At 43.0% G+C, this 279237-nt stretch overlaps 1 protein-coding gene, 3 long non-coding RNA genes and 1 pseudogene across 6 annotated transcripts; 4 read left to right on the plus strand and 1 right to left on the minus strand.

The window, feature by feature from the left end:
- Positions 1-2689: 2689 nt before the first annotated feature.
- On the plus strand, positions 2690-7784 carry LOC149452746 (uncharacterized). Its single transcript, XR_016314848.1, has 2 exons — positions 2690-3761; positions 4441-7784. It is a non-coding gene; the product is annotated as an uncharacterized LOC149452746 (long non-coding RNA).
- Positions 7785-40366: 32582 nt separating this feature from the next.
- Positions 40367-55242, plus strand: LOC149452747 (uncharacterized). Of its 2 annotated transcripts, none has more exons than XR_016314851.1 (3): positions 40367-41394; positions 52210-52314; positions 55009-55242. It is a non-coding gene; the product is annotated as an uncharacterized LOC149452747 (long non-coding RNA). The 2 variants fall into 2 exon arrangements; XR_016314852.1 differs by lacking the exon at positions 40367-41394 and adding an exon at positions 51440-51603.
- Positions 55243-82044: 26802 nt separating this feature from the next.
- LOC149452748 (uncharacterized) lies at positions 82045-93298 on the minus strand. Its single transcript, XR_016314850.1, has 2 exons — positions 93160-93298; positions 82045-82236 (listed from the first exon to the last, which is right to left on the minus strand). It is a non-coding gene; the product is annotated as an uncharacterized LOC149452748 (long non-coding RNA).
- Positions 82219-141326, plus strand: LOC149452749 (baculoviral IAP repeat-containing protein 1-like; annotated as a pseudogene). Its single transcript, XR_016314849.1, has 11 exons — positions 82219-82281; positions 104606-105171; positions 113461-113560; positions 115261-115342; positions 116338-116382; positions 119556-121701; positions 127966-128136; positions 129336-129497; positions 135553-135639; positions 139286-139450; positions 140849-141326. The product of XR_016314849.1 is annotated as a baculoviral IAP repeat-containing protein 1-like (transcript).
- A 39033-nt stretch (positions 141327-180359) lies between these two features.
- LOC149452750 (baculoviral IAP repeat-containing protein 1-like) lies at positions 180360-230243 on the plus strand. The gene is made up of 10 exons (XM_089689011.1): positions 180360-180929; positions 187117-187216; positions 188263-188344; positions 198540-198582; positions 201373-203523; positions 213922-214092; positions 217388-217549; positions 220172-220258; positions 223096-223260; positions 228855-230243. The coding sequence occupies exons 1-10, from the start codon at positions 180380-180382 to the stop codon at positions 229217-229219; spliced, it is 3876 nt and encodes a 1291-aa protein (XP_089545137.1). The 5' UTR covers positions 180360-180379; the 3' UTR covers positions 229220-230243.
- Positions 230244-279237: the final 48994 nt, after the last annotated feature.

Genomic DNA, 279237 nt, shown 5'->3' on the forward strand with positions numbered 1-279237 from the left:
TAGGTTGAGTGTACAAAGCATCCAATATAACAGAAAATCACTGAAAGTAATACTTAGTACCCAGTAGTAGTACTACAGTATATCAGATATATACAGTATATAACAGGCACTGAACCAGTTAGTAAAGGCAATCCTAATTTATTGTCACCTGATATGGTTAGTAACAAAGTTAGCACAGAAATGGATTAACAATGGTAATAACACAATTTAGAATACAGGGTGATTTGTAATAAGGACTAGTCATAAGATGATGCTTGGTGTCCAAATCAGCATAAACAGTAGCAAGGTTACCCAAAGTGCAGCAGTGGGCAGTCATAAAGCTTGATTTACTGAACACAGAAACTGTACTGCCAAAGTGCATTAACGGCAACTAAGCTAAGCATAGAATGACTGGATGTGCACTGTCCATAGAAATTAAGGGAAGGTGAGAAGGGAACAAGGGGGCTTGCAAGTTGGTTTTACAGGACAGTCAGTCCTTCTGTTCTGCTGGCTATTGTTGGGGCCCTTTAAAAAGCATTGGTGCACTTACATCATTTTCAGTAAACCAGCATGCAGTATAGGTGCAGTAAGGGTGCGGTATAGGTGCAGCGAAAATGCAAAAAAAGTGCAGTATCCTGCCTCTAGTAACTCAGTCCCTGCTAGCAGTGTGAACAATGGGCAGTGAACTTTCTCGTCAGTCCCTGTGGTGCACCTATGAACTCTCACTGTAGAAACCGGGGGCCTCTGAGCCCGTGGAGATTCAGCAGTGGGAAATAGAAAAAAAAGTGAAAGCAAACACATTGTAAAAAGGGAAATGTCTCCATCTCCATGATTCAGTAGTCCATCACCTGGATACAATGTTACAATATTGTTTTAGCTAAAACAGTTAAATAAGCTTACAAAAAAAGTTTTTATTGCTAGTACTGAATTCTAAAAGTTCTAATCCAGAGAAACCAATCGGAATGCACTGTTCAGGACAGCACAGGATGAATTCTAATTGGTAAGTTAATGCAGTTAAAGTGTACCTGAGTCTAAAAAGGAAAGATTTGTTTTGTTATGCATTTTGAAGTGTTATTTATGCCTAAGCACTGAAAAATGTACCTTTGGTGTGGAATTTCTTCAGAAAAATAGCAATGCATTTCCTGATATTTAAGTGTGCCTAGGCACTTATGCATTGAACCTTATAGATGTATATCTGTAGTAAAAAATTGTGGCCGCTTGCTTTTTTCATGGACCCTAAATGAAACAGTTTATTACTATTATCACAATCATTTTTGATAAATGTATGCAATGTGGTCATATCCCCTCTTGGTGCCTCTTCTCCAGGGCGAATAATTGTAATTTGTGTAATCATTCCTCAAAGCTGAGGTCCTCCCACTCCCTTATTCATTTTGTTGGCCTTTTACTAGTTTGAGAACATCCTTCCTGTGGATTATTGATGAAAACTAAACTGCATACACAAGATGAGGCTGAACCAGTGCTTTTTTTTAGAGAAGTAGAATTATGATTATCTCCTAAATATTTACCCTTCAACTGCAACTTGGCATTGCATGTCTATGTCTAAGCTCCATTAATACCCCGAAATCTCGTTCCAGCACCAATTTACCTAGAAAGGCCCCTACTAATGAGTATTTTGCATGCATATTTTTGTACCCAGGTGCATAACTTTACATTTTTCAGTACTGAAATTTATCTGCCATTTAGATGCTCGTCTTCCTGTATCTTTGCTACATCCTGTGCTGAATTTATTTTTTTGCATTATTTTTGTACATCTGCAAACACTGAAACTGAACTCTTAATTACCACCTCTGCATAATTTATAAAGAAGGTAAACAGTACCCTGAGGTACACCACTCACAATCTTAGAAAATTTAGAGAATGAGCCATATTTCACTACTTTCTGGATGCGTTCCTGTAACCAGTTTTCTACTCATGTACACACAATTTCCTCAATGCCAATAGACCTTAATTAAGTGTTTTTGAGGTACCAATTTGAATGCTTTGACAAAATCTACATAAATAAAGTCCATTGGGCTTCCTCTATGGAAATGACTACTCACTTTCTCATAGAATGATAACAGGTTGGTTCCATAAAACCATGCTGGTTGTTACCCTTGATACAATTTTCACAGGCAAATGCTTAATATAGTCTTACCATTTCTCTTTCAACTACTTTACATGCTATTGATGTTAGACTGATTGATCTATCGATCTCAACACTTTTATGAATATTGGTACCACATTTCTTCTATACCAATCATTAGATACCATTTCAGTTAGTAAGGTGTCTTTAAAAAATAGGAATAGCAGCTTGGCTATTACAGAGCTAAGCTTATTGAGGACTCATGGGTTAAAGCCATCTGGACCTGGTGACTTTTTCAAATTAGGTTTATTTAGTCTGTTTTGATCCTGGATTTCTGTAAGCCAGAGCAGTACATTCAGTACATTGGTGTTAGGAATACCTTTTTGTCTATTAAACCTGTATTTTTTGTTTGGAAAGAGAAAAGTGTATTTATTACATATGCATCCTTTCTGACATTTGTAACCAACTTCCCACATTTATCATCTATGAGGTCTACTGTGGCTACTGCATATGTTTTGTTCTTACCATTGTACTATATATATATATATAGTATCAGGAAAACTGGACTATGTGAAAAGAGAAATTATTGTTAATAGATATAAGAGGGATGTCTAAAACGTTCTCAAATGGAAGCCTTCTTCATTTTCAAAGATTATTATCACACTCCCTACTTCTATTATCTACCAAAGATACACAAGAATACCACGCATTCACCTGGCAGACATCTTTCTACAACTCATGGCACAAAATCTACAATCATACATCAGAGATGGCATAACACTTACTAGAGCAAATCACCCTGTACCCCTGGGAACATACCTATTTATGGGTCTCCCTAGATGTACAATCGTTATAAACCTCGATACCACATGATGTTGGTATTAGAGCTCTACAATCCTTTTTGTCTGAAGATTCCACAGTCAATCCCAAGCAAGCCCAGTTTATATTAGATGCCACCCAATTTTGTTTAACTCATAACTATTTTCAGTTTAATGGCGATTACTATCTTCAAATTCAAGGCACAGCCATGGGCGCCAATTTTGCCCCCTCATATTCTAATCTAACCATGGGGTATTGGGAGTCACTATACATTTGGAATAACAACCCACACTCATCCCACATCGTGTACTACGGTAGGTACATCGATGATATCATCATCATCTGGGACGGTGATGTCAACAGTGTCCAACAGTTTGTGTCTCATTGTAATAACAATAACATGTGTCTGACTTTCACTTCTGTGATTGATAAAAACACCTTAGCTTTTTTAGACTTACTTATGTGTCACAAAGATCATCACATTTTTGCAAAAAATTACTCTAAACCAACTGCTGGCAATTCTTTTTTTGCACTACAGAAGCTGCCACCACCCAAGGTGGCTGAACAATATTATAAAAAGCCAGTTTTGCAGACTTAGACATAACTGCACCAAACTCCAGGACTAACTATGACAAAGCACTACTCTTAAAGAAAAATTTCTCGAGAAAGGTTATCCACCAACTCTTATTGACGAAGCTCAAATACTCAATAACACAGGACCCAACAACAGCCATCCTCGTCCTGGAGAGTACAACCCCACCATCAGATTCACTACTCAATTCCATAGCGGACATACACACATGGAAAGGATAGTGTGAAAGCATTGGTCAATTTTATTACAAGATCCACATCTCCTTGACAGCATACCCACCAAACCTAGGTGTCAGGGATCCTACAGCGGTAGCCTCTAGCACTCCACAGACCGGATTCCCCCAAGGCGCGGAATCTAAGTCCCTACCTGCTTGTTCACCAGGGCCCCTGATGGTGGGGATGGACTTGGAGCAGGCCGAGACCAGGTCGCGGCCCTTGAGTTCACCCAGCTGTGGTAGAAGCACCGTTGGAGGTGTATAGCAGGTGAGAGTCTGATGTGAGGAGGTCACAAGAGCAGCGTCAGGCAGGCTGGGTCGGTAACAGTGGTGGCAGCGTGGTACAAAATCAGCAGGCAGAGGAATAAACAGGTCACAAGCCGGGTTCGTTAACAGGAGATCAGAACGTGCAGGGTTAAGCAGGAGAATGGTCAGACAAGCCAGGGATCAGAGCAGGAGAAGACAGCAGTATCAGGAACAGGCTGGGTCGGCAACAAGGTATTCAGGAACACTGGATCAAACAGGAACACAGGTAACAGGTAAGACCATACGGCACTTGAGCATTGCAAGAGCTGGGTTTAAATAGGCCGCCCAACTCCTGACAGGCGCTCCTGGGTCCTAGTGCCTGCCAGGCGCCGTCATCGGTGACAGGCGCGCCTGGGTCCTAGTGCCTGCCTGCCTGTATGTCTTGTCAGGATTCTACGCATGTGCAGATTCGATCGCCGAGGCGATCTTCCCATTCCCTGACACTAGGTTTGCTTAGTGAAAAGCCTGCAATATTAAAAGCAAGCTAACACCCAGCAAATTGAAACCCACCAAGCCAGGCACTGTCCCCCTCTGATTATTCTCCATCTCTGGCATGTACCGATGTAACAAACCACTCTGCCTGATTTGTCCATTTGTCCAACATGGCCAAAAAGATTTAAGTATTAAGGGTAAAACATATAAGATTTCTGCATTCCACACATGTTCCTCAGAATTTGTGGTGTACTGTTTGGCATGTCCCTGCGGTCTTTACTATGTGGGTAGAACCATCTGTACTCTACGAAAACATTTTGGGGAACACCCCCATCTTATTGACGATGGTATTGATAAACATTGCATCCCCCGACATTTTCTAGAACAACATGGAAAGTCCACCAAAGCTCTTAAAGTCTGGGTAATTGAAGCCATAGCCACTGACCTCCAGCTGAGAGATTCCAGCGCCTATGCCGTAGGGAGACTTATTGGATTTATGTACTGGATGTACTATTTCCCGGGGGTCTTAATGAAGATTTGGAAATCCATGCCATTTTATAGAATGATTGTCATCCCTCATCTCCATACCTCCTCATTAAACCCACACGCCCCTCTTATGGGGGGCCCCTAAAATCCGTTTCATTGTCTTTTAAATTTTTTTCTCATTTTGCTTTATTCCATTGTTTATATTATACTGCATTATGTATTATATATATGGGTGTACATATGTACAGTACATATTTTTATTTATATCTTTTTCCACCCATTTAATGTGTTACACACTTGTTTCTGTAATTATTCTCTATAGATGAATGGACTCATGTACGTATTTGTCATGTTATGTAGGTATTCATCGGCCATGGTTCATATATCATCTGTGTATCCGCTGTATCTATTCCTCCCTATTACCATACATGTCTTATGTTTTCCATAAGTTACAATTGTTACATATAATTTAGTTTTCGTAGTGATCATCTTGTAGCCCTATACGGTAATTTATCACCGTCCAGCAGCAATCCGTCCGCGTATTCAATTCTCCTTTCCCCCCTCCCCCTTCATCCTCCTATTTCCCTCCCTTTATTTTCCTATATAATCTTTTACAATGTATATTTTATTTATATTATTTATATGTTCTATATTCATACTTTTTACACATCCCTCTTATATCTATTAACAATAATTCCTCTTTCCACATAGTCCCGCATTGTTTGTTTTCCATCTCCTTTTGTTCCCCCTTCCGTTTCCCATCCTGTCACTTTGATACAGTGCTCTCCTCATCCACACTATGGTTGGTCTTCAGGAGGCATGTATTATCATCTCCCCAGGCCGTCCCGTTCCCGCCCCTCCACCCTATTTATTTGGCTCTTCCTTAGCCTTGGTATCGGTCTTGAAGAAGGAGTTCTGCGCATGCTTTGAAACTTGTCACCGCTCCATGCCCACGTCACTTCCGGTCTGTGTTCCCCAGGACAGCATGCATTCCAGCATGCGCTCCAGCAGCCCCGGAAGAGCGGCGGCCATCTTTCACATCTCATCCCAAGCTCCCCCTGCAGCTGCTGGCTGGCACAGCGGGTCCTTAAATAGTGGACAGAACCCCGCATTATGAGGGATTACTAAGAGCCTGTTTTTTACTGCTACACTGCAAGTGTTTTTAACTGTTCTTATTAAATTGAACCTGGATATACTGCACTTAAAAGAACCTTCCTGTCTCATCTTACTTTGTGAAGAATCCTGCACATATACTTCCTTGAATTCTTTGACACATATTAACTATGCCCTGTGAATAGGCACTGTTGTGTCACAGATTCTACACAGACTGGCTTCTAAACTGGTGCTACAAGGAGGAGTAAAGAACAAAAAAAACAGAGCGCACCAACCTTGCGCATTACCTCAGTAAGCAATTAGTAGATTTATTGATATAGGAAATTTACTCACAAGAGTACCAATATAAAAGGCATAAAAAATCCAAAAATCGAGTCCTTGGATTGGGAGACACGTGTGAATCCCATCAGGAGGGGAGACTCTCAGGATGAAGCTGACGCCTTTTGAAGGGGGGTGCCTTCTTCATCAGAGCTAAACAGATTGAGATAACCCTCCTCAATAAATAGTCCAAATGTATGTGTGAGCCTTCCCAAATGGGCGGAACACACAACTCATAGGAGGTGGGGCCAACGTGTCACAGCAAAAATGTATACACAGAATTAAATGCAGAAACTAACAGAATCTCTTGTATAGTGGTGTATGTTATGGTAAAATGGTCTTTGGATGGTCTCAACTTGACTTTTGGAATCTCTCTATTTCAAATTGGTCAACTTTTTTAGGAGCCCTTCTAGTAACATGTGCTAGTCAGTGTGTCAGATTTGCAAAATTGCAGTGGAAAAAGGAAACTGAACTGCAGAGCTTTTTCAGGTGGCGGAGGAGCACACTCCGGTATCTGATGCTCATGTGCGCATGCGCAATGCGTTCCAGCCTCCATTATGGTGAAGAGAACATCACAGGGGAAGCCACCAATCTCTGTGCCTGTGCACTGCGCTCTGGACACTGTTCATTACTGCTCCTAAGTGAATCGGAGAGGGGAAAGCGAAGGGAAGGCCGCTGCTGCGCACAGCCTCATGGTGTTCACAATGAGCTGACACTTGCGGGACTAGAGAGCACTGAGATACATGTCTCTGTTAAATCTTCAAAAGAAGAATGGACATAAAAAAACGATAAAAATAAAGATGAAAATCATCCTAAAAAAGAAGGGGGGGCACAACATCGACCCTGTATATCTATAATGGGCAAATTACAAAGAGGAGGAGGGTCCTAAAAATGATAATGATGATTGTGATTGATCTGTAATAAATGCTGCCAAAGCAATCATGACATTTATTAAGTTCAATCAGTGATATTATATGGACAAATTTTCGATTGCAGAGTGAATTGAGAAAAAGATTATTAAAACAATAATAATTAGTTGCATAATGATAAGGATATAAAAATATATGGATATATAAATACTGTATATAAATACAAAAATGATATACATAAAATATACATAAAATGAGAAAGAATGATGGACCATTAAAACGTAATAATATACAGTATATATGTGTGTATGTTAATGCATAAACAATTGGATTGAAAATTTCGTAAAGAGTAATTACTAAAATATATATATAAAATTAAACATCAATAGCTGAAAAATCTCCAGTACCCTTCCAAATCTAACACAATTGTCGGAAAACAAGAAGAATAAAGTAAATTCAAGAGAGAGATGAAACAGATTTTGGGGATATTAAGAATATTTGAGATAATGGACAACCATTGATCATTAATTTAGTGTGAAAATAAGTGTAAACATTAAATTGCATAGGAAGTCATTCTTGTTTGTAGCACCTGAATTGACAGGTAGAAGATGTTTTACGGACTATACCAAGGTGTGTGTTTCAAGATCATCATTCAATCCTTTAGGGGATTTGTAAAAATCCAAAAACCCTCTCTCCTGCAGAGTCCTTGATGTCTCCTGCCATTATCCAAATCTTTTGGTATGGCCTCTACCTCAAAGACTCTGATGCCACTGTAATTGCTTTGGTGGACTTTTTTAAAATGTTGAGGGATAGAATATTTATCTTTGCAGTTCTTAATGCTGCTTTTGTGTTCTCTAATCCGAACTCTAAAAAGGCAAGAAGTAAGGCCTATATAGAGTAAGTCGCATGGGCACAAGAGACCATACATAACAAAGGACGTCCCACAGTTGATATACTATTTAATGGCATATTTCTTGCCATCAGAACCTGTAATGTCACGCTTGCGGTGCTAGGTGAATTTGCAAGTGCCACAGTTAGGGACCCCACATTTGTAGTTGCCTTTTTGGTCAAAAAGACCAGACAATGCACCCGAAACTGATTTTGAGAGGCTTATGGACTTCTGAAGCCTACTAGGGGCCAGAATACTTCTAAGGTCTCCGGGTTTCCTAAAAATCAAACACGGTTTCTAGGTCCCCGAGCGCGGGAGGTGTTGTATCTGTGTTTACTGTATCTGTGTCTACAAGGAGGAGTTTCAGGAGGCAGGGTCATTATAGGAATCACAGTATGCAGGTATCATGGGACATGTAGGCCTTAGAGATTGAAAGTAAACTAAAGGAGCAGAGAAGAGGAGAAGTTGAAAAGCATGCAAGGAATCCCCAAAGTTGTTGAGAGATCATGATGTAATCACATTTGACTTAAAGTGATACTAATTAGAGATGAGCGAAGAAATGAAAAATTCGATTCGACTGATTCGGCGAATTCGTGGACAATATTCGATTCGAGTCGAATAAATTCGCTGTGAATTTAACTTAAAAAAGGGTGTTTCTAGGCTTCAGAGAGACTTAATATTAGTGCAGAACACTGTACCTTTAATTTAAATGCCCTTGGAGTCTGCTGGGGAAGAGAAATAATACTGTCTGTCAGTATGACATGCAGATGAGTGCCGTCGATCTTAGAATCACTGCACACTTCACTCCTTTGGCCAGTCACGGGGCCAAAACCAGTGTTTGGAGCCACAGTGTGGCGGTGGAGGCAGCAGCAATGGGAGGCCATACAGCAACCTATGACAAAATGGAAACCAGCAGGAGCGTGAGGAGACCTGAAAGTGGCACATGGCAGAGTGGGAGCAATGGGAGGCGGTACAGGGACCCAGGTCACACTATGGGCCCAGCAGCAGCGTGACCAGGCGGTACGGGGGCCCATGGCCGATATGGGGCTTGGTGGCACCTATGGAAGGCCTGTAATCTGCCAGCAACCTATGACAAAATGGACAACCGCAGGAGTGTGAGGAGATTTCAAAGTGGCACATGGCAGAGTGGAAGCAATGGAAGGCCGTACAGGGACCCAGGTCACACTGTGGGACCAGCATCAGCGTGAACAGGCGGTACGGGGGCCCATGGCCGATTTGACCTCATTCATCCCATAGTCCTGCCGACTCACGAATAGCGTGGCCTCCTCAAAGGGCCTGAGCAAGCGCAGGTGTCACACATGAGCTGCCAATGGCTGACATCTAAGTTACACAGGGAGTACCTTTATCCGCTTTTAACATCAGGAAATCTGTGATGGCCTTTAGCTGTTCGTAAAGGCGGTCTAACATATGTAGGGTTGAATTCCACCTTGTTGCAACGTCACAGCATGAGGAGTCGGTACGGGGGCCCATGGCAGATTACATGTCTGGCAGCAGCTATGTGAGGCCCGTAATCTGCCTGCACCCTATGTCAAAAAATTTAACACACCAGCAGTGTGAAGAGACCTGAAAGTGGCACATGGCAGCAGAGTGTGGCGATGGAGACAGCAGCAATGGGAGGCCGTACAGGGACCCATGAGAGACTCTAGACTTGGCAGCAGCATGAGGAGGCGGTATATAGGGGCCCATGGCAGATTAGGGGCCTGGCAGCAGCTATGTGAGGCCCGTAATCTGCCTGCACCCTATGTCAAAAAATTTAACACACCAGCAGTGTGAAGAGACCTGAAAGTGGCACATGGCAGCAGAGTGTGGCGATGGAGACAGCAGCAATGGGAGGCCATACAGGGACCCATGACAGACTCTGGACTTGGCAGCAGCATGAGGAGGCGGTATATAGGGGCCCATGGCAGATTAGGGGCCTGGCAGCAGCTATGTGAGGCCCGTAATCTGCCTGCACCCTATGTCAAAAAATTTAACACACCAGCAGTGTGAAGAGACCTGAAAGTGGCACATGGCAGCAGAGTGTGGCGATGGAGACAGCAGCAATGGGAGGCCGTACAGGGACCCATGAGAGACTCTAGACTTGGCAGCAGCATGAGGAGGCGGTATATAGGGGCCCATGGCAGATTAGGGGCCTGGCAGCAGCTATGTGAGGCCCGTAATCTGCCTGCACCCTATGTCAAAAAATTTAACACACCAGCAGTGTGTGAGGAGACCTGAAAGTGGCACATGGCAGAGTGTGGCGATGGAGACAGCAGCAATGGGAGGCCGTACAGGGACCCATGAGAGACTCTGGACCTGGCAGCAGCATGAGGAAGCGGTATATAGGGGCCTATGGCAGATTAGGGGCCTGGCAGCAGCTATAGGAGGCCCATAATCTGCCAGCACCCTATGTCAAAAAATTCTACACACCAGCAGTGTGTGAGGAGACCTGAAAGTGGCACATGGCAGAGTGTGGCGATGGAGACAGCAGCAATGGGAGGCCGTACAGGGACCCATGAGAGACTCTGGACCTGGCAGCAGCATGAGGAGGCGGTATATAGGGGCCTATGGCAGATTAGGGGCCTGGCAGCAGCTATAGGAGGCCCATAATCTGCCAGCACCCTATGTCAAAAAATTCTACACACCAGCAGTGTGAGGAGACCTGAAAGTGGCACATGGCAGCAGAGTGTGGCGATGGAGACAGCAGCAATGGGAGGCCGTACAGGGACCCATGACAGACTCTAGACTTGGCAGCAGCATGAGGAGGCGGTATATAGGGGCCCATGGCAGATTAGGGGCCTGGCAGCAGCTATGTGAGGCCCGTAATCTGCCTGCACCCTATGTCAAAAAATTTAACACACCAGCAGTGTGAAGAGACCTGAAAGTGGCACATGGCAGCAGAGTGTGGCGATGGAGACAGCAGCAATGGGAGGCCATACAGGGACCCATGACAGACTCTGGACTTGGCAGCAGCATGAGGAGGCGGTATATAGGGGCCCATGGCAGATTAGGGGCCTGGCAGCAGCTATGTGAGGCCCGTAATCTGCCTGCACCCTATGTCAAAAAATTTAACACACCAGCAGTGTGAAGAGACCTGAAAGTGGCACATGGCAGCAGAGTGTGGCGATGGAGACAGCAGCAATGGGAGGCCATACAGGGACCCATGACAGACTCTGGACTTGGCAGCAGCATGAGGAGGCGGTATATAGGGGCCCATGGCAGATTAGGGGCCTGGCAGCAGCTATGTGAGGCCCGTAATCTGCCTGCACCCTATGTCAAAAAATTTAACACACCAGCAGTGTGAAGAGACCTGAAAGTGGCACATGGCAGCAGAGTGTGGCGATGGAGACAGCAGCAATGGGAGGCCGTACAGGGACCCATGAGAGACTCTAGACTTGGCAGCAGCATGAGGAGGCGGTATATAGGGGCCCATGGCAGATTAGGGGCCTGGCAGCAGCTATGTGAGGCCCGTAATCTGCCTGCACCCTATGTCAAAAAATTTAACACACCAGCAGTGTGAAGAGACCTGAAAGTGGCACATGGCAGCAGAGTGTGGCGATGGAGACAGCAGCAATGGGAGGCCATACAGGGACCCATGACAGACTCTGGACTTGGCAGCAGCATGAGGAGGCGGTATATAGGGGCCCATGGCAGATTAGGGGCCTGGCAGCAGCTATGTGAGGCCCGTAATCTGCCTGCACCCTATGTCAAAAAATTTAACACACCAGCAGTGTGAAGAGACCTGAAAGTGGCACATGGCAGCAGAGTGTGGCGATGGAGACAGCAGCAATGGGAGGCCGTACAGGGACCCATGAGAGACTCTAGACTTGGCAGCAGCATGAGGAGGCGGTATATAGGGGCCCATGGCAGATTAGGGGCCTGGCAGCAGCTATGTGAGGCCCGTAATCTGCCTGCACCCTATGTCAAAAAATTTAACACACCAGCAGTGTGAAGAGACCTGAAAGTGGCACATGGCAGCAGAGTGTGGCGATGGAGACAGCAGCAATGGGAGGCCATACAGGGACCCATGACAGACTCTGGACTTGGCAGCAGCATGAGGAGGCGGTATATAGGGGCCCATGGCAGATTAGGGGCCTGGCAGCAGCTATGTGAGGCCCGTAATCTGCCTGCACCCTATGTCAAAAAATTTAACACACCAGCAGTGTGAAGAGACCTGAAAGTGGCACATGGCAGCAGAGTGTGGCGATGGAGACAGCAGCAATGGGAGGCCGTACAGGGACCCATGAGAGACTCTAGACTTGGCAGCAGCATGAGGAGGCGGTATATAGGGGCCCATGGCAGATTAGGGGCCTGGCAGCAGCTATGTGAGGCCCGTAATCTGCCTGCACCCTATGTCAAAAAATTTAACACACCAGCAGTGTGTGAGGAGACCTGAAAGTGGCACATGGCAGAGTGTGGCGATGGAGACAGCAGCAATGGGAGGCCGTACAGGGACCCATGAGAGACTCTGGACCTGGCAGCAGCATGAGGAAGCGGTATATAGGGGCCTATGGCAGATTAGGGGCCTGGCAGCAGCTATAGGAGGCCCATAATCTGCCAGCACCCTATGTCAAAAAATTCTACACACCAGCAGTGTGTGAGGAGACCTGAAAGTGGCACATGGCAGAGTGTGGCGATGGAGACAGCAGCAATGGGAGGCCGTACAGGGACCCATGAGAGACTCTAGACTTGGCAGCAGCATGAGGAGGCGGTATATAGGGGCCCATGGCAGATTAGGGGCCTGGCAGCAGCTATGTGAGGCCCGTAATCTGCCTGCACCCTATGTCAAAAAATTTAACACACCAGCAGTGTGAAGAGACCTGAAAGTGGCACATGGCAGCAGAGTGTGGCGATGGAGACAGCAGCAATGGGAGGCCATACAGGGACCCATGACAGACTCTGGACTTGGCAGCAGCATGAGGAGGCGGTATATAGGGGCCCATGGCAGATTAGGGGCCTGGCAGCAGCTATGTGAGGCCCGTAATCTGCCTGCACCCTATGTCAAAAAATTTAACACACCAGCAGTGTGAAGAGACCTGAAAGTGGCACATGGCAGCAGAGTGTGGCGATGGAGACAGCAGCAATGGGAGGCCGTACAGGGACCCATGAGAGACTCTAGACTTGGCAGCAGCATGAGGAGGCGGTATATAGGGGCCCATGGCAGATTAGGGGCCTGGCAGCAGCTATGTGAGGCCCGTAATCTGCCTGCACCCTATGTCAAAAAATTTAACACACCAGCAGTGTGAAGAGACCTGAAAGTGGCACATGGCAGCAGAGTGTGGCGATGGAGACAGCAGCAATGGGAGGCCATACAGGGACCCATGACAGACTCTGGACTTGGCAGCAGCATGAGGAGGCGGTATATAGGGGCCCATGGCAGATTAGGGGCCTGGCAGCAGCTATGTGAGGCCCGTAATCTGCCTGCACCCTATGTCAAAAAATTTAACACACCAGCAGTGTGAAGAGACCTGAAAGTGGCACATGGCAGCAGAGTGTGGCGATGGAGACAGCAGCAATGGGAGGCCATACAGGGACCCATGACAGACTCTGGACTTGGCAGCAGCATGAGGAGGCGGTATATAGGGGCCCATGGCAGATTAGGGGCCTGGCAGCAGCTATGTGAGGCCCGTAATCTGCCTGCACCCTATGTCAAAAAATTTAACACACCAGCAGTGTGAAGAGACCTGAAAGTGGCACATGGCAGCAGAGTGTGGCGATGGAGACAGCAGCAATGGGAGGCCGTACAGGGACCCATGAGAGACTCTAGACTTGGCAGCAGCATGAGGAGGCGGTATATAGGGGCCCATGGCAGATTAGGGGCCTGGCAGCAGCTATGTGAGGCCCGTAATCTGCCTGCACCCTATGTCAAAAAATTTAACACACCAGCAGTGTGTGAGGAGACCTGAAAGTGGCACATGGCAGAGTGTGGCGATGGAGACAGCAGCAATGGGAGGCCGTACAGGGACCCATGAGAGACTCTGGACCTGGCAGCAGCATGAGGAAGCGGTATATAGGGGCCTATGGCAGATTAGGGGCCTGGCAGCAGCTATAGGAGGCCCATAATCTGCCAGCACCCTATGTCAAAAAATTCTACACACCAGCAGTGTGTGAGGAGACCTGAAAGTGGCACATGGCAGAGTGTGGCGATGGAGACAGCAGCAATGGGAGGCCGTACAGGGACCCATGAGAGACTCTAGACTTGGCAGCAGCATGAGGAGGCGGTATATAGGGGCCCATGGCAGATTAGGGGCCTGGCAGCAGCTATGTGAGGCCCGTAATCTGCCTGCACCCTATGTCAAAAAATTTAACACACCAGCAGTGTGAAGAGACCTGAAAGTGGCACATGGCAGCAGAGTGTGGCGATGGAGACAGCAGCAATGGGAGGCCATACAGGGACCCATGACAGACTCTGGACTTGGCAGCAGCATGAGGAGGCGGTATATAGGGGCCCATGGCAGATTAGGGGCCTGGCAGCAGCTATGTGAGGCCCGTAATCTGCCTGCACCCTATGTCAAAAAATTTAACACACCAGCAGTGTGAAGAGACCTGAAAGTGGCACATGGCAGCAGAGTGTGGCGATGGAGACAGCAGCAATGGGAGGCCGTACAGGGACCCATGAGAGACTCTAGACTTGGCAGCAGCATGAGGAGGCGGTATATAGGGGCCCATGGCAGATTAGGGGCCTGGCAGCAGCTATGTGAGGCCCGTAATCTGCCTGCACCCTATGTCAAAAAATTTAACACACCAGCAGTGTGAAGAGACCTGAAAGTGGCACATGGCAGCAGAGTGTGGCGATGGAGACAGCAGCAATGGGAGGCCATACAGGGACCCATGACAGACTCTGGACTTGGCAGCAGCATGAGGAGGCGGTATATAGGGGCCCATGGCAGATTAGGGGCCTGGCAGCAGCTATGTGAGGCCCGTAATCTGCCTGCACCCTATGTCAAAAAATTTAACACACCAGCAGTGTGAAGAGACCTGAAAGTGGCACATGGCAGCAGAGTGTGGCGATGGAGACAGCAGCAATGGGAGGCCATACAGGGACCCATGACAGACTCTGGACTTGGCAGCAGCATGAGGAGGCGGTATATAGGGGCCCATGGCAGATTAGGGGCCTGGCAGCAGCTATGTGAGGCCCGTAATCTGCCTGCACCCTATGTCAAAAAATTTAACACACCAGCAGTGTGAAGAGACCTGAAAGTGGCACATGGCAGCAGAGTGTGGCGATGGAGACAGCAGCAATGGGAGGCCGTACAGGGACCCATGAGAGACTCTAGACTTGGCAGCAGCATGAGGAGGCGGTATATAGGGGCCCATGGCAGATTAGGGGCCTGGCAGCAGCTATGTGAGGCCCGTAATCTGCCTGCACCCTATGTCAAAAAATTTAACACACCAGCAGTGTGTGAGGAGACCTGAAAGTGGCACATGGCAGAGTGTGGCGATGGAGACAGCAGCAATGGGAGGCCGTACAGGGACCCATGAGAGACTCTGGACCTGGCAGCAGCATGAGGAAGCGGTATATAGGGGCCTATGGCAGATTAGGGGCCTGGCAGCAGCTATAGGAGGCCCATAATCTGCCAGCACCCTATGTCAAAAAATTCTACACACCAGCAGTGTGTGAGGAGACCTGAAAGTGGCACATGGCAGAGTGTGGCGATGGAGACAGCAGCAATGGGAGGCCGTACAGGGACCCATGAGAGACTCTAGACTTGGCAGCAGCATGAGGAGGCGGTATATAGGGGCCCATGGCAGATTAGGGGCCTGGCAGCAGCTATGTGAGGCCCGTAATCTGCCTGCACCCTATGTCAAAAAATTTAACACATCAGCAGTGTGAAGAGACCTGAAAGTGGCACATGGCAGCAGAGTGTGGCGATGGAGACAGCAGCAATGGGAGGCCATACAGGGACCCATGACAGACTCTGGACTTGGCAGCAGCATGAGGAGGCGGTATATAGGGGCCCATGGCAGATTAGGGGCCTGGCAGCAGCTATGTGAGGCCCGTAATCTGCCTGCACCCTATGTCAAAAAATTTAACACACCAGCAGTGTGAAGAGACCTGAAAGTGGCACATGGCAGCAGAGTGTGGCGATGGAGACAGCAGCAATGGGAGGCCGTACAGGGACCCATGAGAGACTCTAGACTTGGCAGCAGCATGAGGAGGCGGTATATAGGGGCCCATGGCAGATTAGGGGCCTGGCAGCAGCTATGTGAGGCCCGTAATCTGCCTGCACCCTATGTCAAAAAATTTAACACACCAGCAGTGTGTGAGGAGACCTGAAAGTGGCACATGGCAGAGTGTGGCGATGGAGACAGCAGCAATGGGAGGCCGTACAGGGACCCATGAGAGACTCTGGACCTGGCAGCAGCATGAGGAAGCGGTATATAGGGGCCTATGGCAGATTAGGGGCCTGGCAGCAGCTATAGGAGGCCCATAATCTGCCAGCACCCTATGTCAAAAAATTCTACACACCAGCAGTGTGAGGAGACCTGAAAGTGGCACATGGCAGCAGAGTGTGGCGATGGAGACAGCAGCAATGGGAGGCCGTACAGGGACCCATGACAGACTCTAGACTTGGCAGCAGCATGAGGAGGCGGTATATAGGGGCCCATGGCAGATTAGGGGCCTGGCAGCAGCTATGTGAGGCCCGTAATCTGCCTGCACCCTATGTCAAAAAATGTAACACACCAGCAGTGTGAAGAGACCTGAAAGTGGCACATGGCAGCAGAGTGTGGCGATGGAGACAGCAGCAATGGGAGGCCATACAGGGACCCATGACAGACTCTGGACTTGGCAGCAGCATGAGGAGGCGGTATATAGGGGCCCATGGCAGATTAGGGGCCTGGCAGCAGCTATGTGAGGCCCGTAATCTGCCTGCACCCTATGTCAAAAAATTTAACACACCAGCAGTGTGAAGAGACCTGAAAGTGGCACATGGCAGCAGAGTGTGGCGATGGAGACAGCAGCAATGGGAGGCCATACAGGGACCCATGACAGACTCTGGACTTGGCAGCAGCATGAGGAGGCGGTATATAGGGGCCCATGGCAGATTAGGGGCCTGGCAGCAGCTATGTGAGGCCCGTAATCTGCCTGCACCCTATGTCAAAAAATTTAACACACCAGCAGTGTGAAGAGACCTGAAAGTGGCACATGGCAGCAGAGTGTGGCGATGGAGACAGCAGCAATGGGAGGCCGTACAGGGACCCATGAGAGACTCTAGACTTGGCAGCAGCATGAGGAGGCGGTATATAGGGGCCCATGGCAGATTAGGGGCCTGGCAGCAGCTATGTGAGGCCCGTAATCTGCCTGCACCCTATGTCAAAAAATTTAACACACCAGCAGTGTGAAGAGACCTGAAAGTGGCACATGGCAGCAGAGTGTGGCGATGGAGACAGCAGCAATGGGAGGCCGTACAGGGACCCATGACAGACTCTAGACTTGGCAGCAGCATGAGGAGGCGGTATATAGGGGCCCATGGCAGATTAGGGGCCTGGCAGCAGCTATGTGAGGCCCGTAATCTGCCTGCACCCTATGTCAAAAAATTTAACACACCAGCAGTGTGAAGAGACCTGAAAGTGGCACATGGCAGCAGAGTGTGGCGATGGAGACAGCAGCAATGGGAGGCCGTACAGGGACCCATGAGAGACTCTAGACTTGGCAGCAGCATGAGGAGGCGGTATATAGGGGCCCATGGCAGATTAGGGGCCTGGCAGCAGCTATGTGAGGCCCGTAATCTGCCTGCACCCTATGTCAAAAAATTTAACACACCAGCAGTGTGAAGAGACCTGAAAGTGGCACATGGCAGCAGAGTGTGGCGATGGAGACAGCAGCAATGGGAGGCCGTACAGGGACCCATGAGAGACTCTAGACTTGGCAGCAGCATGAGGAGGCGGTATATAGGGGCCCATGGCAGATTAGGGGCCTGGCAGCAGCTATGTGAGGCCCGTAATCTGCCTGCACCCTATGTCAAAAAATTTAACACACCAGCAGTGTGAAGAGACCTGAAAGTGGCACATGGCAGCAGAGTGTGGCGATGGAGACAGCAGCAATGGGAGGCCGTACAGGGACCCATGAGAGACTCTAGACTTGGCAGCAGCATGAGGAGGCGGTATATAGGGGCCCATGGCAGATTAGGGGCCTGGCAGCAGCTATGTGAGGCCCGTAATCTGCCTGCACCCTATGTCAAAAAATTTAACACACCAGCAGTGTGAAGAGACCTGAAAGTGGCACATGGCAGCAGAGTGTGGCGATGGAGACAGCAGCAATGGGAGGCCGTACAGGGACCCATGAGAGACTCTAGACTTGGCAGCAGCATGAGGAGGCGGTATATAGGGGCCCATGGCAGATTAGGGGCCTGGCAGCAGCTATGTGAGGCCCGTAATCTGCCTGCACCCTATGTCAAAAAATTAAACACACCAGCAGTGTGAAGAGACCTGAAAGTGGCACATGGCAGCAGAGTGTGGCGATGGAGACAGCAGCAATGGGAGGCCGTACAGGGACCCATGAGAGACTCTGGACTTGGCAGCAGCATGAGGAGGCGGTATATAGGGGCCCATGGCAGATTAGGGGCCTGGCAGCAGCTATGTGAGGCCCGTAATCTGCCTGCACCCTATGTCAAAAAATTAAACACACCAGCAGTGTGAAGAGACCTGAAAGTGGCACATGGCAGCAGAGTGTGGCGATGGAGACAGCAGCAATGGGAGGCCATACAGGGACCCATGACAGACTCTGGACTTGGCAGCAGCATGAGGAGGCGGTATATAGGGGCCCATGGCAGATTAGGGGCCTGGCAGCAGCTATAGGAGGCCCGTAATCTGCCAGCACCCTATGTCAAAAAATTAAACACACCAGCAGTGTGAGGAGACCTGAAAGTGGCACATGTTTGAGGCATGATTCATGGCGGATTTAGTCAGTTGTGTCAGGAACTGGTGGTTTGAAATCCAGACTAATCCACGCCTGATTCATTTTCACAAACGTGAGTCTCTCCACACTTTGGGTGGACAGTCGTGTCCTCCGCGGAGTTACAATACCTCCTGCCGCACTAAACACGCGCTCCGATGCCACGCTACTGGCCGGGCATGACAGCCTTTCAAGGGCAAATTCAGCTAGTTGGGGCCAAAGGTCAAGTTTCGTTGCCCAGTAGTCAAGGGGATTGTCTACCTCGGTTGGCAGGGTGCTGTCCAAGTAGGCCCAAGCCTGTTGTTTGAGCTCCTGCTCCAGGTCCACCTGATGCTGCTGCTGCTGCTGCGGCTGGTTAGTAGTTTCCTCACTGCGCTGGTGAAGAAAGCTACTCATCATCGACTGCAGACTGAGGCAGCCACTGCTGGTGGAGCTGCCACTGCTCCTACCACCCCACCCCTCCCCTGCTGCCATGCCAGCGGAACGCGAGCGCACAGGGCCCACAGTGTCTGAGGATGGACGTTGGCGCACAAAGGCAGAGACCAACTGACTACATAGGTGGTTTTTATAGTACGTAATTTTGGCCTCCCTCTCAGCAGGTGTGAAAAAGGCCACCATTTTGGACCGGTAGCGAGGGTCCAACAAGGTGGACAGCCAAAAGTCATCCCTCTGTCTGATGGTTATTATTCGGCTGTCGCTACGCAAGCAACCGAGCATGCTATGGGCCATTTGTGCCAAGGAATGCGAGGGACTCCCTGCCTCCATCTCCACAGCATACTGCCACGGTGCGTCTGGGTCCTCTGTCTCCTCCTCCTCCTCCTCTACCAGATGCTCCTGCTCCTCCACTCCTGTCCGCTGAGTGGAAAAACCACCCATTTCACTCAATAATTCCTGAGCACAAATGTCCTCCTCTACCTCCTCCTCTTCTTCCTGTCCTGCCCCCACAGGGGTCATGTGGCGTTGAGATCTGTGCGCCACGTCTACCGCACCCTGACCAGCCATTGTTAACAGCATTTGTTCCAGGACGTGCAACAGAGGAATGACGTCGTTCATCCCATAGTCCTGCCGACTCACGAATAGCGTGGCCTCCTCAAAGGGCCTGAGCAAGCGGCAGGTGTCACGCATGAGCTGCCAATGGCTGACATCTAAGTTACACAGGGGAGTACCTTTATCCGCTTGTAACATCAGGAAATCGGTGATGGCCTTTCGCTGCTCGTAAAGGCGGTCTAACATGTGTAGGGTTGAATTCCACCTTGTTGCAACGTCGCAGATCAGGCGATGCTGTGGAATTCCGTTCTGCCGCTGCAGCTCAATGAGGGTGTTCTTTGCGGTGTAGGAATGGCTGAAATGCATGCACAGTTTACGTGACATTTTAAGGATGTCTTGCAGTGGGATGGTGGATTTTAGGAACCGCTTGACAACCAGATTGAACACGTGAGCCATGCATGGCGCATGGCACAACCTTCCTTGACGCAGAGCAGACACCATGTTCTTTCCGTTGTCAGTCAACATGGTTCCGATTTTTAGTTTGCGCGGAGACAGCCATCTGTCGATTTCTCTGTTCATTACACTCAGCAGTTCCTCCCCTGTGTGACTACGTTCGCCAAGGCATACCAGGTGCAGCACAGCGTGACACCGTTGCGCCCTGCACATGTGATATGCCGGTCGGGTAATGGGACTTGGCACGGGGGTGGCGGCTGAGGACACGGCGGAAAAAGAGGTGGTAGAGGCGGACATGCTTGCTGGACCAAGGACGTGCAAACGTGGAGGCAAAAGCGTCGTGACCTGTCCAAGTTGCTGGTGCGGCTGTGCCGGCACCACGTTCACCCAGTGGGCCGTAAATGACATGTACTGTCCCTGACCGTAGTTACAGCTCCACACGTCGGCGCTGCCGTGCACTTTGGCAGAGACCGACATGCTCAAAGACTGGCCCACCATCTCTTCTACATGTGAATGCAGGGCTGGCACTGCCTTTTGGGCAAAGAAATGACGGCTTGGCACTCTCCACCGCGGCGCGGCACAAGCCATCATTTCTCGGAAAGGTGCTGAGTCCACCAGTTGGAAAGGGAGGGACTGCAGCACCAGCAACTTGGACAGGAGGACGTTCAGCTTTTGCACCGTCGGGTGCGTGCTCGCAAACTGTTGTCTCTTGGATACGGATTCCAAGAAAGACTGTTGACGGAATCCGAGAAGAGGAGTAGCAGGAGAAGGAGCATCTGAACGAGCGGAAGATGCCAATGAGCGACAACTCCCCTCAGCAGAGGTGTTGGAGCCTTGACTGGCTGATAGAGGGCGATTGACGACGTCGGGTGACGGAGCAAGTAACGGAGCGGGTGATGGAGCGGGGGCTGGGGCAGGCAGAACCGCCGTATGTTTATCACGGTTTTCCCAGGCCACCGAATGGTGACGCTGCATATGCTGACGCAACGCTGTAGTCCCAACATGGGCCCCCTGGCCACGCTTGCATTTCTGGCCACATAGTCGACATACGGCTACGTTTACTTCCTCGGGCGGCTTGAGGAAAAATTGCCACACCACCGAGTAGGAAACTTTGCCCCCGCTACTCTTCACTGGCTGACTGCTACTTCCTCCGTGCGCAACGGCACCACTACTGGCCGTGGTGGTAGGCTGCAGTGGAGCTGGTGCTCTACTCCGTGGACGTTTGGCTCCACTGACACTGATGCGACCCTGCTGCTGTCTCCTGGGCAACCCACCGACTGTTTTGCTCGCTGCCAAGCTGCCACCCTCTTCTCCTGATGATGCGGAAGAAATTGCCTGATGACGACGAGGCTGCCAAGTGCGATCAACCTCCTCCTCATCAAGTAGGGTCTCCGCCTCACTACTAGCCCCCTCGGCTGCGTCTGGGTCAGGAGACAGACCTGTCTCTAGACCGGCTACCGAGCCACTCTCCTCGCCAGTACTTGTTCGCTTGGCTGCTGAAAAGGCCGATGTCTCCCCCCGTTCCTGACCGCCCTCTGTTAGCTCTTCCTCACTGTACAGTGGGGCTGAGCCCACAGCATGCGATACTTCGCTTGGTGAGGGAACAGCAAAGGACAGGGGCAGGTAGAGGACACGTGATTTCAGTGGGCTTGGTCCCGGGCCATGCCAACTAACGGTTGTGTCTGACGTACCCACCGACCGTTGGCTGTAGGTGTCAGAGGTGACCTGGGAAGAGGAAGACGACCGAGCCAACCAATCAATGACGGCAGGGTTGTCGGTGGAGACACGACCGCTGGATGACACCGGGAGCACTGGCCTCTGGCTGCGAATACTGCTGCCTCGACCCCTTCCTCTGCTGCCACGTCTGCTCGCTCCTAAAACATTGCCTCCTCTGCCACTCCTCTGCATGTTGTCTGACATACTATTTAATTCAACGATTAGGTGTCCCTGAGTAACAATTCTCTGGCACTCAGTAACAATTCTGTCTGTCCCTGAGTATGAATTCTGTGGCCCTGAGTAACAATTATGTGTCTGTGCGAGTAACAATTCTGTGTCTGTGCGAGTAACAATTCTGTGTCTGTGCAAGTAACAATTTTGTGTCTGTGCGAGTAACAATTCTCTGGCACTCAGTAACAATTCTGTCTGTCCCTGAGTAACAATTCTCTGGCACTCAGTAACAATTCTGTCTGTCCCTGAGTATGAATTCTGTGGCCCTGAGTAACAATTCTGTGTCTGTGCGAGTAACAATTCTGTGTCTGTGCAAGTAACAATTTTGTGTCTGTGCGAGTAACAATTCTCTGGCACTCAGTAACAATTCTGTCTGTCCCTGAGTAACAATTCTCTGGCACTCAGTAACAATTCTGTCTGTCCCTGAGTATGAATTCTGTGGCCCTGAGTAACAATTCTGTGTCTGTGCGAGTAACAATTCTGTGTCTGTGCAAGTAACAATTTTGTGTCTGTGCGAGTAACAATTCTCTGGCACTCAGTAACAATTCTGTCTGTCCCTGAGTAACAATTCTCTGGCACTCAGTAACAATTCTGTCTGTCCCTGAGTAACAATTCTCTGGCACTCAGTAACAATTCTGTCTATCCCTGAGTATGAATTCTGTGGCCCTGAGTAACAATTCTGTGTCTGTGCGAGTAACAATTCTGTGTCTGTGCAAGTAACAATTTTGTGTCTGTGCGAGTAACAATTCTCTGGCACTCAGTAACAATTCTGTCTGTCCCTGAGTAACAATTCTCTGGCACTCAGTAACAATTCTGTCTGTCCCTGAGTAACAATTCTCTGGCACTCAGTAACAATTCTGTCTATCCCTGAGTATGAATTCTGTGGCCCTGAGTAACAATTCTGTGTCTGTGCGAGTAACAATTCTGTGTCTGTGCAAGTAACAATTTTGTGTCTGTGCGAGTAACAATTCTCTGGCACTCAGTAACAATTCTGTCTGTCCCTGAGTAACAATTCTCTGGCACTCAGTAACAATTCTGTCTGTCCCTGAGTAACAATTCTCTGGCACTCAGTAACAATTCTGTCTGTCCCTGAGTAACAATTCTCTGGCACTCAGTAACAATTCTGTCTGTCCCTGAGTAACAATTCTCTGGCACTCAGTAACAATTCTGTCTATCCCTGAGTATGAATTCTGTGGCCCTGAGTAACAATTCTGTGTCTGTGCGAGTAACAATTCTGTGTCTGTGCAAGTAACAATTTTGTGTCTGTGCGAGTAACAATTCTCTGGCACTCAGTAACAATTCTGTCTGTCCCTGAGTAACAATTCTCTGGCACTCAGTAACAATTCTGTCTGTCCCTGAGTAACAATTCTCTGGCACTCAGTAACAATTCTGTCTGTCCCTGAGTAACAATTCTCTGGCACTCAGTAACAATTCTGTCTGTCCCTGAGTAACAATTCTCTGGCACTCAGTAACAATTCTGTCTGTCCCTGAGTATGAATTCTGTGGCCCTGAGTAACAATTCTGTGTCTGTGCGAGTAACAATTCTGTGTCTGTGCAAGTAACAATTTTGTGTCTGTGCGAGTAACAAATCTCTGGCACTCAGTAACAATTCTGTCTGTCCCTGAGTAACAATTCTCTGGCACTCAGTAACAATTCTGTCTGTCCCTGAGTAACAATTCTCTGGCACTCAGTAACAATTCTGTCTGTCCCTGAGTATGAATTCTGTGGCCCTGAGTAACAATTCTGTGTCTGTGCGAGTAACAATTCTGTGTCTGTGCAAGTAACAATTTTGTGTCTGTGCGAGTAACAATTCTCTGGCACTCAGTAACAATTCTGTCTGTCCCTGAGTAACAATTCTCTGGCACTCAGTAACAATTCTGTCTGTCCCTGAGTAACAATTCTCTGGCACTCAGTAACAATTCTGTCTGTCCCTGAGTATGAATTCTGTGGCCCTGAGTAACAATTCTGTGTCTGTGCGAGTAACAATTCTGTGTCTGTGCAAGTAACAATTTTGTGTCTGTGCGAGTAACAATTCTCTGGCACTCAGTAACAATTCTGTCTGTCCCTGAGTAACAATTCTCTGGCACTCAGTAACAATTCTGTCTGTCCCTGAGTAACAATTCTCTGGCACTCAGTAACAATTCTGTCTGTCCCTGAGTATGAATTCTGTGGCCCTGAGTAACAATTCTGTGTCTGTGCGAGTAACAATTCTGTGTCTGTGCAAGTAACAATTTTGTGTCTGTGCGAGTAACAATTCTCTGGCACTCAGTAACAATTCTGTCTGTCCCTGAGTAACAATTCTCTGGCACTCAGTAACAATTCTGTCTGTCCCTGAGTAACAATTCTCTGGCACTCAGTAACAATTCTGTCTGTCCCTGAGTATGAATTCTGTGGCCCTGAGTAACAATTCTGTGTCTGTGCGAGTAACAATTCTGTGTCTGTGCAAGTAACAATTTTGTGTCTGTGCGAGTAACAATTCTCTGGCACTCAGTAACAATTCTGTCTGTCCCTGAGTAACAATTCTCTGGCACTCAGTAACAATTCTGTCTGTCCCTGAGTAACAATTCTCTGGCACTCAGTAACAATTCTGTCTGTCCCTGAGTAACAATTCTCTGGCACTCAGTAACAATTCTGTCTGTCCCTGAGTAACAATTCTCTGGCACTCAGTAACAATTCTGTCTGTCCCTGAGTAACAATTCTCTGGCACTCAGTAACAATTCTGTCTGTCCCTGAGTAACAATTCTCTGGCACTCAGTAACAATTCTGTCTGTCCCTGAGTAACAATTCTGTCTGTCCCTGAGAATGAATTCTGTGGCCCTAAGAATTCTCTGGCACTCAGTAACAATTCTGTCTGTCCCTGAGTAACAATTCTCTGGCACTCAGTAACAATTCTGTCTGTCCCTGAGTAAAAATTCTGTGGCCCTAATAACGTTTCTGTGGCCCTAAGTAACAATTCTCTGGCACTGAGTAACAATTCTGTCTGTCCCTGAGTATGAATTCTGTGGCCCTAACTAGCGTTTCTTTGTCCCTAAATAACGATTCTGTGGCCCTCATTAACAAGTCTGTGTCCCTGAGTAATGGTTCTCTGTCCCTAAGTAACTTCTCTCTGTCCCCAATTCTCGTTTCTGTGGCCCTAACTCTGTCCCTGTCCCTAGTACAGAGCGGTCTGCCTCTGTTCAATGACTGCAGGCAAATGAAGATTTCCAAAATGGCCGCTATATATACCTCGACCATTACACAGTGCTGGCTGGCTGGCTGCTGATTGGCTGATGCGATCACATGTCGTTGAGGAATGCATTATGGGGCAGCGCGCCTTGTCTGCGCGCCTTCCCCGACATCCCCGCTCCGTCGCCGCACATGTCAGCCGCCATTTTCGGAAAAATTTCGATTCGCGCGTCCGAATTAGGCTGTTTTTCGGATTCGGCACGAATCGAAATTTTTCCGATATTCGACTCGAATTCCACTTCGGATACTTCGATTCGCTCATCTCTAATACTAATGTCTTGGTTTAAAACAAAAAAACTTAATACTTTCATACTTACCTGCTCTGTGTAATGGTTTTGCACAAAGCAGCCCGGATCCTCCTCTTCTTGGTTCCCCCTCCCTCCCAAGCAGAAAAATGACAGAGCGGGGTCAGCACATGCTGAAGCACACAGTGCACAGACGTTGCCAACTGTCTGCAGATTCAATAGCTAAAGACCTCCAAATTTCGTGCGGCCTTCAGAATAGCACAACAGTGCATAGAGAGCTTCATGGAATGGGTTTCCATGGCAGAGCAGCTACATCCAAGCCTTACATCACCAAGTACAATGCAAAGCGTTGGATGCAGTGGTGTAAAACTCGCCGCCACTGGACTCTAGAGCAGTGGAGACCTGGTCTCTGGAGTGGCGAATCACGCTTCTCTGTCTGGCAATCGAATAGATGTCTCTGGGTTTGGTGGTTGCCAGGAGAATGGTACTTGCCTGACTGCATTGTGCCAAGTGTAAAGTTTGGTGGAGGGGGATTATGGTGTGGGATTGCTTTTCAGGGATTGGGCTTGGTTCCCTATTTCCAGTGAAGGGAACTCTTAAGCCATTAGCATACCAAGACATTTTGCACAATTTCATGCTCCCAACTTTGTGGGAACAGTTTGGGGATGGCCCCTTCCTGTTCCAACATGACTGCACACCAGTGCACAAAGAAAGGCCCATAAAGACATGGATGAGCGAGTTTCGAGTGGAGGAACTTGACTGGCCTGCACAGAGTCCTGACCTCAACCTGATAGAACAACTTTGGGATGAAGCAGAGCAGAATCTGTGAGCCAGGCCTTCTCATTCGACATCAGTGCCTGACCTCACAAATCCGCTTCTGGAAGAATGGTCAAACATTCCAATAGACACACTCCTAAACCTTGTGGACAGCCTTCCCAGAAGAGATGAAGCCGTTATAGCTGCAAAGGGTGGGCCAACTCAATATTGAACCCTACGGACTAATACTGGGATGCCATTAAAGTTCATGTGTGTGTAAGGCAGGCATCACAATACTTTTGGCAATATAGTGTACACAAGACTGTTTAGTGGTGTGACGGACCGCATGGCACCATGCAGAGAATTGCTTCCTCGTCGCTGAGATACAGGACCTAGGTATATAGCTTGGCATTGCGCCCAAGAACTAGACAACACTACCTTAGGTGCCAACAGGAACTCTCTTTATTGAAAATTCACAAAGAGTTTATACCACACAAAATTAGATAAGAGCTTGATCCTAAACAATGCAACCTGTAACCAGTAATATCATGAGTATATCTAACAGTATATGTAATGAACAGCTAGCAGTGATCAAATTAACAGTAAGCTAATCAACAGCTGGGCACTTAGGCCAGCCAGGAGCCCACCCCAGACAGACTGGAAACAAGCCCACACCCCTGGATATACAAAATACACTACACATGCTGTCTTTCAGATGTTTGCTTTCACTTGTATAATCTTGAAATTATAAAACAAAACATATACAATGTTCCGGCAGTCTGAAAAAGTGGAATACATTTATCTTCATAGATTTCTTAAGGGAGATTATTGATACATATTTCTTTACCAAGTGGAGGATCTTCTCAAACCGAGGCTGCAGGAGGGCCACTATATTTCCTCTGACCATGAACCTGTAAAAGTTAAATTTTACACCTTTCCATCCACTCCTGAAGGAAAGCTTTATTGTTTTTATTCAGAAAATTAATTCAAGCCTTGGTCTCATCATTTATCACGTTATTGTCCATCATTAAGATAATGATTTGTTCTCTCCATGTGATTAGAGGCTAAACTGAGCGCTTTTCCATGCTCTGAGCAGGAGAAGCAGACAAAATCCCCAGTCTCCTCCATGGTCCATAATCAGTGGGTAGAAGGTTAGTCCCTAGTCCTCTCCAAAAGCCTCTGTCACCGTTTGGTCTGTTGCAAGTGGTAAATTAACTCAATGTATTGGTATGGGTTAGAATAAATGGTGGTTTGCGCATAAATGAACACACAGTAGGTAGGTTCAGACACAGTCTGCTAGACTGTATAATCACTATGCCAAGGTGACCTATAATAAAGTTTTGTACCACTAGACTGGGATTAACTCATGAATCAGCAAAGTCAACAATAAACAGAGCATATAAGCATTAATAGCAATGTGAATAACAATACTATACCTAGTCTAGAGTGCACTCTAGGAGAATGGCTAGGATATGGTGAGAGGTACCTCTTAGCATAAACAATAGGTGAAGGTCTCTAGGTAACGGCTGTAAAGGGACAGTCTTGAGTCCTAACTCTGCAGTCAGCTAACAATGAATTGTACCAATGGTGAACATGAGAATAGTCCTAGTCAAGTCTGCAGGTAACAAGGCTACTAGATGCCTGTATGCTCAGTTCCTAAAGGGCTCAGTCTCCATTTCAGTATATAGTATATCCCCACAGCAGCAGCTCGCCAGTCCCATCGATATTGCTCACATACAGCAATTAGTTCACCCTCTGCTCTGCAAACAGACTCTGGCTATTGGCACCCCTGAACTTAGTGCTCCAGATCCCACTCAGGCTAGTGATGTGCAGTAGTGATGGTACACACTGGACAACAATGTGCACTCACTAGTCTCCCTCACGGCAAGAGGAAGCTGTGTCCTGTACAGCTTGAGAAAAAGGCAGCTATTTCCCCTCCTACTGGCAATCTGGGAAATGCACTTCAAAATCTCTTAATCACAATAGAGTCTCTTTTCTCTGGACTACAGTTCCCACAATGTAGTGCTGCCTAGCTCAGTCAATTGAACTCTTCTTGCTCAGCAGCTCCCTCCTCTTTTAGATATAGCTGTTAACCAGTTCAGTACTAAGGAGCAGCAGGTACATAGAAGAACTGCAGCCAGTGTTTCTCTCACTCTCCATTCTTAGCCAAGCACCTATCCACAGAAACTTTGCTCAGGTATAGCCAAGCCAACCAATTGGCATAAAGCAAATGCGATATCAATTTACAAAAAAAGGATCTAGAGGAATACCAGGAAACTACAGACAGTCTAACATCAATAGTATGTAAGGTATTTGAGGGAGTGGTAAGGGAATCAGAATTTTGTCTGCGTAAAGCTATCCTAAGCATGGCAACCAGCATAGATTTAAGAGAGACTGTTCTTGTTTGACCAACCTGTCATCATTCTATGAAGAAGTAAGTGAGAAATTGGATGGTGGAAGTAATTTATTAAGTTTTTGCCTGAATATTTGATACCGAACTTCATGAAAATGTAATCTATAAAATAAGGTCTGTTTGAATTGATTCTCTATACTGTCTAAAGTTGTAAATGGGTGGACCCCAGGGGTCTGAGTTTGTGAGTGGTTTGCCCCATTGCCTTTAGGGCAGTTTGTTTATTGATGATATAAAGGTTGGAATTCAGTGTTTACTGATCATCCTTAATTATGTAGGGAAATAAATTCAGCACACCTCTGTGAGGTCACACCACCATTAGAACACCTCTATGTCTAAGCCCCAGTGGGTGGGGGAAATGCATCAGTGGCATGACTCAGGAGGAGCTCAAGGCCAGGGCCTTTCACATTCCTCCCCAGTTGGTAAGCTAGCGGTGTGCAGTGTCATTCATCCCCTCATGCTCCATTGCTTTCTGGATCAATGCACCCTTACATTGTTGTGAGACACCAGATTTTGTACCAGCACAACAGCTTGAGCGACACTGCAAGTGGTTATAATGTACTGAATTCTGTGAAAGAATGATGCGGCTGTGTGGGCGCAGCCGAGCTGTATTCAAATTGTGACAGCAAGTACAGGGAGAGGATCCCTGCCACTGTAATTGGGAGGTGAGGAGAATGAGAGAGAGAATGCTGAACATGTTACATGTTACACCCTAAGTATGGGTGTAACATGTTTAGAAAAATAAACAGCCTTTAACCTTAGATTGTGTTGAGGGTTTTTCCAAGGAAGTGGTACTCTCTGAGACTGCTGACAGCTTCAAAAAACATTTAGATATCTTCCCAAGGAAGCAGAAGTTTTAGGGGTATGGAAATTGTTAAATAATAAAATTTCCACACGGGTTGAATTGGATGGACCTGAGTCTTTTTTCAACCTTATAAATGAATTAGCTATGTACTAAGTGCTCACATGGTGCTTTTTCTCTTCACTCCCAATGGCAAGGAGCAATGGAGGAGCCAGTGGAAGGTAAAAACATGCTGCTCTGGGTGCTCTTTAACCACTTGCCTTCCTGAGGATTTATCCCCCCTTCCTGACCAGGCATTTTTTGAGTTACGGCGCTGCGTTACTTTAACTGACAATTGCGCAGTCATAAAACGCTGCACCCAAATTAAATTCACGTCCTTTTTTCCCCACAAATTGAGCTTTCTTTTGGTGGTATTTAATCTCCTGTGCGGTTTTTATTTTTTGCGCTATCAAAAAAAAAGACCGACAGTTTTGAAAAAAAACCCAATATTTTTTTTTGCTCTTAAACATGTCCAGAAAAAAAATTTCAAAAATAAAATTTTGTCAAACATTTAGGCCAAAATGTATTCTGCTCCATGTCTTTGCTAACAAAAATCCCAATACATGTAAATGAATTGGTTTGCATGAAAGTTATAGCTAGAGATGAGCGAATCGAACTAGGCGAACCGGAATTCGAGTCGAATTTCAGGAAATATTCGATTCGTGTCGAAACCGAAATTTTGCCTACTTCGGGTGCGCGAATCGAACATTTCCCGATCAGCCGGCAAAAGTGTCCCTGCAGTGAGCTCCGCTATTTCTGACAGTTCTCTGACAGAAGGAACACATGTTTAGCGGTTGAAACATTGTATCTATTAGTTTACATTTAGGATACAGATGTTTCAACCACTGTACATGTGAAGAAGTTGTGAGAGAACTGTCAGAAATAGAGGAACTCTGCACATACACTTTTTGCCGGCTTGGAATTATTCTTCTTTTCATCCTACTTCTTCTTCTTCTTCATCCTCAGAAGAAGAGGATGAGGATGAGGATGAAGAAGAAGAAGAAGAAGAAGAAGAAGAAGAAGAAGTAGGATGAAAAGAAGAATAATTCCAAGCCGGCAAAAAGTGTATGTGCAGAGTTCCTCTATTTCTGACAGTTCTCTCACAGCTTCTTCACATGTACAGCGGTTGAAACATCTGTATCCTAAATGGAAACTAATAGATACAATTTGTATCTATTAGTTTCCATTTAGGATACAGATATTTCAACCGCTGTACATGTGAAGAAGCTGTGAGAGAACTGTCAGAAATAGAGGAACTCTGCACATACACTTTTTGCCGGCTTGGAATTATTCTTCTTTTCATTCTTCTTCTTCTTCCTCATCCTCATCCTCATCCTCATCCTCTTCTTCTGAGGATGAGGATGAAGAAGAAGAAGAAGAAGAAGTAGGATGAAAAGAAGAATAATTCCAAGCCGGCAAAAAGTGTATGTGCAGAGTTCCTCTATTCTGCAGATACACTTAGAGGAGCTCTGCAGATACACTTAGAGGAGCTCTGCACATACACTTTTTGCCGGCTTGGAATTAATCTTATTTTCATCCTACTTCTTCTTCTTCTTCTTCTTCTTCTTCATCCTCATCCTCAGAAGAAGAAGAGGATGAGGATGAGGATGAAGAAGAAGAAGAAGAAGTAGGATGAAAATAAGAATAATTCCAAACCGGAAAAAAGTGTATGTGCAGAGCTCCTCTAAGTGTATCTGCAGAGCTCCTCTAAGTGTATCTGCAGAATAGAGGAACTCTGCACATACACTTTTTGCCGGAAACCGCTGTATGGAGTGAATGTCCCAGAACTGTCAGAAATAGACTATTTATGACAGTTCTGGGACATTCACTGCATACAGCTGTTTTAACCGCTGTATGGAGGGAATGTCATGGAACTGTCAGAAATAGACTATTAATGACAGTTCTGGGACTGTCCTTCAATGCAGCGGTTGAAACATTGTATGTATTTGTTTCCATAAATGGATCCATTTATGGAAACAAATACATACAATGTTTCAACCGCTGCATGGAAGGACAGTCCCAGAACTGTCATTAATAGTCTATTTCTGACAGTTCCATGACATTCCCTCCATACAGCGGTTAAAACAGCTGTATGGAGTGAATGTCCCAGATCTATCAGAAATAGACTATTTATGACAGTTCTGGGACATTCACTGCATACAGCTGTTTTAACCGCTGTATGGAGGGAATGTCATGGAACTGTCAGAAATAGACTATTAATGACAGTTCTGGGACTGTCCTTCCATGCAGCGGTTGAAACATTGTATGTATTTGTTTCCATAAATGGATCCATTTATGGAAACAAATACATACAATGTTTCAACCGCTGCATGGAAGGACAGTCCCAGAACTGTCATTAATAGTCTATTTCTGACAGTTCCATGACATTCCCTCCATACAGCGGTTAAAACAGCTGTATGGAGTGAATGTCCCAGATCTATCAGAAATAGACTATTTATGACAGTTCTGGGACATTCACTGCATACAGCTGTTTTAACCGCTGTATGGAGGGAATGTCATGGAACTGTCAGAAATAGACTATTAATGACAGTTCTGGGACTGTCCTTCCATGCAGCGGTTGAAACATTGTATGTATTTGTTTCCATAAATGGATCCATTTATGGAAACAAATACATACAATGTTTCAACCGCTGTATGGAAGGACAGTCCCACAACTGTCATTAATAGTCTATTTCTGACAGTTCCATGACATTCCCTCCATACAGCGGTTAAAACAGCTGTATGGAGTGAATGTCCCAGATCTATCAGAAATAGACTATTTATGACAGTTCTGGGACATTCACTGCATACAGCTGTTTTAACCGCTGTATGGAGGGAATGTCATGGAACTGTCAGAAATAGACTATTAATGACAGTTCTGGGACTGTCCTTCAATGCAGCGGTTGAAACATTGTATGTATTTGTTTCCATAAATGGATCCATTTATGGAAACAAATACATACAATGTTTCAACCGCTGCATGGAAGGACAGTCCCAGAACTGTCATTAATAGTCTATTTCTGACAGTTCCATGACATTCCCTCCATACAGCGGTTAAAACAGCTGTATGGAGTGAATGTCCCAGATCTATCAGAAATAGACTATTTATGACAGTTCTGGGACATTCACTGCATACAGCTGTTTTAACCGCTGTATGGAGGGAATGTCATGGAACTGTCAGAAATAGACTATTAATGACAGTTGTGGGACTGTCCTTCCATGCAGCGGTTGAAACATTGTATGTATTTGTTTCCATAAATGGATCCATTTATGGAAACAAATACATACAATGTTTCAACCGCTGCATGGAAGGACAGTCCCAGAACTGTCATTAATAGTCTATTTCTGACAGTTCCATGACATTCCCTCCATACAGCGGTTAAAACAGCTGTATGGAGTGAATGTCCCAGATCTATCAGAAATAGACTATTTATGACAGTTCTGGGACATTCACTGCATACAGCTGTTTTAACCGCTGTATGGAGGGAATGTCATGGAACTGTCAGAAATAGACTATTAATGACAGTTCTGGGACTGTCCTTCCATGCAGCGGTTGAAACATTGTATGTATTTGTTTCCATAAATGGATCCATTTATGGAAACAAATACATACAATGTTTCAACCGCTGTATGGAAGGACAGTCCCACAACTGTCATTAATAGTCTATTTCTGACAGTTCCATGACATTCCCTCCATACAGCGGTTAAAACAGCTGTATGGAGTGAATGTCCCAGATCTATCAGAAATAGACTATTTATGACAGTTCTGGGACATTCACTGCATACAGCTGTTTTAACCGCTGTATGGAGGGAATGTCATGGAACTGTCAGAAATAGACTATTAATGACAGTTCTGGGACTGTCCTTCAATGCAGCGGTTGAAACATTGTATGTATTTGTTTCCATAAATGGATCCATTTATGGAAACAAATACATACAATGTTTCAACCGCTGCATGGAAGGACAGTCCCAGAACTGTCATTAATAGTCTATTTCTGACAGTTCCATGACATTCCCTCCATACAGCGGTTAAAACAGCTGTATGGAGTGAATGTCCCAGATCTATCAGAAATAGACTATTTATGACAGTTCTGGGACATTCACTGCATACAGCTGTTTTAACCGCTGTATGGAGGGAATGTCATGGAACTGTCAGAAATAGACTATTAATGACAGTTCTGGGACTGTCCTTCAATGCAGCGGTTGAAACATTGTATGTATTTGTTTCCATAAATGGATCCATTTATGGAAACAAATACATACAATGTTTCAACCGCTGCATGGAAGGACAGTCCCAGAACTGTCATTAATAGTCTATTTCTGACAGTTCCATGACATTCCCTCCATACAGCGGTTAAAACAGCTGTATGGAGTGAATGTCCCAGATCTATCAGAAATAGACTATTTATGACAGTTCTGGGACATTCACTGCATACAGCTGTTTTAACCGCTGTATGGAGGGAATGTCATGGAACTGTCAGAAATAGACTATTAATGACAGTTCTGGGACTGTCCTTCCATGCAGCGGTTGAAACATTGTATGTATTTGTTTCCATAAATGGATCCATTTATGGAAACAAATACATACAATGTTTCAACCGCTGCATGGAAGGACAGTCCCAGAACTGTCATTAATAGTCTATTTCTGACAGTTCCATGACATTCCCTCCATACAGCGGTTAAAACAGCTGTATGGAGTGAATGTCCCAGATCTATCAGAAATAGACTATTTATGACAGTTCTGGGACATTCACTGCATACAGCTGTTTTAACCGCTGTATGGAGGGAATGTCATGGAACTGTCAGAAATAGACTATTAATGACAGTTCTGGGACTGTCCTTCCATGCAGCGGTTGAAACATTGTATGTATTTGTTTCCATAAATGGATCCATTTATGGAAACAAATACATACAATGTTTCAACCGCTGCATGGAAGGACAGTCCCAGAACTGTCATTAATAGTCTATTTCTGACAGTTCTATGACATTCCCTCCATACAGCGGTTGAAACCGCTGTATGGAGTGAATGTCCCAGAACTGTCAGAAATAGACAGAAACTGTCACAGAACTGTCCTTCTTCTCATCCTTCTCCTTCTTCTCATCCTTCTTCTCATCCTTCTTCTCATCCTTCTCCTTCTTCTCATCCTTCTCCTTCTTCTCATCCTTCTCCTTCTGCTCATCCTTCTTCTCATCCTTCTCCTTCTTCTCATCCTTCTCCTTCTCCTTCTTCTCATCCTTCTCCTTCTCCTTCTTCTCATCCTTCTCCTTCTCATCCTTCTCCTTCTCCTTCTCATCCTTCTCCTTCTTCTCATCCTTCTCCTTCTTCTCATCCTTCTCCTTCTCCTTCTTCTCATCCTTCTCCTTCTCCTTCTCCTTCTCATCCTTCTCCTTCTTCTCATCCTTCTCCTTCTCCTCATCCTTTTTCTTCTCATCCTTCTCCTTCTCCTTCTTCTCATCCTTCTCCTTCTTCTCATCCTTCTCCTTCTTCTCATCCTTCTCCTTCTTCTCATCCTTCTCCTTCTTCTCCTTCTTCTCATCATTCTCCTTCTTCTCATCCTTCTCCTTCTTCTCATCCTTCTCATCCTTCTTCTCATCCTTCTTCTTCTCATCCTTCTCCTTCTTCTCATCCTTCTCCTTCTCCTTCTTCTCATCCTTCTCCTTCTTCTCATCCTTCTCCTTCTTCTCATCCTTCTCCTTCTCATCCTTCTCCTTCTCCTTCTTCTCTTCCTTCTCCTTCTTCTCATCCTTCTCCTTCTTCTCATCCTTCTTCTTCTCATCCTTCTCCTCCTTCTTCTCATCCTTCTTCTCATCCTTCTTCTTCTCATCCTTCTCCTTCTTCTCATCCTTCTCCTTCTCCTTCTTCTCATCCTTCTCCTTCTTCTCATCCTTCTCCTTCTTCTCATCCTTCTCCTTCTTCTCATCCTTCTCCTTCTTCTCATCCTTCTCCTTCTCCTTCTTCTCTTCCTTCTCCTTCTTATCATCCTTCTCCTTCTTCTCATCATTCTCCTTCTTCTCATCCTTCTCCTTCTTCTCATCCTTCTTCTTCTCATCCTTTTCCTTCTTCTCATCCTTCTTCTTCTCATCCTTCTTCTTCTCATCCTTCTCCTTCTCATCCTTCTCTTTCTTCTCATCCTTCTCCTTCTCCTTCTTCTCATCCTTCTCCTTCTTCTCATCCTTCTCCTTCTTCTCATCCTTCTCCTTATTCTCAGCCTTCTTCTTCTCATCCTTCTCCTTCTCATCCTTCTCCTTCTCATCCTTCTCCTTCTTCTCATCCTTCTCCTTCTTCTCATCCTTCTCCTTCTCCTTCTTCTCATCCTTCTCCTTCTCCTTCTTCTCATCCTTCTCCTTCTCCTTCTTCTCATCCTTCTCCTTCTTCTCATCCTTCTCCTTCTTCTCATCCTTCTCCTTCTCCTTCTTCTCATCCTTCTCCTTCTCCTCATCCTTTTTCTTCTCATCCTTCTCCTTCTCCTTCTTCTCATCCTTCTCCTTCTTCTCATCCTTCTCCTTCTTCTCATCCTTCTCCTTCTTCTCATCCTTCTCCTTCTTCTCATCCTTCTCCTTCTCCTTCTTCTCTTCCTTCTCCTTCTTATCATCCTTCTCCTTCTTCTCATCATTCTCCTTCTTCTCATCCTTCTTCTTCTTCTCATCCTTCTTCTTCTCATCCTTTTCCTTCTTCTCATCCTTCTTCTTCTCATCCTTCTTCTTCTCATCCTTCTCCTTCTCATCCTTCTCTTTCTTCTCATCCTTCTCCTTCTCCTTCTTCTCATCCTTCTCCTTCTTCTCATCCTTCTCCTTCTTCTCATCCTTCTCCTTATTCTCAGCCTTCTTCTTCTCATCCTTCTCCTTCTCATCCTTCTCCTTCTCATCCTTCTCCTTCTTCTCATCCTTCTCCTTCTTCTCATCCTTCTCCTTCTCCTTCTTCTCATCCTTCTCCTTCTCCTTCTTCTCATCCTTCTCCTTCTCCTTCTTCTCATCCTTCTCCTTCTTCTCATCCTTCTCCTTCTTCTCATCCTTCTCCTTCTCCTTCTTCTCATCCTTCTCCTTCTCCTCATCCTTTTTCTTCTCATCCTTCTCCTTCTCCTTCTTCTCATCCTTCTCCTTCTTCTCATCCTTCTCCTTCTTCTCATCCTTCTCCTTCTTCTCATCCTTCTCCTTCTTCTCCTTCTTCTCATCATTCTCCTTCTTCTCATCCTTCTCCTTCTTCTCATCCTTCTCATCCTTCTTCTCATCCTTCTTCTTCTCATCCTTCTCCTTCTTCTCATCCTTCTCCTTCTCCTTCTTCTCATCCTTCTCCTTCTTCTCATCCTTCTCCTTCTCATCCTTCTCCTTCTCCTTCTTCTCTTCCTTCTCCTTCTTCTCATCCTTCTCCTTCTTCTCATCCTTCTTCTTCTCATCCTTCTCCTCCTTCTTCTCATCCTTCTTCTCATCCTTCTTCTTCTCATCCTTCTCCTTCTTCTCATCCTTCTCCTTCTCCTTCTTCTCATCCTTCTCCTTCTTCTCATCCTTCTCCTTCTTCTCATCCTTCTCCTTCTTCTCATCCTTCTCCTTCTTCTCATCCTTCTCCTTCTCCTTCTTCTCTTCCTTGTCCTTCTTATCATCCTTCTCCTTCTTCTCATCATTCTCCTTCTTCTCATCCTTCTCCTTCTTCTCATCCTTCTTCTTCTCATCCTTTTCCTTCTTCTCATCCTTCTTCTTCTCATCCTTCTTCTTCTCATCCTTCTCCTTCTCATCCTTCTCTTTCTTCTCATCCTTCTCCTTCTCCTTCTTCTCATCCTTCTCCTTCTTCTCATCCTTCTCCTTCTCCTTCTTCTCATCCTTCTCCTTATTCTCAGCCTTCTTCTTCTCATCCTTCTCCTTCTCATCCTTCTCCTTCTCATCCTTCTCCTTCTTCTCATCCTTCTCCTTCTCCTTCTTCTCATCCTTCTCCTTCTCCTTCTCCTTCTTCTCATCCTTCTCCTTCTCCTTCTTCTCATCCTTCTCCTTCTTCTCATCCTTCTCCTTCTTCTCACCCTTCTCCTTCTCCTTCTTCTCATCCTTCTCCTTCTCCTTCTTCTCATCCTTCTCCTTCTCCTTCTCCTTCCTCATCTCCAAGGGCATTTAAATTAAAGGTACAGTGTTCTGCACTAATTTAAAGGCTCTCTGAAGCCTAGAAACCCTTTAAATAAGTCATCTTCGTAGCGGAGAAATTCGCATCGAATCGAATTTCACACTGGAATTCGCCGAATCAGCCGAATCGAATTTTTCATTTCTTCGCTCATCTCTAGTTATAGCGTTTACAAATAGCGGTATAGATACTGGAATTTTTAAATTTTTTTAAATTTTTACTAGTAATGGCAGCGGTCAGTGACTTATAGCAGGACTGCAGCGGGGAACTGACTTGGTGCCACTGACATCCGACACCAATACAGTGATCAGTGCTAAAAAAAAATGCACTGGCACTGTACTAAAGGTACTGGGCAGGAAGGGGTTAACATGAGGGGCGATCAAAGGGTTAACTGTGTGCTGTTTCACTGTAAGCTGTGTCTGTGTGCTTTACTGTAATCACACTGCTTTGCATGGCTGTACTGTGCACAGCCATCCAAAGCAGTGTGCAAAAGCTGACAGGGAGGAGAACTGTGTTGTTTACAAACAGTTCACCTCCCCATCTGAGATGCTCGGCAATCACCGGGTGCCAGCGAATAATCACCAGCTGGGACCTGGTGATTGACAGCTGCAGCCGCGAATGGCGGCGCGGGTAGGGTGCGCCCCCTACTTGGAAGTGCAAAATCACGGATATATGCGTGATTTTGCACACCAGTGCCGCCCTCTAGCAGTATATCTCCTATAGGGCGGTCGGGAAGCGGTTAATGTAAACCTGTTGCTTTTCTTTGTATAAGCAAAACAGATTCAGGTTAAGCCTCAAACCTGGAAATTAATATACAGGTGAAACTCGAAAAATTAGAATATCGTGCAAAAGTTAATTTATTTCAGTAATGCAACTTAAAAGGTGAAACTAATATATGAGATAGACTCATTACATGCAAAGCCAGATAGTTCAAGCCGTGATTTGTCATAATTGTGATGATTATGGCTTACAGCTCATGAAAACCCCAAATCCACAATCTCAGAAAATGAGAATATTGTGAAAAGGTGCAATATTCTAGGCTCAAAGTGTCGCACTCTAATCAGCTAATTAAGTCAGAACACCCGCAAAGGGTTCCTGAGCCTTTAAATGGTCTCTCAGTCTGGTTCAGTAGGAATCACAATCATTGGAGAGACTGCTGACCTGACAGTTGTGCCTAAAACCATTACTGACACCCTCCATAAGGAGGGAAAGCCTCAAAAGGTAACTGCAAAAGAAGTTGGATGTTCCCAAAGTGCTGTATCAAAGCACAATAATAGAAAGTTATGTGGAAGGGAAAAGAGTGGAAGAAAAAGGTGCACAAGCAGCAGGGATGACCACAGCTTGAAGAGGATTGTCAGGAAAAGGCCATTCAAAAGTGTTGGGGACTTTCACAACGAGTGGACTGAGGCTGGAGTCAGTGCATCAAGAGCCACCACACACAGACGGATCCTGGACATGGACTTCAAATGTCGTATTCCTCTTGTCAAGCCACTCCGGAACAACAAACAACATCAGAAGCGTCTTACCTGGGCTAAAGAAAAACAGACCTGGTCTGTTGCTCAGTGGTCCAAAGTCTTTTTTCTGATGAGAGCAACTTTTGCGTCTCATTTGGAAACCAAGGACCCAGAGTATGGAGGAAGAATGGAGAGGCACACACTGCAAGATGCTTGAAGTCCAGTGTGAAGTTTCCACAGTCTGTGTTGATTTGGGGAGCCATGTCATCTGCTGGTGTTAGTCCACTGTGCTTCATTAAGTCCAGGGTCAACGCAGCCGTCTACCAGGAGATTTTGGAGCACTTCCTGCTTCCTTCCGCAGATGAGCTTTATGGGGATGCTGACTTCATTTTCCAGCAGGACTTGGCACCTGCCCACACTGCCAAAAGCATCAAAACCTGGTTCAATGACCGTGGGATTACTGTGCTTGATTGGCCAGCAAACTCGCCTGACCTGAACCCCATAGAGAATCTATGGGGCATTGCCAAAAGAAAGATGAGAGACATGAGACCGAACAATGCAGAAGAGCTTAAGGCCACTATTGAAGCATCCTGGTCTTCCATAACACCTCAGCAGTGCCACAGGCTGATAGCTTCCATGCCACACGGCATTGAGGCAGTAATTGCTGCAAAAGGGGCCCAAACCAAGTACTGAGTACATATGTATGCTTATACTTTTCAGAGGTCCGATATTGTTCTATGTACAATCCTTGTTTTATTGATTGCATGTAATATTCTAATTTTCTGACATTGTGGATTTGGGGTTTTCATGAGCTGTAAGCCATAATCATCACAATTATGACAAATCACGGCTTGAACTACCTTGCTTTGCATGTAATGAGTCTATCTCATATCTTAGTTTCACCTTTTAAGTTGCATTACTGAAATAAATGAACTTTTGTACGATATTCAAATTTTTCGAGTTTCACCTGTATTACTGATCTGAAGGACTTGGCAAGCAGTGAATGTCTGCTTACCTAAGCACAATGTTTGTAGTACCGCAAGTAACTGTATTTAGAATAATATCTCTGCATCATACAGTAGGGTATTTCATGGTATTTAGCGTAGACAGGGTGCTAATGTACGTACATGTAGCCCCTTCTAGGAGCTTTTAGATAACAGTACAGTTAATCTGACCTTACATGGCTCATTCAGTAAAGAATCGGCCAAACCTTGAGCTGTGGGTGGCCCAGTGAGCACCACCCTGCTTCACAAAAGTCAATTAATAAAGCAGTGTACCTGCTTGGAAAATTATCAGCCAAAAGAGTGACTGCATTCTATCCAATGTATCCAGGCAGTGGCGGTTCCTGTGGCTTTCTGCATACAATAGCTGGCAGTGAAGATTCGGTTCGGAAGGAGGAATCAATTGATTTAACTTGTTCAGCCCACAGCTGAAATCTAGCCATAGATGGCAACCCTTATAGTTTAAGATAAGAAAAGTTTTTTAGATGTTTATAGATTCTAGATGTTTAAAGATGTTAACATTTTTCATGACTTTACTATTATTTTCGTAGCTGATTTAACAAGAAACGGTTATCTGAAAAATCTTCAAAAACTTGAACTGCAAGTCAACACCAACATCACCGAATCTGGGTGGACAACTTTTTTTGAGCGATCAGGTCACATGCCGGAGCTCTATTGCTTGGATATAAGTCGCATGTACACACAGCAGATCAAGTCCCACGCTACCACTGTCACTTCCTTTGTGCGATTCGTTTCCAGACTACCACGCCTGGTGACCATACTCATGTATGGCTGGCTATTCGATAAAGATGATTTAAATATGTTTAACACAATGAAAGAGAGTCACCCTCAAGCTAAAAGTTTACACCTTGCGTGGCAGTGGATTTTGCCATTTTCACCAACTATTGAGGATTAAATAACTGAACTCAAAGGATCCCAAAAAGCCATCCCAAAAAAGCTCGAAGGCATAAAAGGTAAACCCTTCACAGATTTTGGCAAATACATTCTGAAAACATCCATGATCAGAGATTACCATCCATGATAAATTCATGCCAAAATGATCAGGAGATCCTGAAGTTACATGCAAACCTGTACTTTACTGTAAATGTCAGCCCTGCCTTCCCTTCACCCTTCATTTTTCAGTTTCAGCATTGTGTATCTAACTTCCTCCCCAACCACTAAGGGCCCATACACACTTTTGCATTGCTATAATGCACAGCAAAAAGTGTTTTTTTTAATTGCAGATTATTGTAATGCACGCTACTGTGCAGGTTTATGTGTTTTACAGTGTGCTGCTATTTATAATGCATGGCACTTCAACATACATATAAACTAAAAAATGCACATGAGCACCACAATAAATAAATGTAAGTAAATCCTTTTATTGCCTAAGAGCATCAAAGTACATCTCTGCCTAGGTGTAAGGCTGGCCAGGCATGGATCCTTTTTTTTTTCAGCCAGTGGACTAGTAGAAAAAAAACTGAACAGATTTTCCCATCCACACAAGCAAGGAGGATGGAGGAAGCCTCCCCGCTGTGTTATTGTATTCTGACAGTATCTGTGAATACACAGATCTGCGCAGCAGCCAATTGACTGAAGACAAATTTTACTGCAATCCAGTTCGAGAGATGCTGATCATTAGATTGACTTCTTTGGAATGGGAAATTTAGAAATTTAACCAATCCCTGTTGCACTGGCCGAATTTCAATCCATCTATGGCCAGCTTAAGAGATGTGCTTTGGTTGTTCCAGTGCGGTTTGCCGTGGTAATGCTTTCCAATGCAGTAAGGCAACGCAGATTCAATGCACATGTGTTGTAGCACACCACAACGCATGGTAATACACTCTCATGCTTGGTGGTGTGCCATGTTGTCAAAAATGGTGAATGTTTTTTGGACATTTTCGTGCTTTGCCAGTGTATTCATTTCAAAGGGCAACCTTAATTAAATGCATGGTAATGCACAACAAAAATGTATTTCGGCATTAGCTATAGTCTACTATTAATCTGCACAGTGTAATTTTCAGTAAAATGAAAATTATTTTATCGCTGTATGTTGAAGTATCTTCTTGTGGTGCTGGACTATCTCATGGGAACACCTTTTGAGCTCCTCCAAAGGTACTGTAGCCTTGGCCTTCCATGTGAATCTTGAACTGGTTCTTCAAATTCTCCATCTGTCTCAAGGATTGTGGCGTCATCTGCTGGAGTCCTCAAGACCTATCTGGAATCTATGACTTCAGTTAGACATTTGAAAAATCTATTCCTTATCTCACAGGGATGTATTTCAACTTCCTAGGCAGCCTCTCAACAGGAATCAGCAGAGGTGTCTTCATGGTCCTCCATTCACACATTCATTTTGCACTATCATGTTGATCTTTTTTTCTCTTACCACAATAGAGTTTGACTGAGTTCTCCAACTGACTCCTCATATTAAATTGCATAATTATATACACCAGCGCTCAAATGAAGGATAACACACCATGCCTGCATAAATATTAATAATAAATGTGTAAGTGTAACCCCAAATCACAAAATGGTGTACACTCTATTGATAACAAATTGTGATCAATCATTCCAATGCATATGTGACAAATAATTTCCAAATGTCATGATCGTGAAAGAGACATGAATTTGTAAAGTCCACACTTAGTGATCAGTCTTCCAACAAAACGTGCACTTTTACGTTTTACCTCCAATGTCCACATCTATATGCAAACAGAACTCTGACCGGAAATGAATGACTTCTTACTGCTAAACAGGTCATAAAAGCTTTAGATGTATTACTCCCAGCTTGTCACCAGGCGCCCCTCTTCTCCAAAAAGGATCACAACTTCTGCAGCAACTCTACTCCTCACACCAATATAGCCTCAATAGTTTTTGTAAATTGAAAACTGTATACTTTTACCACATTTTAATGTATGTTGCTGCTCCCTTGCATACCAATAAAACATTTAATAAGAAATCAAAATCTGTCTGAGTTTATAGTCCTTCCTCACACTAAGGAAACAGTGTTTTTATGGTTTGTCCCTTTTATAACAACTGAAGGTGAGGTGGTTCCCAGCAGGGACAGAAAAAAAAACCCAAAAACCTGACGAAGGTTCTAACAATTCTCTTAATAGCTAGAAAATGTCTTGGGTGGAGTTCCACTATAATGTGATTACTACTAGGTAAACAGCTAATATGACTTCAGCAATATTACCAAAGACAGTGCACAACCATTTAACTTACTTTAGTTTCAATTAAATTGCACACATAAATTTAAGCCATTCATAACAAAAAGCATATCTATATCTAAAATCAAAATTGTAACATACAGCAGCTTAACAGTACTTAGATGTGGGTGCATTCATTTTCTTTTTTTAAGATCTTTTGTTTCCTTTATTTTCATCTTGTGGTTTTGCCACACACACCTCTAGTCCTAGGATGACAACACTCACTCGCCCTACTGTACAGAAATGCAGAGTGATATGTAAAAAGTAAGTACACCCCTACATATACCACCACTTCAAATCCCTGAATTTAGAACCTGGTGTAGCAGATTAGGTGGCATTGATTACAATCCCTTTAGGGAGTATGCAGGAGGAACCAGTTTTATTTAAACCTCAGACATCTAGGCCCTGATTTACTAAGAAATGAGTCTACCAGCAGACGCTGAACATTCAGGCAGACTCAATTCAATCAATCAAGACCTGTCAGTCTTCAGAAAGGCGCCCAGCAAGCTGATTAAAAAGAGTCTACTTTCTAGATTCTTTCCTGTTCGTAAATACGTAATGACGTTGGGCACATTTCTAGATGTAATGCCGGATCTGTTTGCTAGGTGGCGCACAACCACAGGCTTTATCCCGTTGGCGTTTATCTGTTTGCATATGAGAATACTTATAATTTAATAACACACCATCACTTAGTAGGATTATCTATCCACATAACAGGCTGCAGATCAAAATATCAATATAAAAATACATAAGCCAGTGCCAAAATACCAAACGCCTCCCACCTCCCCAAATCCCCCACACATACATTTCTCATCAGGTTTATCCTAAAACTGCATTTCAGTTTAAATAAGCAAACTATAGCCAAGTGCAGATTTGGAAGAGCAGAGCAATTGACATGTTTTAGGATTACAATGCAAAGATAATAAACACATAATCATTGTACAATATTACACAAACACACTTTAGAAGGAAAAAAATGCAAAACATTTACAGCCCACATCAAAACACAGCGTGAGTGTGGTCTGGGGCAATTCACCACAATATCTCTTCCTCCTCAAACCACCACAAGCACAGACTTGCTAAAAATAACCTGGCCTAGTAACAAGTAAAATCACCCACTACTGCAGGTCTTTATATAACTGTGACGGAGCGTAGGCAGGACAGAACACACCGAGAAGATGATAAACACTCAAAGCTTTATTGAATTATGACAATCCCTTAATTTGGGTCTGAGGGTAGCGTCCAAGTACCCGAAGCAGGGGAGGAGCAGGGAAGGGGCCAAAATAATTGTAATCCGGCCCCAGGGAGGGCAAACTTGGAGTCTTTGGTAAATTGTAATCCAGGCAGGGAAGAGTAAGGGGGGAAAGTTCACGGATAGTCCATACAGGGGGAAAACGGGAAGGACACTCACAGTTCTGGCAGGGGTTCTTCCTGGCTCACAGCAGCCGACAGCAGGTAGCGGCACTTCTCAACACACAGCAGAGGATCCACACAGCGGGTATTTCCAGCACACAGCAGCACAGGCAATCCTGGCCCCACAGTATTAGGCAGTGTAGCAGCGGGTACTCCTCCTGAGCCCCGAGTATTAGCAGAGTGTTCAGCAGGTAGTAATCCTCAATCTCCCAGAGTATTATGCAGAGTGCCCAGCGGGTAATAGTCCCAACATCTCCCGGAGTATTATGCAGAGTGCCCAGCGGGTAATAGTCCCAACATCTCCCGGAGTATTATGCAGAGCGCCCAGCGGGTAATAGTCCTAAAATCTCCCGGAGTAGTATGCAGAGTGCCCAGCAGGTAATAGTCCTCAAATCTCCCGGAGTAGTATGCAGAGTGCCCAGCAGGTAATAGTCCTCAAATCTCCCTGGAGTATTATGCAGAGGGTTGGATGCAGGAGTCTGGCCTCAGCTCAGACCTCCCAGCAGCTTCAGGCAGCGGACGAACAACCGGAGAGTTCTGCGCCGGCCTTCTTAAGGCCGGGCAGAACGCTCCTGGTTGCCCCGGCAACATCCAGCCCAGCGCCGCGTTGCCGGGCAACGAGGCATGCCCCCTTGACACGGGCCGCACTCTCGAGAATACCAGACCCTTATCCGAGCATGCGCCCCCCCCCTCCTGAACCATACCAGGCCACATGCCCTCAACATGGGGGGGGTGCTCCCCTCCAAAGCACCTTGTCCCCATGTTGATGGGGACAAGGGCCTCTTCCCCACAACCCTGGCCGGTGGTTGTGATTGTCTGCGGGCGGGGGGCTTATCGGAATCTGGAATCCCCCTTTAACAAGGGGGCCCCCAGATCCCGGCCCCCCCCCATGTGGCTGAGTATGGGGTGCATGGTACTCATTCACAAAAAACAAAAAGTGTAGTGTAAAAAAAGACAGGAATGGAACCTTTTTTTTTTTCAGGTTGCTGGCAGCTTACATCGTGATTGACGTTGAATCTACTTCGGGGGACATTCTTTTAGATTTTTCTTTTAATAAAGGACTTGTCAAAGACCGTGTCCTGTGTTTTTTTACACTACATTTTTTGTTTTTTTGTGTATATGCAGCGGTACCATGCACCCCATACTCATTCACGTGGGGGGGGGGCGCCGGGATCTGGGGGCGCCCTTATTAAAGGGGGCTTTCAGATTCTGATAAGTCCCCTGCCCACCGACCCCCACAACCACCGGCCAGGGTTGTGGGGAAGAGGCCCTTGTCCCCATCAACATGGGGACAAGGTGCTTTGGGGGGGGGAGCCCCCCTGCCCCAAAGCACCCCCCCCATGTTGAGGGCATGTGGCCTGGTATGGTTCAGGAGGGGGGGCGCTCGCCCCCCCCCCCTTTCCTGACCTGCCAGGCTCCATGCTCAGATAAGGGTCTGGTATGGATTTGGGGGGGACCCCACACCATTTTTTTTTATTTTGGCGTGGGGTTACCCCTTAAGATCCATATCAGACCCGAAGGGCTTGGTATGGATGGGAGGGGGGACCCCATGCCGTTTTTTTTAACTTTTTTTTAATTGCCGACCTTTATTTTTAGATTCAGATGTCAAAATATATATTATCTAGACCAGGGGTGGGCAAACTTTTTGACTTGAGGGCCGCAATGGGTTCATATATTGGACCCGGGGGCCGGACCAAGAGTAGATGAATGATGTGTATGTGTCATCCATAGTAAGTATAGTAATATTCCCCCATAGTAAGCATAGTAATTCATCCCCCATATAGTAATTCATCCCCCATATAGTAATTCATCCCCCATATAGTAATTCATCCCCCCTATAGTAATTCATCCCCCCTATAGTAATTCATCCCCCATATAGTAATTCATCCCCCATAGTAATTCATCCCCCATATAGTAATTCATCCCCCATAGTAATTCATCCCCCATAGTAATTCATCCCCCATATAGTAATTCATCCCCCATATAGCAATTCATCCCCCCTATAGCAATTCATCCCCCATAGTAATTCATCCCCCATATAGTAATTCATGCCCCATATAGTAATTCATCCCCCATAGTAATTCATCCCCCATAGTAATTCATCCCCCATATAGCAATTCATCCCCCATATAGCAATTCATCCCCCATATAGTAATTCATCCCCCATATAGTAATTCATCCCCCATAGTAATTCATCCCCCATATAGTAATTCATCCCCCATAGTAATTCATCCCCCAAATAGTAATTCATCCCCCATATAGTAATTCATCCCCTATAGTAATTCATCCCCCATATAGTAATTCATCCCTCATATAGTAATTCATCCCCCATAGTAATTCATCCCCCATATAGTAATTCATCCCCCATATAGTAATTCATCCCCCCTATAGTAATTCATCCCCCCTATAGTAATTCATTCCCCATATTAAGTCCCCCATATAGTAATTCATCCCCCATATAGTAATTCATCCCCCATATAGTAATTCATCCCCCCTATAGTAATTCATTCCCCATATTGTGTCAATTCACTTAACTTTGCTCCACGCGTTCCTCTCGCTGTTCCGGTGTAGCATGAAAATCTGTCTCCTATGAGGATCTGTCCCCCTCAACGTATCTGCGCATGTGCCAGTTTCAGGCATTAGCAGCCGATCGGCGATCTCCGGCACATGCGCAGATACGTCGAGGGGGACAGATCCTCGTAGGAGACAGATTTTCATGCTACACCGGTCTTCAGGGCGGACTGTGAGAGGAGCCTAGCTCTCCTCATGTTCGTCACGCTGCCCCGCCTACACACATCCTGACAGCCATCCTGACAGTATCACGCTCCGCGGGCCGGATTAAAAGATCCACCGGGCCGTATACGGCCCGCGGGCCGTAGTTTGCCCATTGCTGATCTAGACCTTTGAAATATGTAAAACCATTACAGAAATAATTATAAAGGATAAGAAACAAAAACAGAATCACTAGAACTAAGGAAATCAAATTAGAATACATAAAGATATGCCTATCTACAAATAGTGCTGTTTGTTAAACACAGTAGATGCGATCGAGTGCCGACTTGCAGAGGACCCCACACTGAGATTTACTATTAAACAGCGTCTAAAAAGAAAGCGCCCACAGCAGACGGCTAAATTGTGTCCTGCACATGCTCATTTCTATCCCTGCATAGACGTTGGAAAAGCGTCTAGTTCTTGACTGTCATGAATTCCCTTAAAAAAAATATTTTTTACCCATTGAAACATTTTTTTGAAATGTAAGATATTGTTTAAAGTGAAGTCCAGCTATTTGGGAAAGCAAATTTCAATGTGAACATGTTTCTGCAGTGATTTTTCATTGTGTTAGATGTGCTCCTAGCACGTCTGCTTTCGAGTCTACTTGTTAGACTCTTTCTTTAGTAAATGTCTTTGCAGTCTAAAAGTAGATGGACTCTATTGAAAAGTAAACTTTATCCCACGGAAACGTGTCTAGGCACATTAGTAAATCAGAGCCCTAGGGTCCAGTGTTCTCTTTGGTATTGTGTTGTGTCATCATGCTGAAATCAATACAGCTCTCTAAAGCCCTCAGAAAGAATGTTGTGGATGCCTATGAGTCTAGGACAGTGGTCGGCAAGCCGCGGCTCGCGAGCCACATGCGGCTCTTTACACACTTTAATGCGGCTCTTCTGTGTGCCGGGCGCCCGCTCCCCTCCCTCCTCTCGGGCGGCCGCCCCAAAAGTCAGGACTCTGCAGCTAGCCCAGCAATGGCCAAACTACGGCCCGCGGGCCGTATACGGCCCGGCGGACTTTTTAATCCGGCCCGCGGAGCGTGGCAAACATTGGCTGTCAGGATGTAGGCGGGGCAGCGTGACGAACTCCTCTCCTCTCACAGTCCGCCCTGAAGACCGGAACGGCGCGGGAACACGGCGAGAGGAACGGATGAATTACTATGGGGGATGAATTACTATATGAGGGATGAATTACTATATGGGGGATGAATTACTATATGGGGGATGTATTTTCAGTTTTAAAAATGTGGCTCTCAAAATAAATTTCAATCGTGGTTTTGGCGAGATTTGGCTCAGTTGAAAAAAAAGGTTGCCCACCACTGGTCTAGGATAAGGGATTTAAAAAGATTACTTAAACCACTGTTAGGATAATTCTTTGCAAGTTTCATTGATTTAAACAACAGTTAATTTGTCCAGAGCTGGCTGGCCCAGGAAATTCAACCAAAGAGCCAACCATTTGATACAAAGAACCCCAACATTTAATTGCAGAGTGTTCAGGAAACTCTCAAAAATTAGGTTAAGCGCATGCATCTGTAATTAGAAAGTGATTTCTCTAATTCAACCTACATGAGAGTTGTATTAAGAAAAAAATCTTTGCTGCCCAAAGTGAACATTAGAGGAAGATCACAGTTTGCCATTGAGCATAAAGGCAAAGACCAGGCCTTCATGAACAATGTGCTTAAGACTGATCATCTGTGTTTGGTCAAAGCAATGTTTTCTGCAAACCCAAGACAGTATTTAACCACTTGCCTACCGGGCACTTATACCCCCTTCCTGGCCAGGCCAATTTTCAGCTTTCAGCACTGTCACACTTTAAATGACAATTGCGCGGTCATGCAACATTGTACCCATATGATATTTTTAACATTTTTTTTCACACAAATAGAGCTTTCTTTTGGTGGTGTTTAATTGCCACTGGGTGTTTTATTTTTTGCTCTATAAACAAAAAAATTTGAAAAAAAAACCTTCTTTGTTTCTATTATAAAATTTAGCAAACAGGTAAATTTTCTCCATCACTGATGTGCGTTGATGAAGCTGCACTGATAAGCAGCACTGATGGGCACTGATAGGTGGTACTGATGAGGTGGCATTGATGATGCTGCACTGATGATGCTGCACTGATAGGCGGCACTGCTGGGCAACACTTCTGGTTGGCACTGCTGGGCAGCACTGATGGGCACAGGTGGGTGGCACTGATGGGCACAGGTGGGCGGCACTGATAGGCACAGGTGGGCAGCACTACTGGGCACTGATCATCAGTACCCTGATGATTAGTGCCGATCCCTTTGCTGACAATTGCCGGTTCTCGGCAATACCTTCCTCACGCTGTGACAGCATGAAGAAAGTGCAACCGATAACCGGCAACTGTATTTACCCGGCGATCTGCTGTGTCATTGGACACAGCTGATCATTTGGTAAAAGGTCGCCATGATAGGCCTTTTACCGTATCACGCGATCAGCTGTGTCCATAGGATACAGCAATCACCGGTGGCGCTGGGTGCATGCTGCTGCGGGTGCGCATGGGGGTATATTCTGGAATGACATCCATGGACGTCGTCCCAGAACTACACAACTGCGCTGTAACCGTCCTTCGGCTATAGCGCGGTTGGGAACTGGTTAAAGTGGTTGTAAACCTCAGACATGAAATACAAACAAAACAAGTCCCTCTATAGTGCGTACATGTCTCAATTAAGAGCACTAAGTGTCATTCCTATTTGCTGCTTTGTTCCTCTGCTGTCAGCATGAATCACTTCTGACAAGTTTTCCTGACACCAAGAGAAAAACAGGGAAGGGACCTCCAGCACACAGCCTGTGGTTGATAGCCTCAGCTCTGTTCTTGTGTGCTATGTGAAGGTAGGTGTGAAGGTAGGTGCGGCCCCGTACAAGGATCTGTGTTCTGCTGTGTCCGATGCACACAGTGGGCACAGACCCCGGTGCGGTCCAAGGGAACAGGCACAGGCAGTGGATGCAGAGGGGATATTGAGGGCAAAGCCTCCTTTTTTTTTTGCGACAGTAGTACTACCTGGACCTTGAAGAAGGGGACATACCCAGAAAGTTTGTCCTCAAAATTGTATGTTAGTGCAAATAAAAAAAATATCCCGTCAGTACTCAATTGTTTCTGAAACAATGATTAAAAATTCTACCTTAACCTCTTCCCGTCCAGCCCATGCCGATAAACGGCAGGATGGGAAGAGGTTAAGGTAGATTTTTAACTATTGTAAGTCTGCATCTAAAAAGGGCTTTGCCAATTTGGGTAAGAAAGGATACATGTATTCAGTATAAAATTCTAATACAAAAAAAGTAATACAATCCTCTAGTGTTGCATTCGGCCTCTGAACCCACTTCTATGTGGCTCTCAAATTTTGACATGTGGCTGTGTCCATGCATCTGCTGTGTCCACCTCCATAGGCTGCCTACATACAGGTGGGGGCATATGTAGACTCCAAAACAGACGACTCCTGCATGCAGTAGGGGTGTCGGCACCAGTCTACACAAGGCCTAAGGTTCACTTAAGAGGAAACCAAATAAAAAAAAAACAAAAAAACAACATTTCTGTGTTCTGAAGTTCCTGTTCTTCCAAAATGTATTGTTCTTTGTTCTTGCAGGGACTGAAGAACAAAAACTGCGTGTGATTGGTGATGCTTTGTTCTTGCAGGGACTGAAGAACAAAAACTGCGTGTGATTGGTGATGCTTTGTTCTTGCAGGGATTGAAGAACAAAAACTGCGTGTGATTGGTGATGAAGCTTGTTTATGGGGTGAATTTGCTGATGCTACAAACCTCACACCACAACTGTGGTATGTTTGCAGTTACATTGTTTGGTGTTTAGAATTCATAAATCTCCAGATATTTTGCTATGTATAATGGGTTAGTTCACCTTTTCACAAAGGTTAAAAAGGTGAACTGACTGACAACACCCTCCCAATCCCCACTACACATACCTTTTGTGATCCCCATTTTCCGCCAGCCTCTCCAACAGCTATATCGGTTCTGAACTTTGAAACATCACTACACAGCATCGGAGACTGTTACAGCATAATGCTCATTAGCCAGCACTGGCCACATGACCACACTGACCAATGAAAATTCAAATGCTTTAGAAAAAAAATTGATTTTATTTTTCAACAAAGAATTAAAATGTATGCACTCAATGAAAGATTCAGAAATCTAAATCCTCTACAGGCTTGCTGTTATAAGACGTCCTGTCAGACGTTTCAGTTATGATCTGAAAGAAAGTCACTTCTCTGTGCTCACCCTTTAGAAGACAGTGTTTTGAGACTCCAGTGTTATCGGTGCACTCTGTATTAAATGACTGCAGTATCTTAAAGCGCTAAATAATGTTAACATAGAATATTCATATTTTTTTATAGAAACTAAATGAAACCTCCTCTCCTCTCACACAGGTCTACAGCAAGTGCAGTTGCAGAAAGACTTTGGAGCAGTGTAAAAGTAACCTCTGTGCAGGATGCTTATAACAGGCTGATTGTACACAGGTGTTGTATGGTTGGGTAAGTCCTCCAGGAAAATATTAAAGGGAGAAAGTGTGCCGTCTTTATTTTGTATTTCAATATTTTTATTAATTTATAAACAGTTTAAGACAGGAGCAACAAAACACGCCCACACAAGGGATATCAATTGCACATGAAAAAAAATAAAAAAAACAGTGCTCTAACACCAACAGAGAAAAAGGTGCGCCCACGCAGGGTCTATCAATGGCACATAAATGACAAAAATATTAGTCTAACACCGAAGGCAGCTATCCACTGCCACACCAAAAACAAACAGAAAAAGAAAAGGAAAGAGGAGTACAAAAGGAAAAAAGATAACAAAACCAAGAGCAGGGGTCCAAGAACGCCAATACCGAGCAACATCACAACCCCAGACAAGCCGGGGGGAGCGAGGGAAAGGCATATTGGAACCACGGCTCCCATATTTTCAAGAATTTCCATTGGGAGTCATTACAGATACTTGAAATCTGTTCATTGATCATCATAGTGGTCCTACAGTTCCGCACCCCCTGAAGATGGACAAAAGGGCTCTCCCAGACCTGAGCAGTTGTTCTATTGGCCGACAAAAACAAATGGGAAGCCAACTTCTGCTGGTGAGCCAAGAGGCCCGGTATGGGACAATGAAGCAAAGCATACCAAGCATCCCGGCGTATGGAGAGATGGAACAAGGTGAAAAGGAGGCCAAACACACGAGACCAAAAACAAAACAGTCTTGGGCATGACCACCAGATATGCAATACATCACCAGGATGGCCACAACCCGTAAAGCATGGATCACTGCAGGCAGGGTTCACCTGGGCCAAATGAGCCGGAACCCAATACCAACGATACAATACCTTGTATGCCGCCTCCAGCGTGGTCGTATTAAATGCACATTTAGCTATAAGTGACCAGGCCCTATTCCAGTCCTCCAGATCCACGACTGCCTCCCACTGAGCGACATATGAGAGAGAAGTATTTGTCGAGCGTCTGTTCAAAGCTGCATAAAAAAGGGAAATAAGGCCCAGGGTGCCCGGACGCTGTTGGCAAAGCAGTTCAAAGGCAGATTTTTGGTACGGGAAAGCGGAAGGGCCCCACAGTGAGGTCATCCAACGCCACAATTGAAAGTAACGAAAAAATTCCGCCGGAGGGACATCCTGTGACTCCCGAAGAGAATTCCAAGTGGGGAAGGACCGAGAAGTCAAAGTGTTGCACCTGCGAAAAACCTTGGCCACAGACCAAGAAAACGCCCTTAGTTGAGAATTGGTAACTGGTTGCAGGCCCCCCCAAAGTGCAAATATAAATGAGCTCTTACTGTCTTGAGCTCCCTATAAGGCTGCTTTCACACTGATGCGCCGCGTTTTACCCACACAGCTAGTGCAGTGCATCTCCTGATTTTCAATACGTTAGCTGCATAGACTTCTATTACATTTTGGGGGTGTGGTGTACTTTTTTAAAAGTGCACCAAAACTCCTGTAATCAGGAGTTTTGATGTGCTTTCAGAAAGCGCACCAAACCCGCAGGATATACCCCACACTTTGTATCACTCCCCATGGGATAGGAGCCGGCGCTAGAGAGGAAGCATCGGTTTATGCGGCTAGCTGCTTCCTCTGTTGTCGGCGCTGGCTTCATGCACTCTGATGCTCTGGGATGGTGGGTCAGCAATCTGTTGATCATGATCTAGGTTTGCCGATCCCTCATCCCAGGTCATGGCCATGCGCTTCCCTGGTTTGAGGTTGCAGGCCATGGGTTGAGCACCCCTGCTTTTTGGGGCCGGACTGTGGACAGAGGGAGAAAATTGTGTCAGTGGGAGGAATAGTGCCCCATCATTGATGTCAGTGGGAGGAATGCTGCCCCGTCATTGATATCAGTGGGAGGAATGGTGCCCCATCATTGATATCAGTGGGAGGAATGGTGCCCCATCATTGATGTCAGTAGGAGGAACATGTTTTCTCTCATATTTTCTTTTATCTTGATCTGATTTATACACCTAATTGATTTAAGGTTTGAACACTAATACTAAAGTGCTTGACAAAGGATAGTACCGTATTAAAATAGGGCCGACTAGGAAGCTTTGTGTTTGAGTCCCAGGGCTGCTGCTTCATGTACCATGCAGCAATGTAATTTTCAGGGCCCACTAAAGTGATACGTTGCAGTGCATTAACCACTTGCCCTCCAGAAGGATTTACCCCCCTTCCTGACCGGGCCATTTTTTTGTGATGATGCGCTGCGTTACTTTAACTGACAATTGTGTGGTCATGCAACTCTGCACCCAAATTAAATTTATGTCCTTTTTTCCCCCCACAAATAGAGCTTTCTTTCTATGGTATTTGATTGCCTCTGCATTTTTTTTTTTTGCGCTATAAACAAAAAGCTTGTGAGATCTGTAATTCCTGAGAACTGAATTTGCACTTCTAAACAGTTATAACAGTGCAGCTTTACATTACATATTCCTGTTGGTTTTCTTTTAAGATTTGGGTTGCAGATAGGAATCCACTGCAGATTGTGTGTTCAAGTCATGGGCCCATGCATGTCTCTCCAGCTTGGTTGCTACATACTGTACATTACTGTTGTTTTCCCGAACCAGATTTCCGGCAGCTGAAATGAGAAATATTGCATAATGGAAGACTGTTCATTTATAGATATAAAATATAATACTGATGAACATTACCAGCCTCTCTCTAGGTTCATATTGCAATTTATTTTTCTTTCCAGGCGTGGAATAGGAGCAGAGCCGCTCTATGTTGGATTCTGTGAACATGAAATGAGCTACTAGACATTTTTACCAGAGTGTTTATGGCTGAAAAATCTTGGCTGCTGGACCAAAACGCACTGTACAGGTCAAAGTGATTTTTATCCTGTAAAGATTGAAAACTGCGATTGATGATTGACTTTTTTTTTAAGGTGTATGTTATAATCACAATTTATTGTAATAAAATCTTTACAGTACCAGCGTGTTGTGTTTTTTTTTTTTGGGGGGGGGGGTTGCTTGTACCTGATTAGGGATTTCACGGCTTTACACCTGAAATAAACAACCTTGCAGTACGAGAGCCCTGAATTATATGTTTATTTGTGATAATACAATTGTATGAGAGCACCCATGCCCTGCCCATCAGATATGTGACAGTCCATACTTTCATAAGGTTTTTCATGGCTTCTTGCCCACCTTTATGTTTATCAGTTATACTCCAGACTATTTGCCTTTTACACTTCAGGATATCTTATCGAGGCACTTTATCAAACATTCATCATTACTCGGCAGTTTTCAACATCTTACATAAACTTACATAAAAATATCTTATATAAGCCTTTGGTAGTAGCAGAAGACATTTTAACTCCAGAAGCCATTTTAAAAGCTAAAAAGAGCAGAATACATTTATTTAATGATATATGATAGCAATAATAGCCATATCTTATATACTAATCCTATATGTATTAATTAGTTTAAATACTCTTATTTAATTATGATGTAGGATATAGTAAGGATCACTTTTATCCCTATACATACCTCAAACATATAATCACCAGACAAACTAAATAAGGGAAGCTAAATATTACATTTGAGGTGGAAGTTCAGAAATCTTCTTGGTTTTACCAGTGTTTAATTGTCTATATCACTTCTTGTAATTTTAATGTTATGTATAAGGTTAAAGCAGAGCTCCACGCTCCTGCCAAAAAAAATGAATCAGCAGCTAAAAATACTGTAGCTGCTGACTTCTAATATAAGGGCACTTACCTGTCCAGGGGTCCAGTGATGTCCTCACCTGAGCCGATTCTTTAATCTGCTTCAGGTGCTGGCACTGGCATCTTCAGTAAAGGAAACCGGAAGTGAAGCCTTTCAGCTTCACAGCCAGTTTCCTACTGCGCACGAGCGAGTTGTCCCAAAAGGCTGCAGCGGGGGGGGATGGAGTTCAGCTTTTATGCTTCTTTTCAGCATTTGATGTGGGAAAGACAGGGTTTTCTTTTCATATGTAAGTCATATGTATATCCTACTGCTTTGTGTCTAAGGACCCATTAACACTTTAGTATTGTGGTGCAATTGCAAACATGCCTTGGTGAGTGTTGTGTTGAGGTAGTATAATAATGTTGGACTTCCAACACACCACAATGCAGCTAAAAATGGACATGCATCAGTTTTGTTTTCTTTTTCAACATGCATACAGAGCACATGCTTAGTGCTGCAGTGCAAATACAAGTCACTACTTTATCAGTGCATTGTGGTGCAATTTAAAATTAATGTCAGATTGCAGTATGTGCAGCTTGATAATGTGTGGTAAAAAATGCATGTTACTGCAAGTCATAGATCTGAATTGTCCCTTAAATATGCTTGAGTCTTCTGAACAAACTAACATGCTCCAGTTGGTTATTTCAGTGCTTGGCATCATTGACCTCAGGCAACTTTTGCACCCCACATATGTCCTGGCATTAAGTCTCCAAAGCAGACATATGAGCCACGTACTGTATATTTTGCCTTCCTTAGTTTATTCTCCCCCCTCAACATACTAATGATTTTTTTAAAAATAAAAAACAAATAAAAGCAATGGGAAAAAAAACAAATGTTTGATCGCCAGTGACATCGCTAGCTCTCTTTGCTTCTCCATGCAATGTAGACAGATCATAGCTGGTAGGAGGGGCCTACAGGATACCTCTAGGCTCCTTGCACACTAGTGTGCTGTTTTTTGTTTTTTTTTTTTTTCTAAGCTCCTAGAAGTGGTTATTAGCCCTTTTTTCTTTTCCTTTTCTTCTTTCTGCTCCTAGAAGCTAAACAGTATACACTACTTTAGATGATTAGCGATTTTTGAGCTTCAGCTTCTAGGAGCAGAAGAAAAAAATCGTTTTTTTTTAGAATTTTTGGAAGCATCTTTTCCAGCAGAAAAAAATGCAAAATGCTCCTTACAGCTTTCTTCCGAGCTTTTTTTTCCCCTCCACATATACTGTAAAAAAAAAAAACTCTTCTAAATGGCTACTAAAAAAACTATTACCAGTGTGTTTGTTCTTTGAGTAAAAAAACAAAAACCCTCTAGTGTGCAAGGAGCCTTATATAAATTCCTGAACATAGGAAGTTGTGGTAATGCCCACATGTGATGCTGGCCTTCAATAATATGATGTATGCAGGGCTGTCTATAAAGGCAGGGCAAAAGGGGCACCTACACTAGGCCCAGCCATTTTTGTGGAGCTCAAAGCAGCTGCCCTATATTTGCCATTTTCCCTGTTTACATACCTTTGTCCCTTGAAGTCTTCCTCCTGTGCTGTGTCCCAATATCTCAGTGCGAAATGCTGTCACTTATACTGCCCAGCTCTGCTCTATTGCAGTGTACAGATGACTCATGTCAGGATTCACATGTAAATAATAGGCACTGATATGTAAATAAGGGATACATTCACATGTAAATAGCAGCAACATTCGTATGTAAATAGTGATGGCATTCATATGTATATCATGCCCCCTGAGGTAAACAGGGGCATGCCTAAATGTCCTGCCTGCAACTGTGATCACTGAGCCTACCATCAGCCTATTCTGCAAAGTGGTGTGGGTGGGGTGTGCAGAGGTAGGCAGAGAAGGAATTAGTTTGAGGTGCACAGGTGAGCAAGGAGGGGATGTACAAAGGTAAGAAAGATGGGTGCATAGATTAGCAGAGCAAGCATGTAGAGTTAAGGTGGGGGTGGGGTTGGGGTGCAGAGGTTATCAATAAGTCACCCCCTCTACTCTCCCCTCCTCTGACCTCGCAGCCGCACTGCCCCCCATCATACCTAACGCCCCGCACGCTACCACCTCCCCAACGCTCTTCTCCCTCAGCCCTGCTACCACTGAGGAGGTCACTAAGGTCTTCACTGAAGCCCACTTCACCACTTGCCCCCTGGACCCTATCCCCTCACAACTCCTCCAGTCACCCCCCTCCTCCATCATTCGCTCCCTCACCCACATCTTCAACCTCTCCCTCTCTACTGGTGCATGCCCCTCCCCCCTAAAGCACGCACACATCACCCCCATACTCAAAAAACCCTCCCTTGACCCCACTGACCTAAACAACCTTAGACCCATCTCCCTGCTGCCACTCACTTCCAAGCTCCTTGAGCGCTTAGCCTACAACCGCCTAAGCGCCCACCTCACTGACAACAACCTCCTTGATCCACTACAATCTGGCTTCCGTCCCCTACTCTCCACCAAAACCGCTCTACTTAAAATTACTAACGACCTGCTAACCGCCAAAGCTAATGGCCACTACTCAGTCCTCCTGCTCCTCGACCTCTCCGTGGCCTTCGACACAGTCGACCACCCCCTCCTCCTTACTTAACTGCACTCCTATGGCGTCAGGTCAGGGACGCTGCTCTCTCCTGGTTCTCCTTCTACCTATCTGTAAGGGACCGCCCGGCGGTACCACCAGCACTCCACTGATCGGTCGTTCCCAGCGTACGGAGTCTAAGCCCCAGAGTACTTGTTCACCAGAGCCCCTGATGGTGGGGATGGACTTGGAGTACCCCGGGACCAGGTCGTGACTACTGGGGACACCCGTCAGTGGTAGGGGTATTCGCCAGGGGCTCCCACGGGAGAGAGCCAGGTATGAGGAGGTCTGGAGACCCCGTTGAGAGGGATGGATGGATGGCTGAGCAAGTGCAAGGTCAGACAAGCCGGGTCGGTAACTATGGGGACGGTGCGGTACAGAGCAGCGGGCAAAGAATAGTCAGGTCACACGCCAGGTCAGATCCAATAGAGGGCATTCAGGAGAGAGGTCAGGCAAGCAAGGGTCAAGAACAGGAGAAAGCAGCAAGGTCAGGGCACAATCCGGGTCAGTAACTTACTTTAACAGGTTCACAGGACACAAAGAGACCAGAAGGCACTGAATGACAGCTCAGGGCCGTTTAAATATCCCGCCCTGCGCTGTTATTGGTGCCAGGCGCGCGCCCGCGGTCTCTACTGCGCAAGCGCAAACTTGGTTGCCGCGGTCGGCCAGGTCCCGGCGCCCGCGTCCCTGCACAGGGAGGTGCACTGCGCCTGCGCCGAGCCCAGCGGCGCGGCGATCCCCGACACTATCCCAACGCTCCTTCAGCGTCACCTACAAAGCTGCCATCTCCCCCTCTCTGTTGGAGTCCCCCAAGGCTCTGTCCTCGGACCCCTCCTTTTCTCCATCTACACCTCCTCCCTTGGCAAACTGATACACTCCCACGGCTTCGACTATCACCTCTATGCCGACGACACACACATTTAACCCTCCACCCCTCACCTCACCCCCTCACTCTCCGCCCGTATCACCCACTTCCTGAACGACATATCAGACTGGATGTCGCTCTATTTCCTCAAGTTAAACCTGTCCAAAACAGAGCTCCTAGTTTTCACCCCAGCCCGCGCCCCTCCCCCCATCCTCTCCTTCACGACTAGCAACGCCACCATCAATCCCACCCCACACGCCAAAGTCCTGGGTGTCACCCTGGACTCAAACCTTTCCTTCCAACCTCATGTCCAATCACTATCAAAGTCATGCAGGCTCCACCTCCTCAACATCTCCAAGATACGCACGTTCCTCACCCCAGACACTACTAAACAACTCGTACACTCCCTAAGTATCTCACGCCTGGACTACTGCAACTCCTTTCTCACTGGCCTACCCAAACAAATGATATCCCCACTCCAGTCTATCCTGAACTCAGCGGCTAGACTCATCCACCCCACCAACCGCTCCACATCTGCCACCCCCCTCTGACAATCGCTTCACTGGCTCCCGATTGCCCAACGCATTAAATTCAAATGACTAACTCTGACATACAAAGCCATTCACAACGCTCCCCCAAACTACCTAACTGACCTGATACCCAAATACTACCCTACCCGTGCCCTTCGCTCCTCACAGGACCTCCTACTCTCCAGCTCCCTGGTCTCCTTCTCCCACGCCCGACTGCAGGACTTCTCCAGGACTTCCCCCATCTTCTGGAACTCCCTACCCCAATCCATCAGACTGTCACCTACCCTCCTCACCTTCAGGCGCACCCTAAAAACCCATCTCTTCAGGGAAGCCTACCCCACCCTCACCTAACAACCGATCTCCTCTACTCATCCTACCACTCCATCCCCCACAGCCACTTCCTCCTGTAGCACTATCCCCTCCCTCCTAGATTATAAGCTCGAAAGAGCAGTGCCCTCGAACCCTTCGTGTTTTGTATTGTACTGTATTGTCTCATGTTCTGTCCCCCTCGCTAATGTACAGCGCTGAGCACACCCTTCAGCGCTATATAAATACTGTATAATAAAATAATAATAATAATAAGTGAGTCGTAATGATGTGCTATAGCCTTTAGCAACCAATTAGTAAGTGATAATAATGCACAGTAACCTATAGCAGCCAATCAGTGAGCGGTAATTATGTGCAATAACCTCTAACCACTAATCGGTGAGCTGTAGTGTGTGCTCAAAGAGCAGTAATGATATGTTGTAACCTCTGGCAACCAATTGCAATCACTGCCTAATCTACTGCAGTAAACTGATTTTGAGTCTAGCTGCTATTGTTTGTCTCAGAGCAGGTGGAGAGCTAAATTGCATGAGGGTGAGGGCAAGAAAATGTTTGCCCAGGGTTTGCCTGCTTTCCTATTTTAAACTGACCACACCAGCACATAGAATTGCATCCAGCCTAGTGTGGTCAGTTTTCTTCTTTCCATTCTACTTGTGAGCACAGCTTACCTGTACTCAAGTGGTCAGACTTCTGCTGATACTCCCCCTGCACAGCTCTTCATTGCAAAGATCATGCACTGCTGTTAAGCTGCTCCTGACACGCCCCTTTACAGTCCATACCCCACCTCTCTAAGCTGTTCATACAGCTGGCAGTAGAGGTCATGTGATTGCTTATTAGAAAAAAGGTATTTAGAATGTGTCTTTATATATAATACACTGCTTAAAAAAAATATATTAAAGGAACTTCTTTGAAAGCACATCTGATCTCAATGGGGTAAATATCATGCTGGATATCTATACTGATATGGACTGGGTAATGTGTTAGGAACGTAAGGATGCCCATTGTTTGATTTTCGGAGTGTCTTTGAATTCAGTCCTCTGTAGGGTGATAATTTTCCTTTTCATCAAAGTGAAAAAAAATGATGCAGCAGGCTAATCCATTTTGCTGAAATTTCATTGCAGCAACTCAAAATGGTACTCAGTAGTTTGTATGGCCCCACATACTTGTATGCATGCCTGAAAATGTCAGGGCATGCTCCTAACGAGACGACGGATGGTATACTTCCTCCCAGATCTGGACCAGGGCATCACTGAGCTCCTGGAGAGTCTGAGGTGCAACCTGGCATCGTCTGATGGACCGAAACATGATATTCCAGAGGTGTTCTATTGGATTTAGGTCAGGCGAGCGCGGGGGGTCATTCAATGGTATCAATTCCTTCATCCTCCAGGAACTGCCTGCATACTCTTGCCACATGAGGCCGGACATGGTTGGACATCAGGAGGAGCCCAGGACCCACTGCACCAGCGTAGAGTCTGACAATGGGTCCGAGGATTTTATCCCGATACCCAATGGCAGTCTGGGTGCCACTGTCTAGCCTGTAGAGGCCTGTCAGTCCCTCCATGGATATGCCTCCCCAGACCATCACTGACCCACCAACAAAACGGACATGCTGAATGATGTTACAGGCAGTACAATGTTCTTCACAGCTTCTCCAGACCCTTTCATATCTGTCACATTTGCTCAAGGTGAACCTGCTCTCATCTGTGAAAAGCACAGGGTGCCAGTGTCAGACCTGCCAATTCTGGTGTTCAATGGCAAATGCCAATCGAACTCTATGGTGCTGGGCAGTGAGCATGGGGCCCACTAGAGGACACAGGGCCCTCAGGCCACCCTCATGAAGTCTGTTTATGATTGTTTGGTCAGAGACATTCACACCAGTGGCCTGCTGGAGGTCATTTTGTAGGGCTCTGGCAGTGCTCATCCTGTTCCTCTTTTCACAAAGGAGCAGATACATGTCCTGCTGATGGGGTAAGGACCTTCTACGACCCTGTCCAAATATCCTAGAGTAACTGCCTGACTCCTGGAATCTCCTCCGTGCTCTTAAAACTGTGCGGGGAGACACAGCAAACCTTCTGGCAATGGCACGTATTGATGTGCCATCCTGGAGAAGTTGGACTGCCTGTGCAACCTCTGTAGAGTCCAGGTACTGCCTCATGCTACCAGTAGTGACACTGATCCTATCCAGTCCTAACAGTCAGAAAAGATGAATAGGTAAAAAAAATGGCAGTGGCCTCTGCCTGTAAAACCATTCCTGTTTTGGGGGTCGTCTCATTGTCACCCATCCAGTGCGCCTGTTGTTAGTTTCACTAACACCAAAGCAGCTGAAACTGATTAATAATCCCCTCTGCTACTTAGCTGACCAGATCAATATCCCAGGAGTTTAATTGACTTGATGCTATACTCTGATTAAAAAGTGTTCCTTTAATTTTTTTGAGCAGTGTTTGTGCACACAAACATTTTGTCTTGCGATTTTTTTTTTAAAGTGAAGGGGTTGAACAAAAGGGGGTGGACTGGGTAAGAAAGTAGAAAGAGCTTAGGTCATGCTGGATGTGCTCCAGCCAGGAAATGAGGTTGACTCTGACTTGTTGCAGCATCTAATGAACACTGTTTGAAGATTATAGTGTGTGCTGCAATAATGTACAGTCTCCCTCCTGTTCTGAAATTGCTTAACAACGATAAAAGACCGAAGATTAGGCTGGATGTTTACCGATAAGTCCCATACAGAAAACACTTACAAAAGAATGAAAAAGTGCATAGACTGTCAGGAGCAAATTTAGTCTCATGTGTAGCAATTTTTCTTTAGCCTCCCTACATTATATGGCACCAAAGCACACTCTTCCTATGTATGATCTCTTTCCTGCCCCTGCAGCTCTACTCCTTCCTACCTTATTTGGGCACACAGCAGCGCTGGCTAGAGGGCAGGAACGGGAGCTGCCGCAGTTAACTTTTGCAGCCCCAGCAACCAATCACCTGCTGGTTAACTTGGAAAGTTAACTCCAGCAGCTCCCTCTACTGCTCTCTATTCAGTACTGCTGTGTCTCCCACTCTGTGTGCAGAACTGTTCTGCCTCCTGTTATAGTGGTAGGGGGAAAGAACCTAAATGATGGGTCTGTGACAGAGCAGATGGAACAGTGACTCAGTCCGCCATTTAGTAATGCCTGCTATAAACAAATACTAACTTTTTAAGAATCACTTAAACTTATCCTTCTTCGTTCCCCTTTTCCTCCCATAACACTTTTTCGACTGCTCACCCTCACCTACATCTACATTCTTGGAAGATCATTCAAGATAGATTGTTGGGACAACCTCTGGAAATATAGGTCGAATTATACAAAGGTACCACTGAGGTTATTAATGATTTCCATGTGGAAGGAGTAGGAGCAGTGGATGACTTCCAGTACAACACTATCTCCTTCCTGGCATATAAAAACTATAGAACGTGTGGGGTCCTTACGGCTCTAATATTTGCTAATGCATCAACCAGTCCCAAAATACAGGTGTCTGCTGACAAAGGAACTCTTATGGTAGTAACTTTAAAAATACACTTGAGTACCTGTTCCCAATATAGTTGTATAGAGGAACATTAGCCCAAAACATGTGCACCTAATCGGCTGAATCTACCAAGCATCACCAGCAAGCTGAGGGGCACTGTGGATATATTTTATGAAGCTTCTTGGGCGTGAGATAAATTCTGTATAATATTTTAAATTGTATGAGCTTATCCCTGGTTGATACTAACTGGGTGAAAGGGCCCTCCCAAATATCCTCCCAGTCGTCATCATCTAATTCAGGTACTATTACCATCCAACGATCTAGGCCATGATGGATAGTGGGTTGCAGGACCTCATAGATGTTTGATAAAGGCTTTACTAAATCCTTGTCTCTAAGTAATAGCTCCATGGGAGAGGGTTGGATCAATAATGAGGAATTACCAAATTGGGCCCAGTAAGCATGCCTCAATTGCAAAAATCTAAAAAAGTATGAGTACAGGAGATTAAACTGCGCTTTTAAGGAGTCAAACGTTTTCAAAACGCCATTCTCACTGAGATGAGATACATATCACACACCCCTAGAGGCCCATAGAAATGGGTCCGACAAGATATGGAATTCAGCAAGGGTTGGGTTCAACCACAACGTCAAAAAGAGTACATTGGGTAGAACCAACTGTCCACTTAGGAATCACTGTTTGCCAAGCCCGGACAACCATTTTCATTGACTAAGAAAGAAGGGAACTGCAGTGTCTCTATAAGGCAAATTTCTAAGTGCCTCATAAGATCCCATATGAGCAGCCTCTAGGACCACAGAGGAGTTAGTGTCATCAGGTATTAGCCAGTTATTCGCATGCATTAATAACGCCACTAGAAAATATTTCCGAAAGTCTGGGCAGGCCAAATCACCTTGAGCCCATGGCCGCTGAAGCAAGGACAGGTAAAATCTAGATGGACCAGTACCCTACATGAACCCAGAGATGTGCAAATTAAGGCACTGACATACAACACGTGGTATCCATACAGGAGAATGGCATAGAACATATAGCAGCAGTGGTAATATTTTCATTTTAAGTAGGTTAATCCTACCAATCAAAGACAGAGGTAGATTACCCCAGGCTTTGAGATGCGCTTTAACCGAGCTAAGTAAAGGGTGGAGGTTCAAACTACAGTAGTCCGTTACTCTTGATGAAATATTTAATTTTGCCAGTACATTGTAGGGTTAGGGAATGGTCTGCGGCCTTGGGTGCATCTGGGTCCACATGGAGGATCAAGAACTTATCGCCGTTAACCCGGAGCCCAGAAAATCGAGCAAAATTGGATCAAGGGCCGACTGGAGACGAACCATTATCTCTTTAAAATAGTATGAATTTAAAAAAAAAAATTTTTTTTTTTTTTGTTTGGATTTGCCATTGTTTTTGGTTGTTGTATGTGTTCTGTACAATGCTCATGTGTGACATCCTACTCAAATTTGTTATTTCCTTTTGCGGTGCTACAATATATGGATGAACGGTGTCTATTTATTGTTTCTCTCTATTTCATTCTGCTGTGGATTGTGTTTTATATTGCATCCTGTTGTTTTTGTACTAATGTTGTATTGTCTATTTGGTCAAGAAAGCACTCCGTTGATGTTAAAAAAAAAAAAAAATAGTATGAGGTCGTCTGCATATAATGCCAGCTTTTCCTCAATGCGGATCCCCTGGATCTGTGGAGCCTGTCGAAGAGCAACAGCCAGGGGTTCCATCATTATAGCAAATAGGGCCGGAGAAAGAGGAAAACCTTAAGAGAGGTGGAGAAATCATTAAGATAGGTGGAGCTCTGTCACCATCGAGAGAGGGACCTCTCTCGATGTTGACAGAGCTCCACCTATCTTAATCTGAGCTATAGGACAGCAGTATAGAATAGTAATCCCACTTGCGGACGTTTGACCCAAAACCCATGCATTCTAGAACCTCTGACATAGACTCCCAATCCACCGAAAAAAACAAAAGCTTTTTCGATATCTAATGATACCAGAACTCTCATGCCAGGTTTTCTGGCCTGGATAAGAATGGATAGAAGCTTTGATTTCCAAAGTTGGAAGAGACAGTGAATTGAGTAGCAGGCTTAGCTCTGGCACCGATGGGGTTACAAGTTTACCATATAATTGAGTATAACATAAGCAGAATTCCTGCAAAATTAGAGTAGGATCAGAGATCACAGTATTAGTGGTTGTGGAAATCAAAGGGACGGCTGTCTGAAATTTGGGATCCAGATTGCCCTGAGTCTGCCGTTTTTCTCCCCATGTTCAAATAACCTCTCCCTAGTGGTCTGTAGGGTGGAGTTAGTGAGAGTAGTATAATGAATGGAAAGAGATCTCTGAGCCTGACAAAGGGTTATATAGAGATGTAACTGATGCAAACAGAGCTTCCATTTCTAATACACTCTCCTGCGACCCTGGCCGCTTTAATCCCTGCGATGTAGTACCCTCGAATGGAAGCTTTGCAGGCATGCCAGACTGTGAACTGGGGAGCAAAGCCATCATTAATCTTGCAATAGTTAGCAATTTTATCAGTTATAAATTCCCCTACCTATTGATCCTTGATCCAGCTTGGATCCAAACGCCTGCACCTCTCATGTTTGCCATTGTCTAAGGTCAAGACAATCTTAAGAAGAGAATGATCTGAAAGTCTGGAGGATCAATAAGAGACTGAGGAAACCACCCCTAATAGAGGTGCAGTGCCAAAGGCTAGGACAATTCTTGATCCAGAATGATGTGTAGCAGACAAGTAGGAAAAGGCTGTCTCTCCCGGGTTTTTCCAGCGCAAGAACCCAGTAAGATCAAGAAAAGTAGCCCAGAGGGATAGATCTTGATCAGGGGATCTTTGTGCGTTAGAAGTATCAAGCACACCATCTAATGAGTTATTGAAGTCTCCAGCTAGGAGCAACCTGGTGACTTGCATGGCATTTAACTTAGTTTTAGATTACATTATTATTATTATTATACAGTATTTATATAGTGCCAAAAGGTTTGCTCAGCGCTGTACATTATAGTTAGAGATGAGCGAATCGAACATGACGAAGTGGAATTCGTTTCGAATATTAGGAAAAATTCGATTCGCGCCGAATCCGAAAATTAGCAAACTTCGGATGCACGAATCGAATTTTCCCCCGATCGGCCGATTTTCATCCCTTCTACAGCCGGCAAAAAGTGTCCCTGCAGAGAGCTCCGCTATTTCTGACAGTTCTCTGACCGTTCCTTCACATTTACAGCGGTTGAAGCATTGTATCTATTTGTTTCCATTTAGGATACAGATGTTTTTATTCGGAAACAAATAGATACAATGTTTCAACCGCTGTAAATGTGAAGGAACTGTCAGAGAACTGTCAGAAATAGCGGAGCTCTCTGCAGGGACACTTTTTGCTGGACTGGAATTCTTCTTATTTTCATCCTACTTCTTCTTCTTCTTCTTCTTCTTCTTCTTCTTCTTCTTCTTCATCCTCATCCTCTTCTTCTTCTTCATCCTCATCCTCTTCTTCATCCTCATCCTCTTCTTCTTCTTCTTCTTCTTCTTCTTCTTCTTCATCCTCATCCTCTTCTTCATCCTCATCCTCTTCTTCATCCTCTTCTTCATCCTCATTCTCTTCTTCTTCATCCTCATCCTCTTCTTCTTCATCCTCATCCTCTTCTTCTTCATCATCCTCATCCTCTTCTTCTTCTTCATCCTCGTCCTCCTCTTCTTCTTCTTCTTCTTCATCCTCATCCTCTTCTTCTTCTTCTTCTTCTTCTTCTTCTTCTTCCTCACCATCATCCTCTTCTTCTTCTTCATCCTCATCCTCTTCTTCTTCTTCTTCTTCATCGTCACCATCATCTTCTTCTTCTTCTTCCTCATCCTCATCCTCTTCTTCTTCTTCATCCTCATCCTCTTCTTCTTCTTCTTCATCCTCATCCTCTTCTTCTTCCTCCTCATCCTCATCCTCTTCTTCTTCTTCTTCTTCTTCTTCTTCCTCATCCTCTTCTTCTTCTTCTTCATCATCCTCATCCTCTTCTTCATCCTCATCCTCCTCTTCTTCTTCTTCTTCTTCCTCATCCTCTTCTTCTTCTTCTTCTTCCTCATCCTCATCTTCTTCTTCATCCTCATCCTCTTCTTCTTCTTCATCCTCATCCTCATCCTCTTCTTCTTCATCCTCTTCTTCTTCATCATCCTCTTCTTCTTCATCATCCTCATCCTCATCCTCTTCTTCTTCCTCATCCTCATCCTCCTCTTCTTCTTCTTCTTCTTCTTCTTCTTCTTCTTCTTCTTCCTCACCATCATCCTCTTCTTCTTCTTCCTCATCCTCATCCTCTTCTTCTTCTTCTTCTTCTTCCTCATCCTCCTCTTCTTCTTCATCCTCATCCTCCTCTTCTTCTTCATCCTCATCCTCTTCTTCTTCCTCATCCTCTTCTTCCTCTTCCTCTTCCTCTTCCTCTTCCTCCTCTTCTTCCTCCTCTTCTTCCTCCTCTTCTTCCTCCTCCTCCTCTTCTTCCTCCTCCTCATCCTCATCCTTCTTCTTCCTCTTCTTCTTCTTCTTCTTCCTCTTCTTCTTCTTCTTCTTCCTCTTCTTCTTCTTCTTCTTCTTCTTCCTCACCATCATCCTCTTCTTCTTCTTCCTCATCCTCATCCTCTTCTTCTTCTTCTTCTTCTTCCTCATCCTCCTCTTCTTCTTCATCCTCATCCTCCTCTTCTTCTTCATCCTCATCCTCTTCTTCATCCTCATCCTCTTCTTCTTCCTCATCCTCTTCTTCCTCTTCCTCTTCCTCTTCCTCCTCTTCTTCCTCCTCTTCTTCCTCCTCTTCTTCCTCCTCCTCCTCTTCTTCCTCCTCCTCATCCTCATCCTTCTTCTTCCTCTTCTTCTTCTTCCTCTTCTTCTTCTTCTTCTTCCTCTTCTTCTTCTTCTTCTTCCTCTTCTTCTTTTTCTTCTTCCTCTTCTTCTTTTTCTTCTTTTTGTCTTCCTCTTGCAGGTCACTGCTCATGCACAGATTTTTTATCGGCAAAAAATCGTCCGATTTGCCCACTATTGCCGCGAAAATCGGCCGATCGGCAAAATCGGCCGATTTTTTTTCCAACTTTACAGAAAAAAAAAAACGGCCAAAATACCGAAAAACGGCCGACCAAATAGCCCACTAACGATCCGAAAATCGCCGATTTTATTTTCGGCCGAAAAATCGGCCGATTTTCGACCCATCTATGGCCTGCATTAGGGCCACACAGAATTGTTACTCAGGGACACAGAATTGTTACTCAGGGACACAGAATCGTTACTCAGGGACACAGAATCGTTACTTAGGGCCACAGCTATCAAAGAATCGAAAATTTAAAGTGACATACACCCTTTTTTTTTTTTGGTGGCTGTCGTGCACAGTTGGTGCTGCAGTTTGCCGATTGTGCAAAATAAACTGACTTTCTGCTTCACAACCACTATTGTACGTTCAAAGAGTTAAATCCATTTACACGCCGGCTGGCGGTAATATTTTTTGGGTGATTAGTGCATTCCAGTGACACAAACGTACAGTTTCCAGCCAACGGCAAGCTGCAATTGACCGATTGTGTACAATAAACTGACTTTCTGCTTCACAACCACTATTGGCCTTCAATTGAAGCTGCTTCCGCTCCGCCACTCTGCCATTGGACTCTTGATAGTCGTCTCCCCACGCTGCTGCTGGAGGGACTTTTTAACCTAGGCCTGTGTATGGCCTTCAATTGAAGCTGCTTCTGCTCCACCACTCTGCCATTGGACTCTTGATAGTCGTCTCCCCACACTGCTGCTGGGGGGACTTTTTAACATAGGCCTCTGTATGGCCTTCAATTTAAGCTGCTTACGCTTCGCCACTCTGCCATGGGCCCCTGTACCGCCTCCTCATGCTGCTGCCAGGTCCAGAGTGTGTCATGGGTCCCTGTACGGCCTCCCATTGCTGCTGTCTCCATCGCCACACTCTGCCATGTGCCACTTTCAGGTCTCCTCACACTGCTGGTGGGTTCCATTTTGTCATAGGGTGCTGGCAGATTACGGGCCTCCCATTGCTGCTGCCAGGCCCGTAATCTGCCATGGGCCCCCGTACTGACTCCTCATGCTGCTGCCAGGCCCGTAATCTGCCATGGGCCCCCGTACCGACTCCTCATGCTGCTGCCAGGCCCGTAATCTGTCATGGGCCCCTGTACCGCCTCCTCATGCTGCTGCCAGGTCCAGAGTGTCTCATGGGTCCCTGTACGGCCTCCCATTGCTGCTGTCTCCATCGCCACACTCTGCCATGTGCCACTTTCAGGTCTCCTCACACTGCTGGTGGGTTCCATTTTGTCATAGGGTGCTGTATGGCCTCCCATTGCTGCTGCCTCCACCGCCACACTGTGGCTCCACACTCTGGTTTTGGCCCCGTGACTGCCCAAATGAGTGAAGTGTGCGGTGATTCTAAGATCGACGGCACTCATCTGCATGTCATACTGACTGACAGTATTATTTCTCTTCACCAGCAGACTCCAAGGGCATTTAAATTAAAGGTACAGTGTTCTGCACTAATATAAAGGTTCTCTGAAGCCTAGAAACCCTTTTAATAAGTTAAATTTGCAGCGAATAAATTCGCATCGAATCGAATTTATTCCGCAAATTCGGCGAATCAGCCGAATCAAATTTTTGAATAATTCGCTCATCTCTAATTATAGTGGGAGACAGTACAGTAACAAAACAATACACAGGGGTTTGAGGGCCCTGCTCTTTCGAGCCTAAAATCTAGGAGGGAGGGGATAGTGGCACAGGAGGAAGTGGCTGTGGGGGATGGAGTGGTAGGAGGAGTGGAGGGGATCGGCAGTTAGGTGAGGGTGGAGTAGGCTTCCCTGAAGAGATGGGTTTTCAGGGTGCGCCTAAAGGTGAGGAGGGTAGATGACAGTCTGATGGATTGGGGTAGTGAGTTCCAGAGGTTGGGGGAAGTCCTGGAGAAGTCCTGCAGTCGGGCGTGGGAGGTGGAGACCAGGGAACTAGAAAGTAGGAGGTCTTGTGAGGAGCGAAGATTACGAGTTGGGTGGTATTTGGGTATGAGGTCAGTGAGGTAGTTTGGGGCAGCGTTATGAATGGCTTTGTATGTCAATGTTAGTAGTTTGAATTTGATGCGTTGGGCAATCGGGAGCCAGTGGATGGAATGACAGAGGGGGGTGGCAGAAGAGGAGCGGTTGGTAAGGTGGATAAGTCTGGCCGCTGAGTTCAGGATTGACTGAAGTGGGGATAGTCTGTGATGAGGTAGGTCGATGAGGAGGGAGTTGCAGTAGTCCAGGTGTGAGATGATGAGGGAGTGAACAAGTTGTTATAACATAAAGAATAGAGGGGTTAAATGGAGGAGGGATGTAGATGTTAACAAAGGCATATGTACTCCCTTGAATAGTGATCAAAAAAATTATAAATTTACCTCCGGATCAGTAATAACCTGATCCACCAAGGACGTCACACCACACAGGCCACGAGGAGGGCCGGCGGCCATCTTTAGTACTGATAGCCAGATGTGAGTGCAATTCTGTTTCACATTATTTGCAATATCTAATAAAAAATACTGCACTATCAAAGATTTCTTTCTGGCTTGTTATTTAACGAGCCCCTAAGGTGGAGTCATGCTAATTACACCTGCCAAATACCCATGACACTGGTCTCTAATATTGGACGTGATGCCCCTGGAACCTGAGAGTGAGGTCTGCTGATCACCTGACGTGTGCCAGATGATCCTCAATATACCCATTCGGATCCAGATGACCATGAGTGGACTGATATACACAAATGTGCTAATTTATTGGGCTTCTGGTTAGTGCAATATTATACAAAAGCTTCCAGTCACCAAGTCACGGATTTAACTTATATTTATTGATTTATCATCTTTTACATTTGAACTTTATTATGTCATACATTTATCACTGAATGTCACTTGAATTATTTCACTTTATGTTCTTTATTATTATATGTCCTAATTAGACGGTACCACCACATCATATCACTTTATAGCGCTCCATAGCACATTCACCAATTTTTATATATATATCAGTATAATATCTACTTAGTGCTGCATTTCTATACTACATATTTATTTAAAGGGTCTGAGGTTTCACCTTAATGCTAGCGGCTTGTTTTACCTAGTGCTCGTTGACTTTTATCTTTTTATCAAATGTTAAAAAGCTCTTCGATGCTCCTGAGTCAGGCAAACCTAACACGCCACTTACTCTATGCTTAATATTTTAACATCAATAACCTCTTGAATTTGTCATTCAATCCCTGTATATTCCAAAAAATAACTTGATAACTTGATGACTCCATGACTTCTGTACAGTAGAAATATCAATAGAATAATAGGTTGGGAAGCCACCCACGCCACCTACTGTGAGGTAAGAACAATACAGTCCACCAAATGAAAATCAATCATTGAGAGAGAACAGGACATTGAAGAGCTGGTTATCTGAGCAAAAGCAAGAAGAAAAACAAACTCTTATAACTCCCTAACTACAAGCATAACCATAGAACTGTGGGAGTCAGTCTTATCCCAAAACCAAACTAATACAGTCCATAACTTCACGTGGAGTAGAAAAAAGAAACATTCCTAGAACAATCTCCAAGTTCAGAAGACACAAACAGTGTGATTGCATCCAGATGATCACATAGTGTCCTTGTAGCATCCACACTGTCCCTTGGTCAGAAGTAGGCAAGGAAAAAATGGGGAAAAGTGGGTCATTGACAATAAGCAGGACCAAAAGTGAAGGAGTCACGAGAGATTGGGGCCCCTTCAGGACTGCAACAGGCACAGGGTATTGGAGGGGACCAAACCCCAGCAGGCAACCTTGGGAAGCTGTTAAGCAAAACATCTAGGATATCCTCAGACCTATTACCCTATTTTTTCGGGGAATTTTTTGGAAATCCTCTTTAGAGGATTAAAAATATATATATATACATATGCAATCCTATTAAGGTACTGTTTGCTGTGACAAAGCCATATCCTATATAAACCGCTTTATTTCTCTCAGATTGAGTAATTTTTGGAAACCCTTCATTGGGTATATAGACTCAGGGACTCACGGCCTGCTACATACATAATATATGTGTTGGGAATTACGTATTGAGACCACCTGGCTTCCCACCCCCATATGCATCTTTAAACAAGCATCAAGGACCTGATCCTATTTCAAGTCGACGGGAGTCCTCTTGATCCTCATTGATGGTAATATACCCATATTTTGTTTCTGTTTTCAGGGTTTAATTGATGCTTTGTGATCCATATTATAATTTTTATACATATCCCCAGAATCATTTGGTACTGTGGACTTTTTTTCACTTGGGGTGGCTACCCAGGAAGTCTCCACAACTGAGAAGCGAGTATGACAGGCTTACAACTGAGAAGGTAATGAAGTGCTCACTGACCACTTTATAGGGAGGTTTGGTGGGGCTTAGCTGTGATTAGCTCCTACATCTTCATATATACTTATTTCTATTTTTATGTTCCAGTTTTATCGGGCCAGAAGGCTATTCTACATACCCTGGCTCATACTGAAAATATACTTACCGAATATATGGTTTATCCTGATACAAGCTGGAGATCTATGGAAACCTAGAACCAAAGCCACACCACTACCTTACATTGCCTTATATGGTACTCTATTTGCCAAAATGACCCAGAAATGAGGACGCCAAGTGCTTTTAAAATGATTTTATTTGTTTGATATGTACACCGTGCTCATGTTTAACCTCCCTATGATCCATGTGATTGAATAAAATACTGTTTGTAATCTTTGAACCCATATTACTCCGCGTGGATCATTTAATAACCTCCTTTCCTTGGGTAGGGGTGCTCTGGTCACACTACCATATTGTTTAGTATGGATACAAATGCCCCTTTTTAATGTATGGTAAATGTAAGATGTTTCTATTACAACTAAATGTGTGATGGCCATAATAAAGGGTTTTCATCATAATTGCCTAAAAGTGTCCTTGATAGTACACAGAGTAATTATGTAATGTCTCTTCACTGCTGTTGGTCTGGTTGTATTGCACAACTGTACAATGGAGAAGTAGGTGCCTTCGGCCACACCACCCTGAATGCTCCTGATCTCATCTGATCTCAAAAGCTGGGCAGTGTGAGGCCTGGTTAGTACTTGGATTGGTCAACGCCTGGGAATACCAGGTGCTGTAGGCTTCTTTTCTTAGATTATAATGAAGGTGTACCGTCTTACAGAGCACCGACAACTGGGCCTTCTTACCTGAAAGCACCAATTTAGGATTTTTTTAAGAGTAGTTAAAGGCATGGATACAAATGCCCCTTTTTAATGTATGGTAAATGTAAGATGTTTCTATTACAGCTAAATGTGTGACGGACATAAAAAAGGGATTTCATCATAATTGCCTAAAAGTGTCTTTGATAGTACACCGAGTAATTATGTAATGTCTCTTCACTGCTGTTGGTCTGGTTGTATTGCACAACTGTACAATGGAGAAGTAGGTGCCTACGGCCACACCACCCTCAATGCTCCTGATCTCATCTGATCTCAAAAGCTGGGCAGGGTGAGACCTGGTTAGTACTTGGATTGGTCAACGCCTGGGAATACCAGGTGCTGTAGGCTTCTTTTCTTAGATTATAATGAAGGTGTACCGACTTACAGAGCACCAACAACTGGGCCTTCTTACCTGAAAGCACCAATTTAGGATTTTTTTAAGAGTAGTTTAAGGCATGGATACAAATGCCCCTTTTTAATGTATGGTAAATGTAAGATGTTTCTATTACAGCTAAATGTGTGACGGACATAAAAAAGAACATTTTTTTTTACCTTAATGCATTTCTTGCATTAAGGTTAAAAAATGTTTTCTATTTCTCTGCCCTGATTTTACAGGTCAACTATTGGGTCCAAGAGCAGGACCACGTGTGCTGTTTCACAGATATATTCACCATTATATGTTATATATATAGTTTACATTATATTTATGTAGCGCTACACCATTTTTTATTGTTTAATATGGCCTGGAGTTTGGCTTCAATTTGTTTAGACTGACAAAGCTGCTGTCCAAAGTTGCCCCTTGTGCTCAGTGACCCAGAGTAGGGGCACTCTATACAGAAGGTCTGTTACTGGCCAGAGCACTAGTTGAAAACAGATGGAAAAATGCATAAAAAGAATACCAAAGCAGCAACCACATCTATGGATTGGTAAACTGCACTATATTACATTTTTGGCATGGGGTTTCATAAAGTTTTAGGGATTTTTTCCTTTATGTTTACCTGGTGATCTAGCCAGCAACACACTTCCTTTCTCTATGGAGGAGCAATGAGACACCCCTGGACAGCAGCATTCTCTGGAGAGGGTAGTGTTGGAAAGACTAATAGATTTAGATGGACTTTACATAAGTGCCTAACAAATTAAAGTCTCACTCCAGCTAACACTTTTTAGGCAGTTACAAAACCATTTTTTTTATTTTTTATTTAGGATAAAGATTTTAACTAAATGAGTAAAAGCTGATCATTGTAAGCAACACTGTCAGTGTTAAATGGTTTGTTCCAACCTTCTAATTGCCACTTGTGCAGCAAAGCTTGGTTTGTTAACCAGTTCCCTACCGCGCTGTAGCCGAAGGATGGCTACAGAGCGGTTGTCTGGTTCTGGGATGACTTCCATGGACGTCATTACAGAACACGCCCCCTGCGCACCAGCAGCTGCACGCACGCGGCGCCGCCGGTGATCGATCTGTCCTACAGATACAGCTGATCATGGGATACGGTAAACGGCGGCCTTTTACCACGTGTTCAGCTGTGTCCGATGACACAGCAGATCACCGGCAAATGCAGTTGCCGGTTATCGGCTACACTTTCCTCACTCTGTCACAGCGTGAGGAAAGTACTGCCATTAACCGGCAATTGTCAGAGAAGTGATCAGTGCCCAGCAGTGCTGCCCACCTGTGCCACCCACCTGTGCCCAGCAGTGCCACACACTTGTACCCATCAGTGTCGTCCACCTGTACCCATCAGTGCCACCCACCTGTGCCCTGCAGTGCCACCTACCTGTGCCCAGCTGTGCCTAGCAGTGCCACCCTCCTGTGCCCATCAGTGCCACTCCCCTGTGCCTAGCACTGCTACCCACCTGTGCCCTGCAGTGCCTCCCATCAGTGCTGCCCATCAGTGCAGCATCATCAGTGCCGCCTATCAATGGCGCCTATCAGTGCCTCCCATCAGTGCTGCCTATCCATGCCACCTGATCAGTGTCCATCAGTGCTGCCTATCAGTGCCAGTATCCTGACAACTAATGACATCAGCAGTTGATAAGGAGGATGTCAGCTGCCTGCACAGCATCCTTGTTTGACCCTCCCCTGCCCCTTTCAATCAGTGCTGGGGCCACATTAGCTTAGAAAAAAACTGAAGGAGAAGTGAAACGCTCGAATACTACACAGTAGCAGTGTGAAAAACTGTATTTGCTTTGGAAGAATAAATCACCTCTAAAGCGTGTGCATGTTGCTGTGTTATATGAAACTATTAGAAGAGTTTTTCACATTTTAGAATGGGGTGCCCTTTTAAAATTATGGACAGTCTTGAGTCACCTCATTTTAGAATGGGATGCCTCAAGACTGTCCATAATTTTAAAGTGTGCTCGGGACTACCCATAATTTTAATGGGTGCCTTGACTGAAAAAAGGTTGAGAAACATTGTGGTAAAGTTTAGTAAATGTGAGAACTAAAGACCAGGTGACAGCCTGCAAACCTGAGAAAAAGATGCCTGCTACTGAAAAAAGCCCACAAAGCATTCCAAGATCTAGTGAAGTGTGCCCTAACAGGAAATAGCTGAACATTGTCCCTAGGCTTTTAGGGTTGTACAATGAATTGTCAAACCCACCTAGAGAGGGTAGTACGAAAAATTAGCTTACTCTAAGGGCACCCTCAAGAATGACAAAAAGAGAGTCATGTTAAGAAGAACCTCTAGCTGAGAGATAAACTTTGAACCACATACAGTGAATGAATACCAACTTAAGATGTTTTGGAGCAGGACAAGTTCAACACAAAAACGGTAGAAGGAAGAAACCACCTTTGGTAAAAAAGAAGCCTTAGGTCTCAACAACACTTGGTCTTCATAAAGAACAAGAAAGGACTACTTTCAGGATAAACCATTTATTATTTTTTATTGTTATATTTAAACATATGTAAACTTTTGTGTTTTGCAAATAAATACATTTGTCAAAACAGTATATCTTAAAAAAGTTTTTTTTTTTTAAGTAAATTTCAAGTGGAACCAAAAATGGGTTGTACTGTGCTGCGAAAAATAGTGAATTTAAATAAAACAACAAAATTCAACACAACTGTTCACACTTACTTAACATTACACGTTATTATACAAATTAAAAAACTACATTGAACAGAGCTTGTTCCTAAACACAATAAACAATCATCTGAAATATGTAAATGTGTGTATCACAAACAATAGAAATTAAAGTGTTACTAAACCTACAACAGTAAAATCAGTCTGTAGATGCAGTAAAACATGCTTGTTATACTCACTGTGAAACCTAAGGGGTTAATCCTCTGCACTGTGTAAAAAGGCTGTTTGATTCTTTCTTCACTGCCCCTCCTCTTGTTGAAATGACCACCTGATACAGACTGAATCCTTAGTCACATGCCTAAGTGTCACCAGTCTAAACCATCAACAGTGTTCCTGATCATTGCCACACCATTCCCATTGTCAGCATACTAGTGTAAGTTAGAAAAAGTGTTGTTGATTGCTAGCCACACAAGTCTCGGAGTTACCAGATGTTTGTACACCAGCAACAGTGTTCCTGATTACCGCCACACTAATGCCAGTGTTGCTAGACCAGTCCAGCAGCTATCGACAGAGGACCTGTTTGCCATCACACCAGACTCAGCATAAGCCATCAACAGTGTTCCTGATCATTACCACACCATTGACTATGTCACCAGATCAATGCAGCAAGCAACAATGTTCCTGACCGCTAGCCACTGTCACCTTAGCCAGTGCAGTCAAAAACATTGTTCCTGATCATCATCACACACATTTCTACCTTTTGCCTGGACTGATTTGTTACCTATTTGCTAACTATTTCTCTGCTTGCCACCTGAAATTACACATCTGCATGTCCTGCTGACTATATTCCTGTGAAACACCAGTCTCACCCATCATCTGTGGACAACTGCACTTCTGAAACAATAGGAAGTATTTTGCTCACCATTTGTTCAGCCTCCTATACCTTCTGGCCAGTGAACATGGCATTCTTGTGGGCAGCCACGTACCAGTAGGCCAGGATTGCTTGGCTTATAGAAATGGGACCTACTATAAGTAACATTACATAGTTCATCTGGTTGAAAAAAGTCCATCCAGTTCAAGCCACAGGTAAGAAAACCCCCTCAAAAAACACAAATTGAAATCTCCATATACACAATCCAATACCCATAGTTGATTCAGAGGAAGGCAAAAAAAACCAATAATGCATGATCCAATTTGCTTCAGAAGGGGAACAAATCCTACCTTATCCCACAAAAGGCAAATGGATATTCCCTGGATCAACTTTACCTATAAAAGTTAGTATCCAGGTATATATTATGCATGTAGGAAAGAAGCCAGCCCTTTTTTATAAACAATCTACTAAGCTGGCCAGAACCAGCTCTTGAGGGAGTCTATTCCACATTTTCACAGCTCTTACCATGAAGAAGCCTTTCTCCAGCTCCCCAATATCCTTTTCTTTGAACTGGTGCAAAAGACTGAAAAGCATATTCCAGATGAGGTCTTACTAATGATTTGTACAGGGGTAGAATGATATCTCTCTCTCTCTGCAGTCCATACCTCTTTAAATACAAGAAGGATTTTGCTTGCTTTGGAAACCACAGTTTGACATTGCATGCCATTATTAAGTGTATGATCTAACAGCACCCCCAGATCCTTCTCCTTTATTGATTCCCCCAGTTGTGCCTCCCTAGTATGTATGATGCATGCATATTTATAGACCCCAAATGCTTAACTTTACATTTATCAACATAGTTGCCACATAGTTGCACAATTAAAGTTCATTAAGGTCGGTTTGTAAATTGGAGACGTAATTCCACTACATAGACTGGTGTTATCTGCTAAGACGGAAATAGTACTTTTAATCCTAGACTCTTTATTATTTATAAATATGTTAAAAAGTAAGTGTCCACTGAACCTTGGGCTACATCACTAATAATCTTAGACCATTCAGAGTATGAATCATTAATCACTACTCTAAGAATACAGTCTTGCAAACTAAATTGTGATGCTACACTGAGCTATATTCTCTGGCCACTCATACAGAGGCGAGCATTACAGTACATTAAGTTGATTTTTGTGATACACAGGATACAATCTCTGATACATAATCAGTCCAAACACTGAAATGGTTCCCAAAAAATGTGATATGTAGTCAGGAAATTAAATGTATAATTTATGCCCTTAGAAAGCCTAAAGGTGCTCCTTTGATTTTGGGCCTTTCTTTGTGATAAAGAGTCCTGGAAGTGAGCCCTGATCTCAACATCATTGAGTCTGTTGGGGATTACATTAAGAGACAAAAGGATTTGAGGCAGCCTACATCCACAGAAGATCTGTGGTTAGTTCTCCAAGATGTTTGGAACAACCTACTTGCCACGTTCCTTAAATAAAGGTCAATGTATTAAACAACACATACACTGGACATAACAGCTTTTGCAATGGGCATATTAGTAACCATGAAAAGGGTTAACAACTATTAGGCTGCTTTCAAACTGTTCCCTTAGTGCAGCACAGTGCACCTGCAGCTTTGCTGTGGGTTAGCAACTGTTAGGCTGCTTTCAAACTGAACCATGGGTACAGCACTGTGCACCTGAGGCTTTCCTGCAGATTAGCTGCATTGAGCTATAGACTTCTATTATATCCTGTGGGTTTGGTGCACTTCCTGAAAGCACACAAAAACTCCTGAATGCACCACACCCACAAGATGTAAAAGTGGGTAAACATCTATCAGGGATTGGCCCCATGGAAAATGATGATGATCCTAATTTTTATTTAAAATCTTCATTGTGCTATTCAAAATAAAAAATTTTAAAGTCTGAGCCATTTAATTTCATTGTGGCTCATGACCAGTTACCAAATCACTTAAGCCGCCCTCGCTCTTCAAAAGGTTGAGCACCCCTGGTGTTACTGTATTACTGTACTGTATTGAATTCCAGTGATCAGATGTTCAGGATAAGAGTGTAGTGACCCTCCCCCTGGTGGGAAAGAAAACCCCTGACATTTCCCCAGGGCTGATCCATGACTATATTGGACTAATAGTTGTCCTGTGGACAGGTTCTCCCACCTGACCTGTGGATCTCTGCAGCTCCTCCAGAGTTACCATGGGCCTCTTGGCTGCTTCTCTGATTAATGCTCTCCTTGCCCGGCCTATCAGTTTAGGTAAATGGCCATGTCCTGGTAGGTTTGCAGTTGTGTCATACTCCTTTCATTTTCGGATGATGGATTGAACAGTGCTTTGTGGGTGAGTTGTTGTTGTTGTCCCCAGTTGCTTCCACTTTATTATCTGTATAAGTGGAAAGCAATTGGGGACAACAACAACTCACCCACAAAGTGGTGACCAGAGGGCCCAGAGGAGAGAGATCCACACCAGACCCCACCGCAGCTTACCATTAAGGGGACCTCTGACTGACATAACCCAGAACCACAGAGGAGGTTTTTCCATACCAGGCTGCATCCTATTCCACCATAGAGGGGACCTCTGGCTGATTAATATATACTGTGCACTTAAAGATGTGCATCTGGTGAGTGTGCATTTTTACTATATTCTGCACGTCACTGGATTACCTGTTCTTCCACTGGGATAATAAAGAGTGACCTACCTGGAATAATTGCTATTCACCTGCACTTATTCTGGACATTTATTATTTGTATTATTTATATCATTCATTCTAATGTCATATTTTTAGGTTTATGAGTACTTTATACAGTCTTATGCGTCATTACCAGTAGTTTTATTGTGATATTCAGCTTTTATGCACTGGCATTTATATTGCTTTTAATTATCTTAGCGCTGCACTATTTATTTTTATTTATACTTTCAATCATTACTCAAATGTTTTTTTTTAATATTAACCACTTGCCTACCAGGCACCCCCTTCTTTACCAGGCCAATTTTCAGCTTTCAGCGCTGTTGCACTTTGAATGACAATTGCACGGTCATGCAACATTTTACCCTTATGAAATTTTTATAATTTTTTTCTCACAAATAGAGCTTTGTTTTGGCGGTATTTAATTGCTGCTGGGCACTTTACTTTTTGCGCTATAAACAAAAATTGCAAAAATTTTGAAAAAAAAAAGTTTCTTTGTTTCTATTATAAAATTTTTCAAACATGTCATTTTTTTCCTTCACTGATGTGCGTTGATGAGGCAGCACTGATGGGCGCTAATAGGCGGCACTGATGGGAACTGATAGGCAGCACTGATAGGCAGCAATAATGAGGTGACACAGATAGGCAGCACTAATGAGGTGTCATGGATAGGCGGCACTGATAGACAGCACTGATAGGAGGCACTGCCTGGCATCACTGCTGGGCACTGACTGGCGGCACTGCTAGGCTTTGACTGGCACAACTGCTGGCCACTGACTGGCGGCACTGCTGGGCTGCACTGATGGGCACTGGTGGGTGGCACAGGTGGGTAGCACTGGTGGGTGCATGGGGTGGGCACAGGTTGATGGCACTGCTGGGCACAGGTAGGTAGCACTTCTGAGCACAGGTGGGTGGTATTGCTGGGCACAGGTGGGCGCACTGCTGGGCACAGGTGGGAGCACTGCTGGGCACAGGTGAGCGGAACTGCTGGGTGGCACCGATCATCAGGGCACTGATCATCAGTGCCCTGATGATCGGTGCCGATCCCTGCTCTGACAACTGCCAGTTCTGGGCAGTACTTTCCTCACGATCTGACAGTGCAGCCGAGAACCGGCAATTGCATTTCTCGCTGATCAGCGTGTCATTGGACATGGCTGATCATGTGGAAAAAGGCCGCTGTGCTTGGCCTTTTACCACATCACATAATCAGCTGTGTCTGTAGGACACAGCGATCACGGAGATCGCCGGGTGCGCGCCCCCGGGGGCGCGCAGGAGAGCGCGTTCTGGGAGGATGTCATATGATGCCCACGCAGAACTGGCCGGCCGCAGTGTAGCCGTCATTCAGCTATCTGCAGTCGGCAGGTGGTTAAATAATAATATAATGTCTGTGTGGCCATTGTAATGAAAAAAAAAACAGGTGAAAACAAGTATTTAATCTTAAAAAAAGACAAATGTTTATTGTACACAGTGTTTTAGAAAGTTGCAGCAAATATCACTCTTTTGGGTTTTTCTTCTACTTCAGTTCTCATTTTTGCATTGCCAGCATTGTTTCTTCCGTAAACCTCTTCCTGTGTATGTAATCTACTTCCTCATTGAATGTTTTAGTAAGCTCAGTCTCACACCTGCAGAAAACACATTTTTCAGGCTCTGCTCACTTAGACCTTTTGGTAAGTACCAGTACTATAAATACTCTATTCTTCTCATAAGGAAATTCATTTATTATTATTGTAAGCAGCCCATATAAATAAGCAACTGAATGGAAAATTATATTTTTTAAAGCACTGCACATAGAAAAATCTGGCAAACAAACGTATACATGTGTAGCACCTTACTAGATAGGTGGTAGGTTTAGATAGATTTGGTGTTGGCTCTCTGTATTTGTGATAGCACTGTAGTTGGTGTGGCTGCTATTGCTGTGTTATATAAATTTGGTTGCTCACTGTATTCAGTGCAGCTAAATTTGACTAGTTAGGTCTGCTCAGTGTTCTCATCTGCTGCTAGTCTGTTTACTCCATATGTTATCCAGAAAAGCTGTGAGAACTTTCTGGATCATAGGTGTGGAGCTAAGCAGATGGCAGCATGAATATGTATACAGCCCTGGCTAATCCCAGAAACCTGGACCCTGAAAGCTGCTGGGAGACTGTATATATTCTCTGAGCACACTGAGCTCGGGGGTCATTTCCTGCAGAGGATCAGTCCAGCTTGGAGGACTTGCTGCCCTTTAGGGCAGTGTTGTCATATGCTTCCTGTTCATGAGGCCTCAGGAAGGTGACCTGAGGGCCTGGATGCTGAAACTGTTTAGAGCTGACTGAGGGGTTGTCCGCTGAAGATCTAGTCTGGTATCACTGGACGAAAGTGTCTCTTGGAAGTTGGAAGGAGGCAACTAGGTTTCCATGGACTTTTGTAAGTACAGACTGCTGAGAGATCTGGGCTGCTGCCACTCCTCTTGTGCTAGAAGGTCAGCTGTATGTTTGCTAAAGGGGGCATCAGCTGGTTTCCTGAAGAACTTAGTTTATTTCATTCTTGTGCCTTGTTCACACCTATTTGTGTTGCAATCTGCTGCGGGAGAAAAAGTCCCTGACCCTTTCCAAAAACAGTGACTGAAAGCACATAGATGTGAACGTGTCCCATAGGAAACCATGTTAAATGGACTGTAGTGTGTTTTTGCAAAATGCAAAAAGCACTAAAAAAACACATAGGTGTGAACCAGGGCTACAGTAATTGCTCTACAGAAATAAGTTTGTGTGCTTAACTGGTTCTACTACAGAAGGGCACAGTCTATTTAATTCCCTGTGAAGGGACTATGCTCCTGTTGCTCTAAAAGAAGCCAGATTCTGTTTCTACTGCAAGCCAAATCCACAGTTTGCTATATGCAAGGACTTCTGCTTCAGCTTTACAGAAAGGAGTTCACTGTCCTTAACCATACAGAAACATAGTTTCTGTTTTTGGAGCATCTCACTCAATTCCCTCAACCCTATCCAAGTTCTCCAAAAATAAAAACAACATAAACAACACCCCTAGACTGGTTATTGAGGAAATGTGTGACTGAGATTGTGTGCTTGGCTGCAGGACAATCCTTTGGGGAGGAACCTGGTCAAATTTCCAGCAGCTCCTACAGGAATAAGTGCTACACTTGGAAGACACACATCTGGACATGCTATAGAAGCAAAATGCTGAGATAGAAATCATAATTTTATCAAAGTTATAACTAAAAGTTATATCTAAATTTATAACTAAATTAAATAATAAATTGCACCTTTGAATATTACAATATGTCTATAGAGGATAAGGCTGATGTTTCATTAGCAGTCCTTCCAAACTACTTTGTTTTTGGAAATCCCTTAATCACTTCAAATCTAGAGAAATTGTTTTCATTGCACGTAAAAATCTGCATTTGTGGCCATAAAATTACAGAAAATCCCCAGACCATTATATATTTTCTGAAAGCAGAGGCTCCGTAGAATAAAAAGTTCATAGTTGCACAATATTTGCGCAACTGTTTTCAACTGCATATTTTCAGGACACATATGATAAAACAAATTTTAGTGTAAACACACACAATATAATATCCAATGTTTGGTAAAATACTAAAGATGAAGTTCTGACAGCTAAATAGATACCAAACATGTCAAGTCATAAAATTGCATGCTCCCATGATATCGTGAAAAACTATGGTACCCAAAAATCTTCATAGCTGAAGATTTAGAAGCCTTTACAGCTCATAAGTTTAGAGTTAACTGTGAGCTATGGTGCTAGAATTATTGCTCTCATTCCATTGTTCATACCTGATATGTGTGGTGCAATCCTAGTTTACATACATGTGTTCGCCCTGTGTGTGCATCTGCAGGAGTGTGCAGGGCAGTGGGGTTACAATTATTTTTTAAATAAATTTTAAAAAATTTTTAAATTTATTTGTTTCTTGCTATTCAAGGGTGTTAGCAAGTTATTGTGATAGCATTGGACAGGTACTATTTATAGAGAGGGAGACATAAGGGGTCTATTAAACCCTCATTGTCTCCTCTGCCCTCCAAAGCATCAAACCAAGCACAGATCATGCGTGTTTAGCTGCTTTCCTGTCTGTATTAGCCAGGGAATGACAACTTTGAAACCAAAAGTGACAAAGTCATTACTTCATTCAATGCAGAGGAGATCAACGAATGGATGTTCCTTGATCACCCCCAGCTTGCCTTCCTGAGTGTATTTTTTGTGGTCCCAAGCTACTGGGAAGAGCAGGAGAGCCTAGGAAGCATGGAGGGTGGTGGCAGTGGCTCTCTAAGGGCTCATTCAGACGGGCAGTTAAGCCCATTCTCTGTGCGGAGCCACTGACAGATGCATGCAGGAAGCCCATAGAAGTAGATGCACACACAGTGCCAGCACAGACACAATTACATGTCAAAGTGCATGGATCCAGAGACAAGCTATACCTGTGCTCAAATCCCAATAGCTTGTACATGCATCTATCTAAAGGGGTGTAGCCACATTATTAACACTATAAATCCCTGAGGAACACTCTAATTACCCTTTCCAGTAAACTTTGCAAAACAAATAGGGTTTTTTAGTTCACACATAATGCATGTTTAAGCTGGTCAACTGCATCAAAGTAATCCATCTATGGCCAGTCCTACTCTGCTCTTCCAACACAAATGCTACTGTGGACACAATGCCAACCTGGGGCAAACAGACACAAGGTGGGGCAGAGTTACTAGGTTTAGGTCTGGCTCAAATCCCAATAGTTTATGCATGCATTTTTCCTGACACAAGCATGACAGCATACACACATGGGTGGGCTCCGCCCCTTGCCCAATCCCGGGACTGGTTATACTATGGAACTGTTTAAAGCACAATTTTTACCCTCACCTTGCCGGATTCATCTGGCCTATCCACACAGGTTCAGCCTGTGGCGACGCTCCCTCCGTACAGGTTGTAAAGCTCCTATACGAAGGAGGCCTCCCCTATATCCAGGTACTGGGGTGCAGGATGCTGGTCTCTAGGGATTGCACAAGTGTCTCCATCATGACTCAGTGGATGGACATTCATTGGACTTCCTGCTGGCTATGAGGCATTCAGGTGGTAAGGTGTACCACATGGTGCACAAGACTATAGTACTCAAGTACACAAGACTAGCTGCTGTTATACAATTAAGAGTTGCCTACAGGTATATGCTGTTATCCTGCACTGCTAAAGCAGGCATCACACATGTAAACCTTTGCTGGCTTGTTCACAGTTCTGTCTCATTTGTCAATGCCTCACAGGTTGTGGTTTGTGTCTCCAGTACTGCTATTGCATGGGTTGATAGTACAGGTGTTTGCTGTTGCAAAGCTGAGCCTTTCCTATTAACGCAGCAGTGCTTGGCTCTGCAGGTTTGGCTTACTATGTATTTAATGCTCTAAATGCTTGGTTTGTTGTATTAACCTCTGCAGTGCCTTTACCTGGTGTATGTAACCTGCTAGTGCTAATTATTTGGTGTTTATTAATACTTCATTGCTTTGCCTGTGATATTAACGCTTCAGTACTAATGATTGCTATGTGTTTTATGACTGCTATGCATTAATATTAGTTCTAATGCCTGAGTGAATTTCAGTTCTCTGTTTAGTTTACATTGCTTTAAGTACTTTGCCTGTTGGACATCAATCTGTAATTGCTTCTGTCTGATGTGTACCTCAGACCTTGCCCACACTTGCACAGGGGTCTGTTTGCCCTTGGTGCTGTGACTGGTTGCAGACAACTGGTTGGCTGAGGCTTTTGGGTTGCTGCAGCTAATTTTGGACAGCTCCCATTGCAGTTGTGAGTGGACCTTTGACCCTCCAATATTCTGCAGATGGATGTGTGGATTACCACTTGTAGTGTACAATTTTCAGAGCTACAATTGTAGTGTATATATGCTGATATCGTGGCTAGTACTCCCAGGTATTTATGACTACAGTTCAGCAGGCCAAGAAATCTTTATCAGACTGGCCAGATGTGTCTTCCTGCTAGAATAGGGTGCAATATATTCTCTTTAAAGTCTACCTTTGCTTCACAGGCAGTTGGCCAAGGAATCTTAATCAGATTAGCCAGATATGCCATTCTGCCAGCAGATGAAGCAACATCATTTGCAGAGGCCTCAGAACAGCAAAATGCATTTGGAAATGAAGAAGGTTTATACTAACATTAGGCAGTGTTTTGTCGCCTGCGTTGGAGCTCACTTCAGTAGCCAATGCTATTTCAAATGATGAAGGCAAATCAGTCTCTGTGGTGTTTGATCCCTGAGTGAAACTAAAGTAGCCAGTGATGCAGTACAGCCACTATAGACGCAATATGCTGTTCCTCTGGTATTCTGTGGTAGTCAGTCGAGCCCTATAGATTACTTTACAGACTGCATATACCTCTTCTAAGCTGAATTGACTGCAGTTCAAGTTGGATTCAGTGATATCTAGAATGGTGATTAATCCCTTATGTTAAGCCACCAATGCCCAGAGGGTAGGCAAAAGGCAAGGAACCAAAGTGTATCATCCAAATGCAACCAAGTTATATCTAGCTGCTGGGAGACCAAGAGCTGAAGACTTACCTGGGGATCTCACCCTCAGTGTTTGAAACTCTGTTGAAGCCAAGGCACCTGCTACAAACTTCATGTGTACTAGAATATGAAACGTTTGCAGAATTTTAAAGGATTTAATCATTTGTTCCCTGCTATAAAGATTGAGTTTTCTGCAAGTAAACCTAGATACAGGATTAAGTGGTAATCGAGCATTGGTCATGTTCTCACTTTCTGGGATCCAGGGACCATCACATATCTTGGTAAACCAATTCCGAATGGCCTGTGCAGGCTGTTCTTTTGCCTTGGGACTTGCAGTGCAAATAGTGCTGGAGATGTCGGCCCACTCTCCATTCTCCTGGATAAGACTCCCTCAATATTCTCAGTAACCCTAAAGTAGTATTTTTGATGGCTACCATGTCAGGAAGAAGGATCTCAGATATCCCAAGCATCAAGCTGTAAATTACCTTATTGCTACCATTATCAAACAGAATAGCTCTAGTCTCTTCTTCAGCACCATACAAAGGTCTGCAAATCTTTGCATCTGGATCAAGACATTATCCTTCCAGCATGTCCAAACTGAAATGTCTGAGTCACTACAAGCATTGGAAGTAGACTTGAGGTCTTTCTTCAGAAGGTAAAATAATGGGCTGTTCAAGTCTAGCAGTGTCAGACTTTCACTATCCTCTAGGACAATTCCATTGTCGCTGGTCAGGGTAATCTGATAGGCTTATATGGCAAAGATGAATTCACCAATTGAGTGCAGAGCCCACTTTACCAGACAGATTGTGTGCTCATGGGCAAAATTCAGTGGGCCAAATATTCTGCAGGACAGCAATTGAATCCATGTAGGATGGATTTCTAGCACAATACAAAGTTAGTCAAGCAACATTGACAACAGGGAAGTTTGGCTTCAGTTTTAAATTAATCTAGTGATATGTTGATTAAAATACCCTCCCTTGTGGTTTGTGGCGTGCTACATCCCATGCGTGTATGCTGTCATGCTTGTGGCAGGAAAACAGAAAAAAACTGAATACTTACCTGACGGCAATTTTCCTTTCCTGATGCATAAGTATAACAGCATAGAGTTCCCTCCCTAAGGGCTTCGCATTGAGTATAGCTACAAAAATGCAGCCTTGGGGGAGGTGACTCATTTATATAGTATAACTGGTATTGGGCAAGGGGACGGAACCCACCCATGCATGTATGCTGTCATGCTTATGCATCAGGAAAGGAAAATTACCGCAAGGTAAGTATACATTTTCCATTATATATCACCTGCTAAAGAGTTGTAGCCACATAATAATACTAGAAATCCATGAGGAACCCTCTGCACACTACTATTTACCTTTTCCAGCAAAAATTGCAATAAAAAAAATCCAAATATCTTGCATGTACAAGCTATTGGGATTTGAGCACAGGTATATCTTGTTTCTGTAGCATACTAGGTCAGTAGCCAGACCTAAGCCTAGTAGTTCTCCCCCACTTTGTGTTTGCCTTAGGTTGGCATTGTGTCCACAGTAGCATTTGTATTGGCAGAGCAGAGTAGGGCTGGCTTTACAGGGATTATTTTGACGTAGTTGGCCAGCTTAGACATGTATTGCAATGTATGTGAACTAAAAATCCCTATTTTTATTGCAATGTTTGTTGGAAAGTGTAATTAACAGTGTGAAGAGGGTTCCTTAGGGATTTCTGGTGCATGGATTCAAACGCAGAGACTGTGTTTGGATCTGTGCACTCACTCCTGCCCACATACCAAACTTCGACATGTGATTGTGTCCATACATGCATGTGCATCTACTTCTATGGGCTGCCTGCATGCAGCAATGTGGGAGATGCACACGCATCTGCCAGTGGCACTGCACAGAGGAAGGGCTTAATCGACCATCTGAATAAGCCTAAAGTAATCGAACAGCTGTACAGCTACCCGGGCCACGAACTGGCTGAGGAAACCAAGCACAACCTTGTGGCTGCTACTGCAGCTCTGTTACAGGAGCAACCCGGAAGTGGAGCCTCCTGTTTGCTGGCTATTGCTGCCTGTTGTGTGGGCAGGATGGGGATTGGGATGCCGCTGGCCCCAAAGACCCCGCCTGGAAGGTGAAGATGTTAGCTGAGCAGTTCCCGCCTGCCTAGAAGGGAAAGATGTGAGCTGAGCAGGAGCAAGTGTCTGCTGAGGTAAGTTCAGCTAGTGGTGTTTGATAACACTAATTACTGTAGCTGCTGCTCAGCACAGAAAATGGGGGAATAGGACTTGAGCAAGATTAAATGGGGGTGTGTTAATTTTCACTGCCACACTTAAAACCAGGTGTAACAGCGAACACACAGACATGGACGCGGTTCAACCATTTTGGCTTCAACCTCCATCTTGGCAAAAGGGTTAAACACTCTGACAAACATATTTCCCCCTCATTCTCCCCCTCACTCTCTGAGAGTCACAGGGACATTTGGCCAGTGTGTATGTGTGTTAGGAGTGTCACAGGAGGCCAGGGCCCAGCAGGGGGCTAGGAGCTATAAAGTCCCCAAGGGAGCTGGGGCCTAGCTGTAACGCCTCGTAAAAAGATAACACAGCCTTCCCAGGAGTTCAAAAGACATGGAACCAGATAACCTTTTTAAAAACCCATTTTTCCCCTATGTCTCATATCTTGGAATATGAAAGACTTACATAAAAACCGGACATATCTTCAGATTGGCCACGAGAAGACGAAAAGTTTGGTAGGTTGCCTTGTCTCGAATACATAGGAAAGCAGAAAAGTAGATCTCGTGAACCGTTCAGTGTATAATTTCATAATTCATATCTAATCAATCCTCAGACGTGTATGCATAATAATCTACCTGCGGGTGGAATGTCACTTGTGCAGATGGAAAGTTATGGGACAAAATATGAGTTAGGAGAGATTTTGGCTCTAGTTGAAGTATCGGCCCAGACCTCCACGCCCTAAACAGGGTATTGGTCCTTGACTTCAGAGACACCCCCTGCTGGGAAATTGGGCTGTCAGGCCTAAGAGAGGGAAGTTGAAGACGTCTCCCATTTTAACATCAGTACCACCTGGGGAGACCCGTGCCCTTTCACTTTGAAACTTGGATCTGCTAACCCAACACTTTGGCAAGTACCTTAAATCTTTCACCTCTCTCTGATATCTCTTTGCTGTGCTGTTGGTCTCTGTATATTTATACATATATATATTAGTGACATCTTTTTCTGTAAATATTTTTATTGCACCCGTTTGACCTTTTAATAATAAATCTTTCCTTCTGAAAGTGTTGAACTGTTTCTATAGCGCTTTATTGCAATTTACGAATACCTGCCTCTAAAAGAGACGCTACTGTGTTTATTTAACCCTCTGTATAACCGGCCTGCGGTGACCGGTTTATACAGATGATTATCTCAACCATTATAGTGTTATAGCTAATATCGCCGAGTTTCCTCTTTCTCTGTACAAAAAAGGAGGTGGTGGCAGTGTGAAGGGTCAATTGCGTAATTAACCTGACCCAGTAACGAGCGCATTCAGGCTACATCGATTGTGGTCCAATTAGCTGGAAAATTATTGTGCAGGGTGCAGCTGGGTGTGGCATTGTTACACACATGCAAGCGCAGTTTTAGATTGGCTAGTCCTTCGGTCACGAGTTTTGTGAGAAGGGCTGGGGTCTGACACCGTGGTCGTCACATACTGGTGACAGCGATCGTGGGATCATCGCATATTGGTGGCAGCAATCCCGTGTTCGTGACACCAGGGGGTGAACTTTCATTAAAATTACTGTTAATGCAGAAGGGGGGGGGGTTAAAATCTAACTGCCATGACCAAACCATTACAAGGTGGGTAATGGAGGAGTTAATATTCACTGCCATGAGGACCATTGCAAGGGGAGGAGGTTAACATTCACTGCCATAAGTAGTGAGTAGTACACAAGTTAGCCCTGTCCATTTAAGAAGGTGCTCCTAACGACAACTCATTCTGTGTATAAAAGACACTTGTCCACAGAATCTTTTCTTCTATTCAAACCTCACCATCATGGGCAAGACCAGTGGTCTGTTAAAGGGTGTCAGGGACAAGATTGTAGACCTGCACAAGGCTGGAATGGGCTACAAGACCATCAGTAAGAAGCTTGGTGAGAAGGAGACAACTGTTGGAGCAATTATTCGTAAATGGAAGAAACACAAGATAACCATCAATCATCCTCGGTCTAGAGCTCCAAGCAAGTTTTCGCCTCATGTAGTAAGGATGATCATGAGAAAAGAGAGGGATCAGCCCAGAACTACAAGGGAGGAGCTTGTGAATGATCTCAAGGCAGTTTGGACCACAGTCACCAAACAAACCATTAGTAACACAATACGCTGCCATGGATTGAAATCCTGCAGTGCCCAGAAGGTCCCCTTCCTCAAGAAGGCACGTTTACAGGCCTTTCTGAAGTATGCTAATGAACATCTAAATGATTCAGAGAAGGACTGGGAGAAAGTGCTGGGATCAGATGAGACCAAAATTGAACTCTTTGGCATTAACTCAACTTACTGTGTTTGGAGGAAGAAAAATGCTGACTATGACCCTAAGAACACCATCTCTACAGTCAAGCACGGAGGTGGAAACATTATGCTTTGGGGCTGTTTCTCTGCTAAAGGTACAGGCCGACTTTGCCACATTGAGGGGCCAGTGGACAGGGCCATGTATTGTAAAATCTTGTATGAGAACCTTCTTTCCTCAGCCAGGACACTGAAGATGGGTTGTGGATGGGTCTTCCAGCATGACAATGACCCAAAACATACTGCCAAGGCAACAAAGGAGTGACTCAAGAAGAATCACATTAAGGCCATGGAGTGAACTAGCCTGTCTCCAGACCTTAATCCTATAGAAAATTTATGGAGGGAGCTGAAACATCAAGTTGCCAATCAACAGTCAAGAAACCTTAAGGAGTTATAGAAGATCTGTAAAGAAAAGTGGACCAAAATCCCTCCTGATATGTGTGCAAAATTGGTAATTGACTACAAAAAATGTCTTATCTCTGTGCTTGCATCAAGGGTTTCTTCACCAAGTCATGTTTTGGTTGGGGATCAAATACTTATTTTACTAACTCACTATACTTATACAACTTAATTTACAACATTTGTATCGTGGTTTTTTTTCTGGATTTTTGGTTGATATTCTGTCTCTATCATTTAAATACACCTATGATAAAAAGTATAGACCCTTAATTTCTCTGTAAGTGGACAAACTTACAAAATCAGCAGGGGATCAAATAATTCTATTCCCCACTGTATATACACTCACCAGGTCAATGAATAGGTGCAGCGCTAAGACATAATATGCAACATAGTGCGTAGTGAATAAAATAATTAAATATTAAAACACAATACACATAACATGTATAATAGTCCTTAGTATACATCAAGTGCAAAATATGATATCACCATGTGGTGACCATAGTGAGTAGATGTCCCAGATAGAACTGTAAACGTGAGGATCCTAAAGGATCACAATTCATGTGTATGGATATCTGATCCTGGGGTGACAGATGATGTGTCTCAATAAGTAAAATGCGCACTCACCAGAAGTGCGCTTAAAACACGCATTTGAGATTAATCCTGTCTCATCAGGTACTAATCAGGTCATATGCTCCCTGCTCAGGCCAGGTTCCATAACACCGTCTGGTCACATCTGTATTGAGGTTCCAGGGTCCCTTGATATGTATCACTGTCTGGGGTCACCTTTAAAGCAGGCTCTGCGAATGACGGCACTGACAGGGAGAGTCCAATAAGGGACACCACATAGTGTGATACTGTATAAGAACAGTCTGGATAAAAGCGCACAGATGTGTCCCAAAGGAAATAAGTGAATGGTATATGTCAACTGTGATTGGTGGGGAAAAAACTCACTGCTGCCATGGTAAAAACACATCGGTTTGTGGGAAGTATGAACAGGAGCTAGGCGTTTATCACAAAACTACACAGCGCCTGGCTCCTGTTCATGATACTGTAAAAGGGTCACTTTATTCAGGATAAGACAGATCTAAACAAAGATACTAAAATATGAACACTGACCATATATTCAGGATGGCCACCTGCGGTGGCTTGATGTCCGGTTGCTGTAGCCCCTCTGACGCGTTTCGTGCTATGCATGTATTCATAGGGTACAGGGCTTACAGCAGGAGACGTCTGTATGGTGTTATTTATATTTAAAAATGGCTTATCACGCCTGCCATTTTGCCGACTATCGGCGCATGCGCAATATGCCGGCGCCATTTTGCCGTGGATCGCGGGGACGGTAGTTTATCTCCCTGTCCTCGGCAAATGTACGCGTACCGCTGTGCCATTTTGTTGGCGGTATTCAGATGCCAACACTAACACAGATATTAGCAGACAGAGTGGATCAATCTAAAGATCGTGGGAATGCCATATAAAGTTGCAGGATAAATTATAATTGTGAGGTGTTATGGGGAAAAAGGGGATTTATGTAAAAGTCCCTTATTAATATACCCCTGGTGCTTACTATTCGATGCCGCAAAGTAGACATACAGATAAGTATGCAGAGTCCACCCGTTTGCACATATATATGAGTCATTGTAATGTGATCATATATTATATATGTGCAAGTATAATAAATCAAAATATAAGTTATAATTCCCATTATGACATCAAATAATGGATGTCAGATACTAGAACTATAAAGATAAATAAATATGGCATTAATACGTATAAATAATTCAAACAAAAGAATATATAGGTCAAGGATAAAATCAGATAAGTATCATCCATTAAAACAATCAAAATCTAATTATCATATAAAGATAAAATTCCAAAGAAAAACCAGTAAATAGTTTAAATCACATATATGCTTGTATGCAAATAAAATTGGATCAATAATTATTAAAAATTATTAAATAATTATAATAGTTAAAAAGGTAAGGCAATGACAAAGAATAATATAAAAATTCCAAATGACGATCAGATGGTGTATAAGTCAAGATAAAAAATTTAAAAATCATAAATCAAGAGAGAAATCATTCGATAAATAAAAGGCACAAAATTATATATAGAATGTATAAAAATTACACATATAAAATGTATAAAAAAATTATAATCTACATATAAAAATATTAACTGTATATGCATGATGTCTGATGTGTATATGCGAAGCTCCCATGATAAATAAATAACCGTAAATTTAGCTATTGTCTATGAAGCAATTTAAATCAAAGTCAATATTGAGCCCTACGCACATACGCACTATGTTGTATATTATGTCTTAGCGCTGCACCTATTCATTGACATTTATCTTGGAAGATTTTTTTTGGTTACCTTTTTGGTATTCTAGTGGCTGCCCTCTCTCTTTAGGTAGCGCTTGCTTGATATTCCTTTCCTTATATACATCACCAGCCACTTTATTAGGTACACCTTGCTAGTGCCAAGGAAATATCCCCCACACCATTACACCACCAGCCTGAACCGTTGATACAAGGCAGGATGGATCCATGCTGTTATGATGTTTAAACTAAAATATAAATCAAAATAGCGCAAATAAAAATACATTAAAAAAAAATCCAGTGAAAAATTAAGACAACATGAAAATATTATACATTAAATCAAAGAAAATAAATCTCACTTCAAATCAGTAAAAAAAAATCACTGAAAAATAGAATTGAAAAATTTTTTAAAAGGTTTTTTTATAAATTGTAATAAAGGATTGTGGTAGCTAAAAATCAGTATGGTTATATTTAAGGGAAGCCTAATAATGTTGGTTTTGAGGGAAGTATAATCCTGGAATTGTGAATCTATCTATGTGAGGTATATTGTAATGGGATCCCACGCTAGCAAGAGCTGACAGCTGAATAGGGTTTGGGATTAGCATCTGACCAATCTGGTACAATGGGGAGGATCCTGCATTCACTATATATATGGTGTTGACTGGAATGGTGTTGTCTGTGAAAACGCCCTGGAGGAGGGCGTACCACGTCACTTCTGGTGAGTGGAGCACACGCCGGCGTGCGGCGCTCCCTTGGGCCATCTTGCTTGAGGGGGATTCTTATGCTGTCATCTGTTGCTGACTGTGAGATCCTAAAATACCCTGGTGATGTGGTGTTTTGGCTCCATTTAATACAATAAATGCTGATTATATCTTTTAACAATGTGAGTGGTTTGGTACTTGGAAATTGATTCTGCCAGAGTTTTGCAGTATTACACTATATACATACAGTATACAGTTTTTTCTCTGCATCATTCAATATCTTTTTTGGTGAGTGGTTTCTGCTGATCCTGGAGGTTGGAGGATGGTTTACATCCTTGCCTGGAGTGGGGAAAGTATTGACTGGGTTTAGGATCCCAAAAAAAACCCTAGAAAGGCGTTTTTTCCACCAATATCTGGTGAGTGCGGTATGTTATTTGAGCGCTAATACGGTGTCAACACGGGTCAAAGGCTCTTTGGAGAAGGACTTTTTCAGTTCTATTTTTCGCTTTAGTGATTTGAAGTGGGACTTATTTGATTTAATTTATAATATTTTCATGTGGTCTTAACTTTTTCACTGGATTTTTTATTTTTGTTTTTATTATTTATTTTTATTTGCGCTGTTTTGATGTTTTATATTTTATTTTTATTTTTTGTGTTTACACTAATGAGCAGCAGCATTTATTTAGTAATTGATTTACGTTTTTTTGGCGCTGGTGATTTTTTTATATATATGTTATGATGTTTACACCAAATTTTGACCCTGACCTCTGACATCAGCAAGGCATTTTCATCCACACAACTGCCGCTCACTAGATATTTTCCCTTTTTCAGACCATTGACTGTAAACCCTAGAGATGGTTGTGGGTGAAAATCTCAGTAGATCAGCAGTTTTTGAAATACTCAGACCAGCCTGTCTGGCACCAACAACCCTGACACATTCAAAGTCACTTAAATCCCCTTTCTTCCCCATTCTGATGCTCAGTTTGAACTTCAGTAAGTTGTCTTTACATGCTCAAATGCATTGAGTTGCTGCCATGTGATTGGCTGATCAGCAGTTTGTGTTACCGAGCAATTAAACAGGTGTACCTAATAAAGTGGCTGGTGTGTGTGTGTATATATATATATATATATATCCTTTTCCTGCCCGGCCTATGGCCAGATGGCCGGGCGAGCACCTTGCCGTTCTAGGTGGACGCCATATAGTGTCCTTTTGGGCATGCGCAGTTTGCGCGCCCGCATAGTCGCGCAGCAGCGCGACCTGTCACTGGCCGTCTACCTCGGACACGGCCGATGACAGATCTGAGTTCCGGTCCCGTTGCCAGTACCATGTGACCTGCTGTAACCTATCACAGCAGGTCACATGACAGTTGTATACAAATCACAGCTAAGCACAAACCCCCCCCTGAATGAATCAATGTCATTCAGGTAAATGCTTGCTTATAGCAAAGTAATTCTTTGCTATAAGCAAATAGTGTAAAAAAAAAAAAAAGTAGTCATCACTTCCCCAAAGTAGTACAATGTTACTATGGTAACATTGTACTACTTTGGTCATAGTGAAATATGAAAAAAAATTTAATAAAAAATTTAAACTAATAAAAAAATTAAAAAATAAATTATAATTTTTTTTTCATACTGTTACCAGTCAGTGTCCCTGATCACCACCATGCCAGTTATAGGATGACGCTGTACTGCACTGGTGACAGTAAGTAAAAAAAAATATCGAAAATAATTTTTTTAATTTTTTCATTTTCTGAAAAATTATGACAAAAAAATGATAACTTCAAAAAACTCGCCATGCCTCTTATGAAATACTCCGGACTGTCTACTCTGCAAAAAGGGGTCATTTGGGGGATATCTGTACTGTTCTGACATTCTTGGCCCTCAAGAAATTAGATTGGCTCTCAGTACTTCAGGAATAATCAATATTCAGATCTATAATATAGTTTGTGAACTCTATAACTTTCCTACAGACTAAATAATAAATACTAATTTGGGTTATTTTCACCAAAGACATGTAGAAAACATTTTGGCCTAAATTTATGAAGAACAATTATTTATTTGCAAACTTTTATAACAGAAACAAAGAAAAACGGGTTTTTTTTTTACATTTTCGGTCTTTTTTTGTTAATTTAGCAAAAAATAAAAACCCCAGCGGTGATTAAATACCACCAAAAGAAAGCTCTAGTTGTGTGAAGAAAATGATAAAATTTTAGTTTGGGTACAATGTTGTATGACCGCGCAATTGTCATTCAAAATGTGAGAGCGCTGAAATGTGAAAAATGGCCTGGGCAGGAAGGTGTAAAATTGCCCGGCATTGAAATGGTTAAATAAAGGTCAATGTATTAAACAACACATACACTGGACATAACAGCTTTTGCAATGGGCATATTAGTAACCATGAAAAGGGTTAACAACTATTAGGCTGCTTTCAAACTGTTCCCTTAGTGCAGCGCAGTGCACCTGCAGCTTTGCTGTGGGTTAGCAACTGTTATGCAGGCCATAGATGGGTCGAAAATCGGCCGATTTTTCTTTTAAAAAAACGAACAATCGGTTGTTCAAGTGGCCGACGTTACCACCAATGGTAAAAAAAATCGGCCGATTTTCATCCCGTCTACAGCCGGCAAAAAGTGTCTCTGCAGAGAGCTCTGCTATTTCTGACAGTTCTCTGACAGTTCCTTGACATTTATAGCGGTTGCAACATTGTATCTATTTGTTTCCATTTAGGATACAGATGTTTTTATTCGGAAACAAATAGATACAATGTTGCAACCGCTGTAAATGTCAAGGAACTGTCAGAGAACTGTCAAAGAAATAGCGGAGCTCTCTGCAGAGACACTTTTTGCTGGACTGGAATTCCTCTTATTTTCTTCCTACTTCTTCTTCTTCTTCATCCTCATCCTCTTCTTCTTCTTCTTCTTCATCCTCATCCTCTTCTTCTTCATCATCCTCTTCTTCTTCATCCTCATCCTCTTCTTCTTCATCCTCTTCTTCTTCTTCATCCTCATCCTCTTCTTCTTCTTCTTCATCCTCATCCTCTTCTTCTTCATCCTCATCCTCATCTTCTTCCTCTTCATCCTCATCCTCTTCTTCTTCATCCTCATCTTCTTCTTCTTCTTCTTCTTCATCCTCATCCTCTTCTTCTTCATCATCCTCATCCTCTTCTTCTTCTTCATCCTCATCCTCTTCTTCTTCATCCTCATCCTCTTCTTCTTCTTCTTCTTCATCCTCTTCTTCTTCTTCATCCTCTTCTTCTTCATCCTCATCCTCTTCTTCATCCTCATCCTCTTCTTCTTCTTCTTCTTCTTCATCCTCTTCTTCTTCTTCTTCATCCTCATCCTCTTCTTCTTCTTCATCCTCATCCTCTTCTTCTTCTTCATCCTCTTCTTCTCCATCCTCATCCTCTTCTTCTTCATCCTCTTCTTCTTCTTCATCCTCATCCTCTTCTTCTTCTTCATCCTCATCCTCTTCTTCTTCATCATCATCCTCATCCTCTTCTTCTTCCTCATCCTCTTCTTCTTCATCCTCATCCTCTTCTTCTTCTTCTTCTTCATCCTCATCCTCTTCTTCTTCTTCTTCATCCTCTTCTTCTTCTTCTTCTTCTTCTTCATCCTCTTCTTCTTCTTCTTCTTCATCATCCTCATCCTCTTCTTCTTCATCCTCATCCTCTTCTTCTTCTTCATCCTCATCCTCATCCTCATCCTCTTCTTCTTCTTCTTCATCCTCATCCTCTTCTTCTTCTTCATCCTCATCCTCTTCTTCTTCTTCGTCCTCATCCTCTTCTTCTTCTTCTTCGTCCTCATCCTCTTCTTCTTCTTCCTCATCCTCATCCTCTTCTTCTTCATCCTCTTCTTCTTCTTCATCATCTTCTTCTTCTTCATCCTCATCCTCTTCTTCTTCTTCATCCTCATCCTCTTCTTCATCCTCATCCTCATCTTCTTCTTCTTCTTCTTCTTCCTCACCCTCTTCTTCTTCTTCTTCCTCATCCTCTTCTTCATCCTCTTCCTCTTCTTCTTTTTCTTCTTTTTGTCTTCCTCTTGCAGGTCACTGCTCATGCGCAGATTTTTTATCGGTAAAAAATCGGCCGATTAGCCCATTAATGCCGCGAAAATCAGCCGATTTTTTTCCAACTTTACCGAAAAAAAAAACGGCCAAAATCCCGAAAAACGGCCGAACAAATAGCCCACTAACGATCCGAAAATCGGCCGATTTTATTTTCGGCCGAAAAATCGGCCGATTTTCGACCCATCTATGGCCTGCATAAGGCTGCTTTCAAACTGAACCATGGGTACAGCACTGTGCACCTGAGGCTTTCCTGCAGGTTAGCTGCATTGAGCTATAGACTTCTATTATATCCTGTGGGTTTGGTGCACTTCCTGAAAGCACACAAAAACTCCTGAATGCACCACACCCACAAGATGTAAAAGTGGGTAAACATCTATCAGGGATTGGCCCCATGAAAAATGATGATGATCTAATTTTTATTTAAAATCTTCATTGTGCTATTCAAAATAAAAAATTTTAAAGTCTGAGCCATTTCATTTCATTGTGGCTCATGACCAGTTACCAAATCACTTAAGCCGCCCTCGCTCTTCAAAAGGTTGAGCACCCCTGGTGTTACTGTATTACTGTACTGTATTGAATTCCAGTGATCAGATGTTCAGGATAAGAGTGTAGTGACCCTCCCCCTGGTGGGAAAGAAAACCCCTGACATTTCCCCAGGGCTGATCCATGACTATATTGGACTAATAGTTGTCCTGTGGACAGGTTCTCCCACCTGACCTGTGGATCTCTGCAGCTCCTCCAGAGTTACCATGGGCCTCTTGGCTGCTTCTCTGATTAATGCTCTCCTTGCCCGGCCTATCAATTTAGGTAAATGGCCATGTCCTGGTAGGTTTGCAGTTGTGTCATACTCTTTTCATTTTCGGATGATGGCTTGAACAGTGCTTTGTGGGTGAGTTGTTGTTGTTGTCCCCAGTTGCTTCCACTTTATTATCTTTATAAGTGGAAAGCAATTGGGGACAACAACTCACCCACAAAGTGGTGACCAGAGGGCCCAGAGGAGAGAGATCCACACTAGACCCCACCGCAGCTTACCATTAAGGGGACCTCTGACTGACATCTTATCACCCAGAACCACAGAGGAGGTTTTTCCATACCAGGCTGCATCCTATTCCACCATAGAGGGGACCTCTGGCTGATTAATATATACTGCGCACTTAAAGATGCGCATCTGGTGAGTGTGCATTTTTACTATACTCTGCACGTCACTGGATTACCTGTTCTTCCACTGGGATAATAAGAGTGACCTACCTGGAATAATTGCTATTCACCTGCACTTATTCTGGACATTTATTATTTGTATTATTTATATCATTCATTCTAATGTCATATTTTTAGGTTTATGAGTACTTTATACAGTCATAGCGAAAATAATTTTTTTAATTTTTTCATTTTCTGAAAAATTATTACAAAAAAATTATAACTTCAAAAAACTCGCCATGCCTCTTACTTCGGACTGTCTACTCTGCAAAAAGGGGTCATTTGGGGGATATCTGTACTGTTCTGAAATTCTTGGCCCTCAAGAAATTAGATTGGCTGTCAGTACTTCAGGATTGATCAATATTCAGATCTATAATATAGTTTGTGAACTCTATAACTTTCCTACAGACTAAATAATAAATACTAATTTGGGTTATTTTCACCAAAGACATGTAGAAAACATTTTGGGCTAAATTTATGAAAAACGATTATTTATTTGCAAACTTTTATAACAGAAACAAAGAAAAACGGGTTTTTTTTTTTTTTACATTTTCAGTCTTTTTTTGTTAATTTAGCAAAATATAAAAACCCCAGCGGTGATTAAATACCACCAAAAGAAAGCTCTAGTTGTGTGAAGAAAATGATAAAATTTTAGTTTGGGTACAATGTTGTATGACTGCGCAATTGTCATTCAAAGTGTGAGAGCGCTGAAACCTGAAAATTGGCCTGGGCAGGAAGGGGGGTAAAAGTGCCCGGTATGGATATATATATATATATATATATATATATATATATATATATATATATATATACACTATATTGCCAAAAGTATTGGGACGCCTACCCTTTACACGTACATGAACTTTAATGGCATCCCACTCTTAGTCCGTAGGGTTCAATATTGAGTTGGCCCACCCTTTGCAGCTATAACTGTCCTTCCCCTACACTCCACCGAAACCGCCCTACTTAAAATCACTAACGACCTACTAACTGCCAAAGCTAATGGCCACTACTCAGTCCTCCTATTCCTCGACTTCTCCGCGGCCTTCGATACAGTCGACTACTCCCTCCTCCTTACTAAACTACACTCCCTTGGCATCAGGGAGTCTGCTCTCTCCTGGTTCTCCTCTGACCTATCCCAACGCTCCTTCAGCGTTACCTATAATGCTGCCACCTCCCCCTCTCTGTTGGGGTCCCCCAAGGCTCTGTCCTTGGACCCCTTATCTTCTCCATCTACACCTCCTCCCTTGGCAAACTGATACACTCCCACAGCTTCAACTATCACCTCTATGCCGATGACACACAAATTTACCTCTCCACCCCTCACCTCACCCCCTCACTCTCCGCCCGCATCACCCACCTCCTAAACGACATATCAGACTGGATGTCGCTCCATTTCCTCAAGTTAAACCTTTCCAAAACCGAGCTCCTAGTTTACCCCCCAGCCTGCGCCCCCCCATCCTCTCCATCATGACTAACAACGCCACCATCTATCCCACCCCACACGCCAAAGTCCTGGGTGTCACCCTGGACTCAAACCTTTCCTTCCAACCTCATGTCCAATCACTATCAAATTCATGCAGGCTCCACCTCCTCAGCATCTCCAAGATATGTACGTTCCTCACCCCAGACACCACTAAACAACTCGTACACTCCCTTATTATCTCAAGCCTAGATTACTGCAACTTCCTTCTCACCAGCCTACCCCAACACACGCTATCCCTATCCTGAACTCAGCGGCTAGACTCATCCACCTCACCAACTGCTCCACTTCTGCCATCCCCCTCTGCCAATCCCTTCACTGGCTCCCGATTGCCCAACGCATTAAATTCAAATTACTAACTCTGACATACAAAGCCAAATTATAACGCTGCCCCAAACTACCTCACTGACCTGATACCCAAATACCACCCTACCCGTGCCCTTCGCTCCTCACAAGACCTCCTACTCTCTAGCTCCCTGGTCTCCTCCTCCCACACCCGACTGCAGGACTTCTCCAGGACTTCCCCCGTCCTCTGGAACTCTCTACCCCAATCCATCAGACTGTCACCTACCCTCCTCACCTTCAGGCGCACTCTGAAAACCCATCTCTTCAGGCAAGCCTACCCCACCCTCACCTAACAGCCGTTCTCCTCCACTCCTCATACCACTCCATCCCCCTCAGCCACTTCCTCCTGTATCTCTACCCCCTCCCTCCTAGATTGTAATCTCGAAAGAGCAGGGCCCTCGAACCCCTCGTGTATTGTATTGTTACTGTATTGTCTCATGTACTGTCCCCCCACTTTAATATACAGCGCTGAGCAAACCTTTTGGCACTATATAAACACTGTATAATAATAATAATAATAATATTATAACAGCTTCAACTCTTCTGGGAAGGCTGTCCACAAACTTTAGGAGTGTGTCTATGGGAATGTTTGACCATTTTTCCAGAAGCACGTTTGTGAGGTCAGGCACTGATGTGGGATGAGAAGGTCTGGCTCGCAGTCTCCGCTCTAATTCATCCCCGAGGTGTTTTATCGGGTTAAGGTCAGGACTCTGTGCAGGCCAGTCAAGTTCCTCCACCCAGAACTCACTCATCCATGTCTTTATAGACCTTGCTTTGTGCACTGGTGCGCAGTCATGTTGGAACAGGAAGGGGCCATCCCCAAACTGTTCCCACAAGGCTGGGAGCATGAAATTGTCCAAAATGTCTTGGCTGACGCCCTAAGAGTACTCTTCACTGAAACTAAGAGGCCAAGCCCAACCCCTGAAGAACAACCCACACCATAATCCCCCCTCCACCAAAGTTTTCACTTGGCACAATGCGGTTAGGCAAGTACCATTCTTCTGGCAACCGCCAAACCCAGACAAGTCCATCGGATTGCCAGACAGAGAAGCGTGATTCATCACTCCAGAGAACAAGTCTCCACTGCTCTAGAGTTCAGTGGCAGCATGCTTTACACCACTACATCCGACATTTTGCATTGCACTTGGTGATGTAAGGCTTGGATGCAGCTACTCGGCCATGGAAACCCATGCCATGAAGCTCACTATGCACTGTTGTGCTAATCTGAAGGCCACACGAAGTTTGGAGGTCTTTAGCTATTGATTCTGCAGACAGTTGGCAACTTCTGCGTACTGTGTGCTTCAGTATGCGCTGATCCTGCTCTGTCATTTCACATGGCCTACCACTTCATGGCTGAGTTGCTGTTGTTCGCAGTTCCTTCCACTTTGTTATAATACCACTAACAGTTAACCGTAGAATATTTAGTAGCAAGGAAATTACATGGATGGACTTATTGCACAGGTGGCAACCGATCACGATACCATGCTTCAATTCACTGAGCTCCTGAGAGTGACCCATTCTTTCACAAATGTTTGTTGAAGCAGTTTGCATGCCTAGGTGCTTGATTTTATGTGCACTTGCCCTTGATCTATCCTTTAAATGCATGTGCCTCTACTATGGGGGCTCTCAAATTTGTAGAGTTAGGACCACAGAATATCAGGTTGCCATGATGTGGCTCTGTGGTTTACGTATGTATTTGCAAATGTGTGCTAACTAAACTCCTGTTTTTAATGCATACTGTTAGACAGGCTAATTTGGTTGTTGGCAAGCTGGCTGGCGAGTTGATTTTTGAACCCTTTTTTTATTTTCCTTTTTCATTGGCTTGATTGTATACACCTGTGGCCATGGAGGTGATTGGAACACCTGAATCTAGTGTTTTGGAGGGGTGTCCCAATAGGTCTGGCAATATAGTTTATGTGTGTATAGATGCATAAACACATGTACAGTATGTTCTTAAAGTATTACACAAGTATTTGTTTTATGTCTGTGTATTCATAGCGGTATTACTAATCTTTACTCAGCTGCTTGCATTGTTCCATATACAACAACGCTTCTAAATTAAAATCCGTAAAAAGCATGGCATTTTTTACTCCTGTTTGCAAGAGGCCTAATAATCCCTGTTTGTGGTTTGGATTCAGTACGGCTCTTTCATGGATTCTATTTCACATAAACATATTTTCTATCATACTGCCCATGTAGAAATTGTATTTGTCTAAAATGAATGAACACATTTAGAGGATATCTGTCAATGTTTAAATTTATTCGGGTCATGGTATAGCATTCAACAGTTGGCCACATTCCTCGGGGTTTGTTGAGTAATGTTGAATATGTTTCAACTACTTAACAAGTCAATTTGAATGTAACAAACTAGTCGAGCTAACTAAGAAAACTCACAAAATATTTTTAATTTCAAGTAATTAAATTATATTTCAAACCTATTTATATTTTTTTTTTAGGTAGTGACACATCTGCTTCTTTACAAGGATGGACCTCACAAAGATATCGGAGTTTGACTCAACTTCTCATGCCCAGTTACCAGCTTTTACTAACGTTGATTGGGACCTAGTTGTTCGTGAACTAGAAGAAATGCACATCAAAATAAGAGAGCAACTGCCTAAAGGACCCATCTATTCAATGAGAAATGAAGTTAAGCGGTTGAAGAGTCTTCTCAGTCTATCACATTCTTCAACCTGGTCTCCAAAAGAGTTGGCTTCTGCTGGATTCTTCTATACTGGTTTAGAAAATAGTGCCCAGTGCTTTTGCTGTGGCTTAGTTCTGTGCAAGCATACTGTAAGTGCCACACCAATAGAGAACCACAGAAAATTCAATCCAAACTGCCAATTCATTCAGGGAGCTGATAATGGGGACATATCTAAGTATGATATTCGATTACAGCCAAGTCAAACTGGTAACATGGAATCAATGGTAGAAGAACTGAGCAGGATGCAGTCCTTTTCATCCTGGCCCCCCTATGCATTAGTAGAACCATCTACACTTGCACAAGCTGGATTTTTCTTCACAGGTGATATTACATACTAAAACAGTAAACAGTACTGCTTGTTTATGAATACATAGAGTGACAAGATACTGTTGTTTACTTTGCTTTATAAGCTTTATGGGAGATTCCCAACCTTACTCAAATGACCCTTCTGTGAGTACATTGCCAGCTTTCCCTCCATCTCAATCCTGTGGAGTAGATGAGGAAGAAGTTTCAGAGGACGAAAGGCATAGATCAGGTTAAAGTGATCCCAGACAGCCACCAGAACATACACTGCTTCCTCTAGAGCCAGCATCACTAAATGATGGATTGTGGACCGACTCACTGTCCTGCCTGGAAGGGGGACGCATGTCAAACAACAGCAAAGAAAAATTCCCAGCTCAAGTTACCAACCAGCCTGCAACCAACCGAATTGTCCTGTCTAACAGTTCACGTTTAACACGTTCAACAGTGCTTTAGTTTGCACACATGAGGACAGTAATGGGGGGGGGGGGCTGAGCACAGTACTGGGGTGCTGAGGACTGTAATGGGGAGGCTAAAGACTGTAATGGAAGGGTCTGAGGAAAGTAATGGAGGGCGGAGAACAATTATGGGGAGCTGAGCACAGTAATGTGAAGGGGGGCTGAAGACTGTAATCTGAGGAGCTGAGGATAATAATGGGGGGCTGAGGGCAATAATAGGGACTGAGCGCAGTAATGGGGAGGCTGGCTGAGGACTGTAATGGAGGGGTCTCAGAACACTAATGAGGGGCTAAAGACAGTAATGTGAGGGGGATGAGGACATTAATGGGGGGCTCAGAACAATGTGAGGGGGGCTGAGGACAGCAATGGGGAGCTGAGAACAGTAATGTGAGGGGAGGGGCTGAGGACAGTAATGTGAGGACGAGGAACAAAATGTGAGGGGGGGCTGAGGACAGAAATGTGAGGAGCTGAGGATAGTAATTGGGGACTGAGTGCAGAAATGGGGGGGGGAACTGCGCACAGTAATGGAGGGGGGGGGGGCTGAGGACTGTATTGAAAGGCTTTGAATACAGTAATAGGGGGCTGAGGACATTAATCGGGAGCGCAGTACAGTAATGTGAGGGGGGTTGAGGATAGTAATGGGGGGCTCAGGACAGTAATGTGAGGGGGGCTGAGGACCGTAATGGGGAGCTGAAAAACAGTAATGTGAGGGGAGGGGCTAAGGACAGTAATGTGAGGCTGAGGACCGAAATGTGAGGGGGGCTGAGGAGAGTAATGGGGGGGGGCTTAGGACTGCAATACTGTAATGGAGGGTCTGAGTACAGTAATGGGGGGGGCTGATGATAATAATGTGAGGGGAGGGGCTGAGGATAGTAATGTGAGGGGAGGAACTGAGGATAGTAATGTGAGGCTGAGGACAGTAATGTGAAGGGGGCTGAAGACATTAATGGGGGGCTGAGGAGAGTAATGTGGGGGGGGGGCTGCGGGCAGTAATGTGAGGAGCTGAGTGCAGTAATGGGGGGGGGGGGACTGAGCACAGTAATGGAGGGGGGTGCTGAGGACTGTATTGGAAGGGTTTGAGTACAGTAATAGGGGGCTGAGTACATTAATGGGGAGATCAGGACAGTAATGTGAGGGGGGCTGAGGACAGTAATTGGGAATTGAGGACAGTAATGTGAGAGGAGGAGCTGAGGGAGGGGGCTGAGGACAGTAATGTGAGGAGCTGAGGACAGCAGTGCGAGGGGGGCTGAGAACAGTAATGTGAGGGGGGTTGAGGACAGTAATGGGGCCACTGAGGACAGTAATGTGGAGGGGGGCTGAGGACAGTAATGTGGAGGGGGGCTGAGGACAGTAATGAGAAAGGGGCCTGAGGACATTAATGGAGGGCTGAGAACAGTAATGTGAGGGGGGCTGAGGAAATTATTGGGGGGAGTCGAGGACAGTAATGGTTTCTAATACTGTTTATAGATTTTTTTTCCAGCTTTTCCAATAGATAATCCCATGGTTGCCCTGATGAAGCAGCTGTGAACTGCAAAATTGGATACAATATTGCTCTGCATTTGTTTGACTTCATGGAAGCTGCTATGAATTTATACGTTTGAATTTTATTGAGTGGTGATGCTGTTATCCACCAATTTTTAATGTGATTCAGTAAATTTATTGCGTTAATTATCTGACCTGCTTTGTTAGTATAGTCCCTTAAAAGTCCATGTTGATAGTATTTTCCTTCTCTTTTTTGTGGCATTTTGGCTCGAGCTGTGTCTAGAATGAGACTCAGATACTCCAAGGGATGTGTCTATTCCAGCACTGACCTCCTGAAGATTTAGGATCCAGCTAAACTTTTTTCAGGTCTGGACCGTCTGCATCACATTGTCAGTCAATACCTGCACTGTCAATAGCTGTTCCTTCAACAGGAGGCCACCCAGATATTCAACAATGGGAATACCCCATCATAAGGCTAGCATGGATGCCAATACCATGAAAATGCTGTGTGCAGAAGCAAGACCAAATGCAAGGGATACCTCCCATGAGAACAATCTTTTCAATCCCCTACAGTTTGGCTTCCACCCACAACATTACACTTAATCTGCCCTACTAAGACTCACTAATAACCTACTAACTGCTAAAACCAATGGCTCACTACTCCATACTCATATTCTTAGACCTCTCCGCTGCCTTTGACACAGATGACCACCAGTTCCTCCTCAGTAAACTCCACTCCCTTGGCCTCCATAACTCTGCTCTTTTCTGGTTCTCCTCTTGCCTATCTCAGTGCACTTTCAGCATCACATACAACACTATCTCTTCTGCTCCTCTTCCTCTTTCTGCTGGGGTAGCCCAAAGCTCCATCCTTGGGTTCCTCCTATTCTCTCTCTACACCTCTACCATGGGCCAGCTGATAACCTTCCAGGATTTCCAATACCTCCTGTACGCCAACAACACCCAGCTCAACCCCTCCAACCTCCTCCATCACAAACTTACTGAGCGACATAACAGTATGGATGTCACACCATTTTCTCAAACTCAATCTTTCTACAACTGAGCTTGTAATATTTCCTTCTCGATTTCCCCCCCCATATGATTTTACAATTGAGATCAACATCACAATCATTGGCCCCTCCACACATGCCAGTGTGCTAGGTGTATTATTAGACTCTGACCTCTCTTTTGGGCCCCACATCCAATCACTGGCTAAATCGTGCCACCTTAACCTCAGCAACATTTCCATAATTTGCCCCACAAAATAACCCCACAAAACAATTTATTCACTCCTTGGTTATATCTAGAGATGAGCGAATCGAAGTAGGCGAAGTGGAATTCGTTTCGAATATTAGGAAAATTTCGATTCGCGCATCCGAAGTCTGCTTATTTTCGGATTCGGCGCGAATCGAAATTTTTCCTAAAATGGCGGCGACATGTGCGGCGATGGAGCGGGAATGTCTGGGAAGGCGCGCAGGCAAGGCGCGCTGACCCATAATGCATTCATTCATGACATGTGATCGCATTAGCCAATCAGCAGCCAGCCAGCCAGCACTGTGTAATGGTCGAGCTATAAATGGCGGCCATTTTAGAATTCTCCATTTGCCTCCAGTCATTCAACAGAGGCAGACCTGGCTGTATTCAGGGAGAGAGTTAGGGACACAGAAACGTTACTTAGGGACACAGAAACGTTAGTTAGGGACACAGAAACGTTACTTAGGGCCACAGAAACGTTTCTTAGGGACACAGAAACGTTACTTAGGGCCACAGAAACTTTACTTAGGGACACAGAAACGTTACTTAGGGCCACAGAATCGTTACTTAGGGCCACAGAAACGTTACTTAGGGCCACAGAAACGTTACTTAGGGCCACAGAATCGTTACTTAGAGCCACAGAAACGTTACTTAGGGCCACAGAAACGTTACTTAGGGCCACAGAATTGTTACTTAGGGACAGACACAGAATTGTTACTGAGGGCCACAGAACTGTTACTGAGGGCCACAGAACTGTTACTTAGGGCCACAGAAACGTTACTTAGGGCCACAGAATTGTTACTTAGAGACAGACACAGAATTGTTACTGAGGGACACAGAATTGTTACTGAGGGCCACAGAACTGTTACTTAGGGCCACAGAAACGTTACTTAGGGACACAGAATTGTTACTCAGGGACAGACACAGAATTGTTACTTAGGGACAGACACAGAATTGTTACTTAGGGACACAGAATCGTTACTTAGGGCCACAGAAACGTTACTTAGGGCCACAGAAACGTTACTTAGGGCCACAGAAACGTTACTTAGGGCCACAGAAACGTTACTTAGGGCCACAGAATTGTTACTTAGGGACAGACACAGAATTGTTACTGAGGGCCACAGAACCGTTACTTAGGGCCACAGAAACGTTACTTAGGGACACAGAATTGTTACTCAGGGACAGACACAGAATTGTTACTGAGGGACACAGAATTGTTACTGAGGGCCACAGAACTGTTACTTAGGGCCACAGAAACGTTACTTAGGGCCACAGAAACGTTACTTAGGGCCACAGAAACGTTACTTAGGGCTACAGAAACGTTACTTAGGGCCACAGAATCGTTACTTAGGGCCACAGAATCGTTACTTAGGGACAGACACAGAATTGTTACTGAGGGCCACAGAACTGTTACTTAGGGCCACAGAAACGTTACTTAGGGCCACAGAAACGTTACTTAGGGCCACAGAACTGTTACTTAGGGCCACAGAAACGTTACTTAGGGCCACAGAAACGTTACTTAGGGCCACAGAAACGTTACTTAGGGCTACAGAAACGTTACTTAGGGCCACAGAATTGTTACTTAGGGACAGACACAGAATTGTTACTGAGGGCCACAGAACCGTTACTTAGGGCCACAGAAACGTTACTTAGGGACACAGAATTGTTACTCAGGGACAGACACAGAATTGTTACTGAGGGACACAGAATTGTTACTGAGGGCCACAGAACTGTTACTTAGGGCCACAGAAACGTTACTTAGGGCCACAGAAACGTTACTTAGGGCTACAGAAACGTTACTTAGGGCCACAGAATCGTTACTTAGGGCCACAGAATCGTTACTTAGGGACAGACACAGAATTGTTACTGAGGGCCACAGAACTGTTACTTAGGGCCACAGAAATGTTACTTAGGGCCACAGAAACGTTACTTAGGGCCACAGAACTGTTACTTAGGGCCACAGAAACGTTACTTAGGGCCACAGAAACGTTACTTAGGGCCACAGAAACGTTACTTAGGGCTACAGAAACGTTACTTAGGGCCACAGAATCGTTACTTAGGGCCACAGAATCGTTACTTAGGGACAGACACAGAATTGTTACTGAGGGCCACAGAACTGTTACTTAGGGCCACAGAAATGTTACTTAGGGCCACAGAAACGTTACTTAGGGCCACAGAACTGTTACTTAGGGCCACAGAAACGTTACTTAGGGCCACAGAAACGTTACTTAGGGCTACAGAAACGTTACTTAGGGCCACAGAATCGTTACTTAGGGCCACAGAATTGTTACTTAGGGACAGACACAGAATTGTTACTGAGGGACACAGATTTGTTACTGAGGGCCACAGAACCGTTACTTAGGGCCACAGAAACGTTACTTAGGGACACAGAATTGTTACTCAGGGACAGACACAGAATTGTTACTGAGGGACACAGAATTGTTACTGAGGGCCACAGAACTGTTACTGAGGGCCACAGAACTGTTACTTAGGGCCACAGAAACGTTACTTAGGGCCACAGAATTGTTACTTAGGGACAGACACAGAATTGTTACTGAGGGACACAGATTTGTTACTGAGGGCCACAGAACCGTTACTTAGGGCCACAGAAACGTTACTTAGGGACACAGAATTGTTACTCAGGGACAGACACAGAATTGTTACTGAGGGACACAGAATTGTTACTGAGGGCCACAGAACTGTTACTGAGGGATACAGAATTGTTACTGAGGGACACAGAACCGTTACTTAGGGCCACAGAAACATTACTTAGGGCTACAGAAACGTTACTTAGGGCCACAGAATCGTTACTTAGGGCCACAGAAACGTTATTTAGGGCCACAGAAACGTTACTTAGGGCCACAGAATTGTTACTTAGGGACAGACACAGAATTGTTACTGAGGGACACAGATTTGTTACTGAGGGCCACAGAACCGTTACTTAGGGCCACAGAAACGTTACTTAGGGCCACAGAATTGTTACTTAGGGACAGACACAGAATTGTTACTGAGGGACACAGATTTGTTACTGAGGGCCACAGAACCGTTACTTAGGGCCACAGAAACGTTACTTAGGGACACAGAATTGTTACTCAGGGACAGACACAGAATTATTACTGAGGGACACAGATTTGTTACTGAGAGCCACAGAACCGTTACTTAGGGCCACAGAAACGTTACTTAGGGACACAGAATTGTTACTGAGGGCCACAGAACTGTTACTTAGGGCCACAGAAACGTTACTTAGGGCTACAGAAACGTTACTTAGGGCCACAGAATCGTTACTTAGGGCCACAGAATCGTTACTTAGGGCCACAGAAACGTTACTTAGGGCCACAGAAACGTTACTTAGGGCCACAGAATTGTTACTTAGGGACAGACACAGAATTGTTACTGAGGGACACAGATTTGTTACTGAGAGCCACAGAACCGTTACTTAGGGCCACAGAAACGTTACTTAGGGACACAGAATTGTTACTCAGGGACAGACACAGAATTGTTACTTAGGGACACAGAATTGTTACTCAGGGACAGACACAGAATTGTTACTGAGGGATACAGAATTGTTACTGAGGGACACAGAACCGTTACTTAGGGCCACAGAAACGTTACTTAGGGCCACAGAAACGTTACTTAGGGCTACAGAAACGTTACTTAGGGCCACAGAATCGTTACTTAGGGCCACAGAAACTTTACTTAGGGCCACAGAAACGTTACTTAGTGCCACAGAATTGTTACTTAGGGACAGACACAGAATTGTTACTGAGGGACACAGATTTGTTACTGAGGGCCACAGAACCGTTACTTAGGGCCACAGAAATGTTACTTAGGGACACAGAATTGTTACTCAGGGACAGACACAGAATTGTTACTTAGGGACATGTAACATCCCCCTGAGGAAGCCACGTGACCCTGTGGCGCAACGCGTAGGGGAGGGGCTCTGACGTCACAACGCCAATAGCAGCGGAACGGCGAGTACTGTCTTTGTGTGAGGGCACACATCTATATAAAAACGCTCTGTATTATCTTGTGGAATGCGAGTTCGCATTTGTCTGGAAACGCATTAAACCCCTTTATAAAGGATAAAACACCATGTGGGTATCTTTTTCTTTTATGGCCTAAACCGGAGGAATACAGGGGAGGAAGAGGTGATAGGAAATAGACCCCGGACAACACGAGGGGAGATATCTATATCCATCCATCCAGCCCTTACAACCCAGAAGGAATTGGGAGGCGATCTAGTGGAAGGAAAGTAGAACCACAGACTACCTCAATAATAATATACTTTCCATATATTTGCACAAACAAATTGGGACCATCATATGTCATTTAAAGCTAAAGGATAAGAAATATACAGCTTACATCACTATCCTTTGTTGCAATAAGTGAAGTATTGTTTGCACAGTTTTCTATTATTATTTATTTGTTATTTTTATTGTTATTTATTTTTTCATATATTAATTTGATTATTACACTCTATTATATATATATTTATCATACATTATTGTTTTGGGGTAATAATTGCAAATTTGCACATATCTACTTGCACATATATATCACAGTGCAAGGAGGGTTTCTTTGCACATTTTTTTATGTCATACAAATTAATTTTCTGCACAGTAAAAAAAATTTTTTTTTTTTTTTTTTTTATCACAATTCAATTAATTATAGCACTGGGAGTTTTTAATATATATTACATCACAATGTGTTAATATTTATGTAATATTCATTTAGATTCATTTATTTTATATATATCACACATCACTAGAAACAATTTCTTTTGAGGAGCGCGACACATCCAATATTTTATTTGTTATTTGTAAATCTGTTGCAAAATTTCTGCTAGTAACAGCACTTCATATTGAAAGCTAATAATGCTAATCCACTGCCTTGCAATTGCCAAACGCTTATTCTGTTGGCCACTGGTTAATAAACATAGGCATGCCAATGGTTAAGAGAGGGGCTGACACAAAGCATGATTCCAAACATACAAAGATTTTTTTTTAAGTGTAAATATTGTATATGAAGGAATTTTGTTTCTTGTTACTTTAATATGCGATACTTATAAACTTTCTTTCTTGTTGTATTTTTCATATGCTATACTTATCATTTAACCAAGGTGCAAGAGACATAGTGCAGTGCTTTTTCTGTGGGGGATGTTTGGGAAACTGGGAAGAAAATGATGATCCATGGAAAGAACATGCAAAGTGGTTTCCTGAGTAAGTTCTGTATGTCTATTGTGATTTAATATAACAGTAAACTCCTACAATATTAGTTTTTAATGTCATAATGGTGGAAAAGGAATTGCTTACCAGGACTTGTAGAGAAGGGTAGACACTGAATACCGTGTTACCATAGTCAGCAAAAAAAAGCCCAAGGTTTGGTTCAAACCAGCATAGGTCTGCAATTCTAAGAATGCCTGTCATGGAATGGATAAAAGCCATACTCAGGGGTGTTTCATGAATTCAGTGGACCTGTGTGCAAGATCATAAGTTGGGCCCCACTTCTTCATAAAAAAAGGATGTGGTGTGGGCATGGTTTTCTTTGTGCAAAGAGCTTAAAGCTGAACTCCAGCTTTTGTTACACTTTACATAGGTTGTGCCAGGCTGACCCAAACAAACTATGTCCCTCACTAACATGTGAGGCCACTGAATGTGCTGTATAAACTGTAGCCCGGCCTATTTACAGCCTACAGTACTGTGTTTCGGGTGCAAGTCAAGACCTTCCTGTCTCATACTCAGAACACAATAGTCTGTCTGAGCAGTGCTTACCCATTCATAGAAAGCAATGTATTCTAGCAATGAATACAAAGCTGACTGGCTGAGTCAGAGAGGTAGGCTGATAATGTCACAACCTCTGCCTGTAATGTCCATTACAGTATATGTAGTGCAGGAGTGTGTAATGTACAATATAGTGTATAGAGTGCAGGAGTTTGTAATGTACATATAATGTGTATATTGCAGAACTCTGTTGAGTTGGCCATAGACAGTTTTTCTTTTATGTTCAGCCAGCAAAAAAACAGATTCCTCCATGCACAAAAATTACCTGGATGGAGTAATCCCTCCATCTTGGACATTGTCTGTCCCCCAGTACGATCCTCCCCCAGGTCAGTCTGTCCCCAGTACCATCACCCCAGGTCAATCTGTCCCCCATTTCTATCCCCCCCTGGTCAGCCAGTATAGATGTACATAGATGTGTGGGGGCTCAAATTTTTTTTTTGTAAGTGCTTGAGTGTGACTTACATTTTTTACACTTTTTTACCATTTTTTTTTCATCATATAGGGGACTAAAGGTCCCCTATGTGATGCATTTTTGGTGACAAGTTCTCTTTAATAAGACATAAGGGGTCTAAAAGGGGGTCTGTAACAAAGAGTATTTTGGATATTTGTACACACTTGTGGGTTTCTGTGCATACAATACTTCTGTTATAATAAACAGAAAAATGGTAATGACCGTGTTTATGCATTTTACACCTGAGGGGTCTATTTTTATAAAGGTTTTCTCACAAGATTCCCACAGGTTCTGGAACATATGAGAGTCCTGAGTAAAATTGTGTGAAAATATTTATAAATAAATCCCTTAGTTCCATATATTGCAAATAGAACAGATTTTTTAGATGCTGTGTTCCTTATTGGGAAGTAGTTGGATTTGGTGCAAAGTGCATTCAGAAAAGAAGTGGAAAAATTGGTTCCACAACTCCCTAAAGTGACACCAAAAGCAAAGAAAAACACCCTCCCCTATGCTATATAAAATGATAAAAATGTTTTGACTTTAGACCTACTTTAAATTTAGTTTTAAATCTCAGTCATTTTTGGTTTAATTTAGAAGCAACCCCAGAAAACAGTTACAGCTAACCATAGAAGTATATATAGTACTGCCTACTGAAAGTAATACACAGAAAATATATATTTTTTTAAAGGTGTGAATTTCTGCTGAGCAAGAAATCTATAGAAGACATACATCAGTATGCTCAAAATTACAGAAAATTTGAAGGATTTTCGGTATGGAACTATTTTTTGCCTATCCTAGTTTGACATTTCTTGGTAAATAAATTTTGTGTCTCTTCTAAAGTTCCAAAACTGATGGTAATTGTTATCAATTTGTCTCATCTCATCTCCACCCAGGGGCGGACTGACCATTTGGAAACTCGGGCACTGCCGAGGGCCCGGGGTCAGTAGGGGGCCCCATGAGATGCCCCTGGTACCTTTTCATAGGCTTTTTTTAGTTTGGGCAAGGACACAGGGGCCCCATGAGTTGTCAGTCTGCCCCTATCTCCACCCCACTAACAAAATAGTATAAGTAGGAATGACTGGACTTAAAAATTTAACATGATACCATATAAGGAGATTTTTTGGGCAAAAGCTTAGGCCATTTTCCAAAAGAAAATCACCTTATATCTCCTTTAAAGATCCAATTAAACTGAAATGAAATAATACACTGCCTGTAACTTGATCTGTGAATGGAGGCGGGGGGTGGAGTCTGATCAGTGACAAGATTATTTTCCTCCAGTCAAAAATTGTTCAGCAGCAGAGAGAGGACATAGCAGCCATGTAGCAAAGATTTTTACAGAATCCGGCAGCCTACACGTCGTGAAACGTACTTCATTACAGGTGAGTTGTGGAACTAACTGTCGAGAAACAATGTTTTTAGCTAAACTTCAGCTGAAAATGTTGTGGCTGCATACGTTTTTGTTAGGCTTTCTGGTGACCCAGCCAGAACCACACTTCCTGTCTTAAGGTGGCTCTATTCTTTGGAGGAGCTACTGAGCCACCCATTAACAGCAGCATTGTCAATCTGGGGAGAGGAAAGTTGGAAACAAAGCTACATTAGCAGATGTACTTGACTAACAAATTAAGGACAAAGCAAATTCAGCTAACGCTTTTAGGTGTTGGAATAAAGGTTTTACATAAATGAATAAAAGTATCAGGTATGGTTCTATATGTACTGATTATACTGTATATTATGTTTCTCATATGAAATGTTAATGCTCTTTTAGGGTACATCATTCACAAGTACTATGGACAGTCAACTAGGTAAGAATGTATTTTTTAATCCAAACTTACCCCCCCCCCTATTTAGTTTTTGGTTTTCATTTCAAGGAACCTTTAAAGCAGTTGTAAAGCTTCTTTTTTTCCCTAAAATAAAATAGATGGATATGCATAGAGAAAGGTCCCAAACACCGCACACCTAGCACAGCCATTAGTAAACAGGTGAAAGCATCCACATCCAAAGCTACACCCCTAACATGTTTCACACTGCCCACAGGGCTTAATCATGGAGGTCCATGGTTAAGCCCTGTGGGCAGGGTTAAACGCATTGGAGGAACGGCTTTGGATTAAGCTGGCTGAAGCTGCTTTCATCTGTTTACTAATGGCTGTACTAGGTGTGCGGTGTTTGGGACCTTTCTCTATGCATATCCACAGTATGTGAGAAGTTAGACAGACTCCTGCCCAGCCAACACCCATATCAGGAGGTACCAGTTGGACTTACAGGAGCTTGAGCAGAAACCTTAAGTTTTATGATATTAACCCCTTGGTGCTGGCGCCTTCCGGCCCTTTAAGGGGTTTGTGAAGCCGGGAGGAGGGGTTTAAGGTCATGGGACTGCTGTCACAGCGGTTACATGATCTTAAAGGTCCTGATCGCAAGTAGTACCAGTAACTGGACCATGAGGCACCAGTAAATGTGTGGGGAGCGCACAGGGCGTGCGCTCTCTGCATATGTTTGTTTCCTTTGGGCATGCAAATATGTGGCCCCACAGCATCAAGGCCCAGCCACCGAGAGGCCACACATTTGCGTACGCTCAGCACCAACAGGTTAAAATAAAATAGATGTTATACTTAACATTTGGCACAAAGAAGCCCCAAACCTCTTCTGGGGTCCCTCAACTGCGCTCTCAGCCCCTGTTCTCTGAGTGCCCCCATTTCAAGCCTGTGAAAGAGAGGAGAGAGGAGAAGAGCTGCTGCAGACAGGACAGTGCTGGATCAAGAATGGATTTAGGGAAGTGCTTAAGGAATGGCTAGGGGGGAGCTGCTATTGAAAGAAAAGGTTTTTACCTGAATGCAAAGGTAAAAAAAAAAAAAACCTTTTGCATCTAGATCCACTTTAAAGTGGTTGTAAATCCTTTTTTTTTTTTTAATGGTAAACATGTTTTAATTACCTGCTCTGTGCAATGGTTTTGACTGCAAATAGCAGGAGTCAATGGCTCCTGCTACTGCCGAGTCTCCTGTGAGAAGAGAGAGTAGGGAAAAGAACTGCTGCAGGCGAACACAGCGTTGGATCAAGATCACGCTCAGGTTAGTGGAACTTCACTCTCTTAATCAACATTGACTATTTTTAATCCGTACGCTGCTATTAGTAAATAGATAGGAATGTATATCATATTTACTTGTGTTAAACTTTTTTTTTAACATTTCTTCAATTACCTTCTGATTTCCATGCCTAGGCAAATGATGTCATACATCCCAGGAGGGGAGGGAGGGTTCTCAGCTCAGCCTATGCCTTAGAGCAGATGGATTACCGGAAGTAAATGATACACGAATCATCTACCCTTACTCAAGATGGCCATGGCTAGAAATGCTTGGGGGTGATTTTAAAAGTGATTTATCAGGGAAATAAAGCTCAGAGACATGGATGCATGGGAGAGTTTGCTTTGAATAATAAAAATGAATTAAATACCCTTTTTGTGTTTGTGGTGCTCAAATGTAGTGCAGTTCCACTTTAAGCAGAGAATGGATTAAGGTTTAAAAAAAACCCTTTTGCCTTAAGAATCACTTTAGGCACTGCTGTCTCTCAGTAAAAGAAGGGATTTGGGCAGAAGTTCAAAAATTATTTTTTTCTTTTATGTGGGAATTTATTTGGCGGCTACCTTTCCCTTCCACCATTTATTCTCTGGCAGGTCTCTCACCACTTTCTGTACTATGTTTTCTGACAGCTCTCCCCTCAATCTCTCACAGGTCTTCCCCCATTACTACCACCCGATTTTACTTGTGCCTATTCACACAGCACACCACCCTGTTCTCTCTACACAACACTATTTGTTATATTCAGCACAACGCCCATTTTGATTCTCTGTTTTGTACAGTACCTCAGCTTTGAGCCCTATGGCTGCTTCCTTGTCAGTGCTTCTGTGCTCCAGTGTCTCTGGCATTCTACACCTGTGGTAAGTTGTGTCTAAATAGTGTCCCAGTTGTGTCCCAGCTGCCATAGTGGAGACAAACTCCCAAGCAGCTATTAAATAGCAACTTACATTTCATAATTATGAAGAAGTTCTTGCCCCTTTCCACCTTCTCACTAAGCCCCACCCATGTCAAAAGTGTCCCATTCTGGTGCTAACTGCTGTATCACCCCTTTACACATCGGACAAAATTATATGAATTGCCCCAAAAATGAGAAATAACAGTCCAAGATCAGCTCCCTCTCTACCTCCTATCTCTTCATACTGTAGCCCATGACTGCTGCCACTCCTATCCATCCTTCAGGAAAATAGGTTTTCATCCTGCCTTATCCTACCTTTGAACATGATCAGTTCCTGATCCACCTTCCTCCCCAAAGCCACAATGTTTCGCCATTTCTGCCTCCCGACCATGCTCAGACCCACTGTACTTATTTATCCAATGGTCAATCATCAAATCACACTTAGCATCTATCTACAATTTGATCCTAATGCATTCTCTTTCTTCTTCCAATCCATGACCATTTGCTCTGTCCCTCCATTCTTTCACCTTCCCATCTGTTTGATCAGTGAACAGTTAGCCTGCTCTCTAATTGGTCAGTAATCATCTATGTTTGGCCTTCTTCATCTATCCCATTCACCCTTCCCACAATCAGCTCCCTCTCTGCCTCCTATACCTGCCAACTCCATAATCTGTTGACACTCTATCTCGCCCCATGATAATTTCTAGTGAGATGGCACACATGGCCAAATAATATGTGCATACTTAAAATATTGTCTTACTGGGCATACATGTCAGTATGTTTATAAATCAGTTAGAGGCCAAGCAATATTCAGCCTATATTAACCCATTCATGAACAGGCAAACATTTTGTTTTTGTAAAAATAGGAATATTCTTAAGAGATTCATTGTTGCATCATATCTAAAGAAAATTGTTTGAATAATTCATATATTGCTGCATACAGTATATTGTCTCAGTTGAAACTATTTAGGTTCCAATAACATTTTTCATTACTACACATATTTTTTTTCAGAAACAAAGGCAAATGCTTTGCTGTTCAAAGAGGTGGAAACTTTGCACAAGCAGCTCGCTAAAAAGTATAGTGATTCTAGTTTCCATGATGTATCCCCATTTGGAGATTTACTTTCCATAGACCTGAGATCACTCTTTGCAGATATCTCTGTTGTGTTGAAGGACACCAGAAATCAGCCAGTGATGCAGCTCACATTACCAGACATTCTATCAGAACTGAGGGACATCACTATGATAGAAGGAGAAGTTGGCAGTGGGAAGACAGCTTTGCTCAAGAAGATTGCTATTCTCTGGGCCTCAGGGAAATGTCCTATACTCAACAGGTTCAGCCTTGTGTTTTACATCTCTGCATCATCATCAAATGAGAACCAGCAATCACTGCATGACATTGTCCGCCAGCAACTGATTGGATCCACAGCATCTCTCTCTGAACATAGCCTGGAACAAATTTTAAAACAATTAAAGAATAAGGTATTGTTCCTTTTTGATGACTATAGTATGGCGGGATTCGTTCCTAAAGCAATAGAAGAACTTTTGCTGAAAAACCCTTGGAACAGATTGAGTTTGGCAGTTACTGTGACCACTGACAAGTCATGGAAGCTCCGACAGCATGCAAGTACCATTCTGAGTATCCAAACATTTCCCTTATATAGCTCTATTTACTTATTCAAAAACCTCTTTTCACATGACATTGAATTTGTGAGGTCATTTGTAGTGAATCTAGAAACATCTAAAAACCTTACTTCCATTTTGCAAACACCTCTTATGATTCTTGCTCAGTGTTCCACATGGATGAATCAACCCCGTAACAATAAATTTAATGACATAAACCTTTTTAAAACATATTTAAGATACACCATGCTAAAATTTCCCTGTGAAACTGAAGTGGTGAGCTCTCAGGTATCTTCATGTGGAGAACTTTCTCTCAAAGGTATTTTTCAATCAAAATTTCAGTTTTCAGATGATGACCTAAGAGTAGCTGGCATCAGTGGTGATGAAGCCATTAAATATGGAATTTTGAGCAAATTCACAGCACAGAGGCTCCAGTCGACATATAAATTTTTTGATCCCTCTTTCCAGGAGTTTCTTGCTGGAAAGAGACTGAGTGAGCTGTTAGAGTCAGAAGACCAAATGGATCTGGAAAAAGGTCTCTATTACCTTACACAGGTGAACACCTTTCTCAAACTCATAGGGCGTTATCACTATCTTCTGAAGTATGCCAGCAGGCTTTCTATAAAGGCAACAAAAAAGATAATTTCTTATTTATTCACCCTATATGGCGACCCTGAGGCACTGGATTGCAATCTTTATAATTCCGAACATCTACAACGGCATCCAGAGCTTGACATATTGGAAAAAGGTTTTGTTTGCATGATGCAGGGAGTGTTCATTGAAAATTCTACCTGGGTTTGCATGAATCATTTGATGACATTTGCTATAGAATCAGCGCTTGAAACACCATGTCTGTCTGAACTTGCCCCTGTAATCATGAAGTTTCTTTCCGGGAAACCAATCTCTATTTCAATAAGTAATGTCAGCAAAAGATCTTCTCAGAGCATTCTATTTTTCATTGAAAACTACCCTGAATGTGTACGTTTGTTTAGCTGTGTCTCCTTTAGCTTGTTTAGCACAGCAAAGGAGCGTAAAGTACCAGATTTTTCTTCAGTAGAACACTGTTATGAAAACTATGGAATTCCAACAGTGGAAGATGATTACTCTTCAGCATTTCTTTCCCTCACAAAGACATTACAAGATGGCCAAGACAAAGTAAATGAAGAAAATCAATTTTTATCCTTTTTCCCCAAAGAAATAGAAATATGTGACTCAGTAATGCGCCCTTTTATGTCATTAAAGGGACACAAAGCAACTGTCTTTAAAGTGCAAATGGATGGTATTAATAGTGAAAACTTTTCTCAGTCCAACTGTAAGAAACTCCAGATTCTTTTCTCCATATCTGACAACATTGAACTCGAACTAAAAAACTGCAGAGATATTTCAAGTCACATTGTACCAGCAATTAAGCAGTTCTTAACATCATTCAGGAAATTGGTTATAAATGACACGCATTTGAGTGCAGAGGAGCAAGGTTTTATTCTTAAGATGTCCTCTCTTGAATCTTTGGAGATTGAAAATTCGCTGGATACTTTTTATCCAGGTAGGACAAAATACAATTTTGAATATGTACTGTACTTTCCAGTGCTGTCATGCTTTACATTGTGCGGTAGATTTCCTAAAGGCAAGTATGTTGCAAGGGTTATTTCCCCAGAACTTCATGAATAGGTTGAAGCTCTGCTGACTTCCAAAATCCAGTCAAGTGCAGGCAAAAACTCTTCTTTGCAACCTGAAATATTACCACATTCATTAAATGCTGGAGCAAAGTCCCTTGCAAAGTACAACTTCCCTTGCAAAGTAAACAGCCTATATTTACTTTAGTAATGCAACCCCAAGATACATTTTTGACAGATCACATCACCTATTCTTATGTGGAAGAAGGCATATAATTCTGCATTCTGGGGTGAAATGCCCGAACCCCCCACACACACACTTTCCTGTATATGATTAGGTGACCATCAAGTATACTTTATGTTTAAAGTGTCCCCCTCTTTTGACACTGTGACATAGATGTACAGATTTGAGTAGCTGAAATGTGATCTGTAGCAATATGTAATCGTAAATTTAATTCAGTCCTTATCATTAAAGAAATATTTAGTCATAGGTACTTAGAGACAGATGGTCACTCATTAGCATCTGAAAAGAGACAGAGCTTCCTCAGGCTGGAAGTGGCACCTGGGTGCTAATAAGATTTTGTCACCTATATGTAATCAGACTGTGCCATCTTCCTGAAGTTTAAAAGAGAAACACAGACGTTTCGGCTTCATGACACCAGGGGGGCTCCGATCTGTCTAGAGAGCTCTAAAGGTATATACATAGATCAAAGAAGTATGTTTCATCCCTCATAAAAGCTAAAATTTTAGTTGCAGAGATATGAAAATACTTCCTTCTGATGGGGCACTCTGTAGGCTACATCGGCATATAAAAACAATATTTGTGGCCTATGTGGAATGCCAGAAAAATGCAGGAAATGGCTATGTGGCGCTGGAGTGCGATAGCGGAACAGTGATTGGTACTGTCGCAATCGGACTGATGAGCTGGTGTCGGAAATTCAATCCCCGACTTGGTGATTCAAACCCGTCTTGGTCCAATTGACTTTGGGCATTTCAGCACCCAGAACAGCCTGTGGGCAGGTACAGGAACACCCCCAGAGTCAATTGGCCAAGGACTAATGTCCAGCCCACGTCCATATTCTCATAAATTGAGGACCCTGACATTTGAACATGGTAATTCGTATGGAGCTGGTTCAATCGACTAACGGATTACGGACTCTCTGACTTGCTCCAGTCGTAGGGTAAATCTTGGTAAAAGTTTTATTCTGTGTTATTCCCTTTTATTTTATAGTGGATAGTCTATGTGTGTCTTCTTGTATTTTTTTTAACTTTTTATACTTTGTACATATTTTATGCACTGCCCACTTTTGGGATATTAAAACTTAAAATTAATAAGTGACTTCTGTGTATTTAAGCATGGGCTCATATCTTCGGAGAGATTAGATTGTATTGCATGTTAGTGCCTTTATATGCTCGGTCAAGCTCATTGCCAATCTGTATGCAATTGCACTGCGTGTTGGCAGATTGTGTGCAGATTGTAAAGGTAACAGATCTGCCAGATGGAGATCTGTGTGTGTGTGGTGTCCCAACAGACCATTCTGCGGATAAACTGTTGGCTGGTGCCAAGCTACCGTTTGTGGTGTGTCTGGTGTGGGGGTGTGTGGACAGTGGAAGAGTGATTAACACCGGGGTTCTGGCTTGTAGCATAGTTGGAGGGATCCTAGAAGGGTGTGTGATTGCTAGGTTGCTCCTCAACCCTAGTTAGTGCATCAGATTGTATGTAAGATTTGTATCTGCCAGTGTGTAGTCGGTTGACTGGATTGGAGTGGAGTCTCCCTCCGGTGGTGGCCAAGAGTAGTGCGGGCTGTGAAAGTATATCACGGCCGATCTTATATACGGTTTTATATATTCAAAGTTAAGTCCCCCTTATTCCCACTTACCCCAAGTCACGGCCGCACGTGTGCGCCTCGGTTAGCTAGTCGCTGTGGGCATGGCGTGTGGGTGAACACGTGACAGACACTAAGTTAAAAATAAAATAAAAGGAAGTTAAAGTACAAAGAGTGACAATGGAAAAGAAAAAAAAAACTATTCATACAACATGGACACACACACACACACACACAACTAGAACCCCTAAAAATATATAAATATTCTGTTACAAAATATATACTAATTTGAACTAAAACCATGCCACCAAATGTACATTATAACCTCAATGACAAAAAGTAAAAGTACCCAAGTTTCAAGAACCTTTTAAAATAATTAAAGGAGAAGTAGGGCCAAAGCTATTTTGGCCATACTTCTACTGTGGGTCACTTGCACTTAGTTCTATATTCTTCTGACTGTATTCAGCTGACAGCAGGTTAAAGTCTGATGACGGTTGACGTCACTCAGCCGGTCCAGTCTCTGGAGGGATCCTGACTTTAAAATGGAACTAAACTCTCCTATCTTTTTCAGTCAAGGAAGCTGTAATCTTAGCTTCTGTTTGACCTGCAACTGCCATGATGCTGCACATGTGATCAGTTATGACACCAGCCATTTTATGGTTTGACAGTTTGGATGAGAACACAAGCAAATGCGACTGTTATCAGTGTGTGTGCATGTGTATGTGTGTGTATATGTATACAGTATGTGCACAGTTGCATATCGTTTTTTTTAAACGTACTGTAGGAACATAGAGGTTCACAGATATGTTCTGTACCATGTATTTTATTGGCACATGTGACCAATTTAAAAAATGGCTTAGCTGCCTGGGGTTTGGAATGTCAGCAGGATCACAGTAGTCAAAGGTTTAAAGGAAAATCTTTACTTATACTGCTTTGAAAACATTACAAGCTTTTCATATGTACCACATTTTAAATGCATAGAGTTACCTGAATAAACGTACAATGAGGTACAAGTTGAAGGAATTTGTTCCTTTACAACATGGTGCAGAGTGTGAAAATTACTCTCTCTGGGAAATCTGTGATCTGTTTGCAGAGGTCTGACAAATCTACTAAGTCAATGACAGAGCTCTAAAATAAGCAGAGAGCATGAGCATTTCTGTTTGTAGATCTATAGGTCATACTTAGTAGATGGCAGGTCAGACCTCTGCAAAGAGACCACTGCTTCTGCACAGAGGAAAAGGGTCACACTTTGCAACTGCTGTCAGAGGACAGGTCTTTCTGCTCAGTCTGTGTCTACTTTAAAAAGTAAATTAACTGTCAAAAATTGAAGACCTTTGATGCTCTCGGCATGTATTTAGCTGTTTTAAAATTAGGGTTCAACTGGGCTTTAACAAAGTTGTTTTTTTTTTTTTTATTATTTAAAATCATAAATATATATATTTCGAAAACATTTATAGAATTGCAGGGAATCCGTAATGCCACACTTGTCTTTGGTTGCACAAAAGAGGGAAACCTTGACTTCTTTTACCATGATTTAATACAAGGGTCCCCAAACTTTTTAAACAAATGACCAGTTTGTAAGCGGTGGTGGCTTTTCTGCTAATAGTCCCCAAACTCTTTTATCACTGGCTTTCAGTGCTTAGGGTCTTTGCTGACTGGGCATACTAACTTGACAGCTCTGAAAGTCAGTCTGAAATAGCAATATGTCAGACTCACAGAACCTGTCTGGCACATCCAGTACATTGCAGCCAGGTGCACTCTCCTTTGTTCAGAAATACTCGGTCTCATTATGGAGCTGGTTATAGTTTCTCTCTCCCTCTCTCTCTGGGGAATCATAAACTGTCCCTGGGGGAAAACAGCCAGTTGTGCCTTGTTCCTCCATGGCCTGTATCCTGGATCCATATTCCCCACTGGTGAGAATTTGTTGTTTTGTTGCTTGTTGCCTCTGCAACAGCACACTGACCTTTCCCCCTTTGTCTTGATTAGGAAATAAGTTCTCTTTTTCAGAGACTGTTGCTTTGAAAATCCAGGGGGAAGAGACAAATTAATTAGTGACTTTTAATAGACAGGTACTCATCAGTCCAGGAGTCCAGCACTGTCATTACTCAGGCTGATCACTGGTGATTTCCTAATTTTTTTACAGCTGGCTTGGTCCCGAAGTCTCCTAGGGCATGTGACGTGTCACAGGAAGTTGTAGACAGGAGGGGGTGGGGCCAAAATTCCACCTTGCCTAGGAGAGAAGAGCGGACGCGGTAGCGGTAGCAGGTACCTCTCATCATTTTAGATGACGTTCCACTTTAGGACCTCCTAAAAGTTCAATGTCTTATCTGTCACACTATTTTGAGGCTAGACTGTGTTCAGTAGGAGAAACAATTAGCAATGGCTTCAGAGGTCAGGGAAATAAAAAAAATGCCCCTACATTGGTGGTAAGTCGGAGTACAAAATGACTCAGCTTTGGTGGTCAGTGGTTTCAGTGGTATAATAAAAGACTTCCCTCAAAAGCACTGGAGTTTAGTGGTAATTTCATTCCTTGAAGGCCCCATGTCTCATGGTGTTCCCTGAAATGTCACAATGGTACCATATGGAACGGTACGGACACCACAGGGCTGGAGATCACCACAGGGCTGGAGATCACCCCAGCCAGTACTGCCTGTAATAGTTTACTGGATGCTGATTAGTGAACCACTGGATTAATAAATTTAAGAAAGTAAAGTTTTACACAAATTAAAGACAAATATTTTACAACTATTTTTAGAACTACACTTTATTGCCAAATGTATTGGGACACCCCTCCAAATCATTGAAATCAGGTGTTCCGATCAGCTCCATGGCCACAGGAGCATAAAATCAAGCACCTAGGCATGCAGACTGCTTCTACAAACGTTAGTGAAAGAATGGGTTGCTCTCAGGAGCTCAGTGAATTCAAGCGTGGTACCGTGATAGGTTGCCACCTGTGCAATAAGTCCATCCATGAAATTTCCTTGCTACTAAATATTCCACAGTCAACTGTTAGTGGTATTATAACAAGGTGGAAGCAACTGGGAACAGTAACTCAGCTAAGACGTGGTAGGCCATGTAAAAAGACAAAGCAGGGTCAGTGCAATCTGAACTGCACAGTGAGCAAAAGTCGCCAACTGTCTGCAGAGTCAATGGCTAAAGACCTCCAACCTTCGTGTGGCCTTCAAATTAGCAAAACAACAGTGCATAGAGAGCTTCATGGAATGGTTTTTCATGGCCGAGAAGCTGCATCCAAGCCTTATATCACCAAATGCAATGCAAAGCTTTGGATGCAGTGGTGTAAAGTATGCCGCCACTGGATTCTAGAGCAGTGGAGACGCATTCTCTAGAGTGATGAATCATGCTTCTCTGTCTGGCAATCTGATGGACCTGTCTGGGTTTGGCGGTTGCCAGGAGAATGGTACTTGCCTGACCGCATTGTGCCAAATGTAAAGTTTGGTGGAGGGGGGATTATGGTGTGGGGATGTCTTTCAGGGCTTGGGCTTGACCTCTTAGTTCCAGTGAAGGGAACTCTTAAGGCGTCGGCATACCAAGACATTATGGACAATTTCATGCTCCCAACTTTGTGGGAACAGTTTGGGGATGGTCCCTTCTTGTTCCAACATGACTGCGCACCAGTGCGTAAAGACATGGATGACCGAGTTTGGGGTGGATGAACTTGACCAGGCTACACAGAGTCCTGACCTCAACCCAATAGAACACCTTTGGGATGAATTAGAGCGGAGACCGCGAGCCAGGCCTTCTCGTTCGACATCAGTGCCTGACCTCACATATGCGCTTCTGGAAGAATGGTCAAACTTTCCCATAGACACACTCCTAAACCTTGTGGACAGCCTTCCCAGAAGAGTTGAAGCTGTTATAGCTGCAAAGGGTGGACCAACTCAAAATTGAACCCTACGGACAAAGACTGGGTTGCCATTAAAGTTTATGTGCGTGTAAAGGCAGGCGTCCCAATACTTTTGGCAATATAGTGTATAGCTCTGGTGAGTTCATTTAATCTCCTTTGGTGGTGGATTTTTCACAATTGGTTCAAGTCACTGAAGATATATATATATTTTTTTTGGACACTAATTTATGTTTGGACACTATAATTATTTATTTAAAACACTAATGTTTTTTGGATGATGATATACACCTTTGTATAAGTTTGTTATTAGCGCATACCTTTTTAATTAGGAATATAGTGTGTGTTCGAGATACTCTGGAATATAGAATATTATTTCCATTGACTGGTGATTAGTAGATGTTTATTGTTCTTCTGTTCTAAACACAGTTCATATATACTTTTGGGATGAAAAAGATGACTATCATCCACTATCAGAATGTTAATTTCTCAAATATGTTTAATAGACCTGCTGATCAATGGCATTCACAACTTTCCTTGCTTGAATGAATTATCTGTCACACTGCCCAAGAATCCAGAGGTAATAGACCATCTGCCAAATGAATTTTCAAGACTCATCAAAATGAAAAAAATTGTGCTTGTTTTGCCCAACTGTGGAACTGAATCAACAAGATTTGGTAAGAAGCCAAATAACTTAATGTTATTTTTTATGTGGGGCAGTGTGTCTTTGGGATGAGCCCTAATAAATATTGGGAATATCATTGCTGTATATAATTAGAACTAAAGACAAAAAGTGGTGTCCTTCTGCTACATAAGTGCATGCCCAATGTATATAAACCTGAAGATTATGCTGCAGGTACTGTATACAGAGCCAGATTTCTCACTAGGCCACATAAGCCATAGACTAGAGCAACATGAGTTCCAGGAATGGCACTTATCTGCTATCTGCCCAGGTTACATTAGATTTATGTGGCTTCTGGTACTTCTATACTTACTAAAGCTCAAGGGCAGACTGACCATTTGGAAACTCGGGCACCGGGTCCGGGGTCAGTAGGGGGCCCCATGAGATGCCCCTGGTACCTTTTTCATAGCCTTTTTTGAGTTTGGGCAAGGACACAGGGGCCCCATGATCCCCTATTGCCCGGGGGCCCCATGTATTAGTCAGTCCACCCCTGCTAAAGCTGTACGGCAGGCTCATACCTGATGGCAGCCCACACAGAACTCACATCCCTCTTTAGCTGCTCCCACCCCCAGTCCACTCCTGGCATGATGTAAAGACAACATCATGGGGAGAAGGCTGCTGCTAGTTTCTGTGCAGAAGAAAAAATAAGTGTGTGACTGATGGTCACCCTAATACTAGTTTCTGAAAGTTGACATCTCTGTGAAATAAATTTGCCTGTATAATCAAGAGAAATAAACACAAATGACTGACACAACCAGTAATGTCTCTGTAGAGACACAGCCATAACAGTACTCACATATTGCGTCCACAGAGAAACAATCTGTAACACACAGAAACATGTCTGCAGCAATGCATTCAGTTTTGTACGGACACAACCAGGAAGATGTTTTGATCTACTGTCTCTTGACTTATATTTAAATTGGCATGGTCTTGCAGGAAAAAAACACAGAGGATAATTTAAAAAATGAAAGTAGAGGAATTGTAAAGGACTTGTCACAGCAACTATTTAAAACAATTTTTTTTAGTACAGCTAACAAATGTTAATCCACTGTGTGTTTGATTATTTCTGTATGTCTTTGTTGAACAGTGCACATGTCTTTTGTGTGTGTGTTGAAAGGAGCACAAAGTAGCTGGCCCAGGGAACAAAGTAGTGTAGATCTGGTCCTAACGATATATGTTAATCCTGTTTTACAGCCCAATTCATCCGTAGTTTTCCAGATTTGGAAGTTCTGTGCTTCAGTTTCACAAACCCTGTGGAACATAATGGCCTGATAGACTCACTTACAACTTGCAAGAAGCTCAAAGAATTGAATCTGGGTGAATCATTTCTACAGGACAGTGACATGTCTTCTCTGGGTATTTATTTCAACCTCATTTGCTGCTATGCATGATTACATGAGGGGCCAGTTTTGCCGCGACGCAACGCTAACACTTCAGTGTGAACAGTACTGTGTGCTGCCATGTGCAGAATTTTCATAGGTGTTTGAGAAGCGTTAAAAACGCTTCCCAAATGCCTGTCTGACGCCTGCTGACAAAGCTAGTGTGAACGTAGCCTTACACTCCAGGTCTTCTTCCAGCAATCCTCTGTGACTAATCTTTCCCAGCTACTGACATCACATCTGCAAAGTTTTAGAGTGTACCGCCCTTCTCTACAGCATGTGATACAGTAGGGAGGGGTTACTACTTTAAAATCAATGACACGTCATCATAAATAGTATCTTTACCCACAAATAAATACTTAAAATATATCAGCCTTACCAGTCTTTAGAAACTGCAATATATGTTTGTTCTTGATTTTAGTTATCCTTTAACACAGTAGCTACTTCCTCTTTCACTAAGAATTAGCTGCAAAGGAATTATATAGTAGTTTATAAAATAAATTGACAGATCAATAGAAAGTAAAAGTACTTTCAGCAACAAACCATAGTAGCGCTACCCCGCAGAAGCCGCTAGAATATTTGGGTTCTCTGTTCGTCACTGAGCCCTGGACAGAGCACCACCCCTGCGGACACCACCAAGTTACCTTGGCCAGGTAGTCTCCTGGCTGTCACACAAAGAAAAATACGCACATACTTGTAAAAATAAATGATTATGTTGTATTAGGATCAAATAATTAGTATGTCGGGCAAAGAATACAGTTAATGGAAACTATCGATAGGTGAGGTAATACAGCATAGAAACAATGCAACGCAGTACAGTACCCCTTTAAGAAATGCCCACCGGCTCGGTCATGTGATCAGCTGTGTCCAATCACAGCTGGTCACATGTAAACAGGGAAATGCCAGTTATCTGCATTTCTCTCCTCTCGAGCTGTCACGCTGACAGCTCGAGAGAAGAGGAGAGCTGGTAATTGGCATTCTGCAGAGGGGACAGGTACACTGATCATCAGGGCACTGATGATCAGTGTGCCCTGATGATCAGTGTGGCCCCAGAAGTGCCACCTGTCAGTGTCCATCAGTGCCAGCTGTCAGTGCTGAACAGTGCCACTTGCCAGTGCCCATGAGTGCCACATCAATGCCATATATCAGTGCTTACCAGTGCACATCAGTGCCCATCTGAGCTGCCTTTCAGTGTCACCCATCAGTGCCAGTCAGTGCCACCTATAAATGCCTATCAGTGCTGCCAATCAGTGCTGCCTATCAGTGCCAGTCAGTGCCGCCTATCAGTGCCGTCTATCAGTGCCGTCTATCAGTGTGCATCAGTGCCGCCTATCGGTGCCAGTTAGTGCCACCTAACAGTGCCAGTCTGTGCCGCCTATCAGTACCGTATATCAGTGCTGCCTTTCAGTGCCCATCAGTGATGCCTGTCAATTCCCATCAGTGCCACCTACCAGTGCTTCCTTATCAGTGCCCATCAGTGCCACCTATCAGTGTCCATCAGTGCATCTTATTAGTGGCCATCACTACAGCCTCATTAGCGCACATCAGTGAAGGAGAAAAATCACTTATTTACAAAATTTTATAACAAAAACTAAGAAAATACTTTTTTTTTTTCAAAATGTTCTGTGATTTTTGGTTTGTTTAAGAAAAAATAAAAAATCCAGAGGTGATTAAATACTACCAAAATAAAGTACTATCTGTCACAAAAAAATGATAAAAATTTCATATGGGTACAGTGTTGCATGACCGCGCAATTGTCATTCAAAGTGTGACAGCGCTGAGAGATGGAAATTGGCCTGGGCAGGAAGGGGGTATAAATGCCCTGTAGGCTAGTGGTTAAATGGAGAAATTGAACTTGAATGGCTAATTCCTTCCGTAGGCAGATTAAATTTAGGCTAAAGTAAACACAGGTTCTGCCTAGCAAGAGATAGTGGGGTTAACTCAGATAAGTCAGATAGGCAGTATTGGTAGAAGCAGGTAAGAATGGTAGGCTGCAATGGATGAGCTCTGGCATATGTGCTGGATACATATGCTTGGCAGACTGTAGCAATAGATGAGCTATGGAATCTTTGTCAATTGAGGAAGCCTGTACTGTTCAGTGTCTTTAAACTTGCAGTAACGTGAATAGCAGACACACTTGCAACAAGAGCAGTGTTAAATGGGTTAGGAACCCTCTCACCCAGTCCTTATGGCAAGGAAAGCTTAGCGATGAGCAGCCAAATGGGGGGCCCCTTTGCTCTTTGCAGATGTTGCGGCGATGATGATGACCTCCCGATCCGACAGCAAGCAGGTCTTCTCTAGTCTGCCTCCTCAGGTCACCCAGTTTTCTGATGGCACATGTGGCTTCCTGACCCAACCCCAACTGATCTCACGTGGCTCCACACAGCTTTCCTCCACACGTCTGTCCAGCAGCCAAGTCTCTCTGTCTCCATCTCATGTTCCCGTCTTTTGTTTTTATTTGCTCCCACTCCCTGGCAGTTGCTTCCAGGCTATGTAGTTTGGTCTCAGTTGAACTGTAGGAGAAGTTCTGCTTCCAGCATACAAGTCCCAGTGACTTCTGCTCCCCTCTGTTGGAACTTGTGGTCAAAATAAAGATCTGCATTACAACAATGCACAGTGTTACACCACAGACAAGCAAACAACAATATATACTAAAAGCTGGGCCCTAATTAAACAGTGAACAAAATATACAGTTAAATATAAAAAAAGGATTAGAACTTTCTAGGTTTATTTTGTGTAGTCTAGTTTTGCATGGAGGTCTATTGTTGTTGGGGGGGGGGGGGGGTCCATTGTTGCTGTGGGGTCAGTTGTTGCTGGGAGGGATCTCCTGTTGAGGGAGGAGTCTATTGTTGCTGGCTGCTGGGGGACCTATTGATGCTAGCTACTGGGAGATCTGTTGTTGCTGCTGGGGGGTCTATAATTACTGGGGTGGTATTTTGTTGTGGGGATCTGTTGTTGCTGGGTGGTCTATTTGTGGGGGATCAGTCGTTGCTGGCTGCAGGGGATCTACTGTATTTTACTGCTTTTCTTGTTACTAACACATTGCATACAAATTACTTAGCACCACAAAAGTATACTAGGTTCTGTACACTCTAAAAGGGGCAGTACTGGGAGGTGGGTAGGAGGTGGAACCAAGGGCTGGTGCTTGGAGATGGGTAGGGGGCGGAGACAAGGGGTGAGTGAAACGGTAGGGAGTTCCTGCACCTATTCTCTGAGAAAAAAGCCCTGGAAGATATATTTACTTTTTTTTTTTTTTTACATTTCTTCAGTTGCTTTCTAGTTTCTGGCTTAGGCAAAAATGATGTCATGCAACTCAGAAGTCTTCATGGTTATTTTGTTTTCTTTCATCTGAAGGAGGGGAAGAGGAGAGTTTTACCTTTTTTGCCTTTCCTATTGATTCATGTTCACTTTCCACAATTCTCTCCCCTGCACCCATGCTATGCAGGGCCACTAATAAAGGGGCACCACCGGTCCTCCTGTCCTCCATACAGGGGGGCCTGAACAGCAGGAAAGTTACCCTGTGTGTCTCTCCCTGCAGTAACTTAAAGCCGGTTTCTCCCCCTCCCCTCCCACCAGCTTTCCGCTGCTGCATGGAGAGACGCACAGGACATTGTTCCTGTAATTTCCTCCCCCACCCCACCGGTCCCCTTCCTGTCTTGCCCACATCATATTCCTCCTGCTGCAACCAATGATTCCCGCTGCTCTCAGCCATGTCTGTGAGAGTAGGGTGAGGGGAGAAGGGCTGATGCAGACATGGACAGCACTAGACTAAGATCATACTCAGGTAAGTATTTAGGACAGGCTGCTGGGGGAGCTGCTATTTAAAAGTTTTTTTTCCCTTAACCACTTGCCTACCAGGCACTTATACCCCCTTATTTACCAGGCCAATTTTCAGCTTTCAGCGCTGCCGCACTTTGATTGACAATTGCGCGGTCATGCAACATTGTACCCATATGAAATTTTGATCATTTTTTTCTCACAAATAGAGCTTTCTTTTGGTGGTATTTAATCGCCACTGGGCGCTTTACTTTTTGCGCTATAAATTAAAAAAGTGCAAAAAATTTGAAAAAAAAAAGTTTCTTTGTTTCTATTATAAAATTTTTCAAACAGGTATTTTTTCTCCTTCACTGATGTGCGTTGATGAGGCAGCACTGATGGGCACTGATAGGCGGCACTGATGGGCACTGATAGGCAGCACTAAAGGGCACTGATAGGCAGTACTAATGAGGTGGCACGGATAGGCGGCACTGATAGACAGCACTAATGAGGTGTCACGGATAGGCGGCACTAATATGCAGCACTGATAGGCGGCACTGATAGGTGACACTGATGATGGGTACTGATAGACGGCACTGACTGGCATCACTGCTGGGCACTGACTGTGGCACTGACTGGCACAACCCATGGGCACTGACTGGTGGCACTGACTGGCAGCACTGCTGGGCTGCACTGGTGGGTGGCACTGGTGGGCAGCACTGGTGGGTGGGCACAGGTGGGTGGCACTGGTGGGCACAGGTGGGTGGGCACAGGTGGGTGGCACTGCTGGGCACAGGTAGGTGGCACTTCTGGGCACAGGTGTATGACACTGCAGAGTGGCACAGGTGGGTGCACTGCTGGGCACAGGTGAGTGATCTGCTGGGCACAGGTGGGCGGAGCTAGTGGGCGCACTGCTGGGCACAGGTGGGCGGAACATGCGGGTGGCATTGCTGGGCACCGATCATCAGGGCACTGATCATCAGTGCCCTGATGATCGGTGCCGATCCCCGCTCTGACAACTGCCGGTTCTCGGCAGTACTTTCCTCACGATCTGACAGCGTGAGGAAAGTGCAGCCGAGAACCGGCACTTGCATTTCCCTGTGATCAGCGTGTCATTGGACACCATTGATCACGTGGTAAAAGGCCGGTATGATTGGCCTTTTACCACATCACGTGATCAGCTGTGTCCGTAGGACACAGCGATCACGGAGATCGCCGGGTGCGCGCCCCCTGGGGCGCGCAGGAGAGCGCGTTCTGGGAGGACGTCATATGACGTCCACTCAGAACTGGCCGGCCGCAGTTTAGCCGTCATTCGGCTATCTGCGGTCGGCAACTAGTTAATGCAAAAAACAACTTTTACCTTTACAATTACTTTAAATATAATGAGTACCTCTAACCAGTAAACCTAAAAGCCAATATTCTTTAGCAAATCTGTAGCACTACCCCTTTAGGGGCTACTGGATTTGACTTGGGTCCCCCTATGCTCTGCATGGCCAATTGACACGTATTTTAATACTTTGAAGTCAAAGAACAGTCCTTGAGCTTGGTTTTGTGGTTTTTATTAAGGGGTTAAACTTGGATGGTGTCTAGGGGTATACAGAATGCCAGAAGAACTGTATAATTTGAGGACAACTCCTTAACAACTATGTAACGGAACTGGACCCCAACTGCACTAGGGTATTTCCGTTAGACTCCCGCTTCCCTGTCCGAACACAGATCCACGGACACCACTGCTGACCATACAAGACGAGACAGCACCAGACTTGTATTAGAACAGGAAATGGACTGCTTTATTTTAACACAGACACAAAATATATACACAGGGCGGGGCAATACATTTAGTAACAAGAGCCACACTCCAGCTTTCCTCAATCCATCTTTCACCCAACAATGCCCACCTCCCCTAGGCTCTGCCACATTTGAGGGTTGCCCAGGTCACCATGCCCAGCCTCCTGCCAGAGGATTGGCCAGAATTCCTCAAACATGCAGATCTGGGACTCCTCCCCTCCTTCACCTCTCTTCCAGAAAACTCCCAAGCTTCTGGAAAGGTGGGAGGGCTCCAGTAACCCTAGCCTGTTAGAGCCTCCCAGCCTGTCCTGAGGTAACCTCACTACCTCACTCCCCAGGCTGACTCATCCTCAGGCTGCTACTTTTATCTAAAAAAACTTCCTAACTAACCTGGAGGGCATTACAAATGTAAACCAGCATGGTGTGTTTCTTTGCATAGCCTTTGGGAAAACATGGTGTTCACATTGTACTGTCTCTGTTCTTTGCAGCTGCAGTAATGAAGAATTTAACATCCTTGGAAGTCTTATATTTGGACAAGCAAAAAATATCAGAAAAAGACACTGCTGATAACTTTGGTAAATGTCATTACGGTTTACAGTAATATTGTTGTCATTATTACTATTATTATTTTTTATTATTAATATCATTACCTGAACATAATTATTACCACACCTGTTGAGTGTCCCAGCTGAAGTAGTTGAAGGAGGGGTGCAGGATGCCTGACATCCACAGAAGGCTACAAAATGTTTACAGAGATTATACAATTGACAAGAGCAATGCCTCGTCATTAGTGACTCTTGTCAATGGTGTCCTCTCCTTAAACATTCTGTGGATTTCAGACAGCCTGCACCCCTCCTCCAAGAATCTAAAGATGATATGTTGCTTCTGCTTGGAGTCCATTAATTACCTGCAATGAAAAAGAAGAAAAGTTACTATAGAGCGGGGGTCAGCAACACAGTAGATCTTGGCCAGGTCTTGTCTGGTGGATCGCAATCTGGGCTTGCTGACCCACCATCCCAGAGCATCAAACAGAATGCAATGCAGAGGAACTACTTGTAAAAATGGAGCTGTAATAGGGAGCAAGAGCTGCATAAGCCAATGCCTCCCCTGTAGTGCCGGCTCCTGTCCCATGCGGAGTGATACCAACTGCACTCCATCTCCTATCCCGGATAGAGGTCTCCAGAGTGGTTCCAGCAGCAGGAAAGAAGAGATCCTCAGGTCAGTGTGAGGCAATACACTGGGCATAATAGTATAAGCCTGCTTTCACACTGTTGCGCTGTGGTTTACCCACACCGCGGGTGCAGTGCAGTGTACCTGCAGTTTTCAGGAAGGTTTGCTGTGCTTAGCCATAGACTTCTATTCTATCCTGCGGGTTTGGTGCACTTTCTAAAAATGCACCAAACTCCATAGAGTTGCGAGGTGATTGCCGAGTGGCCCTATATAGGTCATGAGTGGCAGGAGGTAGCACCAACCAAAAGCAACAAGGGGTAAAGCTTTGGCTGCTGGCTGGCTGATTGGGAGTGGTAAAACTGCAACTCAACTGCAGCGTTTTACCCCCCCCCCAAACTTTACATGTGAATGAGCCCCAAGGGTGCCACTGCCAAATGCAACTAAGGTGTTATTCACAAGGTGGGCAGGGAGCGATATGTTGCCGCCTCAGCACCTGATTTAAACCCAGGACTACTGTGCAATGCATGTGATTATGACATGGTAGAGGTCTTATTCAGGTTTAACCATTTCAATACCGGGCAATTTTACACCTTCCTGCCCAGGCCATTTTTCAGGTTTCAGCTCTCTCACACTTTGAATGACAATTGCGCGGTCATACAACACTGTACCCAAACTAAAATTTTATCATTTTCTTCACACAACTAGAGCTTTCTTTTGGTGGTATTTAATCACCGCTGGGGTTTTTATTTTTTGCTAAATTAACAAAAAAAGACCAAAAATTTTGAAAAAAAAACACATTTTTCTTTGTTTCTGTTATAAAAGTTTACAAATAAATAATTGTTCTTCATAAATTTAGGCCGAGATGTATTCTGCTACATGTCTTTGGTGAAAATAACCCAAATTAGGATGTATTATTTAGTTTGTAGGAAAGTTATAGAGTTCACAAACTATGGTATATATCTGAAAATTGATCAATCCTGAAGTACTGACAGCCAATCTAATTTCTTGAGGTCCAAGAATGTCAGAACAGTACAGATATCCCCAAATGACCCCTTTTTGCAGAGTAGACAGTCCGACGTACTTCATAAGAGGCATGGCGAGTTTTTTGAAGTTGTATTTTTTTTGTCATAATTTTTCGGAAAATTAAAAAATTAAAAAAATTATTTTCACTATTTTTTTTTTTACATACTGTCACCAGTGCAGTACAGCGTCATCATATAACTGGCATGGCGGTAAACAGGGACACTGACTGGTGACAGTATGAAAAAAAAAAAATATATTTTTTTTTTATTTTTTTTTTTTTATTATTATTTTTAATTTTTTATTACATTTTTTTTTTTTTTTAAGATTTTTTTTTCATATTCTACTATGACCAAAGTAGTACAATGTTACCATAGTAACATTGTACTACTTTGGGGAAGTGATCAGTATTTTTTTTTTTTTTTACACAATTTGCTTATAGCAAAGAATTACTTTGCTATAAGCAAGCATTTACCTGAATGAAATCGATTCATTCAGCTTTTTTTTTTTTTTGTGCTTAGCTGTGATTTGGTCACAGCTAATCACATGACATGTGCATGTGATTAGCTGTGACCATTCACAGCTAGGCACTAGTATACAATGGATGGCATGAATGAAGCCATCCATTGTATACAACTGTCATGTGACCTGCTGTGATTGGTCACAGCAGGTCACATGGTACCAGCAACGGGAGTCGGTACTCCCGATCTGTCATTGGCCGTGTCTGAGGTACACGGCCGGTGACAGATCGCGCTGCTGCGCCGCTTTGCATTAGCGCAAATGGCGTGCACCCGGAATGCAGCAACACTTTTGAAGCCGCCAAACGGCCATTGGCCGGGCGGCTAATGGTTAAGGAGGCGACACTGTGCCTCTGTGATCTTTTACTTCTCCCACGTTGTTTAGGCAGACCTCTACCTCTTTAAGGTTGCCTATCCCTCGTATAGAGGAAGAGTTATCCTACCAACATGTGAAATTTGAACAGCCTATGTTAATAAAAAAGGTATGCCCACTTTGCATTTCTTTCAGTGCAGCTCTACTTTGCAGTGGGGTATCCAGCACATTAATGCACTCTGCACAGTAAGAGCAGCCAGCGGGGAAGTAAAGGAGCCACTGTGGTGTGGGAAATGTCTTCTCTCCGACCGCCACATTACTGCCAAGGTGCCATATGTGACATGCTTTATGTTCTGACATAATGATAAATACATCTTGTTCCGTGTCTTGACATTGCAGTGCTTGGAAAGAGATGTTTTTTTTAACTGCCCTGCCATGTTTAAACACAGAGAGGGGGACATATTTTACTCTAGTATGCTACATTTGATCTGTAATGAAGAGGGTTACCTTTGCTAGATCCCAAACTCTCCTGAACATAAATCTCTGAACATCAGTGCAGTTACAATGAAATTAAATATGTTGGCTATAAGACGGGGTGGGCATTCCTTTTTGAATAATGTTGTTTGAGAGCAAATTAGAAAGAGAGCGGGATTCATTAAGGTGTAGGTTCATGGGAGTGTTTACATTGCTTTTTGACCTTTTATTGTACAAGCTGCAGACCACTGAAAACTGAAAAATCGGGTTTGGGTAGCTATAATCAGTGGATTTGCCTGGAAAAATGGCAACTGGAATTTGACTGGTAACTGTATGTTGTACTGCTGATTAAAGAAAACCTTGCCTAAAAGAAATGGGGACTGTTCTTCCTTACCTCCTTCTAATAATGTTAGCTGCCTGACTGTTACACACATCCATTTCTGCCTCATTGAACAATACAAGTGTACATATCAGGAAAATTAGAGTAAAGTCAGTTCTTATATACACACACTTGCTTGAGGTTAGTGCTACAAAATATTAAAACATATGGATCATCCTTAAAGTCAGGCAACTAGCATTTGCTGAATGAGAAGCAATGGCAGCCTTCATATCTCTCAGCAAAGATTTCCTTTAACTAATAAGACCAAGAATAAATGATTTTGAGATAGCATGGTTAGAAATACTGTAAGATACAAAACAATATAAATAACCATGATTTCATCATAGCTGTAGCATTGGGCTCCCTCATTCATCTGAAAAAGCTGTATTTGCCAGTGGGCACCGGAATGACTCATGCTGCTAAATGCATTATTGAACAGTTCCAGAACCTTGGTAACCTCCAGTTGCTTGCCATGAAGGAGATTCTTGATGATGAATCTGTTGCACTTTTAGGTGAGTACTTCATGGGTATGTGCTAGTTAGGGTCTTCAGGATTGGCCCTGTGTGGTCATCCTTCTTCTTGTTCAAAGAGACCCTGTCAGGTTTCTACAACGATGGCAGACCTCTGTAGTAGGAGACAGAGTATAGTTACCCCTCCAATGGCCTGTTTCTCCTCTCTCTGCTCCATTCCAGCCTGCAGCCTAGGAAAGCCTTTTCAACATCAACATTTCCAAGACTGTTGAATGCCTGTACTCTGCTGTATGTCGGTTACTGCCTCTAAACTTCCTCTAATATCACTCAGCAGTACTATATGGATCGAAAGAAGGAACCAGCACATGGCAGGGAATACAGGCATCTAACGTTCCCTGGAAGTATTGAATACCAGAAGAGGCTTTCTGTGGCTGCAGTGCTGTAGGTAGGAGACATGGGCCACTGGATAGGTGAGTATACACTGTTTTGTTCCCACAGGTGTGTGCCGGTTTGAAAACTTTCGATACCTGGCAGGGTCTCTTTAAAGTATATTTTTGGTCAGAATTTAAAATCATATATTCATTTCCACATTGAATTTTATTTGTTATCTAGCCTACTCCTATTAATCTGAATGATTCGGAAGTTTGTTAGAGTGCTGTAAATTATCCCAAACATTTACTTGTGTAACATATTTAATTTGTCCTGTGACTGTGCACTAGTATGTCATACATTTCACAGGGGAACCCAGAGCAATCAATCAGAATTCATAGTTACATAATTAGTCTGGCTGAAAAAAAGACAAAAGTCCATCTAGTTCAACCATTAAAAAAAAAAGTTATAATCCTATACCCGCAGTTGATCCAGAGGAAGGCAAAAAAACCCAGCAAAGCATGATCCAATTTGCTTCATCAGGGTAAAAAAAAATCCTTCCTGATCCCCCGAGAGGCAATCAGAATTCAGTTTGCAGAAATCAGAACAAGTTTATTGCACTTAAAGTGGAGAGAAAATAAAAAAGCAGATTCCCTATTGTGATAGGGAACACTTAAAAGTATTAATTGTGTCTAAGCAATACCCTAAAATATGTACCTTTTTCTGGAATTTCTCCTAAAAATAACAATGCGTTGTGCTGGAAAGAGTAGGTTCACATTAGGCTTAAAACTGTGGCATTGAATAAGGTTAATAATGTTCTATATATTACTGATTTGAAGGCCTTAGGAAGCAGTGAAACCACAGGAAAATGGTTGTATATATGTTATAGACTACCCTAGGTTTTAGGGCAACCAGGGTGCTTTGATGATAAGTAATGCATGTATGGTCCCTTCAAAGAGCTTTTAGGTAAATACTGTTAAGAACAGTCTATTTTAAGATAATAAAATCTTTAGATCATTATAGGTTCTTAGTGTTAACATTTTTTCTATGAATATATTAATATCTTCAAAGCTGATGCTACAAGAAACGGTTATCTGAAAAAGCTTCAAAAACTTGAACTCCAAGTCAACTCCAACATCACTGAATCTGGGTGGAGAACATTTTTTGAGAGATCAGATCACATGCCAGAGCTCGGTAACCTGAATATAACTCGGATGTACACACAGCAGATCAAGTCCCACGCTACCACTGTCACTTCCTTTGTGTGATTTGTGTCCAGACTACCACGCCTGGTGACCATACAAATGTTTGGCTGGCTGCTCGATAAAGATGATTTAAATATGTTTAACACAATGAAAAAGAGTCACCCTCAAGGTAAACGTTTAAACCTTGTGTGGCAGTGGGTGTTGCCATTTTCACCCATCATTGAGAATTAGAATATTAAATACTGTATATAGACATCCTAAAATGCTTGAAGCAGGGGCGGACTGACCATTCGAGCACTCGGGCACTGCCCGAGGGCCCAGGGTCAGTAGGGGGCCCCATTAAATGTCCCTGGTACCTTTTGTATAGGCTTTTTTGAGTTTGGCAAGGACACAGGGGCCCCATGATCCCCAATTGCCCGGGGGCCCCATGAGTTGTCAGTCCGCCCCTGGCTTGAAGGCAGACAAAGTAAACCCATTACAGATATATAGACTATTTAAAAAAAAGGATGCTATGAAAACATGCATTATCAGAGGTTACCTTCTGCGAAAAATGCTTGTATAAATGATCAGGAGATCCAGAAGTTATATGCAAACCTGGACTTTCCTGAAAAACTTAAACCTGCCCCATTCTCATTTTTATTTTAGTCAGTCTCAATATTGCAGCAGTATCCACTATTCTTACCAATAACAAGGGCCCATACACATTTTGCATTGCTGTAACATGTAGCAGAATGTGTGTTCCCCCTTGCAAAGTGCATTTAATCTAGAGAGAGCAAAAATAGCAGCTATACTTATACCTTATACCTCATTTTTCCTGCAATCAATGCTCTTCTCTTGAATCTGGGTTTTGGGTGCGTTCTTGGCATCCTTGCTTACAATGCAAGACTGATAGTCCTACATTGTATGTAATGATGTCAGAGTGCCTGTGACCAGTGACATGGCTTAGAGAAGTGGCTTTTTTGGGACCAGTTGTGAAACCTGTGGTTGGTAAATATAACTGTTTTCTTTGTTCCCCCTAGACAAAAATGAGCATATTACCCTTGCAGTGAACCAAGGAGCTCCTCTGCATAGGTCCAGAGTTCACTTCTTAAATATTCAGTATGCAACAGGGGCGGACTGACAACTCATGGGGCCCCCGGGCAATAGGGGAACATGGGGCCCCTGTGTCCTTGCCCAAACTCAAAAAAGCCTATGAAAAAGGTACCAGGAGCATCTCATGGGTCCCCCTATTGACCCCGGGCCCTCGGGCAGAGCCCGAGTTTCCAAATGGTCAGTCCACCCCTGGTATGCAACACTATTTACTTATCTAATCTGCTATACAATTGTTTTGGCACTCTAGTACCCAATCCATCCTCTCCATAGTTGATAATTGATTATGCTTTTGTGACCCACTCTATCCTTCCTCTCCTTCAGATGGTGTTTTTTCTGCCCAGGCTGCACTCTGATCACTCCCCTTTCTTTCTTTCACTACAGTAAAGACTTAATCCTCCTTTTAAAATTTTAGAAATGTAACTCCTTCTGGTTCTTGTAATTTCTGGATGGCACTGATCTGCCTTTTTTGTGTTGAATGCTGATGAAGACAATATAATTAGTACTTAAAAAATAAAAAAAATGCTGTCAGCATTTATGTACATATGAGCCATGCATGTGCAGGTCAGCGAACATTTATGGCAATGCTGTGCCATGTTGATGTGACAATCCAGTGCATGTGTGGGTGTGACATCATTGAGACCGAAGAGTCGGAACCTGGACGGAAGACTGGGAAGACATGGCAGTGCCTATGACAGCCTAGAATGCTAGATCCGCAGCACTGGGGGGGATGGCTTGACAGGTTAAGCCTGTCCTAACGTGTTAATATAGTGTGCATACTAGAACATTATGACCTAAAGCTCTTAGGGTCCATTCTATTGAATGTCCTAGAACAGTATCTGTTTGTTTCTGTAATTTGTGTAAAATGGATTTGACAACCCTCTGTCACCAATTCTTGTTTATTGGTCTTAATGGTGGAGGGACCCTTTCAGCTTTCTAGCTTGAACTTCAGATAGAATGACCTGATGTATGAGGTATAATGAGGGACCACCAGGTTCGAACTGAGATGTAGAAACTGCAAGAGATGATTGGTAAATTTGCCTTGACTCACTGAGAAGCCATTATAGTTGGCTGGAGTCCTCAGCTTAAATTACTGAGAGGCGTATGCAGAAATAGATTATCAAACTCTCTTCAAGAAATCACCATCAGCTACACCGTGTTGTAATGGCAGCCGCGAGTGAAGCTGACTATTCAAGATGGTTGCCATCTTTTTCATGAAGTAATGGTGGCTGGAAGTTAAACTGACAGCTTTGTTGATTGTTAAAGATGGCTGCCATCTTCTCCATGAAGTAGTGGTGATTGCGGATGAAAGCTGACAGTTTCTCTAAAAATATTGGTGATTGTTGAAGATGGCTTCCACACTTTCTCTTAAGGTAATGGTGGCTGAGGGGGAGACTGACAGCTTCTTCACTCAGGTCTTGTCACTTTCCTGAGGTCCCCGATGCTCCTATATTAATGAGTATCAGATTGCCAGTCCCAGCCACTCCTCGGCAGATGCGTCCATTGTGCTGCAGGACAGGAAAATCCACCAGGCTTGGTGCTCAGATTTTTGCCTTCATCTTCTTTGTTCTGACCACTAACACCTAGAACTTTCTTAAGGTGTTCCTCCTCATTGCTTTGTCCTTCTATCTCAGCTACAAAGCCTTTTGGGAGTTGTAATTTCTTTTCCACAGAGATGTCATGTGATTCCATGTACCAAAACTAGATTTCCCATCATCCTTTGTTTGGCATCATATCCTTCTTGCTAATCAATGATAACCAATGGGAGGCGATATTACCCACACTGGGACTTGTTGTCCCAATAACCACCTTACAAAGGCTATTTTGACCTTGTTTCTTTAAAGAGGGTACTTTATGCTAGCACTTGGCTATAGATCTATTAATTGCTCGTTTAGTCTAGGGTAGAAGAGACGCTACTTAACTGATCCTCCTCTCCCCTTGCAGATGGCACTGCCCTATGCTTTGGCGATGGAATGTCATGACATCCAATGAAGGGCTATGGACCCTGCATTGGTCTCGATAATGTCAGGACCTTAGAATGCTGGAGCATAGGGGAGAAGATGCTGCAAAGACTGGAAGTAGCAGTGTGCATAAACGTCATCTACAGTGGGGATCGAAAGTTTGGGCACCCCAGCTAAAAATTTGTATTAAAGTGCATAAAGAAGCCAAGGAAAGATGGCAAAATCTCCAAAAGGCAGCAAATTACAGATTAGACATTCTTATAATATGTCAACAAAAGTTAGATTTTATTTCCATCATTTACACTTTCAAAATAACAGAAAACAAAAAAATGGTGTCTGCAAAAGTTTGGGCACCCTGCAGAGTTAATATCTTGTACTGCCCCCTTTGGCAAGTATCACAGCTTGTAAACGCTTTTTGTAGCCAGCCAAGAGTCTTTCAATTCTTGTTTGAGGTATCTTTGCCCATTCTTCCGTACAAAAGTCTTCCAGTTCTTTGAGATTTCTGGGCTGTCTGTCACGCACTGCTCTTTTAAGGTCTATCCATAGATTTTCAACTATGTTGAGGTCAGGAGATTGTGAAGGCCATGGCAAAACCTTCAGTTTACGCCTCTTGATGTAATCCCCCCGTAGATTTCGAGGTGTGTTTAGGATCATTATCCATTTGTAGAAGCCATCCTCTCTTTAACTTCAGCTTTTTCACAGATGGCATCAAGTTACCATCCAAAATTTGCTGAAATTTTATTGAATGCATTTTTCCTTCTACTCGTGAGATGTTCCCTGTGCCACTGGCTGCAACACAACCGCAAAGCATGATTGATCCAACCCCATGCTTAGCAGTTGGACAGAGGTTCTTTTCATTAAATTCTGTGCCCCTTCTTCTCCAAACGTACCTTTGCTCATTCTGACCAAAAAGTTCAATTTTAACCTCATCGGTCCACAGAACTTGTTTCCAAAATGCATCAGGCTTGTCTATATGTTCATTTGCAAAGTTCAAACGATGATTTTTGTGGTGAGGACGTAGAAGAGGTTTTCTTCTGATGACTCTTCCATGATGACCATATTTGTACAAGTATCTCTTTATAGTGGAATAGTGTACCACAACTCCAGTGTCTGCCAGATCTTTCTGGAGGGATCGTGCAGTCAAACGTGGGTTTTGAATTGTTTTTCTCACAATCCTGCGAGCTGTTCTGTCTGATATTTTTCTTGGTCTTCCAGATCTTGCTTTAACTTCCACTGTTCCTGATGACTGCCGTTTCTTAATTACATTCCGAACAGAGGATATTGACATCTGAAAACGCTTTGCTATCTTCTTATAGCCTTCTCCAGCTTTGTGAGCGTCAACTATTTTCAGTTTCAGTTTTCTAGACAACTGCTTAGAAGAACCCATGGTGCTGATTGTTGGGGCAAGGTCAGATGAGTCTGGGCATTTAAAACCTTTGAGACTGACATCACCTGGTCTTCCCAGACGATGACTGAGAACAATCCATGATACTGGCAGGTCTCAGCTTTGCAAAGGGGGCAGTGCATGCTATAAATTCTGCAGGGTGCCCAAACTTTTGCAGACGCCATTTTTTTGTTTTCTGTTATTTTGAAAGTGTAAATGATGGAAATAAAATCTAACTTTTGTTGACTTATTATAAGAATGTCTAATCTGTAATTTGATGCCTTTTGGAGATTTTGCCATCTTTCCTTGGCTTCTTTATGCACATTAATACAAATTGTTAGCTGGGGTGCCCAAACTTTCGATCCCCACTGTATGACTGCATGGGCTGTCCAATCTCCCTCGACCCAAAGGTATGCCTATTGGGCATTACCAGTGAACACTTCACTGAACATTACATGATTATTGCAATCCTAACCCTCTCATACAGTATTGTAATTGTACTGTCTCCCTTTATATTGTAAAGCACTGTGTAAATTGTTGTTGCTATATAAATGCTGTCTAATAACAATCTCAGAACTGTTATTTATGAGTCATCAGTCTGTATCAAAGTGCGGGTTTGCAAACTCTCTCCTAGCAATCGAGAAATGAATGGCTTTCCCTTGTTGACAATTCTTCTTCCTATAGAGGATGCCTCATGAAATCTGCTAATGTCTGGTCCTTCTGGACACATGATAGCTCTGAAATCTCTGCTATTTAATCATTTTGGTAGGTTGCTTTCCTTTGCTCCCTTCACACATAAACTTGCCTCTTTCACATCCTAATCAAATCTAAATATTCCCCTCTTGTAAACGAGATGTAACCAATAAAAGTGAATGATTAAAGCCAATATTTGTGTTTATATGTGTTTGTAATTGATGATCATGCATGATGCATACTCTGTGAGCTATTGCTGTGTCAAACCTGGTAGATCATTCTTACCCCTTAATACCATCCTTGTACCTATTCAGTCACTGTGCTATGTGAGCACTTCCTGTACTCTTCTGTGTACACATGTACTTTGTATTGTGCAGCTCATTAATAAACTTGTTTGATTAAAAAAAATGAACTGGTGCACATTCTTGTATAATCCTAATCAATTTAATACATTTTCCGGAAATGATTTAGCCTTTGTGTTCCATACAAGCTGCTTTTTGTTTTTTTTATATATATATTTTTTTTACCTGATATGTGTGATCACCCTTCTGTCCAGCATTGTACTCTGAGACCAGGCTGTGTGATGATGCATTCCGGAAGTGTCATTGGAAGTTTATGCTCACAGGATTTTGGTTACATCAGAGTACCCCAATTACATCAGAGTCAGCCCCCTTACATTAGAGTCCCTCCATTATATCAGAGTCCCCTTATTACACCAGTGCCCCCTCCCATCACATCAGAGTCCCCTCTTCCCATTAGAGTATTTCCTTTACATTAGAGTCCCCTCATCACATCAGAGTCCCCACCTACACATTAGTGTCCCCCCTTTCACCAGCATCCCCACTTCTCATTTGAGCCGCTTCATTAAAGTCCCACCTTTACATCAGAGTCCTCCATCACATTAGAGTTCCCTAATGACATTAGAGTCCCCAAATACATCAGAGACCCCCATTATATAGAGTCAGCCCTTTTCCCACCTTTATATCAGGTTCAGGTGGGCCAACCAGCAGTAAAATGAATGAGGCTCTACATCCTAGTGCTCTCCCCTGCATCATGGAAGTTAATGATTGGTGCAATGGATAAGGAAAGGGCACTGGGCAGTCATGCCAACTCAGCATTTTCAGGGATGTGCTTTCTCCAAATCTCTCAGATTCCTGATGCCAATGACACTGATCCTTGGGGGGGGGCACAACTAAAATCTGGGGGAAAGGGGCACAGTCCACCCTAGCAACCCCCTACATCCAGCCCTGCCCGAGGACCCTAAAGTCGAATTCCACTATAACATTTAACCAGTCTAAAATGTGTCCTCCCCCCTCCTGCTGCCTATGCTGCCTAACCAATGTAAAAAAAAAATCTGTATGCTTACCGATTTTTAGTCTGCTGTGGTCTGGTCATGTGAGCCAAAGCTTCAGCTCCCCTGTGTCAGTCAGTGGCTGCTGCAGGGGAGAGGAAGGAGACATTAACAGCTGGGACATGGGAGCTTATGAGTGATGTCACGGCTCCCAGAATTTCCAGTCATTTTCAAGTGCTCCCTTTTTTGCTCTGCAGCTGTCACTGACTGACACAGGGGAGCTGGGCAGGATAGGTAGCAGGAGGGGGGAAAATATATACTTTAAGCTTTCTAAAAAAACTTTAACAAATGTTCTAGGCTGCACATCCAGCTACTCTCATCCTGTCACACCTCCTTGCCACTATTACCACCATATTAACAGCCAGGAATTGCTTTGTATTACGGTACATAGCAGGAGTGGCTGTCAAAAGTTAGCTGCTATTGAGTAAAATGACACTTGCAGATACAAGTGTCCAAGTGTCGTTGTAATGCAACCCATAACCACTCATTTTTGTATCACTCAAAATCTTTGTTGGGCATATACAGTGAGGAACAGAAGTATTTGAACACCCTGCCATTTTGCAAGTTCTCCCACTTAAAAATCATGGAGGGGTGTTCTGTCCCCACATGAAGGCGAATGAAGGTATAACTGATAATGGCTGTGTAACTTCCTACCTTCGTATCCAAGCAGTGGAGCAGACCGGACCGGCAGATGTTCAGGTTAGACGGATCCAAACGTATACACAGGAATGAAATCAGCGTGGGTTTATTTGGTCCAAAATACAGCGACAAACAGTGATACAATACTGTAAGGTAGTAGAGGTATTCATGCTGTCCTGTTATAATCTTTCCTGAGGCTAACTGCTGGTCAAAAACTGATGCCTTCACAAGCCCAGGGTATTGAATGTCCTGTCACACAGCTATACAGCAGATAAAATGGCTGCAGGAAGTGACCAGAACCAAGGCTTGCCTAAAACCACACCCAGCAGAGAAAACACTTACTAGCTATAACAAAGGCATGCAGCATGCAAATTCTGGCCAGCAGATGGCAGCAACAGATCAAGACATAGAAACAACATGGTGAAATAAGAATTGGTAATACAATGCACAGTTAAATAACAAATATGAGGAGAACAGCACACTCCCCGTCTGAAATTCCATAAGGGATTTCACTATGACGAATGTCCATAAAATATAAAACAACCTGTAAGAAAGAACATGTTAGAATGCAATAAACATAACAATATAGTAGATTCCGAGTTGGAATAGAGAAGAACCACAAAGTTCAAGTTCAGTAGAGTTCACCCAGCAGGAATGTTCTCAATGGGTAGTATCAAAATGAGTTCATTAATTGGCCTTGCGAATATTTTAAGCTCACCCTTTCTGAAGATCTTCAACTCCACTTTACGAACCTTGCCATCCTTGCTAGGAAGAACCTTTGTAATTAGTCCCATAGGCCAGTCAATCCGTACGGTATGTTGCTCCTTCATCAACACGAGGTCACCTTCTTTTAGGTTTGGTTTGTGGTGTTGCCACTTTCTTCTTCCTTGAAGAATTTTGAGATACTCCTTTCGCAACCTGTTCCAGAAGTAATCAGCTAGGTATTGTACACGTTTCCAGTGTTTTTGGTAGATATTCGCATGAGTAAATTCTCCACTAGGTATTAGCGTAATCTCAGTTTTTTGGGTAAGTAGGATAGCTGGAGTCAGTACAGCTGGTGTTTCAGGATCCATAGATACTGGCACGAGGGGTCTAGAATTGATGATGGCTGAAACTTCAGCGAGAAGGGTGACTAGAGTCTCATGTGTGAGTCTTGAAGAGTTTACATCCATCAACATAGAATTCAAGATGTTGCGTGAGATCCCGATCATTCTCTCCCAGGAGCCCCCCATGTGGGAACTATGAGGAGGATTGAAAATCCAGGTGCAACCCTTTTCCGCCAAGTGATCTTGAATGGATTTGGTGTCTATGTTCAGTTCTCTACAGGCTCCAATGAAGTTGCTTCCACGGTCAGACCTCAACTGTTTCACTGGTCCTCTGATTGCGAAGAACCGTCTTAAGGCATTAATAAGGCTGGATGTGTCCATGGATTCTATGACCTCTAAGTGAACGGCTCGCACACTCATGCAAGTAAATAGTACAGCCCAACGCTTACTGTTTGCGTGACCGCCACGGGTCCTGCGTGCGGACACCATCCATGGCCCGAAGACGTCTAGGCCAACGTAGGTGAAAGGCGGCTCTGTACATAGTCTGTCCGCAGGCAAATCAGCCATTTGTTGGTGTAGTTGTTTTCCTCTAGCTTTGCGACAGTGAACACAGTCATGCAGTACTTGGGCCACACGTCTTTTCATACCTATAATCCAAAGGCCAGCAGACCGTAACTTGCCCTCAGTGATTTGCCTGCCCTGGTGTTCAGTCTTTTTGTGGTAGTGTCGGATCAGCAAGACGGTGATATGGTGTTTGCTGGGAATGATGAGAGGATTTTGTTCTGCAACTCTTAGGTGGGCTTGATTCAAACGACCACCAACTCTGAGCAAGCCAAAACTGTCAATAACTGGATTTAAGTTGGCAAGAGGGCTTTTTATTGGAATCTGCTGTTTGTTGTATAAGCACTTCCATTCTACATTGAATTCCTCTTGTTGGACGTGACGTATTATGAGGGACTCACTATGAGAGATGTTCTCCGCAGAGAAGGGTTTATGGCAGACGTGCCAACCATGACAATCCTTATCTTTGTGAGTATTGTGATAACATTTTGCAATGTGCACTAACCTTGCGATAGTCCTGACGAGTCTCATCCAACTGGAGAAACGTTCAAAGCGCTGGCTACCGAGGCTGGAGGTTTGCTTTGTTCCAGTGACCAATACACTAACTTCAGCGCGGATTTTTGGATCATTATCCGGATCCTGGATGCTGAAAACTTCCTGTACACATTCGTCCGCCTGTCTTAGCAGAAACTCCTGACCTGTAAGCCAAGTAGAGTTAGTAAAGGAACCTACAGACATAGGTCTAGTGGCATGATATACTCCGAATGAAGGCAAGTAGCAGCACTTGTCGTTCTTCCTTAAGGATGGAGCTGGTTCTGCATGATTGTTACGGAATATTTTATCCATAAAGGCAACGATGTGTTCTCTCATTTCAGGCTTGCTGTTCATGGTACGCTGAAGAGAGTTAAATCTAGACAGAGCTTGTTCCCGGTTGTTCGGGAGTCTTACCCTGGTAGCTCGGAAGGGTAATGGAGAAACCCAGTGATTGGTTTCGTCTTTAAAGAACTCACTGTCCATTATCTCGACAAATTCTCTGTCCTCTACTGACAAGGCTACTTTATCGTCGTCCTTGGTTGTATGAAAGACTGATCTCCCCAAGTTGTCGGCAAAGAGGGGAGTAATGACGTCAGGTAGTTGTACGAGGCCTGGAGACTTCTCTTTCACCTCATAGTGATGAGGACACGGCTTAATGCAAGTTGTGCGTCCATCTGCACGCACGTACGTTTTAAAGGAGTCGATTTCTGGTTGATCTAAGCATAAATTTCCTATGATTACCCATCCCAAGTCCAGTCTCTGGGCATATGGCGCATAGTCAGGACCATTACACTGTTGACGCACCTTGTGTACCCTTAGATTGTCTCTGCCGAGCAGGAGTAGAATCTCGGCGTTGATGTCCATAGGTGGGATAACGTTGGCTAGGTGCCTTAGGTGAGGTTGGTGAAATGCAGCTTCTGGGGTAGGAATCTCATCCCTATGGTTGGGTATTTGATCGCATTCGATCAGCGTCGGTAAGGGTATTTCCGTATCCCCACTGACAGGAGAAGCGATGAATCCTTGTGCCCTTCTGCCGCTAGTCTCTATGCGGCCCGAGCAGGTGTTTAAGGTATAGGGTTCGGATGGTCCCTTTATTCCAAAGGCTTCAAAGAATTTAGGACCTGCTAGGGACCGGTTGCTTTGGTCATCAATGATGGCATACATTTTTACTGCCTTTTCTGGTAGTCCCTCTGGGTAGACCTTGATTAGGCATATTCGGGCACAACATTTCTCACACTGGCCCTCCCCACATACATCCAAGCATGAGCAGGAAACAGCAGTCGCTGCATTAACGTAATTTTGGAGCTCCCCGCCATGACTTGGAGCAGGACTGGTGGTGATGGCAGTGGGTGAATCTCTGGAGAGTGGGATTGGGTGCATAGCTGAGGCATGTCTTTCACTATGACACTCCTCACACTTGATGACAGATTTACAGTCCTTAGTCATGTGTTCCAATGAAGCGCAGCATCTGAAACATACCCAGAGCTCGGTGAGGATTTTCTTGCGCTCCAGTATGGTTTTGGATCTAAACCCTCTACATTTGTTCAGAGAGTGTGGTTTTTTATGAATGGGACATTCACGATTGAAGGTCTTATCTCCTGATGAGGTGGTGTACTGTTTACCCGTGGGTACTGCAGGAGATGGTAGGTTAGTCTTTCTACCACTCACGCTGCTCTTGAAGTCTCTGTGTTTATGCATGATGGTTTCATACCTTGATGATGATGTTGCTGAAGCTGTAGTATTGAACTCCAGGAAGTCGAGGCTGGGGTCATTCCTCATCTGGGACTGTTCATCGATAAACCTACAGAAGTGAATAAATGGGGGAAAGGTGATGTCATGCTCTCTTTTGTACCTTGAGACTGATGCCGCCCACTTTTCTTGCAGACTGTATGGTAGCTTCACGACAATTGGGTTCACTCCATGAGCTGTATCCAGGTAACAAAACCCAGACAGACGAGGGTCACCCTTGGCAAGCTCCAGTTCCATGAGCAGATCACTTAAATCCTGAAGCTTCTGGACATCCTTGAGATTGATCCTTGGAACGTTCTGCAGTCTCTTGAATAGGGCCTTCTCTATTGCTTCTGCACTGCCGAAGGTACATTCGAGTCTCTGCCAGGCGACAGCAAGACCTGCTTCTGCTTGTCCCACATAAACAGTTCTGAGGCTCTTGACACGATTTGTGGAGCCTGGGCCCAGCCATTTGATCAAGAGGTCAAACTCCTGCTCTGCGGTTAGGTTGAGGTTAGCGATGGCGGCCTTGAAGGTTGCCTTCCAAGCTCTGTAGCTCTCTGCACGGTCATCAAATTTTGAGAGACTGGTGTTGATTAGCTCTCTGCTCACCATAAACCTGGCAAACTCAGACATATCTGATTTCTCACTGCTTGTTGCCATGACGACTTGTGATGCCCCTGGGGCGTATTGACTGCCTGGCGTGAAGGGGTGAGATGCTTCCGGGTAGAATGATGTAGCTGCAGGGTTAAGCTTTCGTTTAGCCTCTGTATATTGTGATGACTGCTGCTTGAGCTGTGGAGGTAGGCCAGAAAACGCCTGATAGCGATCTTTCTGTAACAACCGTCCTTGAGAGGGCACTTCCGGGTAACGGTTATTAGGTTGCTCGGGTGCTGTGGGTGGCACTGGTACCGCAGGTAGAGCTGACTTGGAGGTTTCAGTGTTGTCGGCTTGGACGGTACTGCAAACTGGGGGTGGCGCAGATACCCGATTCAGTACATAGTCACTGGTGCGATCAACTGGATCATCTATCTCCTGTGGTAGCGAGCAGACTGGATCAAGACCTTGGCTCAATGCTTGCTCAAGTAGTCTTACTTTAGCTAATGCAATTTCCTCCTGCATCTCTGATTCAAAAATCTTTATTCGAGCCTCTGCTTCTGCCCTCTTGGCCTCTGCTTCTGCCTCTGCCCTCTGCCTCTTGGCCTCTGCCTCTGCTTCCGCCCTCTTGGCCTCTGCCTCTGCTTCCACTCTCTTGGCCTCTGCTCTTGCAAGAGCTTCTTTTTCTGTGAAGGAGCGTCTCGCTTTGGATTGCTCTGCGTTTATGCGGGCCTCTAGTAATCTGTCGCTCAAGGCTGAGCTTCTTGAGCACGATGATCTGTATGACCGAGAGGAATGTTTAGATGAATTTGATCTGTGTGATCTAGCTTCTTGCAAGTGCGAGATACGGAGTTCCGCTTTACTTTTAACATCCAGCACCATGACGTCTCTTTGTCTGTCTATTGATTCTGCCTTGCTTAGTTCTGATAGGGCTTCATCGATATTAGAGTCTTTTAGAAAGGTTATATACCTTGTGGACAGTCTCTTGTATCTTTCTTGAGCTGTGTCCAGCCGCCCGATGGCAACTTGTAAGCTTGTGGCATCACCTGAGGAGGATTTAAGTCCGGACATGAGGGAGGAAACTCGTTCCCATTGCTCCTCCAGGTTATCACATAGCTCATCTTTCGTGGTGTGATAATTTTCAATGACCTTTACTGTCGGTTTGAGAGAGCGTCTTGGTCGCACGACTTGTTCTGCTGGAAGTGTGGATTCTGTTCCCTGCCCTTCATAATGATCAGCATCAGGTTGCATTTGCTTTAGTTCATCACTGGGGAACTGTGCAAAGTCCTTTTCGGCCATTTTGACTTAAGGTGCGCTGTCTCTTTAAGAAAATGAACTTTTGAATTGGGCGCTGAAAATCGCAGCACAGCTCCGATAGGGCACTTTGATAAAATTTCTAATATGCTTAGAGTGAATTGCGGGGTTTTGGCGCGGCCACAACAATGTAAGGAGCGTGCATAAACAGTACTTCTATTATGCGAGCAAAGGTTAATATAGGATGTAAAGAGTGGCTTGGCGAGTTGTGGAGGACTTCCAGGCGAGAGTATAGATACTGCGTATGTGCAGTGCTTCCGCATAGGCTTGTGGAACATGCACTGTAACCGGGCAGATTTGCTGCAAGTGGGCCTGTTGCTAGGGAGATTCCTGAGTGTGGTACTGGACTCTGAGGGAATCTGTAGCGGGGTATGGACTTTAAGGCAGTTTTTGACTGTTCTGTCCCCACATGAAGGCGAATGAAGGTATAACTGATAATGGCTGTGTAACTTCCTACCTTCGTATCCAAGCAGTGGAGCAGACCGGACCGGCAGATGTTCAGGTTAGACGGATCCAAACGTATACACAGGAATGAAATCAGCGTGGGTTTATTTGGTCCAAAATACAGCGACAAACAGTGATACAATACTGTAAGGTAGTAGAGGTATTCATGCTGTCCTGTTATAATCTTTCCTGAGGCTAACTGCTGGTCAAAAACTGATGCCTTCACAAGCCCAGGGTATTGAATGTCCTGTCACACAGCTATACAGCAGATAAAATGGCTGCAGGAAGTGACCAGAACCAAGGCTTGCCTAAAACCACGCCCAGCAGAGAAAACACTTACTAGCTATAACAAAGGCATGCAGCATGCAAATTCTGGCCAGCAGATGGCAGCAACAGATCAAGACATAGAAACAACATGGTGAAATAAGAATTGGTAATACAATGCACAGTTAAATAACAAATATGAGGAGAACAGCACAAGGGGTCTGAAATTCACATTGTAGGTGCATTCTCACTCTGAGAGACAGAATTTAAAAAAACAATTCAGGAAATCACATTGTATGATTTTTAAAGAATTTATTTGTCTTGCACTGCTGAACATAAGTATTTGAACACCTAAGAAACAGCAAGAATTCTGGCTCTCAAAGACCTGTTACTGTGCCTTTAAAAAGTCCACCTCTACTCCACTCATTAATCTAACTTAGTAGCACCTGTCTGAGCTCTTTAAAGACACCTGTCCACCCCACAGTCAGTCAGACGCCAACTACTACCATGGGCAAGACGAAAGAGCTGTCAAAAGACACCAGAGACAAAATTGTGGACCTCCACAAGGCTGGAAAGGGCTACGGGGAAATTGCCAAGCAGCTTGGTGAAAATAGATCAACTGTTGGAGCAATTATTAGAAAATGGAAGAGGCTAAAGATGACTGCCAGTCTCCCTCGGACTGGGGCTCCATGCAAGATCTCACCTCGTGGGGTATCACTGATGATAAGAAAGGTGAGGAATCAGCCCAGAACTACAAGGGAGGAGCTGGTCAATGACATGAAGAGAGCTGGGACCACAGTTTCAAATGTCACTGTTGGTAGAACACTACACCGTCATGGTTTCAAATCATGCATTGCACAAAAGGTTCCCCTGCTCAAGTCATCACATGTCCAGGCCCATCTGAAGTTTGCCAATGACCATCTGAATGATCCAGAGGAGGCATTGGAGAAAGTCATGTGGTCAGATGAGACCAAAGTAAAACTTTTGGTCTAAATTTCACTTGTCGTGTTTGGAGGAAAAAGAAGGATGAGTTGCATCCCAAGAACACTATCCCTACTGTGAAGCATGGGGGTGGTAACATCATGCTTTGGGGGTGCTTTTCTGCAAAGGGGACAGGACGACTGCACTGTATTAAGGAGAGGATGAATGAGGCCATTTATTGTGAGATTTTGAGCAACAACCTCCTTCCCTCAGTCAGAGCATTGAAGGTGGGTCTTGGCTGGGTCTTCCAACTTGACAATGACCCGAAGCACACAGCCAGGATAACCAAGGAGTGGCTCCATAAGAAGCATATCAAGGTTCTGGAGTGGCCTAGACAGTTTCCAGACCTAAATCCAATGGAACATCTTTGGAGGGAGCTGAAACTCCATGTTGCTCAGCGACAGCCCCGAAACCTGACAGATCTAGAGGAGATCTGTGTGGAGGAGTGGGCCAAAATCCCTGTTGCAGTGTGTGCAAACCTGGTCAAGGACTACAGGAAACGTTTGACCTCTGTAACTGCAAACAAAGGCTTCTGTACCAAATATTAACACTGATTTTCTCAGGTGTTCAAATACTTATGTTCAGCAGTGCAAGACAAATAAATTCTTTAAAAATCATACAATGTGATTTCCTGAATTTTTTTTGTAAATTCTGTCTCTCAGAGTGGGAATGCACCTACAAGGCGAATTTCAGACCCCTCCATGATTTCTAAGTGGGAGAACTTGCAAAATCGCAGGGTGTTCAAATACTTCTGTTCCTCAGTGTATATAATGTTCTTTTATATGCAGCTAGTGAGTTGAACGAGAAAAGAGAAAAAATAGAACCTAATAGATTCCTCCATTCAAAAAATCTCTGCAAGAAAAAGTGTGTGGTATGCCCACCATTAGAGTCTACCACCCTGCATCCACCCACTTCTAATGTTGGCCATAAATGTATTGTTCTTTTTTTTTTTCTTTTTTTTTTCATTTCACACCATGGGCTGAACAAAAAAAGAACCGAACAGATTCCTCCATTAACATAGATCGATGTGGATAAAGAAATCTCTGCCAAAAAAAATGAAAAAAATATATGCCAAAGCTTAGGTGACCCACTGACCACCCTAGGCCACTCATGCTTGGGCATTTACATTCCTTTTTGAATGCGGAAGAGAAACCTCATTGACGTATGCATTCTCAGAGCAACACCCTGCTGCTGTCAGAATAAACAGATCCATGCTACAGCAGAATGTTGTTCCTGAAAAGCAAACAACGGTTAACAATAAAACACAGTAACAGAACATTAACTCCATAAAATGACAACTTTTTTTGTTACTTATTCTTAAAACATTTTAACATATTTATGGTTTTCTTTTTTTTTTACTTTTTTGTAACTTACCAGAACCATAGCCATAAACCTTCCAGCCTCTGATTGTAGGGTCTCTCAAAATGCAAAAGACTGTTTCCAGACTATCTACTGTAGCATCTTTTGAGACTCTTTTGTGCAAATCGTGTGCCCTACACTGTGCCATGCTGTACCCTATACTAATACTCAACTATTAGTAGTGTGGTAGCAAAGAACACAGTCCTTGAAGCAAAGACCAGGTTGGCAAGGACAGGAAGGACAGAAAAAGTGGGTGTCTCATCTTATTCCATGTCTGCTACAGACAGGATACCTTCTTCAGGTTACCCTTTGGGTTGGGGTACCAGAGAGGAAGATGCCGCTCATGCAGCCGACTCACTGCATCTGGATTAGCACCTTCTAGCTACAAAAGGACTGTGATGATCTCTTTCTGAAATTTTTGTAAGAATCCACTGTGTCCAGTGGTTTTGTAAATTACAAAAGCGTTATACAAAGCCAAATTAAATGGATAAATAGACATCTTTTTGTACCAGTGTGTGACTTTGCGGGAAACTAAACACTGCGTCATCATTTAGTCATTTTAGTTCACCCTTCCCATATTAACCTCTTTGCGCCGGCCGCACGCAAATGTGAGGACTCCCGCTGTCTGGGCCTTGACACAGAGCGGCCGCACATTTGTATGCAATTAAGAAAAACATATGTGCTGAGAGCGCGCTCCCAGCACAAATGTCCGGTACTCACAGAAAGGTCCCGGTCTCCTTTTTTGATCCGGAACTTTCCTGATCATGTGACTGCCGTGACAGCGAATCATGGCGGTCACATGACCCTAAAACCCCGCTCCTTGGCTTCTGAAACCCTTAAAGGGCCGGGAGGCGCCGGCGCCAAGGGGTTAAGGTTATAGGGGGAAAAACTGCCTAAACAGTGTTAGCTGGAGTTAGGTTTTAATTTGTTAGTCACTTACGATATTAAACATATTAGTCTTTCCAACACTATCCTCTCTGGACAATGCTGCTGTCCAAGGGTGTCTCGTCGCTCCTCCATAGATGAGAAAAGCCTTAAACTGGTTTTAAACCCAAAACCAAAAATGTAGTATTTCACAGCTTATTAATCCTTAGATGTGGTGGCTGCATTATATTTTTAGGCTCTGTTTTCACCTGATAATCTGGTCAGTAACACACCTCCTGTATTAGAGTGTCCCCACTCTGGACGAAGGAGCACAGGGGGCACAATTGGATTGCAGCATTATCAGTCTTGGGTGAGTGGAGTTTTAGATGTACTAGCAGATTTAAATACACTAACAAATTGAAGACACCTTGGGGTCAAAAAAGGGGTCATTTTGGGGGGGGGGGTGGAACTGTCTTGGAATTTTATGCCCAACATGAGAAGCTTCTGCCACACACAACCCACTCTTCTAACCACTTGAAGACCAAGCCTTTTCTGACACTTATTGTTTACATATAAAAATCAGTAATTTTTGCTAGAAAATTACTTTGAACCCCCAAACATTATATATATTTTTTAAAGTAGATGTCAGAAAGTATAATATGGTGTGTGTTGCAATTTTTTATGTCACACCGTATTTGCGCAGCAGTTTTTCAAACTCAGTTTTTTTGGAAAAATACACTTTTTTGAATTTTAGTGCACAAAAACACAATTTATTGCCCAATTGTTTGGTAAAAAATAAAAGATACTGTTACACCGAGTAAATAGATACCAAACATGACAAGCTTTAACATTGCGCATGCCTGTGCATTGGCTGCAAGCTATGTAAATTTTTAATATCCATAGGCAACGCTTTAAAAGCCTTTACAGCCTTTTGATTTACACAGGATGTCTAGTGCTAGAATTACTGCCTTTGATCTGACATTCATGGTGAAACCACACATGCATGATGCATTCGCTGTTTACATACCGACACAGGACTGATGTGTGCATTCACCTTTGCATGCGAGTATGGGGGGGACAGGGGTGCTTTCATTTTTTTAATTATTTATTTTGCTTTTTTTTATTTTTACACTGTCCGTTTTATTTTTTTGAATCACTTTGAGCTTTATCACAGGGAATATAAATATCCAATGTCATAGCAATAGGCAGTGACTGGTACTCTTTACTGAGAAATCCGGGGTCTATTAGACTCCAGATCTTTCCTCTGCCTTTTTCGGCTGTACTTCACCTGGGGATCATAGGACTGCAGATTGTTCTGCACTCCTGTGACCCATTTTCAGCAGACAGAGGGATAGCTGACGTCAGTCCAGGCTCTGAAAAGATCCCAATCATATAGTCAGGATCCACCCAGATGCCTGGACCGGCAGCTGGCTCAGCCTCTCAGTGAGCTGCTAGAAGACTGGAGCCAGCCGTTCAGGCCTCCTCCACAGCCCAGCACTCCAGTGAGCACTGGAGGGGCAGAAAAGAGAGCCGGAGACTAGCAGTCACTGCTCTCTGAACCCTGAAGACCAAAAACTAAGCGATCAGCGGTCTTTGAACACTCAGCTCTCAGTCCAGAGGTGCAGAGGACAGATGCAGCATTGGACGGATACTGCATCCACCTAGAGGGGTATAATTTTTTGAAATCCACAATTCTCTTTTAATCCTGGCTGGTTGTTGTATACAGAACTTATATTTTTTTCTAATATGCTTCTTAACCTTTGGAATCAGACTGTTCTATGCTGCCCCCCTGCATGCACACCTAGGCTAGGTTCACATTGTGCATCTGCACATTTAACCTGCCTTGCGGTCTAATTAAGTCAATATTTTTGAATGTCAAAGCAGTACATTGTTTTGCATGAAAATTTGTTGTTTTATATTGTAGGCCTGTAATTCTTAGGAATAATTCACTTAAGTCTGTCCACACAAGATTCTAGTAAACATCCCAGGTATGATAAAGTTTGAAATACGAAATCATAAATTATAATATAATAAATAATTATAAAAAATAATAATATAATAATAATACATTTAATTCAATAATGTAATAAAACCAAAAACAATGAAATTTGAAATAGAGCACCAAGTTTGCACATCACTGAGCTCAATCACAGAATCATTGCTGTCGTCACTTTCAGCCTCTGATGACGAATTTCCCCACTAATCATTATCACTCAATTCTGCAAGTGATTCTAATTTACTATCGCTGTTTCTAGCTGGTCTTAAACCGCTTTTGAGCTAAAGGGACGCTTTTTGGATGCCATGGACGTTCTCAAGTTTCCAGGCAGAAAGAACAGTAAAAGTGCAGGCAGGGCACTGGACAAAGCACTAGGGACAAAATGTATGTGAAATGGTTTGATACAGTAATGTAATCCTAACAGATTACAATGTATTGTGTGTATGTCATGTTTTTACTTTTTTGAATATTCAGCTGGTTCCGCCCCCCTGCGTTGCATCGGGGGATCGCAGGACAAGGTAAGGATCGGGGGATCACAGGACAAGGACTACAGTGTAATCCTGAGTGTGGCTTCGGGTTACCGCTTTTGGTACTATAAATTAACCCCAAGCCACACTCGGGATTACTGCTAGGAAGGTTACACTTTATTTGTCCATTTTGTAGTGTGTTTTTAATGTGTTCCTATTGAAATCTATGGGCCAAAAATGAACATTGTTGCACCAAAAAAAAAATAAAAATCTGGACTTTTTTCAGGTTGCATAGAAGAAAATTGCAGTGTGAAGGGACCCCATATAAATGAATGGTAATCCTGTTGTTTATCAGCCAACATGTGTAAAATTACACAGGTGTGAACAGAAACTTAATAGATTGCCTTGACAAAAATTTGACCAGCTTCCTAGTCCCTCCTTGTCATTTTAAACAATTGAACTAGATTTAGTGTGTACAGGGCTGGTGCTAGGTTGGGGGAAGGGGGGTTTCAGTAAAAAGCACCTTAGCCTGTGCAGACAATAATCCTTGCTCCAGCCTTAAAGCCTGGGGTTGTTTTTATGGGAGTTCTTTCACTCCAAAGTATGAATGCCTGCAGTATACTGAACCAGCCTTCTAGGCCTTCTTTTTTCCATGCAAGAAAAGATCAGTCAGTCAGGAAACAAGAACGTGTGTACATTTACATCTACAGCCACTTCTAAAACTTGTCTTATTAAAAGCTTTATCACTTGTGTATCCATCAACATAGTTCACCTTCTGCATTGCCCTTGTGGCTTGCAGTACATGGGGAGGACACACAGGCAACATTACAAGGGGATATAAGGGACATAGAGATTTATTTTACTAAAACTGAGTGCAAAATCTAGTGCAGCTGTGCATGGTAGCCAATCAGCTTCTAACTTCAACTTGTTCAATTAAAGTGTTACTAAACCCACAACAGTAAACTCAGTCTGTGTATGCAGTAAAACATGCTTGTGATACTCACTGAGCAATCTAAGGGGATAATCCTCCATGCTTGCTATGCTCACTGAGCAACCTAAGGGGTTAATCCCCACATTCTCTTCTCTGATTCTCCGCTTCTTCTACAGTCCCAAATCCATCTCCTGATAGAACAGAGGTTTGGGGGCAAGCTGCACATGCTCAGTTTGGTATGTATTGCTAGAGAGTTTTTTTTTCTTGGGAGAGTGCATGTGATCAGCACAGGGCCGATCAGCACTGTACAGACAGAGGGTCAGGGATCCTGCAGCCTCATGGGACAATCAGGGGAGAATGAAAACTTCTCTTACAAGCTTTAACCAGTGCTCTGCTGGACACTGATAGAGGTCACAAGACTGCTCCAACTGCTGAGGAGAAAAAATATTTAGCAGTTTATATTTACTAATCTAATTGCATTTCCAAGCCATCTATAACTCTGCTCCAAGCTACAGTACATCACCAATCTTGTCTACAAGTATCACCCAAACCATCCTCTCCATTCCTCTCATGATCTCCTGCTCTCAAGCTCCCTTGTCTCCTTCCCCCATGCTCGTCTCTAGGACTTTGCCAGAGCCTCTCCCATCCTCTGGAACTCTCTACCTCAATCTGTCTGGCTATCCCCTACTCTGACTGCCTTTAGGGGATCCCTGAAAACTCATCTCTTCAGTGAAGCCTATCTCACCTCTGAATAGACATTTATCACTTCCATAAGCTCATCCCCACAGATATAACCTTTTGCACCACTTGCCCCACCCTATTAGATTGTAATCTTTTATGAGTAGGGCCCTCTTAATCCTCTTGTTAATCCTCTTGTAAAAATTGTTATATACAGTATTATAGACAGTTCTGTATTGCGTATTGCAGGGGTGCTCAACCTGTGGCCCTCCGATGTGGCTTGTGACCTTAAACCAGGGAAGTGCATGCTCCCGCTGATCGCGATCTGGGCTTGCTGACCGCCATACAAGTGCATCAGAGTACAGTGAGCTGGCTTTAGCAGTGGAGGAAGCAGGCGGCCGCGGAAGGAGCTGATGCTTCCTCTGTAGAGCTAGCTCCTGTCCTAGCCGGAGTGATACTAAGTAAATAAAGAATGGTGCAGCGCTAGATTACATGAAACAAATAAATAAAAAACGTGTTGCCACACAATATAAATGAATAATGTCCAACATATGAAATGACAACACGTTTTACATTGTGTGACAACACGTTTTTTATTTATTTGTTTCATGTAATCAAGCACTGCACCATTTTTTATTTGTCTATTTAAGTGGAAGCAGAGGGTTTACCACATTGTGCCAGCTGCTTTCTTTGTCATTTTTTTCTTTGCGCTCACCAGTCACATTCTCTCACTATTTATTTGCACAAACCCTGGAGTGATACCAAATGCACTCCACCTCTAATCCTAACAGCCTGGAGAGCGATTTCATCAGCAACTGCAAGAGGAAAAGGCCAGTGTATTAAACAACACATACACTGGGCATAACAGCTTTTGTAATGGGCATATTAGCACCTACAGTATAAAATGGTTAACCACTATTAGGCTGCTTTCACACTGATCCATGGGTGCAGTGCACCTTGGCTTTCCTGCAGGTTAGCTGCACTGAGCCATAGACTTCTATTATATTCTGCTGGTTTGGTGTACTTTCAGAAAGTGTGCTTTTCCCCTAGCCCTGGGGCAGGCTGACATTTCCCCAGGGTTGATTCATGACCACATTGGAGGATTAAAATAACATTGGACATCAGTCACTTTTTGTCTTTGCCAGGAGAGAAGTTTAGCACTTCAGATACCTCCAACAACATGTTTTCCTGATTCTGCCACACTCCTGCTGCAAAAATAAGGCACGTCAAGCAAACACTGGCAGCACTATCTTCAGAGCTCCACAGCTAGGCAATGGGTATCTTCTAGCACCCTTCTTTCAAGGGAGTACCAGGACCCTTTGAGGGTTTAAGGTCACAAGCCACATCGGAGGGCCACAGGTTGAGCACCCCTGCAATACGCAATACAGAACTGTCTATAATACTGTATATAACATCCCTCTCCAGCAGGACTTCTTCACTGGCTCGCCACTTTGGGTGTTGTACCCTCTGTGAGCAGATAGGTCAGCTTGAGAATTTTGTGCTAGGCCCAAACAAGCTACTCACCTAGCAAGCTCAATCCACTGCACATATCTCCCCAGGCCACAGCCCAGGAAGAAAAGCGAGCTCACTAGGCTACTCCCCAAATATGTATATCTTCCCCCAGCAGGCACCACTGGCAATAAAGCTCCTAGTGGTTTGCCAGTGGGGACTTAAATATTCATAACTCAGGTTTGTTGCAGTTCCCTTGCCTTTTGTCAAATGTGTGAGTGACATCTACTGGCAGTAGCCAGGAATAGCAGCAACACTGAACTTTTTTTTTTTTAAATATTTATTGATTTTTCAGTTAAATACATATTTCCATCATTATCACATAAAAAAAAAATACAAAAATCATTTCTTGTTTACACTTTCTAAACCTATTTCCCAATCCCCCCCCCTCCCCTCCCCTTCAACCTTCTGCATTCTCTCCAGATCTTCCTACTAAGGCGAGTAGAGTTTAATCTTCATTTCTCCTTACAGTTTCCTATACTTCATATTCAATCCAGCTTTTTCCCATTTTTCCCATTTCATATGGTAAACCTCCATCTTATCTTCCTGCATGTGATAAAGTTTTTCCATCTTTCTAATCTGATTCACTATCTACCCAGTCTTCCTCTCTCGGCACCTCTGATTTCCGCCAGAACTTGGGTATCAAACTTTTTGCAGCATTAAGATAGTACCATATACCTGATTCCTTATATTTATTCACTGTTAAGTCTGTACTGTGCAGGAGACATATTTCTGGGTCCAACCCAACATCGATTTCAGTTATCATTCCAATTAAATAAATTATTATCTTGCAGAATACTTGCATTTTTGGGCACTCCCACCATATATGGTACACTGTACCTATTTCTCCACATCCCCGCCAACACCACGGTGAATTCTCCCCACACATCTTATGTTCAACATTCGGTGTAATGTGCCATCTTATCAAACACTTATAATTTATTTCTACCTCCCTCATACTTACATTCTCGTGAGTTAATCTATATATTTTCTTCTGTTTTTCCTCATCTATCACAACCTCCATATCTCTTTCCCATTTTACTATATATATTGGCTTTGAGCAGCAACACTGAACTTAGGGGAATGATAAATGAGATGCTATAAATTGGCTTGGTCAGTTTACCACCCAGCAGAACTAAATTCACTAGTCACCTCTGCAAGGTGGCTCACACAAACATAAAGGGAAGAGGCAACTGGCAACAACCAATTGACCAACAATTGACTTTGATATTCCTATAGCTACAGTTTACTGACAAGTGTTCTCCAGCAATGAGGACGGTATATATGATGAGGTGGCAGAGATTGTGGAGAAGGAAAGCAAGGGAGAATCACAACAGTAGCTAGGGAGAAGGTTGTTCAGGGGCAGTCCAATATTTTGGGCTATTTCTGGAAAATAATAGACCACAGTGTTTTTTCTTGGGAACGTTTGCCTGGTTTCCTTGTTTGAAATTGCAGCCTACTAAACCTGCTTACATACTTGCATTGACTGTACAAAATCTCTGGTTGATTTCTCTGAAATAATACACTCCAATTTTTATTTAATCACTGGAATGTGGTCTTGTGGTTTTGTTTATGTGCACACTGGTTTCATGATTTATTAAATATTTAAGACAATACAGTGACTTACTGAGAAAAAAAGCTCAGAAACTGTACTAGGAAACCATTTTTCCACTGGCCAATTGGTGCATAGTTGAGAGTTTTAATTATTTTTAAGACTACACTTTCCTACAGCTTTTAGATGTGTGGTGGCTGTTGCTTTAACGATAAACCAAGGTCTATTACCGCAGGATAAAAAGATAGGGAACTGGTGCTGTATTTAGCCCAAGTAATAATGTTTACATTATAAGAAATGAACTTCACATATGAAATATGTGATGCCAGAATACCATGTTGCTAACACGTATAGTGTTCCGTAACACCACATGCAGCTTAAAGGCACCTCCCAAGCATATAATTAAAAGGATTAGTGTTCCCCTGTGTTGCCCTCTAAGTCATATAAAAAGCAGGACCCTCTAACTAATGAACTGTCATTTGTAAAAAAAAAATTATTTGCATTGATACATACTAAAAGGTACAGGTGCCCCTGGCAATGCCCACTCCCTATGCTCTTTGCTTGACAATTTCCTGCCTATTAGTTTGAAAATGAGCAGAACTGATTTTCAAGATTCACCCCTCAAAAGTTTTACCAAGACATATATGTTCATCCTTAAATACCACTCTCTTTCTCACTCCACATATTCTGTCCTTTGCTACATACTTTCAACAATTACTCAAAATGGAAAATTGAATGGCAGATACTTACCATAATTTTCCTTTCCGGACAAGCTCCATGTCAATACAGCTGGGTAATGGCCCCACCCCCTATGCTTTCAGGACCAAACTCATAAACCAGCAGCCTTGGCTTTCTGTAACTAGTCCTAAGAAGTTGGGTGGGAATTGTGATGACATGGAGCTCGTCAGGAAAGGAAAATTACGGTAACTATCTGTCATTCAATTTTCCATTTTCTTGACAGCTCCATGTCAGCACAACTGGGAACTAACTAGCCACACAGTGGAGGGATAATGCTGCACACTCCTCAATTCTGGCTAAAATCAGAAGCCAGGATGCCTCTGCCAAGCTCAACTGTCATGAAGACTGCTTCTATACAGTAGCCATGAACGTATATATATATTGACCCCCATGTAGCTGCCTTATAGATAGTGTCTGGGAGCACTTAACCTGCTGCTGCAATTGCAAGAGGCAATAATCTTGTTGAAAGCCATGAAATCATTATACGCTCCCCCTGGAATGACAAACAAGTGCTCAGACTTCTTGATGCCAGATGTTGTCTTGATGTAACATTTAAAAACTAGGCCCACATCTGATGGGCTAACTTCTTGGGTACTCCCCAAGAGGGACGTAAGAAGGAGAACTTTTTGTGTGATATGGACCCCGAAGGCCACTTAGGCACTATCTTGAGCATCAGTCTAAGTAAAACCCAGTCTGGGATAAATGTAAGAAAGGGTTCTTTAAACCCCAGGGTTGCCAATACGGACAATCTTCTGGCTGATGTAATTGCTACCAGGAAAGCAGTTTTCAGCAAGAGGTACCAGAGAGGGCCACTTGGACTTGTTTGCAATCAAACACCAATAGGAGATGCGACTTCACAAACAATAATCCCTTAGGTAAGTTTCAACCAATTTGCAGCTTGAAGAACAGTATAATTGAGTATTGGTTACCCACTGTATGCCGGTGAAGGCAGAGATAGCTTTAATGTGGGCCAATAGTGTACTTATGCATAAACCTAAATCAAGCCCTGCCTGCAGAAACTTCAGAATGTGACAGACTTTTGAAGAGCCCAGTGTAAAAACTTGATCAGCCGCAATCTGTGAATTTATGTCATATTCAACTATGCAGTTCTTCTTTGCTTTCATAGGAGTATATACAACCTTTACAGAGCACATATCACATACCTGGTGAAGACTGGAATGTTATGGAGGCCTCTCTTGCACCTCCTGCCCAACACTCCTGAAGGTGGAGACAGAGAGTGTGAGGGCAAAGAGTGGCACGAGTGCCGGAGTATCTGGCTGGTGGTGACTACTCTGTAGGTGGGTAGAGCTGGTAGTCGCAGTCCTCGGAATGGAGCACAGGAGAAGGTGGCACCAGAGCAGAAGATGAAGCAGGACCAGGAGACAGGCAGCATACAGCAGTCAGCAGTGACCGGGCAGCGAGGGACAGAATCGGCAGGCAGAGCAAGTCCAGGAGCCAGGCCAAGGTCAGTAACAGCCAGGCAACGCAGTACCAAAATAGTAGGCAAAGGCAAGTCCAGAAAACAGGCTGAGGTCAGAGTAATCAGGTGAACAGAGTTTAAGCAGGAACCGAAGCGATATACAAAGGCAAGCCGGATCATACACAGGTAAGCAGGTACAATGGATCAGGTCACAGGAACAATCTGAAGATCATTCAGCAACTGCTCATTATGACAGACCAGTTTAAATAGGCCATTGGGTGCCAAGTGTGCACGCTAATTGGAGTGCACGTGAGCCTGTTTGCATGTGTGCACAAATGTGCATGCGATGAACTGAAACAGCACATCTTTTGCTTCTTCGCTCATAAATATGAGCATGTGAGCAATGCATACTAATATGAACATAAGTCTTTACTGGTTCCCTAGTGCTAGGAATTCGGTTTCTCTTACAGCACACATTAACTATTAGCCTCTGCCTCTCAAGACCCAAGCCATGAGCATGAGCCCATCAGGTGTTGGACAATTGGGACTTTGGGGAAAATCCAATTTTAGCAGCAGAGGGAGTAGATCCTTGACACTTTTTAGGAGAGGCAGAGGGTACCAAGGGCCCTTCGACTAATCTGGGATCACCACCAGAACTATCACCTTCCCCTGCCACATCTTCAGCAGGAAACCTGACAATTAGAGGGAGAAGCAGGAAGTCATAAGCTGTCCTGGAGGTCCACTCTGCAATCAGCAGCTCCACCCCAATTGCTTGTGATTACTGGACCACAGAATAGAACTTCAGCAACTTGGTGTTGACCGGGGATATGAACAGGTCTACCTCTGGAAGAAATTAGTTATCAAAAGACTTGCAGCAGTCTAGACCATTCATTATTGTCCTGAACAAATAGTTTGCCTAAAGAGCCTTCCTACCGGGCATATAGGCCACAGATAGCTGCAGGATATCGACTTGGGCCTACTCTAGAATCTTAGAAACATCCTTCAGGAGGGAGACACTGAGTGTTCCTTGCTTCTGGGTGTAGGCCATAGTCTTTGTGCTGTCTAACTTCACCAGGACAGGTCCACCCTGGATGAGGTGACTGAAGGCTAAGAGCCTGAAATTCCATTCTTAACTCTGAACTAATTCTTAACAGGATCTTGGACTCTTGAAAAAAGCCATTGGTCCTCAGCCCGTTGCTTCTGAATTAGGCTCTCCAACTACTTTGCTGGTGTCTGACTGCACCACCAGCCACTAGGTCATCAGATAGGAATGACATTGCAGAAGATTCTACTTCTCTAACCACAAGTTTAGGCTCTCTTTCATGCAGAGTCTTGGTGACCTGCTTGAGCAAGGCAATTTATGTGACCCAATCTGAGACGTGCTTGCCATGAAGGACCATGTGTCCATCACCAAAGCTGTATCTATCCAAAGAGGAGCCACCAAGTGCCCATAAGACATGTATGGATGCACAATCCCCAAAATACCAGAAAACACCCTGACATGAAGCTCTTCCCTGACTGCTTGGATTATGTGTTGGCTTTTTCTTTGACTTCCAGCCAAAAATGCAGAATCTACCTTCTCTTGAAGGAGCATGAAAAGTAACTCTTGAACTTCAGTCCCCTTTAATGCAACAGACGGTCATCTTGAAGCAGAAAGCCAAACTGACCACTATTAATTTAGACTTCACCTTCTTAGATCAAGAACAATGCAGTGATTGAGTACTTGAAAGCCAAAGCATCTTCTAATGCTAAGGTCATGTATCTTGCCAATTCCATAAAGGACACACCGACCAAAGGGGTGATTCAAACCCCTTGACATCCTGTTGTGACAATACTCCCATCTTGTAGAACATGTGCTTGATTCAGTCACCATAAGGGAATTGTCAAGCGGTCCTCTGGAGGCACTAAGATTACTTCCACGGCTTTGCTTTTATTTAATGGCATTCCATCAACCTTCCAAAAGGAATCAAAAACCTGGACAAAGGTCATACTCATCTTGTTCAAAAGAGACTGAAGAGGATTGATTGGCTTGAGAAGGATCTGAGACCAGTTATAATGACCCTAAAAGGAAGACTGGACCTTGGCAGAACAGATGGCCCTTGCAGAAAGTGAATTCAGCTATTGCTGTAGAGTATCTGGACTACATGTTTAATTAACTGTGACAACTTGGTTACCATCATCTTAATCGCTGTCTACTTGAACAAAGCAGGAATCAGACAGTCATGTTCATCCACATGTTCTTTGGATGAATCCAACAAATTTTGATTTGCCTGAGAAGGCCCTGAGACTGCTGATTTGCAGAATATATGACCCTTTTGCAAGGGGAGTGGAAGCAACTCCTTTAGAATGCATTGACCTCATGGACAATGAATGTGATAACTTGTTAGGTGTCAACCTCTTTATCCCTGGCTGCTAGAACCAGCAGGGTTCATACAGTCATGCTCATCCGACTCATCTTTTGGAAGAGTCTGAAGAGAATTGTTTGTCTGAAAGGCTCAGAGACTGCTCCTTGATAGAATAGATAACTTCTTCACAGTGTGAGTGGAAACACTCCTTTAGAGTGTATTAGCCTCATGTGACCTGTTAGTTGTCATCATCTTTATTCTTGGTCGCTTGAACAAAGCAGTATTCATGCAGTCATGTCCATCCACATCATGCTCTTTGGAAACTCTGAAGAGGGATGTTTCTCCTGGCAAAACTAAGGAGCTTCTCATTGCCAAAGCAGATAACCCTTTCAAAAGGTAAGTGAAAACCACTCATTTAGAGTGTATTGACAATGTGTTTATTACATGTGACATCCCGTTAGGTATCATAGTCTCTATCCCTGGCTGCCTAAACCAACAGGATACATACAGCCATGCTCATCCGCATCTTCCTCTTCATAGAGTCTGAAGAGGCTGTCTTGCCTGGCACTGCTAGGGGACTTCTATTGCCAGAACATATAACCCTTTCACAGGGGAGTGGAAACAACTCCTTTTGAGTGCACTGGCAATTGTTTGTTTGCAATTTCTGGTTGCTTGAGCAAAGCAAGATTCATACTGTCATGTTCATCCCTCTCTTCCCCTTTGACAAGTCTGAAAAGGCTGTTTTGCCTGGGAAGACTACAAGACTGCTCATTGTTGGAACACATAACCCTTTCACAGGGTGAATGGAACACTTACAGCCATGTTCATCTCACAGTCATGTTCATCTGCATCTTCTTTTTTTAAAAGTCTGAAGAGGGTTGTATTGCTTGGGAAAGCTCTGAGACTGCTCACTGCCAGACTAAATAATCATTTCACAGGGTTTTGCCTGTTACTTAAAGGAGCTAAAAAAAACAATAATAGTTTAATGAAGTAGAAAATAGCTTGCTTAGTAACAACTACTGCTGGAGGGATGCCGATACTGCAGCTTCCAACCACAGCCCTGAAGTCACCAGGTGGTTAATGAACCAAACCTTGCTCTGCCAGAGAACAGGACATGATGAAAATGTTCTGTTAAGAAGAGCAACAAAAAGGTAGGAATCTGCAACAGAATTACAATAATATTCTGCATAGTACACAAACCACCCAAGGGAATTGTTGACTTTTTTTTCCGAGTATCTGGAGAGAACAAACAAATATAAAAGGATATCCTATACTCCAACAGGCAAGGTTGGTTACAGTAGTCATCCACAGGTGACCCCTCTACCTTCTCTGGGAATGTTGGTCTTTTGAAGGGGTTGGCATTAATAGCATAATAGTAAAGCAAACATGAGAAGCCACCAACAGGTTAATGCCGTGTGTGAACGGACAAAGTATTGCTTTGTGCACCTGTTATGCAGAATACTATCTGTGCAGGAGCTCAGGGTATGCACAGTGGCTGCAGGGAGAAAGGCACAATACCTAGCAATGCAGCATTCATTTGGATACAAAGCATTTTAAAATTAGCTCACCCAACCTCCACCATCCGACTGTAAACACTGGCACTGCGCGGGTGTGCTTAGGGGAGACTCTGCTGACACCACTGCCCACTTCACATGGACCTAGCGGACCCCACACAAGGTTGTTAGCCATGGTAAATGGTTTAAATTGTACATTTTATTTTTATTGTCTGTGTAGGCATTGTAATGAGAAAAACATATAGGTGAAAAGAAGTATTGTATTAGAACAAAAAAGACAAACATTTATTGTGCACAGTGCTTTAGAAAACTAAATGACATTCAGTTGGGTTTTTCTTAGTATTCAGTTTTGCTTTGTAAGCATTGTTACTTTCTGTAAGTGACAATGACATTTGTGTACGTGATCATTCTACTTCCTCATTGAATGTTTTAGTAAGCTCAGTCTTACACCTGCAGAAAACGTATGTTTCAGGCTCTGCTCACATAGACCTTTTGGTAAGTACCAGTCTTATAAATATTCTTCTTATAAGGAAAATTATTTATTTGTAAGTACTGATGATTATAAGCAGCTCACAAAAATAAGCACTTGAATAGAAAATTATATTTTTTAAGAAAATCTGGCAAACAGATACAGTATACACGGAATATATAAACAACTGGACAAACTATAAAAGTCAAATACTGAGATAGAAATTATAATTTTATTATAAAGTTATAACTAAATGAAATAATACATTGTACCTTTGAATATTATAATGTCTATGTAGTTGTTAGATCATCATTCTGAATTCATTATTTGACACTTATAGGAATTATATTATATTTATGGCACGCTTGCAAAATATCTGTTTTTATGATTAAGCATAATTAATATTAAAATGTGTGGTTGGCCTTGAGCAAGTGACAGTGTTGAATTATTCAGTTATAGCTGAGACAGAAAAATGTAAGCGTATTTCTGAAGTTAAGTTAACTAGCTGGAAGCTGAGTGTAACACAAAAGTATTTAAGACTTTTCTGTAGATGGGCATAACTGGTAAGAAGATCTCTGGTGTAGGGTGTTGTGGGGGATAGGTGTGAACCAAAATAGATAGAATTGGTGTAAGAGAAAAAATATATACATATTGTTAGTTAGAAATTAGTATGAAATAGTATATTCTAGTAGTATCTGTGTGTATTTAATTTATGTTTTGTAAGTTGGTAATATGTGTTACATAAGTAGATTTTCAGTTATATAACATTATTGAGATATTATGTTGTAAAGATAGATTCTTAGTTATAGTATCCTTTGAAAAGAGAAACTAGTCACATGAGTAAGCTGATGCAGCGTTGTTATCTTCAACTTAAGAAATCAAGTTTTAGATCAAGAATAGAGTTACATGTGGGCTTGTCAATCAAAAGACCATATACGTAGTATCCTCTCCCTTCAATGAAATCATTGTACTATATGAATTGTTTGCCATACAAGGTTCTGCGTTATGAGAATTATGACGTCTACATGTAACATAAAAAGACATCCTAAGAGATGGAAAAAGACACACACACATCCATCCATCCAGACACATACAGACACACAGACACTCACAAGGAAGGCATGAAGGGACATTTGTACAGTTATTTACATACTGACAAGTTTAACCAGTTCTGCGCCATCCTATAGAGAAATACTGCTAAAGGGCAGCACTGGTGCGCAAAATCACGTGTACATACGTGATTTTGCAGTTCCAGATAGGGGGCACCGCCATTCGCGGCCGTGGCTGTCAATCACTGGGTCCCAGCCGGTGATTCCTCGCCAGAACCCAGTGATCACCGAGTATTACCAACAGGGGAGAGACCTGTGTATAAACAACACAGATCTCTCCCGTCAGCTCCTGCACACTGCTTTGTGTTCTTACAGTGTAAAGCACACACACAGCATACAGTGAAACAGCACACAGTTAACCCTTTGATCGCCCCAAATGTTAACCCCTTCCTGCCCAGTGCCATTAGTACAGTGTCAGTGCTTTTTATTAGATTACATTTTGGCCTAAATTTATGACAAAATTAGATTTTTTTTATTTTTTTACTGGATATGTTTAATAGCAAAAAGTAAAAAAATGCACAAGCAATCAAATACCACCGAAAGAAAGCTCTATTTGTGGAAAAAAAAAGGACATACATTTAATTTGGGTGCAGCATTGCATGACTGTGCAATTGTCAGTTGAAAGTAATGCAGTGCCTTATCGCAAAAAAATGGCCTGGTCAAGAAGGGGGGTAAATCTTCTGGAGGACAAGTGATTAAACAGGTGCATTCTTCTTTAGCCTACAAGATGTCATTTCTGTTACTTTTGGGAAGACGTTGCTTAGAGCAGAAGCACATGGAGAAGCACACATGCTTCCATAAGTTTTGTCCGTTTTTATATTTTTTTTTTACTTACACTGAACTTACCTATTTATGATACTTTTAAAATTTTTAGGCCATTGTGTGATACAATAAAATCACACTTCATTTTTTTTATGCCAGCTATTTAATTATCTGAAATCGCCTAAAGACAAAATAAATTATTATATATTCTACAGTAGTATAAGGCTGATATTTTATTAGAAGTCCTTTTACCTAAAAAGTTCCTTCCTATCTGTCTTGTCACCTTTAATTTTACCTTGTAGAAAAATCAATCTCGTATGTTTGTTGTGTCAACTTCTACGGAAAAGTTAACTTGCACTATATGCTTTTGGAAATCCTTAACCACTTCAGCTCTAGGGCAATTTTTTAATTTTTTGCACACGTAAAAATCTGCATTTTTGGCCTTACAATTACTTAAAATCCCACATAATTTTAAATATGTTCTGAAAGCAGAGGCCCTGTAGAATAAAAAGCTGGTTTATGTCTATCAATTGCATATTTTCAGGAAAACATATAATAAAATGAATTTTAGTGTAAACACAATAGAATACCCAATGGGATTGATTTACTAAAACTGGAGAGTGCAAAATCTGGTGCAGCTGTGCATGGTAGCCAGATGACAGGTTAGAAAAATAAAAATCAATGCCTGCGTATTTAGTGAAAACAGTGATCACTGATTGATTGCTTTTCATTTAATAGTCGTGCAATTGGAAATGAATGGGAGGCAGGATGGTAGATGATGCAGGGTGTGTGCTAATGAGGTCAGCTGGTCAATTTCTTCCTGTGCTGTGACCTAAAGTCTCTGCAGAAAGTAAGACAAAAGTAATGGAGAAGCTTTTTTATACCGCTATCAGGACACTGACATAATAGTGTGTAGAATAAATGGAAAGCTTTGGAAATTCTGCAAAAGAAGTACATTAATGCTATATTGGTACATGGGGGAGCTGAAAAATAGAAAAAAAAGTGAACCTATCCTTTAAAAGCCTTTACTGTTCTTAATTAACAGCTATGGTGCTGGAATTATTGCTCTCATTCCAATGTTCAATACCTAACGTGTGGTGCAATCACAGTTTAAATGCATGCATGCACACAATGCATGCATTAGCAGGTGTGTACAGGGCAATGAGGGTTACAGTTAATATTTTTTTAAATATATTTTAAACTTTTAAAAATGTTTTATTTACCTTCATTGCGACCACAGGAGTGTTAACAAACACAATTTGATAGAATTGGGCAAGTGACAGGTACTCTTTATAGAGAAGGAGACATCAGGGGTCTATTAGACCCCCAGTTTCTCCCCCTGCCCTTCAAAACATCAAACTAAGCACAGATCATGCTTGGTTAGCTGCTTTCCTGGCTGTATCAGCCCGGGAATGACAACTCTGAAACCAAAAGTGACAAAATCATTGTTGTTTCCGGCTTCATTCACTGCAGAGGAGATCAAGGAACAGATGTTCCTTGGTCTCCTCCAGCTTACCATCCTGAGTGTATTTAATGTGGTTCCAAGCTCCTGTGAAGAGCGGGAGACCCCAGAAACCATGGAGAGTGGTGGCGCTTTAAGGGCTCATCCAGGGGGCAATTAACCACCTCCCATCCGGCCATTGTATATAAACAGCTGGACGGTGGCAGTGCAGGGTCGGGCGGGAGCGCGCAGCACTGCGATCCGGTGCCCGCTGTGTCCTCCGGACACAGTGGAACACCGATCGTCGGATGGGACCTCTGTGCGAGGTCCCAATCATGTGATCACTGATTGGCCAATCAGTGATCACATGCAGAGTAGTAAGCAAGATGTCACTTGTGACATTATTGCTTACTACGTGTGAAATCTGTGAATGATCACAGAGGTCACACTGTGCAAAGCTATTCACAACAGCCTTGTACCATGTGACAAGCTGTGACCAATCACAGCTCACTCAGTAGTTCTCAATGACTGCAAGAATGCAGCTAGAGAGAAGTAGAAATGATTGCTTTTACAGCCTTTATGGGTGTAAAAGCAATCAGTGTAAAAAAAAAATCTTCATCACCCCCCACAAGTAGTACAGTATCACCATGGTGACACTGTACTGCTAGAGTGACAGTATGTAAAAAAAAAAAAACATAAATAATAATATTAAAAAAATAAAAAAAAAATGTAAAATAAAAATGTTTAAAAATTATAATTTTTGGTTATAAACTAATTTGGGTTATTTATTTTTTTACTAAAAAGATAACGGAATAAATTTTGGCCAAGATTTATGATGAAATACTATTTATTTGCAAAATTTTATAAGAAAAACACTTTTTTTCAAAAGTTTTGGACTTTTTAATTTACATATCAAAAAAAATAAAAATCCCAGTGGTGAATAAATACCACCAAAATAAAAGCTTTGTCTCAAAAAAATGCTAAAAAATTCATAAGGGTACAGTGTTGCATGACTGCGCAATTATCATTCAAAGTGTGATAGCACTGAAAGCTGAAAATTGGCCTGGACAGGAAGGGGGTAAAAGTGTCTGTAGTGGAAGTGGTTAAGCCCATCCTCTGTGCAGAGCCACTGGCAGATGCATGCAGGCACAGTGGCTGCACTCAGTGTCAGCACAGACACAATCACCTGTCATTGGTCTGACTCAGTGTACCCTTATAATGCTTATGGTATAAATGATGAGCAAATTACCCCATTAAAATCAGTACAGCACCAGATCATTTGTGAAGTATGTACCCAGTGATATCCCATTAGCCAACATCACCAGACAATTTCCCTAATAATGGACAGCTATGCACACACACAGACGAGAATATTAGGGATCCTCTTACCTCTCTTTTAGGCAATTTTAGAGGATTTTACACGTTCCACCCATATTTAGCACCCCAACCCCGTGACAGCGGGCAAGGGTTCCGTTCCCTGAATCCACTGCCATCACATTTAAGAAATGGCAGGACTGTGGAAGCCTCTGCCTGCACAGCTATGTCATCCATTTCTAGGAATCTGTGAATGTGAAATTGCAAGTCCCATCTGCCAATGCAGCAAATGGCTTGAGTTCTTCATGGAATGTTCGAGTACCAATGAGTGCCCTCGTACTCCATTCATTCTTCCTCCAGCTTTGTAACTGAAAGCCCATACAAAGGTACGACCACAAAGCTGGAGGGAGAGTCTGCAGGAGCCTGTCATTGCACCCTCAATCCAATGATCACAGGTGCAATGCTTTTCCAGAGGAAAAAAATGCACATGTTTTAACCTGTTAAAACATGGGCATTTATTATTTCTTTAAAGGTGAACTTTAATATGTGTTTTGTTATTTTGCAAACCAGCCAGTGTTTGCACAGGCAAAGCCCTGGTTAAAAAGTGGAACATTATCACTCATAGGAATGTGTGAGCAGTATTGTAAGGCCTACCAAACATTTATGCTCATGCACTAGTACCACTGCTATAATGGAAGCAAAAAGCAAAGTGTATATAAGGTAGAGACTGGAGTGACTCTTACCTTGATACACGGATAATGTGTTACTAAGTCCACAACAGTAAAATCAGTCTATAAGTATATGCAGTAAAACATGCTTGTTATACACACCGTGGAAGCTAAGGGGTTAATCCTCTGCATTGTGTAAAAAGGCTGCTTGATCCTGTCTTCTCTGATCCTCCCCTTCTTCCACATTCCCCATTTCATCTCCTGATAGAACACAGCCTTGGGGACACTCTGCACATGCTCGGTTTGGTGTGTACTGCTAAAGAGTTTTTTCTCTTCCTTGGAAGGGTGCATGAGATCAGCACATGGCCAATCAGCACTGTCCAGACAGAGGGTGAGGTGTCATGCAATCACATAGGGCAGTGAGAGGAAAATTAAATCTCCTCCTACAAGCTTTAACCTGTGCTCTGCTGATGAGAAAAAGTATTTAGCAGTTTATATTTGCTAAAATAATTGCATTTCCATGTCTTGGGTTTAGTAACATTTTAAGTCTGAGCAGCCACCCATGGGATCTCACACCAGTCCAAAAAACCTCTTAAAGTGGTAGTAAACCGCAAAAAAAAATCATGAGGTTTGGCCGCAGCACGGCTCTCTCAATGGGTGTCTCTCTCTCTCTCTCCATTAGAGGTTAGGGTCACAGGTCAGGGTCAAAGGTCAGGATTTTTTTTTTTTTAAATTGGTATCAGTGTCAGTGTGGTTTAGGTGGAAAAAAAAACAAGAAACAAAATGCGCACTATTGCTTCTGGGCTGTAGTACAGGTACAAACAACAAATAACATACACATATATGGTATCGCTGTGATCGCAAGAGCTGGAAAATGTATTTTGGGTTCTTCTTTGGTGGTAGGTTACACAGCTAAATTAAAAAAATCAGGAGATATCCATTACCATTTACCACCAAATGAAAGCCCAATTTGTCCTGAAAAAAACAAGGTATAATTCAACTGGATGTACAAAGTAGCTGTGATGATATGTACAATTTTACTAACATGTCAAAGTTGCAAGGTTGCAATTCTGACGTATGCCAGCCATGCCACATATCCTGTCTGAGTCTGATGACGTCTAGATGCTCTCATACCTCTGAGACTGCTATAAGGTGAGTAATTTAAGAATAATACATTAAACTGTATAAGAGTTTACTTTCATGCTCATATAATATACCATGCATTTGGATGACTATTATACATTTAGCAAAACACTACAGGAAAATAACAGATAAGAAACAACTATACCTCCCAGTCCCAAGCAGCACTATTTTGAAATGATAGTCCTGATTTGATTATCCCCATAGAGCCATGTATTATAGGAAATGGGCATAGAATCATCAAAAATACAAAAAATGGTTAGTAGCTCTACATACAATAATGTAAGCAAAATGTATAGTTGTATATTGAGATAGTTTTAAGTGCAGCCTAGAGGAAGCAAGCTTCCTAGCTAATCATGTCTACCTAAAAATGTGCATTTCTGCCACTAAAATGCTAAATCCACCTTTCATACTATGGTAGCCCTCTTTTGAGGGAGTTACAACAAATGACCCTCCACAAGCAGGATACTGTGCTAAACCTGTAGGCAAATAAGAGAACCAGAACCTTTGCTAGGTTTTATTAATAAATTTGGCAGTACTTCCTATGTGAACGGAGGGGGTTCCCTTTGTGGTAAAGCAGCCAGTAATCTATTCAGATTAATTGGGAGCAGAGTAACTACTGCAATACACATAGAAAATTAACCATAAGTTAATGTCCTCAGGGGCCCTTGCAACTGGACTTTGCTGCAACATTCATCTGGAGTTATCTTTATTAATAAATATATACCTGTGTATATGTGTTGGGTCCTTTGCTGATACCTGTTTGTACATTGAATGTAGATAATATTACTAATATTTAATGTATAAGGTTCGTATTATTTCCATACTGGTGTGACCATGTCTCTGCCATACACGGTACACGGTACTACTCTGGGAAGATGATCGAGATTTTTTTTTTACACTTTGATTGCTTGTTGCAGTGATGATCATTGTAACCGCAATCATTTTTCCTGTCATGGCTTTCATTCATGAATCTTGTTTTTTACTCTCGTTTACTCTTTTGATGCTTTGATTGGCCACAGCCATCACATGGTACATGGCCCTGTGTATGACCCTGTATGCCATGTGATCACTGTGAACAGTCACAGCAATCACACTGTACCTGGGTCAAACACAGTGGCCTGGTACTGATGGCTCAGTTCTGCTGTGTCAGGTAAAAACATCTGTTGCAGATCACGCTGCTGCACACGACTGGAACTACATCAAATTAGACAGGCACCTTTTTTTGCTACACTGGAATTGGATCGATGGGTGATCATACCCATGTGGTTTGATTTAGGCAAACACACTGCATTCTGCAATCTGCTTTTGGGGTGTCATCAACTTTTCATTGACACCCACAGCAGATCGCATGAACACGCCATTGCTATGCTATGCGGTGATTCCTGTGTGTTTCCCTTATCGCTTCAGTGTGAACCTAGCCTTAATGTTATACATAGCTATACCTGCAAAAGATGCCAACTTGAAAGGATCTAGCAGGACTTAAAATGTCATTAAACCCACATCATAATAAACTAGCAATAAATGGTCTATTACATGCTGTTCATACTCACTTGGTCACTATGAGATCCGTTTTCTGTATTCTGCAAAAAACCTGGTTGATCCTACTGCTCTCTATCTCCACCTTCATATCCCCAGTTCAGCTAGATTTTACAGCTGTGGTGGCAACTCTGCACATGCTCACTTTTTAGTGAGTTTCTATGCTGAGCATTTCCTCCCTATCACATCTGACCAACCCATGTGACTATAGAGTCACACATGTGGGTGTATACACAGAGGTGAAGACAGCCTACTCCCCCCTCCTCCTACATGCCCACTAACCAGATAAACACAATGAGGGCTCGATATTCCATGTAGATTAATGGAGGCTTCACCTCCCTCTTCTAGGAATAATAAAAATTTTATGTCAAATATATATTTGTATGACAGTTTAAAACAGTTCATTGATATTAATTATTTAGTTTTACTCTGTATTCCAAAGGCTGTTTTTTTTCTAGAAGCTCCTCCTGCCTATGTTTCTGGAAAAGAGCTGGGTGTTGTGATAGCTATATATCGGTTATGAAAAGGTACTTAGATGTCTTTTTTTATTAAAATAATTACAGTGCTATTATCCATATACAGAAATAGAAGGGACAATTAAACTAAATTAATTAATTTAAATTAAATTAAACAGTGTGTGTTTAGTATCACTTTAATTTTCTGACTTTCCACTTTAACAAGTCCATTTGAATGTAACTAACTAGTAGAGGTACAGGTATAACTTGCAGTGCTCTAACCTGAGATAAGGATCTGCTCGCCAATTGCAGTCAAGGGAGAAGGCGCCCATGCACCATTCAAGGGGTGTGGAAGCATCATAGTAAAAAAGGAGCACCGCTCACCGACCTAGTGCATGAATATGTGAATGAGTTTTGCCTCAGCCACTGCAGAGCTAATTGGGAATGCTTACAACATAATTTTACTTAATGTTTAAATTATATTTCAATACCAATCTTCTCTATTCAATATAGGTAGTGACCCATCTGATTCTTTATAAGGATGGATCTCACAAAGATATCGGAGTTTGACTCAACTTTTAATCCTGCCCAGTTACCAGCTTTAATGAATGTTGATTGGAACATAATTGTCCGTGAACTAGAAGAGACCCACATCAAAATAAGACAGCAACTGCCTAAAGGACCCATCTATTCAATGAGAAATGAACTTAAGAGGTTGAACAGTCTTCTAAGTCTATCACCTTCTTCAACCTGGTCTCCAAAAGAGTTGGCTTCTGCTGGATTCTTCTATACTGGTTTAGAGAACAGTGCCCAGTGCTTTTGCTGTGGCTTAGTTCTGTGCAAGCAAGCTTTAAGTTCTACTCCTATAGACAACCACATAAAATTCAATCCAAACTGCCTATTCATTCAGGGAGCTGATAATGGGGACATATCTAAGTATGATATTCGATTACAGCCTATGGAGCAAAGTCAACCTGGAAACATGGAATCAATGGTAGAAGAACTGGCCAGAATGCAGTCCTTTTCATCCTGGCCCCCCTATGCTTTAGTAGAACCCTCTGCACTTGCACAAGCTGGATTTTTCTTCACAGGTGATACAGTTTAATATTACATACTAAAACAGTAAACAGTACTGCTTGTTTATGAATATGTAGAGCGACAAGGCACTGTTTTTCACTTTGCTTTATGCAAAGTATACCTTACAGTGAAGGAAATAAGTATTTTGATCATCTGCTGATTTTGAATGTTTGCCCACTCACAAGGAAATGATCAGTCTAAAAATTGAATGGTGGGTGTATTGTAACACTGAGAGACAGAATAGCAACAAAAAATTAAACAAAAATGCATGTCTAACAAATTATGCACTGATTTGCATGTTCATGAGGGAAATAAGTATTTGATCCCCTATCATTCAGCAGGATTTCTGGCTACCAGGTGTCTTTCATACAGGTAACAAGCTGAGATTAGAAGCAGTCTCTTGGTATTTATAGCCCCATCATAAAAGTCTAAAGGGGGATCCACAACCTTACCCAAATGGGCCGTTCTGTCAGTGCATGAGCAGAAGACACTCACTGTAAGCTTTTTTGGCATAAATTCAGTTGTAAAGTTCTCTGTAAAGTGCTGTAGAAAAGTGTGTGCACTAATTAATTAGTAAAACAAATAGGTATCAGTGGAACGGAACTACAACAAAGATGAAAAATAGCACATTTAAATGTTAGTGAATATTAATGGAATTTTTGTAGTTAAGTGTTCTTGCATGGCAAGACCACTTACTGTTATCTCACATATATATTCTTATTATTATAGCCACATTTACCACCCTAACTCCTCCCACAGTTTTTACACTACATAGACAGTAATATACCGAAACCTGCGGATTGTTCCCGATTGGTGTACTATTACTTTGTGGAACGTTTTGCCGAATGGTTCACAAAATATCGGCGTTTTTGTGGTGAAATTGTTCCCATAGGAATGAATGGCGTAATGTTCAAAACTAGAGTGGGAGCTGACAAAAGCTAGAGTGTGAGCTGAAAAATCAGGACATGGTTTCTAAACTGCTATCACTCCCTCATTTTCAAGCCCAACTACACAAATCTTATATCAAAACGTTCAGCTATCCCTGCTGCCACTAAAAATGTCCACGGCTAAGCCAAAGTCCTGATAGTTTTCACAATATGACCATTTGTTTGCAACTCACGCCGCCCATTGACATTCATTGAAACAACACTCTAGCCACCTCAAATTTAAAGGGCAATTTCTAAACTGCGACTGTGCCTTCATTTTTAATATCTCAGACATACTATGCATCAAAATGTAGGTATTTGTCTTGTGATTCTCACAATATAAAGCTCTTCGGGGTAGGATTTATAATTTTTAAACTACAACAGTTTGAAGATGGCAACCGCCAGTGAAGTGAGCAAGTTGGAGCAGTTTGTTTTTAACCGCTCTTCTCTGCCCTTGCTGTAGAGTGAGTTGCATGCGTTTTTAACCCACTCCATAAAGTTACTCTGCCCAGTCCAACCTTTTCACAGTTACTCAAGCCACTCCACCCAGTTACTCCGCCCACTCCATAAAGTTACTCTTTCCAGTCCAACCTTTTCACAGTTGCTCCAGCCACTCCAACCACACAACAGTTACTTCAGCCACTCCAACCACACAAAAGTTACTAAAGCCACTCCACCCAGTTACTCCGCCCACTCCAGTTGTAGACTACTGGTGGAGGCAAGAACACTTCAGACAATTTCCCCAGAAATTGTAGCTTTTCTAGTTATTATTATACAGGATTTATATAGTGCCAAGAGCTTGTGCAGCGCTTTACAAAATGACCTCTCCCACTGCCATCATGCTTAACCGCTTGCCCAACGCTCTATAGTAGAAGTACTGCTATAGGGCAGCAGGGCTGTGCAAAATCATGTACAGTATATATACACGTGATTTGCATTTCTGGGTAGGGGGGTGTGCGCGCCACTATTGGTGGCTAGAGATGTCAATCACCGGGTCTGGGCCGGCGATTCTATGCTGGCATTCAATGATCATCAGGGAAAGCTGACAGGGGAGAGACCTATCAGCAAAGACATGCTGCTTTGTATTTTTCTGCAGCAGCAAGACTTCCGGGTTGCTTCCTGGTGGTTGATGTATGCCTCTGCAATGGTGTTATCCAACTGGAACCTGATTGAATGACCCTCCAGTTTGGGTGTCCAGCATTGCAGGCACAATCAAATCAGTGATTGGTGATCAGGAGACACAATTATTCCAATGACCAAGTCCCCTGCACTGACAAGGTGCCTCAGACTCCTCTCCAGCTCTTCAGGCTGGCATCCAATGTCAGGATTTTCCAGGACAGTGGGAGGATTTCCTCAACTCCAGATTCCAGAGCCAACAGACCAGAAATAACCTGGTCTAAGGTGTGTTGGCTTATGTAGAGTCTATATAGTTGTAATATATAGTTGTTGAGTACTGGCTTACATTCATCTAAACATATATATCCAATATTTGCAAATGTATATCAATATAAATGAAAAATACAATAATGATACAATATTTAACCACATCTATGTACAGGGGTTGACAAAAGTATGGAAACACCAGGTAAAAGAACAAAAACATTACCTAAGTGGTGTTGGATGGTGGATAATAGAATCAATGTTCATGCAAAAACCGTTCCAACATTTTGTTACTCCAGGTTACAATCCTGTGCAATGTCCTATTGTCTCTTTCAGTCGACCATGTCGATCACACTTATGCTTATCAGATGGCGTTTTCCTGGAAACTGTATATGGCATCATAACCATTTGATTTTGTACCTTGCGACACAGCAAATAAATTGACAATTTCAGTCACACATGCACCAGCTAAGTGGGCACCAACAAAATGCCCTCTTTGAAACACAGTAAGCTCTGACACGACTCCGTATTATTAGCAGTGCATGTAGTGAATAATGAAAGTGAGGCTTCCAACCGGTTAGCTAGGTGTCTCATCACACAGCAGAAGCAAAAGAATGTTACATCACTTCCGCTTTCAATGCAAAACATGTTGTCACATTTAACACCTGCAAATCATGTAGTGTTCCCATATTTTTGTCCAACCCTTGTATATGTGCAATGTACACCATAAAGGTTTATTCAAAAGTCTGCTTTGCAAGTGAGGGAGTTCTAACACCACTACAATGTCATAAATCTGGTGTACAATTTATATATCCTGAATATATTATCTTGATCAACTCTTCACTGGTATACAATTTATATATCATGAATATATTATCTTGATCAATTCTTCACCAATGTGATCACTCTTCAGTGGATCCCAACACCAATCAATCTCCGCGCTCACCTTAACACCCAGATGTAATATAGGTCTCAGTGCACTTTAACCTTAAAGGGATCTCAGAAACTACTGAAATATCCAATTACTTGCTCTAGATATCTCCTCGAAGAAGGCTATTATCAGGCTAAAAACACTTATGCAGAATCACAGAGTGAGACAGATCCTGTACTGTAGAGTTTGAGTGTAGAAGGGGAGATTTAGAATTTTTACTTTGGGAAGAGAAATGTTGACTTGAGCAGTGTGTAGAATGGGACTCAGATAGTCCAAAAGATGTTTCTGGTCCAGCGCTGACCTCTGAAGGTTTAAGTTCCAACTGAACCATTTTCAGGTCTGGACTGTCTGCATCACATTGCCAGTCATTTACTGTACCGTCAATAGCTGTTCCTTCAACAGGAGATCATCCAGATATTCTACAATAGGAATACCCTTTATTAAGGCTACCATGGGTGCAATACCATGAACATACTGGGTGCTGAAGCAAGACCAAATTGGGAGGTCTTCAATCTGGTAGTGTTGTGTGCCCACAGCAAAATGGAGGTAGCATTAATGCACTGAAAATATGGGGACATGCAAGTAAGCATCCTTTATGTCTATAGACTTTCTGTCAAGAAAGTCTCCCTGAAGGAGGCTATGACAGACGTGATAGATTTTTTGCAAAATGTTTGAACTCGAAAGAAGACATTCAGATACAAGATAGGGCAGATTTTGGTTTTGAAACAGTGAAAATGGTTGAGTAATAATGACTCCTTGGCTCAAGAAATATGCGAGAGCCATGTGGATGTCTACTAGTCTATGTAGGGTCACAGACAGGATGTTAAGCACTAGAGAGGGGACATGCTGGATACCTTCACTGCCATTGTACTATTGCTGGGTGTCCAGCGTGTCCCTACACCTTTAAAGAGGGGTGGTCTCCCTCTAGGCATACCTACCCTTAATCTATCCATTATTATATATGTGCTCCAACTTTGGAGACTCTCAACATTTATAGAGTTAGAACTGCAGTACACTGGGGTGCCAGGATGCCACCTCTGCAGCTTACGCATATATCTGCAAATGTGTGCAAACTAAACCCCCTGTTTTAACGTGAACTGTTAGACAAGGTTAATTTTGTTTGTTGCAGGCTGATATGATAAGTGAGCTGGGAATTTTTGTTTGTTGTTTTTGACATGCATCACCCTTCCATGTGCTCCATGCTGCAAAGGCCAGTTATAGGTTGAGGTGGTTGCCATTTTTTTGTACTGAGGATGCTATGCATGAACCTGGGGTGGTAAAAGAGAGTGGAATTCTAGCTTGTAGCCCATGGAAACCAGTTCTCTGTAGCCAGTCAGAGTTCTCCTGCTGTTGCCCCTCTATTTCTCCTGGCCACCTGTCCTATCTCATGGTGGGAGACAAAGCTCTGAAAGGGCTGTGTCGTCTTTCTGCAGCTATGCAGCCACTTTTCCACCTCTTAAAGGACCAGGGTGCTAACCTGGGTATACCGAATGTGGACTGCTGGTGAGCTGCCAACAGTGCCGACACTACAAAACCCATCCGACACTTCCTGAAAGCTCTGTGCACTCTTCAGCCCTAATGTTACTCATACTCCTGGCAGAGGCTGTTAAAGCCTTGCATGATCTGTTAAGAAAGTCTTTTCCCGCAAGGCTTTCATAGCCACTGACAGGAGTATAAGTAACTGGGGCTAGAGAGAGTGTTGAGAGGCAACAGGTTTGAATTCAGAGCTTTGGGGAACTGTCAGAGGAGGTCGTGGGTGTCTGCACTGTTTGCAGCACTCCAGCAGCTTGAATTTAGAAAAAAAGCCACAGCTATTCTGTTAGATTTACATGACAGTCTAATTGTCCCGTGATCAAGATGGTGTTATGTGTTGTATGTATTCAGCCATTCTGCTTAATACATTCTTTCTGGCCTGATATTTGCTGAACACTATGTGGACATGAGGAATACATACGCATCATCTAAAATTCTTTCACACATCGCCAGCTTTTGTTTTCACAGCTGTTGAAAATTTCCAGCCTATTTCTTATTGTTTATTGAGTAGACATACTATGCCTGGTGGCTTGGTTTACATTATGAATTACATTGCTATCTATAGCTAATATCCACTTGGAAATTTAAAGTGTAAACCCCAAATCTAATCTTTCAGTATGCTTGGCATCATGCTTCACTGTATAAAGTCTCTTTGGTAAATTTTTATTTGTAAATCTGCAGCAAAATGTTTTATTTGGACACCTTGCTAGTTAGGCCTTGGTCACACGGGGTGGACCCATCAGCGGATCCGCTTGCTCAGCTGGGGATGTCTCCGCTGATCCCCACTGAGCGGATGACAAGTCTTTGTCTGTTCCGCTGCTGCAGAGCAGACACAGACACAGCCTGCTGTCCTCTATGGGCGGTCGGATGGAAACAGACCGCTTGTCCATTTCCATCCCACTGCCATCCCATTCGATCCAATGGACGGAAGGGGAATGGATCTCCATTCATCTCTTTTTGGCAGATTGGATCAGATTGGATGTTGGCAGGTGTAAACGGACACATATCCGTTTACACCCGCAGCTCCATAGAGGAGAATAGAGGTTCCGATCGTGTCCGTCTGAAAAACAGGCCCGATTGGCACGTCAATGTGAAAGGGGTCTAACAGCACTTCATGTTGCGTGCTGACAATGCTAAGCCTTGCAATTTGCAAAAGAGTTTTCAGCCTGCTGTGCAAGCTTCTTCTGTTGGCCATTGGTCTGCCTATTTAATAGACATGATAGGCAGGTCAATGATCAAGTGAGGGAGTTCACACAGCGTGCTGACAACAGTATGGCATGAGGACAAACATACAAAGATGCTTGTAAGTTTACATACAATTTAAAAATTGTATATGAAGGAAATTGTTTCTTGATGTAACTGTCCTATGCTATACTTATGATCTTTCTTTCTTGTTTTAACTTTAATATGTTATATTTATGAATAACCAAGGTACAAGAGACACAGTGCAGTGCTTCTGCTGTGGAGGATGTTTGGGGAACTGGGAAGAAAATGATGATCCATGGAAAGAACATGCAAAGTGGTTTCCTGAGTAAGTTCTACATGGCTATGCTGATTTAAAGTGTTACTAAACCCACAACAGTAAAATTAGTCTGTATGTGCAGTAAAGCATGCTTATTATACTCACTGTAGAACCTAAGGGGATAATCCCCTGCATTGTGTAAAAAGAATGTTTGGTCCAGACGTCTCTGATCCTCCCCTTCTTCCAGTGTCCCCCTCTTATCCCCTGATTAGACATATCATGTGAAGTCACTCTGCACATGCTCAGTTTGGTGTGTATTGCTAGAGAGTTTTTTTTTTTCTTGGGAAAGTGCATGTGATCAGCACAGGGCCAATCAGCACTGTCCAGACAGAGGACAAATATTGCAAATAGAACAGATTTTAGCAAAGAACGCTGGGGGAAAAATGTATTTTCCCATGCAATGCCCTCATTTTGCCCGCACTGCATGGGTTAACTGGTTGACTAGCCCTCCTGCCCCCACCACCACCACCACCCTAGAGGTCTTGTGAATGGACTGTTCCTGACATCATCACACCCATAGAACTGGCATGGACAGCAGGAGCAGTAAACTGCTGGGCATGGGGGAGCACTGTCTTCAGGAGGATTGAGAGGTCAGGTAAGTATAGTTTTCACTTGACCCTTAAAATGCTGTATGCCTTATTGGAAGTAGCTGGATTTGGTGCACAGTGCAGTTAGCAAAGAACTGGGAAGACTGGTTCCACAACACCCTAAAAAGACAGGAAAATCAAAGGAAAACATTGACAGTGGTTTTAACCCTCTCCTATGCTATCCAAAATGAAAAACGTTATGGCTTTAGACATATTTTAAGAAAGATTAGTCATGTTTGCAAAGATAGACAGTTATTAAAAGAATGATCAGATTTTTTTTTCCCAATAAGTGCTGACGGTAATGTTCTAAAACAACATTTTTATTAGTGTTTAATTGGGTGTGTGTGTGTTAGTTTTAAATTTCAGTCATTGTTAGTTTAATTTAGAAGCAACCCCAAAAAACAGCTAGAGCTAGAAGTACATATAGTATTGACTACTGAAAGGAACAAACAGAATTTTTTTTTTAAGGTGTGAATTTCTGCTGAGCAAGAAATCTAAAGAAGACATACATCAGTATTCTCAAAATTACAGAACATTTGAAGGATTTACGGTATGGAATTATTTTTTTTCCTATCCTAAATTTGCCATTTCTTGGTAAATGCATCATGTGTCTCTTAACCACTTCAAGTCCAGGCACTTTTACCCCCTTCCTGTCCAGTCCAATTTTCAGCTTTCAGTGCTATCACACTTTGAATGACAATTGCAAGGTCATGCAACACTGTACTCATGAATTTTTTAGCATTTTTTTTGAGACAGATAAAACTTTATTTTGGTGGTATTTATTCACCACTGAGATTTTTATTTTTTTGCTATATAAATGAAAAAGTCCAAAAATTTAGAAAGTTTTTTTTATAAAATTTTGCAAATAAATAATCTTTCTTCATAAATCTTGGCCAAAATGTATTCGGTTATCTTTTTAGTGAAAAAAAACACAAATTAGTTTATAACCAAAAATTATAATTTTTCTAATTTTTTTTTACATTTGTATTTTATTTTTTTATATCATTATGTATTTTTTTTAACATACTGTCACCCTATCAGTACAGTGCCACCATAGTGACACTGTACTACTTGTGGGGGGTGATAAAGATTTTTTTTTTTTAGACTGATTGCTTTTACACCCATAAAGGCTGTAAAAGCAATCATTTCTCCTTCTTTCTGGTTGCATTCTTGCAGCCATTGAGAAATACTGTGAGAGCTATGATTGGTCACCACAGCTTGTCACATGATACAAAGCTGTTGTGAATAGCATTGTACCATGTGACCTCTGTGATCATTCACAGATTTCACAAGTAGTAAGCAATGATGTCAGAAGTGACATCTTGCTTACTACTATTCATGTGATCACTGATTGGCTAATCTGTGATCACATGATCGGGACCTCACACAGAGGTTTATATACATTTATATACATGGTCCGGACGGGATTAGGTTAAAAGAGAAGTATGGCTTTTACAAAAATAAATAATCATATTCACCTAGATGACTGCAGCAACGATCCCAGCTGTCCTCAACTCCACTACCTGTAAAACCAAGAACTGAGCGATCAAACACCACTGATTGTTTATTTCTCAGTCTTCAGCCTGCAGAGAGCTGGTGACTGTCAGTCTCTGCCTCTCTACTCTGCCCCCCCAGCGCTCACTGGAGCACCGGGCTGTGGAGGGGGTGAAAGCAGCTGTCTCAGCCTCTCAACAGCTCACTGAGAGGCTGAGACAGCTGCTGGTCCAATCATCTGGGTAGATCCCAACTGTAAACTCAGGATCTTTCCTGAGCCTGGACTGGTTAAGTGATGTCAGATGACATTGGGCTTTAGCCCACTGTTGGCTGAAAATGGGTCACAGGAGTGCAGAACGAACAGCACTCCTGTGATCCATAGGAGAAGGATAGCCAAAATAGCTTTGGCTATACAGTACTTCTCTTTAATGTTCCAAAACTTGAGGTAATTGTAACCATTTTATCTCATCTTCATTCCAAAAAAATAGTATAAGTAGGAATGACCAGACTTCAAAATTGAATATGATACTGTATAAGGAGATTTGGGGGAAAAAAGCTTAGGGCATTTTCCAAAAGAAATCACCTTATATCTCTTTTAATGATCCAGTAAAATGAAATATAACTGAAATGAAATATTATATTGATTGTAACATGATCTGTGAATGGAGTAGAGTCTCATCAGTCACAAGATTCTATTCCCCCAGTCAATAATCATGTTAGAGGCAGTGTAATCAGGAAGGAACTTTTCTCAAGGGAGGAGAGGGCAGGAAAGGGAGTTTCCCTGTCAGATCATCTTTACTGCAGTTGAGTCTGGAGATACAAAGCTGTTAACCATCACAGTGCTGGAAGATGATCAGAAGAAAGGGGACATGGCAGCCCTGTAGCGACGATTTTGACCGAATCCAGCAGTCTACATATTGTGGAATATACTTCATTGTAGGTAAGTAGTGTAACTAAAACTGTTGAGAAAAAAAATGCTTTTTTTAAGATATATTTCAGCTTAACCAGTTCCCGCCTGGCACATCACATGATGTCCTCCCAAAATGCACCTCGCATGCACCCCATGGGCCACGCTACAGCACAATTTGTCCCCGGCTGTGTTCACCGGATACAGCGCATCACAGATAAGTGTACCAGACCGCTGCCGGTACCATGTGATCACTGTAACCAATCACAGTAAATCACATGACAATTGTACACAATGAATGGCTTCCATTCATGCCATTCATTGTGTACATTTGTGTTGCTTGCTGGTGAGTGGTCACAGTGATCATATGGTACAGACAGGGCCAATCACAGCTAATCACAACAGTAAACACTGAATGAATCGATTTCATTCAGTAAAAATGGTTGTTTATAACAGTGAAATTCACTGTTGTAAGCAATCATAATAATGATCATCTCCCCAGGGTAGTGCAGTGTTACTATGGTCACAGTATGCAAACAAAATTGCAAAAAATTGTAATTTAAAAAATAGATACAAGATACCGAATGAGGATGGGGGGAGGAGCCTGAGCATGGCGCTGGATGGGAGATCAAGGTAAGATCTCCTGTCACCAGGCTTCCCCAGCGCTCCGTCAGCCTGCCTGTATGACGGGGAGAGAGGCCGAGAAGGAGAGAAGGTGACTCACCTGCCGCTGCAGTCGGCCGTGTGCGAGGTGTCCTGAGCCCGGTCTGTCACCAGTGTGCCAGTGGTACAGGGGAGCGGGCTGGAGCCAATGGGGCAGGAGGAGCTGTGGTACCCTGGAGGGCTGGAGCTCGTAGGACGCCGGGAGGCCATGTGACAGGCCGCAAAGGAGCATTGGGAGAGGGAGCTGCCGGACGGTCTAAAGGGAGACATGCATTTGATGATCACGGCGTCAGACCCCAGCCCTTCTCACCAAACGCGTGACTGAAGGACTAGCCAATCTAAAACTGCGCTGTCACGTGCGTAACAATGCCACGCCCAGCTGCACTCTGCACAAAGATTTTCCAGCTAATGGACCACAATCTGTGTACCTGCGGCCTGGGAGCGATTATGCAATTAACCCTTCACACTGCCACCACCTCCTTTTTGTACAGAGAAAGAGGAAACTGCAATATTAGCAATAACACTATGATGTTTGAATATTCGTTTGTATACACAATTTCACAGCAGACAGATGTATGCAGACATTTTAAAACACACAGTAGCGCTCCTCAGAGATGGGTTCTTAGTTTGCATTAAAGAGCTTTAGAAACAGTTCAACACTTTCAGAAAGTAAGATTCATTACTAAAAGGTCAAAATGGTGCAATAAAAATATTTACAGAAAAAGATGTAGCCAATATATACATATAAATATACAGAGAGCAATAACACAGCAAAGAGATAACAGAAAGGAGTTTAGAGAGATAAAGTACTTGCCAAAAGTCCTGGATTAAGCAGCTTTCAAGTGTCAGAGCAAAAGGGCCTTATCTTCTAAAGTTAGTTCCGATGTTAAAAGGTAGCTTCTTCAACTTCAACTCAACTCAGCTTGGCTTAGCTTTCTGCTCCAAGCATAACAGCTTTTCTAGGAACTCAGCAGGGTGTCTCCTTGAAGCAGAGAACCAATCTTCACATTTAGGGAGGGTGTTGAGCGGAGACCCCAGCTAGAACCAAAATCCCTCACAAGTTGATATCATGAACCATAACTTACCCTCGGTGCACTTAGCAGCCTTGCCACTAATAGATTAATATGCAGACACACCTGTTGAACGTTTAGATATGAAATATGACATACCTGCTGAGATGGTTAAGGAGATATAATTTTCTGCTCTCCTGCAGATGTCAGCTAGGGGGTGTAATATATCAGGCAACTTGTATTAAAGTGACCGATCTGAATTTATGCCTGGTTTTTATGTAAGTCTTTCATATTCCACGATCTGAAATCATAGGGGAAAATGAGTTTTGAATGTGATGTCTGGTTACGGTTTATCTGGAATGTCTTTGAGCTCAGTGAAGGACTTGGTTTATGGCTTTACGATAATTTTCCAGCAAGAGTCTCGCAGACATACAGGGGCCAGTCTAATTGGGGTTTAAAGCCATGACGCCCTCCCAATGTGTTTGCTGCCTGTAATCTCTGCATCAAACAGACCACATGTCACTCAACAGAGAGGGAGGGGGGATTTGGAAAAGGAGAGAGAGATACAAGATGGAGCGTTTGGAGCAAAATGGATGACCGCGTCCATCTCTGTGTGCACGATTGCTACAACGCAGCCCTGAATTCCCCTCTCTCCCTCATCCCATAGATTGAATACTATCTGGGATAGATACTGTTGTCGGGTCTGTCTTTCTGTGGGGGATGTAATTCAGGCCTTTGATCTTGGAAAGACTACTGAACCAAAGAGACTATCTCTTGCAACCCCCTCCTGTCAGTGAACTTTTCGGATGTGACTCCCCCCTGAAGTGAGAGCAAAGAGGGTAAGTGAATGTGGTGCAAAGTGATATATATGACAACTTAAAGAGTTAAGACTGAAATAAACTTGGTTGGACAGGAGTGGGGGGGGTTGTTTGCAGGAGTCACATATGAGATATCTGTCCTTATACGGGGTTAATGAGGGAGAGGGGAGGAAAAAGGACAAGGAAGAGTTAAAGGAGAAGAGAAGGAAAGATAATATATGGAAAATTAAGCACACGAAGGATAGAGATTATACATTTTACTCTCATGCACACGAGATGTACTCGAGATTGGACTACATACTGTTGGACCATCGACTTATTGAGTCTTTGGTTAAAGTAAACATAGAAACCATGTCAATTTCTGATCATGCTCCTGTCACAATGCAATTACTATGGGGTAATGAGCAGAGTGGAAGAAAATCATGCAGGTTAAATGAGACACTTCTTCAAGATCAAGAGACAGAACAAAAAATTCTTTAAGGAAAATGATTCTGAGGAAGTGTCCGTAGCCACGGTTTGGGAAGCTCATAAGGCCTATATTAAACGACTCCTAATAGCGATAGGAGCAAAGACGAAGAAGTAAAGAAGGGAAAAAATAAATACACTTTTTAGTGAACTCTGTAATTTAGAGCAGATACATAAAATAACAAAAGAGGGGATGCAAAAGATAATAAATAAAAGAGAAGAATTAAATAATATTCTGGAAGAAGATAAGAGGAGATTTTTTAATAAAATGATAAGTGAAAGATATAGATGGGGAGATAGACCAGGAAAATATTTAATGAGGGCCCGAGGAAAAAAAGTCTAGGAACTATATAGAGAAAATAAGGGATGATAAAGGAGAACTAGTGTACTCTACTAAAGAGATAGCAAAAGTGTTTAAAGAATATTACAATAAGTTATATAATATTAAGCCCCATGGTATTACAGGAGAAGACGAAGTAAGAAAAACAAAAAGAAGACAGACATATATAAAAAAGGCGGGATTACCGAAAGTAAGCGAAGAACAATTAAAATCCTTGGAAATAGCAATAACACAGGAAGAGATACATATAGCAATAAAAAGTACTGCATCCGGGAAAAGTCCAGGACCCGATGGGTATACAGCGAGATATTATAAAAAGTATGAAGAAATATTTCTACCAAAATTGAAGATATATATGAATGCCTTAGCAGGAGCGATGGAAATGAGCGGCGGAATCCCTGCAAGCCTATGTCATCCTCATACGTAAGGAAGTTAAAGATGATACCCACTATTCAAGTTATATACCGATCTCCCTATTACATAGAGATACTAAATTATATGCAAAAGTATTAGCAAACAGATTGAAAGATTTAATGCCGAAGTGGATACATATGGACCAAGTAGGGTTTGTCCCAGGAAGAGAGGGTAGAGACAACAGATTAAGATCTCAGTTTCTCATACAAAAAAGTAGGAAAGAGAAAATTCCTGCATTGGTACTCTCGATAGACGCTGAGAAGGCATTCGATAAAGTAAATTGGGGATATATGTTAGACACTTTGGAAGTATTGGGAATCGGACCTAGAATGAGAGAATGGATAAGGAAATTATATAATCAACCTTCGGCTGCATTTATGGTTAATGGGGAACTGTCAGAATATATTGAGATGCAGAGTGGAACAAGACAGGGATGTCCTCTGTCTCCCCTGTTATATGTTTTTTCTCTGGAATCTCTCTCGGCTATCATAAGGAATAACATAGATATAAAAGTAATTTGGGTAGGAGAGATAGAGCATAACGTGGCAGCTTATGCAAATGATATGCTGTTCTATGTAGGAAATCCAAGGATAACACTGCCAAATTTAATAAAATCTTTAAAAGAATATGGCGAGATGTCAAATTTAAAAATGAATCCAACTAAAACAGAGATTTTAAATATAAACCTTCTAAACAGAGAAGAAAAAATGTTACAGGAGGAATTTCCCTTCATCTGGAGGGAAAGAGAATTAAAATATATTGGTATAAAACTGACTATTTATATCAAAAATGTATATAGATTGAATTATATACCACTATTAAATGAGATTAAAGATGAAATAAAGAAACTAGGATGGGGATCTCAGTCATGGATTGGACGGATAAACTTGATAAAAATGGTGATTGTTCCAAAAATCTTATATAAATTCCAAATGATACCAATTTAACTACCTGAGGCATTCTTTAGCATAATTAAAAAATCCTGACAAGATTTATCTGGAGGAATAAAAAGCCTAGAATTAGTTATGACATCTTAAGTAGGGACAAAGAGAATGGCGGTTTGGGAGTACCAGACATAAAAAGATACTATAACTCAGTAATACTGGCGAGAATTTTTGATTGGACATATAATGCACAGGGGAAAAGTTGGGTAAAAATAGAAAATACATTAAGTCACACGAGTTTAAGCAGAAATATTTGATTACCTACTCAATACCGTGGACTAGCAGATAACACAAGTTTGTTTACATGTAATGTTTTGAGAGTTTGGGATGTTCTACACAAGCAAATGGGGTGGGAATTTAATTCACTGTTAATGCCTCTTGGGAATACAGAGTTTTTTACTTCAGGTAAAGAAAGCATTACAGGGAAGTGGATAAGGAAGAAAGATGTTCAATTAAGAGAGATAATGGATGGAGAGGAAATATTTTCACTTATGGAATTGGAAAGCAAGAGGGAAATATTCACGAGAATGGATGAATGGAGTTATTTTCCCTTGAAACATTTTACAGGGAACCTCCCAAAGCCACTAAGAAAAAAAAAGAGGATTGGAACCCCTTTGAGCACGTATTAGAAACACGAGGAGATGGGAAGCACGGGACTTCTAAAATATTTAAGATTCTCACAGGTTTAAGTACGGTTATAAGACCACCATTTATAGAAAAATGGGAAAGGGATCTAGGAGTAATAATTGATGAGAAAAAAACAGAAGAAAATGTATTGTTTAATTCACAGGAATGTAAATATGAAGGAGGTAGAAATGAATTATAAATGTTTGGCAAGATGGTACATCACACCGAATGTAGCACACAGGATAAGTGGGGATAATTCACCTTTATGTTGGCGTGGATGTGGAGAAAGAGGCACAATGTTTCACTTGTGGTGGGAGTGTCATAAAATTCAGGAGTACTGGGGAGGTATAGTTCATGTAATACAGGAAATAATGGAGGTTAATATCCCAAAGGAGCCAGAGATTTGTCTTTTCTATGGTTTTGAGTTCTTAGTAAAAAAAATATAAAAAAACTGGATTAGTGTACTATTTGAATGCAGCGAAGAGCCTGATACCCAAATTTTGGAGGGAACAACAGGCACAGAGAGTTAAGGATTGGATAGAAAGGGTAGAGAAGATTTATAGACTGGAGGAACTTTACCATATGGATGAAGATAAGATGGAGATTTTCTGTATAAGATGGGAAAAGTGGGAGGAATTTAAAAAGTCAAATGTATACCTGGAATATATGTAATAAAGAAAAGAAGACATGGAGGATATTTGGAATATTAAAATAGTAGTATTCTTCAAATAAGATCAATAGAATAAACAGGAAATAACATAATCAGGGTGGGGTAGAAAGGGCTGGGGGTAAAAAAGAGAAAAACAAAAAAAAAAGATACAAAATTGCAATCATTTTTTTTTTACATACTGTCACCAGTCAGTCTCCCTGATCATCACCACACCATTCATATAATGATGCTGTACTGCACTGGTTGTGAAAAAAAATTGTGATAAAAACAATTTTTAAAAAATGAAAAATGTCTATTTTCCAAAAAATTGTGACAAAAAAATTACAACTTCAAAATACTTGCCATGCCCCTTGCTAAATACCTTGGACTATCTACTTTCCAAAAAGGGGTCATTTGGTGGATATTTGTACAGTCCTGGCACTTTTAGGCCCCAAAAAATCAGTTCATCTGGAGTGATTGATTTTTAGATATACCGTATTTTTCGCTCCATAAGACGCACTTTTTTCCCCCCAAAAAAGGGGGGAAAATGTCAGTGCGTCTTATGGAGCGAATATGGAGCGGCCGGTCCGGTATTTCCACCGCCGGCGTGTCAGAATACCGGGCCGGCCGCTCAGCTCTGCAGCGGGACCTTACCTGTTCCTCTATCCAGCGGCGCTGTCTTCCCGACTTCTGTAGTGTGGACGCTGGGCTTGACAGCCGGGTGCCAAGTGCGCATGCGCAAGAAACGGTGCTCTTTGTGAATGGTAAGGTGGCACCTGGGACACATGACAGGTCCCAGAAGCCACTGGACCAATCACAAAGTGCAGCGCTTCTCGCTCATGCGCATTGGGCACCCGGCTGTCAAGCCGAGCGCCCACACTACAGAACCCGGGAAGACAGCACGTGGCTGGATAGAGGAACAGGTAAGGTCAAAGATCAACTCCGCGGAAGTAAGAATGGGTACCTGTCAAATTCAGGTACCCGCTCCCCCCCCTCCCCAAAGGTCAGCAGTCATCTCCTGTACTGTCCACAGTCTCTGGTCATTTCCTGTACTGTCTACAGTCTCTGGTCATCTCCTGTACTGTGTCCGCAGTCTCTGGTCATCTCCTGTACTGTGTCTGCAGTCTCTGGTCATTTCCTGTACTATGTCCGCAGTCTCTGGTCATTTCCTGTACTGTGTCCGCAGTCTCTGGTCATCCCCTGGACTGTGTCCGCAGTCTCTGGTCATCCCCTGGACTGTGTCCGCAGTCTCTGGTCATCCCCTGGACTGTGTCCGCAGTCTCTGGTCATCTCCTGTACTGTGTCTGCAGTCTCTGGTCATTTCCTGTACTATGTCCGCAGTCTCTGGTCATTTCCTGTACTGTGTCCGCAGTCTCTGGTCATCCCCTGGACTGTGTCCGCAGTCTCTGGTCATCCCCTGGACTGTGTCCGCAGTCTCTGGTCATCCCCTGGACTGTGTCCGCAGTCTCTGGTCATCTCCTGTACTGTGTCCGCAGTCTCTGGTCATCTCCTGTACTGTGTCCGCAGTCTCTGGTCATCTCCTGTACTATGTCTGCAGTCTCTGGTCATTTCCTGTACTGTGTCCGCAGTCTCTGGTCATCTCCTGTACTATGTCTGCAGTCTCTGGTCATCTCCTGTACTATGTCTGCAGTCCATTAGTTCAGAATATTTTTTTTCCTGTTTTCAGCCTGTAAAACCTAGGTGCGTCTTTTGGTCAGGTGCGTCTTATGGAGTGAAAAATACGGTACATACCATAGTTTGTGGACCTTATAACTTTCCTACAGACTAAATAATAAACACAGTTTTGGGTTATTTTTACCAAAGAAATGTAGCAGTGTATATTTTGGCCTAAATGTATGAAGAACAATTATTTATTTGCAAACTTTTATAACAGAAACGAATAAAATGCATTTTTAAAACATTTTTCGGTGTTTTTTCATTTATTTTGCAAATTATAAATAAAACCCAGCGGTGATTAAATACCACCAAAATAAAGCTCTATTTGCATGGAAAACAATTATATAAATTTCATAAGGGTGCACTGTTGCATGACCGTGCAATTGTCATTCAAAGTGTTACAGTGCTGAAAGCTGAAAATTGATCTGGTCAGGAAGGGGGTGAAAGTGCCCGGTATTGATTGGTGGCCGCATTCGCTTTTTAGGCTTTCTGGTGATCCAGCTAGTAACACACTCCCTGTTTTAGGGTGGGTCCGTTCTATGGAGGAGCAACTCAGCCACCCTTTAATAGCATTGTCAATCTGGGGAGAGAGAAGTGTTCGATATAGCATAGCAGATGGTCTTTGGGATTTGGGATAAAGGTTCTACATAAATTAATAACAGTATCAGGTATGATTCTCTATGTACTGATTATACTGTATACTATGTTTCTCATGTGTAATGTTAATCCTATTACAGGGCACATCATTCACAAGTATTATTGACAGTCAACTTGGTAAGAGTGTATTTTTTTAATTCAAACTTACCCTTCATCCAGTTGTTGGTTTTCATTTCAAGGAACCTTTAAAGAGGTTGTAAACCTTCTTTATTTATCCTAAAATAAAATAGCTGTTATACTTAATGGATTGCACAGTGGCCCTAAACCTCCTCTTCTGGGCTCTCGCACCAGCGCTGTCAGCTCCTCCTCTTTGCTGAGTGCCCCCATAGCAAGTTCATCCATATACACACAGCACGGTTTGGCCTTGTCCCCCGCTTCGTCCTCACAGTATTTGATTGATAGTAGGCTTAGAGCTCTTGCTGCTCTAAGCCAAGCCTGTGAAAGAGGAGAGAGGGAAGAAGGGAGAACAGCTGCTGCAGACAGGACAGTGCTGGATCACGAATGGACTCGGGTAAGTCCAGGAACTGATATTGAAAGTGTTTTTTTACCTTAATGCAGAGAATGCATTCAGGTTAAAAAAAATTGCTTTTAGAACCACTTTAAAGTGGTTGTAAAGTTTTTTTCTTACTTTTAAGCTTACCTGCTCTTTGCAAAGGTTTTGACAGAGTGGCCCCAAGCCTTCTCTTCTTGGGTTCAATGCTGGTGATCATGGCTCCTCCTCTTCGCCAAGTGTCCCCATAGCAAGTCGCATAGGAGCACTCGTGCTGGCTTGAACCCAAGCACTGCTGTGTGTATCCATAGACACCCACAGCATGGCTTGGCCTTACCTCCTGCTGCTAAAAGCAGCAGGAACCAATGGCTTCCTTTGCTGCTGAGTTTCCTGTGAGAAGAGATAGAGGAGAGAAGAGTTGCTGCAGATGGGCACAACTCTGACTGAGATCGGGCTCAGTAAGTGTTTAGGGAGGACTGAAGGGTGCAGATTTTAAAAGGGGTTTTTTACTTTTTTACCTTTCAGGGAATGCATTAAAGTAAAAAAGAAAGAAAAAATGCCCGAGTTCCCAAATGGTCAGTCCGCCCCTGCACCTGACTATGCTTACACCTATTAACTCTGCACACCACCCTGACCTCTCTACACAATACCATCTGATATATTCAGCACTACACCCATTTTGATCCTCTGTTTTGTACAGTACCTCAGCTCTGAGCCCTGTTGCTGCTGCTCACAGCTTATGCCCTATGCCTGCCTATGAGTCACTGCTTCTGTGCTCCATTCTCTCTGGCATTCTGCACTCCCCATTCTCCTCAATGATATCCTTCTTTGGTAAGCTGTGTCTAAATACTGTCCCAGTTGTCCCCCAGCTGCCATGGTGGAGACAAACTCCTAAGCAGAAATTATATGGCAACTTACATTTCATAATTATGGTTGTTTGGTTCTTGCCTCTTTCCACCTTTTCACTAAGCCAAACCGCTGTCAAATATTCTCATTCTGGTGCTATCTGCTGCACCACAACTTTACACATCTGAAGATATTATATGAATTGCCCCAAAGAGGAGAAATAACAGATCATGCATGACCCCTCCCCAGTCCAAGATCAGCTCCCTCTCTGCCTCCTATTTCTTTACATTCTAGCCCATGAATGCTATCATTTCTACCCAACCTTCAGGAACATTAGTTTTCACCTTGCCTTATCCTACACTTGTCCATAATTGGCTCCTGATCTACCTTCCTCCCCAAAGCCACAATCTTCCTCCATTTCTGCCTCCCAACCATGCTTAGAACCACTGTACCTATTTACCCAATGGTCTATAATCAAATCACACTTGGCATCCTCTATCCCATCTACAATTTGATCCCATTGCATTCTCTTTCTTCTTCCAATCCATGACCATTTGCTCTGTGCATCCATGCTGCTCTCTATTTTGTCCAACAATAATCATCTACTTTTGGCCTTCTTTGTCTCTGCCATTTACCCTTCTCACAATCAGCTCCCTCTCTGCCTCCTATACCTGTCAACTCCACAATCAGCTTACACTCTATCTCGCTCCATGAAAAGTTCTAGTGAGATGGCACACCTGGCCAAATAAAATGGGCTCAATTAAAATATTGTCTTACTGGGCAGTGATATATCAGCGTGTTATAAATCACTTAGAGGCCAAACGCTATTCAGCCTACTGTATATCAACCCATTCGTGAACAGGCAAACATTTAGTTTTTGTAAAAATAGGTTTATTTTTAGGAGATTCATTGTTGCAACATATTGTAATGGGGTTAGCTCAGCAGCGGGTGTGTGTGACCCCCTGGATGAGTTCACAACACAAAACAGGCACAGCAAAACAGCAGTTTAGTTGAGAAAACAAAGGTGTGGTTTGTTTACAAGAGGAAAAACATCAAAACAAAAAGAAACATGAAAATAAATCCTTGCCAACTTGAACCACTTACTATACACACAGCTTCCCTCACTATCAGCTAGGTGCAGCCTTGTGCTACACCCAGTCCCTATCTCCCTGTTCTTTACAGGTTGGCCACACAGGCGTTTGTCTCACCGCACAGATAGATGTGAGGCTTCCCAGTCTACTCAAGCATAGAACTGGTTCCAGGATGGAGCAACTCCCTTTGCAGGCTGGGAAGTTTTATAGAGGGCTTAATGAGCCCACTTGCTTCAGCTGGGCTCATTACCTCACTGCTGAAGGGCTCAGCACTTCCCCTTAGTGGAACAAATCCACATAGAGCCTGAATCTTGGACAAATGTACCTGCCATCTTGGACGCAACCAGGTGATCTTACCTGCCTACTGTCACAATATCTAAAGAAAATAATTAATGTATTGCTGCATACAGTATATTGTCTCAATTGAAACTGTTCAGGTTCCAATAACATTTTTCCTTACTATACATATTTTGTTTTCAGATACAGAGCTCAATGCTTTGCTGTTCAAAGAGGTGGAAACTTTGCAAAAGCAGCTCGCTGAAAAGTACAGCGATTCTAGTTTCTATGATGTATCCCCATTTGGAGATTTACTTTCCATAGATCTGAAATCACTCTTTGCAGATATCTCTGTTGTGTTGAAGGACACCAGAAATCAGCCAATGATGCAGCTCACATTACCAGACATTCTATCAGAACTGGGAGACATCACTATGATAGAAGGAGAAGTTGGCAGTGGGAAGACAGCCTTGCTCAAGAAGATTGCTATTCTCTGGGCCTCAGGGAAATGTCCTATACTCAACAGGTTCAGCCTTGTGTTTTATATCTCTGCTTCATCATCATCATCAAATGAGAGCCAGCAATCCCTGCATGACATTATCCACCAGCAACTGGTTGGATTCACAGCATCTCTCTCTGAAAATAGCCTCAGACAAATTTTAAAACAATTAAAGAATAAGGTATTGTTCCTCCTTGATGATTATGGCATGGCGGGATTCGTTCCTAAAGCAATAGAAGAACTTTTGTTGAAGAACCCTTGGAACAGATTGAGTTTGGCAATTACTGTGACCACTGACAAGTCATGGAAGCTCCGACAGCATGCAAGTACCATTCTAAGTATCCAAACATTTCCCTTATATAGCTCTATTTACTTACTGAAAAAACTTTTTTCACATGACATTGATCTTGTGAAGTCATTTATAGTGCATCTAGAAACATCTAAAAACCTTACTTCCATTTTGCGAACACCTCTTATGATTCTTGCTCAGTGTTCCACATGGATGAGTCATCCTTGTAGCAATAAATTTGGTGACCTAAACCTTTTTAAAACATACTTAAGATACACCATGCTAAAATTTCCCTGTGAAACTGAAGTGGTGAGCTCTCAGGTATCTTTATTTGGAGAGCTTGCTCTCAAGGGCCTTTTTCAGTCAAAATTTCAGTTTTCAGATGATGACCTAAGAGCAGCTGGTGTCAGTGGTGATGAAGCCATTAAATATGGAATTTTGAGCAAATTCACAGCACAGAGGCTTCAATCAATATATACGTTTTTGGATCCCTCTTTCCAGGAGTTTCTTGCTGGAAAGAGACTGAGTGAGCTGTTAGAGTCAGAAGACCAAATGGATCTTGACAAAGGTCTCTATTACCTTAAGCAGGTGAACACTTTCCTCAAACTTATAGGGCGTTATAGATATCTTCTGAAGTATGCCAGCAGGTTTTCTATAAAGGCAACAACGAAGATCATGTCCTATTTATTCACCCTATATGATGACCCTGAGGCACTGGATTGCCATCTGGATAATACTGAACATCTACAAAGGCATCCAGAGCTTGACATTGCAGAAAAAGTTTTTATTATGACCATACAGGGGGTCTTCATTGAAGATACTAATTTGGTACGCATGGATCAATTGATGACATTTGCTATAGAGGCAGCCCTTGAAAGTCAATGTCTATCTGAATGCGCTCCAGTAATCATGAAGTTTCTTGCTGGGAAACCAATGTCTTTTTCTGTAAGTAATGTCGACAAAAGATCATCTGAGAGTATCCTAACTTTTATAGAAAATTACCCCAAATGTGTACCCTTGTTCAGCTCTGTCTCCTTTAGCTTGTCTAGCACAATACATCACAAAATACCAGATTTTTCTTCAGTAGAACACTCTTATGAAAAATATGGGATTCCAACAGTGGAAGATGATTACTCTTCCGCATTTCTTTCCCTCACAAAGACATTACAAGACAACCAAGAGAAACTAAATGAGTCAAATACATTTTTAGCTTATTTCCCTAAAGAAATAGAAATCTCTGATTCAGTAATTCGCCCTTTTATGTCATTGAATGGACACAAAGCAGCTGTCTTTAAAGTGCACGTGAATGGTATTAACAGTGAAAACATTTCTCTATCCAACTGCAAGAAACTTGAAATTCTTTTCTCCATATCTGACCACATTGAACTCCAACTGAAAAATTGCAGAAATCTTTCAAGTCACATTGCTCCAGCAATTAAGCAGTTCTTAACATCCTTCAGGAAACTGGTTATAAATAACACGAATTTGAGTGCAGAAGAACAAGATCTGATTCTTAAGATGTCCTCTCTTGAATCTTTGGAGATTGAAAATTCTGAGGATACTTATTATCCAGGTAGGCCAAAATATGATTTTGAAAATGTACTTTCCAGTGACATTTTGCTTCACTTTGTGAGGTTAATTTGCTAAAGGCAAATATGTTGCAAGGGAAGCTTCCCCAGAGCTTCGTGAATAAGTTGAAGCTCCACTGACTTCCATCATCCAATCATGTGCAGGCAAAAATACTTTTTTTTAACATTTTCCTTCTATTTGATTAGGTATTCTTTGCAATGTGAAACTTTACCACATTCACTAATTGCTGGGACAAATTCCCTTGTAAGTGCAACTTCTCTTGTAAAGTGAACAGCCTATTTTTACTTTAGCAATTCAACCCCAGGATGTCTTTTTGGCAGATCACATTACCCAATCTTATGTGGAAGGAGACATATAATGCAGCATTCTGGGGTGAAATCTCACCCCCACCCCACCACCACCACTTTCCTGCATAAGATTTGGTGACCATCAAGTCATACGTATACTGTATGGGCTATTTGTCAGTTTTTTTTTAATATGTTTGTCCCTCTTTTTACTCTTAAAAAGAGTTAAAAATAAAATAAAGGAAGTAAATAAAATGCAAAAAGTGAAAATGAAATTATACATCCATATACTTTAATAAACTACTTTTTGTAGCCTTAGAGGGTCTTTATCCTTGTGGTGTTTTTGTAATGAATGTATCTTTTTGGATACCCCATAACAGGGTTTGGTACTTGCAGGATTACTACTCTCAGGATCTCTACTTGGTGGGCTGAGTGGTTTAGGATGAATTCACTGACATTTTGGTGTGTATCAGTTGTGGGTGGCCCTCATTGCCTCCCCCTCTACCTCTTAGCTCTCTAGTATGAATCCCTCCCCTAGCCAGATCGCTGGAGCTAGTGCCAGGACAAGGCCATCTAGAGCCCAGGGCAAACATGTCAAACTGTCCCCCTATTTCCTAAGCATTGTGTCAGCAAAAATCCCCCCACAAAAACTCTGAGCACTAATCTGCATACTTACCCCCTGCCACCCCACACATTCCCCTTCCAACACAAATCTTGTGGTGCCCCCCCATCTCACATGATACCACAGGGCCCAGGGCAGCCATCCCTCCTGCCCACACCTTGTCCTGGCCCTAGCTGGAGCCACACAGCTGCTCAGAAATCCCTTGATTGGGCTCTTTGTGGTTGCTTTTTGTGGTTGTTTTTGTTTGGGTTTTTGTGAAGTAGTTTTGCTTATGTGTAGTTTCAGATTGTTATATTGCTTAGACTACTAATTTGGCTTATCAGATAGCTGAATATATAGAACAAGAAATGAGAGCTGTTTTCTCCAAAGAGGAACAGCATGCTTCGCATAGAAATATTTTATAGAGCTTTTTAAAACACAACAATTGAACACTGAAACATTTAAAAATGTATATGGAATGTTGTTTCCTTGGAGTCCTATGTGGAATCAAGGTTGATACCGCAGCAATTTATGGGGAGAATCATTCCAACAGAGCATCCCCACAATGAAGGGTTTTTAAAGAAATTACAGGAAGAGGCAATCAAACATGGCTTACACTTAATGCAATTATTTATTTAAGAAGGTAAATTTCAATTAAAATAAATAGAGGAACAATTACAGGATTGTATTAAAGCACTTGAGTATCAGGATCTAGATAAGTTTGCAAAATTAAATGACAATTTAAAGCAAGAAGTTGTAGAATTTCAAAAAGAACAAAAAATAGGTAAACAAAAGAAGATTCTGTGTGATCTGGCATATTTTAAAGGACGAAGAGGAAGGAGTAGATCAAGAAGTAGAAACAGACAATTTAACAAAGAGGTTCCTGTAGAGAAGGAAAGAGAAGAAGAAACAGGAAGAGACATAGAAACCGAGGCAAGAGAGTGCAACAAAGAACATCAGAGATACCAGAGGAATGTGGTGAAGTGGGTCCGCTACATGGACGATGTGCTGGTGGCACTGGGAGTCCTAGTGGAAGAATTTCATCTGTTTATGGCTGAGTTGAACAACAATGATAGAAATATATTTCTTACATAAAAAGTTGACCAGTGAGAAATGGAATTTTAAGATCTAAAAGTCAAAAAAGTGGGAGACAGGATTGAAGCCATCACTTTCCGAAAGCCAACGGCGGGTAATATGCTCCTCCATGCCACCAGCCACCGTCCATGGCCACTAATAAGGGGAATTCCTTACGGACAAGTTTAAGAAGCAAAAGAAACTGTTCAAATATTGATCACTGCCATGAGTCAGGATAAAGGATAGGTTCAGAGTAAGGGGATACCCTAAATATGTCTTAGAGTAGAGTAAGGTGCTGGTCCTACAACAAAATAGGACACAACTTTTACAAACAAGGAAAAGAAAAGATTAAACAAAGGAGAAGGAATAGGTAGGGTTGGTTACTAGGTATGGCACACACTGGTACCAGTTGCAGCCATTGTTGAATAAACATTGGAATATTCTTATGCTAGATGCAAGATTGGAAAAAAAATATTAGCAAATAAAATCTAGATGATAACAAGAAAAGCACCTACAGTTGGGGATATATTGGTGAACAGTGAGGAGTAGATGTGATCCTCTCTGTTTGGCGCCCCTCTAGTTAGCCAGGGGAAGCTTGCTAGATTTTTTTGTTAGAGGCTGAATAGCAGCCTGGGACGAGTTAGCCTGTGAGTGAGGCAGAGGTTACCTCAAAACAGGCTAGGGAGGTTCTAAGGGTCAGAGCTTTTGGAGCTAGCCCACCTTTCCAGAAATCTGAGAGCTTTCTGGAGGAGGGATGGAAGAGGGAAGAAAACTCTGATCTGCATGCTTGAGGGACCTTGGTCAATCCCTGGCAGGAGGCTGGGCATGGTGAGCAAGGCAACTCTTAAGAACCACAGAGCCTGGGAGAGTGGGTCAGAGTGTATTGGGTGGAAGATGGAGTGAACAGCCTACCTACAGGTGGGTGCAGGAGAAGGGAACCTCCAATGTTCCACCGTACAGGAACAGGGACAGCCTGAGCAATAGGGAAAGAGACAGCTCAGTAGAAGGCCTGAAAGCCACTAACCTGTTAAGCTATCAGGAAGGACAGTGTGAGTAACCTTTCACCCCCTGGGCCAGATAAGGGAAGCGGGCAGTCAGGTGGAGAACCCAACTAGCTCCTCAGCTGGGACTGTTTAAGTTTGGCAGTTTCTGGATCCCCTTGCCCAGGGAATACCCATAGTACAGTTGGGTGGAGAGGAGGATTCATTCCCAGTCTGATCGCTCAGCACACTCTGCCAAATAAATGATCTATGCAAGATGAAAGTTAAGGTAGAAAAATAAAATATGATGCCTGTGTATATAGTAAGAACAGTTAACCCCTAATTGATTGCATTTCAGTTAATAAACCTGCACCTGGAAGTAGGAGGTAGGATGGAGGGTAGATGATGCAGGGTGTGTGCTAATGGGGTCAGATGGATTTCTGCAACAGAAGTAGATAAGTGCCTGGTCATACCGGTGCGATTTTAGGTGAGATTTGGGAATTGAAATCGCACCAGAAATCACATCTAATGAATGTCAGTGTCTTAACGTTTGGGTTTTGCTGCAGCGTGATTTCTAAAGTAGTTCTTGCATTACTTTTTCTGAACTTTTGTTGCGATTTCACATACATAAAATATGATGAAAATTGCAAGAAATCGTTGGAAATCTTTACAAGTAGCAATAAAGTCTTCAGAAATCGCACCTGAAATCACACTGAAATTGCACACAAATCACATAATTTTAAATTGCGGCGGTGTGACCAGTGAATTAATGCTATATTGGTACATAGGGGAGCTATTTATAAAAAAAAAAGGTGAACTAAGCCTTCAACAGAGAATTTTTACCTATACTGCTTTTTAAACATTACAAGGTTTCCAGATCTTCCACTTGGAATTACCTAAATAATTGTATAGCAAGATACAAGTTGACTTAAACACCAGGGAGCCATTTGTGTTGTAATCAGCAGCCTTGGATTTTCTCCATTCCATCTAGATCTCCCCATGCCCCAAGCCTTCCCCTTTTCTGTCCACCAGCATGAAATTTTAATGCATCCAATAAAGAATCATTATATTTCATAAATGACTAAAAAGCAGTTTGTGTTTTCCTTCCCAAATTCCCCAACTGACTGTAGATACATGAATAAAAATAAAAGGCCTCACACAGGATGAGTAAAAGTGTTTACTCTTTTTTAATTTTTGGATGGAGAAGATTTTGAACATCTGTCAAGTTTATATTGTTATCTGGAAGGCCTGTGGCACTAGGATAAGAAGTGAGAGGAATGCAGGTCACTGGGAGAGGAGGGAACAGACCACAAAAACTTCAGACAGAAGTTTCTGAAGAATCTATCCACCACTCTACTATGAAAAAGGTTTTTTTTTACTGTCTAGATTCCCTTTGAGATAATTTTTCTCACTGCTCATTTCATGTACTCCCTATTACCAGTGCAAGGAGAAATCTTACCAGTGAGGACAAACCGCAAAAAAACTCAAAAGAGGTTTGGAACCTTCCCCACGCTATCTACAGAAATTAAGGAAAAAATTAATAATTCTATAAATTAGGTAGAAAACCCAAGGACCGCCCTAAAGTAGATATACTGCTACAGGGTGGCCCTCCTGTGCAAAATCACGTATATAAACGTAATTCTGCACTTCTGCCTAGGGGGTGTGCATGTGCACCAACAGTGCCGCTTTCAGCAGGTGTTAGCCAACGGATGTCAGCCAGCACCCACCGATTGTCGGGCAGAGACACAGAATGGAGCTCTGCCTATGTAAACAAGGCAGAGCTCCGTTCTGACAGGGGGGCAGTGATGGATTCTGTGTCCCTGCAAGGCAAGGAATAAAATCCATCACTTCCGTTAGTAAAAGCAAGTAACACAGTAAACAAAAACACTGGCTAGGCACACAGTTAACTAGATAAGGGGTTTCAAAACTGCGGCCCAAGGGCCGGATGTGGCCCTTTGCTACCCTTTATCTGGCCCTTGGGGCACTATTCCTCCCACTGAGACCAACAATGGGGCAGTACTTCTTCCACTGAAACCAATGATGGGACACTCTTCTTCTCACTAACACCAATACTACTCCTCCTACTGATCATCATCCCTGCAGCCATGTTTATTCTCACTGATGTCTGAAAGTCTGACAGTTTACTAGCCCTTTGTTTGAAAAGTTTAGAGACCTCTGCTCTAGATGTTTAACCTCTTCCCAGCCAATGTCATTAGTACAGTGACAGTGCATATTTTTAGCAATGATCACTGAATTAGTGTCACTGGTTCCCACAAAATGTCAAAAGTGTCAGTGTCTGATTGTCTGCCGCAATATTGCAGTCCTGCTCTAAGTCGCTGATCACCGCCATTACTAATATAAAAATAAATAAATAAAAATTTCAGTATCTATACCATAGTTTGTAGACGCTATAACCTTTGCGCAAACCGATCAATATACACTTATTGGGATTTTATTTTTACAAAAACATGTAGCAGATTACATATTGGCCTAAATTTATGAAGAAATGTGTTTTATATTTTTATTGGATATGTTTTATAGCAGAAATGTAAAAATATTGTTTTTTTTTTTCTAAATTATTGTTTTTTTGTTTGTTGTTTTTTGTTTATAGCGCAAAAAATAAAAAACAAAGCGGTGATCAAATACCACCAAATGAAAGCTCTATTTCTGAGAACAAATGATGTAAACTTCATTTGGGTACAGTGTAGCATGTCAGTTAAAGTAACGTAGTACCGTCATGAAGGGGGGTAAACCTTCTGTAGGTCAAGTTGTTAAACAGGTTTTAAAGCCCTAATGAAACGTCAGTTTAAATAAGTTAACTAAATTTCAAGTGTATCAAAACAAAAGCTGTGCAAAGTGTTAGGCTGACCATACACTATAAGTAAAAGAGAGGAAGGCGCCTCTAAGTGCAGTATTAACAATTTATTAGTAGACAATGGAAAATTTGCACTTACAAGATAAACGGTTAAAAAGACTCATCGTGTGGTAATTGGATCCAGGTGGGACATCCAGCCGTCCAGCAGCAAGCTATGCCTATAGGATCAGGAAATAGAGTCCAGGATGTGCCTGTGCAACAAAAATGAAGCTTGGAGAGCAGAGTCAGATGTAGCAGGTGAAAGGGGCGGTAATGCATTTCGGAGCATGCTCAATAGGCTCCTTCTTCAGACTTCAGGTCTGAAGAAGGAGCCTATTGAGCATGCTCCAAAATGCATTACCACCCCTTTCACCTGCTACATCTGACTCTGCTCTTCAAGCTTCATTTTTGATGCACAGGCACATCCTGGACTCTATTTCCTGATCCTATAGGCATAGCTTGCTGCTGGACGGCTGGATGTCCCACCTGGATCCAATTACCACACGATGAGTCTTTTTAACCGTTTATCTTGTAAGTGCAAATTTTCCATTGTCTACTAATAAATTGTTAATACTGCACTTAGAGGCGCCTTCTTCTCTTTTTCTTTTTACTGCATTAGAGCCTTGCTTCCACTCTAAGAAGAGCTGCCTCAGTGTTACTGCTTCCAACCATCCATCTCTGACATCCATCTGGTACCTTTATCTTATAGCTACAGAGATTGGGCTCCAACAGGCGCGCCCTATATAATATACATTTTCTGACCATACACTATACAATCTGATTGTACAATTTCCTTTAGCGTTGCCAAAACCTTGTAATGTGCGGATGAACCTAAGAAACTGATTCAATTCCTATCAACTCAGGAAGGCTCTTGCATTACATAGCTGATGGTAGATCCAAAAGAGATTGCACTATGAGATTGTATAGTGTATGGTCAGGCTTACAGTTTTTTCTTTTTTTTTTTACAAAATCAGCCACATTTACTCTCTCTAGGAAAGCAATGATCTGTTTGCAGAGGTAGATACAAATACTAAGTCAATGGCAGAGCTCTAAAATAAGCAGAGAGCATGAGCATTTCTGATTGTAGAGCTATAGGTCAGACTTAGTAGATGGCGGGTCAGACCTCTGCAAAGAGACCACTGCTTCCACACAGGGAAAAAGAGTCCCACTTTGCAACTGCAGGCAAGGGATAGGTCTTTTTGCTCAGCTTGTGCCTACTTTAGAAGGAAAACTAACTGTAAGACATTGAAGACCTTTTGATGCTCCTGGTATGTATTTTTAAACAGAGGGTCCAGTTGGGCTTTCGCTAAGTTTGTTTTATTAAAATCATAAATATATATTTTGAAAACATCTATAGAATTGCAGGGAATCAGTAATGCCACACTTGCATTCAGTTACATCAACAAACTCACACCAAAGAGGGGAATTTTGTCTTCTTCTAACATGGTTTAATACAAGTGTCCCCAAACTTTTTAAACAAATGGCCAGTTTGTAAAAGGTGTGACTGTGTTTTTTCTTCAGGCCAAGAGCACTTCAAGGGACATTTCTTTAACTTCAGGGCCAAGTCACTTAACAAGGCCAGGGGTCTCCTGGGCCACATGTCTCAGTGTGCGGCCTAAGCTGATATCCGGGACCTAGGGACTGCAAGCTCTTCAGAAGGCACATTCCATCTGCATGATAAACTGGCATTTACCCTTCAGTCTCCAGGCTCAGTCTGAGAGGTGACTCATTTCCTTCCCCAGGACTCTAGCCCCTTCTTACTCCTGTAACTACATTGTACACCCAGGGATGGGAAGAAGAATCAACCTTTCTTGGTGTGACCACAGTCATGTGGTTGTTTTACACCTCACCCTTTTCTGCTAACACAAACAGTCCCTAAACTCTGCTATCACTGACTCTCAGTTCTTAGAGTCTTTCCTGACTGGGCACACTCACTTGTCTGGATGCAATGAAAATGTTGATGGAACTTGGGCAATGCGTTAACATTCTCCTGATCAGTAGACTAGTGTAGCACCCTCCTAGGAAATCTAGGAGTAGCTAGGTAATTATTATTTTTTTTAATCAGAAGCTGAATAGCAGCCTGGTGTAATAGTCAGAGGGACAAATTTGGGTCAGGGCTGAGAGACTCTGCAGATCAGCTCTCTGAAACCTCCCCCTGATTTAGAGACTTGAAGACGTCTCTAGAACTCAGTGGGTGGAGATGAGGAGTGGTTGGTGTGTATGCCTAAATGATCTCAACCAATCCCCAAGCAGGGGGCTTGGCAAGGGGTTGGGACAGCCTGTAGGCATAAATGAGCCTGCTGAGTAGGAGGGAGAGAGTTCAGGTGGAAGATGTGAGAGCAGGAACTGGAGCATGGAGCCTGGGAGGAGGCCCAGGGAAGGGGCCTGCCTCCAGGAGGGAGCTGAATGGAGGAAAACTGGACCTCACTGACCCCCTGAGAGAGGACCATCTGTGGGGCTAAGGAAAGAGTTAGCCCAGCAGAAGGCCTGAAAGCAGCAACCGACCTGCAGCTTACAGGAGAGGGACAGTGAGTACTTCTACAACCCCTGGACAGGAATAGGAGAGAGGGCATTTGGGTGGGAAATCTGACTAGCCCCAGTTGGACTGTACTTTTAAAGTGATAGACTCTAGATCCCGTTGTTCAGATATTTCTACACCAGGAGAGGCTGGCTAGCTCTCTAAGAAGAGATAAGCCCTCTGAGCACTTATATGTAGCTTCAAAAAATTGTCTTCAGTTAAACATTTCCTTGGGCATCCCATGTATCCCTCATCCCCATCCAAGTGCAAATTCCCTAAAAAAAATCCCAAAAAAACAAGTTCAAGGACTGTTCTCTGTCTCTGGAGTGCAAGGCTGGAAGGAAATGCACGTTGCCTGGCTGTGCAGGACTATGGGGGGACCCAAATCTTAGGCAAGGAAGTAGTGTTACATTAGTTTCTCAGGCTGGACAAAACAATAGGTACTCTTAACTGTAACTTGGAGGTGCAGCAATAATTTGACAGCTCTGAAAGTCAATCTAAAATAGCAATATGGCAGACTCACAGAACCAATCTGGCACATCCAGTTTGTTGCAGCCAGATGCACTCTCATGTGTTAAGAAATACCCTGTCTCAATAGGGAGCTGGTTATAGCCTCTCTCTCCCCCTCTGTCTCTGGGGAATCCTAAGCTGTCCCTGGGGGAACAGAACTAGTAGTGCCTTGTTCCCCCATGGCCTGTATCCTGAATTATTATTCCCCATAGGCAAGAACTTGCTGATTTGGTAATTGTTGCTTCTTCATCCCTAATGGCACACTAAACCTTTCTTCCTTTGTCTTGATTAGAAGACACATTTTGTCTGTTCAGAGACTTTTTCTATGCAAATCCAGGGGGGAAGAGAGAAATTACTTAATGACTTTTAATAAACAATTAGTGACCAGTCCAGGAGACCAGCCCTGTAATCACCCAGGCTGGTTCTTTGCGACTTCCTAATTTTTCAAAGCCGGCTCCGCATTGCACTCTCGCAAAACTCGCTGTACTTTCTGAACGTGGCGTGTCACAGGAGTTTGGTAGGGGGAGCCAAATTTCCTCTTTTCTCGCCGAAGTGTGAGCAGGTACCTCCCAGAAAAAAAAACTGAAGTGATGTGGGGGGGGGGGAGGAGGATAAGCGGAACTTCCTACTTTAGGTGAAGTTCCACTTTAGGACCCCTTACAAATTTAATGTCTACCACACTATTTTGAAAGCTAGACTGTGTTCAGTAGGATTAACAGATTGCAATGGCATCAGAGGTTAGTGGAAGAAGAAAATGCCCCTATATTTGTAGCCAGTGGGAGAATAAAATATCTCAACTGTGGTGGTCGGTGGAAGTAAAACATGTCCCCATATCAGTGGAAATAAAAAAAAGTCCCCATGTAAGGGGAAGTAAAATATTACCCTCCGCCAATGCTCAGTTTGATTAAAAACTGCCTCTGCATAAGTTGGCAGTGGGAGTAACTAAAAGACCCTGGGCATTGGTGTCAGCAGGAAAAATAATATTCCACCTTCCTGGGCATTGGTGTAAGTGGTATAATAAAAGGCTCCCCTCAAAGCACAGGAATTTAGTGATAATTTACTTCCTTGGAGGCTTTTTGTCCCACAGTATCCCTTGAAAAGTCTCAGCTAAGACTCTACAGATACCATGGGGCAGGAGATCACCCCACCGAGTAGTGCCTCTAATAGTTTACTGGGTGCTGGAACACTGTGCACAGCATCTTTCCTCCATGTGCAATGAGAAAGCCTTGTATGCAGAGTAAAATTTACAGCAACCAGAGGGCCATAACCGGCCCATAAACCAGTTTAAGGAACCACTGGATTAATACTTTTAAGAAAGCATAGTTTTACACAAGTTTAAGTAAAGAAAAAAAAAACAATCTTTTGACATTCATTTTTAGAACTATGTTCAATGTACTCTATGTACTCTGGTATATAAAAATTCATTTCCATTGACTGGTGATTAATAGATTTATTCTTCTCCTGTTCTAAACACAGTTCATACAGACTTTTGTGATGATGAAGATGACTATCATCTATCATAATGTTCTTTTCCTTTTTTTTATCTTAAACATGTTTTAGACCTGCTGATCCGTGGCATTCACAACTTTCCTTGCTTGAATGAATTATATGTCTCACTGCCCAAGAATCCAGAGGTAATAGACCATTTGCCAAATGAATTTTCAAGACTCAGCAAAATGAGAAAAATTGTGCTTGTTTTGCCCAATTGTGGAACTGAATCAGCAAGATTTGGTAAGAGGCCAGAGAACCAAACATTATCGTTTATGTCGGACAATGTGTCTTTGGGATGAGTACTAATAAACATGTGGGATATCACTGCTGTACAACATTTCTTAAGAAGTTTGATAGAGGCTAAGAATTAAGACAAAAAAGGGTGTCCTTCTGCTATAAAAGTGCACGCCAGAACTATATAAACATGAAGAATATTCTGCAGGTACTGTGTACACAGTTAGATTTCTCACTAGGTCATAGGCCTAGACTAGAGCAAGGTGTCAAACTCAATTTCATCACAGGCCATATCAGCATTATGGTAGCCCTCAAATGGCTGGTTGTATCTGTAAGACTATATAAATATATCTACACCATATTATATTAAATAATTGCCTTTGTATTTGGTTATCACTGGTTTTAGTAATAACCTAAGACTTAGGCTGTGAACGGCAGGTGCAGACCAATGCAGAACTCACTCACACTTCTGTACCGCTGGCATCATCCACAAGAAACTTTATTGGAGACTGCTTAGACAGAGCATGGTCCTGACATTGTGTTCTTGTGGATGATACCAGCGGTATTCGACCCTGCTATCTAACTGCCATAGAATTGTATTATTCTCATATTAATAATTATAAGCAGATGTCCACAGCACTCCACCTCCCCTTACATCAGATGTCAAGAGCCCCCCCCCCACCACAACCACCACCACCACCACTACCATCATCAGAAGTCAAGAGTCTGCTACTCTCCCTTACATCACAGTCCACCTTCCTTACCTTGTGCAGCTGCTGGGAAGCGGAAAGTACAGGGTCTGGAGGAGGATCAGAGGAGGGCTGGAGTCAGCTGCAGGATTCTGCTGATTGCTGAGAGGCACAGGATCTGTAGGCGGAGTTCTGTTCTCATTGCTACTGCCAACTGCTGGGACAAAGTGGGGTGGAGACAAGGAGGGTGCTGCAGCTGCAGGAGAGTTGTGAGGGCCACAGGAAATGACCCTGTGGGCCTTGTGTCTGACACGTGGACTAGAGCAACAAGAGTTCCAGGGGTGGCACTTATCTGCTCAGGCCACTTTAGATTTAACGTATGTTGGCTCCTACTACTTATAGACTTACCAAACCTGTAGGGTAAATTTCCACCATTGTAAGTACAGTATATATGGAGTGTTCATTCCCGATGGCAGCCCACACAGAACTCAAACCCCTCCTTAGTTGCTCCCATCCCCACTCCACCTCTGGCATGATGTAAAGACAACCGCATGGAGAGAAGGTTGCACGGTGAGAGTTGGCTGCTCCTAGTCTCTGTGCAGAAGTGAAAATAAGTGCGTGAATGAGGGTCTTTCTATTACTAGCTTTTGAAAGTTGACATCTCTGTAACATAGAATTGCCCATATAACAGGAGAAATAAACACAAATGTATGTGCAGAAACACAATCAGTAGTGACACACAACCAGTAATGTGTCTACAAAGACACAATCATAGCTGTACTGACATATTGGGGGGATTTACTAAAACTGGTGCAAACAGAATCTGGTGCAGCTGTGCATAGTAACCAATTAGCTTCAGCTTGTTCAGTTAAGCTTTACCAATAAAACCTAAAAGCTTATTGGTTACTATGCATAGAACAGGTGCACCAGATTCTGTGTGAGACACAATCTGTAACTTAGTGAGACAACCGAAAAGATGATTTGATCCACCGTCCATAGTTTGACTTTTGTTTAAGCCCGGGTTCATACTGATGTGGTCTGGAATTTGCAGTGGTTTTCTGTGTGAATTCCGCACCGCATCAGAATCACACCCCGTTCATGTGAACCACTGCAGGTGTGTATGTTAACCCCTTCACGCCTAAGGGTAAAACAAATCTAAATGCCTAAGCACAATTCTGCAACGTTGACGTGTTAGTAAAACCGTACATATCGTCACAACTACTTTGTACATCCAGGTGGATTATACCTTGTTTTTTTCAGGACAAATTGGGCTTTCATTTGGTGGTAAATGGTCATGGATAGCTCCTAATTTTTTTTTATTATTAAAGGAAAACTGGGCCAAAATAGTAAAAAAAATCATTTTTTTAAATTTAACTGTGTGTTTCTTGTTACGACCATAACCTACCACCAAAGAACAACTCAAAATACATTCTCCAGTTCTTGACGATCACAGCGATACCATATATGTGTATGTTATTTGTTGTTTGTACCCGTAGTACAGTCCAGAAACAACAGTGCGCATTTTGTTTTTGTCTTTTTTTTTTTATATAAAACACACTGTCACTGACATTGACATTAACACTAACTGACACTGATACCAATTTTTTTTTAAATCCTGACCTTTGACCCTGACCTTTGCCCTTGACCCTGACCTTTGACCCTGACCTTGACCCAAACACTAACCCTGGTACTGAACTAGATCAAACCTTGATCTAGGTATTTTTCTTTATTTTTTCTTTTATTTTTTAATATTTATTTATCTTCTTTTTTTTTTTTTACAAACTTTTTTTTCTCTCTCTGTGTCAGGAGTTCGAGAGATACAATGTATCTCTCTTCTCCATTCATAGAGAGAGAGAAAACAAGGGGGCCGGGCTGCACAGTGATTGATCACTGTGATAGCCAATCAGAGGCTATCACAGCAATCATGTGACCCGGAATCGGGAGTCCCGGGTCCCGATCGTTAGAACGAGACCCGGGGCTCTCAGTGACACCGCGGTCTTGGTGCTGGGAGCGCGCCGAGCGGCGCGCTCCCAGCACAAAGACAGGTACGCAAATATGCGGCCCCACGGAAAAAAGCCCAGGTCCTTGAGGCCGCATATTTGTGTTACGTCGGCGTCAAGGGGTTAATGACACCCCAAAATCGGTCTGCAAAACACGGTGCAATGTGCAGAATCGGATCGCATAGGTGTAAATACCCATGCGATTCGATTCTAGCAAAATCCAAAAAAAGAGTTCTCCACCGTTTTAGTGCCGGTGCAGTGTGATTAGAGCCATACAAAATGTATGGCTCCAATCACACCGTACACAAATTGCATGTGATTTGCACAGGAATGCAGTGCGGTTCCTGTGCAAATCACATGCGATGTACCGAACTGCATATATGTGAACCCATGCTTAATCAGCATTATCTTAGGTAAAGATGCAGAGGGCTTGTCACAGCAACTACTGTATTTAAGAAATGTTTATTCCACTATGTGTATGATTATTTCCTTATGTCTTTGTTGAACAGTATAAATGTCCTTTTTTGCGTGTTGGGGGGAGCACAAAGTAGCTGGCCTAGGGAACATAGTATTGAACTGGCCCTAACTGTATATATTAATCCTGTTTTGCAGCCCAGTTCATCCGTAGTTTTGCAGATTTGGAAGTTCTGTGCTTCAGTTTCAAGAATCTCTTGGAACATAATGACTTGATAGATTCACTTACAACTTGCAAGAAGCTAAAAGAATTGAATCCGTGTGGATCAGTTCTACAGCAGAGTGACATGTCTTCTCTAGGTAATTATTTCAACCTCATTTGCCGTTATGCATGATCAAATCTGGTCTATTCTACATTCTAGTTTCAGGTGGATGCAGCTAGGTGTTAAATCCCTTTCTGGGGTTTGTATATCTCTGGTATCTCTGCACCCTGCATCCCTGGTATCTCTGCCCCCTGGTGAACTATACAGGTAAACACACTGAGCACACCTGCCTCATGCATAAAATAGTTATATTTCATAATTAAAAAAACAAATACTATAGCACTCTTAAGTAAAATCCAGTTATTGGGACTGTCTACAGATCATCAAGACCTTGGGTATAATTCTACTCCAGATCTTCCTCCAGCAATCCTCTGTGACTTATCTACATCTGCAAAGTTTTACAGTGTACCACCCTTCTCTATAGCATGTGATACAGTAGGAAGAACTTACTACTTTATAATCAAGAACACAGTTTCCTAAAGAGTATCTATACCCAAAAACAAATACATAATATATTGTAGCTTACCAGTCACAGTAGCTATTTTGTCATTCACTAAGAAGTAGCTGCAAAGGAATATTAGAGTAGTTTATGATATAAATTCATAGATCAATAGAAAGTAAAAAAAACAAACCACAAACAAGCAAAAAAAAATATATACTAAAAGCTGGGCCTTAAATACATAGTGAACAAAATATACACAGTTAAATCTAAAACAAAAGGATTATAACTTTCTGGGTTTATTTTTGTGTCTGTGTGGATTCTGACACAATTTCTTGAGTGATCAGTCCTGCATACCTACACATTCTGTAGCACAGTGGTCTCCAAACTGTGGCCTTGAGGCCAGATGTGGTCCTTTGCTTGCTTTTATCCGGCCTTTGGGGCACAATTTCATCCACTAATACCAACAATGGGGCACAATTTCCTCCTCCAGTAACACCAGTGAAGGGGCACAATTCCTCTCAATGACACCAACGATGTGGCACAATTCCTCCCAATGACTTGAACAATTGGGCCCAATGACACCAATGATATGGCTTAATTACTCCCACTGACATCAACGATGGGGTAAAATTCCTCAAACTGACACCAAAAATGGGACCCAATGACTCCTCCCAATGACACTAATGATGAGGCACAATCCCTCCCACTGAAAACAACAATGGGGCATAATTCCTCCCACTGACACCAAAGATGGGGCATTGTTTTTTCTCACTGACGTTGGGACCTTTTCTACTCCTAATGGCCACAGTCCAGCCCCCCTAAAGTCTGAAATACAGTAAACTGGCCCCTTGTTTAGAAAGTTTGAAGACCCTTCTGTAGCCATAGTTTCCTAATGCAGAACTAAATTTTCTAAAATAACATTAACTATTTTTAATCCCTATGCTACTAGAAATAGTAAATAGATAGGAAAGGATATTATGTTTATTGTTTTAACCTTTTTTACATTTCTTTAGTGGCTTCCTGGTTTCTGGCCTAGACCAAAATGTCATACATCCCAGGAGTCTTCATGGGCATTTTGTTTTATTTCATCTGGAGGAGAGGCTTTCTTAGCTAAGCACACCCTCCTGCCTGCATACCTGAGTTAAGGGCAGATGGATTCCAGAAAGTAAATGCTACATGAATCATCTGTCCTTACTGAAAATGGCTGAAACTAGAAATGCTAGGGGGTGTTTTTCAAAAAGATTTTTAAACTAAATTGAGCATGAAGACATGGATAGATAGGTGAGTTTGCTTTAATTACTAAAAATGAATTTGATATCGTTTTCAGTTTGTGTTCTTGACATATAATTTAGTTCCACTTTAAAAGAGAAATTGCAATATTTCCTTTCGGGTCTTTCTCTGCATCTTCTCCCAGTAGAACATGACCAGCTACTCTCTCCCCTTGATCCCTTAGTAACCATAAGTTCTAACACTTCCACATCTCTGACCTACTGTATCTACAATGAAGTCCCACTCTTCCCTCCTGGCCCTCAACCACATTTAGAGCAACTTTACTCATCTTCCAATGACCAGTGATCAATTCAAGCTGAACCTCTTATACCCCCTATCCTAGATCAGCTTCCATTGCGTTTTCTTCCTTCCCCATTATGTGATGATCTTCTCTGTGGCTAATAAACTTCTCCCTATGTTTAAACAACTCACAATCTGCATCCATGTTGTGTTTCCTCTTTCTTTCCTACTATTCCAGCTTCTACTTTACGTTCTTGACTTTTTTAATGATTCATGTTCACATGCCACTCCTCTCTCCCCTCCACCCCTACTATGATCAGCGTTCACTTTTCCCTAGTTCCCATTTTGCCTCTTTTTAAACTGGTTTCCACACTCATATTTCACTGCCTATCACTCCCTGTTACATTAACTATACAAACAGCATTTTCCTAGATTTATAGAAGGATGCGATCTCTATACCCAACCACCACTACCTTGGGTTCTTCCTGTGATAATGATCTTCTTCTCTGTGCAGCCATTGCTAAACAGGCAAAGTGTGTCTCTGGATATAATTTGGATATAGTTCTTAAATACAGTATAATGAATACCTTAAAGCAGTAAAGCTTAAAGCCAATATTTCCTAGCACATCAAAACCAGCATAGTGTGGTTCTTTGCATAGCCCTTGAGACAACATGATGTTCACACTGTACTGTCCCTGGTTTTTTCAGCTGAGGTACTGAAGAATTTAACATCCTTGGAAGTCTTAAATTTGGACAAACAAAAAATATTAGAAGAAGACACTGCTGATAACCTTGGTAAATGTCATTACTGTTTACAGTATTGTTGTTGTTGTTATTATTATTATTATTATTACTACTATCAGAACATAATTATTACAATGCCTGTTGAGTGTCCCTGCTCAAGTAGCTGAAGGATGGGTGCAGGCTGTCCAACATCCACAGAAAGCTACAGAATATTTATGGGGAAAATACCACTGACAAGAACAATGTCTTGTCATAGGTGACTCTTGTCAGTCAGTAAACATTCTGTAGACTTCTGTGGATTCTGGACAGCTTTCATCCCTCCTCCAAGAACTCAGTGACGACATGTTGTTTCTGCTTGGAATCCATTATTTATCTGCAATGAAAAAAGTAAAAAAGTTATTATAGAGGAAGAGTTATCATACCAACATCTTAAATCTAATGTAATTTGCTAAAAAAAAGTTATGACCACTTTTGCATTACTTTTGGTACCACCTACTCTGCAGTGGGGTATCCAAAACATTAGGAACTTTAATTAATTAGTAATTGGTATCCAGCACTCTGTATATTCAGAGCACACAGCGTAGAAGTAAAGCAGACACTGTGTTGTGGGAAATGTCTTATACCCGACCCTCACATCACTGCCAAGGTGTCATAAGTGACATGCTTTATGTTCTAACATAATGATAAATACAGCTTGTTCCATGTCTTGACATAATAGTGTGCTTGGAAAGAGCTGTTTTTTTTAGTGACCCTTCCTATATTCAAACACAGAGAGATGGACATATTTTAATGTTACTTCCAATATGAAGATTATTACCTTTGGTAGTTCTTTATCAGGACACTTTACTGAACCTAAATCTCTGAACATCAGTGCAGTCACGGTGATGTGAACTACACTATGTTGCCAAAAGTACTGGGACACCCTTCCAAATCATTGGATTCAGGTTTTCCAATCACCTCCATGGCAACAGGTGTATAAAATGAAGCACCTAGGCATGCAAACTGTTTCTACAAACATTTGTGAAAGAATGGGTCACTCTCAGGAGCTCAGTGAATTCAGGCATGGTACCGTGATAGGTTGCCACCTGTGCAATATGTCCATCCATGAAATGTCCTTGCTACTAAATATTCCACAGTCAACTGTTAGTGGTATTATAAAAAAAAAATGGAAGCAACTGGGAACAACAGCAACTCAGCCACAAATTGGTAGGCCTTCTAACATCAAAGAGCGGAGAAGTAGCCAAATGTCTGCAGAGTCAATAACCAAATCTTCACGTGGCTTTCAGATTAGCACAACAGCAGTGCATAGAGAGCTTCTTGGAATGGGTTTCTATGGCCAAGCAGCTGCATCCAAGCTTTACATCACCAAGTGCAATGCAAAATGTCGGGTGCAGTGGTGTAAAGCTACTGGACTCTAGAACAGTGGAGACATGTTGTCTGGAGTTATGAATTGCGTTTCTCTGTCTGGAAATCCAATGGACATGTCTGGGTTTAGTGGTTGCTAAGAGAATGGTGTTTGCCTGACTGCATTGTGCCAAGTGTAAAGTTTGGTGGAAAGGGGATTATAGTGTGGGGTTGCTTTTCAGCGGTTAGGCTTGGCCCCTTAGTTCCAATGACAGGAACTCTTAAGGTGTCAGTATACCAAGACATTTTGGACAATTTCATCCTCCCAACTTTGTGGAAACAGTTTGGGGATGGCCCCTTCCTGTTCCAACATGACTGTGCACCAGTGCACAAAGTAAGGTCCATAAAGACATGAGTTGGGGTGGAGGAACTTGATTGGCCTGCACAGAGTCCTGGCTTCAACCCGATAGAACACCTTTGGAATGAATTACAGTGGAGACTGCAAGCCAGGCCTTCTCATCCGACATCACAATGCGCTTCTGGAAGAATGGTCAAATATTCCGATAGACACACTCCTAAACCTTGAAGACAGCCTTCCCAGAAGAGTTGAAGCTGTTATAACTGCAGAGGGTGGGCCAACTCAATATTGGACCCTATGGACCAAGACTGGGATGCCATTAAAGTTCATTTGTGTGTAAAGGCAGGCGTCCCAATAATATTGGCAATATAGTGTATGTTGCCTATAAGACAGGATGAGCATTCCTTTTTTGAATATAGTTGAATAACAGCAAACTACACAGAGCGTGTAGATTCATTAGGGTGTAAATTCATGGGAGTTTTTACTTTCCATTTTGACCTGTATTTCATTGTAAAAGCTGCAGACCATTGAAAACTAAAAAAATGAGGTTAGGGTAGCCATAATCAGGTTTTGCTATTTGCACTAGAAAAGGGCAACTGGAATTTGACTGGCAACTGTTTGGTTGATTTACTAAAACTGGAGAGTGCAAAATCTGGTGCAGCTGTACATGGTAGCCAATCAGCTGCGAACGTCAGCTTTTTAAATTGAGCTTTGGCAATTAAACCTGGAATCTGAGTGGTTACTATGCAGAGCTGCACCAGATTTTGCTCTCTCCAGTTTTAGTAAATCAATCCCTTTGTGATATTGCTGCTTAAGGTAAGCATTGCCAAAGAGAAATGGGAACTTCCTTTTCCCTCCTTCTAATAATGCTAGCTGCCTAACTGTTATGCATATACAGTCCTGGCCCACTGAGCAATACAAGTTTACATATCAGGAAAGTTAGAGTAAAGTCAGTTCTTATATGCACACTTGTTTGGAGTTAATGCTACAAAGTATAGAAACGAAAGGATCAGCCTGAAAACCTTGCAACTAGCATCTGCACAATGAGAAGCTATCACAGCCTTCATGTCTCTCTCAACAAAGGTTTCCTTTAACTCATAAGACCAAGGGTAAATGTATTTGAGATAGCATGGTTAGAACTACTGTAAATATAAAACAATGTAATAAACCATGGTTTTTCTCATAGCTGTAGCATTGGGCTCCCTCATTCATCTGAAAAAGCTGTATTTGCCGATGGGCCATGGAATGACTCATGCTGCTAAATGCATTATTGAACAGTTCCCGAACCTTAGTAACCTCCAATTTCTCGCCATGAAAGAGATTCTTGATGATGAATCTATTTCACTTTTAGGTGAGTACTTCATGGGTATGTGCTAGTTAGTGTCTTCAGGATTGGCCCTCTGTGGCCATCCTTCTTCTTGTTCAAAGAGACCCTGTCAGGTTTCTACAACATTAAAGATGGCAGACCTCTGTAGCAGGAGAGAGTATGCTCACCCCTCCAATAACCCATTTCTCCTTCCTCTGCTCCATTCCAGCCTGAAGCCTAGGAAAGCCTTTTTGACATCAACATTTCAGGGACTGTTGAATGCCTGTATCCTGCTGTATTGGCAACTGTCTCTAAAATACATCTAACATCAATGTAGGACTGTATGGGTCAAAGGAAGGAACCAGCACATGGCAGGGGACACAGGTATCCAACTACCGCTGGAAATGTTGAATAACTAGAAGAGGCTTTCTGTGGCTGTAGAGCTGTAGGCAGGAGACATGGGCCACTGGAGAGGTAAGTATACACTGTTTTTTACTGTAGGGGTGTGTTGGTTTTAAAAGACCTGGCAGGGTCTCTTTAAAGTGTATCTATGGTTAGAATTTTTTTAATTATATACTCTTTTTTACACTGAATTTCTAGTTTGTTATTGTTGTGTTGTGAAGAATCCCAAACATTTATTTCCTTGAATTGTGTAAAACATATTTAATATGCCCTGTGAATATGCACTAGTATGTCATACATTTCACAGGGCCTGCCCTCTGAACTCAGAGGTGCTGAGAGGAGGAATTTCAGAAGACGCAGTCAGTACAGTAGTCACTGTTTGCTGGCAACAAGGTACCATGTGATATGTAGTCCTTGGAAAATAAAGTAAACCAAAGTAAAAGCAGAGGAGCAGGTGCAAAGCAAGCAGAGAAAAAGATGTATTTGTAGCCATTTATGGTAGTTACGGCAAGGCTCTGAGCCCTGATGCTGTGACTCCTGTGTGCATGCACAGGAGTGGCATCATCAAGGCTCGGCCAATCAAGCAGCTGAAGAGTCCAAACCCAGAATGAAGTCCAGGAGAAGATGGAAGTGCCTGTGAGGACAGTACTGACACTGCACTGTAAGAGGGGCTTTGCAACTGCCTAGTAATGGTACCAAGCGCACAAGTCCCTGCCCCACTCCTGCCTTTGCTAGAACACTGTCCCTCCTGCTGAGGCCAAACCCTCTGCCATATTGTGCTCCACTCCATGCCAGAGGCCTCCACACAACATTCCCAGATGCTGACCTTTATATCCCAAGGAAGGAATGTCCAAACATGAATAGGGTTGCTGCACAGTTCTGATTGTACTCAGGAAATGGCATAACAGTCACATCACATGGACATAACATTCTGGAGTCTCTTGACAATACATGTCAACAACACAATCACATTTAGTGATTTAAGTAGTCATCTCACTCTTAACAGTCTCTCCTTCCACTAGGGGTTGTTAGTGCTCACAGGATTGGGTTCTCTGTAGGCACTTCCTTCATAGGTACATCTCTCCTAGGGCCCTCCAGGGGAATAGCCCCACTCAGGGAACTCTTGTCCTGGCCTAAAAGGCCTTTTGCAACCTGCACTGGCCCCCACTTCCATAAGGGTCAGGAAGTCTACAGCCGACTCCCCTGGGTGCAGGTCTACTTCTCCCTAGCCTCCAGCCCTGTCCAGGTCCTCCACATGCTGGTTGCATCTGTGTTGGTGTGGGATGTTCCCATGCCCTATCTCCACTAGGGCTCCTCCCAACCTGGTTTATAACTGGGCGCTGACTCACCCATGACATCACTGCAGGAGGGCTCTAACTTAAAAGGGCCTAGCACCTGTTCACTCTGTCTGCTGTGACCAGACACTATTCTGGCACAGAGCCAAATAGTGGCAGACTAGCTAACTGCACCTACGTATGTGTCATAATGTGCTAATATGCTGTGCGTACTATCTCATTATGACATAAAGCTCATAAGCCCAGTATTTTTTTTTTCCAGAGGTTTAATCTATAGCCACTTTTTAAAATCATCTTCTGGAAAAACGTGACTCTTCTGTGTGTTTGTAACCCTCCATTAGTGAAGCAGATATATCATTTTTCCAAGGCGCTGCACCGCACTTTCTGATTAAATCGGGTGTAAGGTGGAAACTACGAAATACAGTAATTATCTTGTAATTTATTGGCTAACATTTACAAACGTTACAGAATTTTATCAATATGATGTGTTTCACTGTACATTAGTGGCGTAGTCAAATAATATGTCTTGGAAAAATAAATAGCTGTAATTATTTAAACTAAAATACCTACAGTATCCCACAGAAGTGAGTCCACCCCTCACATTTTTGTAAATATTTTATTATATCTTTTCATGTGACAACACTGAAGAAATGACACTTTGCTACAATGTAAAGTAGTGAGTGTACAGCTTGTATAACAGTGTAAATTTGCTGTCCCCTCAAAATAACTCAACACACAGCCATTAATGTCTAAACCGCTGGCCACAAAAGTGAGTACACCCCTAAGTGAAAATGTCCAAATTGGGCCAAATTAGCCATTTACCCTCCCCAGTGTCATGTGACTCATTAGTGTTACAAGGTCTCAGGTGTGAATGGGTCACTGGAAGTTCAACATGGCACCTCATGGCAAAGAACTCTCTGAGGATATGAAAAAAAGAATTGTTGCTCTACATAAAGATGGCCTAGGCTATAAGAAGACCCTGAAACTGAGCTGCAGCATGGTGGCCAAGACCATACAGCGGTTTAACAGGACAGGTTCAACTCAGAACAGGCCTCGCCATAGTCAACCAAAGAAGTTGAGTGCACGTGCTCAGCATCATATCCAGAGATTGTCTTTGGGAAATAGATGTATGAGTGCTGCCAGCATTGCTGCAGAGGTTGAAGGGGTGGGGGATCAGCCTGTCAGTGCTCACACCATACAGCGCACACTGCATCAAATTGGTCTGCATGGCTGTCGTCCCAGAAGGAAGCCCCTTCTAAAGATGATGCACAAGAAAGCCTGCAAACAGCTTGCTGAAGACCAGCAGACTAAGGACATGGATTACTGGAACCATGTCCTGTGGTCTGATGACACCAAGATAAACTTATTTGGTTCAGATGGTGTCAAGCGTGTGTGGTGGCAAACAGGTGAGGAGTACAAAGAGAAGTGTGTCTTGCCTACGGTCAAGCATGGTGGTGGGAGTGTCACGGTCTGGGGCTGTATGAGTGCTGCCGGCACTGAGGAGCTACAGTTCATTGAGGGAACCATGAATGCCAACATGTACTGTGACATACTGAAGCAGAGCATGATCCCCTCCCTTTGGAGACTGAGCTGCAGAACAGTATTCCAACATGATAACGACCCCAAACACACCTCCAAGACGACCACTGCCTTGCTAAAGAAGCTGAGGATAAAGGTGATGGACTGGCCAAGCATGTCTCCAGACCTAAACCCTATTGAGCATCTGTGGTGCATCCTCAAACGGAAGGTGGAGGAGCGCAAGGTCTCTAACATCCACCAGCTCCATGATGTCGTCATGGAGATGTAGAAGAGGACTCCAGTGGCAACCTGTGAAGCTCTGGTGAACTCCATGCCCAAGAGGGTTAAGGCAGTGCTGGAAAATAATGGTGGCCACACAAAATATTGACACTTTGGGCCCAATGTGGACATTTTCACTTAGGGGTGTACTCATTTTTGTTACCAGCGGTTTAGACATTATTGGCTGTGTGTTGAGTTATTTTGAGGGGACAGCAAGTTTACACTGTTATACAAGCTGTGAGATACTGTATATACATCAGGGATTACAATTTAGAGCCTAAACCTTCTAGCCAGGCACAAACCTTACTCTCTACCAGTTGCCCCACCCAACCTTGCCCAGGTTCGCCTCCAACCCCACCCCCAGCCTGTCCCCCAGCCCTGTCCCCAACCATGCCCCCTTAAAGCTTATGAAATTACATTTTTCTTTAGAATAAAGAGTCCAAAATATAAAAAACTGCAATTATAACATAGCTTTATGTCAATTTAAACATAACCGCAATAGCTTAATAGCAATAGGGTGCAATCAAAATATCAAGTTTTACAGCTTTAAACCTGTAGTAAACATTTTGTATTTTTTTGTTTATCTCCTGCATTAGTAACTAAAGTCTCTTTTAAAAGATGTAAGTTTAGTTTACAGAATTATATATAATATTATATTTCTTTGATATCCTTGTATATAATTGTATATTAGGTATGATATTATGTCTCTTTTTATATATAATTAGATAAATATTTAATATTATGTTTCTTTTATATCCTTCTTTATAATTAGATATTAGGTATATTATTATGTCTCTTTTATATATAATTATATATAATATATATAAAAGAGACATAATATTATGTCTCGTGTCTCCCCCGGTGGGGGAGAGCGGACCTCTCCTTGCGTCCCCCCGTGGTGGTGGAGAGTGGGTGTCTCCTCTCAGCGGAGGAGAGTGGACATCTCCCACACCTGCCCCTCAGCGGTGCTGCCAGTGTAATGGCGGTGCCGAAGAAGAAGCCGGAAGTTGGAAATCGGAACTCGGCTTCACAATGAGGCTTGGAGCGCAGGTGGAGCCGTTCCATCTGTGCTCGCCACACAAGGATTTCCCCTCTCATTTGGCAAGCGGGCGAGCAGCTTTTTCAAGCCCTGATATACAGTATTAAGCAAAATTCTTGTTCTGGTTCTTAAAAGTAGTAACCCAGAGCAATCAATCAGTATTTACTCAGCTGAAATCAAAACAAGATAGATTTTGAATGGTTGGTTTATTGCACTTAAAATGGACAATAAGTCAAAAAGTAAAGATTTCCTATGTAATAGGGAATATTTAGAAGTGTTAACTGTGTCAAAGCAGTACCCTACAAATGTACATTTTTCTGGTATTTCTCCTGAAAAATAGCAGTGCGTTGTGCAGGCAGGAGCAGGTTCACATTAAAATGGTTGTAAACCTCAGCCATCAAATATAAACAAAGTCACTTCTGCCTGCTACTTCATTCCTCTGCTATCAGCGTGAATCACTTCTGACTAGTTCTCCTGACACCAAGAGAAAAATGGTGACAGGGGAGGGACCTCCAGTGGAGAGACAGCCTCAGCTCTGTTCATGTGAGTTGTGTGGAAGGGGGTGTGTCTCTTCCCTCCAATCAGCTCTCAGAACTTTCCTCACTGAGAACTGCAATTTCAGTTCTCTGCCCCCTTTTTTGGAACTTTGACAAGCTTTATAAATTCAGTACTTTGAATGGATGTAAAGAAAAGAAGACTACAAATAAATAGGTACAACTTATGTAGGAGGATTTGTTTCATCTCTGTGTATCACTTGGGGCCAGTCACGTCACTGGGTATATGTAAGGGTTCACAACCACTTTCAGCTTGAAAACGTGGAACTGAATAAGGCTAATAATGTCCTATATACTGTATGACTGATTTGAAAGCCTTAGCAAGCAGTGAAACCACACAAAAATGGCTGTATATAGGATAATATTTCTGCACTATTGAGTGCTCTGAAGGCAGTGAGTGCTCTGAAGATAGGTCATGCATGTATGACCTTTTCAAAAGATTTTAGGAAATTAATGTCAAGAACAGTTATTTTGTAAGATAAGAATACCTTTAAATCTTTATAGGTTCTTAGTGTTAACATTTTTTCTATGAATATATTATTATCTTCATAGCTGATGCTACAAGAAACGGCTATCTGAAAAAGCTTCAACAACTTGATCTCCAAGTCAACACTAACATCACTGAATCTGGGTGGAGAACATATTTTGAGAGATCAGATCACATGCCGGAGCTCAATCACCTAAATATAAGTCGCATGTACACGCAGCAGATCAAGTCCCACGCTACCACTGTCACTTCATTTGTGCGATTCGTGTCTAGACTACCACGCCTGGTGACCATACAAATGTTTGGCTGGCTGCTTGATAAAGATGACTTAAATATGTTTAACACAATGAAAAAGAGTCACCCTCAAGCTAAAAGTTTAAACATTGCATGGCAGTGGTTTTTGCCATTTTCACCCATCGTTGAAAAGTAGAATATGAAATATGTAGACATCTTAAAATGCTTAAAGACATACAAAGTAAACCCTTTACAGATATGGACAATTTAAACCAAGAATGTTATGAAAACATTAATTATCAGAGGTTACCTTCCTTGGCAATGGCATGTAAAAATGATGAGGAGATCCTGAAGTTATATGAAAACAGCAGTGCAAACCTGCATTGCTGTAATGTGTAGTAAAATGTGTGTTCCCTCCGCAATGCAAAGGTTAAATGCTCATTTCATCTAGAGGGAACAAAAAAGCAACTATACTTAAATTATACCTTTCTCCCCAGAGGCCAATGCTCTCCCCCTCCCTCTGGCTCTTGGTTTTGGGCATGTTGGCAGTCCTGATTCACTGTCAGTAATAACCACGCTGGCTCTCTCATCTTCTTAATGCCCATGAACTAGAATATGCACACACCTGTAATTGGGAGAGATTCCACCATCTTAGATTACTCAAATTCTCCTGACCTGATTCCTACCTCCAGAAATAAATCCACACATTCAGTCTTTTAACAATTTTACTATGTCAAAAGCATCATAACAGTTTTGTACAACACAACCTCAAGCTCTATTACTTTAGATCCAATATCAGGAACTTGCCGCAGTGCAGATTCTCAATAGAAAAAGATAGCCGATCAACTCTTCCATCCTGCTCACTATAAGTTCCTCAAATTGGGGTTCTCCAATAGACTCTTGTGGGCCTCAGGCTACAGGCTTACATCTTGGTATACCGGGGTAGCCCTTTCCTATCATCTTCTGCCCCAGGCTCTTCCTGATTTAGAATATATAGGGCTGAGCAACTCCACCCACCATTCTCACCCAGGGGAGGGACCTCACTACAAGGGGTACTAATCCCTGCTTACAGAAGTATCCTTGGCTGCTGGTCCTGCATTGTATGTAATGATGTCAGAGTGCTATGTGAGCGCTTCCTTAACTCATCTTTGCATACATATACTTTGTATTGTGCAGCTCATTAATAAACTTGTTTGATTAAAAAAAAAAATTTGAACTGGTGCACTTTCCTCTTGAAAAATCATTTATCAACAAATGTATCAGACCACTTATTTCTATAACATTTGGTTTATTTATCCTCTAAATCAATTTTAGTATATATTCATTCTTTAGTCTTTGTGCTCCATACAATCTGCTTTTTGGATTTTTATACAGTATTTATTTTTACTTGCTACAAATGGCATTTAGATATATGAACACCATTCTATGCAGTATTTTACTGTGAGACTAGACTGTGTGATGATGCATTCCAGGGGATGTGTCATTAACAGATTATGCTTACAGAATATGGGTTATATCAGAGTCCTCCATTAATATTATATTTACATTATAGTCCCTCCATTATTTCAGAGTCTCCTCATCACTTCAGAGTCCCCCATCACACCAGTGCCCCACATTCACTTCAGAGTCCCCCATCACACCAGTGCCCCCCATTCACTTCAGAGTCCCCCCCTCACAACAGTGCACTGGTGACCTGTGCAAGTTTAGAAGGTATTCATGATGGTACCTACAGGTAAGATTTATTATACGTTTACTTATAGGTACAAGTTTATAGTAAGGGTTTGGTACTGCTTTAACAGGCTCAGGCAGCCTGTGCGCAAGAGCACTTATTCATTTGCAAATACCCGTGCCATGCTTTGTAACATAAACATAATTTTGGTGCCATTTTAAAAGGGACAAATTAGCAATGGCACTGTACTATATATATGGGATATGAGCATTGTCACCCAAGGAAATAAATTGTGTTAGGGCTATAAACACATACCCCTCTCATCACCATATGGTGTGGGGCGGGTTGTTCTGTGAGGTGAACTGGGCTCTTATTGATCAGCTATAACAATATGTTTACAAGGGTATATTTAAATAAGGCAAAAAAAGGCGCAAATAAGGGAAGCTCATTGTTAGGGTTTACATACACTTTAACCACTTGTTGACTGAGCTATAGCTGAATGGCGGCTACAGCGTGGTCGTCCAGTTCTGAGAGGGCATCATATGACATCCTCCCAGAACCACGCCCCTCGCATGCCCGCTGTGATGTACACCTGCCACTCTCTGTGTCCTTCGCATAAAGCTGATCACATGTTACAGTAATGGGCCAATCACAGTGATCGTTTACCACATGATCACCTGTGTCCAATCACAGCTGATCATGATGTAAACACACTTGCTGGTTATTGGCAGTACTTTCCTTCACACTGTCACAGTGCTCTGATTATCATTGCAGCACCAACAGTGCCCTTCAATGCCAATCAGTGCCCAGCAGTGATGCCAGTCAGTACCCAGCAGTGCTGCCAATCAGTGCCCATCAGTGCTACCTATCAGTGCCCTTCAGTGCTGCCTGTTGGTGCCCATCAGTTCTGCCCTGCAGTTCTCATCATTGGTGCCTATCAGTGTTGCATACCAGTACAGCCTCATCTTTGCCTCCTCATCAATGTCTACCAGTGCTGCCTCATCAGTGTCCATCAGTGCTGCCTCATCATCTCACATCAGTGAAGTAGAAAAATTACATGTTTGCAAAATTTTGTAATAAAAACTAAGAAAAACATTATTTTTTTCAAAATTTTCAGTCTTTTTTTGTTTGTGTAGCAAAAATTAAAACACCCAGTGGTGATTAATTACCACCAAAAGAAAGCTCTATTTGTGCGAAAAAAAATGACAAAAATGTTATATGGGTATAGTGTTGCATAACTACTCAATTGTCATTCAAAGTGCAATGGCACTGAAAGCTCAAAATTGGCCTGGGCAGGAAGGGGGTGAAAGTGTCCAGTAGGCAAGTGGATAAAGCAGATTAATAAGATGCCAGCTAATAATCAAGCAATTCAATTACCCCATCCCTGCTGTGCATCTAATCCTTGTATTTTTGAATATTATGGTCATCATATACCTTTAACATCAACTTAATATGGTGGTCACATGACCCAGGTATGACCCATCTTCTACCTATGAAGCTTTGGTCCTGTAAAGGCTGATTTCACTTTTGGTGAAGTGGTCCTTTACATCCACCTCTCAGAGTAACCTGCAACGGCAACCACTTACTTTCAGGCCTGCTCTAGGCATATTCATTGTGCACCCCTGTCTAGCACCACGCAGCCTTTGCTTATAAATCGGGTCCTGCACCTACTAAGCATACACTTCACTGCCTCACCAATTCCTGTAGCTGGGCCTTTGTAGGAGAGCGTGACTTAAGGTAAGTAGTTAAGCCAAAATAATGCCGTTCTAGGTGAGTGACCGACTGTCATATGTTGTGAACTGGAACCCAGGGTACTGTACAGCTCGTCTGTGAGATGCAGTAACATGCAGAAATCCGGAATATTGCTGCACTCCTTGGCATCTTCATTGGAGCATTAAAATGACATCACAGGTATGACAGGAACATTAAAAAGATGATGTGTTTTGTGCTAGATTAACCGCTGAATTTAGAGCGAAACATGTCATCTTTTAAATGTTCCTGTCATACCTGTGATGTAATTTTAATGCTCCAATGAAGATGTCAAGGAGTGCAGCAATATTCTGGATTTGTGCAAATTACTAAGGTTAGTAGTTACCTCTGGGCTACATTGTGTTAAAGGGCAACTTTACAAAACCTTTTGAGAAACAGAAAGACTGTTTGCTGAACCTGATGAAATAGCAAATTCCTGAAAACAAATCCAATTGGTATGAATATACAATACAGGGTACAGAGTTAAGCAGCCTGGAGTATGTAATGTATGGCACAGTGTTCATAGTGTAGCAGTTTGTGGCACATGGTGCACTGGGGAAATTTACTAAGACTGGTGCACTCACAATCTGGTGCAGCTGGGCATGGTAGCCAATCAGCTTTTAACTTTAGCTTGTTCACTTAAGCTTTGGCAATTAAACCTGGAAGCTGTTTGGTTACTATGCACAGCAGCACCAGATTTTGCACTCTCCAGGTTTAGTAAAACATCCCCACTGCTACATGTATGGAAATCAGTGGAGAAGTGCACTGTTACATTGGTGGTCAGTGGAGTAGTGTGGGGGTGCAGTAGTGGCCAGTGAAATGTATGGGTGCAGTAGTGGCCAAGGGTCCTGTGGCACTGGTTCTCCCTGGTGTGATGTGTATGGGGTACAGGTTGCAAACTATTCGTGCTAGGAAAGAAAAAATATAAAATTTGGCCTGGCCTCTTTCTTGTATTTTATTGAACGCAGCCACTTTTCTTTTCACTGATATTGCACTGACGTCCCAGTTCCAAAGAGAGATGACCTCAATATCTGTTACAATATACAATATCTGTTACAGAACTGGTAGCAGTTCAATTTGTTTCTGGGAACAGAAGCACAAGCAACATTCCAACATACATATTTTCTTCTCATTTCTTCCTCCTTTTGGTTTCATCTAGGCTGTGAACATATAAACATGCTTTGTTTTAACCATTTGGGAAAAATCAGCATATTTTGCTATACAATTCCTTAGAACGCCCATTATATATTACATATGAAAGCAGAAGCCCTGGAGAATAAATAGTGGCAGTTGCAATTTTGCAATGTAAGATGTCTTTGTATTCATGAGTATGCATGGGGTGTTAGGGTGTTTTTACATTTTATTTAAAATACGTTTACTTTATTACAATTTAATTTTTTCTAATTTTTTTTTTCATTTAGCTTTATTGCTATCACAAGGGGCTAAATGTTCCCTAAGTGATGGCATGGGCAGGTGACCTGGGGCCGTGCAGTGGCGTGACCCTGTGAAGGCTGTGTTCCTCAGACACAGCATATCACAGATCAGGATATCAGAATGTCCCTTTCTTTTTTTAATCTTAAATATGTTTTAGACTTGCTGATCCATGGCATTTACGACTTTCCTTGTTTGAAGGAATTATCTGTCAAACTGCCTAAAAATCCAGAAGTAATAGACGATCTGCCAAATTAATGTCCAAGAATTAGCAAAGTGATTAAAATTGTGCTTACTTTGCCCAATTGTGGAACTGAATCAGTAAGATTTGGTAAGAGGCAAGAGATCCTAACATTATCTTTTAAACATACAGTAGATTATATAATTGATGTACATAATTCTCTGAGAAGTTTGGTATAGACTATAAGAACTAAAGACAAAAAGGAGTGTCCTTTTGCTACACAAGTGCATTAGAGAGCTATATAAACATGAAAATTATGCTGCAGGTACTGTATACACAGCCAGATTTCTCATTAGACCACAAAGGCCATGGACTAAAGCAGGGGTCTCCAAACTTTTCAAGCAAAGGGCCAATTTACTGTCCTTCAAACTTTAGGGGGGCTGGATTGGGTCCAGTGGGGGTAGCAAATGTCCCAAGCCCATCATAAGTGAAAATAAACATTTCTTCAGGGTTGGTGGCCAGTAGGAGAAAAAATAGTGCCCGATCATTGGTATCAGTGGGAGGAATAGTGCCGCATTATTGGTATCAATGGGATGAATAGTGCCCAATCATTGGTATCAGTGGGAGGAATAGTGCCCCATTATTGGTATCAGTGGGAGGAATAGTGTTCCATCTTTGGTATTAGTGGGAGAAATAGTGTCCCATCATTGGTGTTAGCAGAGGAAATAGCGTCCCATCATTGGTATCAGAGGGAGGAATTGTGCTCCATCATTGATATCAGTGGGAGGAATAACCTTCCATCATTGGTATCAGTGGGAGGAATAGTGTTCCATCATTGTTATCAGTGGGAGGAATAGTGCTCCATCATTGGAATTGGTGGAAGGAGTAGTGCCCCATCATTGGTATCAATGGGAGGAATAGTGCCCCATCATTGATATCAGTGGGAGGTATAGTACCCCATCATTAATGTCCGCAGCAGGAAATAGAAAAGCACATTCCCGCTTGTTTTTTTGGGGCATTTTTTGTGCATTAATTGCGTTGCATGTGTGACAAGTGCCCCATAGTAGCTCCAGAACCTTTTTGGTCATGGAGCATAGTGTGTTTTTTTCACTATGCTGTACAACAAACACGCAACTGTTAACTGTATTTGTGTTGTCATTAACAATTATTGGCATCACAAGAGCAACCTGCATGTGCAGCACGTTTGCAACACATTTCCGAGACACAGCAAAACGTGCAATTCTGTGTATTTTGTCATGCATTTAGGAAATAAGCATGCATGAATGCAGCCTTAGAGACTTACCAAACCTGTAGGGCAAACTTCCACTCTTGTATGTAAAGTATATTTGCAGAGCTGAAACCCGCTGGTAGCCCACACAGAACTCAAACCTCTCTTTAGCTGCTTCCATCCCCACCCCTGGCATGCTATAAAGGTAACAACATAAAGAGAAGATTGTATGGTGACAGAGGTGCCTGCTGCTGGATTCTGCACAGAAATAAAATCTCGACAATCATCCTAATGCTAGTTTTGGAAATGTGTCATCTCTGTAAAATAGAATTGCCCAAATAACAGGAGGAATAAACACAAGCGTATATGCAAAACCACAATCAGTATTGACTGACACAACCAGTAATGTGTCTACAGAGATACAACCATAACTGTACTGATATATTGTGTGCACAGGGACACAATCAGTAACTTAGTGACCCAAGCAGAAAAGTGTCTGAAGAGATGCATTCAATTTTGAACTGACTGTTCCAGAAATTAATACTGATATTTTATAGATAGGCAACTCCTATTCTCAGATTGATTAAATGTTTCAAATTAATAATACCTACTGCAGTAGGGAACAGACAGAAAAAGATACACTCAGCATCTTTCCAAATAACTGTTCTATTTGGCACAATTTAAAGTCTTTTATACACATGACTATGTAGGTATCACATTCATTTTACAGTTGTGCGTTTATGGCAACAAAGGGCGTTACATAGGCAGGCTAATTTCTAATAAGGACTCGTAGGATACAAACATCTAATGAGAACATTATTAGTACTGTGTGCACAATGAGCTCAGTGTACAATACCTAGGCAAAGCATACAAAATAAGATACAGTTTTATACAGAATCTACAATTTCCTTTACAATCTCCCCTCTTTTGATCACTATTTTACATTTTGATCACAGACCACACCTACTATGACCTTTAACCTCTTTCCCATTAGGTGTAGCTAGTCCCAGCCTAGGAGGCAAACTCCACTGCGAAGAATCTAATAGCTATAGAGAGCAGCTATATCATTACAAAATTACCTTTTATTGTGACTAAAACGTACATTAAAAAATGATTGAGAAGAAATATTTACAGAGCAATTGGCTGTACACTCAGATCCTGTGGCCAGAATGGCCTTGTAGCTTAATTGTGGACATGCTAACTTATCAGCATAGGTAGACACAAACAATTCTACATAAAATGGAAGACATATAAAAGACATGTAGCACCCCCCCCCCCCTAGGGATTGCTGATGAATTAGGTCCCCATATAGTCCTGCACAGCCAGTCATTCAGCATTTTCCACACAAGCTTGCACTCAGAGACAGAAACCAGCATTGGTTTTGATATTTTATTGAGGGTATTTTATAGAACTTTGATAGGATAAGGGGGCTATGGAATGCTCAAGGGAACCAATATCTGAGGACAACTTTTTGAACGATTCACAAGCTTCACTTCTCTGATGCAGTCTCTGTTGGAGTGCTAGCCAGCAGCTCCTAGTTGTTCCACCCCAGACTCTAGATGAACTCCCCTTCACCAAGTAATCTGGAGACTTTCTTTCTGAGCAGGGGATCTGGTTCCTGTTCCTTTAAATGAGGTGAACAGTCACTAGTAGGGGGCTATTCTTGTTTCCCACCAGAGTGCTCCTTCCCTTATCCCCCTAGTGGGTGCAGGTGTACTCACTCAGATCCTCTCCTGTACCGCTTGTGGGTTGGTGGCTGCTACCGGGCCTATCAGCTGGGCTGCTCCTTCCCTGTCATAAAGGTGGTCCACGCTCAGGGGGCCAGTGAGTTCCAAGTTTTCCTCCTTTCCAGCTCCAAGCTTGCAGGCAGGCCTCATCTCAGTAGGTCTTCTGGCAGCCTTCCTCCTCCAGCCTCACATCTTCCTCCAACTCTCTACACCTCTCCCACCACCACACTCCTGCTACTGAGCAGGCTGTTACCTGTTTAAGGGAGTCCCAGCCCCTTGTCAAGCCTTCTGGTTTGAGGTCCCTCAAGAGTGCAGCCAGCCACTCCTGAGATCCACCCACCACCTCCAAAAGGCTCAAAGCAGGGGGACATTCCAGAGGGGCTGGCCTGCAGAGTGTCTCAGCCCTGACTACAATTTGAACCCTCTGCCTATCACACCTGAGCTGCTAACAAGTCCCTGAATAACCATTGGGATTTAGCTCCCCCTAGCTAAACTAGGAAGGTGCTGCAGACAATATGACTTCAGCATGGCTGAACTACTCTTCAAATCATATACAGTATTTATATATATGTAGGCGTTACATAGGCAGGCTACTTTCTAATCAGGACTTGAAAGAATGCAAACATGTAATTTTTTCAGATACTTATATAGCACTGTCCAATTTATGCAGCACTTTACATATATATTATACATTCACATCAGTCCATAATCCTCAAGGGGCATACAATCTAAGCTCCCTAACTTACATTCATATACAAGGACCAATTTAGACAGGATCCAATTAACCTGCCAGTATGTCTTTGGATTGTGGGAGGAAACCAGAATACCTGGAGGAAACCCACGCAGGCACAGGGAGAACATGCAAACTCCAAGCAGGTGTTGCCGTGGTTGGGATTTGAACCAACAACCCTAGTACTGCCAGCCGGAAGTGCTAACCATTTAGCCACTGTGCTGCCCATATGAAAACATTATTAGTGCCGTGTGCACAATAAATGAAGTGTGCAATACATAGGCAAAGCATACAAAATAGAATACAGTTTTATGCAGAGTTTAGAATTTCCTTGACACTGACACAACCAGAAAGATGTTTTAATCTACCATCTTTAGTTGTTCATTTGCATAAATCAGCGTGGTCTTAGGTAAAGACACAAAGGATAATGAAAAAAAAATTAAGTAAAAGGAAATGTGGAGGGCTTGTCAGAGCAACTACTTAAAACATTTTTTAATATAGCTAAGAAATTCTTAATTCGCTATGTGTATGATTATCTTTGTTGAACAGTGCATGTGTCTTTTGTGTGTGAGTAGCGCCCTATTGTGTACATAGTTGTTTAGAGTAGTTAGAGGCTTGCTAGAAGCCTGGGTTTAGACAGAGGGTTCCTTCAGGCCAGGCTGGAGGGCCCTACAGGTCAGACTTATGGAACCTCCCCCTTCTTTTTCTAGATGCTTCTAGAAGCCAGTTGGTGGAGGTGAGGAGGGGCTGATCCAGGGGCTGATCCAGGCAGCGGGGCCTGGCAGAGTGATAGACCAGCCCATAAATATGACAGAGCCTGGCCAGCAGGAGAGTCGGGTGGAAGATGGAGTGGTGAGAGGTGCTGCTGTGTAGCCTGGCAGGGGGCCCTGGAGAAGGAGGGATGGAGGAAAGAGGGAATCTGAAGGAGGGAGCTTCACTGCCCTGCAGTCCACCGGGGAAGGACAGCCTGAAAAACCTGGAAGGGAACCAGCCCAGCTAGAAGGCCTGAAAGCAGTTCTATCCACAGCTACAGGACAAGGACAGTGTAACTACCTCTACACCCCCAGGGCCTAGAAGGGAGAAGTCTGCTAGAAGTCTGCTAGAAGTCCTTGGCAAATCTTCAGGAGACAGTTCATAGTTTACCCAATCCCTTGTCCTGGGATCAGATACCGTAGCCAGGTGGGCTGGTATTTTGTTCACTTAGGGCAGTGGTGGGCAACCTTTTTTTTCAACTGAGCCAAATCTCGCCAAAACCACGATTGAAATTTATTTTGAGAGCCACATTTTTAAAACTGAAAATACATCTCCCATATAGTAATTCATCCCCCATAGTAATTCATCCCCCATATAGTAATTCATCCTCCATATAGTAATTCATCCCCCATATAGTAATTCATCCCCCATAGTAATTCATCCCCCATATAGTAATTCATCCCCCATATAGTAATTCATCCCCCATATAGTAATTCATCCCCCATAGTAATTCATCCCCCATATAGTAATTCATCCCCCATAGTAATTCATCCCCCATATAGTAATTCATCCCCCATATAGTAATTCATCCCCCATAGTAATTCATCCCCCATATAGTAATTCATCCCCCATAGTAATTCATCCCCCATAGTAATTCATCCCCCATAGTAATCCATCCCCCATATAGTAATTCATCCCCCATATAGTAATTCATCCCCCATAGTAATTCATCCCCCCTATAGTAATTCATCCCCTCTATAGTAATTCATCCCCCATATAGTAATTCATCCCCCATAGTAATTCATTCCCCATATAGTAATTCATCCCCCATAGTAATTCATCCCCCATATAGTAATTCATCCCCCATAGTAATTCATCCCCCCTATAGTAATTCATCCCCCATAGTAATTAATCCCCCATATAGTAATTAATCCCCCATATAGTAATTCATCCCCCATAGTAATTCATCCCCCATAGTAATTAATCCCCCATATAGTAATTAATCCCCCATAGTAATTCATCCCCCATAGTAATTCATCCCCCATAGTAATTCATCCCCCATATAGTAATTCATCCCCCATAGTAATTCATCCCCCATATAGTAATTCATCCCCCATATAGTAATTCATTCCCCATATTAATTCATTCCCCATATAGTAATTCATCCCCCATAGTAATTCATCCCCCATATAGTAATTCATCCCCCATAGTAATTCATCCCCCATAGTAATTCATCCCCCATATAGTAATTCATTCCCCATATTAATTCATTCCCCATATAGTAATTCATCCCCCATAGTAATTCATCCCCCATATAGTAATTCATCCCCCATAGTAATTCATCCCCCATAGTAATTCATCCCCCATATAGTAATTCATCCCCCATAGTAATTCATCCCCCATATAGTAATTCATTCCCCATATTAATTCATTCCCCATATTAATTCATTCCCCATATAGTAATTCATCCCCCCTATAGTAATTCATCCCCATATAGTAAGTCCCCCATATAGTAATTCATTCCCCATATAGTATTTCATCCCCCACAGTACTATTCCCCCCCCCCAAGTAGTAAGCCAAGTCCCCCCTGTGTCAATTCACTTACCTTTGCTCCGCGCATTCCTCTCGCCGTGTTCCCGCGCCGTTCTGGTCTTCAGGGCGGACTGTGAGAGGAGAGGAGTTCGTCACGCTGCCCCGCCTACATCCTGGCTGCCCCGCCTACATCCTGACAGCTGCAGAGTCCTGACTTTTGGGGAGGCCGCCCAAGAGGAGAGAGGGGAGGGGGCGGCCGGCCGCCCGAGAGGAGGGAGGGGAGGGGCGGCCGCCCGAGAGGAGGGAGGGGAGGGGAGGGGGCGGCCGGCCGCCCGAGAGGAGGGAGGGGAGCGGGCGCCCGGCACACAGAAGAGCCGCATTGAAGTTTGTAAAGAGCCGCATGTGGCTCGCGAGCCGCGGCTTGCCGACCACTGACTTAGGGGACAAAGAGCTCCTATAAATTGGGACTTTGCTAAAAGCACTGTCCAGACATAGGTCAGGGGTCCTGCACCCTCCTAGAGCAGACTGAAAACTCCTCCTACAAGCTTTAACATGTGCTCAGATAACCACTGATAGAAGTCACAAGACTGCTGTATACTACTGATGAGAAAAGGTATTTAGCAGTTTATATTTACTAAAATAATTGCATTTACATGTTCTGTGTACTGTGGGAGACCAGATATAGTGAATGCAGGGTCTGGGGTTTTGTAACACTTTAAACTTCATTTTTTGCTGTAATATTTTTTATTATAAAAGTGAAAGAAGGCAACATAAAACTAGTACGATATTTGACACTGTTTTTGATAAAATAACGCATCAATATCTGGTTTGATGGATATAGCAGCAATTCTCAATGAATTTTCAAGGTGCTCATTAGATATTTTGGTACAAATTTTACCCTTTGTGTGCTTCATCCTTGAAAATAGTTCCTCACAAATATGGGTACTGACAAAAACTGATTATATGAATTAGACATTATTGTGAAGAGTGGGATATTTTTCTTTGGGAAGATAAAACGTATAAAAGTTCTGTACAGATAAGTAAGAATAGTAAGTTTACGATTTTGTGTTGGGTCGCATTCATAGCAGTCTTGGGCAGAATGCAGCCAATGGGCTGCGGGTTGGACACCCCTGTTTTAGGGTATACCACCCTTCTCCATAGCATTTGATTAAATAGGAAAGGGTTTCCTACTTTATATGCAAAAACACAGTATCTTAAAGTGTATCTTTACCAAAAAAGAAATACTTATGTAGCACCCTCTAGTGGGCTACTAGTGTAGTGTATGTAAATTTATTGTGTATGCCTCATGGTAACTGTGAGTCTGTAATTAGGTCGGGTTACTGCAGGTCAAGCTGGATGGCTTTACAGGTTCGGACTCTATCGCCTCCACCTGGTTCTAGAGGACCGTGGAACCTTCCAGAAGCCAGTGGGCAGAAGGGATGGAGACCTAAGCTGCATATTTATGGGAGTCTAACAAATCCCAGTTTTGGAGGCCCTGGTAGAGTGGTGAGGCCAACCCAAAAATATGGGAGAGTCAGGCTGGCACAGGAGTTGGGTGGAAGATGGAGTGCTGAGGAGACTGTTGATGGTCTGAGAGGGGTCCAATAGGTCTAGGGGGGCTGGCCTCCAGGTTGGGCTTGGGCTGACTCAGGAGGGTCCATTCAGAATTATGACATGAGCAGGATCAAGACCTGGGAGCAGTGGAAGCAAGGAGGACAGAGCAAGTACATCAGCACACCCAGGGATCTACAAGGGGAGAGACTGCCATGTGTAGCAAGCTTTCAGAGGACAGTTCTGTGCTTAATCCTTTATCCTTGTCCTGGGGGATCTGCAGAACAGCCAGGAGGGCTGGCAGTGTCTGCAGGCTGTGAAGCTGGGAGCAGTTCTACAGGGAAGAGGAGACATCTCTGCATGTACTTTGCAACAAGCTAAGCTAACTTTCAGAGAGGCTGCGAGTCCCTAGCCTGTAAAGGGCTGTTGCTACTGATCCGCAATGACAGACCACATTCAAGGAGAAGAACAGTCCAAGATCTGTTTCTGTAAATAGGAAAGAAGTTGTCCCTGTGCATTGATTCAGTCAAGTTGGGCATCCCATAATCCCTATTACCCCATTCATGTTAATTCCCCTAATAAAATAACAAATACCAAGCTCATGGACTGTTCACTGACTGTGGATGCAAGTGTGAAAAATGTGTGTTACATGGCTGTGCGGAGCTTAGGGGGACCTAGAAATACAGTGACCCTCAAGAGGCTAGCACTACACGTAATATATTGCAGCTTACCAGTTCTTAGAAACTGCAATATATGCAATGTTTGTTTTTGGTTCCCAGTTATCCTTTAACAGAGTCGCTACTTCCTCTTTCACTAAGAAGTAGCTGGAAAGGAATTATATAGTAGCTTATAAAATAAACTGATAGATCAATAGCACGTAAAAAGACATTCAACAGCAAACCACAAACAAGCAAACAAAAATATATACTAAGGGCCAGTTCACACCATGAATTGCCGCAGATAGAAATGCTAGGGGGTTGTTTTTCAAAGACATTTCTCAACAAAACAAAGAATGGAAGTTTGGTTTCAATATTAAAAATACATTTTAGTTCCTCTTTAAAAGAGAGATTGTAATTTTTTTCTTTTGGGTCCTTCTCTGCATCCTCTCCCAGTGGAACATGACCAGCTCCTCTCTTACCTTGACCCTAGTACAGTAAGTTCTAAGGCCCCTTTCACACTGATGGTCTGATCGGGTCCACCTGTCAGTTTTTCAGGCGGACCTGATAGGACCATCCATAGGACCGGCGGGTGTCAATGGACAAGTGTCCTCTGACATCCACCGGCATCCAATCCAATCCTGTATGCCAAAAACAGACGGATGGGGATCTGTTTCCCATCATTCTGGTGGATCAGATTGGATGACAGTTGGGTGGAAACAGACAGGCGGTCTGTTTCCATGCAACTGCGTCTGTGCCTGCTTTGCAATGGCGAGCAGACACAGACCTGTCATCCGCTTGCTCAGTGGGGATCAGTAGAAAGATCCCCACTGAGCAGGTGGATCCTCTGGTGGGTTTGTCCTGTCTGAAAGGGGCCAAACTCCTCCACATCTATGACCTATCCTCAATAATATCCCACTCTACCTCCCTTCCCCTACCCACAAATATATTCCCTCCTGCCCTCCACCCCATTCAGAACAGCTTTACTAACCTTCCAATGACCAAGTCACTCGGAGTCTCTTGATCAGTTCCATTGCTTTTTCTCCCTTCCCCATTCTATAATCATCTCCTTTGTGACTCTGCTTTTAGATTTCTCCCTTTGTATTAAACTTGTTGTCTCTCTCTTTCCGACATCCATTAGCATTCACCTTGTGTTTACTGCCCCCAATACTTGATCAGTCCGTGTTGTGCCTTCTCTTTCTTTCCTAATATTTCAGCTGCTACTTTACCTTCTTGCCGTGTTCACGTGCTGCTCCTCTCCCCCCTGCACCCTCACTATGATCAGATTTCACTTTGCCCCAGTTGACATTTTGTCTCCTTTGGCACTGGTTTGCATTTTCATATTTCAGTGTCACAGTTCACATCACTCCCTGTGACATCACCTATACAAACAGCATAATCCTAGATTCTGAGCACGCTGTGGTCTCCATACCCAACCACCACTAAATTGGGTTCCACCTATGATGATGATCCTCCTGTCTGCAGCCCTCTCTTAAAAGGCAATATTTCTCTCTGTATATAGTTTGGATATAGGGCAGCGTAACGCAGTGGCTAAATGGTTAGCGCTTCCACCTGGCAGTACTAGGGTCATTGGTTCAAATCCCAACCATGGTACCACCTGCCTGGAGCTTGCATGCTCTCCCTGTGCCTATGTGGGTTTCCTCCTACACTCCAAAGACGTGCTGGTAGGTTACTTGGTTTCTGTCTAAATTGGCCCTAGTATGTGTATGTGAGTTAGGGACCTTAGACTGTACACCCAGCTGAGGGTTAGGGATCAATGTGGATGTACAATATATAAACACAGCACTGTGTAAATTGACAGTGCTATATAAGTACCTGTAATAAATAAAATCTAGTTCTTCAATATGATGAATACATTTAGGCAGTAAAGCTAAAAGCCATATTTTACAGCAACTCTAAACCAGCATCCAGTAGTGTGGTTCTTTGCAACCCTTGAGACAACCTGATGTTCACACTGTACTGTCTCTGTTCTTTACAACTTCAGTAATGAAGAATTTAACATCTTTGGAAGTCTTAAATTTGGACAAGCAAAAAAGATCAGAAAAAGACACTGCTGATAACTTTGGTAAATGTCATTACTGTTTACAATAATATTGGTATCATTATTACTAGCAAATATCTGAACATAATTATCACAACACCTGTAGCATGTTCCAGCTCGCTAGTAGGAACTCCACCTAAGCACCAGATCATGGGTTTTGACAGCTAAAGAACTGGCTATAGTAGAATCTGATGAGTTCTGAGCTCCTAATGTTGAGTCCCTTAATAAAATAAGTGTTATGTACACAGTGCATTCTTGCAATCACCAGAATCCACACATTACCACAAACAGAGTCACAATGACATCGGATTCATTGCTACACAGCAATGACAAAGTGATCACTGACCTCTGACAAATAGGTTGATATGGTAATCCTGCAAGGGTGTTGCAATATATTTAATATAGTGTATTCAAAAATAGTGACAGATGTGTAAACAGAGTTGCATAGCTATAAAAAAAAATCTTGTGCTTTCTTTTGATTGGGTCCTCCTTCTTATGGTATTCCTTCCCTGATGCAGGCACTTCCCTACACCCTGATTTCTTTGCTGTGTGATTACTATGCAGCACAAGCCAAGCAGGATTCCCCATCGCAGAGCTGCTCAGGAAAGGTTGTCCCAGAGCAAAAAAAAAAAATTAAGCGCAGGGACTACATAACTGGGGGGAATAGAGGGACAACATAGGGTTAAAAGATGGGTAGGAAGTTTTGGGATTACGGTTTACCTTATTGGATGGGGATGTTGGGGAGGGTTCACAGGGAGGAAAAGGAGTATCTGACCTCAGGAAGTCCAGTGGGGAAGTTGGAGGAGGAAGAAGAAGAAGAAGAAGCTTCCCACCCTCCCTCCCCTTTGTGCTTTGGTTTGGAGTGCCACAGCCGCCTTGGTGGTGGTTGGTCTTTGGAGGAGGAAAGAATTCTGTATGGAGACAGATTCATTAGTGGTATGGGGACCTTGGTACATTCCGGTTAACAAGGGGTTAACTCGGAATAGGTAAAATGGTGGTCACTGCAGATAAGTAGGGTTATCCCTGAGCTGGTGTGTTGTGGCTGGGCATAAGTAGGATTGTCCCTGAGCTGGTGGGTTGCAACTGGGGGCCTAAATTGAAGGAATGTTTTCTGCAAAAGTGAAGTTGGGTTTATGGCCTCAAATGACCACCATGATTTTCCTCTGTTTATAATTTGGAATGTTATTTTATTTTATGTTGAAATAATTTATTGGTTAATAAAAGACTGCTATAGCCATTTTGACTCCAAAAACTTGGTTTGTGTATTTTGTATAGCTGGAACGGTGGAGGGTATGGCCTAGCAGGCTTGGTTAGGTTGAAAGGCGTATATTCTACCCTTGTCTAGCAGAGTGCAGTAATGTATCCTTGTGTTCTCCGTTTCTTGATCATTTGATCTGATGTCACCTGATAAAGTACAGAGGATGCATGTAAATGTATCACTGCATCAGTCGTATAGTTACTTACCATAGCCTGCAGTGGGGCATCCAGAACATTAATGCACTCTGCATAGTAAAAGTACACAGCAGGGATGTAAATGGGTCACTGTGGCCTAGGAAATGTCTTATCCCTAGTTCACATCTGTGCGGCTGCACGGCACAAGAGCCCATTCATTTGAATGGACTCCGTTGCCACAGGACACACAGGGAAGAAGTCCCTGTACTACTTGGGAAATTCCACCTCGCAGGGAACCAAGGTTCCTAGTACGATTGCGTTTTCCAGTGTGGGTGGCGTGTCATTAGAATTAATGGCACATGCCTGTGGGACCCGCATTCCTTTGTGTGGGTGGTGCGGCTGCAGGTATTTGTGCGGGTCCCGTAGTGGCACCACCCGCACAGATATGAACCAAGTGTTATTCCTGACTGCCACATCAGTGCCATGATGTCATAAGTAACATCCTTTATATTCTGAAATAATGATATATACAGCTTATTCTGTATCCTGACAGTTTGCTTGGAAAGAACTGTTTGTTTGTTTTTAAAGAACCTGCCATGTTTACCACGTGCCATCCTAAGGATTTACCCCCCTGCCTTATCAGGCCATTTTTTGCGATACGGCACTGTCTAACTTTAACTGACATGCAACACTGCACCCAAATGAAATTTATATCCTTTTTTCACACAAATGGAGCTTTCTTTCTGTGGTATTTGATCGTTTCTGTGGTTTTAATTTTTTTGCATTATAAACAAAAAAAGACTGACAATTTTGAGAAAAAAACAGTATTTTGGACTTTTTGCTATTAAAAATGTCCAGTAAAAACATTTTAAAAATTAAATTTCATCATAAATTTAGGCCAAAATGTATTCTGCTACATGTCTTTGCGAAAACAAATCCCAATATGTGTAAATTAATTGGTTTACGTGAAAGTTATAGCAATCTACAATACTAGTAATGGCGGCGATCAGCAACTTATAATGGGACGGCATTCTGACACTGGGGGGGAACTAACTGTCACTGACATCCCCAGTGATACTAATACAGTGATCAGTGCTAATAAAAAGCCCTAACACTGTACTAATGACACTGGGCAGGAAGGGGTTAACATCTGGGGCGATCAAAGGATTAACTGTGTGCTGTGTGTGTGTGTCTTACAGTGCTATGCAGAACAATACAAAGCAGCATGCTGGAGCTGACAGGGGAGAGATCTGTATTGTGGCAGGGATCAGCGACTTATAATGGGACTGCGGCAGACATTCTGACACTGGTGGGGAACTAACTTGGTGTCACTGACACCCCAGTAACACCGATACAGTGATCAGTGCTAAAATAAAGCACTGACACTGTACTAATGACACTGGGCAGGAAAGGGATAATGTGAGGGGCAATCAAAGGGTTAACCGTGTGCTGGGAGTGTTTTACTAGGGGGCGGGGGGGGTTTCTTCACTGTAAGCACACTGATCGGAATGTCTGTACTCTGCACAGCCATCCCAAGCAGTGTGCTCGAGCTGACAGGGAGGAAGATTGTTTGTAAACAAAACAATCTTCCTCTCCGTCTGAGATGCTCGGTTGGGACCTGGTGATTGACATCTGCGGCCGCAAATGGTGCGCGCCCCCTACCCAGAAATGCAGAATGACGTATATATACGTGATCCTGCACACATGTGCTGCCTTGTAGCAGTATATCTGCTATAAGGCGGTCCTAACATGTTAAACACTGAGAGAGAGAAGGACATATTTTAGGCGTCATGCACACAAGACTTTTTTTCCTCCCCTGGACGCTCTTGCTCCAGGGGAGGAAAGCATAGCTTAAAAAAGCTTAAAGTTTTCTAAATGCATTTAGGCGTATTAAGCCACATTCAGGCAGCGTTTGGGCTTTCATTCATTCCATTTAGCCAGAATCTTAATATATTCTGGCCATTAGAATGAATGAAGGCTTAAGCGCTAAACATGCCTAGTGTTTTAGCATGGTTACACAATTTTCGAGTCGTGAAACTTTTTTCCATCAAAATGCTCCTCTCCTGAATGCCCAAGTGATGGGTTTTTGTTTTTCTGCCTGTAAACGCCTATGTGTGCATGGACACATAGGGGAAGATTTACTAAAATTGGAGAGAGCAAAATCTGGTGCAGCTGTGCATGGTAGCCAATCAGCTTCTAACTTCAGCTTGTTCAATTAAGCTTTGGCAATGAAATCTGGAAGTTAATTGGATTCTATGCAGAGCTGCACCAGACTTTGTACCCTCCAATTTTAGTAAAACACCCCCATAGGCTAACATAGAGAAGTGTTTAGAAACAGGAAAAAAAGTCAAATGCCAATAAAAGCAGAGTATTTGATGCCCAGTTTGCACGAGCCCTTAATATTACTTCTGATCTGTAATAAAGAGGGTTACCTTTGCTAGTTGTCTTTACTGAACCTAAATCACTAAATATCAATGCTGTCACAGTAATGTGATACGGTAGCTATAAAACAGGATTAACACTCCTTTTTGGATGATGCTGAATGAGAACAAACAAGACAGAGCATTGAGATTCATTAGAGTGTAGGGTTTAAGGAAGTGTTTACATTGCATTTTGACCTGTTTTTCATAGTAAGCTACAGACCACTGAAAACTAATAAATTGGTTTGGATAACTATAATCAGTAAACAAACCCTTTTTACTCCTGCACAGCTACACCCTAAACTATAAATGTCCTGTATATAAATATAACATAATTATATATATATTATAATTACTGAGTTACTGCAATCACTCAGCATCACTCTATCACCAATGTACATATGTATGTGAAAAACAGTGCTGCGCCACTCCTTTACAATAATATTTATACATATACACCCATAATTAATAACACAATAAAATATTGCAATATGATAATAAAAAGTATATATCATAAAAAAACAAATAAAAATGAAAATGTCTCTGTGTGTCTTTAACCCTTTCGCTACCAAAGCCGTGTTTCCAATTTTTTTTGCACACATATTTAAAAAAATCATTTTAGGCCTGAAGATTACACAAAACCCTCAAACATTTTCTGAAAGCAGACACCCTAGAGAATAAAATAGTGGTAGTTCCAATTTTTCACACGATATTATTGCAAAGGTCTAGGAAACGCAAGATTTCAGTAAAGATCACTCTAAAGTAAATTTTAGGACAAGCAAACTGATATTTTACCAAAATATTGGTAATTTATTGAAAGACAAGGTTGTGCCGAGTAAATAGATACCCAACATTCCAAACCTTAATTTTCTGTGCGGCTATGAAATTGCGTCAAACTTCAGTACCCTATATTTTCTATAGATGCTTCAAAAGCCCCTATAGGTTATCAGTTTAGCGTAACATGTGTATTGCAATCAACGTTTTCACGTGTAGATGCCCCGACGTGTGCATTTATGTTTGCACATGCATATATGTGGGGGTGGGGGTCTCAACATTTTTTTTAGGTGGGGATGTGATGTGCTTGGGTGTAACTTTTTTTTTAAATGATTTTAACTTAACTTTCTTTTTCATCACATAGGGGACACATGCGATAATTTTTTGGTAACAGGTTCTCTTTATTGAGACATGCAGGGTCTAAAAGATCCTGCATGTCTGCTCTGTGATCCATTAGATTTGTTGCAATGCAAATTGCATTGCAATATGTCTTTCCCCAGTTATTCTAGCCGGGAACCTAGAAGTGATGTCATGGACGTTGCCTTCCAGGTCACACAAAGAAGGGGAGCGGACACTCATCAGCTCTCCCCTCCGCCCACGTGCACCCACTATGGCTCTTCCTGCACCCGCAGATGAGCAAGCTGAGCCCCGATACGTGGTGGGAGCGTACCTGCGGGGCAGGGAGTACCGTCATCATGGGCTGTGGAAGCAATCGGCGGCAGCAAAGCCACCTGACAGGCAGGAGTCTGCCTGTCAGTTTTTCTACACATACCGGTGGCTACAGCCACCAGATTATGTATAACACACCCCGTCAGGTCCGTATGGCATATGGACCTGGCAGTGAAAGGGTTAATAATCACTCCTTAAACTGAGCATTTAACAGTCTCTCCAGAGGGTCTTTGTTAGTCCACTCCACACTGTGCAGACAAAAAACACTTTGGTGGTTTTTTTTATTGCCTCTCAAACATCAGATGTACTCTCACCTTCTCTCTTTGATCTACTGGAGCAACTGAGCATGTGCAGAGCAGGATTAGACAGTGTATTACTGGATTTTAAACAGTATAGGCACTTATTTTTTAATGTTTTACATGAATATACCTACAAAAGGGGCCAGCCTGAAGTGATCTAGCAGGAAATGGAGAAAATCACATGATTTTTTTTTTATCTTGAACAATAATGCAGTGTATTTTTGTAAATATAGATGTATGGATGATCATTGATATGCTTTTTTTTTACCATATTGGAATATTGTATTGTGTTATTTAGCTTGGGTGTATATGTACAAGCATTATTGGAAAGGAGTGGTGCAGCACTGTTTTTCACATATATAGCTATAATCAGTGTTTTTGCAAAATTAAACCCGGCCTAAGAGAAAGGGGAACTGCTATTCCTGACCTTCTGATAATGTTAGCTGGCTGACTGTTATACAGATCCACTTCTGGCCCACTGACTAATATCAGGGAAGTTAAAACAAAACTCCGGAGGAAAAAATGTTTCCCATACAATGGGACTGTGCCCACACTGCATGGGTTAACTGCTTGTTTTTGTTTAGGGGTAAGGAGAGCAGAGATATACTTACCTAATCCGCTGATCCTCCCATCAGCGCAAGACCGGTCCCTGCCGCTCCTGCCCCCCTCCCTGCAGTCTAGTGGTCTTATGTTGTAGACTGTTCCTGACCTCATCACGCCCATAGACCGGCTCTGGATGTGAGGACGGCAGGAACAGTCCACTGCTGGCTTTGGGGGAGCGCCATTTTCAAGAGGATCGAAAGATCGGGTGAGCATAAGTTCTGCATTCACCCCTAGACAACATGAGCAATTAAGCTATGCAGTGCACAGCCCCACTGCTTAGGACGAAAAACTTTTTTTCCTGGAGTTCTGCTTTAATGTCTGTTCTTATATACACAATTGTGGGGGGTTAGTGCTACAAAGTTTTGAAACAAATGGATCACCCGGAAAACCAGGCGGTGACGGAACGCCTGTCACCCTGATTGGGTGATTCTGTCAGAGAATTGCTTCCTCATCACTTGGATACAGGACCAAGGTATTATAGCCGAGCATTGCATCCAAAACTAGACGAGGCTAGCTTGATGCAAATAGGAACTACTTTATTGAACAGGAACAAAGGTTTTTATATACTTTAGAAATTGGGGCAGTCCCCACAATGAAACAATTATTACACATTGGGATAAACATCCCACACTGATTAGGTAAGAGCTTGATCACGTTATCCTAAACCTTGCAAATTGTAAACAGTACAGCCAACAGCGAACAGTGATCTAATTAACAGTAATCTAATCAACAGCCAAGCACCCAGCCAATGCTTTGATTAATCAGGGAGCCCACAGACAGACCAGAAACAAACCCAACCCTGAATATACAACACAAAGTCCATTACATGGGTTGTTTTTCAGGTGTTTGCTTTCATTTGTATAATCTGTCCATCATAAGACAAAACTCATACAATATTCCAACAGACTGAACAGTGGAATTCATTTATCTCCATAGATTTCTCAAGGAAGAATTTTTTTTTTTTTTTTTAATTTAAATATTTATTACTTTTTCATGTTATTACAAAAAAATCCATAAAAGGAAGTACAACACATATACATATTCATTACATTTCTACTTTTCCCCTTCTGTTAACTCTCAAGGAAGAATGTTGATGAATATTTCTGTCCCAAATAGAGGAACTTCTCCAGCCCAGTCCGCATAAGGACCACCATATTCTCTGGTCATACCATCCTCTGACCAGTATCCTGTACAAGATTAATATTACATCTTTCCATCCACTCCAGAAGGGAAGATTTATTATCTGTATGCAGAGAATTAATCCAAGCCTCACTCTTAGTGTTCATCACGTTGTTGTCCATCAGGGGCTGGGAATAGGGTTGGGGTGGAAGGGGCTGCTGTCCTGGGTGGGATGGTACCATGTGAAGGGGGTGGGCACCCCGTGAAGAGTTGCTGCTGCCAAAATCTGGGCACTATCTCCCCTCCAGGTTCTTCCTTCTGTCACTGCCACGCTCCTCAATCTCAAATCCTATTGCCTATGAGGAAGTCGATCTTATAACGAAATGCGTCAGCTAGATGTGCCATCAGACGCAACCAGAAGGTGGCCATTTTGACTATTGGAAAACAAGCCGTTTTTTGCACAAAACACATGTAAGCATATTTTTGTTCCTATTAAAGTAAATTTTAAGCATATTACACTATGGAAGTATGTTTATTTCACATGGCAACTAAGAAGTTGTGAAGGACTGAAGAGGCGGTTGGTTTGGATTGTACAAAGGCTATATAAGATTAGCAGAGTAAGGTGCATGACTGAACGGGAAGGGATCACACACGTTGCTATGGTTTGGCACATTGGTGGCTGTAAAAGGAGCGATTTCACGCTGTTACGGATCCGCCAGGTGGTGCCTCTGGCAGCCCACTAGACGGAATCACCCGGAGCATGGGGTCTAAGTCCTGGTCTGCGTTTTCACCAGGGCCCCTGATGGTGGGGATGGACTTGGAGCAGACCAGGACCAGGTCATGACCTCCGAGCAATACCACCAGTGGCAGAGGGAGCCTCCGGGGATGAGTGTAAATCAGAAGAGAGCCAGATGTGAGGAGGCCGGCAGGACCAGGCAGGATAAACCGGCGTTTGTCACCGTGGGGAATGGCGAGGTACAGAGACGGCAGGCAGAGAGTGGTCAGGTCACACGCAGGGTCAGTATCAAAGTCAGTCCGCAGAATGGTCAAAACAAGCCGGGGGTTGGGATAGGAGAAGGCAGCGTAGTCAGGGGCAATCCGGGTCAAACTCAGGAGAAGGCAGCGTAGTCAAATAATCCAGGTCAGGGCTGGAGCAGGCAGAAGGTCAAACAATCCGGGTCTTTAATCACAGGGCACAGGAAACTTCAGGTAACAGGTCAGACCTTGCGGCAATTTGTGACAGTGCAGGGCATCTTTAAATATCGCGCCCTGCACTGTCATTGGCCGCCTCTGACGCGCCCCCGGGCTGTCATTGGCCGCCCAGGGCGTGCCCGTGGCTCCTACTGCGCATGCGCGGCATCCTGGCGCTAGATTTTCACCCGGAGAGGGTAAGAGTATTTAGGGGAAAAGGGGCACATGCTTTTGTGTTTTGCACATAGTGGTTTGAATAGCGTTTGAGTATAGATATACTATACTACATCAGCTTTTTTCTTTTGGAGTTTCATATTGGCCCAGTGGAAGATCACGGAATTGCACAGTATATATCACGATGGGGTGAAAGAGAATCCTAATGGGTATTTGAGAAGATTAGAATACGAAGAGGAGCGCTTCTGTTTGCATAATAAGTGGCTGAAAAATGCATAGAAGTCAACATGTCCCATGGGAAACCATGTTAAATGGACTGTAGTGCACCTAAGTAATGCGCTGTATTGTTAGATTGTATTCATTTTCTCATTAATATGCAGATTAAAGGTGTACTTCATATGCAGATTAAAGGTATAACTACGACACAGTATAGGTTTCCACTCTTTGCCTTGTTGAACCAATTACATTGAGGAGCCGATGAAGTCAGCTGTCATCGACTGGAATTATGTGGGACACACCACAAGTAGATTGCAGAACTGAAAGAAGAAAATCAAACTGAGAACCAACAGTTCCATCCCTGATCCACCCATAATTGTGACAGCAGCTGTCCTGGGAAGAATGCCTAATGTTCTTTGAGCTTTGAGACACATCAATCTGCCTTTCCACCTCCTGAATTGTTGCTAATTGCTGTAGACTTGAGGAGGAGCATCAGGAGAGTCCAGCTTGCTAAACCTGTATCCCAATGATTATACAGAGGATCTTTGCTGTGAGGGTCATTTTTTAAGGTGAGAGTTTACCCAAAAGGGGGTATTTCTTGGTGGGGAATTCTACCTGCACACATCTTCGGCACTTACTTGATGGTTTATTGCACTGCATGGAACACACATTTGGATGGAAATTTGGACTTATGTGTACTGTGATGTTTGATTTATATTGTTATGCCATAGCACAGCACGTTATCTAATATTAAGGGTTTATTCACCATTTGTTGCTAGCAACTTCTTTTGTTTAACTTGTGTGCAGAATCACTATATGCATATTTTGGCACAGAAATAAAAATGTTGGTGTCATTTTAAAGGGACACATTATAAAATGCATATTTTATATTTACAGCAAAGCTGCAACACTTACTGCACTGGGACATAAATTGTTAGGCCTATAAAACAGCTGTCCTTCTCATCATAGGTGTTGGTGGTGATGAGGGGTTCTGTGAGGTGGACTGGGCATTTATTGACCAGCTATTACATCATGTTTTCAAGGGTGTAATGTAACCCATTCACGCCTAAGGGTAAAACAAATCTAAATGCCTAAGCACAATTCTGCAACGTTGACATGTGATAGTACATATCATCACAACTACTTTGTACATCCAGGTGGATTATACCTTGATTTTTTTCAGGACAAATTGGGCTTTCATTTGGTAGTAAATGGTAATGGATGTCTCCTGATTTTTTTTATTATCAAAGGAAAACTGGCCTAAAATAGTAAAAAAAAATCCTTTTTTTTTATTTAGCTGTGTGTTTCTTGTTACGACCATAACCTACCACCAAAGAACAACCCAAAATAAATTCTCCAGCTCTTGGCGATTGCAGCGATACCATATATGTGTATGTTATTTGTTGTTTGTACCCGTAGTACTGCCCAGAAACAATAGTGCGCATTTTGTTTTTGTCTTTTTTTTTTTTTTTACCTAAAACACACTGACACTGACATTAACATTAACTGACACCAATTTTTTTTCTAAACCCTGACCTTTGACCCTGACCTTTGACCCAAACACTAACCCTGGCACTGAACTAGATCAAACCTTGATCTAAGTATTTTTCTTTATTTTTTCTTTTATTTTTTAATATTTATTTTTGTATATTCCTTTTTTTTTACAAACTTTTTTTTTTCTCTCTATGCCAGGAGTTCGAGAGATACAATGTATCTCTCTCCTCCATTCATAGAGAGAGAAAAAAACAAGGGGGCCGGGCTGCACAGTGACTGATCACTGTAATAGCCAATCAGAGGCTATCACAGCAATCATGTGACCCGGGACTGGGAGTCCCGGGTCCTGATTGTTAGAATGGGACCCGGGGCTCTCAGTGACACCGCGGTCTCAGTGCTAGGAGCGCGCCGAGCAGGGCGCTCCCAGCACAAAGATAGGTACGCAAATATGCGGCCCCACGGAAAAAATCCCAGTTCCGTGAGGCCTCATATTTGTGTGACGTCGGCGGGAAGGGGTTAAATAAAGCAACTTCATTGTTAGGGTTGACATGGACTTTAAAGGTCCATTCACACCAGATGTGGTGGGATTGTGTTGGCTGGGTATTCCAGTGAAGACCCACCACTATACCAGGCAAAATGCCTTGTCTACAATGTGCCATGATGGTGTGCACTGGAAAAAAGTACAGCTGGCCAAACTTTTTCAGTGCAGTGGAGGCAATCTATAGCCTTTGCAGCCAATAGAATTTAATAAACGTGTGACATTTCAATAAAGTTCAATTTAAAAAAAGTGAACAATTCAATTGCAATGCAATTGGATCCCCCAATGGGATGATTTCTACTCTGTTGATCTCTTGTTATTTGGAGATCATTACTGTTTGGTAAGGGGACTGGTACTTTTGTCTGTGAGGTAGTTTGGGATTCTTACACGTGGGCTTTCATCATTCTCTAGATTTTACATTTGCAATTTTTATATAGTTCTCTTTGAAGTGTACTTCTTTGTTATGCACCAGTGCATTACATGTTATGGGACTGCTATTTCACAATTTATGTGATGCACATTGTTCATTTTAATTTATTATGAGTTAACTTTATTTTTTCACACACGGAGATATTGGCTTTGCGCACCTTTTAGATTATTTTTGTAATTCCTTTGTGTCCAGAATATAGCTTGTCGCATTACCTCTTTTTGCACTGCTTTTGCACTACAATTTTTGCTCAGTTTATAAGTAAGCAACACATGTTAGAAATTTAGAAACCACCCTCCTGCATTGTATGTTAATGAGGTATAGCTCACTCTGTGTGGGGACAAAGACGCTGTAAGACTGTCCATAAATTCTTAGAATCAGCCATGATACACTGTATTGCTAAAAGTATTGGGACGCCTGCCTTTACACGCACATTGTAAGAAATTAATTCACCATAAAACAGACGTCTGTATCTTTTCATATCAGTGTCTCCTCTGAAATGACAAGTAATGTAATTTTTAACTTTGCGTGTGTATGATGGCTTTGAAAACAGGTGTTAAAGATGAACCATGGTATATTCATGTCTAAGAGGTCAGCAGGTCATAAGCTTGTTTTAAGAATAGCAAATTGGAATGTAAAAAGATATTGGTATGCAGTAGAGCAAAGAAAGTATATGTCTTTTATAAAGAAAATCATGTCTAATCTATAATATAGTTAGATAATTATTTCATATAATTAATTTATTAGTTAGGAATAGTGTGTGATAAGTTTAGTATCAATTATTGTTGGTTATATGCATTTATGTGATCAATTGTCCCTTTCTAAAGATATGTGAAGCCATTGTATATCATGTAACAGTATCATGTATTTATGTCGTCTAAGAGGTTTGAAGATAACGTCACACTAAGAGTGATAAGTATAGAAGCTTTACAAATATGGACACTAAGACTTATAAGTTTAGAAGGTTTACAAATATGGACACTAAGAGTTATAAGTATAGATGATGTACAAAAAAGGCTTTTACTTATTTAGCTCATACTGAATTAGGAAATAACTGTTTAGTGGGTTGGTCTGGTAAAATATATATAAGAGGTGCCTTAGAGATAGAGAGACAGACACACATGCACTCACTCACTTACAGATACACATCCATACATTATACAGCAGACTCGCACTGACATTTTTGTTTTCTTAAGGCCTACAAAGCCTTGATACACCTGTTGTCTTCCTTGCCAAGACTGAAACACTTGTCATAGAACAGGCAAGAGAATAGACATTTCTCCAAAGCTTATTTCTTTTTCCATAATCTACAACTTTTGTTATATTTTACTCTGTATTTTATTTTATCTTTTGTATTCATTTTATGTTGATGCCAAGTGTGAATTAAATAAAAGTCACACTGTTTTAAATCAGCCTGGCACTAGAACACTTTACCTCAAACGCCTAAGACAGACACTTAAATAATATAAGTGTCACGATATTTAACACACATGAACTTTAATGGCATCCCAGTCTTAGTCTGTAGGGTTCAATATTGAGTTGACCTACCCTTTGCAGCTATAACATCTTCAACTCTTCTGGGAAGGCTGTCCACATGGTTAAGGAGTGTCTATGGGAATGTTTGACCATTCTTCCAGAAGCGTATTTGTGAGGGCAGGCACTGATTTCGGATGAGAAAGCCTGGCTTGCAGTCTCCGCTCTAATTCATCTCAAAGGTGTTCTGTTGGGTTGAGGAACTTGGCTGTGCAGGCTAGTCAAGTTCCTCCACCCCAAACTCGCTCATCCATGTCTTTATGGACCTTGCTTTGTGCACAGGTGCGCACTCATGATGGAACAGGAAGCGGCCATCCCCAAACTGTTCCCACAAAGTTGGGAGCATGAAATTGTCCAAGGTCTTGGTATGCTGATGCCTTAAGAGTTCCCTTTACTGAAACTAAGGGGCCAAGCCCAACGCCTGAAAGACAACCCCACACCATAATCCCCCCCTCCACCAAACTTTACACTTCACACAATGCAGTCAGGCAAGTACCGTTCTCCCGGCAACTGCCAAACCTAGACACATCCATTGGATTGCCAGACAGAGAAGCATGATTGGTCACTCCAGAGAACACATCTGAACTGCTCTAGAGTCCAGTGGCAGCATGCTTTACACCACTGCATCCAACGCTTTGCATCTCACTTGGTGATGTAAGGCTTGGATGCAGCTGCTTGACCATGGAAACCCATTCCATGAAACTCTCTACACACTGTTGTGGTGCTAATCTTCAGGCCACGCAAAGTTTGAAGGTCTTTAGCTATTCAGTCTGCAGACAGTTTCCGACTTCTGCGCACTGTGTGATTCAGCATGTGCTGACCCCGTTCCGTTATTTTACATCGCTTACCACTTGGTGGCTGAGTTGCTATTGTTCCCAGTTGCCTCCACTTTGATATAATACCACTAACAGTTGACCGTGGAATATTTAGTAGCAAGGAAATTTCACTGATGGACTTATTGCACAGGTGGCAACCTATCATGGTACCACACTTGAATTCACTGAGCTCCTGAGAGCGACCCATTCTTTCACATTTTTTGTAGAAGCAGTCTGCATGCCTAGGTGCTTGATTTTATACACCTGTGGCCATGGAGGTGATTAGAACACCTGAATCCAATGATTTGGAGCAGTGTCCCAATATTTTTGGCAATATAGTGTATCTTCTACTTAGAAATATCTAACAGTTAAAGCTTTTTTAAAAAATATTTCTTAGGTATGCTGTGTGGATGGGAAACGCATAAAAAAACTTAGCAGGGTTTTCTCAAATTTGACTGCAAAAATGGGGATACCCTTTACGTTTTACTGATAAAAAGAAGAATAGAATTCTAAAAACCATCACAAACAAAAGGACTCCTCTCGCAACCTTTGTGTTACAATGGCTCTCTTACATTGTTTTCCTTTTCTCACAAAGTACCAACAAAAATACATCAAATTATCCATCAATATTGAGCATTTTACTACTACAATACTCCTATTTCTCTCTGTTAGGTATGTATGTCCATATGTGATGTACACTATTACCTAAGTAAAAGTATTTGAATTATATTTTTATTGGTATATTTACATATTTTGAGTGTTTCATATGCAAACTAGTGTTTTGACACAAATTTCTGACTTTTTTGAAAATAAACTTTTCTGTTAAATGTACATTAAACAGGCACAAGCTGAATGTAAGAGTTTGTTCCTGTCATTTTTTTTCCAGTGCAGTTCCATTTAAAAGTTATTTTAACCTAAATACTGCATATTAGCTGAAAATCTGCATTCTCTGCAAATACACTATACTTTCATCTTTGTTCTAGAGGCAGTGACCTGTCTTAACAATGCACTCTGTCAACATCCCCCATTCTTATCAGTCAGCTTCTTCCTCTTCACTCTAATCACATGACTGACAGTATCAGCTCAGAAGTCCTGTCATGGTGTTTGTTGGGCGAAGTGGACTTGTAATTATCACCTAAACTCTTTTCTTCAATAGATTTTCTTTGGTAAGTACATGAATTTTTCTTTGCTATAGTGTGTAAGGTAATACTGTTTGTAAGCGCTGTAATTATTATTTGAGATTGAATATGAAAGTGTTTTCTTACCCTCTTTATGATAAGCTGACCAAGCAGTTACCAAAGTCCATAGAGCAAAGTGTAATGGAATGTGTGTTCTTGTCTATAAACATTCATATTTGCTTACGTTCCTTTTGACATTGAAGTGCATATTCAACATTTTGTACATGTCAGATGAAATTTAACACTATCCAAGGACACTTCATGATGTATGATGTATAATACAGACTTTATACTACCACATAAACCTTTTTCTTTGCAAACTAGTGCATAACCAATCATAGACAAGTACAACTGGATACTTAGAATGTAAATATCTACAGTGGGGCAAAAAAGTATTTAGTCAGCCACCAATTGTGCAAGTTCTCCCACTTAAAAAGATGAGAGAGGCTTGTAATTGGCATCATAGGTAGACCTCAACTATGAGAGACAAAATGAGAAAAAAAATCCAGACAATCACATTGGCTGATTTGGAAAGAATTTATTTGCAAATTATGGTGGAAAATAAGTATTTGGTCAATATCAAAAGTTCATGTCAATACTTTGTTATATATCCTTTGTTGGCAATGACAGAGGTCAAACATTTCCTGTAAGTCTTCACAAGGTTGGCATACACTGTTGCTGGTATGTTGGCCCATTCCTCCATGCAGATCTCCTCTAGAGCAGTGATGTTTTGGGGCTGTCGCTGGGCAACACGGACTTTCAACTCCCTCCAAAGGTTTTCTATGGGGTTGAGATCTGGAGACTGGCTAGGCCACTCCAGGACCTTGAAATGCTTCTTACAAAGCCACTCCTTCATTGCCCGGGCGGTATGTTTGGGATCATTGTCATGTTGGAAGACCCAACCACGTTTCATCTTCAATGCCCTTGCTGATGGAAGGAGGTTTGCACTCAAAATCTCACAATACATGGCCCCATTCATTCTGTCCTGTACATGGATCAGTCGTCCTGGTCCCTTTGCGGAGAAACAGCCCCAAAGCATGATGTTGCCACCCCCATGCTTCACAGTAGGTATGGAGTTCTTTGGATGCAACTCAGCATTCTCTCTCCTCCAAACACAACGAGTTGTGTTTCTACCAAACATTTCTATTTTGGTTTCATCTGACCATATGACATTCTCCCAATCCTCTTCTGGACCATCCAAAAGCAAACTTCAGATGGGCCCGGACATGTACTGGCTTAAGCAGGGGGACACGTCTGGCACTGCAGGATCTGAGTCCCTGGCGGCGTAGTGTGTTACTGATGGTAGTCTTTGTTACGTTGGTCCCAGCTCTCTGCAGGTCATTCACTAGGTCCCCCCGTGTGGTCCTGGGATTTTTGCTCACCGTTCTTGTGATCATTTTGACCCCACAGGGTGAGATCTTGCGTGGAGCCCAAGATCGAGGGAGATTATCAGTGGTCTTGTATGTCTTCCATTTTCTAAATATTGCTCCCGCAGTTGATTTGTTCACACCAAGCTGCTTGCCTATTGCAGATTCAGTCTTCCCAGCCTGGTGCAGGTCTACAATTTTGTTTCTGGTGTCCTTCGACAGCTCTTTGGTCTTCACCATAGTGAAGTTTGGAGTGTGACTGTTTGAGGTTGTGGACAGGTGTCTTTTATACTGATAACAAGTTCAAACAGGTGCCTTTGATACAGGTAATGAGTGCAGGACAGAGGAGCCTCTTAAAGAAGAAGGTACAGGTCTGTGAGAGCCAGAAATCTTGCTTGTTTGTAGGTGACCAAATACTTATTTTCCACCATAATTTGCAAATAAATTCTTTCCAAATCAGCCAATGTGATTGTCTGGATTTTTTTTCTCATTTTGTCTCTCATAGTTGAGGTTTACCTATGATGCCAATTACAGGCCTCTCTCATCTTTTTGTATTTCAATGGTTTTTTCTAATTAATTACAATTAGCACAGGAGCAACAAATCGCGCCCACGCAGGGGCTATCAATTGCACATAAAAGAAGTAGAAAATTAAAGAAATCAGTGCTCTAACACCAACAGGGCAAAAGATCGCCCACGCATGGGCTATCAATGGCACTTAAATAACAAAACATAAATATAACACTGATAATAACTCAGACTAAAGGCAGCTATCCACTGGCACACCAAAAGCAAACAGAAGAAAAAAAAAAGGGGGGAGGGGGAAAAGGAAGGAGAAGTACGAAAGAAAAAAGATAACCAAGCCAAGAGCAGGGATCCAAGAACGCCAAAGCCGAACAACATCACATCCCCAGACTAGCCGGGGGGAGCGTGGGAAAGGTATATTGCAACCACGGCTCCCATATTTTCAAGAATTTACATTGGGAGTCGTTGCAGATACTGTTCATTGAGCATCATAGCGGTCATACGGTCCCGCACCCCCTGAAGAGGAACAAACGGGCTCTTTCAGGCCTGAGCAATTGTTCTAGAGGCCGACAAAAACAAATAGGAAGCCAACTTCTGCTGATGAAGCAAAGCATACCGAGCATCCTGGCGTATGGAGAGATGGAACAAGGTGAAAAGGAGGCCAAACACACGAGACCAAAAACGAAGCAGCCTCCGGCATGACCACCAGATATGCAATACATCACCACGATGCCCACAACCCTGAAAGCATCGATCACTGCAGGCAGGGTTCGCCTGTGCCAAACGAGCCGGAACCCAATACCAACGAAACAATACCTTGTAAGCCGCCTCCAGCGTGGTCGTATTAAATGAGCATTTAGCTATGAGTGACCAGGCCTTATTCCAGTCCCCCGGATCCACAGCCACTCCCAGGTCACGCTCCCATTGAATGACATATGAAAGAGAAGTATGCGATGAGCGTCTATTCAAAGCTGCATAAAGAAGGGAAATAAGGCCGGGGGCGCCTGGCTGCTGTTGGCAAAGCAGTTCAAAGGCAGATTTCTGGTACAGGAAGACAGAAGTGCGCCACAATGAGAGCAGCCAATGCCGCAATTGAAGGTAACGAAAAAATTCCGCCGGAGGGACATCCTGTGACTCCCAAAGAGAATTCCAGGTAGGGAAGGACCGAGAGGTCAAAAAGTACCTGTGAAAAACCATTGGTCACCCACCAAGAAAACGCCCTTGGTTGATCTAAACCTGGTGGGAAGAGGGGGTTGTTAGTGATTGGGAGCAAAGGCAAAAAAGGTGACATCAGGCCACTGGAGTAACGTACCGAGTCCCACACTTGTAAGCCATTGAGCAAAATCGGACTCAGTGCCGTGGGGCGCAGGGCAGGGGGAAGCCATAGAAGTGTCGATATCGCAATAGGGGCACAATTAGGTAATTTCAGGAGGACCCAGAGAGGTATGTCTGAGGAAGCATGCAACATAGATCTGGCTCGCCTGATAATATTTAGTAACATTGGGAACCCCAAGGCCACCCTGGAGTCTATGAACAAAATGTGTAGTTCTGGAAACTCTGGGGCGTTTATCGGCCCAGATAAAACGCATAATCTTTACCTGAAGCAACCGAAGGAAATGAGGAGGAACCCGCACTGGGAGGGTGCGAAAATAGTATAACAATTTCGGCAAGATGGTCATTTTTACCGAATTAATCCGTCCTATCCATGACAGGTGCAGAAATTGCCAAGAATGCATAAGAGAGGACACAGAGCGAAGCAATGGATAGTAATTTGCAGAAAACAGTGAGTCATAGGTGGGGGTTAAGCGGATGCCTAGGTATTCAAGAGAAGAAGAAGCCCATTTATAAGGGAAGTGGGACTGTAGGCGCGAAACCAAATCTGAGGCCAAAGTAATATTAAGCGCGACAGTCTTATCCAAATTGATAAAGAGACCCAAAATCAAGGAGAAGCACTCAAAAACCTGTTGCAAATTTGAAAGCGTCGTCAAGGGGTTACTGAGAGTCAAGAGGGCATCATCTGCAAAAAGGTTCAACTTGAACTCCTGTCCCGCGTATGGAACCCCTGATACATTACAATCAGTCCGGAGCGCCATAGCCAACAGCTCAAGCGCCAGGACAAAGAGTGCTGGGGACAGGGGGCATCCCTGTCTCATACCACGCCACATAGGAAAGGAATCTGAGAAATACCCAGCGTATTTAACGGAAGCCGAAGGGAAAGAATACAAGGCTTGAATCCAAGAAAGAAAGAGTCCCAAAAACCCCAGCGAGACAGCACAAACCGCAGATAGTCCCAGGATAGAGAATCAAAGGCTTTATATATGTCTAAGGACAGTAAGAATCCCGGTATTTTCCGCTGTTGTAGAAAATGTATAAGATGGACCACCTTACGAATGTTATCACCCGCCTCTCTCCCAGGGACGAAACCCACTTGGTACCTGTGAATCAGGCTACGCAAATATTTATTCATACGACAACTAAGAATCTTGCCTAATATCTTCAGGTCTTCATTAAGAAGAGAAATGGGCCGAAAGGCTTGCGGTTCCTGCACATCATCGGTCGTCTTAGGAGTCATAGAGATATGAGCTCTAAGCGCGTCTGGAGAGGGCAAGGAGCCCTGTCGTAACTCATTAAAATAATCAGCCAAGAAGGTTGCTAACAGGGTTGCAAATTTCTTATAGTAGAGGCCGGAAAAGCCATCTGGACCTGGGGCCGCGGTAGACCGTAGAGATTTAATAGCTTATAGCACTTCCGGTACGGTGACACCGGCATTGAGGGCCTTCTGCGCTGCCTCAGATAGTCCAGGAAGTTGGAGGTCTTGAAAAAATGCCTCTGCCTGAGCCACAGGGAAGGGATCTGGTTTAGCATAAAGGCGCGAGAGAAAGTCTGCAAAACGGGAGACAATCTGCTGGGGATTAGAAATACAGCCACCCACAGGAAGTCGCAATTGGATCGGTTTGTGGGGTTTCCCCACAGAATTGAGTTTCCTGGCCAGCATCGGACCGGGCTTATTCGTACAGGAATAAAATTTGTGTTTGGTCCAACGCAGGGCCCGTTCCGCCTCTGAAGAGGTGAGTAGATCCAACTCTGCCGCCAGGGTGTCCCGAGCACGTTTATGGGCCATAGATGGGAATGATTTCCAACGAGCATCCACAGAGGCCAACAGAAAATGAAGCTCCAAAAGTCGGCGCCCCCGTTCCCGCTTCCGAACCGCCACCAGCTGTATAACCTGACCCTGCACCGTGGCTTTATGCGCCTCCCACAGGAACTGCCGAAGAAACAGATCCCGAGTTTTCCGCGAAATATGTGCGTACGAAAGATTCTATTTGTTGGCAAGTGACCTGAGTGGTCAATAAGGAATAATTAATGCGCCAGTGAAAAGGGCGCCTCTCATTTTTTTAAGTGGGAGAATTCGCACATTTGGTGGCTGACTAAATACTTTTTTGCCCCACTGTACGTACTTTGAAGACACCCTCTATGAAGGGTTTGTGAGACTGATAGCTCAAGGGCAGATGTTCCCAAACATATTAAACAAAGTTCTACTTCACTGTCAAACTGTTTGAAGGCTAGACTGAGATCAGTAAGAGTAATAAAATGCTCCAGCATCAGAAGTCAGAGGGAGTCAAAAACACCCTTACCTCAGTGGTAAAGGGAATAAAAAAATGTCCCTATGTCTGTGGTCAGGTGAAGTAAAAATTGTTTCAATGCCAGTAGTTAGGGGTAGTAAAAAACTAAGTAGAAAAATGCCCTCACATCAGTGGAAGAAAGAAAATGTCCCTACATTAGTGGTTAGGAGGACTACAAATGCCCCTACCCTGGTGGTCAGGGGGGAGCAAAAATTGGCCCTATGTCAATGGTCAGAGGGAGCAAAAAATGCCCCTACATCAGTGGTAGGGGGAGTAAAAAATGTTGTTATGCCAGTGGTCAAGTGAATTCAAAATTGCTTATTTTACTATGTTTTTATTGAAAAGAGATAACACAAGTAAGTGTCACATATATACAACACATTGACATTTTGTGCAAAGGAGCCTACATAAAGGTCTAACCCTTAGTGCAAAAGAAAAGCAGATAAACCTCAACAATGTGAGAACATTCTTAAATGTAGTACTAAATGGGACATCAATCAACAGGAGGTGGAAATAAGGTCTCTCAGCAGACAGCATTCCAGCATGTTCTTGATATGATGGGATGAGTGGCAAAACTTGTCTCTAAAAGGCAATCAGAGCAATGTCCCCAAAAGAGCTATAAATGGGTAGCTTAACCTGAGGCGAGGAAGTGTCTATTCGGCTTATATGTAATGTGATTATTGGTAAGGAAGAGGAAGTGAAGTACAAGCACGACATGACCTTGAATTAATTTTCCACGGCTGTCACGTTGCGAGATGTTTTAAACCGAGCTTCTCATATTTTGTTCCAGTCTTCCAAAGCAGAGCAGTTTTAAAATCAGGCTCACATTTTGAGCAATACAGCGGGGCTTGCATATTTATTTACACATACATACTGTGTAAAGAAATTAGACTCTGGGTAGTGGGGTTTGTACATTATTTAGACTCGAAAGCCATGGTAGGTGCGGACTAGTCCTAGTTCTTGGTCAAGGATTCAAAAAAATTACACATTTTAAAGTTACGTAAGTTAAAGTGGAGCTCCAGTCAAAGCTAAAGAAAATATGTCATCAGCTACAAAAACTGTAGCTACTGACTTTTAAAAACAGCCACTCACCTGTTCCATGATCCAGCGGTGTATTCACCACAGCCGGTATAACCAGTCGCCCTCGTTCCCCGGCACTGGCATCTTAAGTGTGGGCACCCGGCTGTGACAGCTTGCGACTTCACTCTCAGGTGCCCACTGCGCATGCGAGTAGCACTGCACCTTGTGAATGGTCCCTTAGTCTTAGTCTTCTGGGACCTGTCACGTGTCCCAGAAAACTACAGAAAGGGGGGGGGGACAACTTCCGCTTCCAATCGCCTAGGCAACTGCAGTGGTAGTGGGAATGGGTACCTGTCAAAATTGGGTACCCACTCTTCAAAGTTGCCAATACCTCACAGAGAGCGGGTCCCGATACTTAAAGCGAAACTTCCCCTTTTGGTTGGAGCTCTGCTTTAACAAAATTGTTCAGAATACGGTATGTCATGAGAGTCCTGGAGGTGCTGAAAAGAGCATATACCCTGTGAAGTCAACAGAGATTGTACTGTTGTGAGGCCTCATTGTCACAGAAGTATTTAATTGAGTCCCAAACAGTTAAGGTGTGTGCTAGTAAAAGGTTGAGAGGCTTGGAGTGAAGTGAGGGAGAGATCCAGGGTAATGAGGAGAGCGGAACGGGGTCAGTATCCAGCACATCTATACAGGTTTTATCTGCGTTTAGTTAAACTAAAGGAGCTATCTGAGCTTGTTTGTAATAGTAGGAAATATTAGGGACCCCAAGACCTCCCTTATTTTTAGTTTCTAGAGCAAGAGTTTATTCAATCTGGACCTGGTGGGGCCCCAGATAAATTGAAGGATAAGTCTCTGGAGGGAAGAAAGAACATATGATTGAACGGGAATTGGAGGAACTCTAAATGGACATAGTAGCTATGGGAGAAAGGACAACTTGATCACGTGAATACAACCTATCCATGAAATACAGGACCTCTGTCCCAAGTGTCCAATAAGTGTTTCAAAGATTGGATGGGAAAGGATGTGAGGGGGGTAATTGGCCTCGTACAAGGAGTGGTGGGAAGAGGTAAGGTTTATACCCAGATACGGGATGGAAGTGGACCACTGAAACAGGAAGTGCATTCACAGAGAGTCATATACGGCTTCAGTTGGAGATACATTCTAGGCATATAATTTGGTTTGGTTCACATGTAAGCCAGAGAAAGATGAAAACCAGAGCATAAGGGAAAGAAGATTAGGCAGAGTGCTGTGAGGGAACGGGACATACAGTATTCTTCCACAAACATAGCAAGTTTATGTGAAACACCTGCCAGCTCCACTACCGGTATGTTTACATTTGCCCACATATGGGACAGTCAGGGTTTCTAGTGCTAATACAAACAATATGGGTGACAAGGGACACCCTTTTTGTGTTTGTCTATGGATTGAAAAGAAGAAGCATTTATTCTGTCATGTATTTAACTGATGCTGAGGGTGAGCCGTATAACGAGTCTAACCATGCCAGGAAGGGGTGGAAAGTAAAAATTGCACCTATGTCAGTAGTCAGAGGGAGTAAAAATAGCCCCTAGGTCAGTGGTAGGTGTAGTAAAAAAAATATTCCTATGCCAGTAGGCAGGTGAAGTAAAAATTGTTTCAATGTCAGTGGTCAGGTGGAGTAAAAAATGTCTCTATATCAATGGTCTGGGAGAGTAAAAAAAACGTCCCTGCTTCTTGGCTCTGATTTTGTTCTATAATGGTTTACTGTCGCATTAGTTTTATCTGAAGAGTGGCTGGAATCTCTTGATTCTGGTTCACCTCGGATGCATTCCTTTCCATTAGCACTTCCATTACATTCTGGTAGCACTCATATTTATGTGATCTGGGAGAGCCAACTGACCCTTACCTCCACCACCTTACACTGTCATCTGGTCCTATGGACGTACACCAATTTCAGGAATGTTATAACCCTCCTGTTCTGGGGGGGGGGGGGGTCTTTTTGTTTTCTTCTCTTCTTCTCATCTTTTTTTTTTTTTTTTTTTTTTTTCTTTGTATTGCAAATGATGTACTACAGTTGTGACCAAAATTATTCAACCCCCACTGAAATTGAGTGTTTTGGCCAGTTTGACATTGCTTTTGATCATTCAGTCATCTTGCTTACATTTACATTAAAGAGGCACTTGTAGGTCAGACAAATATAACATAACAGTTATAATGAAATAACCACAAATGTCTTTTCTGTGCTCACAGCATTATCAGTTTTATTCAACCCCCAAGTGACATTCAATCTTAGTACTTAGTACAGCATCCTTTTACAGTTATAACAGCTTTTAAACGTGAAGCATAGCTTGACACAAGTGTCTTGCAGCGATCTACGGGTATCTTCGCCCATTCTTCATGGGCAAAGGCCTCCAGTTCAGTCACATTCTTAGGCTTGCGCACTGCAACTGCTTTCTTTAAGTCCCACCAGAGGTTCTCAATCGGATTTAAGTCTGGTGACTGCGATGGCCACTCCAAAATGTTCCAGCCTTTCCTCTGCAACCATGCTCTAGTGGACTTGGAGGTATGCTTGGGATCATTGTCCTGTTGAAAGGTCCAACGTCTCCCAAGCCTCAGGTGTGTGACGGACTGCATCACGTTTCCATCCAATATCTCCTGGTACTGAAGAGAATTCATGGTACCTTGCACACGCTGAAGCTTCCCTGTACCTGCAGAAGCAAAACAGCCCCAAAGCATGATTGACCCTCCACCATGCTTCACAGTAGGCAAGGTGTTCTTTTCATCATAGGCCTTGTTCTTCCTCCTCCAAACATAGCGTTGATCCATGGGCCCAAACAGTTCTAATTTTGTTTCATCAGTCCACAGAACACTATCCCACAACTTTTGTGGTTTGTCCACATGGCTTTTGGCATACTGCAGTCGACTCTTCTTATTCTTTGGAGACAGCAAGGGGGTACGCCTGGGAGTTCTGGCACGGAGGCCTTCATTACGCAGTGTGCGTCTTATTGTCTGGGCTGAAACTTCTGTACCCACATCTGACAAATCTTTTCTCAGTTCCTCAGCAGTCACACGGGGACTTCTCTCCACTCTACGCTTCAGGTAGCGCACAGCAGTCGAAGTCAGCATCTTCTTTCTGCCACGACCAGGTAGCGTTTCAACAGTGCCCTTTGCCTTGAATTTGCGAATGATGCTTCCTAAGGTGTCTCTTGGTATGTTTAACATCTTTGCAATCTTCTTATAGCCATTGCCCTTCCTGTGAAGAGAAATCACCTCTTCTCTTGTCTTCCTGGACCATTCTCTTGCCTTCACCATGTTTGTAACCACACCAGTAAATGTCTAGAAGGAGCTGAGTATCACAGTCATTTTAAAGCTGCCTAATTGGTGCTTATTATGCTTGATTGCTGCTCGGTGACATCCACAGGTGTTTTCAATACCTGATGGAAAGCACCTGTATGAACCTCTGTTCTTCAGAGTGGTAGTCTTTAAGGGGTTGAATAATTGTGGCAATGAAGAAACCACATAAGAACCATTTACTACTGTATTACATAAACAATTGATGTCATTTTAGTTGCATTTGGGTAGTTACAACGTCCTTGTAGGATTTGATTCTGAATACAATTCCAAATGTACACTATAGTCCCTAAACCCCTTTACAGCATTGGGGGTTGAATAATTTTGGTCACAACTGTATATGTTATAGATGATTTCCAGGTTTCCTGTAATTTTAAATAGTTGGTTTGGACCAAGCTGATCCAAAGAACTATTTCCTTCACTAACTACTGCATTGGCTTTAGTGCTGTATATATTGTATGTAGCTTCGGCTGCATACAGTACACCGTGCTGGGTTCTGGCGCTGAGACAGAGACTTCCCGCCTCACACCTGGAACAAAATAGTCAGTTTGAGTGGCGGTCAGCCATTCATAGGAAGCTTTGTATTCTGTGCATGAATACAAAGCTTTCTCTGATTGTGATGCTGTAGGCAGGTGCAGGTTTACCTCACTACACAGGTGGCGCTGTTGCAACCACCTTGCAGGGAGAGTGGAGAACAGGAGGAATGCCGTTTCCTCTATGACCTATGTACATGTCATCAGATGGGCTGCTTTCTGATTGGACGCTGCCACCTATATAACCTTTAGTGAGGGCAGAGCGTACAAAAAGCCCTGGCTGCTGCAGAAGGCGCACATTCTGCGTGTAGCTAAGCCATAGACAGAAGCCCGTCTGTCAGGGAGAGTGTGGCTAGTTCAGAGAAAGGTTCCAGAAAAGGAGGGACAGCATTAGGACTGATGTCAGAGCTCTTTGGGAAACTTTTCCACTTCTTCTTACAGCACTGCCTATCAGTCGCTCTGCACCAGGTACAGCCACCCTCTGTGCATCTCTCTCTCCAAACTGAGTGTTCCGCTTGTTCTATACTGTTGGAAAGACTCCATGACTATTTCTGGAACATTTGACAATATAACCTTGCATTTCAACCACTGTGTGTGCTGTGCCTTCCCTCTGGGTACCTACCACCTAGGCCTCACTTAACCCACTTTAATATATAGTAAAAAGTAGGAACACTCACATGGTAGTAGAGTAATAAAAGCATGTAGGGTATTGTGGTGTAGAAACACCATGTGGAATGGCTGTCACTGGTGCCTGTATCGCCCGCATCTCAGTGGTAGGGAGCGTGGTTCAGGAGGGAGACAGATGTGGAGCCGGCCGGCATGCACATACTCCTAAAAGATGGCGGCTGGAACGTACGCTGAAACTCACCTTCGGCATAGGCATGATGTCGTCAGTGACCAAGATGCAATGTGACGTGTTTCGGAGCATGCGCTGGCTTCTAATAGTGAAAGCGCACTCCTTTTTCAAGCCCCTGCTGAGACGCGGATGATACAGGCACCAGTGACAGCCATTCCACATGGTGTTTCTACACCACAATACCCTACATGCTTTTATTACTCTACTACCATGTGAGTGTTCCTACTTTTTACTATATATTAAAGTGTTCTGCTGCACTTAGAGGGGCTTCTTCTTCTCTCCTTACTACACAAAGTCTGCTACAGTACTGCATGGAGCTTGCCCTAAGTGCCACACGGACCCCCCCCCCCCTATCCAAGTCACCCGGACTATTTCTAAATACTACTAGACTTTTCGGACTTTGGTCCAGTATTTGCGCTGATTATCATTGCTTCTATTGCTCACTTAACCCACCACAGCCTACATTTGGCCCTCCAGCTGTTGGTGAACTACAAGTCCCATCATACCTCTGCCTTTGGGAGTCATGCATGTAACTGTCAGTTTTGCAATGCCTCCTGGGACTTTTTGTTCTACAACAGCTGGAGGGCCACAGTTGCCTACCCCTGCCTTAGAGGAAGATGCCCGCCAGGCAATATTGATGTTACCAGAAGATGCACGCAGCAGCCTAAGGCAAATTGTGGCTTGTTTAGAGGGCCTATTCAGGGAGAACATAACCCTAACTGTAACTAAGATGCAAATTGTTCATGCTCCAGCAACAGGAAGATGAGAGCCTTACACACTTTACTGTACGGATAGTGCAGAACGAAAAAAATTTTGTTTCAATTTGTTATTTAAAAACTTTATTTAGTTAAATTTGTTTATTTTGTTTTCGGAGTTCGTTTTGTTTAGCTTTTTAATTTAATTCCTTTCAAATTCAACCGATTTCGAATTGGCATTCAAATTCTAATTTGTTCTATTCAAATTTCGAAAAATGGTTATATTCTTTCTATTTTATATTATTTTATTTTATCGTTTTTTTCTGATCTATTCTTTCCTATTCTAATATATTATTTTCTATATTTTTCTATTCTATTCTTTTCTATTCTATTCAAATTCGAATTTATTTTATTCGAATTTCGAAAGACGGCTATATTCTTTCTATTTTGTTCTATTGCTTTTTCTATTCTATTTGAATTCAAATTTTTCTCTATTCGAATTTCAGAAAACAGTTACATTTTGTATTTTATTCTATTGTTTGTTCTATTCTGCTCTTTACTATTCTAATCTATCCTATTTGAATGTATTCTATTTGAAATTCTAATTTCGGAAGATGGTTATATTTTTTCTATTCTATTGTTTTTCCATTCTATTCTTTTATTGTCTATTCTATTCTTTTCTATTCAAATTTTTGAAATTTAAATTTCAGAAGACAGTTGCATTCTTTCTATTCTATTCTATTGTCTTTTTCATATTAACTTCTATTTTAATCTATTCTGTTCTTTTTATGTTTTATTCTTTTAATATTGGAATTTGATTACAATTCGAGTCTAATTCAATTTGAATTTTGTCTGAATTTCATTTTGTTACTATTGTTACTCGGACATTCGGAGATTCCAGTTCTGAACATAATGTACTGCACATGTCTACTTTGCTGTATCCCTTCATAAGCCATGGAAACAGCTGGAGTAAAAGGACCTGCAAGGGTGTGCCAATGTTGGTGCCTCAGAAAAGCTTCTATGAGATCAGTTTATTGGAGGGGTGAGTGCAGATTTTATCCGTTGAGCCCTGCAAGAAAGGGGCGGGGGTCTCTGCCTTCTCTCACATTCAATGATATAGCGGTGGAAGCAATGACCAGGGAACAGGAGGATGCAGAAGCTATTAAGAGGCCCTGGCCCCCACCCCACTATTGGCCCTTCAGACCGTCTTCCGAGACTTGACCCACAGCCTAGCATCCATATAGAAGAAAATAACTACAGTCAAGCAGGAACTAGCCCAAATAACCAAGGGCCAGGACAGGATCCAGATGAGGACCAGTGGTGTTGGCCAGGAGATGTGGCCGCTCAGATGAATAGGAGAACCCTTTGCCAGTCGTTAAACTAGAGGCACCCAGGGCATAGGGACAACACACCAACGTCCCACCAAACAGGAGTACATGGTAGGTCCAAGTCCAGTGGTGACTGCTTAGTAAACAGACAATTAGTCCCCTGCCTGATCGACACCGGGTCGGAGGTCTCCATCAGGGAATATAACTTTTACACTTGATGTTTTGGGACCCGAGATCAACTAGGCTCAAAATTTCAAGTCCTGAGCTACTAGCCAGGACTTAAGAGTTACTCACCGTCAGTTGCCCCACCCAACTCCTACCCTGCCCCTAATTCCACCCCTAAACATGCCCTCAAATTATCTTATGAAATGGCACTGTTAAATGTTTTATGCAGAATAAAGGAAGGAATGAGGGAAGGGAGGGAAGGAAGTTAGGGAAGAAGAAAGGAAGGGAGGGAGGAACAGAGTGAGGGAGGAAGGGAAGGTAGGGAATGAAAAAATGGAGGGAAGGAAAGAAGAGAGGAAGGGAGGGAGAAGGAAAGGAAGGGAGGGAGGGAAGGAGGAAGGAAAGAGGGAAGGAGGAAGGGAGAGTAGAGAGGAGGGAGGAAGGGAAGGGAGGGAAGGAAGGAAGGGTGGAAGGAAGGAAGGTCTCACAGTGTGACATGGATGGTTCCCGACTCACATGCACAGTCAGAAGAAACACAGAGCTGCTGGCTGTTCTGCATACAATTTCCCGTCTACACATCCTCTTCTGCATGGCACGGACTGAAGTGTGGGCTGGCACAGGGGGAGGCAGAGCAGTTACAGCCTCTCTCTTCTCCTCTTCTATTGGTGCAGAGGATGGGGGGAGGGGTGGGCATTAAAGAGCATACAGGGGGGCCCGCAAAGAAAGTGAATGATTGGGGATGATTGGTGCAGCACTGGGGACAGTTACAAGCAGTGATCTCCCTGTATGGCTTTCAATGAAGCAGCTGGAAGCCGATTCTCTTCCTCTCCCTCTCGTGGCTTTCAGCTGCTTTATTGAAAGCCATACAGGAATATTACTGCTTGTAACTGCCCCCACTGCAGCCCCTCCCACCCACCCCTAGTCCCAGCGCTGCTCACCCCCACATTATATCCACTCGCCCAATGCAAGCGGGCGTGTAAAAATTTTGAGGGCTGAACTAGACCCATCTTGGTTATCGCTAAAACGGTCAACAGCCTACCCATTCGGATGGAAAGGGATGAGGGTCCAAAAATTCGAATAAGTGGTGGAGAAAGTTGGAGTAATGGTTACCCATAGCCCAGTCATGTCCCTAGTACCCCTGTTCCAGGACATGAACGTTCTAAAGAATCTGGACTTGCCTCACCGACTGGCAGAAGCGAAGAGGCTCAGTGAACCCAAACAAAGTCGTACCTTATGGCCAGTGTGGCTCAATGTGGTACAGGCCTACGAAGCCCAACAGTGGAAGACACAACGGGAGCTGGAACGGGTAGGGGTTGTCCGAACACCCCCAAAGTGAGAGCTGCTTTTGGCCCCCCCTCCAAGAAGTCCTGTGGTACCTACCCATTTGATCCCACAAGAAGTTACAGGGTGCCATGGTTACGGTGGAATCCAGCAAAGGCCTCAAGGTGGCAGGAGTATGACTAATTGCTTGCACCTTGTCCAAAGTTCATCGGGGCCAGGCACTAGTTCAACTCATCACCTAGGGATGGCCCTTGTTCAACTGCCAAGCCACAAAATCTATGCAGCCCTTTGTGTGGTGCCCAAACACTACATCGTGGAGTCCCAACCGGTGGTAGAATCTATCTGTGCCCTATTTCAAGCTGCCATTACTCTTTTGGGTGCTAACCAGTATCAGCAGTTGTTGCACCAACTAATCATCCCCTTCCAGGACTACTCTCTAGCAGATGTTTCTCCTGTAGCTGATGAAGAAGGTGTTGCTGTGGTAGTCTATTCGGCAGGTCTTGAGGAAAGAGGTGTGCACAGGCTATAGACCACCCCATCCACATAGGTTGCAATTCAGGAGCAGTAACGGCATATATGCCCAGCTCTGTGTCAAGCGATCAAAGACAAAATACTGTATGTTGCAGAGTGGGATAATTAAGGAGAACTTTGATCCGTGGGCCACCCCTGGGGTCTTGGTTTCTAAGAAGGATGGTAGTTTACGGTTTTCTGTGGATCGCAAGCTCAACGTCTGTACCTGCCAGGATGCCTACCCACTGCCTAGGGTAGAAGAGTTGCTCATGGTGCTGTGCCAGGCCCATTATGTCTCCAATTTGGACTTTACCATCGGATTCCCAGTGTGAGAACAGGACAGGGAAAAGATAGCCTTTTTGAGTTCAATTGCATGACATTCAGGCCCAGCACCTTTAAAAGACTGATGGAGCAATGCTTGGAAGACTATAACTTTGAAATGGTGTTGATCTATCTAGATGACCTTAGAATTTTTTTCAAAGCCTTTGAGGACCATGCTCAACATCTGGACAGAATGTTAATGAAAAAGCCAAAGTTCAAAAGGAGGAGCAAACTGGAACCTTGGTGGAAGACCATCCCATACCAGGTAGAGAAACAGCCATTTTCACCACTCCCAGTACATAACGTAGTGTCTGAGGGTCCAGAAGCCAACAGGAAACATCTCCACTGGAATCTAGTAAGGCCCTGTGTACTGGGTAGTGATGGCCCCATTAAGCCCCCTACAGATTCCCAGGGTTTTAATCCTGTGGATATTTCCCTATTCTAGAGGTTCCACTTAAGTTTGGGGTCCTCAAACTTTTTAAACAGGGGGCCAGTTTACGGATCTTTACACTGTTGGGGGGCCGGACTATAGTTTGAAAAAAATATGAACAAATTCCTATGCACACTGCACATATATTATTTGTAGTGCAAAAAACAGGAAAAAACAATACAATATTTAAAATGCATTGTACACTAACGCACTGGACACTGCAATGCACTATAAACTGTAATGCACTAGATACCGCAATGCATTGTACACTAAAGCACTGGACACTGCAATGCACTGTAACGCACTGGACACCAAAATGCACTGTACACTGTAATGCAATGGACACTGCAATGCTTTGTATTCTGTAGCGCACTGGACACCCCAATGCACTGTACTCTGTAACGCACTGGACACCGCAATGCACTGTACTCTGTAACGCACTGGACACCGCAATGCACTGTACTCTGTAACACACTGGACACCCCACGCACTGGACACCAAAATGCACTGTACTGTGTAACGCACTGGACACCGCAATGCATTGTAAACTAACGCACTGCACACCGCAATGCATTGTACACTAACGCACTGGACACCGCAATGCATTGTACACTAATGCACTGGTCACCACAATACATTGTACACTAACGCACTGGACACCCCAATGCATTGTACTCTGTAACGCACTTGACACCGCAATGCATTGTACACTGTAGCGCACAGGACACCGCAATGCATTGTACACTGTAGCGCACTGGACACCCCAGTTCATTGTACACTAACACACTGGACACCCCAATGCACTGTACTCTGTAACGCACTGGACACCCCAATGCACTGTAGTCTGTAACACACTGGACACCACAATGCATTGTACACTGTAACGCACTGGGCACCGCAATGCACTGGACACCGCAATGCATTGTACACTGTAGTGCACTGGACACCCCAATGCACTGTACTCTGTAACGCACTGGACACCCCAATGCACTGTACTCTGTAACGCACTGGACACCCCAGTGCAGTGTATTCTGTAACACACTGGACACCGCAATGCATTGTACACTGTAGCGCACTGGACACCCCAATGCACTGTACTCTGTAACGCTTTGGACACCCCAATGCACTGTACTCTGTAACGCACTGGACACCCCAATGCACTGTACTGTGTAACGCACTGGACACCCCAGTGCAGTGTATTCTGTAACACACTGGACACCGCAATGCATTGTACACTGTAGCGCACTGGACACCCCAATGCACTGTACTCTGTAACGCTTTGGACACCCCAATGCACTGTACTCTGTAACGCACTGGACACCCCAGTGCAGTGTACTCTGTAACACACTGGACACTGCAATGCATTGTACACTGTAACGCACTGGGCACCGCAATGAACTGACACCGCAATGCATTGTACACTAACGCCCTGGACACCGCAATGCATTGTACACTGTAGCGCACAGGATACCGCAATGCACTGTACTCTGTAATGCACTGGATACCCCAATGCACTGTACTCTGTAACGCACTGGACACCCCAATGCATTGTACACTGTAGCGCACTGGGCACCGCATTGCACTGTACACTAAAGCACTGGACACCCCAATGCATTGTACAGTGTAGCGCACTGGGCACCACAATGCACTGTACACTAATGCACTGGACACTGCAATGCATTGTACACTGTAATGCACTGGACACTGCAATGCACTGTACTCTGTAACGCACTGGACACCCTAATGCTTTGTACTCTGTAATGCACTGGATACTGCAATGCACTGTACACTAACGCACTGCATACCACATTGCATTGTACACTGTAACGCATTGGACACCGCAATGCACTGTACACTGTAATGCACTGGACACTGCAATGCACTTTACCTGGTGCCTGGTGTACTCTCTTCCTCTCCTGTTGCCCCTCTGGCTGCAGCAAGTGATATTGGGGACTCGCGACCGAGGACCCAGTGAGCAGCCTAGCTATTTGCCAAACTTTTTTTTTTTATTTCGGCTTGCCTAGCGTGCCAGATATATGGCTTTGGTGGGCTGTATCCGGCCCACGAGCCATAGTTTGAGGACCCCTGAGTTAAGTGGCATCTGCCACCCCCAATGATTCACACTGATGCTCCCAGACCTGAAGATGAATTGGCTGCCATCCCTTTGGAAGATTGCCTGGCAGAGAACTGGGAAATTTCTGAGAGCCCAGAAAAACTGGTGGACACCTGTAAGGACACTACTGTAATGAGGGCTCAGGTGAGGATGTTATGCCTACCCATGATAACCCCTAAACACCTGAGACTCCTGAGAAATCTCCAGAAATTTATAAATAAATAACAAATCCCTGAGCTAATAATGTACACCAAAAAATACCATTTCTCCATAAGTAAAAACAGAACAAAATTATACATATATGTGAAAATATAAAATAATTCAGAATTACAGAGCTGCAATCACCACATACATGAAACCAATATTAGCTAATAACAGTGAAGCACTCCACTATATCATAACATAATCGTACTACAAAGAATATATGTAAACATGAGCATTGAAACATAGTGGCTACAAATTATATAAATGTCCAATTCTTAACAAAGTACCATACACAGTCCATTCGACAATCCTGACGTTGAACTTGAGGATTCCATCGAGGGTCAACGACCTATTTAGTCTAACCGGGAGCAGCAGCCGCCCAAATATTCTGATTATGTTATATAGTATACTGTTTGTTGTGTTTTGTGAGAGTTGATGCCGAAGACTGCATCTGTCAAAGGGAGGGGAAGTGTAGATAGTTGCAGGTTGACCTCCCTACCTACAGATTGGATGCTGCCACCTGGGTGACCTTTGCGACCATCTTTAGTGAGGGCAGAGCTTACACAAAGCCCTGGCTCGCTGCAGATGGTGCACATTCTGCACATGTCTAGGTCAGGGACTGGAGCCTGTCTGTCAGGAAGAGTGTGCCTAGTACAGGGAAAGGTTCCAGAGGAGGAGGACAGAATAGGGACTGTCCTCAGAGCTCTTTGGGGAACTTTTGTGCTATTTCTGCTAACAGCACTGCCTATCAGGCTCTCTCTATGCCAATGACATCTCCATCTGCATTTCCCACATACTGCTGTGAGAGTTGCCGTCCGTTCTGTAATGTTAGAAATACTCAATGACTGTTTATGGAATGTTTGACACTATAGCTTTGCATTTCAACCATTGTGTGTGCCATGCCTTCCCTGTGGATGCCTACTGCCTAGGCCTCCCTTAACCCCCCAGAGCCTACAATGTCATCAGCCTCCCTTTCTGCCACAGCCAGTCAGAGAAAGCTTTGTATTCATTCCACCAGGAAAGGACAGCCTGCATAACCTTGAAAAGAACAGTGCGAGTATAGAGCACTATATTGAGCATACATAGATATAAAGTGTAACAGACTTGTGAGATGTGAGACAAATCGTCAGTGCAAAAGCTATAATACAAAAAGGAGGAGGATAGCTCTGGTAAAAGGAACAGTATTCTAAGTTGCCTGCCTGGTGAACAAACAACCCTGCTTAAAAGCGATTTTTAATATTGCGAAATTGAAAAAGGCAAGAAGAAAAAGGAAAAAAATGGGGGGGAGAAAAAAAGGGGGGGGGAGTAGGAAAGAAGGGGAAAAAAAAGGGGAAATGAAAGGGTCCCTTTATCTTGTTTTCTGTGAGAGGTCTTCCTTTAAGAAGCCCTTATAGGGTGTGGAAAATTGGAGCCAATAGGACCACATCTTGGGGAAGCGTTCTTCCTGGTGGCACAACGACAAGGTGAGGTCTTCCATATTCTGGATTTCATTTACAATATTTATCCATTGAGTAGTAGATGGCATTAGAGGGGACTTCCAGTTGGAGGAAATACATGAATATGCCACGTTTGAGAGATGAA

This window comes from Staurois parvus, unplaced genomic scaffold (genome assembly GCF_062004578.1).
Source record: "Staurois parvus isolate SC_StPar_1 unplaced genomic scaffold, SC_StPar_1.0 ptg000466l, whole genome shotgun sequence".
Taxonomy (NCBI): Eukaryota; Metazoa; Chordata; class Amphibia; order Anura; family Ranidae; genus Staurois; species Staurois parvus.

Excerpts from the sequence above, each read along its gene's own strand:
- LOC149452750 (XM_089689011.1), top strand. The coding sequence starts at position 180,380 with ATGGATCTCACAAAGATATCGGAGTTTGACTCAACTTTTAATCCTGCC. Across the intron at positions 180,930-187,116 it reads AGCTGGATTTTTCTTCACAG|GTACAAGAGACACAGTGCAG; the intron begins GTGATACAGTTT and ends TGAATAACCAAG. Across the intron at positions 223,261-228,854 it reads TGAATCTATTTCACTTTTAG|CTGATGCTACAAGAAACGGC; the intron begins GTGAGTACTTCA and ends TTATCTTCATAG.